This window comes from Pongo pygmaeus, chromosome 12 (genome assembly GCF_028885625.2).
Source record: "Pongo pygmaeus isolate AG05252 chromosome 12, NHGRI_mPonPyg2-v2.0_pri, whole genome shotgun sequence".
Classification (NCBI taxonomy): Eukaryota; Metazoa; Chordata; class Mammalia; order Primates; family Hominidae; genus Pongo; species Pongo pygmaeus.
This window is the reverse complement of record NC_072385.2, coordinates 36,375,801-36,664,158: the sequence shown is the minus strand read 5'-3', so window position 1 is coordinate 36,664,158 and position 288,358 is coordinate 36,375,801. Positions and strand designations below refer to the sequence as shown.

General features: G+C 43.0%; 3 protein-coding genes and 1 long non-coding RNA gene across 18 annotated transcripts; 3 read left to right on the top strand and 1 right to left on the bottom strand.

Annotated features, from left to right (window-relative positions):
• Window positions 1–109,769: 109,769 nt before the first annotated feature.
• On the top strand, window positions 109,770–186,472 carry FHL2 (four and a half LIM domains 2). Of its 8 annotated transcripts, XM_063648501.1 has the most exons (8): window positions 148,051–148,320; window positions 148,768–148,778; window positions 150,478–150,520; window positions 160,660–160,839; window positions 173,544–173,718; window positions 179,568–179,737; window positions 183,830–184,016; window positions 185,864–186,472. In XM_063648501.1, exons 1-8 carry the CDS (start codon window positions 148,066–148,068, stop codon window positions 186,013–186,015), a joined length of 1,173 nt encoding a protein of 390 aa, XP_063504571.1. In that variant the 5' UTR covers window positions 148,051–148,065; the 3' UTR covers window positions 186,016–186,472. The 8 variants fall into 8 exon arrangements, with proteins under 8 accessions (XP_054332588.1, XP_054332587.1, XP_063504571.1 ...); XM_054476612.2 differs by lacking the exon at window positions 148,768–148,778 and having other exon boundaries at window positions 147,987–148,192; window positions 150,471–150,520; XM_063648500.1 differs by lacking the exon at window positions 148,768–148,778 and having other exon boundaries at window positions 148,130–148,192; window positions 150,433–150,520.
• Window positions 186,473–186,478: 6 nt separating this feature from the next.
• Window positions 186,479–209,725, bottom strand: C12H2orf49 (chromosome 12 C2orf49 homolog). Of its 7 annotated transcripts, none has more exons than XM_054476622.2 (6): window positions 209,558–209,687; window positions 207,487–207,653; window positions 204,259–204,385; window positions 204,010–204,132; window positions 201,845–201,919; window positions 186,479–187,547 (listed from the first exon to the last, which is right to left on the bottom strand). In XM_054476622.2, the coding sequence occupies exons 1-5, from the start codon at window positions 209,654–209,656 to the stop codon at window positions 201,863–201,865; spliced, it is 573 nt and encodes a 190-aa protein (XP_054332597.1). In that variant the 5' UTR covers window positions 209,657–209,687; the 3' UTR covers window positions 186,479–187,547; window positions 201,845–201,862. The 7 variants fall into 7 exon arrangements, with proteins under 7 accessions (XP_054332597.1, XP_054332598.1, XP_054332595.1 ...); XM_054476623.2 differs by lacking the exon at window positions 186,479–187,547 and adding an exon at window positions 197,661–197,983 and having other exon boundaries at window positions 209,558–209,712; XM_054476621.2 differs by lacking the exon at window positions 186,479–187,547 and adding an exon at window positions 198,473–199,569 and having other exon boundaries at window positions 209,558–209,712.
• Window positions 209,726–209,997: 272 nt separating this feature from the next.
• Window positions 209,998–213,286, top strand: LOC129030856 (uncharacterized). Its single transcript, XR_008500784.2, has 3 exons — window positions 209,998–210,354; window positions 211,795–212,093; window positions 212,184–213,286. It is a non-coding gene; the product is annotated as an uncharacterized LOC129030856 (long non-coding RNA).
• A 3,927-nt stretch (window positions 213,287–217,213) lies between these two features.
• On the top strand, window positions 217,214–281,822 carry TGFBRAP1 (transforming growth factor beta receptor associated protein 1). Of its 2 annotated transcripts, none has more exons than XM_054476609.2 (12): window positions 217,214–217,652; window positions 238,915–239,611; window positions 248,845–249,039; window positions 251,021–251,175; window positions 263,169–263,251; window positions 266,827–267,168; window positions 269,866–269,923; window positions 271,833–271,976; window positions 273,874–274,020; window positions 274,550–274,709; window positions 277,858–278,291; window positions 280,005–281,822. In XM_054476609.2, the coding sequence occupies exons 2-12, from the start codon at window positions 238,924–238,926 to the stop codon at window positions 280,179–280,181; spliced, it is 2,583 nt and encodes an 860-aa protein (XP_054332584.1). In that variant the 5' UTR covers window positions 217,214–217,652; window positions 238,915–238,923; the 3' UTR covers window positions 280,182–281,822. The 2 variants fall into 2 exon arrangements, with proteins under 2 accessions (XP_054332584.1, XP_054332585.1); XM_054476610.2 differs by having other exon boundaries at window positions 217,217–217,652; window positions 238,910–239,611.
• Window positions 281,823–288,358: the final 6,536 nt, after the last annotated feature.

The window sequence follows — 288,358 nt, the reverse complement described above, 5'->3', positions numbered from 1 at the left end:
CAAAAGTAAAGTTTGCTAAAAGTTAACAGTGTAACATATGTAATCCTAATTTACAATCTTGTGGCCTTATGCAGTCCAGTCCACAGACATTAAGGAATTTCGCTTTGGAAAAGAATGGTTATCATCTTTGAGAGAGAAAAAAAAATTTTTGTTCTGAAGTTTAAGCAAGTTTTGAAACGTTAATTGTAAAGGAAATTCTGTGTATAAACATATTGGCTAATGGTAAAGGGGCTTCCAGTTTTTCTGTGAACTGGACATTAAAGTAAAAGCACAGTGGGTTTTGCTTAAAGCATTAACCTGCTCTTTAACAAAAATTATAAAAGGTTAAAAAGAGTTTATAAAATTCTTACCTTATGGTCAGACATTAAAATTGGATAAATATGTCTACAAGGTTTTATTAAAATTGATTTTAACATTAACAGCACACTAATATAAAGGTAAAATTTAGCTTATCTGGTATAAAATCATACAGGAAGCATTGCCAAATATAAAATGGTGTTTGGCTTTATTTGGTCTAAAAACTAATAAAAATAGGTGCCAAAGGAAATTTCTCAGCAAGAAGGCACTAAGAACTATAAAGTTTACTGCTGATGTCCCCACATTTAAAACAAAAGATCAATTTCTTAGAAATTATATACTTCGTTTATCCTCCACCTTCTCTTCCCTTAAAACAAAAGGTCTTTTAGCACAGGCTGTGCCCGTGGAGTTTCCAGTACATCAGCACCAGCCTGGGGATCACATTCTCATCAAAGGGTGGAAAGAAGGGAAACTCAAGCCAGCCTGGGAAGGACCCTACCTTGTGCTGCTAACCACGGAGACTGCTGTTCCTACAGTGGAAAGGGATGGACACATCACACCTGAGTCAAGCAAGCACCATTATCATCAGAATCATGGGCCATTGTTCCTGGATCAAGCCCTACCAAATTAAAGCTAAGAAAAGCTTAGTCTATCTATCTTTTCCTTTCCTTTCCTAACCCAGTGCCTATATTTATTACTATTCCTACGAGTAGCAATTCTAACCCCACTTTAGAGCATTTCTATGGCTTAGGAGCGGATCACTGGAAAGGATCCTATAGGCTTCTTTAAGATGCACTTTGTTCTCCCTCCTCCACCTCCTACAACTGCACCTTTCCCAAACCTACATTATGCGTCGCCTCACGTCAAATAACAAAAGCAAGGTCTCAGTCGTAGAAACAGGAGATCTAAGGCAAACCATAGCCATTGAAACAGGGTATAAAGATGTAAATGCCTGGTTAAAATGGATTAAGTATCCATTTGCACTTTAAATAAAAGCGACTGTTATGCTTGTGCGCAAGGTAGGCCAGAGGCCCGGGTTGTTCCCTTTCCACTGGGATAGTCCTGAAATCAAGCAGACATGGAGTGCATGGTAACTCTTTTTCACGATTCCACCGCCTGGAATAATGAATTGTGCCAAGCTCTTTCTCTGCTATTTCCTGAAGTTCAGCACCCTGCGGATCAGCCCCCAAGGGCCATCCAGCCTCCATCTTCCAAAACCAATTTTACCTGGTGTCTCCAACGACAAGGGGAAAAATTTGGCATTCTTTGGAGACTTAACAGGATGCAGTGAAGTCAGGCACTTTCAAGAGCTGACCTATCAGTCTGTCCTTTGTCATCCCTGAGCGGATGTATGGTGAGATTATGGAGGACCTTTACTGGACACTCTGCCAAATAATCAGAGCAGTACTTACACTCTAGTTCAATTGGCTATCCCTTTTACTCTGGCATTCAGCAACCAGAAAGAGAAAAAAAAAAGTAGCCTCACTTCTTACGTCTTTAACAACTATAATAAGTATACTCCTTCTTCTTAGGTATTATGTTGTACCATACATCCAAGAGTTAATCAAAAAGCCAAGACATGTTAAGCAAGTTTGAAAAGGAAAACTATAAAGTAAAAGAAGAAGGATTGTAGAAAGTAAAAAGTTTCCCCTTCAAAGTTCCCCTTCTTGTTAAAGAATAAATCATAAGTGTTAGAAATAATAATTTCTTTTAAAGGCCAACTTTCTTCAAGCCTCCTTGCTTTGTGCTAGTAACTCTTTGTTAAGCCCTATCCTATGTAACTGTTGGACATGCTCACAGGCACATCCCAGCTCACGGCCTATGCCCCTTGCTTATTTGGAAATGTTATTGCTTCCTTAAACCTTTTGTAAGCAACTTCTTTGTTCTTCCCTGCACTTACCTATTTAGGAAAGTTTTAGGCTATTAGCAAATCGGGTATCAGTTTAAGATTGTGAGGTCGTGCTCCAGCTGATGGATGCAGGACACAGCAGTAAGGGCGACCCAAATGCGTAGGGGATAAATAAATCTGCTTTTCCTTTGTTCAAGTGTGCTCCCGCCATTGTTCCATCTGCAATTAAGCACCCTTTCTGCAGAAACTAAAGATGGCCTTGCTGAGGTCTTTTGTCTCTGTACTGACTTTTCTTTGTGGCATCGATTACCTATTTCTAACTTTGGTATTTCTAACAAGGTCGGAGGTGGGAACAGATGCAAGGACCTACAGCCAGAAGAGAACTTTTACCCTAGAAAAAACTTTCAAGTAAGTGGAACCAAAAACTGGCCTCAGTCACTAAACAAACACATAGACAGAAATTCAATTGAAAATGCTCATAAAAAGTCTTGCTTTGTCAAGTAACAGCTTCTTGGTGTAACAGCTAACATAAATTATTGCTGAAATAGATGATTACATTGAATTGAATAAAGTAACTTGCTTTAGAAATGACTACAAATAAGATAGCTAGGTTGGGTGCAGTGGCTCATGTCTGTAATCCCAGCAATTTGGGAGGCCGACACAGGCAGGTGGATCACCTGAGGTCAGGAGTTCAAGACCAGCCTGGCCAACATTGTGAAACCCCATCTCTACTAAAAATACAAAAATTAGCTGGGCGTGGTGGCAGGTGCCTATAATCCCAGCCACTCAGGAGGCTGAGACAGGAGAATAGCTGGGACCCAGGAGGTGGAGGTTGCAGTGAGCCGAGATTATGCCACTGCACTCCAGCCTGGGCTACAAAGAGCGAAACACCGTCTGAAACAAAAAAAGATAGCTAAAAGCTAGGACCATTTTATCCAAATGTTGAGGCTTAGATGACAATAGTTATTTGTGAATAGCTATCTAGCTGTCTGTTAATGAGTTGCCTGGTCGTAGAGTCTTAACCATTTGCATATAAGAGAGCAAGCGTCTCTGTTCGCTGTATCAGGGAGTCATGCATTCACCACAACACAATGTGGTAGGCTGGACGTTAAGGAATATGTTTTAAAAAAAGGGACTTAGGAACCCAAATAACCTAGACTCATCTGTATTTTAAGCAACTAGTCTAGCTATAATTTTTAGCAATTGCAAGCTATGGGAAGCAAAGGTGGGGCGTCTGGAGCGCAAATGACAGGCAGTCAGCACATCCTGTATTTCCTGCGGATGGCAATGATAGTTTGTAAACCCCCTACCTCTGCTTCACCAGCTGATTTCACAGGTGTGCCTGATGAAGATTTTTGGCTGTGTCACTTGCAAAACCTGCTCCACCTCAGCAGCACAGTGAGGACTTTGAATTTTTTATCTGATGTGCAGCTTCCCTCACAACCTAGCAGCGACTCAGTGTCCTGGAGGCGTTTTCTTTCTCCATCCCTGCCTGGTAGCCTGCTGTGCCTGCTGAAGTCTTCTCCCCTGGGAAAGGACACTTCCCCTTGGTGCTTCACAGGGAAACGGTTTTGCTCAGTGGTCACCAGTGGTTCCCCAGCATCCAGAAGTTGCTGTGTTTGAACAGCAGGATGGAATTTTTCCTGAGAAGCAACAGCAGTGATTGGCAAGGGGGCAAATGGTGAGTGGGTTTCCCTCACACGCTGCACCTGCTCCATGGAGGAAATGCATCGCATGGGAGACAGCAGCACCACTGCCAACAAAGCCCCCTCAGGTCCTAACCTTTCTGCTTGGTTTTGGGGAGCAGGAAGGATTGGGGTGTAGAAGAACCTCACTAAACCTCATTCAGTATCACTAATGCACTCACTCCACCCGAAACATTAATTACACTGACTCCTAGTCATCATTTGCTACTTTTCTACAGCATTTCACCCACTTGAAAAGCTCAACTGTTCAGATGAAAGCCATTTTATACAATAAATAGACAAATAAATGTATACATTTTATCTCTCATCCCCAGTACTGTGGCAAGTTAAAACAAAGATGCCAAGATACAAAAACCTCAATATTCTATCTGAGTTGCTCTTCTGCCTATTTCTTTTAAAAGTATGTGGTAATAATACTGGAATTGAACATTTGCTTGTTGTGGCTAGAAAGGCTTAGTGAATAAGACACCTGTATCTCCCCGAGATGACCAGGAGATGGCGCCCCGGCTAGGGTGGGAAACTACTGGCAGGTTCTTCCACCTGCAGGAACCGATCTGAATTGGGAGAAAAGGAGGGGAAAAATATTCAGGGTATTGCATGGGCTGATAGAGGTTTAGGACAATGATCTCAGGATCTCCTCAACATTTTATGAGTCTCTTCTATTTTGAGAGACTGCATGAATTAACAAGAGGAGCAAAATAGGAAGGGAGAGAACGCTTAGGAAGGGAAATGATGGCATCGTTTTAAGGGCATTCTGTAGGAAGGGACTGCGCTAAGTGCTTTCCATGAATTATCCTCATCCCTCAGGCTCCTGTCCCGTTCGGGGAGGTTCAATGAGTGGCTGAAGCCCTCAGGGCTGAGAATAGTCTCGAAGCCAGAATTCAGACTCAGTTCTGACTGGAGCCACAACCCATCCCCTGAAAGATATGCACGTTTCTTTAAGGATGAGGGGTTCCTGGGGCCTGTCTAGAATATAAGATACTCAAGAAGGAAACTCACATGCAATTTAAGAGGGATAATAGTAAACACGCTGCACACCCATCCAATGTCTTTGGTAGTGTTTCAGATCAGATGTATTAGAAATAAAATGTCCCAGCCCGTGAGGAGTTAACTGCCTTGTTGAGCAATGGGAACTAATATGGAAGACAGGATGAGGAAAGTCCATGTGGCTAAAAGAAGCACATTTAGGTGGTAGGTGAAGCAAAAACTCAATGTCCTGACAGGCGACATTTTGCTGATAAAGCACAAATTCCAGTGACCTTTCTAGTCAAGAACAAAAGCCTGCCACCTTTTTAAACACAAGGACAGCTCTGTGATTCTAGCTCCACTACTCTTCGCTGCCCTGAAGTGAGCTCTAGTTCTTTAGAATAGGGTTGACATCGCCCCATCACCACAGAGCTGCAAAGGAATCTGAGTGAGGCGTATTTTGCCATTGGCGAGGTGTACCCAAGTTTGTCAATGCTATTCAGAAGTTGTAACAAACAGGAAAGTTAATAATGAATAGTTACCAACTGTCCACTCCATGCCAGCCCTGGTCCTAAGCACTCACGGGTGTTCCCTCGTTCTCAGGACCCCCTTTCCAGGCTGACCACACAAGCAGATGAAGAACAAGGGCTCAGAGCTGTGCCCTGTTGCATCCCAGCAGCCAGACTTCCTGGGGCCGCTCAAATTACTCAGCCCCTAGGGACTCACCTTCTCATCCATCAGCTGCAATTAATGTGGCCTGCCTCATTTGCAGGTTGTGATGTTGAATGAGTTAAGATTTCAAGGGCAGAGCTTAAAGGTCTGTGCTTCCAACAACAATTAGTTGCATAGAATGAGTTAGCAGCAAGACCTTTCATTGTAGAGGAAAATTTCTTCCCCAGTGGTGCATTCATGCGTGTAACTTTCTCCTTGTTTTCCATAAAGCTTTTTAAAGCCCCTTGCTTAGGCCTCATAACGTGCCCATTAGGAGGTAGTGTAGCAACTCTATCCTCCCCATTTCGAAGTCATGGAAATTGAGTCAGCGGGCTGCTGCTTGCCCACCGGACATCTAGGCTCCAGTCTGTGAGTCCATTGTCTCATGCTCTTTCCTATAAAATATTCTAGGAATCATAATCAAGGGCTGCCTCGATCAAGCGGACAACTGTGTTTAAAAAAGAACCTGGGTGAGAGGTGAGAGGTGACAACAGTGGAGAAAGCAGAAGAAAAGAGTTCTTGTGTCCATTAGATACTGAACATGAATGAGCACTGGCTTAGCGGTTTGCCCAAATGGCTTCCAAAAAGGAATTGGAATTATACTTACCATGACCATTCTTGAAAGTTTCATAAGTACATAATTTTATGTGCTGGAATCTTCTATTGGTCCCTTGGATCCACTCCTCATCTTTTTCCATCATACTCTGCCCCAGAAGGGGTCCTGCGTGAACTACATCAATAGGGTGTCCATGACCTCCAGCTTCTGATTCGGTTCAGTCAAGAGGGAGCCCCTGCAGAAGTTGAGGACGGCAGAGATAGGGGAAGTGGAGAGTGAAGTCAGGGTGTTTTTCTACTTGTTTTCTCCTGCAAGGTCACCTTGGGCAGCCCGAGTTCCTCAGCCAAATGTTACTGCTCCTCTCAAGCCAACTCTACACTACTCTCCCTCCTTCCAGGTTCAGGCAGTTGCCCTCTTCCCAGGTATCTTCCAACCTAGGGTGGTAACTGTGTGGCCACCACCAGCTCTGGGACACCATAGTGTCCTGTGTGTTTCTCCTACACAACGGCCATTGAAAACTATCTTTCTGTGAACAGATCCTCTTTGAATTGCCCCACCTTGATGGTGGCAGGTTCCTTTGGGACTCTATCTGGTGCACTTGGATATTTCAGCTACTTCCTTCCTGACAAGGAGAGTTGAGGCATTTGCATTCCATCCTGGGCTCTGCCATTTACTAACCGCATGCTTGGTCAAGTTGTTTAGGCTCTGCTGGCTTCGATTTTCTCATCGTCCAGTATGGGGAGAGGACCTCTTCTTAATCACTGCTGCATTTCACCATCACCTGGGGGGTCTTGCAACAATTGGTTAAACCAGAACCTCTAAGAGAGGGACTTGGACATATGTCACAGCCCTAGCTTTCTTATGTTACAAGGAAATCTGGAAGGTACCATCTCTCACCTATACCTTTTGGGCCTCAGGTTCACTCAGTGTTTATTTATTGAGCATGTAGGGGAGGAAAAACTTTACATCTACCCTCTTAGGGTCCCTGGCTGGGCCTGAGAATTAAATTGACATAGGTGACTGGAGAAAAGCAAACAAATGTAATCTAAGTTTTGTCTGACTCAAGAACCCTCATAAGGAAATGGACACCCAAGAATGGGGTTAGAGTTGAACATTGTATACTGAATGAGAACTGTGGACAAGCGACTCAACTATGTGGAGAGGCTAAAGGAAGAGAAGAGCTAATTATTTTTTCTTTGAGATGGAATCTCACTGTGTCACCCAGGCTGGAGTGCCATGGCGCCATATTGGCTCACTGCAACCTCCGCCTCTCAGGTTCAAGCAATTCTCCTGCCTCAGCCTCCTGAGTAGCTGGGATTACAGGTGCATGCCACTGTGCCTGGCTAATTTTTGTATCTTTAGTAGAGATCAGGGTTTCACCATGTTGGCAAGGCTGGTCTCGAACTCCTGACCTCAAGTGATCCGCCCACCTCGGCCTCCCAAAGTGCTGGGATTACAGGCATGATCCACCACGCCTGGCCAATAAGAACTATTTTTTAAAAGGTCTGTTTATGCAGAATTCTTTCAGCTATGACTCCCCATAGAAGAATGATTCTTTTCTTTCTTTACAGTGAGTACATTTTTCACGTGGGAGATTTTTATCTCTTGTTTTTAGGAAGAAAAGGGGTGATTTGAATGCCCTTCCTGTATCTGCTATTTCTCAAGCGCCTTCAGCTCAAGAGAATCCTTCTGCCAAAGTGACCTATTTTGGGGTGGCCTGTTCCACCACCCTCCAAGCACATGTCAGGCATTGTGGTAGACATTTGGCTCCTGCTCAGTGGAGGGTGAGGGAGAAAGGCATGTCACTAAGTCATCATATGGTGCTGGGACAGTGGTTGGTAGGAAGGGCTTTAGAAAAAACATACAGAAGACAGGGTTGCTTTGGGAAGGAGCAATTTGTCAACCGCGCTTCCGAGAAATCAGCAAAAGGAGAGAGGAGGTAGATGCGGACTAAACCCAACTAGCCTAGGACGCAAGTGGAAGTCTGGGATGGTGACAAGAAGGCCAGATGGCCATGGTGGTCAGAGCATGGCTGAGGAGATCGAGGCCAGGCTGCGCTCAAGACAGGCTGCAAGCATCTGTTCAGACCTGTCCCCAGGCAATGTAGAGGGCATTGCATTGTTTAATGGGATCAGATTAAAGTTTGCTACAGAGTGCCTTGTGCAGGAGGGACAGGAGACGAAGAGGAGGGAACGCCACTATAAAATAGAGGAAAGAAGCTGAAATACTTCGGTGTGAATCACTCACAACTAATTGCTAGTATATTGCTTAGCAGGCCTAGCAGACAGCTTGGAATGAGAGAGACAGGAACTGGTGTTGGATGGAATGTGACGAAGGGCGGAGGAGAGGACAGTTGCTACTGCTCACCTGTGTGCATGTTGAGGTTGTGAATCAACAAAGGGTGTGAGGCAAATCCACCCAGCAGTAATACCTGCTGCGTCCATAGAGAACTCTTCTCCCCTAATACATCAGCCACAGGCAGACCGCACCCTGGACTTCAAGCACATCCTCCGACACCTTGTGAAATTTTCTATGGGCATTTTCACTTCCAAAGAATCCTCTGTGCCTGCTTTTTCCAACGTGGGGCAGGGAGATTCCCTGACTGCAACCTCATTCTAGGTGGGGCTGCCACACAGGAGGATGAGGATTTTGGTGACGCCCACCACACCCTGACAACAGTCTCCCCTGATCCTTGATCCTGAAGGCAGAGATGCAGCTGCAAGAGACAAGGAAGGCCATGGGTGTGGGCCTGGGAGACAGAGAGGGTCACGGGGGAAGGCACCTGCTATTTGCCTTGGGCTTCCCAGGGGTGAGTTAAGAAATGACTTCTCCCCACCTCAGTTTTCACCACGCTATGAGGAACGTGTCACTGGAACAGTCTCTACGAAGCGAGCCAGGGCAGTGACCTGGCCCCTGCCAGCCAGCTGACACTGCTGACTTCAAAGGCTCCTCCTTCTACTCGTCTCCTGCTGATATCAGGGTCCTGAAATCCAGATGGGTTTATTGATTCATTCATTCATTTACCCATTCATCAAATATTAACTGAGGCTACTTGGGCCAAGGTGCAGTAGACCCTGTATTAATCTGCAAAAAAGGCTATTTACAAGAAGAAGGTATCATCAGAACTGGGCTTCACCGTTGCATAGAAGTGGGATTGAATGGATAACACCTAATTCGGAACAGGAAAGGCATAAGCATAAGTTTACTCAACAGTCTACATGATTAAGCATAATTATGCCACAAGGCACAGCATTTCTTAGGGGCCACTGATGAGCTAGGGGACTGATAACCTACAGAAAAGATGAGGGCCATTTCCTAGTGATTAGGCCAAGCTCTGAGCTGGCTCATTTCCTTTTAGGCTCATTTCCTGTGATGACACTGTTGTTATTGTTATTTTAAATCAGAAGACACATGCCCAGAAAGTCAAAGGCATGTAACCAAAAAAAAAAAAAAAAAAAAAAAGAATATATTTTTAAGATAATATTTTCCCTTGATTATCTAGACATTTTATGAAGAAAGGCATATTTTCAAACTGAAGCGTCGTTCGAAAACTGATTCAATTCTTTCCCTCTTTGTGCATGTGCTTAAATTCTGTGCACAGAATCTATATCGGGCAGGAGGATGGGACCACTCTCAGGCCTTGGAGAATAAGACACAGAAGAAATGCCCAGAAACCAAGGGCTGAGGTGCTGGGGCTTCTGTAGGTATCAATTACATGCTGTGTAGTTTTGTTCTTTCCAACTAGAGGTGGTTTTTAGGGTGGTATTGAGGACTTTCAAGGTTCCTCCATACCCTGGGTTTATATTGTTCCAATTGCAAGAGATTAATCTACTCAATTAGCCAGTGTCATTGCTTAATCACAGTAGTGATCTCCCTGTTGCAAAGACAACAGAGAAGAGGCCAGAACTTGAGCAGGGTGACAGCCTTTGCTCACTGCCCCTTTCTCCCTCCACAGGCAGAAATTCCACTCCAGTAGCCTCCTCACTTTGGAACGAAGAAGGAGAGAGTTGCATTTGGAACTGTCAAGAGCATGGCAACACTTGTACTTGATCTCTCCAGAAGGAAATGATTTTGGACCAAGCCACTCTTACAGTCCCCTCATTGGAGAGGGCAAGGTGGCATCTCTGAGGACAGGGGACCCACCTGGTCAGTCCTGGGTTCTGTGCCCACTGACAGGCAAAGGCATGTCTTGACTTTTGGCCTTGGATTTGCCACTTTTAAAACCAGTGCTTAAAAACCACCTCTCCCTTCTACAGTAGCATTAAATCACCATATGTTGCTAAGCTCATAGCACCTAACAATGCTTCTGTACAGGGGTTAGGACTTTCTCTTAACATTGCATGTTCCTCTGTGAGTTAGGTGACCACATTTTTTTATTAAAATATTTTTATTGCTTTTTATTCTTGGAATTTTTTATGTGTTGAAAACTTCTAAGAGCCTCCTTGTTTATTTATTGATTTTATCACGCTATGGGCCTATGACAGGGCACACTGATTATAATCCTTCCAGAAAGACAAAATGCTTTATGATGTTTTAATGCAGGAGCTTCTTTCTGTAAGAGGTCAGACTGGTAAGTATTTTAAGTGTGGGCTAAGTGGTCTCTGTCACCATTACTCAGCATTGCCGTTGTAGCATAAGGGCAGCCACAGACAATACGCAAAGGAACAGGTATGGTTGGGTTCCAACAAAATGTCATTCCTGAACACTGGAATTTGAGTTTCATAGACTGTTCATATGTCACAAAGTATTTTTCCTTCAAAATGTGAAAACCATTCTGACAGGACATAAAGTATAAGAGGCATGCCAGATTTGGTCCATGGGCCATAGTTTGCTGACTCTTGTTTAAAGATTTGGCACTAGTTGTTAACTATAATTTCTTCACAGCTTCAGAGTCACTGTGGCATGACACCTCTAAACCTGTACCAGAACCCAGGGATTAGCCACACTTTTCGTAGCTCAGGGCCTCACTGTACCAGGTGCCCAGGGATTTATTTTTATTGCCCAGCTCCCTGCCTTCCTCTGTTCTGTGTCAAGGACTTTGCTGGGGTCCCTGAGCTTGCCAGGGACACCTCTGTCCTCAGGGCGCCTGAAGTCTCTCCAGCCCAGGGACCCCAGAGCCCCTCAACATGGCTACTGTGAGCTAGTTGAGCTTCCCAGCAGGGAGCTGCTAAACTGTTGACCCCCATCCTGTCCTCCGTTGGACACATGCCACCTTGTCCTCCGCAAACTCTCCAGGTGACACTAGAAAGTGACCTGGAAGTTCTTCTAGATTTAGCCACCCCGAGGGTTTTAATGATGGAGCTGCTTCTGTTACTAGCAATGGCTGCTTGATCATCTCCTGGATGGTGACTGCCTCGATGTCACTCAGGGCTCTCCAGACAAACAGCATCTCTTGGAGATATGCAAGGAAATGTATTTTTAAGGAATCAGCTTATGCAATTGTGGGGGCTGGTGAGTCTGAAATCTCCAGGGTAGACCAGCAGGCTGGAAGTGCAGACGGGATTTCTGTGTTGCAGTCTGGAGGCAGAATTCCCTTGTCTCCGGGAAACCTCCGGTTTTCCTCTCAGGGTCTTCATCTGCTCACATGAGGCCCACCCACATTATGGAGGGTCATCTGCTTTACTTAAAGTCAGCCGATTGCAGATGTTAATCCAACTACAAAATACCATCACAGCAACATCTAGATTTGGGTTTGACCATACAACTTAGCACCATAGCCTAAACAAGTTACACAGAAAATTAACCGTCACCCCCAAACCCAAAGTGCTGAGCAAAGTCAGCAGCATGGTGGGAGTGTTCTCATGAGGAGTAAGAAGGGTCTTTTCCTCAGAAGTTTCTCTTCTGCTACTGATTTGGGGAGAAGGGAGGAGATTTTCCTCGATGAATGTGTTTGGAATGAGTGTATGAAAAATTGGAAAACCATCCAGCTCATTTGTCCTTCCCACTCTGCCTGAAGATCAGTTGTTTGCCTCCCAGAGACCTGGTCATGCTCTTGAGGAACTGACATATATTATGCACCTTAATGAAGCAAATAAATAAAAGAGGCTCCCACCCACTAACAAGCAACATTCACATACTCAGATATCAGTGAGCAACACGAAACTGTATGGAGATCACACACAGGGCACACTGTGCAAGGTAGCCCTGCAGCAGAAGGAGGGCTCAGGTTGCAGAAATAACCATAGCTGTGTGGTTTTTACCAAATCTGTTGATTTCTCAGAGTGTCAGTTTTCTCATCTAAAAATGAATATACAGCCATCCCCACTTTCCTGTGTGTATGAGTCTGGGTCCAGCCAGGGATGGAAATGGGACTACACAATGATTTAAACAGCAGTGAATTATTTAGCTCTTTTAAGCAAGTAAATACCTGTAACAAAATCCCTCTATGATTCCTGAGGCTGCAGGAGCATGCCCGAGCAAGGTGAACTTGGAAGAGAGGGCCCTTTCCCAAGGCTACATGCAAACCTCCATGGAGAAGGTGTGCTTGCCACTCCTGGATGACACAGAAGTTCGCCAGATTGCCTGGGTCAAAGCTGGTCCACAAGTGCTGGGCAAGCAGGGAGTGTTAACAGGCTTGCAGAGGACACGTGGTGTTGCTGTGGGTTGGAGGCCTGGAGCTGCTGGCATAGTGTTGAGGGAGCTGTGGGGAAGTGATCAGCAGGCCAGGCCCTACTAAGAAAGCTCAACATCATGCCCACTGTAAGTAGGGATGCTTGAGAATTTCGTCCTTAACGGCAGAGCAGCTGAGAAGCAAACTATCCTTTGATAATGAGGAATGCTGGGGAGGTTAAGGGAGATGGTATGTAAAGCCCTGGGCATAGCCTACAGTTTCCACTGTGCTGCCTCAACCTGACTGCAGCTTGCCTGGAATTCAGCTCCACTTCTTCAACCTGTGTTTTCAGTTGGCAAGTGTAAACCTCTTGATTTACAGTAAATGCCAGTTAGCCAGTGTCTGGAGGTCTGCAGAATGCCTCTTCATATAGATCCATTGCCTGACGCATGGCAAGTCGATACACCGAAACACTGGGTTGCAGCAGAGAGAGAGGTTTAATTGTAGCGCCATTGAACGAGGAGACGGGGAGACTTCAAATCCATCTCCCCTAGGAGGGTTTTAAAGGGTTTGAGTAGCATGAAGTGTGGAGATTGTTGATCGGTCAAGAGTACAAGGTGAAGTCATGGGACGGGGAGAGGAAGCCATTGTATTCTCATGCCAGTTGAGTTCCTCTGTGAGGCTTTTCAAACTGGTTGGCATCAGCTCTTCCACCAGAATTCAGGATCTGCCTAAGCAATTCTTAAACAAAAGCCTTCTGATTCTAACATCAGAGATGCTATCTATGGGAACAGTGGGGATGCGAATGGTCAGTATCTAGCGAGTGGTCAGTATCTAGCAAGTGGTCGGTATCTAGCGAATGGTCGGTATCTAGCGAGTGGTCGGTATCTAGCGAGTGGTTGGTATCTAGCGAATGGTCTGTATCTAGTGCTACATGACTTTTAGTTACAAGGAAGTGGGTCAAAGAGCAGTCTGATTCATGCTCAATTATAATTCTATTTCTGTCCAGAATTCTTGTGAACATTGTGAGGATGGCTTCAGTATGACAGAAATCAGTCTGTAGACCAAAAAGCACAGAACTGAAGAAGCACAGGCCAGCTCCCAGCTGTTCACACCCAAAACAGACTTTCCATGGATGCCTCTGTGTGTCCTGACAGGCTCTCAGGTTTAAAATGAGGCTTTCAGCAGCTGTGCACGGGGCAGACAAAAAGAAAAACTAGTAATTGTTTCAGAGTTCCTTTGATCATAATTCCCTTTCCTGTCTGTGTTAGTTTCCTAGTGCTGCTGTAGCACAATACCACGAACTGAGTGGCTGAGACATCAGGAACTTACTGTCTCAGATCTGGAGGCTGGAAGGTCAAAGGCAAGGTGTGCACAGGCTTAAGTCCTTCTATGGGTTGGGCAAGGCATCTGTCCAGACCTCTCTCCCAGCTTCTGGTGGTTTGCTGGCAATCTTTGGTGCTCATATGGCATTCTCTCTGTGTTCCTGTTCATGTCTCAATGTCCCCTTTTTATAAGGACACCAGTCATCTTGAAACAGGAGCCACCTTGGTACCCCCTCATCTCATAGTAACTAATTGCATCTACTCCAGTGCTATTTCCAAATAAAGTCTCATTCTCAATTACTGGGGGATTAGGACATCAACATATGAATTGGAGTGGTGCGGGGACAAAATTCATACTCTTCCACTTGCCAAGCTCTTCTTTAATAGATATTATCAAACACTGGGCTCACTGGATACCACGTCAAGAAGGTACCACATGTCAGGCATGGTGCTGAGCACAGGCACAGAGCAATGAACACACAGACACAGTCCCTGTGCTCACATAAGCAAATACTCAGTTACTAGAAAATGTGATGTGTGCTGTGGTGGGGAAAGGATAAGGTGACATCCTGGAGGTCCTAGGAGGGATGCTTACCTGGGTCTTGAGATGATTAGGAAAGACTATTTCGGAGAAGAAGAAGGGCATGTGCAGAGCCTGGAGCTTTGGTAGACTGCAGGAGCTCACCAGGTTTGCAGTGAGCCTGAGCTGGGTGGTAACAAGGTGGAGGCAAGGGGGAAGTCAGGAAAGACCACCTAAGCCTTGTTAAGAAGTTTTGACCCCATCCCACAGGCTGAGAAGCCACAGAAGTGTTCAACAGAGGTGACGTCAAAGAGCCAGTGGATGCTCATGGGTTCAAGGGAGAGTGGATAGCAGAGGCAGGACTGGAGGTGGGAGGCTAATGCAGGAACCCCCTTGAAGCTGATGGCGGTGACCTGATTATGGATGAGGTGGAGGGCATGGAGAGATGTAAGTGAATTTGAGAGGGAGAATACAAGAAGACACGATTGGCCAGCCATGGTGGTTCATGCCTGTAATCCCAGCACATCAGGAGGCTGAAGCAGGCGGATCACTTGAGGTCAGAAGTTTGAGACCAGCCTGGCCAACATGGTGAAACCCTGTCTCTACTAAAAATACAATAAATAAATAATTAGTATGGTGTGGTGGTGTACACTTGTAGTCCCAGCTACTTGGGAGGCTGAGGCGGGAGAATCACTTGAGTTTGAGAGGTGGAGATTGCACTGAGCCGAGATTGCGCCACTGCACTCCAGCCCCAGTGACAGAGCAAGACTCTGTCTCGAAAATAAATACATAATAAAGTAATTGTTTTTTTGAGACAGAGTCTTGCACTGTCGCCCAGGCTGGAGTACAGTATTATGATCTCGGCTCACTGCAACCTCCGCCTCCCGGGTTCAAGAGATTCTCCTGCCTCTGCCTCCCGAGTAGCTGGGATTACAGGTGTCTGCCACCATGCCCAGCTAATTTTTTGTACTTTTAGTAGAGACAGAGTTTCACCATGTTGCCCAGGCTGGTCTCGAACTCCTGACCTCATGATTCTCCTGCCTTGGCCTCCCAAAGTGCTGGGATTACAGGCATGAGCCATCGCGCCCGGCCAAAATAAATTTTTTCAAAAAAGAAGACAGGAAAACAGGATTAACTGAGTGTTGTAGGTTGAGGAAAAGGGAGACCATCACAGAAAACTCTCAGTCTTTGCTTGAAAACCAGATGGAGGCAGTGCCATTCACTGGAACAAAACAGCAAGAGCAGCAGGTTTGGGAGGGGTAAAAAATAAACACCTTTTAACTCCAATTTGGAGAGAACACTGATAAGTTTCTTATGTGTTTTATTTCCTAACCCAACAGCAGAAAGCCTACAATTTTTTGTTTTGTTGCTGGACTTCTTTAAGAGTAAACAGTTTAATAGCCTACAATACAATATAAAAAAAAACTATGGCCTTAATGAATTATTATGAAAATATATGGCATTTAATAGCAACATCCAGCTTTTCAGGATATTAAGAGCAGTGTATATTTTGGTAAATAACACACACTTGGAGGAATTACATTAATGAAGTAATTTCACCTTCTTCTGGTATACCCAACAATTTACTTAAATTTTTTTTAATTTTTTTTAATTTTCAATTTTTTAATTGACAGGTAAAAGTTGTATGTATTTATGGTGTATAACATGATGTTTTGATCTACATACACATTGTGGGATGGCTAAATCAAGCTAATTAACATATATATTACTTTATATACTTATTTTTTGGTGAGAGCATTTGAAATCTACTCTCAGCAATTTGCAAGTATATGATATATATAATAATAGCATATATTGTTATTAACTATAATCACCATGTTGTGCAATAGATCTAAACTTATCCTCCTGTGTAACTGAAAATTTTTAATCTTTTCACCAACATTTCCTCAATCCTTCTACCACCCTACCTCTGGTAACCACCACTTTACTCTCTGCTTCTAGGAGTTCGACTTTTTTAGATTCTACATATAAGTGAGATCATGTGGTATTTCTGTGCCTGGCTTACTTCATTTCACCTAATAGTTCTCAGTTTGTCCATGTTGTTGCAAATGACAGAGTTCCCTTCTTTTTTAAGGCTTAATAGTTTCCTATTGTGTATATGTACCACATTTTCCTTATCTGTTCATTCACTTAGAGCCCCATGGGCTTATTCCGTATTCCATAGCTTTGTTATTGTGAATAATGCTAAGATGAATATGGGAATGCAGATAGGTCTTTGATATATTGATCTCATTTTCTTTGAACACACACCCAGGATTGGTATTGTTGGTTCATATGGTAGTTCTATTTTTAATTTTATGAGGAATCTCCAAATAGTTTTCCATAATGGCTGTACTAATTTACATTCCCACCAACAGTGTACACGTGTTCTCTTTTCTCCACATCCTTGCCAACACTTATCTTTCTTATTTTTAAAAATGGCCATCCTAACAGGTGTCAGGTGATAATCTCATCATGGTTTTGATTTGCATTTCCTTGGTGATTAGTTATGTTAGACTTTTTTTCACATACCTGTTGGCCATTTCTATGTCCTGTCTTCAGAAATGTCTTTTCAGGTCCTTTACCCATTTTTAATCAGGTTATTTGTTTTCTGGCTATTGAGCTGTTTGGGGTCTGTATATATTTTGGATATTAACCCCTTAACACATATACGGTACGAGAATATTTTCTCTCATTCCATAGGCTGTCTCTTGACTCTCGTTGTTCTCTACAATTTTTGTTTTTTGAGTTGAAGCTCTCCATTGAACTATAAATGGACATACAGACAAGTGCACAGCACAAAGTATACTTTCCTCTGTAACCACCACCCAGATCAAAAAGTAGAGCATTATTAGCACCACTGAATCCCTCTCATGTCCAATCCCAGGTACAAATCCCCTCCTTCCTGAAGGTAGCCACATCTTGACTGTACACCATAAAGCAGTTTTGCTGGGTTGTGAACTTTATACACAGAGAATCGCACAAGTCAGTGTTCTTTTGTGCCTGACTCCTTTTGCTCAATACCAGGTGTGCTAGGTTCGTTAATGTTGTTGTGTATGGTAGCAATTCATTCATTTACAAAGTAGTTGTGCTGATTACACTCCCAATGAGAGCACAAGAGGTTTTTGTTTTGTTTTGTTTTGTTGTTTTTTTTTCAGACAGAGTCTCACTCTATCGCCCAGCCTGGAGTGCAGTGGTGTGATCTCGGCTCACTACAACCTCTGCCCCCCAGGTTCAAGAGATTCTCCTGCCTCAGCTGCCTGAGCTGGGACTACAGGCACTTGCCACCACGCCCATCTAATTTTTGTGTTTTTAGTAGAGACAGGGTTTCACCATGTTGGCCAAGCTGGTCTCGAACTCCTGACCTCAGGTGATCTGCCCGCCTCAGCCTCCCAAAGTGCTGGGATTACAGGCGTGAGCCACTGCGCCCAGCTATTTGCCCTTCTTTGCAGTCAACATGTAATAACCATCTTTTGTCCTGTTATTATTTTAAATCATTATCATCAGGATGTAGCTTCTTTTCTGAAGTTTGATTTACATTTTTCTGATGAATGATGAAGTTGATCTTTTCCTAACTTTACTGAGCATTTGAATATACTCTCTTATCTGTTTTCTCTTTAAAAAAATAATTTGTAGGAGTTTAGAGATAGAAAAAAGTTGCAACTGTCTTTTCTTGCTCTATGGCTTACCTTTTCACACTCTTAATGGTATTTTGTGTTGGAAAGAAGTTTCTAATTTTAATATAGTTCAGTTTGTAAATATTTTCCTTTGTGGATAGTATTTTCTGTGTCTGGATTCAGAATTTTCTTAATATCCCAAATTTATGGATATATTCTCCTATATTATCTTCCAGAATCTTTATGTTTTTTACTATAAAAGTTAATTTTTGTATATGGAATGATGTAAGAGTAAGGTTTTGTTTTATCATATCCAATTGACCCAGCACGACTTATAAAAAGACCATCCTGGCCAGGCAAAGTGGCTCATGCGTGTGATCTCAGCATTTTGGGAGGCTGATGTGGGAGGATCACTTAAGCCCAGGAACTCAAGATCAACCTGGGCAACATAGGGATTCTGTCTCTATCAAAAAAATAAAAAATAAGTTAGCCAGCTGTGGTGGCATGTGCCTGTAGTTCCAACTACTTAGGAGGCTGAGGCAGGTGATGAGGTAGGCCACAATGAGCTGAGATCATACCACTGCACTTCAACCTGGGCAACAGAGTGAGACTCTGTCTCAAAATAAAATAAAATAAATACATAAGGTTAAAAAGACTATTCTTTCCCCAGTACTCTTTAGTCATAAACACATATGACAGTAATATAGCATTCATTTACGTTTGAATCTATGTCTAGATTCTCTATTCTTTTTCACAGACTATTTGTTGATCTTTGTATTGGTATTATATTGTCTTAATTACTCTAGCTTAATTATAGGTCTTGATATCTGATAATGTATATCTTTCACCTTTGTTTTTTGTATTTTTCTAAACATTTATTTCCCATGTATTTCCATAAATTTTACATTCAGCTTTTCAATTTACACACACACACGCCTGCTGAGAGACTGTATTGCATTAAATCTATAAATTTGGGGAGAATTGACATTTGACGCCTTGACAAATTGAGATTTCCTATATCCATTAATACGGTATGTCTTGCTATTTAACTAGGTCTTCTTTAATTTCTCTTGCAAATTTTATTTATTTATTATTGGTAGATTAAAAAGTATTTTTGATGTGATTATACATGGGATCATTTTTAAATGTTTATCTTCTAATTGATACTGGTACATACATATAAAATTAATTTGTTATATTTACCTTGTTTCCAGCAATTTTCCTAAATTCTAAGTTCTAGTGGTTTTTCTATAGAATTTGTTTGGATTTTTTAAATTTACAATCTTGTAATTTCTGAATAACATGAATTTTATATCTTTATTCGCAATCCTTATCCTTTTTTTCCTTAGACCAATGGCCAGGATATTCACCACAAGGTTGAATAGGGTTTTTGATAGCAGATATCTTGTCTTTTTCTCAATCTTAAGGGGAAAGCTTTCAATATTTTATCATAAATATGCTTGCTGTGTGTGTGCCTGTGTGTGTATGTGTGTGTGTGGTGTGTTTGCATGCACACTAGGTCTTCTTTAATTTCTCTTGCCAATTCTATTTATTTATTATTGATAGATTTTTAAAGAATATTTTTATGCAATTATAAATGGGATTATTTTACGATAAAATATATATGGGTTATACACATCTCACACCAGTTAGAATGGCAATCATTAAAAAGTCAGGAAACAACAGGTGCTGGAGAGGATGTGGAGAAATAAGAATGCTTTTACACTGTTGGTGGGACTGTAAACTAGTCCAACCATTGTGGAAAACAGTGTGACGATTCCTCAAGTATCTAGAACTAGAAATACCATTTGATCCAGCCATCCCATTACTGGGCATATACCCAAAGGATTATAAATCATGGTGCTATAAAGACACATGCACATGTATGTTTATTGTGGCACTATTCACAATAGCAAAAACTTGGAACCAACCCAAATGTCCATCAGTGATAGACTGGATTAAGAAAATGTAGCACATGTACACCATGGAATACTATGCAGCCATAAAAAAGGATGAGTTCATGTCCTTTACAGGAACATGGATGAAGCTGGAAACCATCATTCTGAGCAAAGTATCACAAGGACAGAAAACCAAACACTGCATGTTCTCACTTATAGGTGGGAACTGAACAATGAGAACACATGGACACAGGGTGGGGAACATCACACACCAGGGCCTGCCGGGGGATGGGGGGAGGGGAGAGGGATAGCATTAGGAGATATACCTAATGTAAATGATGAGTTAACGGGTGCAGCACACCAACATGGCACATGTATACATATGTAACAAACCTGCGTGTTGTGCACATCTACCCTAGAACTTAAAGTATAATAAAATAAATAAATAAATAAAATAAAATAAATGTATATGGGTTATACATTTTATTGAGTTAAGGAAAACTGCTTCAAGTCCTAGTTTATTATGATTTTTTTTTAATCACTAAACAAACCATGCATTTTAAAAATTAACCCAAGTAAAACTCCTGAGATTAGTGCTTAGGTCATTGGTTGTCAGCCTTTCTTCTTTTCTGGGATATTCATTTAAAGCTGTATATGTCCCTTTAAATTTGGCATTAGCCAAATCCCACAAGTATCAATATAAATATTTTTATTCAGTTAAAAATACTTTCTAATTTCCATTGCGATTTGCCTTTGATCAATGGCTTACATAGCAATGCATCACTTAATTTCTAAACAAGAAAAAAAATTACTGTTGTGTTGTTGCTTTTGAGCTTAGTGATACTGTTTTCAGATAATGTATTTATATGTTTTTAAACTTCTGAACTTTGTTGAAACACGTTTTGTGTCCCAGCTTACAGTCAATTTTGGTAAATGTTTCATGTGCCCTTGAAAAAAGAAAGCATAATCTTCCATTTCTGATTTCAGTGTTATATATATGACAACACAATCAAACTTAATACCTTAGAGCAGTTCGCTGTTGAAATTTTGAGTTTTTATTTGAAAGTGTCTTTTATTTGTCATTATTTTGAAGGTTAATTCCACTAGATATAGAACTCTATATTGGGGGTTATTTTCTTTCATCTTTTTGAAACCATTATCCTCTGGCTTCCATTACTTCTGTTAAAAAGTCATCTCCCAGCCTTGTTGTTCCTCCTTTGAAGAAAATATGTCTATTCTTCATCTGGCTGCTTTCAATTTTTAAAACCTTTTAACAATTCTTTGACAGTGTAAGTGTGTATTTTTTTTTTAAGAAAAGAAATTATCTTATTTAGGGTTTGTAGCACTTCTTAAATCTTTGGTGTAGTGTTTTGTCCTTTTAAAAAAGTTCCCCACCATTAACTCTTTTTAGATTGCTTCAGCTTCATTTTCCCTCTCTTTTCCTTTTGGGACCCAAATATGTCATATGGTTAGAACTTTTCACCATGCCCTACATATGCCTTAAGCTATTTTCTGTGTATTTTATTTTTTTTAGTTTGAAAGATAAGCATGGAGATGCTTCAATCTGGTTATTTTTCAATTATCTATACTTCAATTTCCTAACTCATTTCTGCTCTTGAACCCTTTTGTTTAGGTCTTAATTCCATTATTATTGTTTTCGGTTCTAGAATATCTATTTGAATTTTTGAATTTTTCAGTTTCTTGATGAATTTCTTCAACATTTTGTTAAACGTATTGAACTTATCACAGTCATTTTGAAGTTTATATCTGATAAATCCAATATCTGGATATATTGTCTATATATTTTCTTGATTTTATGTTCATTGTGCCTTTTTTTCCATGCCTGGTTATCTTTAATTGAATGCGAGACATTGGGTAAGAAAATTCATGGAGATAATTTGAGACTCTGGATGAGACTGTCTTCCACAAGAGAGAATTTACGTTTGCTTCTGATAGGCAGCTGGGGTGGTAGAATCTTACTATTATCGCTTAAATTTAGTTTGATTCAAATCTAGGCTTGTTAGAAGTTCATATCTGGTTTAGGTTCATGATTTTTCCCAGGGTGCAGCCTTTCAGAGATCCCAACTGAAAACCCGGAATGCTTACCTGGCCTTCCTTTTTGGTGGTTCCTGAGCTCTGACTTTTGTCTCTCCAGCCATCTGAGACTCCCCCAGCTGTGCACACCTTATCAGCTTCCACTTTGGAAAATCCAGGTGTCTTGTGGTGCAAAAGTAGAGGCAAAGATCACTTACCTTTCTGGACATTTTTGCCTGGAAAAATGGCTTCTCAAGTTCTCGCTGCCTGGTAGTTCAGTATTGTTTTCATACTTATTTTTGTTAACTCCAGTTTTCCTGGTTTTCCAGAGCTAGAGGGTTCTAGTAAGGGGGTTTTGTGTGAAAACTGCCAAAAGTGAAATTTTTACAAAAATTGCACTTTAGAATACTATTTTCAAAATTATATAGAAAGAAGCATCTGTTTTTTTTTTTAAGATGTGCTTAACTTAAGCTGTTGCATTAAAAAAAGATAACATTTTTTCTGACAAGAAAAGTGAAGGTTTTTTGAATCTGAAGACATAATACTATTTATTTGTGAGTTGATATTATTTGCCTAATATTAGGATAAACATATTATTTATCATCCAAAGCAATATACTTTTGAGAGTAAAAGGGCCATTAAGTGAATACGATACACCAGAAAAAATAGGTATAAATGAATGTCACAGGATCCTTCGGGTGTCGCTTGGCCAGTCGAAACCTCTGTGGCCGGCGGCGCCTCTGCTTGAGTTTTGCTCGCATCTGCTGGGTTCGTTCCACCCACTCAACCCAGCAGGCTGTGATTGGCTCACGCTACCGATCCAGATCCCACGCCTGTCAAGGGCAAGCCAGGAGCAGGGTGGCAAGGGGTATGTGCGTGAGTGAACTCGGGGTCCGGTCACTGTGCACAGCCAGGCACATTGGCTGCAATGGGGTGGGCAGCCCCAGGCAGCAGCACAGGCACTGGGTCTGTGTGAGGCTGCGTCTGGACCAGGGGTACCGCAAGTGGCTTCTGCTGTGGGCACCAGGGAACATGGTGGCGCATAAAACTTGGAGACACCAGGAACTGCAGAGCCCCGAAGAGGTTGTTACATTGTGTCAGAGCCCAGGCTCACGGAGCCCCGAGGTCTGGGCCCCCAGAAGGGCAGGCCTCAACTCTTTTCTCCTGGCTGCCTGCCTGCAATGTGGCAAGCACGTTGTGGGGGCAGGAAGGCGAGCAGGCATGTTTCGAGGGTTTCAGCCCATTTGTGTTACAGCTCTTTCAGTCCCACCGCCTGCCCTGTTCTGGCTTGCAGCTTCTGGGCTGGCTCAGCCGCACCACTGCTTCCTGCCATGTGGGGCGGCTACCTGGTGCCCGTGGAGGGTGGAAGGGCTAAAGTGTTACAGCAGCTCTGGCTCAGGGAACCCCAAGGTCTAGGTCCCCAGAAGGGTTGCCACTCTTCACCCTTGTAGTCCAGGGGCGTGTCACCACCCACAGCTCAGCAAGCTGGCCAGGAACGTGTTACAGCTCCCTTTGCTCCTGCTGTTCAGTGAGTCCCAATTTCTTGTCCCAAATCCAGGAAGAATGAGGCTACATGGACAACTGGACGGTGAGCAAGGCAGGGAGGAGCTTTACTAGGTGACAGAACAGCTCTCAAGAGACCCAAAGTAGGTAGCTCCTTTCCACAAGCAGGTCGTCCCAGTGAGCATCTGAGTCTGACTGAATCTGGGTTTTTTTATGGGCTTGTAATGAGGAAGTGCATGCTGATTGGTCCATGTGCAGACATGGAAAAAGCACCATTGGATTGTCCGAAAGGCATCGATGAAGTTCTCACTCCAGGTTGTGGACTCCACCCAGAACCGGCAATAAGGCCCCCAGGCTTCAGGCTGTTCCTGGCTTGAAGGTGGGGCGAGGTCTCACTCCTTCTTGCCTAGGAACCTGTCTGCCTCCCACCGCCATCAACATGCTGTTAGCGGTACCCAGGCTGTCCGTGCTGAGGGGTACCCACAGGCCTGCGACGAGCCACCCTCAGCCCTCCCCACCTCCCTAAGCTCGTTGGCCCCCAAAGTTTAAAGGGGGCCAAAGTGGTGGAAAGGCTGGCATGTCAGTGCCACCCCAAGCACGCACACATGCAGCTTGGGTTGCAACAGCACCTGGGCTCGGCTACAACTTTGCTCCGCACTGGAGTGGGCACCAGGAGTGGGGAGAGGCCGGGGAGTGGGAGCAGGCACCTCTGAGCCTGTAGGGGCAGGCATCTTTCCAGGCTCCTGAGAGCACAGAGATGCCCAGGTCCAGAGATGCAGCTGGGTGGCTGCAGTTCTGCCTGGGAGCATGGGCTCCTGACCAGCCAACTTGGTAGGATGCGGGGCTCCTGCTGGGATCACCTGTTCCCAGCCCCCACCAGCTCCCCAGAGCATGCAGCCCCAGTCACACCACTCCTGCTGCAGCTGGCCTCCCCGCAGCAGCCACTCCAGATGGGCTGCCACTGCCATCACTATGATTATCCTGGAAAAACTGGAATGCATGATCACACTACCCGTAGCTACAAATTTTAGGAATTATAGCAAAACTTCACTTTAAGAAATAAAAACAGTAAATTAAATTCACTTAAAGGCCTACTTCTGTTAATTATTTACAAATAATTACTAAGGAAAAAACTAATGATTTCTCTTTCTCTTTACATGGAGTATGTATAGAAAAATATTTGGGCTGGGCGCAGTGGCTTACTCCTGTAATCCCAGCACTTTGGGAGGCCGAGGCAGGTGGATCACGAGGTCAGGAGATTGAGACCATCCTGGCTAACACAATGAAACCCTGTCTCCACGAAAAATACAAAAAATTAGCCGGGCGTGGTGGCTGGCGCCTGTAGTCCCAGCTACTCAGGGAGTCTGAGGCAGGAGAATGGCGTGAACCCAGGAGGCAGAGCTTGCAGTGAGCCGAGATTGTGCCACTGCACTCCAGCCTGAGTGACAGAGCGAGACTCTGTCTCCAAAAAAGAAAGAAAAATATTTGGAAAAAATCACTCTACATTGTCATTTGAAGATTTTATACAATGATAAAATATACAATTTTAAAAGAAATTTGAAAAGTTTGTAAAATAAAATTAAGTTTAGAGTCTAGATAGGTGAAATGAGCAAAAACATGTTTATAGGCTAAGAGAAAATTATAAGCAGGCGCTGCAAAGATTCCAAAACTGAATATTTATCAGGCAGTAAGCTCTTAATGCTTGAATTGATTCCAGTCCTCTGGTATTACAAATTTACCTCTAGTGTCAGAGTATTTAGTAATAAAATTTCACATTATGTTGTTTTGTTGGGGGAAAAGTATTACACTGTTTATCTATTTTTTTTTTTAATTTTTTAATTTTTTTTTTGAGACGGAATCTTGCTCTGTCACCCAGCCTGGAGTGCAGTAGCGCCATCTCAGCTCACTGCAACCTCCTCCTCCCAGGTTCCAGCGATTCTCCTGCTTCAGCCTCCTGAGTAGCTGGAACTACAGGTGCCCGCCACCATGCCTGACTAATTTTTGTAGTTTTAGTAGAGACGGGGTTTCACCATATTGGTCAGGCTGATCTTGAACTCCTGACCTCAGGTGATCCATTCGCCTTGGCCTCCCAAAGTGCTGGGATTATGGGCGTAAGAGAAGGCATAAGTCTTCTTTTTTTTTTTTTTTGAGGCAGAGTCTTGTTCTGTCGCCTAGGCTGGAGAGCAGTGGCACGGTCTTGGCTCACTGCAGCCTCCATCTCATGGGTTCAAGCAATTCTCCTGCCTCAGCCTCCTGAGTAGCTGGGACTACAGGCACCCAGCACCATGCCCAGCTAATTTTTTTTTTTTTTTTTTAATAGAGACAGGGCTTCACCACATTGGCCAGGATGGTCTCAAACTCCTGACCTCAAGTGATCTGTCTGCCTCAGACTCCCAAAATGCTGGGATTACAGGTGTGAGCCACTGCGCTTGGCTGTGTCCCCTAAATTTTATGTGTTGGAAACTTAATCTCCGAATTCATATGTTGATGGAATTTGAAGATGGTACCTTTCAGCATTAAAGGGAAATATTAGTAGATAAGGTCATCAGGGTGCATCCCCACGAAGGGACTTGTGGCTTTATAGGAAGAGGAAGAGAGTCCTGTGCTGACATGCACGCTTGCCCTGTCTTGCCATGGGATGCCTCCCGCGTGTCATGAGACAGCAGAAAGGCCCTCGCCAGATGCTGGTGCCATGCTCTCGGACCTTCCAACCTCCAGAACCATGAGCTAAAGAAACTTCTTTTCCTTATAAGTTACCCAGTCTGTGGTATTCTGCTATAGCAACAGAGAATGGACCAATACAGTCAGCACGCTGCATCATCAAGGAAAGATGTAATTGGGTTCATTATCTCTCACTTAATAAGGCAGTAAATTAGTAATTATTTTAGAAATATTCCCATAAACAATTTAAAATATATGTACATCAAGCTTTAGTTACCCAAGGAGGGAGAGGGGGAACACTCCCTCAAAATTCTCACCACATCATGATAATCAATGATAAATAAGGAATAACTGGAATAGCCACTGTGCTTTGTTTGAAGAAAGAAGTTGTAATAATCTGTTTTTACACCAGATGGCAGAGTTGGTTTTTCCTTGGCTTTTTGTTTTTGTTTTTTAAAGACTCCAAAATAGCTGCCTATTTTATATAACCAGGTTTACTTGTTGGTTCCCATCAGGTCAATATAATTTGTTTAATACATTTTCCCACAAGGACATAGCACAATGAAAGGCTTACTTTACCCTAAGCCTTTTAGGGGGAAACAGAATAGCAGACGGTCTAAAGGGTATGATTCAGCTAGATTTTACCTACTTTGTCAAAGGAATGATGCATTTAAATAATACCTGTGGTTGCCTTCAAACTAACACAAGTTTTCATAATTTTTATATACAATTATAAAACCTATTGGCTTATCATTCCAATAGTTTCTGAAACATCAACTATACCGCTTGCAAATGCATTTTTTGAAATTTATGTCTACTACTAACAATCATAAGAAATGAATTTGTATTCTTCTTATTTTGTGTGTTATCTTGTTTTCATTTTACTTTTTTCCCTACTAAACTTGAGGAGCAAAGCAAAAATACTAAGAGATTCTTTTTCAATAACTAGTGTAATAAACATTCAATATGCTAATTATCATGATAGACCTCTCTCGTTCTCGCAACAAATAACTGTACAGAAGATGCAAATGTCCATGTACCTTATACTTCCATGAAAATTGCAGAATTTAGCCCTAAATTTTGTAAGTGTAAGTATGGCTACACTTTGGAACCATGGAATATCTTAGTTCATATGTCCTACATTGCCCATTATACTATTTGTGAACTTGCCTTAGCATTAATCTCAAATATAAACTGCTTGGAGCTTAGAGGTTAATGTTGCTCTCCTGGTCCCCCTGAGGTGTCCAGCTGTATTATAGCATAGATACCTGACACAGCTGTGGCAAAAATGAGTGCACAAATGGATAGGATAAGAGAATAGGGGATGTCGGTTTGTTGCATTATAGATTCCAGAAATACTTAAATTTCATCACACATACTTAAACCGTTCTGTTCTTACTTATCCCATATCCTAGATGAGACCATTTGAACCCAGAAGTCCATGCCTGGCACAAGGTCAGAACTAAATATATGTTAATGCCCTTCTGGTCTCTTCTTTTCCTAAAGACTAGATGACTCTATGACTAGAACCCTTGAGAACACTCAAAGTCAGAGGATATAAAATAAGCATATAGTAATGTGTATCTACATTACTAAAAAACAACTGAAAATCTAATCTCACCCAAACTGAAATCAATTTGGCTAAAACCAGTAAGGAATATCTTGAAGGGGCAGCACTCCCTGCTAGTTGTTCCAGTGCAAGTTCTTGATTGTCAGTCGAGAAATAAAAATTTTAAGCTGGGTATGGTGCTCATACCTGTAATCCCAGTGCTTTGGAAGGCTGAGGTTGGAGGATTGCTTGAGGTCAGCCTGGGCAACATAGCAAGACCCCATCTCTTAAAAAAATTGATTTTTAAGTTAGCCAGGTGTGATGGTGCATGCCAGCTACTCGGAGGTCAAGGCAGAGGGTCACTTCAGCCCAGAAATTTGAGGCTACAGTGAGCTACGATCATGCCACTGTACTCTAGCTGGGTGACAGAGAAAGACTCTGTCCCCCCACCAAAATTTTTATTTAAAGACAAACTGAAGTTTAGTAATAGCCTATGGTTTGAGTGTGTGATATCTTCCAGTAAGTGGTGTTGTGGGGTTTAGCATCCTTCTTTTCTGTGATATTTAAACTAATTTATTCTTTGTATTTAATAAATGTTGAGTAACAACTTTGTCCAGAAAGTTTTTTATAGATATGGAAGAAAGGGAACCCGCGGTCTGTGAAAGGCAAAAGGCTAAATTGGGCTTCCATTTGTGCTATTTTCATGTATTAATTTAATATTTACTGAGTATAATAATAATAGCCAATCTTTATTAGCTCTTAGTGTGAGCCAAACATTTTTCTAAGCACCTTATCTATATTAACTAATTTAATTTTTATAAAAACCTTAGGAACAAAATGCTACTTTTAGCTGATTGTGCAAATGAGGATCCTGAGCACAGAGTTGAAGGGCCTGCCCAGAGCCACCCAGGCAGCAGGTGGCTGAGACAGCCCTGCCTGCATGGAGTTCAGCACTTACAGATTCCCAGGCTCGTAGAGGTCCAATAAATACTGGTTAGGAGCTCCTAGCATACATGCAAACTGATCAATGATAGCGCCATGCAGTGAAGAATGAACACCATGCTAAGAGGGCCCAGATGAGGGAGCAAGTGTGTCTCTCCAGGGGATGAGGCAGACCTTCCCCAGAGAGGTCACACTTACACAAGGCATTAGAGGAGAAGCATGGTTCCTGGAAGATGCAGCAGCACAAGCACACAGACACAAGTGTGGGCTGCCTGGGAGCTGGCAAGGGGGTCAAATAGCCTGTGTGCACTGATGGGTGTTGGGGGATGAGCTGGAGCTGCGGCTCCCAGGATGTGAAGGGTCCCCCTCCTGGCCTGGGCTAAGGGTTCGGCATTCATCTTGCAGAGCCAAGGATGAGTTTAGCAGGGAATTAACTCCACTCGACTTTGGTGTGGATGACAAAGTGTGGTTCTGTGGGAAACGAGCTAACATGGAGGACATCTGGGTCTCTGGACTCCTGGGGAAGCAGATCAGGGAGGCCAGATATAGACCTGACTGTGTCCATCAGCTGAGTGGGCTTCGTGAGAGGTGACTTCCTCGGATGTGACCTGGGGATTAACAAACCAAATTCCCAAGTTTGCTGGGAAGATTGGATGAGGACAGTGCTTGCTCAGCACCTCTTATAAAGGAAACGCTCATCAACATTGGAGCTGGTCCCAGCCATGGACCCTTCCTAGCCCTGCCCCACCCCGCCTGCAGACCGTGGCACTCAGGCAGTGATGATACCGAGACAGACATCACTAAACACTTAGGCTGAGCCCTTGGCCGGCCAGCACCCCGGGAAGCAGGTCCAATGCAGGTGCAAACATGTTTCCCGTGAGGACTATGGTCCAGGGAGGTCAGGCCACCTCACCAGATCACACAGGTGTCATCAGGGGGCTGGGGTTCAAACCCAGTTCTGTTTGGCTGATTCTAAATCCACACTGGCCCTCTCTATGCAAGCACATATCATGCCTCTTGAGGGCCCATCAGTGCAGAAGGGATTCTGACTCTCTTTTCCCTCACACGCCTGCTTGGGACACATGGGCATGGCAGGACAAGAGGGCCCCATCAAGAGCCGAAACTGCAGCCTCTGGGTGCGCTCTTGTTGGTAAGTGTTCTGGGCATGCTGCCTATGGAGCCATGGCCTCCAAGCCTGTGGACGTCACTGGCTGGAAGCGGCTAGCGGCAAGTCCCCTGGGACGTTCTTAAACCCACAGGCATTCTGCAGAGGGCAAGGGGTCAGTTAGAGAAGGCAGCATGGCAAGGGCTGAAAACCTGGCTGGGAGCCCCAGGCACTGGTCCCACATGCTCTTGGTCCTCGGGCCAGCCAAGTCCCTGGGTGCCTGCCAGAGTTCTGTAGCAGAAATACCAGGGAGCTGCGGCCTGTGCCCTCAAAGGCAGCATTAAGTTATCAGAGAAAAATATACATACATACATAATACACATATATACACATACATATACGTACACATATACACACACACATAAATATATGTTAATAATGCAAAGTTGGATCTTAGCCCTCAAAACAGAAAAGGCCTCTATTTGAAATTGCCCAGCCGAAACCCCGTCTCTACTAAAAATACAAAAAAAATTAGCTGGGCATGGTGGCGGGTGCCTGTAGTCCCAGCTACTCACTAGGGAGGCTGAGGCAGCAGAATGGCGTGAACACGGGAGGCAGAGCTTGCAGTGAGCAGAGATTGCGCCACTGCACTCCAGCCTGGGAGACAGAGCAAGACTCTGTCTCAAAAAAAAAAAAGAAAAGAAAAAGAAAAAGAAAAAGTAAAAAGAAAAAGAAATTGCCCAGCTACATTACTATCTAGAAGTCAAAGTTAACAAACTATGAGGAAGTTGAACCTGGCAGAAGAGAATAGCTGTGTGTATGTTTCCTGGAGAAACAGAAGCAAGTTTATGGCCCATGGCCAGGGCAGGATCCACCAAGCCCAGGGACTGGTTATACGGTCCCTTTTTTTCACAGATAGCCCAGGGGATAGTCCTCATTTAAAAAGTAAGTTTCTTCACAGTTTCGTTCTCCCCGATTTCTATTTGGTATCCCACCTGCAGGGCTGTTGATCCAGGCCCACGTTTGCCCTGGATTCCCCATAGGCACTGCTCAACCCTTTGCAGTCTCAGGTGGGCGCGACCCCCAGCAGGAACTCTTTGCTCCCCGTTTTGCCCCATCCAAATGTATCCACCTCTTCCCTTTCTATCAGGGCCCTGTGTTTTGCTAGTTCGCAAATCAATTCATACAAAAGTATCTGCTCACTAGCTGTGGCTTAATGAATCTCTCTGAGACACTGCAACGTATCATACTTTCTCTACTAAATGTTCATGATGGTAACCTTGAAAGCCTTAAGCCAGGAGGCTGGCTGTGGAAGTCTGGGCTGCAGGGCATCTTGATGTAGAAGTAAATGGGTCATTACAGTCCTTTCAGGAGGAACACATTTGTCAATCCCAGCATCCTGACCTGGCTCCCCAGTGATGTTGGGGTGGATGGCTCCTGACTTCACGTGTCTTTGAGAACTGCTCTCTCTGCCCTTTCCTAAGCCCGGCCCTGCTGTTTAGCTTAAACTAATCAGCTGCTAACATTTCATTTAAACAAGGTTTAAACTTTACCTTGTTTATCCTGTTCTTTCCTTGAATTCAGTCTTGGAAAATCAGTAGGAGCTTTTTCAGGTGGAAACAATTTTATAAGGGTGTGTGTGCACATTTGCACGCACCTGGGGAATGCAATAAATAAGTAGTTAACATTTAATATGCAATAAGGTTTGTAATAAATGACCCCCAAAAATCCGTGGCTATAACAGCAAGAATTTGTTTCTACCTCCTGGTCCATGGGCTAGCTGGGCATTATTGGGCTCAACTGGACTTGGCTTCAGGCTGCGGACTGTCTTCAGCTGTGCTCCTCCTGGCTCCAGGTTTGGAGGTCAGCAGTTACTCAGAGCATGTTCTCCTCATGATAGATGGAGAAGCGCAAGAGAAGTGAGCAGAAACCTGAATGCCTCTTAAGGTCTTGGCCCTGAACCAGCACTGTCCCTTCTGTTGCCATCTCCTTGGCCAGCACAAGTGGTATGGCCAGTTCCAACATCAGTGGGCCAGGAGGGTGGGCCACTTCCTCCACAGTGACCATGGCAAGAGAGGAGAGGAAGGCCTGTGGGCAAACAACACCATGCCTTGCCACAGGTGTTGTTGTTGGGCTTCACTCCAGGAGGGCTGGGTTGGCTGGGGATGGACAATGATGACTCTTTCGGTCAAAGAGAAACACTGGAACCCAGGGCACTAAAAAGGGGAGGTGGTGCTTCTAACAGGAAAACAGGGAGTGTATAGTGATATGAAGGTATACCTCTGTGTATACCTTTATACACAGAGGTATAAAGAAGCTCGGCTGGCGTCAGAGGCATGTTTGGCAGCAGGGAGATAGGGAGCAAGGCTGGCAGATGGTGAGTTTGGAGAAAGAAGTTAGGACTGGCTAGTGGAGGGCTGGGCTTCCTTGCCAAGGAGCATGGCTCTCATCCTGTAGGCAGTGGAATGACATTCAGGATAAGGACTCGCTCGGCCTGCAGCTCCCTCCTCCCGCCCTGCTGCTGTTCCTGCTCTGGGGCACACAGGAGCATGCAGTGGCTGAATGGAAACTGACGCCGGCTGCCAGGGACAGAGAAGAGTTTGGGGACAGGTCTGGGCTCGTTGCCCATGCCATCCTGGGTACGCATGTGTCAACACATACACTTAGCTTTGAGTGCCCGGGCCTGCAAAGTACAATTGAGTGCCCGAAAGCATTTGGCTGACCTCAAGGAAAAAGTCTTTAAGCATAGGAGTTCTGTCACAAAAATAAATGGTCATTTAGAAAGGAATAGAGGAAAGAAGCTGGAATACTTAGGTGTGAATCAGTCGCCGCTAATTGCTAGTATATTGCATAACCCAAGGCTCTGTTTCCACAGCTATAAAATGCTTCCATTATTCTCCCATACTTCACAGAGTTTATAAGACGTATATGAAGTAATACATGTAAAAATCTTTAAATCATTGCCTAAATACAAACTACTTATATTTACGTTTAAGGTAGCTGAAGTGAAGGGAATAGCTACCCATCCAATGAACCAAGCACTGTATCTTGAGTGGACTCTGAAGCCAGCAGGGATGTGGGTGGAGTGTACTGCCCCTAAATGCCTGTTGGAGATCAAGGGAGGAACTGCAATGCCAGGCTCCTTCACAGACAACATGCCAAGGCAAATGGCACCAAGAGAAAGCACCACAGCCATGGTGCCCAAGAGATGATATGGTGATGAAACCGACAAATGCAGCTTCTGCCACTTGGATGTCATTTCAATAGGCAGAAAGTGTTGCTATGAACTCACCCCTGAATGCCTCTTTTAGAACCAGATGAAACTCAGTATTTACTCTTCATGCACTTAAAAAAATGAGCGACCTTCAACGCTCATTGGGAGGACATTCAACGGCTTCATCAGTAAATCCAGAAAAAGGAAAATGGAGACAGGGAGAAAGAAAGGAGTGACGGGAGATACACTGGCGCTGAAGAAATGCAAAAAGCAGAGGGAGGTGCTTATTCCACCTAAAAACAATCCATGGAAACAAGACACCTTGAAATGAGACTTGTTTGTATATTTCATATCTGACAACAGGCAGAGTCCCCGGAGCAGGTGCAATGAACGCGGATGGGAAACAGTTTGATTTTGAATCTACTAGTGGGAGGGGTCCCAAAGCAGCTTCATTCTGAGGCCAGACATAGGCTGGAAGCCAACTTTGTTAAAAACAAATAAAAGTCAGCTGGATTTTACGGACATTTTACGCACATTTCAAACTTCAGAGGAGAAAAGCTTCAGAGGAGAAAAGATGACTACAGTGGTTTTCTGGAATATATCAAGGGAACATAGTCTTGTTTTCCCCACAGGGGAAAGTTTCTTGGGTAAGGTATTGAAAGTACAGGTGCTCCTTGAATTACAAGGGAGATACATTCTGATAAATCAATCATCAATTGAAAATATTATAATTTGAAAATGCATGTAATACACCTAACCTACCAAACATCACAGCTTAGTGTAGCCTACCTTAGTCGTGCTCAGAACACATACATTAGCTTATTCCTTTAGAAAGGAATAGAGGAAAGAAGCTGTTAGCCTATAGTTGGGCAAAATCATCTAACGAAAAGCTTCCTTTATAATAAAGTGTTGAAAATTTCATGCAATTTATTGAATACTGTACTAAAAGTGAAAAACAAAATAGTTGTATGGCTACCTTAATTGAGTCAAAATACTGTCAGTCAAATGCTTGTAAGTCAGGGACCACCTGTATGCGCATCCTAGAAAGTACTTCTTATAAAGTGCTCCAGGATCAGGGTTGTATGAAAAGGAGGGAGATGAGTGTGTGCCACAGAATCAAGATAACGGAGTGAAGCAAGAATTTAAAGACAGCAGAAAATAGCAGATAACTTAGCCAGGCTGGCATGGCAAGAAGGGAGTTGATGAGGTTGGTCTCCATGACCATTGATTTCTTCCCTTTCATTTCCTTTCCCCCTTCCCCTTCACCCTCTTGTTCTATTGCTCTCCTTCTCAGTATTTTGTTTTTTTCTTATATCACATATGTCCTAATTGTATAAAGAAATTGTTTATAGTGCTACTATCCTGATATAAAATATCTTATGGCAATATTACTAAAATATAATAAACAAGTAATTATGTTTTACTTTTCATACCTACACTATAAACCTGGGAAATTTTCCTCCTTACCTCAAAAATCACCCAAGGACTCCTGGAATGTCTACCAAGTACTACAATATATGGAATACCTCTTAAATACAAATATGTGAGAAATAACATTGTATCCTTAACCTTTCCAGGCACATTGCCTTAATCATTGAATAAGATAGTCCCACACATGAGCTCCACGGCCTCTCCCAGCACTGTGGTTAATCTTGAGGTTCTGACTGTAGCTCACGGGGGCTCATGGGGCTTCACTCCAGGAGGGCTGGGTTGGCTGGGGATGGACAATGATGACTCTTTTGGTCAAGGAGAAACACTGGAACCCAGGGCACTAAAAATGGGAGGTGGTGCTTCTAACAGGAAAACAGGGAGTGTATAGTGATATGAAGGAGACTAACTGTCCGTTTCCATTTTTACCATTTCAAACTTTGGGGATTAAAGATGATTGAGTAAAAAGATGCTTTAAAAATAATGATATGGTGAATTAAAATACCAACAGTGAATTTGAAACTAAAATAATGCAGATTTGGGTAAAGAAATTGTGGAACATATACATCATAGAATGCTATACAGCCATAGCAAAAAAAAAACAATGAGACCATGTCCTTTGCAGCAGCATGGATGGAGCTGGAGGCCATTATCCTAAGCAAATTAACACAGGAACAGAAAACCAAATACTGCATGTTCTCTCTTGTAGGTGGGAGCTAAATACTGAGTAACATGGACACAAAGAAGGGAACAATAGACATGAGGAACTACTTGATGGTGGAGGGTAGGAAGAGAGTGAAGATAAAAAAATTACCTATCAGGTACTATGCTTATTACTTGAGTGACTAAACTGTGCAACAAACCCCTAAACACACAGTTTACTCATATAGCAAACCTGCACGTGTACCCCCTGAACCTAAAATAAAACTTGGAAAGAAAAGGAAAAGAATGCAGAAAAGATGTAATGAAGAAACAGGGAGACACAGATCAGGAATGTTTCAAAATAAGTCTGCAATGTATTAACTGAGTTGGTTTAATATTTAAATATTAAATATCCTTTCTTTTTAGACAAACTAACTGGAATCATTTGTGACCAATGGTCCTGCATTAAAGAAAATATTAAATGTCTTTTACAGGTAGAAATAAAAGTATCCCAATGGAGGCTTGAAAATGCAGGAAGGAGTAAAGAACAACGAAATGTTGGTAATTTAATAAACATTGACTGCAAAAAGTATTTTTGATGATAAAATAACAGGAAGACATAAAACATATGACAACAATGGGATATAAATTATAAGGGAATAAAGTACTCTAAAAATCATTGTACTCTCTGGGCAGTGAGAGTGTTAATATTAGAATTGATAAGTCAAGGATGCATATTATAAAGTAGTATAGGATAAACAAGTCTGGAGATCTAATGTACAACGTGAGGACTAGAGTTAACAAAATTGTGTTAGGGAGTTTTGTTAAATAAGTAGATTTTAGCAACTCTTGTCACAAAATAAGTAACTATGTGAGATGATAGATATGTTAATCTACTTTACTATCTATTAGTATCCCTTAACATCACATTGTAAACCTCAAATACACACCACAAAATGTTTTAAAAAGAAGTACTACAGTATTCAAATACATAGAAGGCGAGAAAAGAAAAATAAAGAATAACCAATCCAAAAGAAGACAAGAAAGAAAAGGGGGCACATAAAAGAAAGCTTTTCAGAAGATGTAGATTAAACAAAACCTCTTCCATTATCTACTGTCCTTGAGAGAAGTCCTGTCCATGTTTTGCCTCCAGATAGAGCTTCCATAGTAACGTGGAGCACTTCAGCCAAATGGCTTCATTTACAATTGCCCTTCTCTGCACAGTTCCTAAGGATGATTTTATCATGAATTGTCTGAGTTTCCAAAGATTCCCATAATTTCTTTTTTAAAAATAAATTTTAAGTAGATGTGTAGGCTTTCTAAACTTCAGTCTATGAAAATTGAGTGTATAGGTGGTCTCTGAATTCTAGTAGCACATTTACAACTGACCCATCATCCCTGTCCACCCCGTGTCCCATCCCCATCCCATTGCCATGAACCTTTGTGTGGTGGAGGAAGGGAATACAATTTTAGGACTCTAGTATTTGTAGGTTCACACATGAGAGTCAGAAACATGGTGTGAGATGCTTTCGGTTCACCTTGAGGACAGACTTTCAAAGGCAAATCCTCCTGCAACAGAACCCCTGTCAATCTCCTCTTTGTGCTTCCACTCCTTCCTTTGATGCATAAACAGATTTGGATTAAGGGAAAGGTCAGTCTCCCAGCTTCCCTGGGGCAATGAGCTATGAAGGTGCAATGACATACCAATGGGAATAGCACACGGTGGAGAAAATTAACCCCTCTCATGGGTATTACTATATTTTCTATTCTGGGAAGCTGGAAGGAATATTTTGAAAAACCATTAAAAGTGACGAGTTAAGAGGTTAGAAAATTCATCCCAAAAGGGCATGCTCAAGAAACAGCAAATGGCCTTTACCACTATCTCAAGTGGGTTGGGCCAAGTAATCTCAAGGTTTTGTTTTGTTTGGAAACAGAGCTGACTCATCCAGAGCAACATAGAAGAGGCCAGGGACCTTTCCCTTCCCTCCTCTGATCCCATTGTAAAAAAAACTTATCCTGTCTGTTAGACAGATGTTCAACTAATATTTAAAGAATATTGGTTCAAAGTGTTAAAAAGGAAGAATCTTAAGCAAGTTTAAATTTAACAGAGTTTATTTGAGAATTTTAAAAGATTCATAAACAGGGCAGCCCTAAGAAACAGAGCAGGTTCAAAGAACTCCTGCCTGCTACAGGGTCAGGCAGCATTAATGGACAGGAAACAGAAGTGGGGCAAGAATAACTTAATTGGTTACAGCTGGGTGCTTTATTTGACTCAGCTGGCTGTCTACCATTGACTAAAGTGCAGCTGCTGTAACCAACCAAAACTCAGCTATTTGCTACCTGAGTTCATTAGTTTCATTGAGCATGGATGATTATATATTGGTTTGGTCTGTTGGGCCCACTATGGGAGCCCAGTCCAAATCAACGAACTCCTGCAAATTTCATTTAACAGAGGGAATTACTGGTCTGCCATGTCTTGACCAGGATTTATATATCTAGGTATATCCACCCAAACACTGCATTAAACTCCAATTCAGTTAACCTGATTAAGATCTTATTTTTTTTTTTTTTTTGGTGGAGTTTCGCTCCTGTTGCCCAGGCTGGAGTGTAGTGGCGCAATCTTGGCTCACCGCAATCTCTGCCTCCCGGGTTCAAGCGATCCTCCTGCTTCAGCCTCCTGAGTAGCTGGGATTACAGGCATGCACCACCATGCCCGGCTAATTTTTTTTGTATTTTTAGTAGAGGTGTGGTTTCTCCATGTTGGTCAGGCTGGTCTCGAACTCCCAACCTCAGGTTATCCACCCACCTCGGCCTCCCAAAGTGCTGGGATTACAGGAGTGAGCCACCGTGCCCGGCCCTGGTTAAGATCTTCTTATGTAAGTACTTTCAAGAAGGTCAAGGCTATCACCATTTGTGGCAAAATGAATTAAGTGACTGAGTTTACTTTTTTCTGTGGTCCAGCTGGATGTAAGTATGAGGCAGAAGACAGAACTAAGAGAGAACTAGGTGAAAGACATAGGTTGGATAAGATGTGCATGTTCTCTAGAAGCAGTGTCTGAGCTGGGGATGCTAAGTTCTCCAATAAAATCTATAAGGAGTTGTGAGAAGCGGAAAGCATAGGAGAAGGTGCTTGGCAAGGGCTTGGGTTTGGCTGACATCTACCCTCAGCCTGATCCCATGCGGAGGCTCGGAGCATGGATGGCATAGCAGAGTTGTCATCCCTTCCGTTGAGGAGCCCAGACTTCTCCACTCAGTACCAGCCAGTCACTGGCTGAGGGGCTCCCCCAGGGGAAGGCAAAATCTTCCAAGTGTTTCATGGTTAGGAGCTCCCCCTACCAACCCCAGGGCAATTATCAGGAGGAGGCGCAGGTGTGAGCATTGTGAAGCAAGTGCTGATAGCAGCTGGGGGTGGTATCTCCCGCCAGTAAGAGGGATCTGGTCAGGGTGTTCCTACTTCAGCTGCCAAGTATGTACCCCAACAGACCCTGCTTCCAAAAGTCATTGAGAGTCAGTCTCGCACAAAAGGAAAGAAACAAAAATTACTTCCCCTCACTCCTGTCTCCACCCTTTTTTTTGCCAAGATCCTGTATGCCAAGTAGCCCTGTCATTCAGCAACGCTGAGGTCAGTGTAGGATTTCGTGGACTATAATAACTTCTCTGGGTATAGAATTTCTTAGGGGAAGTTGTAATAATTTACTGACGCAGCTGGACCAAAATGTTGAAGCTGGATTATTCTTGGAAAATCTAGAACATGTGGTCATCCTATGTGGGGTTTGCTAACAGTCAAATAAAATTACAAAAGTGTGAATCTAACATACATATAGTGCTGTAGAATTGTTACTCTGCTACATGAAATAACGACATTAGAGCTAAAGGTTTATATAAATAAAATCAATGTTACTTCTGTGAAACTAAACCAAAGTTTTAGGATTTTTTTTCTCACTATGCTCTCCAGTATATACAGCATTAATATTAAGAAATTTCTTTCATGTTTCAAACCATCTCAACATCATTGCCACCCACTGTCACATGGGAAAGCACAAATGATCTGGGTTTGCTTTTCTCTACTCATGCCTCACTCTGGTTTTCCCTCGCCAGGATCACACTCCACACCATTCCTACTAGATTAGGGTCATTGCTGAACTGGCATGACAGTTTTAGCTGCTAGCCTAGGTACTGAGATGATTATAAAAATGTGCACGTATAACTTGCAAAAGAAGCAAAGTACTCCTTTTTTTTAACTGGGTTCTTCAAAATATTTCCTTTTGCAAGTTTATGAGAAAGTGAAAACATCATGGAAGTCCTATTTCTTTTAGAAGACGAGGAGTGAAGTATAAACTAAAAATAAAATCCCGAGTTCAAGACCAGCCTAGCCAAAATGGTGAAACCCCGTTTCTACTAAAAATATAAAAATTAGCTGGGGGCAGTGGCTTGCGCCTGCAATCCCAGCTACTTGGGAGGCCAAGGCAGGAGAATTGCTTGAACCTGGGAGGCAGAGGTTGCAGTGAGCCGAGATTACACTATGCACTCCAGCCTGGGCAACAGAGCAAAATTCCATCTGAAAAAAAAAAAAAAGTAAAAATAAAATTATACACTCTTCAACCACCGATTGGACCCCCTCTTGGCCAAAGGGACCCCAGAGAAACCTTAAAAACTGAGTTTCCAGTAATGATGGGGTGGAGGGTAGGATATAATTTTTTATGCCCTTTTCCTTTTTTGGTTTAGACACAACTGACCAGGATTCATGTTAAAATGGAGATCATAAGACTGACAAAACATACTCTTTGTGGCAATAAGACACTGAATTATAAGCAGGACCTAGGGCCATGCCAGGCAAGGGTTAAGTCACGCATGCTGCACTTAAAGAATGAACTAGGTTCAATCTGCCCCAAGGTTTCTTTTTCTCTAGCAGCCAAACAAGCACTGGCCTCTAGATAAGCAAGATTACAACAAATGGCCAGGCGCAGTGGCTCACGCCTGTAATCCCAGCACTTTGGGAGGCCGAGGCGGGCGGATCATGAGGTCAGGAGATCGAGACCATCCTGGCTAACACAGTGAAACCCCGTCTCTACTAAAAATACAAAAATTATCCCGGCGTGGTGGTGGGCGCCTGTAGTCCCAGCTACTCAGGAGGCTGAGGCAGGAGAATGGCGTGAACCCGGGAGGCGGAGCTTGCAGTGAGCCGAGATCCCGCCACTGCACTCCAGCCTGGGCAACAGCACAAGACTCCATCTCAAAAAAAAAAAAAAAAAAAAAGATTACAACAACTACAACTCACCCAGTTCACAGACACTGAGTCACTTACTCCGTGTTCCACCAGCCTTAACTACAACTCTGATTCCATAAGAGACTGATTTCAGTAACTTTCTCCTGTTAAGAGACCACCCACCATGGACTGGTTCTGGCCAGTTTACAGAGGCTGCTCACTTCAGTGATTTTGTGTCTCTGCTTCAACCTCTGACCTATAGGGCCTAATTATAACACACTTAAATGTTAAGTCTCCACCCCAAGGTGAACATAGGTTGTTTGTAACCTGCATGTTTGTTCAATATGCATGTGTCAGGACCCATTAATTAATATTCATAGCTCTTCCTACAATCTGTTGAATATGTATGTTTAGCCAGTCCTTTCAGCATAAAGTTCCTACTTCAGCCCTTCATCCTGGGAAGTACTGTTTCTGGGTTTCAACCAGAGGCTACACTTTTCAGCCTGTCAGGATGGCCACCTTGCAGGCTATAACCCTTTACAAAAAATAAAGTCTCCTTTCAAAATTAAAAAACTTGTGATTTTTAAAAAACTTTTATTTTAGGTTCAGGGGTACGTGTGCAGGTTTGTTATATAGGTAAACTCGGGTCACAGGGGTTTGTTGTACATATTATTTAGTCACCCAGGTATTAAGCCTAGTACCCATTAGTGATTTTTCCTGATCCTCTCCTTCCTCCCATCCCCCACCCTCTGGTAGGCTCCAATGTGTATTGTTCCCCTCTATGTGTCCATGTGTTATCATTTAGCTCCCACTAATAACTGAGAACATGTGGTATTTGGTTTTCTGTTCTGGCATTAGTTTGCTAAGGATAATGGCCTCCAGATCCATCCATGTTCCTGCAAAGGACATGATCTCATTCTTTTTTTTTTTTTTTTTTTTGAGACAGGGTTTCACTGTGTCAGCCAGGCTAGAGTGCAGCGGCACAATCTCAGCTCCCTGCAGTCTCCACCTCCAGGGTTCAAGCTATTCCCATGCTTCAACCTCCCGAGTAGCTGGGTAGCAGGGATTACAGGCGCACGCCACCATGCCCAGCTAGTTTTTGTATTTTTATTAGAGAAAGGGTTTTGCCATGTTGGCCAGGCGGTCTTGAACTCCTGACCTCAAGTGATCTGCCCAGTTTGTCCTCCCAAAGTGCTGGGATTACAGGTGTGAGCCACCATGCCCATCCCTGATCTCATTCTTTTTTATGGCTGCATAGTATTCCATGGTGTATATGTAACACATTTTCTTTATTTAAGTTGACAGAAGTTTGTTGGTTTTTATTTAATATCAGAATTGTTTCAAAGGCATCCCTTAAAGACTAAATGGCAAAATGAACTCAGCAACAAAACAGCCTCTCTCAGAAACGATCTCATTGCAATGCATTGGTCAGAGATTGGTTTGGATTGTTTGTTATTGTTGTTGTTAGTAGAGGTGCAAGATTGCCCTTATCTAAACTTTAAACTTGCTCAGTGCCTCTGCTCTAGGGTGGCTTCAGTCATCACCCAATGAAAATTACTTGGAATCTGATTGGAACATCTTTTAGTCAAAGTATCTATGTGGCTGCTTTCTCCTCATTGCCCATCTCTACACCCCTGAGTACCAGTGCTTTTTGTCAGGAGACACACCCACCTGCTCATGCAAAATTGAAATTAAAATTTGAACAGGAAGAGGAAAATGCTTAAAGGAAATCCTGAAGTGTTATTCTATGGAGAGTAGAGGAGGTATGTGTTGCATAAGAGAAAGGTGAGGTAATTCTCAGTAGCAAAGTTTGGAGAAGTAGGCATAATTCTTAGGACTTTGTGTGTGCACGCACCAATACTCACAATGGAATTAATACATGGAGACTTAAACTTTTTTGCTTGAAATAAATGCAATGTCAAAGACACCATCACAACATCTAAACTTGTAAGGTTAATTAAGAGGAAGATGGAGGCATTGAAGGAAGCCAATGTAACCTCACAAGAAAATCTCTGATTAGATTATATTTAAAATATAAATAAAGTAAACAAGGACAAATAAAAAATTAGCATGTACCTGTAACAGTAGAAAGGCTGAAGTCCAGTATGAAATGATCTTGAAAAAAATATTGAGTGGCATAAAATATTGTTTAATGTTGTTCTAAGATATATTCTCTGATTTCATATTTAATGTCTCTGTGCCTCAGTTTCCCCTTCTGAAAAATAGTGATATAAACAATACCTCTTTCAGAAGAATGACAGAAGGATTAAATAAATAATATATGTGAAACACCAAGAAAAAAATGCCTGACACATGATAAATATTCAAACAGTGTTTTCCCTAGCTATGATTGGCACACTCTTAGTAATAGTCATTCAGCTTGTTGCTGGTCTACTATTCATTGATCTTCCATAATAAGTTACTTTATTCATTGGCTAGAAGGTTGTCATAGATAAATCCTGAAGTTCTTCTCCAATTTTTAAGATTATATAAATTGTTACACAGCATCTATCTGTAAATTCTCTCTCTCATGCTAGATTACTTACTCCTTAAGGGCAAAGGATTTGTATTGTTTGTTTTATTTCCTCAAAAATGCTCAGCACAGAGCTGGATACAAGGCAGATATTCATCAAATAGTTATCAGAGAGTTTATTAATTACTGAAGTCCTTGTGTAAGACCAGGATCTGAGAAGGCTGAGTAGAGGCATATGGCCATCAAAATAATTTATTAAAAATAATTCCTACCTAGACTAGAAAAATCTTTATCATGAGGATGGTGGTAGTGTTTTACATGAATTACATCATTTAATCATCTAACAAACTTAAAGGTCAACTATAACTATCTCCATTTACCATTAACAAAATTGAGGCTCACACAGGTGAGGTAATTTGTCCAAATGCTCACAGCTGGTGTGAAATGAAGCTGAAATCAGATCTCAGACCCATTGGATAATGGGCCATGTTTTGACTAGTTTACAGTATATCAGTTTTAATGTGGTAAAACCATGCAAATTGGTATAATCCTCGGTCTTAAATTAAAAAAAAATCAGTCTTAGAAAGATCACTTTGTTTTTTTATATCAACAAAAATAAAACTGATGTCTGAGAGTTCTAGTGTCTTATTTCAGGCTCTAATGCTCATGGGGACATGGTAGATTTTCCTGCAGATCCCAGACAGAGCTTTTCATTGCCTGAACTTGAGCTTGTTGATTCTGTTGCTAAGGTCAATAGGTACTAATGGATTCCAACTGTGGCACTGCAACATAGCAAAGCTATGCTTTGCTTCTTGACAGAGATTCTGAACAGGCCAAAAAATATGAGCCAAGATCAGAAAGGACCTCATTAAGGGCAATGCTGACATGTGTAACATCAGCAAAGAACTCAGGGCAATGAAGTAAGTTTGTGCGTTGCGTGATCCTAATCATAAGCGAAAAGAGAATTTCAAAGGAGAAGGCAGGAACCACTCTGGTCTTCACAGTCCATGCAGGAACCACTCTGGCCTTCATAGTCCATGCCTCACAATTTGCCAATTTTTTTACTAAATATTTTTGTTTTGAAAAAGATTTAATTTTCATAAAATATATATCATGTAATGTAAACATATAATGGGTTTATTGTTATGTTAAATGGACTATTTTTAATATCTCAGTTTAAATTTCAAATATATTAAATATCAGTACTGTAAGCTGTTTGAGTCCTCAATAATTTTTAAAACCATCAAGGGGTCTTAAAACCAAAAGGTTTGAAAACTCTTGGCCTAGTAGCTATGCTTTACTTCTTGACAGGACTGAATTCTCTAATGACTATCTATGGGCAAAGCCCTCCAAGGCCCTGGTTTTCTCTCCTCTGGAAAACAGTGGCTCATGCTGGTGGTGCGCCCAAATTTGCTCTGTTGTATGTATGACAATGATGTCAATGGATGACCACCATGGGAGGGGCGGTGTCTAGAGCTGCCATCCTCTGGGGCTGATGCTGACAAGCCTTGTTGGTGCCACCATGGTACCAGAGGCTTCTAGAGATGGAAGACTTCAGAGAGCAAAGATCTCACACAGACTCATTTAGGATGGCATGTGACGTACCCCTGTAGTATGGAACCATAGCTCCCTCTCTTCAAGGCAGATTTGAATCCTGCTTCTGCTGTCTACTATGAAACCTTGTACAAGTTGCCTAACTTCTCTGAGCCTAAACAATGAAGAAGATAACACCAACTTTCACAGGTGAAGAAACAAGGCTTTTGACTAGAAAACTTTGACGTTTCCTTTCAGGTCCAATTGATACTATTACTTCCTTCCTCTTCCCTGGTCCTTATGATTTGAGAGGCAAATACATCCAAAAAGTGCTTTATAATGCCAAAATGCACAGAGCAAACTGAAGAAAGCAGTTTCACAAGGAAATAAAAGAAAATATCATAATCGCTGAAAACACATGGAAGATGGATACGTATATTCCAAGATGCCAAGACTGTTCACTAGTGGAAGAATAGCAACACAGTAAAACATATTTTAAAAAACAAAAACTTCACACATCCCTGGGTCCTGATAGTCATACACTACCACATTCCCAAAGGCTCCCTTCCCAGGGTGAGAGCTCAGGTTTTCTGCCCTCAGCCTAAGAAGTTGGCTTCTTCATCTTACCAGCAAATAACTAAAGCCTGTGGCTCTCTAGTGGTTTGAACAGTCATGCCTTTTTGCCTTTGTAATGCCAACTGACTAATGAGAACAAGGGTTTTTGGGGAGAGAGCTCATCTCCAGCTCAAATAACCACAGAGGAAGAGATGAATAATAAAGAACAGTCAGAGTAGCCCAGATTGCTAACAAACCTCTCTCCTGCAGGCACAGCCCCTCTCCTATGGCCTCGGAGATGCTTGGAGGGGTGATGAAAATGCAAATGGGGTAGGGTACTTATAATTGTAGATTAATGCTCATTCAAAGACTGAGATCAACTGACCTAAATGTTTATTTGTTTTTTTGAAAGTATTAACCTTTCACCTTTGTGAAAAGCCTTAGGATATGTTTGTTCATCAGTTAATTTCAGCACCTAGAACAGTTCTTGAAACATACAAGTTCAATACATATTTGATAAACTACTGCATGATTCGTTTTAAGTTCCCACCAACAGAAAGTGATGAAACTATCTAATCAATTTTTCTTCCATATCTAGGCATCTAGGCACTAACCTTTTGCTTAACGATTCTTAAAACATACAAAATAGTCACAAAGAACTTGCCATACTTGTAGTTCAAATTAAATACAATGCCCAGGGCCTGGCCTGAAGGAGCTTCCAGAGTGACTCCACCACTTTATATTAGACCACAAATGTTTAAGAGATCCAGTTTCTCTGTTACGTTACCAGCATTTGGTATTGCCATTTTTTTTTATTTTGATTTCCACATGTTCAATGCTAGTATTAAAATACAATTGATTTTTTTATGTTGGTATTGTAAACTGAAACCTTGTTAAAAACTCATGTATCATTCCTAGAGAGTGTTTTATTTTTTTGTAGGTTCCTTAGGATTTCCTACAAAGATGATCATATCATCCACAAATGAGGATAATTTTATTTCTTCTTTTTTGATGTACATGTTTTTAATTTCCTTTTCTTGCTGTATTGCACTGGTAAAAACTTCCAGCACTATGTTGAATAGCAGCAGTGAAAGAGAACATTCTTGGCTTGTTCCTGATCTTGGAGAGAAAACAATGTCTTTCTCCAGTAAGAACAATGTCTACGTTTGGTTTTGGTATCAGGGTAGGACTAGCTTCATCAAATAAATAGAAACGTGTTTCCACCTCTTTTATTTTCTAGAAGAGACAGTACAGAATTATTTAAAATAAATTTGGTGTAATTCCCCAGTGAAATGATTTGGGCCTGGAGATTTGGGGTGGTAAGGGGTGTGGGTGTTAAATTTGAAATATTATTTTCTTTTTTTTTTATTTTTTCTTTTTCTTTTTTTTTTTTTTTTGAGACAGTCTCACTCTATTGCCCGGGCTGGAGTGCAGTAGTGCGATCTCAGCTCACTACAACCTCCATCTCCCAGGTTCAAGTGATTCTCCTGCCTCAGCCTCCCAAGTAGCTGGGATTACAGGTGCCTGTCACCACAACCAGCTAATTTTTGTATTTTTGGTAGAGACAAGGTTTCACTGTGTTGGCCAGGCTGGTCTCAAACTCTTGACGTCAAGTGATCCACCTGCCTCAGCCTCCCAAAGTGCTGGGATTACAGGAGTGAGCCACAGTGCCCAGCCAAAAATCCATTTTCTTAGTAGTTGTAGAGCTATTCAGATTATCTATTTCATACTGGGTGAGTTAGAGTAGTTTGTGTGTCTTGAGGAATTGATCAATTTCTTCTAAATTGTTAAATTTGTATGTAGAGTTGTCTGTAGTATTCCCTTATCCTTGTGGTGTCTGTAGGGTCTGTAGCAATAGCCCCTGTTTTATCTCTGATCTTGATATTTAATGTCTTCCCTCTCCTTTTCTTTGTCAGTCTTGCTAGAGGTTCATCCATTTCACTGATCTTTTCAAAGAACCAGATATTTGTTTCATTGATTTTCTCTGTGGTTTCTGTTTGCAACTTCATTTATTTCTGCTCTTATCTTCTTAAATTTCCTTCCTTCTATTGCTTTGGGTTTATTTGGCTCTCCTTTTTTTTACTTTGTTGAAATGAGAACTTAGATGACTGATTTGATACTTTTCCTCTTTTCTAATGTATGCATTTAGTGCTATAAAATTTCCTCTTAGCATGGATTTAACTGTGTCCCACAAATTTTGGTATGTTGTATTTTTTTATTCAGTTCAATGCATTTTTTTGTCTCCTTCAAGACTTACTCTTTGACCTATAAATTATTTAGGAGTGTGATGTTTCTTTTCCAAGTTATTGAAGATTTTCCTCTTAAATTTATATAAGTGGTTTCTAGTTTGATTCCATTGTGGTCAGAGAACATACTCTGTATGATTTCAATTATATTATTTTATTTTATTTATTTTATTTTATTTTTTGAGACAGAGTCTTTCTCTGTCACCCAGGCTGTAGTACAGTGGCACAATCTCAGCTCACTGCAGCGTCTGCCTCCTAGGTTCAGGTGATTTTCAGCCTCCTTGGTAGCTGGGATTACAGGCATGTGCTACCACACCCAGCTAATTTTTTTGTATTTTTAGTAAAGATAGGGTTTCCTTATGTTGGCCAGGCTGGTCTTGAACTCCTGGCCTCAAGTGATCCACTCACCTCAGTCACCCAAAATGCTGGGATTACAGGCATGGGCCACCACACCCAGCCTGGTTTCAATTATTTTAAATGTATTAAGGTTCATTTTTAGGTCCAGGATGTGGTTTATCTTGGTATATCTTCTGTAGGTGCTTTAAAAGATAGATAGTGCTGTTTTGGAGTGGAGTGTTTTATAAGTGCTGAATAGATCCTATTTGAGGGTAGTATTTTGTTTTTCTATGTCTGTATTGGCTTTCTGTCTAGTTTTTCTTTCAGTTTTGGAGAGAAGAGTGTTGAAGTCTCCAAGTATAGTTATGGATTTGTCTGTTTCTCCCTTGAGTTCTATCATTTTTGCTTCACATATTTTACAGTACTATTATTGGGTGCATATACAGTTAGGACTACTAAGTTTTCCTAGTAGTAGAAAAACTTTTACCTCCCATCCCTCATAAATTTTTTTGCTCTGAAATATACATTATCTGGCTAGGTGCGGTGGCTCATGCCTGCAATCCCAGCATTTTGGGAGGCCAAGGTGGGTGGATCACCTGAGGTCGGGAGTTTGAGACTAGCCTGACCAACATGGAGAAACCTCATCCCTATTAAAAATACAAAATTAGCTGGGTGTGGTGGCGCATGCCTGTAATCCCAGCTAACTCATGAGGCTGAGGCAGGAGAATCACTTGAACCTGGGAGACGGAGGCTGCAGTGAACAAAGATTGCACCATTGCACTCCAGCCTGGGCAACAAGAGTGAAACTCCATCTCAAAAAAAATAAAAAATAAATAAGTAAATAAATAAATAAACATTATCTAAACTTAACACAGCCACTCCTGCTTCATTTAAGCTGATGTTTGCATTGAACAGCTTTTCTTATTCTTCTACTTTGCTAGGCTGCCCCCTTCTTGGTTCTTTGGCTCAAGAGAGCAGGCCTTTCTTGGGGCATTTTTTCTTCTCCCATTAGTGTTTCTGGGTTGCCACCTTCTCCAAAATCTACTTTGGTATCTGTGAGACAAAAACTCAGGAACTCACTACTATGTTGTACCTCAAACCCAAAGGTCCCCAGGCAGAGCTGAAGTAAGGCTGTCATCCAAGGCCCTACTTAAGAAGCGGATCACAAGGTACACGACTGTGGACAAAACAACTGTGAAAACCTACAGGACATGCAGCAGTCAAATGGAAAAGATATGTCCCCAGCAACCAGAGGGCAAAACAAGCTCACCTAGGGATTCCAACAACTTGCTTTCCCCAACGTCAGGAGGTTGCCACATAAGCAACCACTCATCCCTATAGAGAAGCAGAAGAGGAAGAGAGAAGCTACCTGAAAGAATATGACCTTTAAAAGGAGAGATTAAACACTTCCTAAATAAACTAATTCAGATATTGGATCAAACTAAGGTTTTAACCCACTTTGATGCTGAAATAATTGGGTTTCACTAACTGTGAGTAGGAGTACAGAAGAAAGCCAGATGTGATGTAGGCAAATTAAAGACATTACATTTTTTTGACATATCCCAGGTCAAAATTAGACTTTCTAGGTGTTTTTTAATCTAGGTAGTATAATCTAGAATTATGCTTACCTAGGTGATTGGTGAATGCGGGAAGCTAGGAGGTGGTGTGACTTCTGTCTTTTGTAGTCTCTATGATAAAATAGTTTGGAGATTTTAATTTCATTTGGCTTTCTCATGGGTGGTTCCCACTCTTGTCTTTTCCTTTTCTTCTTTTTTTCATTCTGAGCTCTCAGATTCTTCACAGATATTCCTAATTCTCTGCAACTGTAGGAGTATAGAGATGACATTTTGCATCACAGAATCTCTTAGACTATTAAAATGTCTCTTATTCCCAAGCAAAGTGGATTCAGAAATTCCCAGTGTTTCAACTGTTTCAATTTCAAAGAGTAGGGACACGTGTTATTCTCATTGAATTTTGATTCAACAAATCTTTAAGGACCTATGTGTTAGCCACTGGGCCGAGTACTTGCTAGATGGTCTCATCTCAATATAACAGCCCCATGACGACCTTATTAGCCACCCGAATTTCAGATAAAGAACCTGAGAGGTGAATGGACATGTTCCAGGCCACTCGGTCAGTGTGTTGCAAAACTGGACACCTCACAAGTCCAGACCGCTTCCTACCCTCCAAATAATCTCCTTTGGACAATTCAGAGAAGGCTTTGCCTGTGTTCCCTTCTGTTTCCATTTCAGAACTCTCAAGAGTACAGACTTGACAAGAGAAGTGGCTCCTCAGGATGGGAGCCAGTAGCTATTCTCAGCACTGTCCTGTTGGCCAGGTTGACTTGGCAAGACTGTCCCTTCACCCCTGCCTTCCTGTGCTGGGTCAAGAGTGAAGGACACTGCCTTTGGGATGCTCTTTTAAGATCCTCAATAAACCTGCTTAAGCCAGTTATTTTTTATGTGTTCTTCATGTGATACTTATTTCACCTATTTTCTATGCAAAAACCCCCATTTTTTTCTATGCAAAACTGTTTTATACTAAAACATGCTCATAATATGAAATGACATTGATATTTGACAGTCTTATTGCTGATTTTGCTTTAATAACATGTCTGGTTTTTTTCCCTTTCTATATGTATCTAAAACTCTAAATTTAGAAATAGGATCATTTGTCTTGTGATTTTGAGCTCACAGTGGAGCATGAAAATACCCTATTTGAATTTGAGAAGGTTCATCACTTGACTGGGAAGGGGGTATGCAGGTGTGAACTAGAATTAGGTTATTGAGATTCAAAGAATTGTTCTGATGTTTATTTGAGATAAATTCTTAGGAACAGGCTGGGCGCAGTGGCTCACGTCTGTAATCCCAGCACTTTGGGGGGCTGAGGCAGGAGGATCACCTGAGGTGAGGCATTCGAGACCAGCCTGGCCAACATGGTGAAACTCTGCCTCTACCAAAAATACAAAAAATTTAGCCAAGCGTGGTGGTGGGCCCCTATAATTCCAGCTACTTGGGAGGCTGAGGCAGGAGAATCACTTGAACCTGGGAAGCGGAGGTTGCAGAGAGCCGAGACCGTGCCATTGCAATCCAGCCTGGGCAACAAGAAAGAAACTCCATCTCAAAAAAAAAAAAAAAAAATTCTTAGAAACATTGTTCCTGGGGAAGGGAACTTGGGTGGGAGTGGGGAGGCTCATGTTTGTGATATCTGAAATGGGAGATTGGAAGGAGACTCCAGAGATAGCGCAACCAGTTGACATAGTGATTCGGTTGAACCACATGAAGTTTCCATGTTGACTTTAAGACATGGCAATTGTATAGAATTTAACTGAATGGCATGAAAAGGAAAATAGGAGGGAAGGGAGTAGAGGGAGAAGGAAGGGAATAGAGGGAGAAAGAAGGCAGTGGAGGCCAGGAGGACAGGGACTGCCGAGTTGTAAGAGTTGTAAGGCCACTCCCATCAGACAGCTCTTGGGCTAGGCAAGGAATGAGTTACTCATAGTAATGGTAAGGACAGTTCAGAAATTATTTAGGGACCTATTCCAGGAAATACCAGAGGAACAAAGAAGCGAACTAGTTCCAGGAGATTCATTTATTCCTGAAATTGAAGGGTGGATCTGAAGCCTAGTAGGAAAAGTCCCTTTGTATCCAGAGATCTTTGTGGCTTTAAGGATGGAAGTGTGGCAAAGAAAGAATACTGTCCCCAGGAGGACTGAGCAGACAATGAGGGTAAACAGTACCTTTGAGACCAAATACAAGCACACATACATGTGCACACACGTGTATATAACATGCAACCTAGGCCATGTATTTTGCTCATTACATCACGTGTATCTCAAGATTCCCTCACTCCAATAAAAGGCCTGACCATGTGTGTGCTGGGTGTCAAAGGACAAGATCGTCCAGACAAAAGGGCAAGTGAAAGGTGGCAGAGCATTAATCTAGGGCTGGGGGCTTTGAGAGGGATCTCCTCACCCCTTCTCCTCACATCCCTGTAGCCACAATGGGTGCAGGGAATGTCACAGCTGAGAAAAGGCCATGGAAAGTCCCACATCCTGGGATCCAGCTGCCCACCTGGCTCAAAGTTAGATGGTTGACAGATATTGATCCCAACTGCCAGCTGGATCCTGATTCACCACCCCTGAGAATCAAACTAGAGAGAGAGAATACTTCACACTGTGAGCACAAAGAGTACAGACAGATGGCCTTAGACTTTCTCAAAATATCTTCCCTAGGGTCTCTCATTAAGTAGCAGGCTGTCCTTTCCAAGAATGTGTTTATCAAAAAGGCGACTGGAAACTTTGCTTTCTCTAGAACTCTGTTAACATGCAACTTGAGATAGCCACACATGCCTCTGTTTGGAGAACAGAGGCTAACTATTTATAATAATAACGGCTGGGGCCATCGCCTTCCCTCTAGAGCCTGCCTGCCCAAAAGGTTAGGACACATTCATTTGCCCCTACATGCCAGGGTGAGGCTTCTTTGCTGCACAAGCTGCAGAATGAGAAGACTGCAGATCCTAACTAAAACTCTTCCTTGCAAGTGTGGGCTTGGATGCTCAGATTAGGAAAACAGTCTAATGAGTCCCAGAGAGGCAACTGTTGCTCTCTCCCCTCCCAGGGAACTCAGCCATGCAAATCCCTGATGCTTTCAAGCTCTTTCTACCCCTAGAGAGAGCAGGAGAAAACTTGGCTTATTTCTGCTGCAAGAGGGTGGCAGAACACAAGAGAAAAACAAAGATGCTTCTGTATTGAAGTTTTAAAATCTCAAGATAAGGCTTCCATCGTGTATTTAGATTTTTTTTAGCACAAGAAATAGGATCTCACACTCATTGGAGAAAAAGGGATAAGAAGGATATTGCCTTCTCCATTTCCAGCAGATCACCTGACATTTGACTTAGACATTCTGACCTCAGTTCAGTGTGCAATTAACTATCAAGCCTGAATTTGTGAAATAGTACCAGAGAAAGCCTGGTAAATCAAAAACACAAAGCAGGCTGGGCACGGTGGCTCACGCCTGTAATCCCAGCACTTGGTGAGGCCAAGATAGGTGGATCACCTGAGGTCAGGAGTTTCAGACCAGCCTGACCAATATGGTGAAACCCCATCTCTACTAAAAATGCAAAAATTAGCTGGGTGTGGTGGCATGCACTTGGGAGGCTGAGACAAGAGAATTGCTTGAACCCAGGAGGCGGAGGTTGCAGTGAGCTGAGATTGCACCATTGCGACAGAGTGAGACTTCGTCTCAAAAAACAAAACAAACAAAAAACACAAAGCAACACAAAACTGTGTAGGTTTGTCCTCCTTCCATGTTGCCAAAGTATAACCACAAAAGAGCTTAAAATGGGTTTTCATTTTTAGACCTTACTTCTTGGAATAGAACATGAAATCCTTGAGAAGTTTCTAATCTCTGCACATATGCCTGGTGTGTAATGCCCTCGTGGGACCATGGTCTGAAGGGGGCCTTCACACACAGCTCATCACCTCTGAAGAACCGTCAGCAAAGCAACTGACTGAGAACTCCCAGGATCTGGCTGCCTGTGATGGGCCCAGAGGGTGTGGATTTGTGAAAGCAACACCCTAGATAACAGGCGATAAAAAGCTGCTGCTTGTCTTAGGAGAGAGTTCAGCATAATTACAATTAAAACTGTGTCTTAAAATAGGAAGATTATGGTGTCTCCGTAGAGTCTATAATGAACTGATATTGGCTGATTGGGGCCAGAAATTCAAAAGTAAAAAGTCTGAAAACACACTTTTCTGAGTAAGGAATTGATACAGGAGGGGGCAGGGAAGTGCTGGGTAGAGAAAGGCGGGTCCCCGGTGAGGGCTCCACCCTGGGCCCGTGCCCACGGACCTGGGTGAGGACAGGCACTCCTGCCTTCTCACCCAAATGTTGCTTTCCCAAGACCACCCTGGCCCGCAACACCCCCATGCTGTGCCTATTAAAATCCTGAGACCCTAGGGGGCACACACACAAGTGGCTGGACGTTGAGAGGAGCGGATCGGCAGGAAGAAGACACAAGCAGCTGGATGTCAAGAGAAACACACTGGCGGAGGAACACGCAAGCCGCTGGATGTCGGTAGCACACTGACAGGCACCGGCGTGCCCACAGGCAGTCGACCGGCAGAAAAATGTAGAGTTTGGCCAGGGCGGTGGGAGGAGAGCCCAGGCCGCTGAGTGGCCCAACTCCAGGGGAAAACCATCACCCTTCTGGCTCCCCCATCTGCTGAGAGCTGCCTACACCCAGTAAAACCTTGCACTCATTCTCCAAGCCCGCCTGTGATCCGATTCTTCTGGTACACCAAGGCAAGAACCCAGGATACAGAAAGCCTTTGTCCTTGTGACAAGGTAGAGGGTCTAATTGAGCTGGTTAATACAAGCTGCCTATAGACAGCTAAACCAAAAGACCGCCCTGTAATACACGCCCACTGGGGCTTCAGCTGTAAACATTCACCCCTAGACACTGCAGTGTGGTTGGAGCCCCACAGCCTGCCTGTCTGTATGCTCCCCTAGAGGTTTGAGCAGCAGGGCTCTGAAGAAGTGAGCCACTCTCCCATCGCACACCCTTAGAGAGGGACAAGGGAACCTTTCCTGTTTCAGAATCATCCTTTAAACCATAGCTGTATTTGTAGGTCTTCTTTCTGAAGCCACCACTATAGAAGTCCATTTTCTCATCCTTGGGCATAGCTTTAGAATCCAGTTTGGAGGCTAAGCAGTTCAAGAACGTGGGTTTTGGAGTTAGGCAAAACTAAGCTTGAATTCCAATTCTGTCGCTTAGTACTCCTTACATAGAATTTAGCATTTTGCTTCACCTCCCTGAGCCTCTGTTTCCTCACCTCCAAAACAAGAAAACTGTATCATAAAACTGTAAAGACTAAACAAGATAATCTACATAAAGAGCATATCGCTCACAGTAGGTGCATATAGTGAGTGCTTCGTGGCACCAATTACCACCAGTCCCACATGGGGATAGTCCTCGGATCTGGAAAAGCCACTTCCCTCTCCTCATTTCTGGAGCTCATTTCTAAGCCTCCTCCTCTCTCAGTCTCATCCTCTTCTCTTCCATTTCCTACTCTATTTTCCACAACAACAAATGTCATGCTTTCTTGCAAGATGATCTCTGGCAACAGAGATGGTGTTATACAATGTTCAACGATGAATGTTTATTTTAAAGAACATTTTAGGACCTAGTCCTACATATTTGTACTTCAGGCTTTAGAAAATCAAAGTTTTGATTCTTACTTTTCAAATGTAGCATTGAACATTTAATACTCAATTAAAACTGAATTAAAAATAAATCAAAGATGGAGCTTGATTTTCTTTCCAAAGGCAACTTTATAAACTTATATAAAGTGAGTAATAGCTGCTTGTGCTGTGAGAAATAAAGGGGACTTACCTGAGGTTTCTGCAGCCATAAGGCTTATGAGTGTATAGCCAAAGATAAAATATTTAAGCAAAATCTCTAACATGAAAGGCAGCAACACACACACACACACACAACCCAAGACAAGTTTATAAAAAACAGAAAATATAGAAGTAGAAGGACATTAAAAAATGAAGTTAATATGCTGGGAGGTAAAGGAAGACATTGTATTCATGGGACAGGCAGAAGAGTCAATAAAAGGAAACATTCAGAGACCAAAATGAAGCTTTAAAAAAAATAAAATTGTGATAGCAGAAATAAAATTCAGTTAGAAGGATTGAAAGTTAAAAATTGAAGAAATGTCCTAAAGGACAGAATAAAAAGGCAAAAAATAGAGAAAATAGAAAAGAAAAAATAGGAATATTGGTAGATCCATTGAAGATATTAGAACTTCTAAAAAGGGCAGATAGAGAAAATGGAGGTGGGAAAATAATCAAAGATAAAACACAAGAAAATTTTCCAGAACTGAATGTGACACGTTTCAAGACTGAAAGAATCCCAAGTGATTCAAACCAAGACTCATCATAGTAAACTTTGAGCCCCAGAACCCCAGGGACAAAGAGGACTTCTACATTTCTCCAGAAACAAAGAAGTAAAATTAACCAGGCAAAATTCAACAGATGCAAATGAAAATGGCATTCAATTTCTCAACAATGAACTGGAACTTAGAAGACAATAGAGAAATACCTTCAAAATCCTGAAGGAAAATAATTTCCATCTTAGAATTCCATACCTAGCCAAATGACAGTTATATGTGTACACAGACTAAAGTACTTGAGCATTCACAATATCAGAGATTTTATTGCCCATGCAGTCTTTCTCAAGAAGCTATGTAAGATATACACCATGCAACCCTATGCAGCCATAAAAAGGAATAAGATCATGTCCTTTGCAGGGACATGGATGGAGCTGGAAGCCATTATCCTCAGCAAACTAATGTGGGAAAAGAAAACCAAATACTGCATGTTCTCACTTACAAGTGGGAGTTGAACAATGAGAAAACATGGCACAGGGAGGGCAACAACACACACTGGGGCCTGTCAGGGGTGGGGTGGAGGGAGGGAGAGCATTAGGAAAAATAGCTAATGCATGCTGGGCTTAATACCTAATGCATGCTGGGTTGATAGGTGCAGTAAATCACTGTGGCACACATTTACCTATGTAACAAACCTGGATATCCTGTACATGTACCCCAGAACTTAAAACAAAAATAAAACATTAAACAAAAAAAGAAGAAGCTATGTAAGAAAGTATTCTACCAAAATGAGTAAATGTTCAAAAAAATTTAAAAAGAAGGTTTAAGATCCAGGAATCAAGAGATACAACCCAGGAGAAAGGAAAAGGAATTCTCACAAGGGAGGTGAAAAGAAATTTTGCAGCTAGAATGCAATCAGTGCAGTTTGGAACAGGATGACGGGGGGCTCTAGAAAGGATGTGAAAAAGGGTGGGTTGGATTAAACTGACAGACTATCAGTTTGTTAGGAGATGTACACTCCCAGTGCAGAATTTGAAAATGAATTAATGACAGATAATAAGCAAGCAAATAAGGAAAAAATGAGTTAATTGTTAAATCTATAAAACACAACAAGAAAGGAAATAGAGTCATGGCAAAACAAAAACAAAACCAAGACTTAGTGTGTATAATATTCACAGAGTTATAATGATAATCACCATACACTGATTTCACAAAAATGTTTGCTAACACCATGTTGAAAGCATGGGAAGGCAAAAGAAAGAGGTGAGCGTGAGGAAGATAGTGAGGTTTAAATTAATCAATACCTTATTTCCCACAAGAACAAGACAGTAAGACCTAAATAACATTTGAAAATCAAGAAACATTTGAAAAATGTTAAAAGCAAGAAATAGTAGTATAAACAACTTAGCTGATAAACAGAGCTAAGTGTTCCATTTTATCAAATAACTGGTTTATACTATCTGGTTTAGAAGAAGCAGATAAAAGAATTTGAAGTTATTGTCTCTGGGAATAGGAGTTGAGGAGTAAAGCATGGAATTGTCCCTTTCCATTATATGTTGTGTAAAATTATTCTGATGTCTTCCAGGAAGGCATAAGACCTATGACTCAGATGCAAAGGTCTCCATGATGACGGTGAAAGTAAGGAGAACAGGCAGGTCCAAGTTCCAAGTTGCAAGGCAATTTGATTTCATTCAGAGAAGTATTGACATTGGCAAGGTGAACTGCAGGCCACTGTAATGCAGCACAAGTGCCAAGCAGAAGACACGTAAGTGGGTCATTCTAAGCTACTTTAATTGAAAAAAGTAAGTAGAGTCCCTGGCTTTGTAGCTGTTCATCCAGAAAACAATTGGGCAGGAGGGGGTTAAGTTTTAACCATCAAACAATGACCTCCAAAATACAGGAATCTACTCATTGGCCACATGACTAGAACACCAAGGCAATGGGAAATAATGGTTCTCTGCACACTGCCCCATGGGGAATACTGGGCTCAGTTGGGGTTTAACATTTCCAAGGGAATGTTAGATAGGGAAAACCCTTGTAATAAAAAAAAAAATTCATGTGCTACAGGACATGGTTGAAGTCAATGAGGATGTTAAACTATAATACAAGAAGATAAAGATGGGATACAATTATTATTATAAAAATTACAGAGCTGTTATGTAGATGAAGAGTAACTGGTAATGAGTGTTTCTGGAAAACAAAACATTCAAAACCCAGTTCAGTCACCTGCAGAACTTTCGGCTGAATTTGAGACTTTGCTGGGTACTCTCCTCGTGTTCTGCCTATTTCATTGTGGTTATCCCTTTGTGGAACAGTCACTGGCTGTGACCTCGTGGGAGGCAGCATGTATCTTTAATTTACCTTTGTGTCCCCAGCTGCCAGTGCCTTGCTCGACACATGGTAGGGACTTCCGGCCAGAAAGCCAGTTGATTCTGGTTCAGTATAATTTTGGCTCAAAGAGCATCAAACGACAAGACAAAGTCAACAATGGACTGAACTATCCGGTGAGATGATGAGTGTTTAGTCACTAACGTAATCAAGAGGAATTGGATTCCTCTCACTGGGTAAAGGGTCGTAGATGACCTCTCAGATCCCTTCCAGCTGAAGGAGCTTTCAATTAATATTGATGCCACTCTGCTGTTAGAATCCCAGGGAGTCTCTCTTGAGAGTGAATGGCTTCCACATTTTTTATCTTTCTCAGGTAGAGAGACAGAAGAGGATGAGATTAGGGGAATAAGTGTGGTCAAGGTGAGAACTCACTTTTGTCAATAGCCCTTAGATCGTTCTCAGACTTCCTACAGCAAGACCAATAACATCTTAGATCAAAGTGATATTAGGGATTTAAAAAGATTTAAAAGGAAATATTTAAAGGGAAAGCAAAGAGATGGCCTGGGTGACAAAAACACTTGAAATAGGGCAGAGGGAAGGAATAAGGGAGCTCCTTTTAATTCAAACTCCCCATATCTTGAGGGCCTCTGTTCCTGCCTACCAGATCACTCTATCAGGATCTGTAGAACAGAAAGAATTGGGGAGAAGACAACAAGGAAATTATGGGTGGTAGGGCTACCACACTGCACAAGGCCAGGGGACACTATTAATCTCCTCGTTGATGGGAATGGTGCTGTCTGGCCTTGAGCAGTGCACACTCTGCACAGCAGGACATGGTAGCACTGATGAGATAGGAATGCCAGCTTGATAAGGGTTTGTTTAATACTTGCTCAGAAATGAGGAGGCAGAGATTATTACTAAAGTTCTGGAAAAACAACAGCAGTAGCAACAACCAGCTGCCTCAAAACTTAATCAAGTTTATGGTGTCCTACTCGGTAGGCTGTTCTCAGTTATATTTTCTGTCCTAATCTTGGAGGTTATGATACATGTAGACACAGCCTAAATACTCTCTCTTTCTTTTCTTTCTTTTCTTTCTTTCTTTTTTCTTTCTCCTTCTTTCTCTTTCACTCTTTCTTTCTCTTTCTCTTTCTCTTTCTCTTTTTTCTCTCTCTTTCTTTCTCTCTCTCTCTTTCTCTCTCTCTCCCTCCCTTCCTTCCTTCCATCCTTCCTCCCTTCCTTCCTCCCTCCCTTCCTTCCTCCCTCCCTTCCTTCTGTCCATCCTCCCTCCCCTCCCCTCCCCTCCCCTCCCCTTCTCCTTCCTTCCTTCCTTCCGGAGGAGGAGTCTCCCTCTGTTGCCCTGGATGGAGTACAGTGGTGCAATCTCGACTCACTGCAGCCTCCACCTCCCGGGCTCAAGCAATTCTCTTCCCTCAGCCTCCCTAGTGGCTTGGACTACAGGTGCACATCACCACGTCCAGCTAATTTTTGTATTTTTAGTAGAGACAAGATTTCACCATATTGGCCAGGCTGATCTCAAACTCCTGACTTCAAGCGATCCACTCACCTTGGCCTCCCAAAATGCTGGGATTACAGGCATGAGCCACCATACCCGGTCCACCTTTATCATTTTTCTAAAGAAAAAACATCTAACTTGATGTGCCATAGTCTCCCAAATGCTAGGCACAGGGAAATCTGATGGCCAGGTTTTATTGGTCCTTGGCCAGGAATCATTCAGTGGCTCTGCTATAAGGAGGAGAGCAAGTGGGAGAAGAAGGGGTGGATAATAGGGAGAAGGTGGGACATCAGAGGACAGAGGTGCTGACAGCTGAGAGGAGGTGGTGAGCATGCGTCAGGGACAAGTGCCGCCTGCTCACCCCTGGCTATTTTTACACAAGCTCTCTTAGCTGCTGGTGTCACTGAGCTTTGAGGACATCAGTGCCTGGAGTCCCAGAAGCCTATTTTAAGAGACTTCACTTCAATGGCTGATATCAACAACATGCAGATTCTGCCAAATGACCTCACAGATAGGGGATCTGCAGCAGCTTTCATCATTGAAAAAGCAGAAATGTGGCCTCACTCCAAGCGCATAGACTTCAAGAGGAGCCAGTGAGAGGGTCGTGGAAAGACAACAGCCCTGGGGAGTGGGCTTGCTGTGCCCTGCACAACATTTGACACCTCTGCACCCCTTCCTCAGTGTGGATTGGGCAGCTGTGGTTTTATTTTCAGGTCACTTCTTAAGCCTTTCTTTATAAGTGGCCTCCTCTAGGGGCAAAGGTTTTATATTTACAAGAAAATATAAAGGTGGAAGAAAGAACCTTGCCGTCCCTCCCCACCCTCCCAGAAGGATGACAGGAGGGGTGGTGGCTGGTGAGAGTGGAGGCTGGGTGGTTTGGAGGTGGCCTGGTCAGCTTGATGAAGGGGATACAGGACTCTCTCCCTGCGACGGGCCACACTCCAAAATGTTCCTCCGCTCCTTAATGATTTCTCATGTTCCATGCACTTCTAATCACAAACCCGAGTATGCCAGGATCACTTTAGACTTGGACACTGGATACAAAGTTCCAGTTCTTATCAAAGCACAAATGGAGCCCAAGAGTGTCCTTCGCTGTCCTCATGGCAGGGGCTGCCTGAAGCATTCTGCCCAAGCTGTGCCTCTCAGACGGCAGTGACTGGCTCCTGCCTGATGCGCAGGAAAGGGTGAAGGCATGGGGAGGGATCCGTGACCAACACAGAAAACAACCACGGACCAGTCTCACCGAGGGCCCCGCCATGGTGGGTGGGGCAGCCTGGGTTCCTTTCTCCAGTCCTCCTCATTCCCTGCCCATCTCTGGGAGACGGTCAGGGGTGAGGCGCCTCTGGCAGGTGGCCTTGTAGTGGTGACGATGGAAGCCGTGGGCTGATCTCTTATCCCACCAAGCGCCTTCAGACCACAAACAAGGAAAACACCCCGACCCTGAAAGGCTCAGCTGCCTCCAACAAAGCCTAAGTGACGCCAACTGAACACTTGGAAAGAAGAGAGAAAACAAAACAGGATTTGGATAATCGTGGTTAGAAAAATAACTTGAAGATCACTTGGCCTGAATGTTTAGAAGACTCAGAGGACCTGAAGAATGCAGTGGATTACAGGAAGTTGGAAATGAACATACATTCCTGCAGAAGCCCCAATTACCAAGTTTTTGTTTGTTTTCTTAGAGCCAGTATGTCCGAAGAGAGGTCATATCATCTTTGAGGCTGGAGAGCAGAGACGTGCTCTGTGGCCACAGTCAGACAAGACAAACAAGGGAATGGAAGAATGTCTAATACCATTAGACTGTCATTTCTAAAGAAACCTAATTCTAATTTTAAGCCAGCAAGAAGCAGGCAATGAACATTCTGTTGAAGGAGTCCTCACGAAGTCCTCAGTACATGAAGGAACTTGAACGCACCGCTAGGGATCTGACTGCTAGTGTAAGTCAACGAGGCGACTGGGATAGAATAGGGAGTGGTGAGGACTGGGGTGAGCTGGCAAGTGCATGATCTGTCCAAAAGGGCAGCCCCTCCTGAGCACCAGTGTCTGCAAGAATTGCCCAAAGCAGGCCTAGACTTGCCAGATCTCCTGTTGTTTCAAGAGAAACTGTAAATCTGCATTTTAATATGAAATCTCATAATGTGGACAACACATTTTTGAAAAAAATAATATTGTTCAGGCTAAAAAAAACCCCTACTGGCTGGATTCTGTCCATGGACTTCCTATTTTATGAGACTTCAATTGCTTTATAATCGCTGACCCGTATAAATACTCTATAATGTATAACTTTATAAGACAATATAGATATCCAAGAAACAAGATACAAACCATATATTTATGGCCTTGTGGGAACGGAAAATTACTTCCAGATCAAATCAGTCCAGTTTTTATGAGAAACTGAGGCCCAAAGAATTGGGCAAGAGTCTTGGGTGGCCAGGGGTAGGATGAGAACTAGAAACTCTGTCTTCTGATGTGCAGTCCGGTACTCCTTCCTCCACGGCAGCCACCAAGCTGGACACCCACATCTGAAACCCCAGAGCCCTTCTCTTCTCAAAATCAACTGGAGGCTAAGTCCAATGTTTTCTCGTTCATACCTTTATAGCTTCATTACAAAAGAGAATCGACAGGTTTTCACTGGCTGATGAGAGAATAAGAATATTGGCTGAGGAAGGAGGCTCTGAGCACTATCCCTGTCCAGAGGGATCTCTGCCTGCAGCTCTTGGGCCCACAGGTGCCACTGCCTGGAACGCCATCACATTAAACATTCGACTTCTCGCCATAAACTCACCCCATAAACTCACGTCAGGCTTTCACCTCCAACGCCAAGCCCAAAGTGATCCCTCAATCCTCTAAGCCCTCCAGATATTTGGTAAACCATTGCGTTGGCATGACCTCTCCAACTGGATCTGCCATTCCCAGCCTTGGCTGAGCATTAGAATCAGCTGGGAGTTTTAAAACTCCTCATGCCTTGGCTTCACCCCCATCCAATTAACTCAGAATCTCTGGAACTTTGGTTATTCTAATGAGCAGCCACAGTTGAAAACATGATCTGACCTCTGTGCCTTCTGAGGATGAAAATGCCTGCATGCAGGGCCAACTATATAATTTTTAGGGTTCTGTGCAAAATGAAATTGGAGGCTTTTGTTCCAAAATTAACAACTTCAAGTTGGTGACAGCAGAGCATTAAACCCTTCTAGGCATAGGGTGCCTTACGACTGCCCTGCTGCACACTCACGCCTGACAGTGGCCTTGGACCTATAAGGATTTCAACAAACCAGGTGTGGGTTGATTAGGGTAGAATGAATACCATGGATCTAACATTTAACTGGAATAAAATTGAGCAGAAAAGCACAAGTAAGATCTTGAAAATTGAGATCCAAAAAGAGAGTTTGGATAAAGGATGGGGGGAGTGGATTTCAGGGAGGAAGACTTCTTTATAAACAATATTTAATCATTAAGACACAACATAAACTCAGTAAAAAAGGGCACCAGCCTTACATGGACTTTTGATAAATTTCCAGATCAAGGCCAGATGTGGTGCCCTCATGCCTGTAAAGCATTTTGGGAGGCTGAGGTCGGAGGATCATTTTAGCCTAGGAGTTTGAGACCAGCCTGAGCAATATAGTAACACCCCGTCTCTATAAAAATAATTTTAAAAATTCACCAAGCATGATGTTGTGTACCTGTAGTCCCAGCTACTTGGGAGGCTGAGGTGGGGGGGATCACTTGAGGGTGCAGTGAGCAGAAACTCAGCACTGCACTCCAGCCTGGGCAACATAGTGAGACCCTGTCTCAAAAATAAGAGAAAAAATTCCAGATCAAGATGCAGGTCTTTGGCCCCTACACAATCAAATCCCCCCTCAACATAGGCACAATGCTGACTTCCATCACCATAAAGTAATTTTGCCTGTTCTCAAACTTTACGTAGAGGGTATCTATCATGCCAACCCCCTATGAACCTCAGTAGGGAAGCCTCCAGGTTCAAGAGGCTGACAAAGAGACCCAGAGCCAGGAAATGAGACTGGGGTTTTATTAGGGGCTTAAACACAGGGGAGAGTCCAGTGGCGGGGGCCCAGGCAGGAAAACTGCAAGCATCTGCAAACATGTAGTTTATACCACATTTTCACTTAACACCCTCCTCCCAATGACCTCCACCTGGCAACCATCTTCATTTAACCCAAAACTCAGGGCCTTAGTCCCCTGTAGGCCAATATTCCACAAGACAGGACAGGGCCTGAGATGTTTGTCTGGATAAGGAACAAATCTCAGGGTCGGCCACTTCTGGATTGCCTAGCTTGGAGCACACATTCAAGTGTGTCTGCCATGCAGGGTTGTTCTAAGGGTACGCTTAAATTCTTGCTGTCAGGTGTGTTGACCCTACAGTCTCATACTGTATGTATTCTTTCACTCAACATGTCTTGTGATTCATGCATAGACAGTAGCTAGTTGACCCAGCACCATTTACTGAAAGGGCTTTTCTTTCCCTGTTACATGTAGCTGTAAGTTGTTCTTTTTATTGCATTTTATACCACCATTTATGGATGGACATCTGAGTCCTTGATAGTTTTGAGATAGTATACATAAAGCTGCTATGAACATACTCAAACATGTCTTTTGGTAAAAACATGCACACTTGGGTATTTGCCTATGATTGGAATTCCTAGGTCATGTGGTAGACATATATTTAGTTTTAATACATAAGTGGTTGTACCAGTTTACACACCCACCAGCATTGTATGAGACTTCCAATTGTTCCATATTCTCTCCAACACTGGGTACTGCCAATCTTTCTAATGCTTAACAGATGTCTTCTTGTGGTTCTAGTGTTTCTTAATGGCCTAATGACATTGAACTGTTTTTTCATAAGGATGTTGGCATTTTGGATATCCTCTTTTTGTAAAGTGCCTGTTCAACTCCTTCCCAGGCTTAAAAACTGATTTGTCTGCCTTTTTCTTATTTACTTAAAAGAGTTTTTAAAAATATCTGCTTAATATTCATCTTTGTCTTTAGTATATGGTTGCAAATATCTATTCTAGTCTGTGGCTTGATGTTTCAGTCTCTAAATGGTGCCCTTAATTGTTCATTTTAATGAAAAACAATTTTTCTGACTTTTATTTGTGGTTAGTGGTTTGCATGTACAGTTTAAGAACTCTTTGCCTAACCCAAGGGTCATAAAGATACTCTACATTTTTAAAGAAACTACTGTTTCACCCTTTTCATTCAGGCTCACAATCCATCTGCAATTGATTTTTATTTTTTTGTCTATGGTGTGAGATAGAGGTCAAGACTCATGTTTTTTCATAAGTAGCCAGTTGACCCAGCCCCATTTATTGAAAAGGCTCTCATTTCCCTTACAACATTAAAGTTGTACCTTTATGGTACATCAGGTGGCCCTTTTGTGTGGGTATGTTTCTGAACTTTTTCTACTCTATTGGTTTATTTCTCTAGCCTTGTACCAATAGCATGCTATTTTAATTACTATAGCTTTATAAGAAATCTTAATATCAGGAAGACCTCTGACTATTTTCTGCGTTGTGTGTGTGCGTTTCAAAATTGTCTCAGCTCTTCCTGGCCCTTTGCAATTCCACATAAAACTTAAAATCACCTTGTCAGGTTTCACCAAAGAATCTGTTAGTATTTTATATGAGATTACAAAATACATTTATAGATGAATTTTGAGAGAACTGTCATCATAACAATATTGTGTCTTCCAATTCAAGAACACTTACGTAAGTTTTAATGTTTCTCATCAATATTCTGTAAAAGTTGGTGAAGAATTACACATTTTGAGTTGCAGTTATTAACAGGCTTGTTAAAAATGTTGAGGGCCAGGCGCAGTGGCTCACACCTGTAATCCCAGAACTTTTGGAGGCCAAGGCATGCGGATCACTTGAGGTCAGAGTTTGAGACCAGACTGGCCAACATGGTGAAACCCCGTCTCTACTAAAAATACAAAAATTAGCCGGGAATAGTGGCACATGCCTGTAATCCCAGCTACTTGGGAGGCTGAGGCATGAGAATTACTTGAACCCGGGAGGCGGAGGTTGCAGTGAGCCAAGATCACACCGCTGCACTCCAGCCTGAGCAACAGAGGGAGACTCCTCCATCTTAAAAAAAAAAAAAAAAAAAATTATTGATATTTATAAGTGGCAGTATTCTTTTAAATTTCATTTTCTAATTGTCTATTGCTAGTATAGAAATACAATGCATTTTTCTATGTTGATTTTATATTTAATGACTTTATAAACACATTCTAATATTTATCTATGAAGTTTTTTATTTTCTACATTCACAATCATATCATCTGAGAGTAATGACAGTTGTAGTTCTTCTTTCCAGTATTTAAATTTTTATTTCTCTGTCTTGCTTATCACTCTCACTAGGGCCTCTAGCACTATGTAAATTGAAGTAATGTTAGTGAACATTCTTGTTTTAGTCAAATTCAGAGTGAAAGTATTCAATATTTTACAATTATAATATTTACTATAGGTATTTTGTAGACTTTCTATTTTACAATAAGGAAATTCCCCTCTTTTGCCAATTTTTAAAACCTGATTAGGTGATGAATTTTACAAATGGTTTGTTGGGCATCATTTGAGATGATCATATGAATCTTATCTTTTATTCAATTAATATAGTGAATTATATTATTTATTTTGAGTAAATTATTGAATTTTTGTGGAATGAACACCATTGGTCTGCTTCATCATCTTTTAAAAATATCACTGTATTAAATTTGCTAATATTTTGTTCAGAATTTTTGTATCTGAGTTTGTGAGACATGTTGGTCTATAATTTTTTTTTGTAATGTCCATGTCATATTTTGGTATCAAGGTTATGCCAGCCTCATGACATGAGTTAATAAAACTTCTTTTACCTTATAATTTCTGAAAAGTTTTTGTAAGATTAATATGATTTCTTCCTTATATGTTTGATGAATTCAGTAGTGAATTATTAGAGCCTATTGTTTTCTTATGGGGACAAGATTTTAATTGCAGATTTAACTTGTTTATGAGGATTGTACTTTTTTCAAATTTCTTCAATTTTGATAAATTGTGTCTTTAAGAAATTTGATCATTTTATTTAATTGTCAAATTTAGTGACATGACGTTGTTTATCACATTCTTTTTTATCTTTTTAACATCTGTATATTCCATTCTGATTTTCTTGTATTGGCAATTTGTGTTTTTACCCATTTTTTTTCCTTGAGTAGTATGGACAAGGGTTTACTAATTTTGTAAGTCTTCAAAATATCAACTTTTAGTTTTGTCAATTTTTTTTATTGTGTGCTTGTTTTTCATTTAACTGATTTATTTTATAATATTGTTTCTTCTATTAGGAGCATTGATTTTTCAACATTTCTCCTTTTTTTAAGATGTGCATTTAGTCCCAGGCATTTTTGGTTTATTTTTTACGTTCATTTACCAGCTTCTTGAGACAGAAACTTAAATTGCTAATTTTCAACATTTATTCTTTTATAATATATGCAGTTAGTGCTATACGTTGTCCTCTAAACATTGCTTTAACTGCAACTCACAGGTTTTGATGTGATATATTTTCGTTATGAGCCAGTTCAAAATATTTCTAATTTCTTTTCCATTTTCTGTTTTACCTATAGGCTATTTAGAAATGTATTTCTTATTTTCCAAATATGTATTGATCTAACAGTTTTCTTTCTCCTTTTGATCTGAAGTTCAATTCCATTGTGATCAAACAATATACTGTATGTGATTTCAGCCTTTTGAAATTTGTTGAGGCTTGCTTTATGGCCCAGAATATGGTCTATGTTGATACGTGTTCTTTGTGGTCATGAAAAATTTGTATTCTATCATCGTTGTTTGCATTATTCTATATATATCAAATAAGTCAAGATGGTTTTTTGTGTTGCTCAATCTTTTACATTCTTAGTGGTTTTTTTTGTCCACTTGTCACAGTCCCAGAGAGAGGTATGTTAAAATCTCCAACTGTAATTTTGTGTGTCTGTTTCTTTTTAGTTCTGTCACCTTTTCCTTATATATTTTAAAGCTATGTTATTCTTTGCATAGCAGTTTAGGACTGTTATATCTTCCTATTGATTTGGTATTTTAATCATTATGAAATGTCTCTATCACTAGTAACTCTTTTCTTCTTTTTTTTTTTTTTTTTTTTTGAGACGGAGTCTCGCTCTGTCGCCCAGGCTGGACTGCAGTGGTGCGATCTCGGCTCACTGAAAGCTCTGCCTCCTGGGTTCACGCCATTCTCCTGCCTCAGCATCCCGAGTAGCTGGGACTACAGGCACCCACCACCACACCCGGCAAATTTTTGTATTTTTAGTAGAAACGAGGTTTCACCGTGTTAGCCAAGATGGTCTCAATCTCCTGACCTCGTGATCCACCCACCTTGGCCTCCCAAAGTGCTGGGATTACAGGCGTGAGCCACCTCGCCCGGCCGTAACTCTTTTTTTCTTAAAGTTTACTTTACATGTTGATAATTTATCTGCACTAACTTTACTTTGGTCAGCATTTGCTTGGCATCTCTTCTATCCATTTACTTTTATCCTATCTGTGTCTTTACATTTAAGATGTGTCTTCTATAATCAGTATATAATGATGTTTTTAAAATCCAATTTGGCATTTTTATCTTTTAATCTCAATATTAATCTATTCACAGTTAATGCAACTGCAGATATGTTTAGATTTGTCTATCATCTTGCTAATTTTTTTCCATTTGTCTTCTCTCTTCTTTGTTCTTTATTTTTTCCTTATTACCTTATTTATCAATAAGCATTTTTATTCCATATTTTTAATCTATTAGCCTGTTACTTACACATTCTTGTATTATTTTATTGATTAACCATGAGATTAAGAATGTATCCTTGACTTAGTATAGCCTATCTTAAATTAGTACTTTTACCTGTTTCTGAATAATGCAAGAAATTTAAAACAGTTTAACTTCATTTACACCCCTCCTGTTTTTTTTTGTGTGTGCTATTGTTGTCATATACTGTACCTATATTTCAAACGCATAGTTATTATTATTATTAATTTTATTTGCCTTCATATTTACTCTTACAGGGTAAGGGTGCTCACTACTTCTTTTTGTATTTTTATAATTTCTTTTAAAATCATTTTCCTTCTGCCTAAAAAATTCCATTTAATACTTTTTTTAATGAGGGTGTTATGTTAAAAAAAAGTCTTGCTGGCATTTTTTTCAACACAATAAAAATGTCATTGTCTTCTGGCCAGAAAACTGGCCAGACTTTTATTAAAAAGTCAGTCATCAGTCTTACTTTTACTGTTTTAAAGATAATGCATATTTTTATTATGTCTTCTCCTAAAACTTTCCTTTATCTTTCATTTTCAACCATTTGACTAAGATGTGAGTAGATTGTGTTGGCTTTATATTTATCTGCTGGCATTCTCCAAGATTCTTGAATTTATGGCTTTTTTATTAATTTTGCAGACAGTATTTTTAAGCAATATTTTTAAAAATTATATCATTTCTGTCCCATTCTCTCTCTTTCCTCTTCTTCTCCTGGTAATCCAATTATCCATACATTAGCCTTTTCCATCATGTCCCCTGTCTTTTGTGTCCCATTTTGTGTTTTCCATCTTTTTTCCTCTCCATGCTTCAACCTGAATACTTTTGCTTATCCTGTCTTTAGTTCACTAGTTCTTTCTTATACTGAGTCTAATCTTATGAGAAAACTGTTTGTTTAACTATAGCATATTGATCATAGTTATTTTAAAATCTGGTAACTCAATAAATTACCTGCAAGACTTTATATTTTCACTTTTTTCTCATCTCTTGGTTTTCTGTCATTTGGTCTTAATTGTAGTATGATTTGTGATTTATTCTGAATTACAGCTATTGCATATTGAAAATCACAGGGCCTCTGAAAGATGTCTTTCTGTGGTTGGATTAATTTTCCACCTGCAGGCAGAGAGCATGCCTGCTGACCGCCATGACCCTGTCACAGTTAATTTTATGCAGACAGCATTAGTCTGTTTCAGTGTTGCCCTTGCCTCCGTAGAACAGCCCTTATTCCTAAGACAGGGCCCTTCTGGGGGCTCAGCTGAGATTCAGTAATACCAATGCCTGTCCTCCTTCCTAGGTCTTAAACTCCATCTCTGTCTCCCCAGCACCTTGTGGCTGCTGGAATCCCTGATTATCTCTTTAACCTCCAAGTTGCAAATTTCTGTTGGTTGCTTAGGCTTGCCTGTTACACCTTAAGAGTTGGCAAATGTTTCAAGGGAAAGTGTGTATAGAAGGTTCATTTCTCTGCAGTTCCTTTGTTGATGCGCTTTAGCCCTTTTTCTAGCCCTGAACTTCAACCTCTCTTTCTTCAGCCCAGTGGGTCTCTGAACGTCCTGCTCACCCAGGCAGAGAACTGGCAAATAAGGTCAAGGAAAGAGGCCAATTCCCCGTAGTGGGTTCCTCCTCTCGAGGATTGTCTCATGTTTGGTCCTGCCAATGTTCATTGCATTTCAATACCTTCAAACAGTTTATTGTGTACGTTTTCCAGCTTTTATTGTTTTCAGCAGGAGGGATAGTCTAATACTACCGACTCTATCATGATTAGAAATGGTATTCTCTCACTGTTCCCCAAACCTCCCTAACATTTCTGTCTTTATAGATGTTTATCATCAGTTAGAGTCATAATTTGCCTTCTTCTGGGGCACTTTAACTGCATCTTCACACAGAGAGCAAAGATGGGATTCTTTTCTTACAAATGATTTCTGATGTTTTTAAAAAAACTATTTAATTTAAGGAAACTCTCAAAAAATACATAGCCACAATTCACATCCCAAGAATCACTAATATTTCTACGTTCGGTGTGTAATACTATATTCTCCAGCCATGGCTGACCAGAATGTTCCAGACCCCACCCTTCCAAGAACACCAGAAAAGCAGGCCGGGCACAATGGCTTACGCCTGTAATCCTAGCACTTTGGGAAGCTCAGATGGGTGGATCACTTGAGGCCAGAAGTTCAAAACATGCCTAGCTAACATGGCAAAACTCCATCTCTACTAAAAATACAAAAATTAGCCAGATGCAGTGGCATGCGTCTGTAATCCCAGCTACTCTGGAAGCTGAGGCAGAAGAATCGCTTGAACCCAGGAGACAGAAGTTGCAGTGAGCCAAGATCGTGCCACTGCACTCCAGCCTGGGTGACAGAGCAAGATTCCATTTCAAAAAAAAAAAAAACTGGGCAAGATAATAGAAAATCTATCTGAAGTTATCAGAGAGCTGCCAAGGCAATGCAGACTCAGAGGATCATGATTTGGGGAGGTGGGGCCATACAGAGGGATTAGAGGGAAGAGCAATCAGAGGGTTTAGGCTAACATTTTGTGCCAGTTTGCCTTTGAAGCCTATGCTGACTCCAAAGGGAACAGAGAGGGCTTAGCAATTGGTCATTGATGATCATCATTGGAATAAATAAACAAAATTTTAATGACCAGACCCTGGACCCAAACTCATGCCTTAAACACTGTCATCAGAAATCCAGAGCCCAAGGGATTCATAGATTTATTCTCCGTGTGTTCTTAATTAAATTGGAAAATTTTTGTGGGTAGAAGAGGGTGGCCTGCCTGTGCTTCACCCATTAAGAGTAGCCCAATCAAAAAGGAATGAAAAGTCTGAGGACTAGTTTTCTATTAAGCTCAACATGGAGGTAGCAGTAGTATTTATAGCAGCTCTCTCTACTGCGCATACATTACCTATCAGGCACGGGGTGAAGTATCTTAGATCCCAAGGCTCCAGAAGGCCCCAGGTCAGCCTTATCTACGCCACCAGCGAGCTGGTTAGAAGTGCGGAGTCTGGCCAGGCGCAGTGGCTCACGCCTCTAATCCCAGCACTTTGGGAGGCCAAGACAGTGGATCACTTCAGCTCAGTTTGAGTTCGAGTTGGAGACCAGCCTGGCCAACATGGTGAAACCCTGTCTTTACTAAATACAAAAATTAACTGGGCATGGTGGCACACGTCAGTAATCCCAGCTCCTCAGGAGGCTGAGGCAGGAGAATTGCTTGAACCCGCGAGGTGGAGGTTGCAGTGAGCAGAGATTGCGTCACTGCACTCCAGCCTAGGCAACAGAGTGAGACTTCATTAAAAAAAAAAAAAAAGAAGTGCTGAGTCTCAGGCCCAGACCTACTGAGTCAGCACCTGCTTTCTAGCCAGAACACTAGGTGATTTATGTGCAAACTAAAGTGTGAATATTGGTCTGGGCTCATTGTTTCATGACCCCTCACTTAAACAGTGGTCTAGGCTCCTTATTTTAATCCTCATAACAAGCCTACAGGGGAGATACTGTTATCATCTCTCTTTAATAGATGTGAAAACTGCCTTTCATGTTTCTCTCCTTGTCAAACTTTTCAACTCCATGTGGCTGGCAGCTTTGGAGCCAGATCCTGGACCCAAGTCTCCCTAACACCTGAGCTGCCGCACATAGGAAATGTGGCATCACACTGCCTACTGGCTCCTTCTACTCTCAGTATCTGGCCAAAACACCACATAATAATCCATTATCATTCAGTTTTTTCAAATCTTTAACAGTTTCCTTGCATCTACACTTTAATTGTGTTGTGACCTGAATTGTGTCTCCCCAAAATCCATGTGTTCATGTCCTAACTTCAACACCTATCTCAGAATGTGATCATATTTAGACGCAGGGTCTTTAAAGAGGTAATTAAGTTGAAATGAGGTTTTTAGAATGGGCCCTTATCCAATCTAACTGGTCTCCTTATAAGAAGAGGAGACTGGGACACAGACACACACAGAGAAAAGGTCATGTGAAGACACAGGGAGAAAACAGCACCTATGAGCCAAGGAGAAGGGCCTCAGAAGAAACCAACCAGACTTACAGCCTCCTGAACTGTGAGAAAATATATTTCTGTTGTTTAGCCACTCAGTCCGTGGTACTTAATAATGCTAGGGCTGCCTAGCAAACTGATACAAATTGATATACTTACCCCATGGCCCAAGCCTACCAATCTATTCTAATTTGCACAAGTGAGTTAGGTCTAGTGCTCCATTAGTCACCAACTTTAAGTGAAGTTCTACTATGTCATCCTTACTGTAATTCTATATTCAGATACAGACACACGGTTCATTTAAAAATTAGTCCACTCAAATCTTATACTTGAAGATCAAAAAGTACCTATATGATTACATGACTCGCCAAACAGCATGATTTTTACCTGCTTGAGCGTCTTAGCTGTGCTGTGTGCCATCTAGATTTAAGATGAAACAGCAGGTCTGAGCTCATATAAGTATGGGAAGGCAGAAAGTGACTGGGGGGAGTTGGGGCCCAAGGATAACACAGAACTTACAACTGGCCTTCACTAGAGAGTCACCTGTGCTAAGCATGGGAGATGCTCTGAGAAGAAGAACTCGTGCTCTGTTATCTCGGAAAGCTTGCAATAGCTGAAGAAGCTGAAAGTTAAGTGACTTAATTTAAACAATGTCATAAAACAATTAATGGCAACAAAGACTAGGAGGCCACCATGAATCCCCAGAGACTCAAGCGCAGTGATTCCAGTTACTGTTTTTCTCAATGGGCTGTGGGACAGATTTCAATTCCATGGGACCTGGCATTGTAGACCTCTTTGAAACTACATGAACAGTGCTAGCTTTTAAACCCCAGGGGCATCACACAGGATGTTCTTGATATAGTTGCATGAGTTTGGTGAGACAAATGTCTGGTGTTGTCCTCTGATTTAGGACTATTGCACTCATGTGTGGGGGAAAAATGAAGGAGGATCCCTCCGGTTGGGGGTGGAGTTGGCTTGGTTCCAGGATGGACAATGTACTCCCCTAGTTCCACCTGTCATTCAAGACCAAGCCAGCAGAACACAACTCAACTCATTGTGCTGTCCTGGGTCACCTCGGCAGTTACTTCACCTCTCAGGCCTCAGGTTCTTTGTCTATAAGCTGAGACGACTTCCCCAGTGCACATGATCGTGCTGGGATGAAGATCACAGGTGGGGAGTGCTCTTTGTTTTTAAGGAATTGGGAGAAATGAGGGCAAGACAGAAAGGCAGTTGCCTCTGTGACTACGTGGATGTAAGCCCTGCCCTTGTGTCATGTACCCTGCCATTCCTCCTGGTTCAGTGGAGGAGCTGTCCACCCTCAAACTGGCAGGCTGGGTGTGATGTTGTTAATGGTTCTCCCTGGAGATGTGCCCTAAAGAGGAGGAGTGGGGATTCCATTTCCAAGGCCTCTGCTTAGAGAGAGTACCCGGTGAATCTTCTCAGGAAGTGCTCAACTAATAAGCCAGACTCCACCAAAATGTGCTGGGGTTGAGGTCACCTGTGAACTTTCCCGTAGGCCAACGCAGGGACAGATGTATACATCACTAGCTAAGCCACTGCTGGGTCAATTTAGATATTTAAACTTTTCCTCTCTCTAATTGTTTTTCTCTCTTCATTCTGTTTTCATTTACTCATTTAAGTTCCACTTCCTTTGTTGTTGTTGTTGTTGTTTATAAAACATACTGAAAAGATTCTGGGATGTGAGTTTAAAAACTCCTTCAAAATCCAGATATAACTGCCACCCTACTTGAAGCACATCCTGAACTGTGCTTCTTTTAAAAGACATTCAGTGGGAAGGTACCACTTCACATCTATTATGATGGCTGTTACAAAACAAGCAGAAAATAACAAGTGTTGGCATGGATGTGGAGAAATTAGCACAGTGTGCTGGTGTAAAGTGCTGGAAAACTATATAGTGGCTCCTCAAAAAGTTAAACACAGAATTACCATATGACCCAGCAACTTCATTTCTGGGGACATACCCAAAAGGATTTACAGCAGAGACTCAGACATCAATAGTCAAAAGGTGGAAGCAATCCAAATGTCCATCAATGGAAGAGCAGATAAGCAAAATGTAGTATGCATGTATGATGGAATATTACTCAGCCTTAAAAAGGAAGAAAACTCTGACACATGTTGCAATATGGATGAACCTTGAAAATATGCTACGTGAAAGAAGCCAAATACAAAAGGACAAATACTGTACGACTCTACTTATATGAGGTACCTAGAGTGGGGAAATTCTTACAGAACGTTGAATAGAGGTTACCAGGGCCTGGGAGGAGGGGGAATGGGGAGTGAGTTGGTGTTTAACAGGGACAGAGTTTCAGTTTGAGGAGATGAAAATAATTCTAGAGATGGATGGAGGTGCTGGTTGCTGTATATTATAAATGAGCTTAATGGCAATGAATTGTACACTTAAAAATGGTGAAAGGGTAAATTTTATATCATGTATATTTTACCACCACCACAACAAAAAGACATAAGTGGGGAACAGCCTGGACGTTTCCCACTCCCTGGTGTCTGTTTGGTTGATCAGACTCATTGCCCAGGAGATGTGTGTGGATCTCACAGGCAGCTCATGGGTGCAGTAGAGAGATGCTATCGCAGATATATCCAGTGGAAAATGCGTATTTCTGTGAAAATGCGTATTTCACTAAAAATGCTCTTTACATCAATCAAGCAAAGAAAACAGGGCCGTATATTTTCCTTTTTCCAGTCAGTTAAAAATAGTGAATTGAACCCAGGCCGATGTGCTGATAGCTCTGTTTACTTTCCATCTCAAAGAATTCCTGCCTGTTCTGGGGAAAACTAAGAAACATTTTTGCGTGCATTTCCATGTTTTCTGAGCCTGAGGAATGTGATTGATCGTGGCCAGAATTTAAATTGCCAAGTTCTTAGAAAAGGTATGTTTTTCAACTCCACACCCCACAACCCAATGTCCTTTTCCTCAGACTCTCCAATACCCTAATTTAACTAAATTTAACTTGGCAGCTGATGTTTAGCTTTGCAGTGCTCCCCACACCCCACCCCAGGTCATGATTTCTAAGCTCACACTCTTCAATTGACAGAGAATGTTGAGAACAAATGAACCTAAGGGATGTTATTACAAAAATTGAAATCTCAGAATCACCTCATTAAATTTTAAGTCAGACTTTCCATCCCAGGGCATCAGAGAAAGTATTTAGTGACCAAATATTTTATGTGGTTTTGTGGTCCTAATCTTACCGTCACAGCCTAAGAATGATTTTCATCTCATTTTATTGACTTGAGCGTGAACATTGCATCTCATTAAGCCAAAACCTAAGTTGGCACAGACTGGGAGCTGCTGCAGGGTTTCTCAAAGTGGATGCTAAAAAAAACCTTCTGAACCACGGAAATACCCTTGGGCAGCTTGACCAAAATTCACCTTTAACAGAATTTTTTAGCCATTCTCTTTTCTGTTCCATTTTAAAATTGGGAGTTCAAAAGAGCTTCAACCCTGAGCTAAAACAGAAGACCAGGTCAGAAAAAAAAAAAAAAAAAAGATTGGCTCACAGTTGTGGAAAAGTTCAGGCAGAGGCCCCTTGAAAAGGTGTGGCCAGGTGCAGTGGCTCATGCCCGTAATCCCAACACTTTGGGAGGCCAAGGCAGGAGGATCACGAGGTCAGGAGATCGAGACCAGCCTGGCTAACACGGTGAAACACCGTCTCTACTAAAAATACAAAAAAAAAAATTAGCCGGGTGTGGTAGTGGGTGCCTGTAGTCCCAGCTACTGAGGAGGCTGAGGCAGGAGAATGGTGTGAACTCCGGAGGCAGAGCCTGCAGTGAGCCGAGATCGTGCCACTGCACTCCAGCCTGGACAACAGAGTGAGACTCCATCTAAAAAAAAAAAAGAAAGAAAGAAAGAAAAAAAAGGAAAGGTGTGCTTGTCTCTCTAGGTTCATGTTGGCTGTTCTGAGCATAGAGAAGAGTCTGTGTTGGGTATGAACCTACTTGAAGGAAGCCTAGCATAGGGCAAGCCTGTTGAAGTAGACCTATTATTCCCCTCACAGGTGTAGATATTTGTGAACTCAGAGTCTCTTGATCTCATTAAAGTGTCCAGTTAAGGCATAAGCACCCTGTCCCATGTGATTGAATGGTTCACTGAAATTGTCATCACATTATTATGGAGGAGTGGGGACGGTCACCAAAGAAAAAGGCAGAATGGCCGAGCGGCTAAGAACCTGGGCTTCAGTATCTGCTATTTATAATTATGTGACTTGTTAGCAAGTTACTGAACTTTTCTAAGCCTAAATTCCATCATCTATCCAATAGGAATAGGGATATTACCTAACTCATGGGATGTTTGTAGGGATTAAATGAGGTTGTCTAGGCAAACACAATATAGTGGCCAATAGAGGGTAAAGCATGTGCTAGTTATTATATCTAGGTAATTGTCTCTATTATAATTGTCATGGACCAGACAGTTCACGCGTCTGTTCATCAGCTGGGGTCTACACAGCACTGTTTGCACCCAACACCCTGGGAAGTGCTGAGAGGTACATCCCTATAAGATAGGTGATCTGGGAGTTTACAGACTAATTCAGGAAAGAAAGAAGGGTACACTAAATTCATGGCGAATTGTTTCAGAGTTCAGAGAAGAGCTAGGTCTTCAAATAAGCAATAGACTTCAGGCTGCACCCGAATAGCAGGTAGAGTTTGGGCAGAGGTTCTGGGCCAGCATTCTAAGCTACACTCATGTACCCAAGCCTGTTCCCACCTGACCTCATGCTCACATCCCTCAGGTCAACATTTCAGAGCAGCCCTGACGTCAGGACACATAGAACCATCTTTAGGATGAGGACTCCAGATTAGGAGGTGACAACTGTGAGGGCCTGAGAAAAATGTGTTCCTGGCTTGATGTTGGGTCACCCTCAGGGGTATGAACATAGGAAGGAAGGAAGTTGAGGGACTGGTCCTTTTTCAACCCTTTAATTTGTTGACAAAGAAATGATGCTCAAAAAAGGTGATCTTCTTCCTTGTGTTTTGCTTGCTCAGCATGTCTATGAATTCAGTCACCCCAAAAAGGTGACTACTACTTACTTCTTATGCCTCTTTTCCTGTGCGATTCTTTTTCTTTTACAATATCCAGTTTTACACGTGGCAGAATGGCTTTTCCAGCCTACAGAACATGCGACTTGGTTTGCTTGATTCAGACTCTAGAGAACCAGAGAAAGCTTGGGGGCTGAGCACAAAAGTCACCAAGCCAGGCAGGGTCCAGGCAGGAAACAGATGGCACGCTGCAGGAGGGAGGTCTGCAGCAAGTTTAATAAGAGGACTGTTTTTTGTTTTTTTTTTTAACCTGAAATGTGTATTTTTTTCCTTTTTATTTATTTATTTATTTATTTATTTTTTATTATTATTATACTTCAGGTTTTAGGGTACATGTGCGCAATGTGCAGGTTAGTTACATATGTATACATGTGCCATGCTGGTGCGCTGCACCCACTAACTCATCATGTAGCGGAGGCGGGAGGGATAGCTTTGGGAGATATACCTAATGCTAGATGAAGAGGACTGTTTTAACAAGGGATAGTGATGCTCCTTAGGGCAGGCAACAAGCAAAAGCATGTACCACCCGGGACTTGGAGGGACGGCGAAAATGTGATAACCACCAGCCTGAGAGAGAGGCAATAGTTGTAAAGAGGGCTCCCTGGCAGAAGTGTTGCTTTTCACAATGAAAAACAGAAAGAGGCCAGGCATGGTGGCTCACGCCTGTAATCCCAGCACTTTGGGAGACCAAGGCGGGTGGATCACTTGAGGTCAGGAGTTCGAGACCAGCCTGGCCAACATGGCAAAACCCCATCTCTACCAAAACTACAAAAATTAGCCGGGTGTGGTGGCATGTGTGTCTGTAGTCCCAGCTACTTAGGAGGCTGAGGCAGGAGAGTCGCTTGAACTCAGGAGGCAGACGTTGCAGTGAGCTGAGATCTGAGATTGCACCACTGTGCTCCAGCCTGGGTGACAGAGGGAGACTGTCTCAAAAAAAAAGCAAATACATGTATATGTGTGTGTGTATATATATATATATATAGATATATATATATACACACACACACACACACTATATATAATAGAATATATATAATTAAAATGCATACACATTTTATTATGTAAATAATAAATATTTATTGTTAAAAAAGGAAACTAGAGAAAATTTTTAAGAAAAAACAAAAGTTACCTACTTTTAGTTTATTTTATGTTAGGGAATATTTTATTTTATTTTAGGGAATATCTTTTTTCTGTGCACACATGTGGGTGTTTTTATGTAACAAAAGTTTTTGTATGACAGAGTAGGATTGTGCTTATTCATTTTTTGTGTTTTTATATCCAACTTTCTTCAGTTAAGGTGACAGGTGAGCATGTTCTTGTGTGGCTGGCTACATGGGACCTCTCTTACTGGGACATCATAATTTATCAGACATCTCCTAGCATTGGACATTCAAGCTGCTTCCTGTTTTTTTGTTATTATAATTAGACCACAATGAGAGTATGCACACTTTTGGAAAAAGGTGTATCTGATGTCTTGTCCTTGTTGCCTAAGCTCTCTGAAGTACAGAAAAGCAATAGAGTTTTAAACACATCTTCAAGGTAGGCAAAGTGTAAAAACATGAGCCACTCATGCATGGATTAGGCCTCACTCTTGTCATGTACAGATCATATGCGTGTCCTATCAAACTCACTTCGAGTCTCTGTTGTCAGTGGTCTCCTGACATTCAGCAAGAGGAGAGACAACACTGGAAAGCAGGCGACTCCTTCAGACCCTGTGGGGCAGCGTGGCTTGTGTGTCCTTGGCTCTGCACCGTCTTGTAGGAACAAGTGATCCCACTGGATAGGGCCCAGGATGGAGCACACATAGGCAGGTGGTTGGGCCTGGAAGACTTTGGATGCATCAAGCTCTAGGTTTCCATTCTGTGTTGGTGTTCATACATCACCATTGCTTTCAACTTAGGGCTGCTGAACAGGACCAATGTCCACACGGGATTACCATCTACACCTCCCCATCCCCAACGTGTGGAGCGCCTTTTAAGTGACTGGAATCTTCTTCCTTCCCCAACCCTGCAGACATCCTCACCCAGCCCCTGCTCCTCAGTCTCTCTGCTCTGACCAGCAAGGGTTGTCCTCCTGGCAAAGGCTTAGATGAAATGAGTTTGCAGAAGGAGGAGAAGGTTAGAGGACTCAAAACCAAAATAGAACAGTTAGCACAAAAATGGTTTCCTGTTGCCTGTTCTCTGGCATAGGCTTATCTGGAACCCATCTGCTCCCAACAGAATTGTAGAAACATTAAAGAAGAAATTTCATTAAGAGTTCACTTGGAGAAGTCTTGCAAGTCTAACCCACTCATAGGAAGAGAACCTGCTCTACAATACTAGTGGGGGACTTTAAGAGAATGTGCTGAAAAAATAATAATACTAGCTCATCTGCAGAGTACAGAAAACTGCTCCGGCAACACCTAACACTCTTCATTTCCAGATTCCCCGGCAACTTGGGAAGCGCTGGCAACACTGGGCCTGTTTGTCCTCGCGGACCACCCCGAGGTGAGTAGAGGCTGCTCTTCTGCTGGCACCTCCCCCTCACTCCCGAGCGGCGCTGTCTTGGGTCCTGCATCTCAGTGATGGGGGGTGCGCTTCTGACAAGTCAGGGAGGCCCCAGGCCTCTCCACTCTCCTGCAGTTGCCTGTTTGGCAGGACAAGAAGAGATGGGAGGGTCCGCCGGGGGCCCATTATGGGGCTCCAAGTCCGAGCCAAGGAATTTAGACCTTGTCTTTGTGGGTGCTATTTGAGGGTTTTAAACAGAGGAGTGACAGTCCAGCAGGCAGTGCTGTGGGAACCGCTGGGGGTGACTCGCAGGCCTTTTAGTAATCTGACTTTGACCCTCTCACAGCTGGCTTGCATGTGGCACCTGGGGGCCCAGCAGAGGGTATGAACACCTGCAGAGAAGATGCAAAAACATCTTCTCTCCAAGTGTCCCCAGTACCCTCTCCCCTTCCTCATTCTCACCTGATCATCTTAATTTTTATTTCACTGAGAAAAGGAAAAAAACCAGGAAGAGAACCACCTCACCTCCCCACCACCAACTCTCCTCACCCAACTGTTACTGAGGCTCCACCCTGCTCCCAGTCAAGGCCGCTCGTCTTTCGTTCACTGGGTCTCAATCCCTCCTCCTACCTGAGGACTTCCTCTGCATTTTCCTCCTCCTCTCTCTCACCCTCTTGCCTTTCCTTTCTGCTGATTCTTCTCATCAGCATACACACTATACTACTGTTACTGGAAAGGAGTCTGATCCAGGCACCAAGAATGGTTCTTGGACCTTGCATGAGAAAGAATTCGAGCCAAGTCCATATAGTAAAGGGAAAGAAAGTTTATTGAGAAAGTAAAGGAATAAAAGAAAGGCTACTCCATAGGCAGAGCAGCAGCATGGGCTGCTCGCCTGAGTACACTTATACTTATTTCTTGATGATATACCAAACAAGGGGTGGATTATTCATGAGTTTTCTGGGAAAGAGGTTGGCAATTCCCAGAACTGAGGGTTCCTCCCCTTTTTAGACCATATAGGGTAACTTCCTGATATTGCCATGGCATTTGTAAATTGTCATGGCATTGGTGGGAGTGTCTTTTAGCATGCTAATGCATTATAATTAGCGTATAATGAGCAGTGAGGACGACCAGAGGTCACTTTCATCACCATCTTGGTTTTGGTGGGGTTTAGCTGGCTCTTTACTACAACCTGTTTTATCAGTCAGCAAGGTCTTTGTGATCTGTATCTTGTGCCGACCTCCTGTCTCATACTGTGACTAAGAACGCGTAACCTTCTGGGAATGCAGCCCAGTAGGTCTCAGCCTCATTTTACCCAGCCTCTATTCAAGATGGAGTTGCTCTGGTTCAAATGCCTGTGACAGTATCTTCAGTCTTAACTATAAAAACAAACTAACCAAATAAGGCCCTCTTTAATTGCCTCTCTATTTTCTGGCCCCTTTGCAAGCAGAACCCCTCAGGAGGGTTGACTCCTCCAGTTCTTTCACTTCCTCACCAGCAAGTCCAGTGGGGCTGTCATGAGTACATTTCCACAGGACTTCTTTATCAAGGGCATGGGTGCCTCCACTCTGCATAGCTGAGGGTCCCTTCTCTGTCCTACTTTATGCCTCTGGGGCACTGGCCACCCCCAGCCAGTCCCTCCCTCTGGAAATATTTTCTTGGCTTGGCTTTTGAGGCACTATGCTTCCCTGGCTCCGTGCTTTCCTACCCTGTGATTGTCCCCATGCGCACACCACTATTTCCAATATAGGACTTGGTTACTTGGACTTTTGGTCTCCCTAGTTGAGCTCCAAGCTCCGTTTCTTTTCTACCCTGAGTATCCAGACTACCCTGGCACTCAAGAAAGGTGAGCTGAAAAAAGGGGCAGTAAATGGGCCATCGTTTGTACAACGCCCACAGGAGCGCAGAGGTACATGTGATGCTTAAGAAGGGCAGTCCACCCTTACAAATGACCACAGACTTGCTTCAAACAACAGAAATGTATTTTCTCACACTTTTTTTTGAGAGAAGTCCAAAGTCTATGTGCCCACAGGACCACACTCCCTTCCTAGGCATTAGAGAGAATGCATCCTTATCTATTTCAATGTCTGGTGGCTCTTGGCATTCATTGGCTTGTGAAGGAATGACTTTAATCTCTGCTCTATCGCCTTCTCCTTGTGTCTTTCTGGGTCTATACCTCCCTGTCCTTTCTCCTTTAAAGACACCAGTCACTGGATTTAGAGCCTATCCGAAATCCAGCATCTCAAAAAATGTAAAAAAGTAACTAATTATATGTGCAAAGACCCTATTTCCAAACAGATCACATTCTGAGATTCCCAGTGGACATGATTTTGGGAGATCCCTATTCAACCCACTATATACAATAAGTTTAGACCTCCCCTTGATATTTATATTTTCTAAATACCCAAAACAGTCACTAGATATTCACTCTACTGAGTCTCAAAGATATTTTAGTTCTTCGAATCATATTCTTGAACATTCAAGAAAATGTTTACAAATTAATGGAGCAGACAATGGTGTGGCATTCCTGACCTATAAACTCAAATATGTACAAATGCATCTTCTTTTATTCTCTTATCAGTGATTTTTTTAACGTTTACCTTGTGCTCCCATTCCACCTAATGGAGAAAATCCAGCTAGTCATTTCCATATAATTTCAGTCTTTTTTCAGTCCTTTCAGATTGAAACACATTGAATCCTACTTTCCACTCCAACCACCATCTCCCCCATTTCTGCTTCCAGCCAGAGCCCCAGCTGGCACCATGAGCAGGGTCTCTGGAGTCCTGTTTATATTACCAGGACATCCTTTAGGACTGAGAGCACAGACCCTCTGACCATGGACCCCCAGACTTGCTGGCAGCTCTGTGCCTACCACAGACTTGGCACAGACCCATACCAGTGTCCACTTCCCTACATCATCTCCTACCTTGCTCCTCTCTGCTCCTTCCCTCACTTTATTTAGGCTTGGGGCGGTAGGAGATGAAGGTCATGAATAGAAAACAGGCCAGTTCTGCCGGATGGTGTTATACACAGATTTTCCCTTTTAAAAACTTAGACAAAGGTGCTTTTGTTTTGATTTGGTTTTCACGTTTTAACTTAAAAAACCAAGAATTGTCCTTCGATCTCAGTTTCCACTGTGGCCATTTTCTCTGAGACAATGACTCCTATTACTCAGGACACAAGTGAGGATGTTGATTAGAGCAAGGATGGAGAGTCCCTGCTGCCAGGACCACATCCTTACATCATACCATCCACAGTGCAAGGAAAGACCGCCCATCCCGCCAGAGGCTCTGCTCACAGCACCATTAGTGTCTGAGAAATCACTTCATGCTGCCTCTAGGCCAAAGAAATACCCACCAGTTCTTTTTTTTTTTTTGAGATGGAGTCTTGCTCTGTCACCCAGGCTGGAGTGCAGTGGCGTGATCTCGGCTCACTGCAAGCTCTGCCTCCCGGGTTCACGCCATTCTCCTACCTCAGCCTCCAGAGTAGTTGGGACTACAGGCGCCCGCCACCAAGCCCAGCTGATTTTTTGTATTTTTAATAGAGACGGGGTTTCACCGTGTTTGGCAGGATGGTCTCAAACTCCTGACCTTGTGATCCGCCCGCCTCAGCCTCCCAAAGTGCTGGGATTACAGGCGTGAGCCACCGCACCCGACCCCCTCCAGTTCTTTATGTTAAGGAATTACATTCACACAACTTAATAAGTATTTATGCCCTAACAACATAGTAGCCATTTGGAAAAAAAATACATCTAAAATGAAAAAAATAAAATTTTTATTTTATTCTTTAATAACCACAATTTTTTATTATTCAGATTCATGCCTATAGGGCACTGAAGCACTTTTCGAACATCACAATCAGATTAAACACCACCTGTTATGGACTGAATGGTGGCCCCTCAAAATTCATATGTTGAAGCCCTAACCCCCAGTATGACTGTATTTGGAGACAGGACCTTTAGAGAGATAACTAAAGTTAAATGATGGGGCCTTCATCCAACAGGACTGGTATCCTTATAAGAAAAGGCGGGGCCAGGCGCGGTGGCTCACGCCTGTAATGCCAGCACTTTGGGAGGCCAAGGCGTGTGGATCACCTGGTGTTGGGAGTTTGAGACCAGCCTGGCCAACATGGTGAAACCCCGTCTCTACTAAAAATACAAAAATTAGCTGGACGTGGTGGTGCACGCCTGTGATCCCAGCTACTCAGAAGGCTGAAGCAGGAGAATCGCTTGAACCTGGGAGGCGGAGTTGGCAGTGAGCTGAGATCGCGTCACTGCACTCCAGCCTGGGCAACAGAGTGAGACTCCACCTCAAATTAAAAAAAAAAGAAAGAAAGAAAGAAAAGGAAGGGATGCACCAGAAATATACAAGCACAGAGGAAAGGCCACACAAGGACAAAGAGAAAAGGTGTAGGGGAGGAAAACTTTTTTTTAGATTTAATACTTCCGGCCTGTGAATTAAACTAACAAAAGATACATTAACAGGAGAAAAGATACATCATTTTTCTCAATATCTACATGTATAGGAATTCACAGAAGAGAAGTAGAACTCAAAGCAGCTGTTAGACTCAGGAGCTTATACATCATTTTAACAAAGAAAGGGGATTTGGGCTTCAAAGGATGGTGAATCTTGAGTTGGTGACCAGGTAATATATAGGAGAACGCATGGCAGATAAGGTTTAGTAAGGTCTGTTTACGCAAACTCATCTCAGTGCTGACTCCTCATCTCATTGATAAGTGTGCTCTTCTCTTCCAAGGGAAAGGAGGAAAACGTCACATAAGGAAATTTATGCCCTGCTTTTAGACAGACGAGGAAAGAGCAGACAGATCTTCCTATATTTGTTGGTTCTTAACTGCCTTCAACTCAAGATGGTCCTTAAGCCAAAAAATATTTTGGGGTGGCATATTTTGATTCCCTTCAGTGGTATCTGTCAGGCAAGGAGAGAGGCCTTGGGAGCAGCTAAACCCACTGATAGTTTGATCTTGGACTTTTAAGCCTCCAAAACTGTGAGAAAATGAATTTCTGCCATTTAAGCCACCCAATCTGTGGTACTTTGTTACGGCAGCCTTAGCAAACCAAGACGCCATCATCCACATTTCCTTTCTCTTTTTTTTTGGAGACCGAGTCTCACTTTGTCACCCAGGCTGGAGTGCAGTGGCGTGATCCCGGCTCACTGCAACCTTCGCCTCCCAGATTCGAGCAATTCTCCTGCCTCAGCTTCCCAAGTAGCTGGGATTACAGGTATGCACCACTACACCTGGCTAATTTTGTATATTTAGTAGAGACGGGGTTTCACCATGTTAGCCAGGCTGATCTCGAACTCTTGATCTCTGGTGATCCACCCACCTCGGCCTCCCAAAGTGCTGGGATTACAGGCATGAGCCACTGCACCTCACCCACATTTCCTTTCTTTACATTTTATTTTATTATAGTGACTTGCCTTTGACATCAAACAGCATATCATCTAGGGGCTGAAACTACAAACTACCTCAAGCTTGGAGTCCACATGGTGTGGGCCAGAGTCAAGCATCACAATCTCTCCACTAGAATTTGAAATACCCCAGGGACTTTGTGAATTTGCTGTAGTATATCCAGGGCACTGCAGTTTGGGAACCATGGCATCAGATAAAAAAAAAAAAAAAAAAAAAAAGTTATGTCTTTCTCCTTCAAGAGCCATAGGTTTAATGATATGGGTTAATATTTTTTTCTTATATATCCATCTTTACTATTGGGTTCATTTGACTGATAATCTTTGCATTTGCATAGTATTATAAAAATTTGTGGTTTTCAGTATTTGATATCAATGTTGTAGGCAAAGTACAGATACACCATTCAAAATAGTGGAAGAAGAGAATGTAAATGTTATGAATTCTATCAAAGAAAATGAATGGAATTGCTTAAGAGTTGTGAGGTGAAGGGTAGAGAGGGGTGCAAGGTGGTGTGGGGGTTTTATATTCTAGAAAAGTAGAATAGAAGAATGAAAATAAATATTAAAAAACGAAGAGGGGTGGAGAAGATGGGGGAAATTTCTGTGAGCCAAATTCTTCACATACATGATGGAAAGATAATAGATTTCATCTAAATCTGATCAATTACCAGAGGGATGAATATGTGCTATTAAATTGTTTTAGAAGAACAAGTAAAACGGATACAGGTGGCTATCCCTGGGGTATAAATCCTGGGGTATGTAGGAGGGGTTTCAATTTGAAGCAAGATGTCTTTAGTTTCCATTTGATAGCATTCTGCTTTATTTGAATTGTTTTTGACTATTTGACTTGATCGTTTTCATAATCAAAGTTTCTAAGGAGAAGATGTTCACCCAATGTTAAATGGAAAAAACAGTATCCATAACAGAATATACAGTATGAGCCTAAGATTGTTCTTATATCTAGTTTTAATATATATTAGGGAAAAAAGAATGGAACTGAAAATTTCAACAACTTAGTTTAAAGATCGAATTGGCTTTTATCAATGATTCATGAATCAGGCAGCATTCCTTGTAAAGATTTAGAAAGATACTCTGATGAGCTGAGCAGAAGAGGTGAGCTTTATGGACAGAAAAAGGCTGAAGAAAGCAGAAACAAGGAACAAAATGCAGATTGGTTGTTTCAAAGTCATTTTCCTTATAGGATTAAAACAGAGGGGATTCCCTTATCATGCCAGCTCAGGTACACTGGAACCCTTCTGGTTGGTTGTGTGAATCTCATTTTTTGGAAAACTGGTTAGTTTTAAAGTTCAGTTTGATTAGCTGGCACCTATATAAATGACACCACTCTGATTTGTCTGGTCTGTTGGGGCCCAGTGCAGGGCTCAGTTGAAAACAATAACCTCCCATGCCTTTTATTTAACAGAAATAAATAAACCATACTACTAGCAATGGCTAACTCTAGATGGTGAGAACAACAGTGTTCTTTATTTCTGAAATTAGTAGGCAAAACACTTATAATTGGATAAAAATTATCTTAAGAGCTGATACCAGAATTTTTATTAGGGAAAGAACTAAATTTCCAGTATATGAGATTTTTGAAAACACTTTCTTAGCCCTTAAGGGGTAGGTGATAGCCATAGGCATGGATGTCTGCCAACACCCAGGCACCGCAAGGGAACCTGCTCTGCACATTTTTTTTTTTTTTTTTGAGGCAGAGTCTTGCTCTCTTGTCCAGGCTGGAGTGCAGTGGTGCCATCACAGCTTATTCACTGCAGCCTTGACCTCCAGGACTCAAGCAATCCTCCTGCCTCAGCTCCTGAATAGCTGGAACTACAGTTAAACACCAGCATGCCCAACTAATTTCTGTATTTTTTGTAGGGGCAGGGTCTTGTTATGTTGCCCAGGCTGGTCTCAAACTCCTGGGCTCAAGCAATTCTCCTGTCTTGGCCTCCCAAAGTTCTGGGATTTCAGGTGTGAGCCACCATGCCCAAACTCTGTATCTTTTTTCAAGCTGCAGAGCCAGCTTGCGCTTGATGGCCAACCCCTAGTCACAGAGATAAGACCACACTCTGAATTACTGCTCTTCTATAAACTGCTTTTCTGCCAAATTATTTGGCAGTATGGTTCCCACTCTGGTTTCCAAATCTCTATAAAAGTCCAAAATAGCCCCAGGCTGGAAGGATGGATATCATGGAAGTCTTCATAGGCCTCACATAGAAATCAACATGTACAGATTGATCCTGGGATTGATGTCTGTGTGTAAGTGTAGCTGTGGTGGATGGGGCAGGAGAGGTTGGTTCTGGCATGAGCCACAAGGACTGTCTTCTTTTTTCCAAGGAGCTTCTTAGGAGACTCAACACATGCTCACACCATGAGATTGAAGTGGGTTAGGAGTCACCAGTTGGTGGGTCTGTGTGGTTAGGTCAACCTAGCATTGTCAAAACTTACAAAGTCAGGGCTATGTGCATAAGAAAAACTGCCAGGTAAGTATTCATGGGACATATTGGGGGCAGGTACCTTCCTGTCCCAATTTTTGCAACCCTTTGGAACCTGGTAAGAAACTTTCACTACTGAATCTACAACCTTTAAGAGAGGGTCCAGATGTTGCAAACTCTTGTGCCAACAGCCAGGTGAGTGCATGAATGTGTGACATGGACCACTTAAGACAAGAGGAAATAGTGGAGAGACACTGAAGGGGACAAACAGAACCACAGAAAAAGGGTGCAGTGGGATCCAAGCCGCCAGCTGCAGACGGGCAGCCCTGGAGGAGAACCTAAGGCCAGTCTGGTCAATTCAGATGATAAGGCCACTGGAAAATCATACCAGTGTCAGAGGCCTTGGCCCCAGCAGTGCTAGCCAAGGTTTCCAGACATCTTACATGGAACCCTAGCTCTTCCAAACCCAGTTACGTGCATCAGCCTTTTGCTCTATTGTTTGCCCCACTTCTTTCCCCTTTCCCTCTCCCTCCTGCATTTTTCTTTTCCATTAAGCAAAACAGACCTTGAATTTCTTGCTTCTGGAATGTTACTGAAAACAGCTTACTTAGAAAAGCTGACTTTCCATAAATATCTCAATTTATAAAGAAGAGAACATGATCACTGGGAAGCTGCAGACATTCCTGATTAGTTTCTGTTTGCTTGTTTGGCTTTCTCAGGGACATCGGCCAATGCACACATTCTTTTCAGACCTGCACATTAGTTCTGGAGTCAAGACTAGAATTTCTTAAGCCAAAGGAGTTTACAATCAATGACCCTTCAGAGCCCACTGATGGGGGTAAGAGGAAGTTCATTATCCACATAAAGAACACGGAGTTAATGACATTCTGGGTTTAACTGTCTTCATCTGGATATGCCCAGGTATATCAAAACAAGAGATTAAAGCAGGACAAAATCATTTACCTTAATATCTTCATCCACCCCTCATCATGTGCTAGTGAAGTGGGAGAACAGAGCAACCCTTAAACTTTCTAGAATAAAGAGCTAATTGGGTACCACACTTATCAATTGGGTACCACACTTATCAATGTGAGGCCAAATACCTAAACGCTTCCTCTTCTACTGAATTAATTGTTTTTTTCATACTGAATTCTAAAGCCCTTGGAAGTAAGCTTTTACCTCCGCTACTCAAACTTCCCACCACTGGCTGTCTCACCCTTTATTGGAGAGGTTGGCTTTGAGAAAAAAGAAATAGGATGTTTTTGTTTTGTTGTTGTTTTATTTTATAATCTGAACTTCTTCTTCTACCTCCTGCCCACCTTAAGTGTTTCAAAATCAGTGAATAGCTTCACAAGGGAAAATGAGTATTGCCTCCTCACTCAAAGTCCTCTCTGTTTGATTCCTGTCCCAAATTGAATATTAACTTGGGATGCCTTCTTCCTCATACCTTTTTTTTTTTTTTTTTTTTTTTTTGAGACAGAGTCTCACTCTGTCACCCAGGCTGGAGTGCACTGGTACAATCTCAGTTCATTGCAACCTCAAACTCCCAAGCTGAAATAATCCTCTCACATCAGCCTCCAAAGTAGCCAGGATCACAGGTGTGAGCTACCACGCCCAGTTAATGTTTTTTATTAATTAAAAAATTTCTTTTTGTAGAGATAGGATCTCACTACATTGCCTAGGCTGGTCTTAAACTCCTGGACTTAAGCAATCCTTTCGTCTTGGCCTCACAAAGTGCCAGGATTACACAGAAATAGATGATTATGAAAAAACAGAGTAAACATTGTGCAACTGAAGAATGGATATGTCACAGTACATTATTATCACCAGTTACATAGCTGCTTTTTTTGAGACAGTACAAAACCTGTGCTGTGGTCTGAATGTTTCTATTCTCCCAAAATTTGTATGTTAAAATCCCAAGCCCCAATGTGCTGGTATTAGGAGGTATGTTTTGGGGAGGTGATTAGGTCATGAGGGCTGAGCCCTCATGCAAGAGATTAAAAAGACCCCAGAGAGCTCCCTCGCACCTTATACCACGTGAGGTTATAGTGAGGAGGCACCACCTATGAACCAGGAAACAAGCCCTCACCAGACGCCGCATCTGCCTGCCGCTTGATCCTGGACTTCCCAGCCTCCAGAACTGTAAGAAATAAGTTTTTGTTGTTTGCAAGCCACCTAGTCTATGGAAGTTGTTTTAACAGCCCAAATGGTGAGACAACCTGTACGTAAAAAAAAAAAAGTACACGTGGAGAAGATTAGGCAACTCCTTGAATTAGTTCCTCATGATATGCTTAGAAAGGTTTGTTATCTACTTTATCCTTTTGACTTTTTCTTGGAGGAGCAGCCTATCCATCCCCTTGGCAAATAAATTGTTGGGTGTGTGGTAGCGTTTTCATGTGACATTTGATTTTCTGGATGTCTTCTAAATCAAAACAAGATGGCTGCAGTCCCGCTTGTTCCTGGTGTGCATCTTCTATTTCTGTTTGTCACCGCCCCCAGCTCCCTCTCTCTGTCCTCTCCCCCTTCCTCTTCTCCAGCACTCTCACATCCTTCCTCCCACTCATTCCCTTCTTTGTACCCCATCAGCCCTGCTTTTAGACCTGAAGTCCATAGTTTTCAGCTTGAGGGTGGAAATCCAGCCTGATATGATCACTCATCTCTCTTGGCCACCCTTCACCTCTCCCAGTTAAGTGGCAGTTCTTCCTGCCTCTGTGCAAATGTCTTCACTATAGTACCAACAAGACATCAGAGAATCAATTAGTGCCAAGACCACTCATATGTGTCTGGATAGTTTTCCAGGTCAATCTATGTTGGCTTAAAACCTTCCATATTTTCATAAATTATAATGGTCTGGTACCATGAAGTGAACTGGAGAACAAGGACTCTTGTTCTACGCAGGGAAGAGTTCATTTCAAGGGGACATTGACAAATATGGTGACATCTTGATTTTGTCGTATGTCACTATTTATTTTTCAACTATTTTAGCTCAGGAAAACCAAATCTCTCCCTTCCTGGACTTTTTATGACTTTACTGTGACTGTTCAATTTCATGTGTACTTTAGATGAAATATAACCTCTATGTTTCTACAACATTTGCACTTAATAAAACTGACTATTGTTTTCTTAATGTCCAAGAACACTTTCAAGAGATTTCAATAAGTCTCTTTTAAAAGGCTTTCTTCTGCCCAGGCCCCAAACCAGGGAACTATATTTTACTAAGGGTAAACAAAATTTTATCATTTCCAAAACTCAAGTGTAGCCTCCACACCAGGCACCCAACATGATTAAAGAGCCTGCTGAATTTGACAAAATGTGTTCTGTTCTCTTTGGTTCAAAAGTGTGTGCATGTGAAACTCCCAAACAAGTTTATAACCACTAGATACATACATATATATATATATGTACATATATTAAATGATAAATATATTCTATAATTGCATTATATATCTCTATATCACCAACTTAATGCTTCCATTCAAGTTCTGATGCAAAGGTCTGTGAGTGGTTATTCAATCTGCATACAAGCACAATCAATAAAAGGTTTTATATTTAAATCAGGACATGCTCAACCTGGCATCGCCAGAAGCCTTCTCACATGGCATCTCTAGACCCTATTCCCTTCCCACTCGGAGGCTCTCTGTCTACCATCCTCTCCTCCACCCAAATGCCATCCTTGGGATTTTATAGCTAATTACTTCAGTATGTTACCTAAATTGGTCTCCAAGCTCTTAAAGAAGTTGCAAAAGCTCATTTGCAATATGACTGCTGTCCTCTTAAAACTGGTAAATACCACCATTACTTTCCCTCCCACTAGGCTGGGCTTGCAGCAGAATGTAAGCGGTATATGTGTGTTGCTTTAATGGGAGACACTCCTTTAGACCTTGAATGCTCAGAAGCTCAATGCTTTGTCTCTCTAATGATTTCAAAATTCTGCTAAACATGCTACAATTGCCCAGGACCCATGCATCTCAGACATCAAATTAACTGTCTTCATGTATAGATATGAAGATCTTGTCAAAATAGTTGACCCTATTTTCACCTTTCATGGTGTCACTGAAGAACATAAAAAGCACAATTATCAAAGGAAAGATGTATTATCACAGACAAAGACCTTGAGAAAATCTCTAAAGCATTCTGTTGAGTCTGAGGCTGTCTCTTGATGTTTCTTTGCTCCCTTAAATATGTGCCTTGAGATTTTTCTGTGCATTTTCTCCAAATGGGTGGGTGTCACTGTGAGCTCAAAAACCTGAAACCAACCTTTTCCCTTACTTAATAATTCAGATCACCATCTGGTTTATTCCCCCACAATTTATCTCTGCGCTACACATGATAGAGTGTCTTCAGTTCAGCCCAGTCGGAAGATTCTGGGGGTGCTCCAGGAATATACTTTCCTGCCATGATCACTTGGCTACTAGGTTTGATCCTGGTCAATATGCTCCCTTTTGTGTGTGCCAACCACACACTTAGGAAAGGGTTCACACCTAATTCACATCCCTTGGTACTCTGCAAGTAGACACACGCACACACGCACACACTCATGAACACAGACATGCACATAGAGGCACACGGGACTTTCTTTATTCCTACATATCCCTGAATCCAACAAGCTTTCCACTCTTATCCCAAAACCAACTGTAAAATCCCAAGCCCCAATGTGCTGATATTAGGAGGTGTGTTTTGGGGAGGTGAAGCTTGTTAGATTCCCTGAATCCAACAAGCTTTCCACTCCAGGACCCAAAACCAACTTTAAAGCATAGCTTTTAGCACAGTTACTCCAGTCTTAAGCAAGAGGAATTTCAGTGTGTGACTAGGGACACAGGACTATTCCCAGGTGGCTTTGACTTGGTAACCTCAGAAGGATGCTTGTCCTGTAACCAGCTGTCTTTTGTGGTATGGCCAACAGCCAGGTCTCTACTCTCTGACGCAATTGGTAGAAAAGACAGGAGAGGCAAAGGCTGGAGGGGATGGTATTTGTTCACTGACTCAAAGGCAAATCATTCACGTTAATGCTTCTTTATTGGCATTTGTTTCCTGAATGCGTTGATTACTGGCTTTCCTGCCTCCCGTGTTGTGTGTCCATGGCACTGCCCTGAACACAAACACCCTAGCTAGAAATTGGAAGAAATGAAAATATAGGAAGAGAGTGACTGATCCTGATGATTGCTATCTGAGGGTAGAAGAATGAAAGTGGAGGTTTACAATTTAAAAAGGAAGTAAACAACAAAACAGGAAATTCTGACACAAAGTACAGGAATAGCCAATTAAGATAAACTTTTTTTAATAAAAATTTCTTTTGTCCAACCCTAATCCTCAGAGTTGTTGGAGATCCAATGGCACATAGTTCCATGGTTGTGGATCTTGGATTCAGTTTTCTTTAAAAGGCTTGCCCACCTGCTGCCTGACTTCTTTCAGTCCCAGCCTAATGTCATGCGGGTTATAGTTTATTGGCTGTTGGCACTTGAAGCATCTGTGTCGTGTGTGTAAATCAGTGACTATAGTTAGAGGAAGAAGTTCAAAGTCTGGAATTAATGACTCATGTTGCTGGGAGCCATTTGACCCAACTCTCTGATGTGCCCCAAACCCTAGTTTTACTTGGCCAGAGTTCTCATGAGTACTCAGTGAGAAACTGGAATTAGAAATCAGTTCTCCTCTTTGAAGTGCAAGCCTGATGGCAGTACAATGATGGAAAGAGACAGCATTATCCAAGCACAGAACCAAGGCTTGCCCTCTGGTTATTGAAATGTTGAAATACTTCCTTATTCCTTGGTAAAAGCAGCCTCACAAGCTCCCCCAGGCGGCCCCACTATGGCATGAAGATGCCTAAGTCCCCCCACACTCTACTGGACTGCTGCCTGTTCCAGCAACCTGATTGTTACCCCCGTACCTGCACAGCAGGAGGCCTCTGTACCCACCTCCATTCCGATTGGCCAGCATCCCATCAGTAAAATTCTTTGAATGTTATCCCTGCACCAATCATCACTCATTTTCTCTTTGGGAAGTTCTGGTTGCCACAATTTTAAGAAGACTCAGTGGGACTGAAGTTAGGTAACTGAGACGTTGCCACAGAAAGTCAGAATACAGTTGAGAATTTTTTGTCAAGAGAGACAAAAGCCTGGAGAAGGCGATGGTTGAATAGGATGTTCCAGGTGAACCAGGGCTCAAGCTCAAACCCAAAGAGCACCTCTTACCAAAAGTATAAAACAGGTGTGCTTAGACAAATGCAAGAAAGTACTACTTTGTTCAGCCTGTTATAAACTTAGGAACACTGCATAATATCCAAGATTGCTGAAGATGCAAACAGGTTCAAAATGCGTAATCAGTTTTTAAAACGTGAACGTCTGTTAGCTTGAATGTGCTCACTGTAACCTCGCCTCCCGGGTTCAAGCGATTCACCTGCCTCGGCCTCCTGGGTAGCTGGGATTACAGGTGCCCCCGCCACGCCTGGCTAATTTTTTGAATTTTTAGTAGAGACAGGGTTTCACCATGTTGGCCAGGATGGTCTCGAACTCCTGACCTCAGCTGATCCACTCGCCTCGGCCTCCCAAAGTGCTGGGATTACAGGCGTGAGCCACCATGCCTGGCTGAATGTGTATTCTTAAGGGGTAACTGGAATCTCTGCTGTAGGATTATAACTGTTTGAGGCTGCTGCCAAGGATGGTCATACCTCCAATTATTATCTTGGTGCTTCTATTAAAACAGAATTTTGAACTGAGAGTGATGTGTCCACTTGGACATCAGACACTTTTGTCACTGCTGTCATTGTTGACATGGTAGGGTTCAGAAGAGGATGTGGAAATTCTTCACAAATGGATGGGGGAGGAACCTGAGAACCTTCCTATTTCTTGCCAGGGAAGTCTCAGAAGTTTCTAATGGAGCATCCCCTGACTCCTACCATACTGCTACCCACGGACAGAATTTACAGTTTGGGATTGCTGGTGTAACGTACAGCGGCTGCACAACAAGGTGGGTGAGAAGAGATTAGACAGAGAATCCTGGAGGTAAAATTTTAGTTCCAGCTGAGTCCTTGAATCTTTGTGGAAATTTATTATTTGATTGAACATAACTTACCTTTTTTCTGACTAAAAATGATACATATTTGCTAGGTAAAGTGGCTCATGCCTGTAATCCCAGCACTTTGAGAGGCTGAGGTAGGATGATTGCTTGAGCCCATGAGTTTGAGACCAACCTGGGCAACATAGCAAGACCCTGTCTCTACAAAAAAATTAAAAATTAGCTGGGTGTGGTGGCATATGCCTGTGGTTCCAGTTACTCAGGAGGCTGAGACAGAAGGATAGCTTGAGCCCAGGAGTTTGAGGTTACAGTGAGCTGTGATCATGCCACTACACTCCAGCCTGAATGACAAAGCAAGACCCTTCCCCCCCGCAAAAAAAAGAAAAAAGAAAAAAGAAATATGTTTATTATCAAACATAGTAATCCAGAAAAGTATAAAGCATAAAATAAAAACCCAATTTTTCCCACTACCCACACATGACCCACTGGATCTAATGTTAACATTGTACTAAATGTATTTCTGGACGGCTTTCTCCATAATATGCATATACGCACAAATAATATGCCATTTACATCAGTTGAATCATACTATACATGACACTTATGTTTTTTTTTTTTTGGGTGCGGGGGGAACAAGTTTCGCTCTTGTTGCCCAGGACGGAGTGCAATGGGGCAATCTCAGCTCACTGCAACCTCTGCCTCCTGAGTTCAAGTGATTCTCATGCCTCAGCGTCCCAAGTAGCTGGGATTACAGGCTTGTGCCACCACACTCGATTAATTTTTGTATTATTAGTAGAGACAGGGTTTCACCATATTGGCCAGGCTGGTCTCAAACTCCTGACCTCAAGTGATCCACCTGCCTCGGCCTCACAAACTGCTGGGATTACAGGCTTGAGCCACCACACCTGGCCTATAATACGCTTTTTAAACTCACTGTATAGTAAGTCAATAAATATAGCTCTATTTTCATCTCTTTTTTTTTTTTTTTTTTTTTGGAGTCAGGGTCTTACTCTGTTGCCCAGACTAGAGTGCTCGAGTGCTGCCATGTCTCACTGCAGCCTCAACCTCCTGGGCTCAAGAGATCCTCCCACTTCAGCTTCCTGAATACCTGAGGCCATAGGTACATACCACCATGACAGGCTAATTTAAAAATATATATATTTTCGTAGAGATGCGGGTCTCACTATGTTGCCCAAGCTGGTCTTAAACTCCTGGGCTTAAGCAATCATCTGCCTTAGCCTCCCCTTACCATTACTTATAAAAAAATGGCAAAAACTGCAATTACTTTTGCACCAACCTAAAAAACTGTAGGAAAGCATTTAGTTTGTTTCCATTTTTTCTACTATATGTTCATGATGAAAATTCTTGCATCTTATCAAACATATTATTAGACCAGAGTTCTAGATATGGAATTTCTACATCAAATGGCATGCTTATTTTAAATTTTAACAAACATTGTTAAACTGCTCTTAGGGACCTCTAGATTTGTATGCATATATATATATATATATATATATATATATATATACAGATATATGTATATACACACATATATAAATATGTATATGGAGAAAAAGAGAACAAGGGAAAAATGATAGATCTATTTACCTATATATACAAAAAATGACAGAGAGATTTGTAAGGAATTGACTCATGCAGTTATGAAGGCTGATGTCTAGTTCTAGTTCAAACACCAGCAGTCTGCTGTACAGCCAAGAAGACCCAATGATTCACGGCTGATGAAGACCACCAGGGAGAAGGATTCTCTCTTACTTGGGGTAGGGCCAGCCTTTTGTTCTAGTCACACCTTCAACTATTTGGACGAGGCCCTCCCATGTAGGGCATTCTTCTTTACTCTGTCCACTGATTCAAATACTAATCTCATCCAAAATCTCCCTCACAGAAGCACCCACAGTACTGTTTGACCAAATATCTGGACCCCTTATGGCCTAGTTAAGTTGACACAAAATTCACTATCATACTTGCCCTCCAGAAATCTGACCTAATATATACTCACACCGACAGTACACCAGAGTTGCTGTTTGCCTCCAGCGGCACCCGCGTTGGCCTCTGCCAATTTCTAATTTTTACCAATGTGGTAGGAAAAAGTGATATCTTGATATTGCTGGGGTTTTTCACTTTGCACTTTTTTTTTTTTTTTTTTTTTGAGACTTTCTCCTCTGTGGCCCAGGCTAGAGTGCAGTGACACAATCATGGCTCTCTGCAGCTTTTACCTCCTGGGCTCCAGCAATCCTCCCACCTCAGCCTTTCCAGGAGCTGGGATCTCAGGAGTCCACCACCACTCCTGGATAATTTTTGTATTTTTTGTAGAAATGGGATTTCACCATGTTGCCCAGGCTGGTCTCAAACTTCTGAGCTCAAGTGATCTGCCCACCTTGGCATCCCAAAGTGCTGGGATTACAGGTGTGAGCTACCGTGCTGGGCCTGCACTTCTTTATAACTAGTGAGGTTAGGCACATTTTCATAAGGCCATTGGCGTCTTTTATTGTTGCTTGGTAAATTAACAGCTTTATGTACTTGACCAAATTTTCTGTTGGATTGATTACTTTTGTTATATTAATGTATAAAAACTCTGTATTAGTAATATTAATACTTCGTCATATATATTATAATATTTTCTCCAGTTTGTGTTTGGTTTTTAACCCTTGTATGTTATGTGTTATGTTATGCCATTTACTTTTTAGGTGGTCCAATTCAATGTCTTCCTGCATAGTTGCTATTATTGATGCCTTCCCTTATCTCAGGCTTCTGAAAACATTCCATTAGGTAAGTTTCAGCATCTGACAATTAGGAGGACATTCAGCTTCCACGTTCAAAAATCCTATGTGTTCTGCTTGTTAACACTCACCCTACTCTTTGCCTACAGAGCCAGTTTCTACCCCCTTTAATAAATTCTCTTTATAGTGCCAAGATGATCAAAATCAACCCATCCCTTCCGCTGTAGTTATAGAAGCTCTCCATCAGCACTGGGCCAGCCCAGTGCCAGGGGTTAGGTTACCAGTTAGGTGCCAGGAGTAACTTTGACATGATCACAGAAAATACACATTAGTTAACACAGCAACAGCTGTGTGGCTGTGCTTCCAAGACACTTAGGTCCACATGTCTTCAATGGTGCCCATGTGCTGAGCACAAGCTAATGCCAGTGACTGCAGTCTGAAAAGTTAACCCCTTGTGGGACTTTAAAGCTCAGAGTGATTTTTGTTTGTTTGTTTTGTTTCTTAGCAATTTCATCTACAGAAGACAAGAGTTTTCAAACTGTACCAGCCTCAAACTTTTAATTCTATTACACAAAGCTAAAGAGTGGCTAAAGACAAAACAGGGACTGATTGAAAGTCAATTAGGGGGCCAGATATGGTGGTTCACACCTGTAATCCCAGCATGTTGGGATGCTGAGGCAGGAGGATCACCTGAGTTCAGGAATTCGAGACCAGCCTGATCAACATGGTGAAAACCCCTCTCTACTAAATACAAAAGATTACGGGCATGGTGGCACATGCCTGTAATGCCAGCTACTTGGCAGGCTGAGGCAGGAGAATCACTTGAACCCAGGAAGTGGAGGTTAAAGTGAGCTGAGATTGCGCCACTGAACTCCAGCCTGGGCAACAAGAGCAAAACTCCATCTAAGAAAAAAAAAAAATTTCAATTAGGGGATCAAGAATGAATCATTAAACATGAATTTTATTTGGACATCTCCTCTTAATATGGCAGAAGCATTGGGTTTTAAAGGTAATAAGAAGCCATTACATTAAGGTAGTGTGAAATGAATACCCAAGGTTGTGTGCAATAGCACCTATCCCTTAAGCGGTAGTCTGTAGGGGTTTGTTGAATGAATGTATGAATGAATGAAACTCAAAATACATTATTGTTGGGTCAACTATGGTTTAAATAATGTATCTATGGTAAACCATGATAAAGGAACATACAAAAAATGATTCTGATCTCTAGTTTCTTCATATGCCGTTAAGAGAGGATTGTTGCAAATATCTTTGAGGGTAACTCTCAGAGAGGTTGGAGGTGGAGGCAGGGATTCATTAGAACCATCTGAGCAGCTTTTCTAAGCTAAACATACCCCACTTCCCTCCCACTATAATGGCATGCATGGCCCACCTCCCCATTCTTTGGCTTACTTGGAGTTTCATACTCTAAGTGGAACTCGCTCCTTTGGTGAAATGTGTTCCACTTACAACGTGAGACATGCCCGAAAGAGCCCATCCTTTGTTTGTAAGTTTCTCCACATGTCTTCTCCCGAGCCAGCACTAGCCATAATACCAAGTGCTGCTCCACCCCTCACCAATATCAACCTCCTTTGCTTGTTGATGACCTCACTGTGATACTTTAAAGGGCAGAGTAGCTGATAATGCACCGAGCTTCTGTCCTCAGGAAGTCTTGGGTGCTCAACATCTTTTGTATCTCTGGCTCAAGTGGGTGATAGTGCTGTAAATCAACAGGTGTTCATGAGTTCACTTTGCCTCACGTGCCTGGGGCCCTGGGTTCATGGAAGGAAGCCCTGGGGACTGGCCCAGGTGCTGCAGTCCTGCCCCTCCCAACCTTGCCCTCCGTGAACAGGCACCTGGGCAGGGCTCTGTTACACCCTCAGCTGCCCAGCCCAGCTCTTGGCTCTCCTGCTGTTGGATACACAGTCCCATGAACTCACTGATTTAATCCATTTTATTACCACTAATGAAATTTAAGACATTTTTTCCTCTAATACAATACATTTTTCTTCTAATTAAATACTCATCAAAGTGATTAATTAAATGAAAGGCTAGTGTATTTATGCTCCATTTTCCATGTCCACTTTGCTGCTACCCTTTGTAGTCTGGACTTTCCCATTTTCTAGCTGTCAAAATCCCTTCTTCCCTAATTTGGAATGTATTTAGCTAATTCCCTCTGCAAAATCCTATTCACTGATGTAGGCTGGTGAAGGAATTCCCCTTCTCACATTCCGTCACTCTACTGATCTTAGAGGACACCGAGCTCACTTTAACATGAAAATATAAAATAGAGAGCCTCCGAGGATAGGATTATATTTCTAGTTAATTTGTTCAGAACTTCATATATAGTGACACTTTAATTTACATAAAATCTGTCAACCTCCAGAAATGGTTTAAAAGGTCTAAATAGGGCCACGCACAGTGGCTCACACCTGTAATCCCAGCACTTTGGGAGGCTGAAGCGGGTGGATCACCTTAGGTCAGGAGTTCAAGACCAGCCTGGCCAAGATGGTGAAATTCCGTCTCTACAAAAAATACAAAAAAAGGTGGCAGGTGCCTGTAATCCCACCTACTCAGGAGGCTGAGGCAGGAGAATCGTCTGAACCTGGGAGGCAGAGATTGCGCCATTGCACTCCAGCCTGGGCAACAAGACCAAAACGCCATCTAAAAAAAAAAAGGTCCAAATAGGGAAACAGAGTCTACTTCAAACAATTTCAACAGAGGGAATTTATGCTAGGAACCAGGTGCACGGATGATGGGGGTGTTGAGAGGCTGAATTGGGAGAGTGAGGAGGAGCCATTGCCAGTGGCCCAGGGTCACCCAAAGGAAGCTCAAACCATGGCAGGGGCCACAGCTGTGCCAGAGACACCAGCATAGGCACAGAGAGGGGACCACCCAGCTAAGCCCCAGAAGCTGGGAAAGGAGGCTCCAGGGCAATGTGCTCTGGCAACCCGGAGCAGAGCAGGCAGGAGAAGGGCTGAGAAGTGGACCGGAGGCAAAGGCCCAAGCTAGGGTCCCAGCCTTCCTTCTCCAGGCTCCAACACAGTCCACATGATGTGGGCAGCTGAGGCTACTCCATGGCTCCCTGACAGTGAGACGTGTGCCTCTGTCCAATGGGACCCACTGCATGTCCACAGGATTGAAGAAAATAACTGTCTCAACCCCCCTTCCAGCTGCATACTCAGGCAGAATCTTAGCCATAGTGCCTCCCACGTTGCATCTTTTAACAGCCTGGCTTATGTTCCCAAAATGGTGTTGGACAACTAAGGAAATAAAGAGAGTGACGCTTCCTGCAAACTTACATTTCTAGGCTGGGATATGCACCTGCTTCACGAAACACCCACTCTTCTGACATTTCTCCTAACTGAGTCACACAGGCTGAATTTTTCTCATGCTTGAGTTATGTCTGTGCGAACTTATTCTGAAGGGTATTTGGTGATTTAATGAAGAAAGCAAATATTGACCTTGTACAATACAGGTGTCCATCCACGGGTAAAAGAATAAACAAAATGTTGTGGTCTATTCATATAATGGAGTATTATTCGTCCTGAAAAAGGAAGGAGATTCTGCCACGTGCTGCAACATGGATGAAACTTGAGGGCTGTATACTTACTAAAATAAGCCAGTCACAGAAGAATCAAATACTGTATGATGCCACTTAGAGGGGATATCTAGAGTGATCAAGTTTACAGAAACAGAAATTAGAGTGGGGGTCACCAGGTGCTGGGCTGGGGGGACAGGGAGAGGAGAGGTGTTTAATGGAGACAGAGTTTTAGCTTTAGTTGAGGCAAGTGAAAAGAGTTCTGGAGATAGATGGTGGTGACAGTTGCACAGCAATTTGAATATACTTCATGTCACTGAACTGTATATTTTAAATGGTTAAAATGATCAATTTTATGTTTACCACAATAATACATTTTTAATTTTAAAAATATCTATTTACCTTGTGGTTTTGTCCTGAACTGGTATCCAGGGAAGACCTGGGCACCTGAGGACCTGACCTCACTCTTCTCCTGCATTTGGTCTCTGGCTGGTTCTACCCAATGGCTAAACCCAACCAGAAGCCAGACAGCAAAGGAGGCCTTTGATGCTTGTTCACATCAACCACCCTAGCACACAGCAAGGGTGTGTGGGGGAGCAGCAGAGTTGCCCAGGGCCCCTTCCACCCCAGCTTTTCCAATGATCCGCCACATGGTGGTTGTAGATGGCTCTAGAATTAGAGTCTTATTGACCAGATTACAGCCCATTATTTACAGTAATTGACAGGGCACATCTGGGAGTGGCTTCCTATGTAAACTCAGGGGCTAGCAAGGCATTTGGTCCACTCCATGTTCTACCTCAGCTCCTATTTGAGGCTTGGCATGTCACCAGTTCATGTTTCATCCCTCTAATTGAGAGTGTCGATGGCTGCTAGAGTACAAATAAGTTTAGCCAAGGGGTCACCAGCTGTCATCGATAATGTAAGTTGGTGTGGATGAAGACTCTACGCATAAATTTGAGAGAGATTTGAGGGAGACAAAACAAGGGTTCACAGTATCCGGAATGTGCAGAGTGATACTGACCTGTTGGTATACTGTTGTGTTCCATTTTTTGTGTATATTTTTAGCATGTGACTTGAGACAGAGTGAAGTCCTGAATTTAGCGGATGTTTGAAAAGCCCAGCCCAGTCCTCAGCATACAGTAAGCATGCTTACTTTCTTGCTGAAGATATGATAGCGTAACATGAGATGCTGATCATAGTCCTGGAAAGCATTACAGTCCTGAATGCTGTAATCCCAGATGCTGAAATCCCTAAAGATCAAAATTCCTAAAGCCTAGAACCATAATGTTTAAAACAAGGTGACACACAGCGCTGTTGCTGTTTGATCACCAGTGTTGTTTCCGCCAAATTTGTGGTCTGTATAGGCGTGCGTGCAGAATAGATTTCCCTGTACCCAAAAAACTTAGACGCATGGCACAGAAGATGAGAAAATTTAACAAGGAATGCTCATGTCAGTGTACACGGACTCGTAGAAGAATTTCGAAAAGAACAGCATCATATAAAAAATGGAGGTGAATGTATTCTCTGAGGAGGGCCATGTCCTAAAAGAAAATTTGTGATGCAAGACTTTAAAATAAAATTAATGATAGTGAAAGTCAGCCAGCTTTTGTGAACTATCTCTGTGCAATCACCCATAATCCGTCCCTGTAATACACTTTTTCACATGCTGATTTTTTTTTTTTAAGATGGAGTCTCACTCTGTTGCCCGGGCTGGATGAATTTTCTTTTTTAGTTTATTTGGGGGAGGGTTCTTTTTAAAAGTGTTTCCCACTATTTTAAACTGGCAGCATTATTTTTTACAATTCTCTCTGCTATGTATTTCATTATTGCATCATTTCCAATACTGGAGGTTTAAATCGTGTAAAGACATTGAGAGAGTTCTAATTTGTTTTACGCATTTTTTTTTTCAAATTTGACTCCATGAAAGTGCATTATCACAACGTTATTTTGTATGTAAGCATTATGTGTGTACCTTCTCAATAAGTGAAGACATGTCCTTTTTCTATATCCGGGTTTGTGAAAGACAAAGTTTCTCAAGGTCTTGATTCTTTGGGTGACTGCATATGTGGTAGTGACCATTATGTAGTTTTGTTTTGTTTTGTTCTGTTTTTTTGTTTTTTTGAGACAGAATCTTACTCTGTCACCCAGGCTGGAGTGTAGTGGTGCAATCTTGGCTCACTGCAACCTCTACCACCTCCTGGGTTCAGGTGATTCTCCTGCCTCAGGCTCCCAAGTAGCTGGGATTACAGGTGGCTGCCACCACGCCTGGCTAATTTTTGTATTTTTTTTTAGTAGAGACTAGGTTTCACTGTGTTGGTCAGGCTGGTCTTGAACTCCTGACCTCATGATCCGCCCGCCTTGGCCTCCCAAAGTGCTGGGATTACAGGCATGAGCCACGCCACCTGGCATCATGTAGTTTTTGCTCAATCTCATCAAAAGGCAGGTTGCCCATGGTAGTTCACAAGACCACAGTTAGCAATCTGGTTCACCTGCTCATAACTGTTATACCTGTGCAACTATCATTAGTATACCTAGAGTAGTTATGCTTGTAAAAAGATGTATGTTACTATTGCCTATTTTATTGCATTTAGTGGCCTATGAAGGGATCTGTCATTTTTTGATGTTTCTCTAATAAGTCCCCTTTTAAAAATGTAAATAAATGTCTTGTAAAGAATTTTCCATTATTTTTTCTAGAATTATATTTTGGGGATTTTGATCTCTAAGGATTGAGATTTTAGGGATTTAAACTTTAGGGAGTTTGGTCTTTTGGGAGCTCAACATTCAGGGTTATGGGCTTTGGGACTGTATCTTTCCAGGTTATGGCCCAAACTCCTTAACATCCTACTGAGATTATTATTGGGTCAGTTCTCTGATAGGATCACATGGTTCATTTCAACACCCAAACTAAGTCAGCATAAGCCAAGTTCAAAAAGAAGAGGTGCCTGGATTCTGTATACCAGCAAATGGTGGTGCTATTTTTCAGGTTGAAACTTCCCAGAGCTGATCATAAATGTATTTACACTTACTGGACATTTATGCAGCTGTTCCTGCCTGTTTATTGTTCTGGGAAGTGCAGAAGGAATGTTTATGCAGAGGTTTCAGGAATAGCAAATGGAGTGGTTAGGCAATGAAAGGTATTCACTTGAAAACGAGGCTGGGCTTGTCCTTCCAGATTCTGCAGACAGGCGCTTGGTAGGCAACGCGGTTCACAAACCACTCATCCTCTGCACCCCAACACACGCTGGTTCTGCATCTGAGGACTTTCCAGTCCAGAAAAACAACTTTCGTTGGTCTACACTCTTTTCAGCTTGCAAAAAATGATATCGGTCCACGCACTCCCTCCTAAAACCCTATTCTCTCTGCCCCAGAACTAAGTGCTTCTCCTCTTACCTCTCTGCTATCCTTCTCTGGCTCCTTGGCTAGCTGTCTTCCTCTGACATGCAAACCACCAAGCCAGCAAGGAAAAGCCTGCCCATAGTGAAAGGGACCCAGCTCCCTCCAGCCAGGGGCCAGGTGCATTACCCCCAACCCCATGGCTTCTCAGCTCAGGGAGGGAGAGGAGGGAAAGGCAGTCCCAGCAGCAGTCAAGCTGGGTGGGATAGAGGAAATGGAGGGAAACGTGGGCCTGGCTGGCCCTTGTGACAGATAAGAAGCACAAACACCCTCCAGCAGGCTCAGCAGCACTAGGCTTACAGCATTGGCCTGTGCAGCATGCAGGTGGCTGAGATTTGTACCATCCTATGTACAAAGCTCCGCTCTGGCAGGCTCCAGGAGCCACAGAACCAGGTTCACAGAAAGATTAAGGCTGCCCACCCCAGAGCAAGAAGCTGTAGTGACAGTGACTCCCTCAAAGATGAGGGTGGTGGCAACAGTGGTAAATGGCATCTACAGTGACTATAAGGGAAAGGTGCTCCAGGTTCAAGGTGAGAGCCTCAGGCTATGGCAACAGTGCACAGTTAGTTCATTGCAAGCTCCTTGAGCTGAGGTTTTTCTCTTATGTTCAGGGCTGAGGATCCAAGACCTAGCACAATGCTTGGCACATGGAGGAAACTCCATGGACAGTTCTTGGAAAAAATGAATGAACAGCACTGATGGATGAACAAGAAGATTTTATGTCCCACGGGCAAAATGCTTTAGTGCATGGGCCTGGGGGTGCTGAGATTTTGCCCCCATGGTGGGGTGCCCTCACCCAGGCTGGTAGCTGGGGATAAACTAGAGGAGTTCATGGCCATCTGTGAGTCTCCGTCCTGTCGATCTTTGTGCCTGCCAGTATCTGGTTCCTAGTGGAGGGTCAGTACGTATTTCCCAAATTGAATAAAAAATGCTTGTTTCAGACCTATCTGTTTTGTAGTTTTGGTCTCCAAGTTTTTGAAAACATGACCAAAAAGTATCTGTCCACCTTTCCCCTATGATACCATAAAAGACAGGCAAGTGCCACATTCATGGGCAGTTCCCCTCCTTGGCACGCCCAGTCCTGACCACAGCCGCAAGTCCTGGCCATGGCGCTCCCTGTAGATATGGCTCCTTCCTACAGTGTGTGCTGTGGGTAGTGAATGTCAAGCAGGCACCCTCCCTCACATCTCACCCATCCCCAAGACTGTGAGAGTGAGTCAGTGTGGAGCGGGAAGAATGTCAAACAGGGCTGCGTAGAGGCAGAAGCGTACAATACCTTTCCTTGCCTTCAGCAGGATCACAGCCAACACTTCTCTAACAAAAGACAGGCCAACAAGAGAAAAGCATAATAAGCTTGGTGCAATAGCTCACATCTATAATCTCAGCACTTTGGGAGGCTGAGGCAAGAGGATCACTTGAGCACAGGAGTTTGAGGCCAGCCTGGGCAACATAGCAAGATCCCTGTCTCTACCAAAAAATAAAAAATTAAAATTAGCCAGGCATGGTGGTGCATTCCTGTGGTTCCAGCTACTCAGGAGGCTAAGGCAGGAGGACTGCTTGAACCCAGGAGTTTGAGACAGCATTTCGTGAGCTGTGATAATGCCATTGCACTCCAGCCTGAGTGACAGAGACCTGTCTAAAAAAAAGATTATTTCATCAAAGCTTTATGTGACATGGGAGCCTTCAGAATGAAGACCTAAAAGGCCCAAGGAAAGCTGTCCATTATTATGCTTAGATTTGACGAGGGATGGACAGTCACGTGGAAACATGATGAAAAGAGAATGATCTAACTCTAACAGGCTGAGTGGGAAAACTCAGCAAGGCCTGTCTGCTCAGATTCTTTTTGGCCTCTCTGTGTGGCAATCCTTCCTCCCAGCTATAGAGCAGAGCCCTTCTGGAATGAAGATCTTATGATCTACTTTCAGACTTGGCAGCTCAGAGAATTTCTTTACAGCCAGCTCTTGCCCAGAAAGGTAGGAGAAGGGTAGAGTAAGACTTTCAGGTTTTATGGCTGGCTTTGCGGTAGAGTTCTGATTTCTATGACTCACCTTGGGAAGAGGATTCTGGTTTCTTTGAAAGCTTCAGGGGAGGAAAAGAGGTGGAAGATAGGAAGGCTGGAAAAAGTCAGAGGGGCTTGCTGCTGAGGCTGCTGCTGAGGACTTCTGAGTAGTCAATTTGCCAAAGCATCATACTTAAGAGTATTGTTTCCTGAGTCCCAACAGATGCTGTTGTTAGAGACCAAAATACACCACCCCTAAATATGCTGGAAAAGTTACCCTTTTGAAGAGGATTTACATCTGTAAAGGAAATCTCCATTCCTGCACCAGGAAGAGAAGGATGACTAAATCCCTCGAGATGTATCTGTGGAGAAGGTGCCAACTTAACATTATCCACTTTGTTCATTTTCTGTGCTTTTCCTGGGCATTCTTCTCCCCCATAACAGGGGTTTCCCACACCATTCTTTCTGTGTTTCAGAAAATGATATTTCAGCCCAAAGTTTCAACTCCCTCTTGGACCTACCCCAGGGATTTGCTCAGCTCGCTGTGTGACTCCCTTTGATATAGAAGGTATCCATGCTATTTAATATTCAACTTGTTTGTTTTTCTCCTGTTGATCTGTCTTGTGTTCCAGGGCATCCCAGCTAAGAACTCATGAAGGGTAGAAAGAAAACTGGTTTTCCTCTCGTTCATTTTGGGGGGCTGTTCCCAGAGATCAAAGATGAGCCCTGCAGACTGGTGAGCCCTTTCAGAAGTCCTTTATTTGGGCACCCCAATTCCTTGTCCTCCAGCCCAGCTTCCTCCAAGAGAGGTCCTTCCTTAGGACTCTCAGTGCCATCTTTTCCTGATCTTGTCCTTCTCTTGAGAAACTCTACCCTACTCCAGAGGCTGAACTAAGACTGGAAGTCCCCCGTCTTCCCTGGACACCTGCAGGATGCATTCCATGGTTCAGCTGGCTAGTCTCTGAGGTAGGCAGTCAGCACTTACTCGAGAGGGACTTTGAATAGTCTAAGCAGAGCTTTGGCACCGCAAATTCAAATAGCAGTCCAGAGGATGGGGCTCAGCCTGCAGGCTCTGCCCTGGGCTGTGTCTGTCATAGAGGCTCTTCTGGCAATAAGACCCAATACAAAAGCATTGAAACTCCCCCGTGCTATGTCTTAGGCCAGGTCCTGTTCATGCGAGAGGCAACCCCATGCTGGTGTCTGTAGACAGAAGAGGGAATTAAACGATTTTGGACCCTCTGTACTGCAGGAGCCAGGTCAGGAGAGGGGTCCCCTCTTCCATCATACATATCACTGAAAATGAGTTGGAAGTAAAAGAAGAATTCCTCTATATCACACAGTCAGATCAGGAGGTCATTACTTAACTTAAAAACAATTTTTAAAAACCAAACACCGCATATTCTCACTCATAGGTGGGAATTGAACAATGAGAACACATGGACACAGGAAGGGGAACATCACACTTCGGGGACTGTTGTGGGGTGGGGGGAGGGGGGAGAAAAAATAAACAAATAAATAAATAAATAAATAAATAAAAAAGAAAAAAAAAACAAAATAATCATCAGAACATGCACCTCCTTTAAATGAAAGGCCCATTAAGTGCCTTTCTAATGTCCTGATTGGAGCATAAATTGCGGCATGTTAGGTCAGATAAAAGTGACCTGTGTGATAAAATTACACATTACGATTACGTATATTATATAAAGTTTATTTTCTGTTTCCTTCTTTTTCTCTTGGTGTTTTTTTTTTTTTTCTTTCCTTTCTCTCTTGCCTTGCCTTTGCCTTGACAGGGACACTTGGAGGATTCGACAGGTCCCGCTACATCAGATCATTGGAACTGGCATGAAAAAGAGCTTCTGGGCCTTACATAGATTTTTTCCAAAGAGTGGGGAAACCCCAAGGAATTCTGTAACCTTAAAATAAACTGAGATTCATTAATGCAGAAACACAGAAAGCTGTCTTCTGATTCTCAGAAACTAAGATTTTAGATGAAGTTAATTTTGTTATAAAAAGAATACAACATTATTGTAAATAATTTAGAGATTGCATATAAGACAAAGAAGAAAATAAAATCAGCTATATCCGTTCCTCCAGCCATCACCACCTTCCATATTTGTGGCACATCCTTTCAGGATGTATGTGTGTGGGGGGGAGGGGGGTGCTTACCTGTGTGTAGTAACTTCATATTATACATATGCCTTTTTCCCTCAAGGGTGACCACTATTTTTGCCTAGGCTGGAGTGCAATGGCACGATCTTGACTCACTGCAACCTCCGCCTCCTAGATTCAAGCGATTCTGCTGCCTCAGCCTCCCAAGTAGCTGGGATTACAGGCACCCACTACCACGCCTGGCTAATTTTTTTCTATTTTTAATAGAAACAGGGTTTCACCATGTTGGCCAGGCTGGTCTTGAACTCCTGAACTCATGTGATCCGCGCCCCCCTCCCCGGGGCCTCCCAAAGTGCTGGGATTACAGGCATGAGCCATGACCTGCTTTTTATTATCAATATATTATTATATGTATTGTTCCTATATCATTAAATATTCTCCTTTGGCATTTCTAAAGGTTGCAGCATGTTTTGCTTTGCTTTATTTTTTATTTTATTTTTAGAGACACGGTCTTTCTTTGTTGCCCAGGCTGGAGTGCAGTGACGTGGTCATAACTCACTGCAGCCTTGAACTCCAGGGCTCAAGTGATCCTCCTGCCTCAGCCTCTCAAAATGCTGGGATTACAGGCACAAGCCACTGTGACTGGTCTGTTCTGCTTTTTTATATACTATTTCTCATTTAATCAGCCCCCTTTTTTTAGCCATTTAGGTTGTTTCCAACTTTTCCTAATTCCAAGATAAAAAGAGCTTCGAGAAATGTCCTTGCAGCTATATCTCTGCCCACATCCACTATTCTTTCCTTGGGATAAATCTGCAGGCTTAGAATTGTTGTGTTAATGCAGACAGCTGTCGCCAAATAGTCCTCGGAAGAAGTTGGCCCTCGCCGCGGGTGAGTGCCTTTTCAGCACACTCGTAAGTAAGACATTAAGGAAGAATCAGGAGCTGTTGGTCCCCCAAATCAGTTTTCTCTTCCTCTCCCAGCATATGGCTTTAAAAAGACTCTGGGAAGATTTCACTGTTTTAATTCTATAGAGAAAACAGTGTGTGGCTCAAGAAACCCTTATAATCATGCATGAGCAGGGAGGATAGGGAGGGAGAGAACTTTCTGCGAATGTATTCCACTCTATGGCTTCACAAATGCCTGGCATTTATTAAGCCGATTGTTTGATCTTCCCAACATCCTCTCACCCAAGCAAAAGCCCTTGTAAGCTAGAGAGAAGGTCAGCGAGCTTGTTCCAAAAGGCAGCACTAGAAATCCACATTTCCCAGCTCACAGAGGTGCTGTGTGGCCTGGGGGAAGTGTCCTTCTGCTCCTGGGCCTCCATGCCAGTCACCTAATCTAGCGGGTGCACAGAGGTGGAGCTGAGCAGCCTGTTGGAGGCTCTGCCTCTTGTATGACAAAGTGAGGTCCCTTTCTGGTGCTGGTAGCCTTCCCAGTTCAGCCACCCTTTGGATTCCTGGAAAATATGAGGCCTGGTGTGTCCTTGAAGCAGGCAGGACAAACGAGGACATGGCAGCCCCTTCCCATCTGGGAGCTGAGGATCCTTTAATCTGGAGACCTTAAAAGGCATGTGGGAGCCAGGGGCTGGGTTCTTATCTCCTGGGCCTGGCCAATGTCCAGACGTGCCTTATTTATAGTGCCACTGACAAGGGCAGCGCAGCTGGCTGGCAGCTGCACAGAAGGTTGGGGCCATCCAACCAGGCAGTCTGCCTGCACGGCCGCTGTCCCTGCTCATCAGGCTGGAGGACAGAAGACAGAACCCTAACACCGCAGGTAAGGGCCACTGGTTCCCCCGTGCCCTTCTCTCACCCTTGCCATCCTTCCCAGCCTGTCTCTGCAGCAGCTCTGTGGGCATCTTGTTCCATGCAGAGGGAGTGTCCCAGCCCTGGGAGGAAGCTCTCAGGCACTGGGAGCTCGCCGACCCCAGCAGAGATGCAGGTGGTGCTGGCAGCTGGCTCCCACCAATGGCAGAGCCCAAGAACAGAAGTCACCCTGCCCAGAGCTACGGGGGGTGTAAGCTTGAAGATAGAGAACCCCTGCTCATCAGGAATGAGGAGAGATTTAAATAAAATTGAACCTGTGCCCCCTCTCAGTGGGAATCTGTTTTGAACAACGGAAAACATTTTTTAAGGGGAAAGCAAAAGAAGAAATGTTATAAAATAAACATTGGAAAGGGAGAAAACCACAGTGCACTTGAACTTTTTCTCCCTGACAGAATTTCCGGAAAGCCTGGGCTGAAAAGGCAAATTACTGATGAGTCTGATTACTCTGGGAAAGTGTGTTTATACAACATGACTCTTCGCAGCTGATGGTTTGAAAGCCCAGAGAGCTATTGCATGCTTCAAAAAGGAAATGCATGAATATTTTACAATTTCCAGAGCAGGGCGAACTCCAAGATGCACAGTCCTGAGTACGCCCTGGCCAATTGTGTAATAATCTCAATATTGATAGGATGCCATATATATGATAATAGACATCATATATATAAACATCCTCTAGCCAGACTCCATGTAAGACACTTTATCAAGTCTAATCTAAAAAGAAAAACAAAGTTGTCCGTCCAGTTTTTTTTCTAAATTATTCTGAGATTCAAAGGTAGTGTTAATAAACACCTGCCTTACAGATTAATGCTATTGTAGCTCATATTTGCTGTATGCAAGTTTATTATAGTTGTTTTATTTGTTTCTTGGGGAATATTATTTGAATTTTATTTTATTGCTAGGCTTTTAAAATTTTATCGATACATAATATTTTACATACTTATGGGGTACATGTGAGTGTTCAGTACATACATACAATGTGTAATGACCAAGTCAGGGTTTTGGGGTATCCAGGATGGGCTGGAATAAGGTCTATTATATGTTGAGATCCATCAGACCCTTTACACAAGTTTTTGTATTTAACCGAGTAGGTGACTAATCCACTCAAATGATTAAATTTTGGAGTCATTTTCTTATATTAAAAAATATTTTAATGCATAACTTCCATGAAAAGTTGCATATTTTCCAATACAGGGTTCCCTGACTCCTCACCCACCATCTTGCCTTTCAGTACATTTTGTACTTTTAGGTTTCATTGTTCTATTCAGGGCTTCCAGAGTTCTCCATTGATTTCAGATCCCCAAGGCCAGGCCAAGCCATGCCTCTCACTGCATTCCCACGACCTAAAGCACAGGGACCTGCACTCTTTCTACTGATCTCTAAAATATTTCATATTTACAAGATATGTCCCAGAGACTGATTCTAATTCATTCTCTCCCCACCAAAGAAAGAGGTAAAATTATATTGATTGTTTATATTTTTTTCACTCTACAAATAATCTATGTTTACTATAAAAATACAGACCAGCAAAAAGAAGAAAATGGAAAATCATATGTAGTCTTACTACTCAAAGATAACTATTTTTGCAGTTTATTGTTTATCTTAATTATTTATTGATTCTAAGATATCTTTGATTGGTTATTAAGATAACCATTAACTTAATAGTAGTTTTTTAAAAAAAAAACCACTATGAGATATTTTAAGGTGAATCCAAAAACATTAAATTATGTGGGAAACTATAAACAATAATTAACAAAACATATATATATATATATATATAAAAATCAAGTTATTTGGTAATCTTCTTTCTTCCAATTTATGGCCAATGTCTTTTACTGTTGATTCAGAATCTAATTCCTTGAAAACTGGTTATCTCTATATATCATTATGACCAATTTGTTTAGTCAACATATTAAAATATTCATAATAGTTGGATAGATGAGAAGTAAAAAAGGATAAAGATTTAGATAAGACATTTTATTAGAATATAGCAATATAACATCAGTTCAAAGTATGATCTGGTAATTGACTTCTACACTATTACTGGTCCCTTTTGAATCATGAAAAACTCAACCACCTTGTGCCTTGATCTGCATGCCCTCCACGCCCCACAAAATCTAGTTTACTGATTTTTTTATTACCATTTTATATACCATTTTATTACCATTGATTTGTCAGCACCTCCTCACTTAGTCTCTAATACACTAAAATGTGGATGAAAAATAGAAAAGAACCCACATAAGTTCTGAGCAATTTAATGTTTTACAATTTGGTACTTCATTTGAATTTAATGGATACATTTTAGATAGAGAAAAGAGGAATAAAAATCCATTTTAACACAGGACTTTTGTTGTAGTTAAAAACTAATACTGAAAAATTAAACTGAACTAAAACCATATCAAGGCAACAATGCATAAAACATACTTGATCTGTTTTATTAAGGAGGAGCATATAATTAGATACTAAGAAGAAAGTGCAAGAATTTCATTCTAGTCTTTTTTTTATTGTTTGTTTATTTATTTATTTATGTTTTGAGAAGGAGTCTCACTCTGTCACCCAGGCTGGAGTGCAGTGGCACAATCTCGGCTCACTGCAACCTCCACCTCCTGGGTTCAAGTGATTCTTCTGCCTCAGCCTCCCTAGTAGCTGGGATTACAGGCGCCTGCCACCATGTCCGGCTAATTTTTGTATTTTAGTGAAGACAGTGTTTCGTCATGTTGGCCAGGCTGGTCATGAACTCCTGATCCCAGGTGATCCACCTGCCTCGGCCTCCCAAAGTGCTGTCATTCTGGTCTTTAAAGAGTAAGCATGTCTAGATGGTATCTGAAGCGGCTGTGGGAACCACCAATTTTCATGTTAAGTAGAAGCCATCATAGTGCTTTTTGCCTGGGCTTAGTTCTGTGCAGATAAATCTAGAGTAATTTCAACGTATCAGTTCATGGTTTCGTATGAACACAAAATAGAAAATGACATGATTTGAATATTCTACTCCAAGTCATATCCTTTGTAGGAAGATGAAATGGTTAAGATGAAGGCACAATGGGTTATATGAAAACATTATATATATGTAATAATATGTAATAACTAAAACCAATAAAAAGTGCAATAGCTCAAAAGTGAAGTATGGTTAAATAAAATATGATATAGCCATAGTATGAAATATATGCAACCATCAAAAATAAAGTTTGCATAGAACTTTTAATTTTTAAAACTCAAACTAGAAAGCAATATTCACAATATATGAACTGAAAAAATACACCAAAATATATAAAATTATTGATTCTGAAGGATAAGATTGGTAGTAATGTTACATTTTTCTCTACATTTTAAATAGTTTACTAAATTTTCTATACTAAGACTAATCATGAAAGTTTTGGTAATGCAAAATTCTATGCAAACATAAAACAGTCTAATTATTACCACCAATTATAAAAATCATAAATAACCAACCAGAATAATTTAGTCTATTAAAAATAATAGCTAGTTTTGGAGGCTGAGGTGAGAGGATTGGTTGAGCCCACGAGTTTGAAAACAGCCTGGGCAAGAGATCAAGACCCCATCTAAAAAAAAAAAGTTAAAATTTATTGAATGATCATTATATCCATTAACCATATTTTAGTCCATTTAACACAACAACACTATAAATAAACATTATTATTAATTTTATTATTATTCCTATTTTCAGAGAAGGAAACTGAAGCTTAGAACTGTGTTATTCATTGCCGAGGGTGCAACCAAGTTAAGATAATGTCTTTTTTGTTTGTTTGTTTGTTTGTTTTGTATTTTTCTGAGATGGAGTCTCACTCTGTTGCCCAAGCTGGAGTGCAGTGGCAAGATCTCAGCTCACTGCAATCTCCATCTCCCGGGTTCAAGTGATTCTAGTGCCTCAGCCTCCTGAGTAGCTGAGATTACAGGCACAGACTACCACTGCTAATTTTTGTATTTTTAGTAAAGGCAGTGTTTCACCATGTTGGCCAGGCTGGTCTCGAACTCCTGACCTCAGGCGATCTGCCCGCCTCAGCCTCCCAAAGTGCTAGGATTACAGGTGTGAGCCACTGTGCCCGGCCAATGTCTTTCTTTCCAGTACTTTCCAATCCAGGTGGCATTAGACTTGAATTGCAAAAGAGCAACCCTGTTGCCATATGCAAGGGACAGCATGGTTTGAATGACATAAATGAATGCTTCAGATATTGAGGGCAAAATCTATGAATGTTTTTAAATACTTGGGATAAAGTTTACAGAGAAAGGGACGTGGTGCCTTAAGGAAAGGAGAAATTGGCAGAGGCTGAGAACATTACAGGTGAGAAGGAATGTGAACAATATGGAGAAGGAAACTGATAGGATTCCTTCGAAGGTACCAGAAAATATGCTAAATGTGTTGAGGGGTGGGTAATGACTTAAGGACAAGGGCTACCTCACTTCTCTTTGTTCTCTTTTGGAAATTTCGAAAACTCAACATTTTGTAAGATGAAATAAGAAAGTCTCTTGGCTCCCCAAAGTAAAAGGGGAAAAAAGAAAAAAATCATTTTCATAAAGAATCTGGAATAGGACTAATTTGGATTCCAGATTTAAAATAAAACAAAGCTCTGAATTAGGGAGATAATAGTTGTTGGCGTTCGAGTGCTCAAGGTGTGTGCAGCAGTGTTGTGTATGCTGCACACACACTCAGGATGTACAGGGTGTCTCTGTGAGGAGTGTTCCTGGTTTCCTTGTTTACAGGTGAGGACGCCAAGGCACTGAGACGCAAAGGGGCACAGAGGCAGTACAGGGGAAGCCGGATTTAAACACAAGCAGTGCAATGCCAGTTTCACACTAGTCCCACTAGAAATTTGGAAAAGTCCCCACAACAGAGAAAGGACCTCATCCTAAAAATGAAGCCGGGCGCGGTGGCTCACGCCTGTAATCCCAGCAATTTGGGAGGCCGAGGTGGGCAGATCACCTGAAGTCAGGAGTTCAAGACCAGTCTGGCCAGCATGGGGAAACCCTGCCTCTCCTAAAAAATACCAAAATTAGCTGGGCATGGTGGCGCGTGCCTGTAATCCCAGTTACTCAGGAGGCTGAGGCAGGAGAATTGCTTGAACTTGAGAGGTGGAGGTTGCAGTGAGCTGAGATTGTGCCACTGCACTCCAACCAGGGTGACAGAGAGAGACTCCTTCTCAAAAAAAAAAAAAAAAAAAAAAGAAGAATGAGGACTTTGAACTTATTTTTATTTTTCATTTTTAATTCTCCCTTTAGTTTCAGCACCTTCTCAAGAGGCTGGGAAGGGTATTCATCCACCCTAGTTAAACCCCAAGAGCTAGCACTGTAACCTGCACACAGTGCACAGCTGCCTAATAAATATTTGCTGAACCAAACTGTTGTGTTTAATTCAGTTGAGTTCTAGGAGTGTTGAAATCCAAAGGAAAGAGCTAGAAGTTTTTCTTCTTGGCTAGTACTTTTCCCTTCTGCAATCCTGGCTGGGAACCAGGTTTCATATTCACTCCCTACCTTTCAATATGTAGCACAAGGACGTGTTTTTTAAATGGAATTTTTTGGAGGCAATAAGTATTAACATTTGATGACAATGTATGCTTAAGGAGTAGATTCTCTGACTTGGAAGCTTCCATTTACTAATTTATTAGTTTGTGTGGGTGTGTCTGTGTGTGCACACATATCTCCGTTTGTGTACACATGTCTCTGCGTGTGTCCGTGTGTGCCTCTGTATGAGTCTGTGTGTGTTGGGGGAAGAGAAGAGGATGGAAATGCTGAAACAATTCTAAACTCTGTAAACTTCCTTTTTGAAAAGTGTCCAATTTTCTTCAGAATCTTTTAATTAACTTACTAGGAAACTGTAATATTTTGCTCTCTTTAAATATAATTTAGGAACCAAAAAAGCAGGTGAGAGAGAATAGTCTCTTTCCTTCAACTTTATTTACATTGAATAGAGAACCAATGGCCAAATGTTATGCCCTTCCAATCCCAAAATCAAAGACAGAGGTCAAACAAGACATTCAAATCAGTTAGGTTCAGAGAAAAAATAATAGCGAGTGTAAGACATAAAGCTGAGATGTGGAAAGTGCATGAGACAAACTCCTTTTAGGTCCCTGTTTCTCTACTCCTGCAAATTGAAAATGCAAAAATCTACGAGCAGGTGCAAATGTGTTGACACTCAAATTAACCAGCATGGGCGATCATCCAAGTGAGGGGAGAAATAAGCACACCCACAATTCCACGTCTACAAACACTCTCAGAAGGAAAAACTCTGCAGGCAGCAAGGAAAAGTGGGATGAGGACCTTCTAATTAAGACAGGGCTCTCCACAAGTCAGACAGTTTGGAAACTCATAGTGGCAAGTTCAACATTGTTTAAATAATGAAAGTTGGATAGGAGGACTGATAAACCCTTCAGCTACTTTTATTAAGCAGCAGCAGCAGCAGCACATCCTCCACTCTGGCTGCTGATGAGCTCCGGCAGGATCCTGGCATGCTGCCCCAAGCTGCTTCTACTTTTGTCTGCTGTGCTTCACTCTTTCCTGGGAAGTGTCAGCAAACCTCCGCCAGCCTCGGGCAGGAGCAGCCAGGCAACCCCAGAGGCCAATGTGAGCTCAATGTAACCACAGGTCTCTGTTTAAAATTTGCGATCATATTTGTAACTTAAATTAGACAGTGTGTCTCCTTTTCCCAAATGTTCCAATGGCTTCCCAAGACGAAATAAAATCCTAACTCCAACCATAGCCGACAGAGCCCTACATGATCCAGGCCCTAGGAATCTGACCTCATCTCTTCCTTCTCTCCCTGTCCATCTAGAGGGGCTCCAGTCACACTGCCCTGACCCAGCCGTGCCAAGCACTGCCCTGCCCCAGGGTCTTTGCACCTGCTGGCATCTCTGTCAGACTCTTCCCCAAGACAATCACATGCCTTCCTCCTTCCTTCATTCATACCCAATCTGAGAGCTACCCCTAAACACTTCATCTAAAATGACACTCCTTATCAATCTCTAGCTCCTTACCCTGGTTTACTTGCTATCTCACACATATACACATCTGCCTACATATGTATGTTTATCTCTCCTCCAATAAAATGTGAACTCCAATGAATGCAGAGACTCTATTTTGTTCACTGAGATATGCCCAATACTTACAACAGTGAGTGGTGTCTAGTAGGTGCTAAATAAATGTCTGTTGAAGGATGAAGGTGTGAATAATCTATTTTTGTATATTTAATTTGAGATCTTAGAAACTTTTTGACTGTAATTCATATTGTAGAGGTGGAATGTTATAAAACTCTTCCTCCCCATCATAAGGGTCATGGCTGGCATTCCTATTACAAAATCTAGATTAACAAGAGAAAAGCATAACTAATTTATTTCATGATATGGGAGGCTTGAGAAATGAAGACCCAAAGATCCAAGAGAAAACTGTCCATTTTTATGTTTAGAGTCTATGAAGAGTGTATAGTGGTGTAAAAATGTGATTGGACATAATGGGTATGGCCTAATGGCAACAGACTTAGTGGGGAACCCCAGCAAGGCCTGTCTGCTCTGATTCATCTTGGCATCTGTATGGGGCAGTCCTTCCTCCCAGACACAGGACAGGACCTCTGTGGAATGAGGTCTTAGGATCTCCTTTCAGACAAGGTAGGTTTGGGAATTTCTTTATAGCCAACTCCTACACAAAAGGGCTGGGGAAAGCTTCAAGTAATATGTCCAGGGTTTTGTTAGACGGAGTTTCACTCTTGTTGCCCAGGCTGGAGTACAATGGCACGATCTCAGCTCACTGCAACCTCTACCTCCCAGGGTCAAGCGATTCTCATGCCTCAGCCTCCGGAGTAGCTGGGACTACAGGCGCCCACCACCACGCCTGGCTAATTTTTTGTATTTTTAGTAGAGATGGGGTTACACCATTTTGGCCCTGCTGGTCTCGAACTCCTGACCTCAGGTGATCTGCCCACCTTGGCCTCCCGAAGTGCTGGGATTACAGGCATGAGCCACCTCGCCTGGCCTATTTCTAGGTTTTATTTTGGAGGAAGAGTGGTGCTGGCTTCTCTGACCTGCCTTAAGGGAGGAAAGGAAACAGGAGGAGGACAGGAGAAGATCAGACACAGACTTTGCTTCAGAGGCCTTTCCAGTGTGCTTTGATTCAAAGCACTCAGCAAGCCACGGCGCCACACTTTGGGGTGTCATTTGCTAAGCCCCAACAATGCCTATCACTGGTCACAGTGTTCTTGTTAGGATCCAAGTCTAATGTCCCTTGTTCACCACTTAAACTTCATTTTAAAAATTTCCACTACACTTGCATTTTGTCAAGGAAGGGAGGTGGGAGCTGATGAATCAGGTTGCCAGGGCACAAGGTCCTAGTTCTGCTGCTCACACTGGGCCCAGGCAAGATTTTAACTTCCCAGAACCACGTCTGTAAAATGGGAATAATAACAGTAACCTTGTCCATCACTTGCAGGGATTCAAGGAGGCACTAACAGCCATGGCTACCGTCAACTGAGCCCACGTTGTATGGCAGAAAGTACCCCGTACGCTTGACTTGCTTTGCACTGCCCCATCTTCACAGCAGCCACCTGGTGCAGGGACAATTACAATTCCTAGGCTGCAGATGAGGGAACAAATCTAGAAAATTATCTGAACTAAGGAGCTATAGTTGCTGTACTAGTTTCCTATGGATGCCGTAGCAAATTACCATAAACTTACTGTCTTAAAGCAACACAAATTTACTGTCTTTCATTTTTGGAGGTCAGAAGTCTGAAATGGGTCTCACTAGGCCAGAATCAAGGTATCAGCAGGGCTGCATTCTGGAGGCTCTAGGGGAAGAATGTTTCCCCACCTTTTCCAGCTTCTGGAAGCTACCTACATTCCTTGGCTCATGGCCCCTTCTTCTATCTTCAAAGCCCAGAGCACAGCATCTTCACATTTCTCTTTCACCCTGGCTCTCCTGCCTCCATCTTTCATATATAAAGACACTGGTGACTACATTGGGGACTGTCCAGATAATGTAGAATAATCCCCCTATCTCATGATCCTAAACTTAATCACATCTGCAAAACCCCTCTTGCCATGTAAGGTGTCATATTCATGGGTTCCAGGAATTCAGATGTGCACATTTTGGGAGACCATCATTTTGCTACCAATTACTAAGAGGCAGAACTGCAATTTGACTCCCAGCTGATTTCTTGACCATCATATTGTGGGGTAAAGTCTTTGGTGTTTATTAAATCCTTTTTCCCCCCTTGTGGCAGTGGAGGGAGGGTGGAAACCTCTGGACCCCAGATTCAGGTTTTCTATGCCACATTAAACAGGACAGGTCATCCCCTTCTGCCCTTCTCCTCTGCAGTATAGGATGCCAAGGCTCACAGTTAACTTTCAACATTGTTTTATCTTATGAAGGTAAGGTTTAAAACAATCCATCTCACCCTATCTCCAAATATATTATTGACTTTTAAGCAACCACAAACGTTTGATAAAAGTAGGTTACAAGGTAAAAATGAAATCCTAGCATGGGAATAGGCCATGACATGCCTCCCGTCCAACAGGGTGTCTGTACAGAGTACAGAGCAGCCACCAAGGGCAGACCTGGAAGCAGGATCCCCACAGTAAGAGGAGCAGGTAAGGAAGAGCTGAGGCGCCTAGCTCAGAATGTTCCAGTGAGGGACACAGGGTCGGGCACACAGGTGACGAGGGAGAGGGTGGCGACCCAGGCCACAACAGATAGAAGCTCCCGGAACCAGCCTAGCAAGGTGGCAGAACAAGCTGACCCACATGAAGCCAAGGGACAGAACAAGCATGGTCATGGGGCAGCCATGGGCGGGCCTGTCCGCAGGAGGGGGTAGTAGACGGGCCTCCGAGTCAGGCTGGCGGCCTATGAGGAGCCCAGCCTCTCAGGGATGGAAAGATCCCAAAGGTAATTCCAAGGCCCAGCAAACCAGCCAGCTTTGATCCACCAGGGAGGGAGCAAACCAAGAGGACATGAGAATAATTTGGGTACACAAGAAGTGGGGTTGCAGGGAAACTAGAAGCTGGAGATGAGCTGTAGTTTGGGGAAAATGGGGTGTTCACAGCTCAGCAAGCCCCTGGCTCCCAAATCTGTCAGCTGAGCTATGTCCAGACCTCACCTATGGGTGGCACGGGCCACCCTTACACGTATACACATACCTCCAACCACTTGGGGATGGCTCAGGGCCTCCAGGACTGGAATCTAAAAGGAGCTTTGTTCCTCCAGGTGGGAAAGACTAGGGGCCACCCTCGGCAGGTTTCTAGTTGACTGGGACCTTTTATGACCATGAGTTCTCATAACAGGATTACTTACCTGGTACCCGGTTGCTTTGATCCTTTCCTTAATGTGAGCATCACAGTGTTAGAAATCAGAGGTGAATTTACATGGGCTGTGTGTTTTTGTGACAAAGCAATAAGAATAAAGTAGATTGCATACTCTAGACATACTTTCCTCAGTTATTCATACTTAGGGTGACTTGAATTTATGGTCCAAACTGAGGCGCTTTTGAGAGCACTTTCAATAAGTATGTGAGGTCCACAGGTGTAACTGCAGGTTCTCGGGGCCCTGTCAGAGGGGGGTCCCTTCTCTGAGCCCAAAGCCTCACACCCAGGCACCCAGGGCCTGGTGAAGCTGCCTTAGCTGTAAGCACAATGGTTTAGAGGGATTATTCAACATTTAAATACTTGCCTGCAACCTCAAACACTCTTATTCCTTTCACATGCAAGACAAGAAATGCCGAATAAAGTTTCTTACAAGGCAGACCAATGATGTAACTCCCTCACAAGGGCCTCTGTTTGAAAGTCAGGGACACGTTTCTCCTATTGATTATTGACATCTGAGAGTTGCACCTCCATCCCCCAAGCCCCGGAGCTCACTTTTCTTTTGTGACATTGTTCTAAATTGGGGTGCTTTTCTGCTGCCCTCTCCACATGTTCACGAGACACCCTCTCTTGTCCAGACTTCACTGAAACAGAAGTGTTTCAAGCTCGGGGTGAGTTTCATAATGCATATCATGGGTCATGAAATCAGTTCAGTGGATTGAGCTCAGTATATTTTTAACAACAAAATGAAATTGACTAGAGCAGGAAAAAAATAGAATTAAAGGGAATAGAATGCTTTTCACATAGTAAGAAATTCCAGAATTTTTTCATGACAGTATATTTTTCTAGCATTAAATGTGAGGGTGTTTGATGTGGTTATGATGTAAAAAATGTACTTCCTGGTGTGGGCAGCCACCAAAATTTGCAGTCCCCTGCTATAAACCATGTTTGCAGGTTTTCTTTTTCCTTTCGCCTGGATTCTTACAGTGCCAAGGGCGGCTCTCTTACTCCTACACACCCCTCTCAGGCATCCTTACACCCCTCTCAGGCATCCTTACACCCCTCTCAGGCATCCTTACACCCCTCTCAGGCATCCTCCTTACACCCCTCTCAGGCATCCTCCATTCTCTGCAGATGGCTTAGTTTGATCCTTTAGGCTAGAGCCAATGAAATGCCTTCCTATTTGATCAGTTCTATAAACATAAGTCTTTATCAAAAAAGGAAAAGAAAGAAAAAGCCAAAACCTTGCACCATTCACCAAGGAGTGATAGGGCCATGTGAGTAGAGATCTCTGAGAAGCTTCAAAGCAGCTCGGCTAATTCTCAGCAACCCCACACCTCCTCGGCAGCATCTGCACCCCAGCACTATTTGTGCCTAAGTGTGGGAGTGCCGGGTGTTGCTGTGTGTGTGTTCTCATGCACCTCCCTTCTGTGCCACAAAATAAGTGGAAAATACCTCCGCCTGAGTGCCTGGCCCCCCTTCTGCATTGTTTCGGGGTCTTTGCAGCAGCACAGGGGCTTCCAGCCTCTTCCTGTAATTTTGCAGAAGGTAGATGCAGGAGTGGGGAGCCCTCACATCAAAGATTGCCTTCCAGGACTGCTGGCTCAGGGAAGGGAGGAGGGTGACCCTGGTGCAGAGCAGAAGAGAGCGAGCCTAGGCAGGATGTCTGGAAGGAGAGATAAAAGCAAACTGCAAAGGTATTTTAATAGACCATGCTGTTTCCATTCTTTACCATGTGTTTTTCATTCCGCTTTTGGTTACTTTTGACTTGAATTATGGAGACTGGTTAAGGTAACTTAGATGCAATTACTTTTATACATCAAAAATGAATACTGACTTTTCCTGGTGGGGCTGGGGGTGATGGGAAGTGGCTAAGACAGAATGCACATTGCCTTTTAGAAAGCTGGAGAATTCTTTTCTTTTCACTTCCTTATGGGAGCAGAGAACCTGTTTTTCCAAGAGCTAAGAGCACTTTGACAAATGCACCGGGTAAAAACTTGCATCCAAGATAGAAAGACACCTCCGATGGTGACATGGTGTGGCCGTTACATTGCCGAAGAGGAAGCAAATACCAAATATATATATATCGATATATAGATATATATCTATATATCGATATATATCGATATATAGATATATATATATACTTTAAGTTCTGGGGTACATGTACAGAATGTGCAGGTTTGTTACATAGGTACACATGTGCCATGGTGGTTTGCTGCAACCATCAACCCGTCATCTACATTAGGTATTTCGCCTAATGCTATCCCTCTCCCAGGCCCCTACTACCTGACAGGCCCTGGTGTGTGATGTTCCCCTCCATGTGTCCATGTGTTCTCATTGTTCAACTCCCACTTATGAGTGAGAACATGTGGTATTTGGTTTTCTGTTCTTGTGTTAGTTTGCTGAGAATGTTCCAGCTTCATCCATGTCCCTGCAAAGGACATGAACTCATCCTTTTTTATGGCTGCATAGTATTCCATGGTGTATATGTGCCACATTTTCTTTATCCAGTCTATCATTGATGGACATTTGGGTTGGTTCCAAGTCTTTGCTATTGTGAACAGTGCCACAGTAAACATATGTGTGCATGTATCTTTATAGCAGAATGATTTATAATCCTTTGGGTATATACCTAGTAATGGGATTGCTGGGTGAAATGGTAATTCTAGTTCTAGATCCTTGAGGAATAGCCACCCTGTCTTCCACAATGGTTGAACTAATTTACACTCCCACCAACAATGTAAAAGTGTTCCTATTTCTCCACATCCTCTCTAGCATCTGTTGTTTCCTGACTTTTTAATGATCACCATTCTAACTGGCATGAGATGTTATCTCATTGTGGTTTTTATTTGCATTTCTCTGATGACCAGTGATGATGAGCATTTTTTCATGTGTCTGTTGGCTACATAAATGTCTTCTTTTGAGAAGTGTCTGTTCATATCCTTTGCCCACTTTTTGATGGAGTTGTTTGTTTTTTCTTGTAAATTTGTTTAAGTTCTTTGTAGATTCTGGATATTAGCCCTTTGTCAGATGGCTAGATTTTAAAAATTTTCTCCCATTCTGTAGGTTGCCTGTTCAACTCTGATTATAGTTTCTTTTACTGTTCAGAAGCTCTTTAGTTTAATTAGACCCCATTTGTCTATTTTGGCTTTTGTTGCCATTGCTTTTGGTGTTTTAGTCATGAAGTCTTTGCCCATGCCTATGTCCTGAATGGTATTGCTTAGGTTTTCTTCTAGAGTTTTTATGGTTTCAGGTCTTATGTTTAAGTCTTTAACCCACCTTGAGTTAATTTTTGTACAAGGTGTAAGGAAGGGATCCAGTTTCAGCTTTCTGCATATGGCTAGCCAGTTTTCCCAACATCATTTATATAATAGGGAATCCTTTCCCTATTTCTTGTTTTTGTCAGGTTTGTCAAAGATCAGATGGTTGTAGATGTGTGGTGTTGTTTCTGAGGCCTCTGTTGTGTTCCATTGGTCTATATATCTGTTTTGGTACCAGTACCATGCTGTTTTTGTTACTGTAGCCTTGTATTATAGTTTAAAGTCAGGTAGTGTAATGGAAGCAAATACCTTTAACCAGAAAGACAAGACACAGAGATAAACATTCTTCCTACTACAGAAATATGGTGGATTCCTCAATGGCTATGATCTTTAAAAGAGAAGCAATTGTTGTCCATCAAATAGCTAAAAATACTGTTAGAAGTATAAATATGTCCCCTGATTTTGTCAGAAGTTTCATCGAAGCCTCAGGCAAGCATAATGTGTCCTCTCTTTGTACCTCAATCTCTACTTCTGCAAAATGCAGATAATTATACCAGTAAAGGACTATTGTTAGAGTTGATGCAATAGGTTTATGAAATCTTCAAGTGGCTTGCAAATAATTCAAAATCAAACTGTAATTTCCAATCATTCTAAAAGCTGCATATTTCATTTTTTGGAGACTTTATTGCTCTGTTGGCTTTTTCTAACATATGGGTATCACTGACAGCCCCCATTCTGTACTAAAATCTGGAAGAATCTTCATTCCTCTGGGGGCAAACATCAGAGAGAGGAAGGGAAGAGCTGCCCCAGAGACCTGACGCTTGACACCACTTCCTGAGTCAGGCCCAATGCAAGCATCCTCAGCTTGCTTTCCACTATGAGGGAATTGTAATGGGTTCCCATGCCGTCTGAGCTGCAGGAAAAGGCAAGAAGCAGGAGAATAAATTAGTGTTCTGACATTATTGATGGAAGCCTTTACTCTGGTTTCCTAGTTATCTGAGAGGTACAGTGTCTATTGAGTAAAACTGTCAGAATGAAAAACAATGGTTCTGCAATGATTTTGGTATCTTGGCCAATGCAACCTATAGTATAACTGATCCAGACAATCCTTTTCTCAATCAAGTAATCAATTGATAAAATAAACAGGACAAAAAATCAACCTAAAGATGCAATTTTGTGGCAGTATTAAACTGCAGACAGTATTTAATTTTGATTTCTTTCACCTGGAGCATTTTTTTTTTTTTTTGCCAGAGATGAATCACATCTGTCACAACAACAACAACAACAACAATAAATTAGCAGAAAATTGATTTTCATGGTCCTGTTGTCTCTAAGTGGCTTGTGGTTTGGTTTGTAGATCATGTCCCATCTAGAGCTATAATCCTATAATGAAAAAGTAAATTAAACCAAGAGGAAACAATAAATAAAAAAAAATTTCTCTTATATGTGATCCATTATTCCCATCACAGTTTTGCTTCCTAAGTAGGTTTGTCTTATCCGAGAAGCACCAAGGATCCATCCACATGGGGTCCCTGCAATCCCCATGCACATGACATGCACCTCCATATGCATCTTGCCACCAACTTGAGAATGCCAGGAGCTGATTTTTGTTCACAAGGCATAGGAGTTCTTGCCATTCTCACCAATAACACCAGCATCTTGAAAACCCAAAGCATAAAAGCAAACAAATTACAAACATAAGCAAACCAACACATCTTCAAGCCAAACAGCTGTTTCTTACTATGACTTTTCCTTTCTGGTCCACAAAGTGGCCAAGATTGCTGCTAGACATGCATGGTGTTAGAGGACTTGCATGTATGTGGGGAAGGACTGCCCTCCACTGTAATTCTTTCCTAGGGCAACTCCTCTGAACTACGCTGCCAATGCACGCAACAGGACCCCAAGAGGGGCAAAAAGCTGATGGGAACAAAAAGATGTACCAATGAACTCTGGTCTCAATATAAAAATAGCATGGTGGGAAATAGAAATATCTTTTCCATTAAATCAAAGAAACAAATCTGGAAAACTAAATCCTAGAATGTTGAGTCCCTGATGGCAGAGACTGTGCATTGCAAGCTCATGCATGGAACTGTGCCCTCTGCATCACAGAAGTGCCTCCATTTGACAGTTATGACATCAGTGTCATGAGGCTGGGATACCTCTCTTGGTCAATGCAAGCCATAGTATAACTGAGCTAGACAATCACTTTCTCAATCAAGCAGACTTTTGATAAAGAGGACACAAAAATCAACCTAAAGATGGAATTTAGTGGCAGTGTTAAACTGCAGACAGTATTTAATTTTGATTTCTTTCATCTGGAGCATTTTGTTGCCAGAGATCTGTCACAACAACAACAACAACAAAAAAAGGCAGAAAATTGATTTTCATCATCCTGATAGCATTTGTCCTAGAGACAGCATTTGTCTTAAGAGAATAGTGTTTGTCTTTTTGATCAGGAGAGTCGAGCTTATGGTCTTAACCTCAGGCATTGGGCCTTCTGTAGAGTGCTTGGGAATACTCCATCCAGCATCCACACTCCAGTGACCAGGCTTTTGGGTCGCTGGTCTTTGAACCTTGGCCTGTAACCTCAAGCAGGGCAGAACATTGCCACAAAGCCCCAGATCACTGACACCAAATCAAATTTGTGAGGACTCGGTCCCAGGCACTCCATGTGAAACTGGCTGTCCTTACAAGCCAGAGAGAACCCAGTGACGATGGGACTGGGGACAGTTCACTTTCTTCCCATTGGATTACCTTCTTTATCAAGGGAGGACTGGACCACATGGAGTCTGACCATAAACTGCATCTGTCTCATGAGCTGGATCCAGTATAGGACAGGGACACAGGGACACTGGGCCACCACTGGCTTTGTACAACCCCAGTGCCCCATTCTCGTGGTGTGGGTGGAGCCCCTTTTTCTCCTAAACCTTGCCCTACTAGTTCAGGGGTCCCCAATGCCCAGGCCATAGATCGGTACTTGGTCCGTGGCCTGTTAGGAACCCAGCCGCGCAGCAGGAGGTGAGCAGCAGGCGAGAAGCATTCCCACCTGAGCTCCGCCTCCTGTCAGATCAGTGGAGACATTAGATACTTATAGGAGCATGAACCCTAATGTGAGCTGCACATGTGAGGGATCTAGGTTATGTGCCCCTTGTGAGAATCTAATGCCTGATTATCTGAGTTGGAACAGTTTCATCCTGAAACTCTCTGCCCCCCACCTCCCAATTCATGGAAAAATTGTCTTCCACAAAATGGGTCCCTGGTGCCAAAAAGGTTAGGGATATCTGCACTAGTTCCTCCTCACCATCCCTCTCTCTGCCCCACATCTATTAGATTCTTCCTCATGTTACTATTAGTTATGAATAATTTGCTACTATTATTAGTGAAGGTGTTATGGGTTGAGTGTCTCTCCCTCAAATTGATATGCTGAAGCCCTAACTCCTAATAACTCTATGGCCTTATTTGGAAATGGGGTTGTTACAGAGTAATTAGTTAAGAGGAGGTCATTAGGGTATCCCTAATCCAATATGAGTGGTGTCCTTGTAAAAGGGGATATTAGGGGGACATTTGGGCAGACGCACACACAGGGAGATACTATGTCCACTTGAAGACAGAGATCAGGGAAGTGAGTCTACAAGCCAAGGGATGCCAAAGATTGCCAGCAAACCACCAGCAGCTAGGGAGAGGCATGGAGCAAATGCTCCCTCACAGCCCTCAAAAGGGACCAACCCTGCTGACACCTTGATCTTGGACTTCCAGCTTCCAAAACTTGGAGACAATAAATTTCTGTTGTTTAAGCCATCCAGTCTGTGATACTTTGTGATGACAGCCCTGGCAGACTAACACAATGGGGCATTGGGTGGCTTATCTTTGAGCAAATGAAGAACTGAATCCAAGCAGTCAATTCTCCTCTTGAAACCTTGGCCAATGCATCCCCTCCCACCCTCAACTGAACACTTTCCCTTAATGACAATGTGTGTTCAGTCATACTGGACTACGTACTATAGGGGAGGAAAATAAAACTTTTCCTCGACCTTCTTCTGTTCCTTAGCTGGGGTCTGTTAATTACACTGGCAAAAGTGAGACCATCAGGAGAAAAGACATACTAATCTTATTTTATGTTATTATTTTAATTTTTATGTGAAGGGACATTCATAGAAAAGAAGTGAAGAACCAAAGAGGCTGTTAGACCCAGGAGTTTATATACCATTTTAACAAAGGGTGATAAATTTGCAGAGGAGTAACAAAACAAGCAAAAAGCAACCTGGGCTTCTAGGAGTGGGAGAGTAAACATATAGGGGAACCTAATGAAAGGTAAGGGTGATATTGGTGAGGTTTGTTTGTGCAGACCTGTCTTGGTGCTGACTTTCTGTCTCCAGTGACAAGAGTTGGTCTCCTCTTGGTATGGAAGAGGGGAGGAGAAACGCCTTCACAAAGGGAAATTTATGTCCTGCTTTTTCTGCATTTGCTGCTTCTTAATTGCCTTCACCTCAAAACAATTCTTATACGAATGATATGATAGACTTTGGGGACTCTTGGAGAAAGGGTGGGAAGGGGGTGAGGGATAAAAGACTACAAATTGGGTGCAGTGTCTACTGCTTGGGTGATGGGTGCACCCAAATCTCACAAATCACCACTAAAGAACTTACTTATGTAACCAAACACCACCTGTTCCTGAAAAACCTATGAAAATAAAAAATTTTTAAAATATCCTCAGGCCAAAGTGGCATATTCTGGTGTGACATAATATTCTGATTCTCCAGTGGCCTTCTATAGATCTACATGTCTGTCTTTCTGATGTATGGATACAGGAAAGCCTACTTTGTGGACAGACATATACTAAAGAAAATACTCGTATACAAATATTACACAGTAGTCCCCCCTTATCTGGTGGGGATAAGTTCCAAGACTTGCAGTGCATGCCTGAAACTGTGGATAATCCCAAACCCTGCATATACTATGTTTTTTCCTGTGTATACATACATATGATAAATTTTAACTTATGAACTAGTCACGGTAAGAGATTAGCAATAAATAATAATAAAATAGAAGAATTATAACAATATGCTGTAATAAAAGATACGTGAATGTGTACTCTGTCAAAATATTGTATTGTACTGCACTTAATCTATTTTCAGCCCCGCAGTGGACCATGAGTAACTGAAAGCATGGAAACAGAAACTGCAGATAAGGCAGGGTGGGGGGAGGGCACTACTGTATGAATAAATATACTTTATAGAGAGATATATCCTTGAAGAAGAAATAGAATATTCTCTGTCTGCGCATACTTTATCCACAGTTGTATTCATAAAAATGTAAAGTGCAGAATGGAAACTGCTCACTAAATCAGCTCAACTGAAATATCTGGATAATTAGTGGTACCTGGTCTTTTGGACCCAATTCTCATGAAATGTGCAACTCTGACCTACTTATGAGATTAAAATGGGTTTTTTGTTTGTTTTTGTTGGTGTTGTTTGACCGCCTGGGTCTCTGAGGCTTATTTTCAGTAGGAAGAAAAGAAGTGGTTTCTGTTTGGGAGAGTGTTTCCCTGTGGCCCAGGTGACTTGCCCTGGTGCTTATCTGCCTGGCCCCCACATCTTTCAAACCAGAAGGCCCAGGAGTTAGGACATCCAGCTCAACAAGCCCAGCACCATCTCAATCATGAGCCCTTGGCAGCCTTGGGTGGCCATTCACAGAGTCAAAAATAAGGACAGATATGAAACACTAGCTATACAGACTGTGTCTGAATCTCCACCATTTACCCACATGGTGGAAAATACACTACCTCCAGTTCTATTACAAAACATAATGACTTCCCCAGCCTAAAGTGTTTTAATTCTGTGGTTCTCAATGTGTGGTCCCTACACCCCTGAGTCCCTTTCAAGGAGTTTGTGTGGTTAAAGCTATTTTCTTGATACTATTAAGATATTACTCGTCTTTTCACTGTGTTGACATTTATGCTGGTACAAAAGTTGTGGTGGGAAGACTCGTAGTGCCTTAGCAGGAATCAAGGTGGTGGCTCCAAACCAAACTAGTAATCATGATATTCTTCATCACCAAGCAGTAGGGGGAAAAAGAAAAGCCCAGTTGCATTCCAGAATGACCTTGATAAAACAACAGTAACAATTATTAATGTTATTAAATCTGGAACCTTAAACACACACATCCTCTTTTTTTTGTATTTATTAAATCTGGACCTGTAAACACACACATCCTCTTTTTTTTTCTTTCTTTTTTTTGGAGATGGAGTCTCACTGTATTGCCCAGGCTGGAGTGCGGTGACACAATCTTGACTCACTGCAGCCTCCACCTCCTGGGTTCAAGCAGTTCTCCTGCCTCAGCCTCCTGAGTATCTGGGACTACAGGCACACGCCACCACACCTGGTTAATTTTCTGTATTTTAGTAGAGACTGGGTTTCACCATGTTGCCCAGGCTGATTGCGAACTCCTGAGCTCAGACAATCTGCCCGCCTCAGCCTCCCGAATTGCTGGGATTACAGGCGTGAGCCACCGTGCCCAGCAACACATTTTTTTTTCTTTTTTGAGATGGAGTCTAGCTCTGTCGCCAGGCTGGAGTGCAGTGGCAAGATCTTGGCTCACTGCAACCTCGCCTCCTCGGTTCAAGCGATTCTCCTGCCTCAACCTCCTGAGTAGCTGGGATTACAGGCACGTGCCACCATGCCCAGCTAATTTTTGTATTTTTAGTAGAGATGGGGTTTCACTGTGTTAACCAGGATGGTCTCAATCTCCTGACCTCGTGATCCACCCACCTTAGCCTCCCAAAGTGCTGGGATTACAGGCGTGAGCCACCGCGCCCAGCCGCAACACACATCTTTTTAATATTCAGGGTGATGAAAGGGAAGATACATGAAGCACTTCTGCTCATATCAAAGAACTGTGACTGTCTTGAGGAAAGGTAGTTGTGCAGTGGCCCAAGTCGTGAGTTCAACAAGATGTTTCTTCCATTTTCACTTGGAAGAACAACTGACAGACAAAGCATACTTAGATTTTGGCACTAGATATTTTCCCAAAAATGAAGAGTGGCCTGTCATTCTAAGGGAAACAACTGACAGTATTTGTTTTTGTTTTCAAGGATAAAATTTGAGTTTTCAGGTGAAAATTAGCATTTTGGGAAACTGTGAGTGTGGCAGCTTCCCAGTGTGTAAAAACTTTTCTGATTAGCTGGATGGTGATATCAATTACTGTAATTTGTTAATATTGTATAATGAAATGTATCAGCATTTGGAAGATCTATAGAAGCAATATTTTCTAAATTTAACAAAATAATGTTTAGGTTAAAGATCTGTTTAAAGCTGAAGATAGACCAAATGGGTTTTAATGTAATAGAATATGAAAAGTTTATTGATGTGATTTCAGATTCCACATTGCAATCTTTAAGCAGTAATTAAGAAACAACTCTTTGTCAAATTTTGGTGTAGAATCTGTCTATCTATTTATAGAGAGAGATGATGATCTGAGATGGCTATGAAGATATTTCTCTTTTCCAACGACATTTCTGTATAAGGTTGCATTTCCTTCATAAATTTCAACCAAAACCACATACTCAACAGATCGAATGCAGAAGCAGACATGAGAATTGAGCTTTCCAGCTGTCTTCTATTAAGCTCAATGTTAAAGAGATTTGCAAAAATTCAAAACCACACCACTCTTCTTACTAGTTGTTTTGTTTTGGAAAGTATAATTATTTTTCATGAAAACATTCTATGTTACATGTTATGGATTTAATGTTAATTTTAAATGAATTAATTTTTTAGCTTCTAAGTTTTATTTTCTAATGCAGTAAATATAATAGATATAACCCACATAAACAAAAGCCCTTTGGGATTCTTAATAATATTAAAGAGTAGATAGGGCTGTACTCTTTGAGGCACTCTTTAAGAACAGGGGTTAAGAGTAGCTGGCTTAATTAAACTTGAAATTGATTGAATATGGTTCCACACACAGTTTCAATTCTTGTTAATATTCCCCATCTATTCCTATTGTATAAAACACTGAGTCAAAGACGTATTTTTTGCTGAAATCATCTAGATAATTGTACCATATGGGCCATTTTCCCACCATGGGGTACCATTCGGTTCCAAGGAGTCCCTGGTGCTTAACTTGGGGTTACGGCCACAAAGAAATAACTTAAAAATGCAGGAATCCCGTTGCTTTTAAGAAATTTGCATTGCTTACTTTATTTGTTTATTTATTTATTGTTGGTTCTATTTGAGGAACAGTTTTTCTTCAGGCTGTTTCCCAACACATTTTAATGTGATTTTCACAGACACGGTTTTTGTTCTTGCAAACTGTGTCACATATTATTTCCCTGCCCATTGTGAAGCCACCTTCAATCTGTTTAAAAGTGTTATTGAATTTAATTGTTTAAAGACATTATTTAAACCACCTTTGGTGTGGTAAGAGATGCCGATTATTTATTTATTTTATATTATTTTAGTTATTAACAGATAATCAATGCACACGGTGCAAAATTCAGAAGGAACAAAAAGAGAATAATTAAAAGTAATTTTCCCCCACCCTCCTTTCTCAAGTGTTCCTTAGTTCTCCCCAGAAGCAACTACTATTGCCAACTCCTTGTGCATCCTTCCAGATATTCCAAACATGTATAATAGCCACACATCCTTTTCTTACAAATGGTAGGATACTCCACACAATGACTTGCACTTTCCTCTTTCACTTAACACCCTGTCTTGCAGATTGTCCCAGAGAGTGAAATTTTGCCTATTTATAGCGGTGAAGTGCTTGCTCCATTGTATGGACGAATGACTTGACTTTGCCCCCACCTATAAACATTTAGATTGTTTCCCAACTTATGCTACCTTAAAGAATGTTCTAGTATATGTATACATCTGCGTTTGTGTACAACAAACATATAATAATATAACTTTCAGGATCAAAAGATATGTAAGCCAACATTACTTAGACTACAGTTGTATTAGAGAAAATTGTAAGTCATAGGTTACTGAGGAATTGTAAAGAAGCTGGTGATATTGTGAAACAGATATTTGGTCTTCTTTCAGTTTCCTGATGTACAGCTCCTAAAATCCTTTAAATCTGGCCAGGCACAGTGGCTCACACTTGTAATCCTAGCACTTTGAGAGGCCAAGGCGGGTGGATCACTTGAGGCCAGAAATTGGAGACCAGCCTGGCCAACATGGCAAAACCCCATCACTACTAAAAATACAAAAATTAGCTGGACATGGTAGCGTGTGCCTGTAACCCCAGCAACTCTAGAGGTGGAGGCAGGAGAATTGCTTGAACTCGGGAGGCGGAGGTTGCAGTGAGCTGAGATCCTGCTACTATACTCCAGCCTGGGTGACAGAGTGAGACTGTCTCAAAAACAAAACAAAACCAAACAAAACAAAAACCTTTAAATCTCTTGAGTGATAAGAGTATTTTTGTATGCTAATGAGATAATGGTGGCTGAGCGGGGTGGGGGTGGTCCTAGGTAGCTTCAGGATGGGGGTTAGTCACCGGAAAGAACGAGTCATGACTAGAGGGTTGGGACTTTCAGCCCCAACGCCAACCTCCCAGGGGGGCAGAGGGGCTCAAGGTTAAGTTGATCACTAGTAGCCAATGGTCTAATCAATCATGCCTATGCAATGAAGCCTCCATGAAAACCCTAAAGGACAGGGTTCAGATGGGTGTCCGGATGGCTGAACATAGGGAGGTTCCTGGAGGGTGGTGACCCCAAGGAGGAAACAGAAGCTCCACATGCCTTTCCCCCATGCTTTGTTCTGTATCCCTCATAATATCTTCACAATACATGGGTAAACATTAATAAAGTGCTTCCCTCAGTTCTGTAAGCTGCTCTACCAAATTAATGGAACCCAAGGAGGGGTTCTAGGACCCCCTCTCCAAATAATATCCTGTTGGTCAGAAGTATAGGTGACAACCTACTACTTGCAAGTGGCATCTGAAGTACAGAGTGGCAGTCTTGTGGGACTGAGCCCTCATCCTGTGGGATCTAACTCCAGGTAGATAGTGTTACAATTGAATTTGAGGACACCCAGCTGGTGTCTTCTGGAGAATTGTTTGCAGAATTGCTTGGTATGTGGAGGGAAAATTACACCCATCTGGGGTCACAGAAGTGTTCTGCGTTGTGAGCATCCAGTAGAAGAAAAACAGCTTGGGGTTGGGCGTGATGGCTCACACTTGTAATCCCAGGGCTTTGGGAAGCCAAGGCAAGACAATTGCTTGAGGCCAGGAGTTCAAGACTAGCCCGGGCAACATAGCAAGACCTTGTCTCTACAAAAACAAAAATTAAAAAAAGATTAGTTGGGTGTGGTGGAGCACCTGTGGTCCCAGCTTGTCGGGAGGCTGAGGTGGGAGGATCACCTGAGCCCAGGAATTTGAGGTTATAGTAAGCTGTGATCATGCCACTGTACTCCAGCCCAGGTGACAGAGCAAGACCCTGCCTCTAAAAAAATTTTTGTAAACTGTTTTTTTTTCTGATATCTTACAAAGTTCTATGGTAAGTAGCTCTTAGCTTTGTTGTTAACTGCTAGAGTAGCTCCAAGGAGAGGTGCTGTTCCTCTTTTCTTTAAAAGAGAGTGGAAAGAAAATAAATCGTTTCCTTAGTCTGACTAGAAAAAGAAATCAGGCTTTATGCTTCCTGATTTTGGAAATTTTTCAGTCCATTTTTGCCAGGAAAGTGAAGAAATAGGGAAGAGGGTTGCAGAGAGGCTTTGCCTTTCTGTTTTGACTATTTTATTTCTTGTGCTGGTTGAGAAGGAGATGCTGTAAGGATGGGTCATGAGAGCTCAGAAACTGATCACTGCCTTGCTTCAGGAGGCAGCCTGGTGGAACGGATGGAACCAGGAAACATGAGAAGTCACACCAGTCACACGCTGTCCTCATTTGCATCCTGTCCTTCTACACCATTAACTGACTTTGAGCACATTATTTGCCCTCTCTGGGCCTCAGTTTCCTTACTGAGCTACGTGGAATTTCTTCCTTTTTTTCCCATCAGACCTCTTACATCACCATCTCCACACCCTCCATTGTCACTGACCCTCAGCCCACTGCAATGTGCTGCTGTCCCCATCATGCCACTGATCACATTCAGACGTCACCAAGAGCCACTGTTCTGCCACGTGCAACACACTCTCAGCACCCCCTGGCCACCACTCCTCGGCTGTGTCAGTCACTGGCTTCACTGCCCCCGCTTCTGGCTCTTTCTCCTCATCCTTCCTTGACGCTGCCTTCTCAGCCACCTCTGCGGATGCTGCCCCCTAAACCTTAGGCTCCCCTGGAGCTTGACCTTAGACCCACTCCTAACCATCCACGTGCTTTCTTGCATGACCTCACTCACTCTCCTGGTTTATTTATTTGCTCTTTTGCTCTACTGGTTTTTACCTACCATTTGGCTAATGGCCCCTATGTTCATACCATCAGCTCCAACCTTCTCCCTGAATCTCATCCTTCTATAAGTTTGGGAAATTTTTCTATTTGGATGGCTGTCCCCAAACTGCTTCTGTTTCAATAAGTCAAAATTGAATTCATCCTCCACCACCATTTTTTTTTTCTATTTTCCTGATGATTATACCTTTTGGTTATCCAAGCTACCTCTGCCTTCTGGGTTCAAGTAATTCTCTTTCAAGCTTAGCATAATGACCTCAAGGTTCATCTATGTTGGAGCATGTGTCAGAATATCCTTCCTTTTTAAGTGTGAATAAGATTCCATTGTATGGATGTACTACATGTTGTTCACGCATTCACCTATCTATGGAAGCCTGGGTTGCATCCACCTGTTGGCTATTGTGAATAATGCTGCTATGAACATGAGTGTGCAAGTATTTCTTCCAAACCCTGCTTTCAATTCTTTTAGATATATACCCAGAAGTGGGGTATACTTTCATATCTTAACCTTGACCGGAACTTATTGGAGTTTCATCTTTACTCAGATGGCTCCCTCCCTTCTGGTCACACTGGACTTTAACCCTTAGAAGGGATGGAGTGAGATTTATTCATCTTGGTGGCATTGTGAGGATGAGTCACTTAGCAATCAACAAGTTTCTGCTCAATACTTTCTCTCGGGCTCTCCACTCAATCCAATTACTAGGAGAAGGATGCCACGTGAACTTTTTTTTTTTTTTTTTTTTTTTGAGATGGAGTCTTGCTTTGTTGCCCAGGCTGGAGTGCACTGGCGTGATCTCGGCTTACCACAACCTCTGCCTCCTGGGTTCAAGCTATTATCCTGTCTCAGCCTTCTGAGCTCACCACCATGTCCAGCTAATTTTTGTATTTTGAGTAGAGACAGGGTTTCACCATGTTGGTCAGGCTGGTCTTGAATTCCTGACCTCAAGTGATCCGCCCGCCTTGGCCTCCCAAAGTGCTGGGAACCATGAGAACTTTTAAAGTTAAAAAAAAAAAAAAAAAAAAACCCTAAGTTCAGGACCATTTACAAATTCATCATTTCAAAGATGAGGATTCTGGGTGAGTAGGAAAAAAGAATTCCATCTAAAACCAGGAGTAAGAGACAAGGTTTATCAAGCTGTGCTTGAAAAAGAATGAGAAAAAAAAATTGTACATTATACTTTTTTTTTAATTTGCTTAGTATGTAACAGCATTGACAGTTCATAATATTCTTTCTAAAGTTATAATTTGTTTTTATCTTAAAAAGTAACATTTTAAAACAAACTCAAAGATAATACTAGGAAATTGTGCTAATAACCTTTTAATGCTTCTACAGTTTAGGACTCAGTGGGTGTCAGTCTGCCTTAATTTTAGAATCAGTTTTTTGACTGAAATGAGAAAGAATGAATCTAAGGATTAGAGCGATGGTGGTTATGCACACACCTGTGTCCACAGAAGCTCGCTGGTACTTCTCTTATGTTGGGTCATATTACTGTTTCCCTCTCCCCTTCAAATTTCACAAAGATTCAATAAGCAAGCTGTAGATTCAAGGTGGACGTTTTGTAAAGGATGAAATGGAACTGGAGAATCTTAAAAACCTTCTGTGTACTGGTGGTCCCAAGGCATCTCAACTGAGGTTGGCTCTATGTGCAGCACTTGGCTTCCTAAAATAACTAAGTCCATTTTCGAATGTTGGCAGCTGTAACTGCCACCTCCAAGGTCCAGCACTGCTAACTTCTACCTGAAAGGATTACTCATGCCATTGGTCCTCACCTTAAATCTGGCAGCATTTTTTTTCCACCAGTGCGGACACCTCAGGTCTCCAGCATAACAGAAACACAAGCTGATACAGGAAGACGCACATACCACACACTTCCCTCTGCTTGCCTGTGCCAAGAATCCTTCTCATCTGAGAAAGACCAATGTGTTGGTTTTGGACACCACCACCAAATAATAGCATAGGATGTGACACGTTTCCCAGAGATTAGCAGTCAAAACTTTAGACTTCAAAAGGCATCACCCTGTTAAATCTGCTAGTAGGTAGCTTAGCACCATTCGAGTGATATCTACTGAGAGACTGGTGCTGTTAGAGACCCTCCATTAAAATGGGTCATGTCCCCTGACACAGGCTCACATTCAGTTTAACTCTCACCTCTCCAACTGCCAATAGAACGGTCATGGACCCTCTAGAAGCAGAGAAGAGAAAATAATTCATTCTGCAGCTGTGTGGGGTTATCTGCTTGGGGAAAGCTGGTGTGCAAGTGAGGCCACTAGAAGGTGAAGCAACTGCCAGTAACCTGCCTGGGTTTAAGACTGCTTAGGTGTTCTAGCTGGCAAGCTGCCTCTCTGGCCTCCGCCTGATTCCTTTTGGGTGACAAAACTGTCCTGCTGACCTCCTGCTCTGAATCTGAATCTGATTCTGGGTTGGACCTAGGTTAGCAAACTTCTCCTGTGTCCCGAACTCTGTCTGGGTCCTGCCTTCTGGATGGCAGACTCAGCTTCCAGCTCTGCTTGAGTGTGCACAGTAATCTCGGCATCCCCAGCTCAGCCTGGTAAGTGGGCTGAGCTCCTGGTATTCCTGATCCTCGGCAGTGTCCCTTCATTCCAGTGTACTTGGCACTGGCCCTCGTGTGGGAGTCCAGGCATGAGTCGGCTTGTTCTCCTGGCGGAGATGCTAGGGCAAGTTTCCCAGGCATGAACTGTGGCTTTGTTACCTACTTCATGGAAAAGTGCAGCCACGTGGTTTTCCAGTCTGATTCACACAGGCAGCTCCAGGTCTTCAGAGGAATCAAGAACAACCACCCCTGAGATGGCTCCAAGGTGGATTTTATATCACCCCTTTGCGTCCTCTTTCTGGGACAAAGAGCCTAGATGGGCATGTGAACAATCATATCACATTATTTACTAACATATCAGAAATGGGACTCTCTCAAACAATAATCAAAATGGTAGCATTGATCCTGAGCACATACGCATATTTAAACTGGCACCAAGCTGTTAATTATGTTAATGCCTTTATTGCACAAAAATGTAAAATTTACTATTAACTTGGGAGCTGACCTAAAGAGCTGGCAAATCTCCCCTATCCTTCCCTATCTGGCTATCTTGCTGGGCTTGCAATGCCAGGGCCTACTTAGAATAGCCACAGCCACACATGAGCATCATGGGAGACTTCTGGGGGCAACTTCAGCTTCTTCCTCTGAAATGATTCCCGACTCCCATAAATCAGCAGGTGAATTACACCCAGCGCCCTTGTTTGCACACATAAATTGCACAGCTGCCAAGTAAAGACTCCTCGACTATTTCCCCAACAAAAACTTCCTTTGGCTTGCTCTCCCCATAGTCTCTTTCTTTCCCTCACTTGCCCATTTTTCCTGCAGAGGGTCTCCTTTTGTTCTCACTGGGCCTGCTCCTCCCAGCTGGTCTATGAGGCTCCCTCTCTGTGAGCTACAGCCTCAAGGCATGAAGGCTTTCTCCTTCTTTGGGCCACAACACCCTCTCTCAGCCATTCCTACCCCCACCTCCTGCTGCTTTCTTGCACCCACAGAGAGGACACCATGACCTGGTGCTGCCTTGGCTCAGCCTGGTCTCCCTTCTGCCCTTGCTCTACTGCCTGCTACATCACGTTGGATGTAGGGTCCCTCTGAAACTGCCTGTCTTCTGAGAGCTACAGATGGAAAGGGGAAGAAAGTAATCTTTCAAGACTCTTAAGAGTAAGATCCACTCTGGGTCTCACCTTCCTATACCAAAAATGTCACCCTATCAGCAGTCAAAATATGCGAATAAATAAGATGAACATCATAGTGGCAATCATGGTGGTAGCAGTGATGACGAATGATTGCTCCTCCAAACTCTGCATCTAGGATCAGGGCTATCAGGTGTATGCTCACTAACTGTCTGCCTCATTAGTTCTGCTCCAGCCAGGAGCTGCTGTCCTTTCTCTGCATCCACGTGCCAGTTATAAATGAGGAAGAGTGACCTGTCCAGAATAAACGAATTCTTGATACAACGCCAACCGGCTGGGTGAAGCCATACTTTCGTAAGGGAAGGCTGTGATTTTGCAAGTGCCAAAGTGCTGGTTCCAGTCTTGGTTGGAAAGTGTTCTAAGACAGCCTGTGGATGCTCAAGTCAACATTAGGATTACATGACTTGGAAATTCCCAGTCATCTCTGTGGGTTTGGATGGCGATAGTCAAGGAAAGTGTGCATGTATCAGTCGAACTTATCTTTTGAAAATATTTATACATCCAAAATATGTGCAAGTGATGGGAAAATATCAGTTTCTCAATCCAAGTGAGTCCACCTTAAAATAGGTAGGGTTGAAAGGCAGTGGTCCTATGTGGGCCATCTCTGCCGGCTGCCTAGCAAAAGCACACAGCAACTGTGAGGGTACCTCTGCAAAGCCACAGAAGAGTTGTTGTCATGGCAAGTAGGCCTGCTTCCACAAATGACACATGCTCATGCTGGTAGAGAAAGAACCTTTACGGAATTTCTGTGGGAGACAGAATTTTTGTTTAACTTTGTATGTTACCATTTATACAGACAGAAATTTTTTAAAGCATTTGATAGAAAATCAACAAGCTTCAAGCAGAAACTAAAGACATGAATTCCCCAGATAGACTCCTAAAAATTAAGATGGTAGCTTCCGTTTGCAGGATGCAGATTTCAAGGAAGTCCCTCAATGAGTGACCTTCTCTGCGATTAAGGCCTAGGCTGGTGGTGGTGGTGGCAGCGGGGGGAGGATTGGGGCAGGAGAAGCAGCCCCTCACTAGCAAAGAAAAGACTCTGAGAAAGAAGCACCATCCCAAGAACGTCCACATGCACACTTCCCTGCAGCCTCATTTTCAGCTCTTCATTGTATCTGTGGATGCTATAACCTGGGGGTTACTTCCTTTAATTCAGGCAGAGACTCCCAAGTTTGCATCTGCTGATATCTGGAAAGCCAAGCTATCGGCTTTGCTTTAATTCAAGTTATTTGCCAACTGGATCTCGGGGCAAAGCCCAAATAACTCGACTGCCTAAATGGGAAATGGGCCTGATGTGTTTGTTCTGAGCAGGGTCATATAGAGCCATTGTATAGCAGCTTTATATTGGCTTAGGCATTTTCGTTTCTTCTTTTTTTTTTTTTTTTTTTTGAGACAGAGTCTCGCTCTGTCACCCAGGCTGGAGTGCAGTGGCGCGATCTTGGCTCACAGCAAGCTCCACCTCCTGGGTTCATGCTATTCTCCTGCCTCAGCCTCCTGAGTAGCTGGGACTACAGGCGCCCGCCACAACGCCCAGCTAATTTTTTGAATTTTTAGTACAGACAGGGTTTCACCGTGTTAGCCAGGATGGTCTCTATCTCTTGACCTTGTGATCCGCCTGCCTCGGCCTCCCAAAGTGCTGGGATTACAGGCCTGAGCCACCACGACCAGCAGCTTAGGCATTTTCAAGAAAAGTGAATTAAATTCAGTAATACTGATCAAGTTCCAAAGTGCTGTAAACACAGATTCAAATGTCTCAGTTCTTGCCCCTAAGGAGCTCACAGTCTTTCCTCTATTGTTATAAACATGGGAAAGGAGTGGACTGGTCAAAAATGAGGCTATGATGGCTACCCATGCAGCCTTCCTAGTGGGGATACCTTATTTGGTCTAAAGATAAACAGGAGTCCACCAGGCAGAAGAGAGTGAGGAAGGGAGTTCCAGGAGTCACAGGATGAAAGGCTCTCCCCTCACTGGCCGCAGGTAGAACATGTGAGGTGCAAAGAAAGTGAGCAGCGAGGGCTCTCAAAGACTCTCTCCTGCACAGGATCGCAGTGTCTGCTTTCCTGACCTCATCACTTTCCAAACATATTCTTAGAAAAAGAAAACCTCTCAAGCATTATTTCCATCTGCTTCTACCCTGACCTGGAAATTCAAGGGACAAGAAGCAATACGGCAATACAGGCAGACCCTCCATGCAAAGAGCGTGAGACAGAGAACTGAGCCCAGAAAGTGTTAGCAAGTCCGGGGAGCTAGATTACATTACAGCCATGTGCCAAATGGAAATTGAATTTCAAGTTATTAAAAGGAAGGCAAAAAAAAAAAAAAAAGAGAGAAAAGAAAAAGCCCTCGAGTTTAAAGATGGCTACATGAATAGTTCAGATATCCGATGGTGATTCACCGCTGGAACCCCTCCGGCCCTTTGCGGAGACAATGACTCCTCTGGTCTTACTGAGGAGTAATTGCTCAGCATCTCTGACTGTACACACGATTCCAAGTATATTTATAGTGTTAGGATGGCCCAGAATTTCTGAAGGTTTTTTATTTTTGCCAAACAGTCCTGCCAGGAGATGCTGAAGGTCAGATATTTTAGAAAATCTGTTTCCGGTACTTCAGCAGTCAACTACTATTGCAGTGACGGAGAAAGATGCTTGGTTGTTCCAGGAAGCTCTGTCATGACTCCCAGGTCCAATTTTAAAGTACCTTCTGAAATAGGTGAAAGGTATTCCTAAACATGCTCTCTAGAACTTAAAGCATAGCTTTTCATCACACACAAATCTGCACCATGGGGCAGAATTAGCCACAGGAGACATTCTCAATTGTCAATTAGCCATAAAAGTGGCTTGAGGAAAAACTAGATAATGTGAAATAACTCTTTAAAGGAAGAAGAGAGGTGGTACATTCTTTATTTCACAGATAATGTAAAGAAGACACACAAAAGTGAAGGGTGTTACCTGTGGCCACATACACTGCTCCATAAGAGCTCCTGGACCTGGGGTTCACCCCCTGCCTCCTAGAGCCTGGCCAGCCCAGGCTCTTTCTAGTTAGACCATTTGGATTTTCTGTTAATGACCCTAATCAAAGTGGAAATAGCACAAAACGACCTTGGTGGCAGTGGAGAGAGAACTTGGGATTTCAAATTTTTAATGTTGACTCATAAAGTCAATTCACAAAGAATAACAGATCTTGGTGTGGTTTAAAGTAAATACTCTTGCCAGGCATGGTGGCTCACACCTGTAATCTTAGCACTTTGGGAGGCCATGGCAGGAGAATCGCTTGAATCAGGGAAGGCAGAGTTTACAGTGAGCAGAGATTGCTCCACTGCATTCCAGCCTGGGTGACAGAGTGAGACGCCGTCTCAAATAAAATAACATAAACATTCTGAGGAACAAGTGAGGCATGAGACTCCTCCATTTCAGAAACGCCTGGAAGAATCTCCCATTTCAGGTATTTTAGGGAAGCAAACCGTTCACTCAAAAGAGAATTTTGCCAGGTTTGCACAGACTTTGGACATTAATACTTCCTTTAAATGGATTTTGGAATCATTGACAGACGAAAAAAAGAGTAAAACTGCAAGAGAAGGCAGGCAGAGAAGTGAATGGATTGCTGCTGAAAAGGACTGAAATCAGAGACAAAGCGATCTCAAATAAGAAGCAAAGTTTTTCAGAGTCTACCTTACAAATACTTTTCATCTGAAACCATCCAGCAACATTTACTGGCCCAAATGAACTATGGGTGTGAATAGTTTCATTCTATTGGTCATTCATGTACCAAACAGAGTCTTTCTTAATGAGGTATCAAAGCTACAATGGAAACTGTATCCAATGCTCCAAATAAACTCTAACCAAGGATGGGAAACTCGGAATCATGGAGTTGTTTGTGGATTTGGCTCAAAGTCAGGCATGTTTTGAGGCTTTAAATACGGACTATTTGCATCCAATAAATCAGTCTGTGAAAAAGGAGAGAGGGAAGAAACGGGATATGGAAATTTTGGATCTCAAGAGAGAGCCAAGTATTTTCCCTCCTAACCAGAGCATGGCAGAAGGGAGAAGAAAAGGAAAAGAGCTTGCCCTTTGTGGAAAGCTGAGCTTTTCCTGAAAGTCTGACAGGCAAAGGAACAAAGTTTGGATCCTGCAAGAACGTTCCTGTAACCAGATCAAGTTCCTCCTGTTTGCGGGAGGCCCTTGGGTCTCCCGTCACAACTGCACCCAGCTCACGGGCACAGGCAGGTGCACACCCTGCCCGTAGAGTCATCTTCCACAGACTCTCCTGCTGGATCCGGGCAAATAGTGTTTTCAGAAAAAGTGAATCCAGCTTTCTGGGCCACCACCCTGGGATCTGGTACTGTGTCACGGGAAGGCATGCAGGGACTTGCCTCCTGACCCCACTGCCAGGAGGGGAGCTGGTTTGATCACTCCTGACCCCTTCCCGCCAGCATTTATGATCTTAGACACTTACTCACCTTCCAGCCATGTGAGGCAATTAAGAATGATTGCCTCTGAATCAAGGGCAAATCATCCACCAGTCTCCTAGCCAAAGTTTGAGTGGGAGGAACAGCTTGTGTGAAATCCTTTAACAGTGACAAAATGCTTAACAATCTTGATGGCAGTGGTCAGTTAGGGTAACGAACATAGGGGGGATCTGACCTCCAGCTCATGTTTTCCTGTGTTCACTTTCTACCTGGTAATGGTGAGCTCATCCTAACCCCCCTGGGGTAGCCCCCATCCGGGTAGGAGGCTACTGTTGGCCCCTGCACCGATGGGTCCAGCCCACCAACCTCCCCCGCCACGACCCCACCACAGGGTGGCAGTTGCGAGCACACGCCTAGAAGTCCTGCCTTTCTTTGGCCTCTCCCAGAGAATGAAATTTCTGCATTTGTACAGCTCAGACCCACTGGCTGAAACTTTTCTACCTCCTGCTTCCCTGAGTGAAGTAACTGACAGAGGAAGTAATACTTCCAATTGGATTTTAGAGTTCCTGACTCTAGTCTATGTTTAGTCTATCTCTATTTCACTCTCCCTCCCCCACGCCCTAAACTGACATTTCGTAGGTTTCTGGTAAATTACCGAGCCCAGAGTTGGAAGCCCTAAGTGGTATTTATTTTACTTCAAATCACCTTTAGTCATCAGAATCACCTGGAGGGCGTGTTAAAGCAGGAGCTGGCCTGAGAATGTGCACTTCTAACAGGTTTGCAGGGGATCCTGCTGCACTCTGGGACAAGGCTTTGAGACCTGCTAGCCACAGGAAGTCTTTTCCTTTCTTTCCTCCCTTCCTAGCTGTGCCTCTCCCTGAAGCCCACCTACAGGAGAGACGGGAGACGTTATAGGCATTGTTGTCTCAAGAAGGAATGTCAGGATAATTGGAATAAACAAAAGAAGAACTTGAATAACTGATCCACAGTCACCGTTGATCCTTTCCCCAGGAAATAGTACTTCTTAATTTTTTTTTCTTCCATGAACTAGCCTTTTATCCATAGTAGAGAGGTTTTCTCTCAAGAAGATAACCTGTCATCTTTAGAACAGGATCTGAACCTTAATTCTTCTTCTGGTGGGAGTTCAGTCCATTTCCTTCTTATTCTGGATTAATTTCCCCTTTGCCATTGAATAAAACAGAGGACTTTACTAAGGGCCTACTTCTTTACTAAGTGCTAAGTGGTTTATGTGCATCTCAAAGACCTTCGCCACAATTTCACAAACTATGTTATTAGCCCATTTTACAAACTAGCAAACTGAGGGTTAGGGAAGTTTTGTAGTTACTGGAGATCACAGTAGTCATAGGTAGAACAGAGATTCAAATCCTGGCTTGACTTCAAAGATCAAGCTGTGCTGCCATAGACAGCATTACACTTTCTATAGTGAAAGACTTGTCACAAACAATTCTATGATCTGTCACTTATTCAACACATATATTTATTAAGCACATACTATGTGCCATGCTCTATAATTAGGTCCTAGGAATATAATGATGTACAAGATGGATGGAACTTTTCAAAACACATTTTCCTAGATTGTCTCATGAAAATTTGTTTTTAATACTTTGTCCTTCGATGGAATTGCTCATGAAAGCATATATGTCATTAAACCCAGAAATTGCATTCCCCTCCTCTATTTCTTTCCAACCTCCTTTGACTTACTATTAATCTCAGTTTAACAGATTTGTTTCCTATTTTCCTTAAAGGGGTCTGTTGCTTTTATTTTTTAAATATATTTAGTTTTTGGGCCAGGCATGGTGGCCCACGCCTGTAATTTCAGCACTTTGGGAGGCCAAGGGGGGCGGATCACAAGATCAGGAGATCAAGACCATCCTGGCTAACATGATGAAACCTCGTCTCTACTAAAATTACAAAAAATTAGCCGGGTGTGGTGGCACATGCCTGTAGTCCCAGCTACTCAGCAGGCTGAGGCAGGAGAATCGCTTGCACCCGGGAGGCGGAGGTTGCAGTGAGCCAAGACAGCACCATTGCACTCCAGCATGGGCAAAACAGAGCGAGACTCCGTTTCAAATACGTATATATATATGTATGTATATTTAGTTTTTGAATGAGTACAACATTAACATAGCTCAAAATTTACAAGAAATAAAAATATGTACAGTAAAAATTAATCTCCTTTCCACCCCATGACCCCTAGCCACTCAGATCTCCCCAGAGGCAACTGCTTATAAGTATACATTGTCTTTCCCCGTCCTTTCTTTGTTCATGAACACAAATAGTTGGTTTCTACCTACAAAGTGTTCTCTACTTTTATTTTTCTCAGTTGATTTATCTTGGAAATCATGCCAAATAAGTAAATATAGTTACCTCATTCATTTTAACAGCCACATATGTAAATAATTCTAAAATGTACCATACTGTATTTAACTAAGCCCTTGTTGACGAACACATAACATGGCCCAGTATTTTTCTATTACAAACAATTCTACAATGACTACTCTTGTGTGTATATCGTTTTACACAGGAGCAAGTGTATCTACAAGATAATTTCCTATAAAGGGAAATGCTGGGTAAAGAGCAAATGGTATGTTCATCTGTAACTTAAAAATATTTTCATTATGGAATTTTTCAAGCATTACAAAAGGAGACAGACTAGTAAGATGAACTGCTGCGTATCCATCATCAAGCTTCAGCAATTATCCACAATCCATGGCTGATAGTATTTCATATATATATAGGCCCTATCCATTTCCCCACCCCAAATTATTTTGAAACAACTCCAGGCATAATGTTATTTCACTAGGAAATATTTTGGCACTGTTCTTGAAAAGCAAGGACTTAAGAAAAGAAAAATATATGTGTGTGTGTAATCACATTATCACCCCTAAAATAAATTGTTCATTAATACTAGAAAATATCCTGTCAGTGTCATATTTTCCCAAGTTGTCTCATAAAAATTGATTTTCTACTAGTTTATTCTTTGATTAGAATCCAATAAGATCCAAAAAAGAAAAAAAGAATCCAATAAGATCCATACATGGCAGTTGGCTAAGTCTTTTTTTAATCTCTTGGTTCTGTCTCCATCTCTCTTGTTTTTCTTTGTGCATCGTTGTTGTAGAAACTGGGTATGTTTGTTTCCAGAGTCTGGATTTTACTGACCCTATCAAATGACCACAGGGTCATTTAAAATGTTCTGCTACCCATTAGGTCAAAAATTAAACACAAAATTAAATTGCAGAATTTCTTAATAATAAAACACAACATAGCTGAACCTATGTGACACAGCTAAAGCAGTTATTAGAAGAAAAATAACAGAACTAAATAACTCTATCAGTAAAAAAGCAAAGCTAAATGGATGACACCCATAAGTCAGAAAGCTAAAAAAAAAAAAAAAAAAATTAAAATGTAAGACAAAAGGAATCAGAAAGAAGATAAATGCAGAATTAATGTTTCATCATTTTAGGGCTTGTTTTCACAAACTGAAGCTTAAGGCTCACCATTTGAGAACTAGGAGACCATTTCCTAATTTGTAACGATATCGACAACACATCTAGGTAGCTGTCAGGGGCTGGGAGCCTTTTCTACACAAACTTTGCTCTGAATTTCAAAATACTAGCCTTCCTTGACACTTAGTGGAAATTCAGGTAGGGTGGCCTTAACTCAGGTTCTTCAGGAAAGCGTCCTGTTTCAGGGACACAGTGGGGTGGGGTCGGGGGAGGGCTGTATTCGGCACATCTAGTTCTGGCTGGGCTTATGGCAAGTCTCAGTCCTCTGGAGTCACCTGAGTGACTGAGGGATGAGAGGCATTTCTGATCCCGTAATATACTTACATGGCTTTGCCATCTACCAGACCCCAGTTCAAATCTCAGCTGGCAGAGTTACCATTCACGTGGCCTTGAGCAAATCTCTCTGAGCTGAACTTTCCTCACCATAAATCTGGTAAAAATCTTTACCTTAAAGGAGTATGGATCAAATGAGATACCAGGTAGAGCTAGTGCTCACCACGTGGAAGCTAAGGTGATGAAGCCCCTTTATTCTCAAGTTCTGTGATTCCATGATGGAGATCCATGAGGGCTACCAGACGGAGAGTATCAATTAAAAGAAAGCAATCACGGAGTTCTTCCCGCCTTCTCTGGAGGATGTATTCCTATGAGCTGCCCTGAATGTTAAAAATAATACACCTGCCCCCAAAGTGCCTAGGACGCCTTTGTGGTCCACCTACTCATCGTCCACCGGTTTCCGCAAGTGGACTGGTTACCTGCTCAGGAGCAAATGTTTCCATCACGACCCACCCTCTCCCAGGGATGGGCTCAGCCTGTGCTCTCCCTGCGACAATGCTGAACAGTGCCATCTGTCCCTACCCAGCGTCAGCGTCACGCAGAGGGCCCGGGCTTGGAATGTGGGAGGCACGCTCCCAGCTCACTTTGGTTTTCCCGCCCTGGAAGGGAATCCAGGATGTCTAACTAGTTTTCTGGCCCCGAGAGGGACAGGTGGGGATAGGACCTTCCTTTAGTCCCCTCCCTAGTGGAACGAAGGATTCTTTAAGGTCATCTGCGGTGTTCATTTCGTAAAGAAGCATCTGCAGGGTAAGAAGGAAAAAGTCCACCGTGCAAATATGTCCCAGGCACATGCCTCCTGAGAAGTGACCCCCTTCTCCCTCCGCCGCCCCCGGCACGTCCTTGGGCTTCTCCAGCCTCCCGTTCCTGGGCGCAGGCAGAGATCCCGGTGTGGGCAGACCCCTGCCACTACGCCCAGGCCTCGTCCGAAACTCGCGCCCGAGAGCCCACGCCCGAGGCGACGCTCCCGATAACCACTGTGCTCCCAAGACCCGGAGGGCACGAAGAAAAGAGCCCTGGCAAACAAAGAGCACGGGCCGGGACCGCCGCAGCCCGGGGCGGGGGCACGGCAACCGCGAGGCCTGGGGGCGCCCGCCCCCCGCGCCCCACGCCCGGTGCCAGCGAGCCGAGGCGTGCATCTCCTTATATGGTCAAATGACACGGCGGGGGTTCTCGAGGGCGGGAGCCGCGCAGCGCTCCACTTGGCCGGCAGCGGAGCCGCAGCCACCAGCCACCCGCGCCCGCCAGCCCCGTCCGGGAGTCCCCGGCCCGCTGCGGCGCCGTGAGTACCTCCAACCCCCTGCGCCCCGGAGGGAGGCCGAGGGGCTTAGCCACCAGGGCTCGGAAGAGGGGGCCGAATCCGGTGCGAGACCCAGGGAGAGGGGAGCAGAGCCGGAGTTGGGGAGACTGGTGAGAGGAGAGCAGAGCTGTGGGTCCGGGAAGACCACTGGGAGAGGGGAGCCGAACCGTGCGGGGAGAAGCCGGGAGAAAGGAGTTGAGCTGTGGGGTAGACCCGGGAGAGGAGAGCCGATCCCTGGGGGTTGGGGGTGGGGAGACCACGGGGAGAGGGGAGCGGGGCAATGGGAGGGGTCTAGACCCTGGGGGCGCTGGAGCTCAGAGGAGCCCACCGACCCATCCCCAGAGGGAGGACTGCAGCCCGCGTCCTCACCAGGTGGGGCACCGCCATGCGGGCAGGGACCGGGCGAGCCTGGGTAAAGGCTGGCCGCGGGTCCTAGCCGGCGGCTGCGGGGAGGTGACGCTGTCCGCCTGCTTCCAGGCCCGATTCCCGAGCGGGCTGTCCTGGCACGGTGGTCTGCGCGGGGGGTGTCCGGGCCATTTCCCTTTAGTAGAAATAAGTGGAGTTTGCAGTGTGACCTCGCTCCTTGACTCAGGTAGACATTTAATAACTGAGCCATTCGGTTAAAACAAAAATGGCTTATTTTTAATGAAAAAGATTCTAAGTGTTTCTTAAGTCGCACTCGTGTGATATCTTAGCATACCAGAAATTGAAGGAAGAAAATATTGACTGTTTTTCTGATTTTAAATGAATCAGTCATATTTATTTTCATATCCTCGGTCGGGTTTTAATTGGAAGTAGGCTAATCCGGTTAGCTGAAATGTGTAGCTGGCCTCCAAGCAGCAGTGTGCTTAGACATCCCTGAACTTAAGGCCCGCACTCCCTTCCACATATTTTGGAAGGTAATAAATCACAATTTGGGTTTAGAATCAGAACTGTCTTCAAAACACAACTCCCAATACATCTCACGTTTTTGGTGCTGACTCTACTAATGAGTGTTTTATAATAATATATTAAAGAAAAGAGGTTTTGCGCTATCCCAAAGACGTTTTAGACAAAAAAAAAAAAAAAACCAAAAAAAAAAAAAAACAAAACCATTTGCAGCAAGTCTTAGAAGTACAGGAATTCCTAGTCTATCAATTAAACTTTAATAAAACCAAACTCAAACAACATTTCATTGTGCATTTATATAAAATTTTTTCAAGTGTTACTGGATTTAGATCACCCCCCAGTTTAGAAGATCATCAGTTAATACATAGAATTGTGTTCCCATGGTGTTTATTAGCCTGCCATGGTTTAAAATGGCGTTTACACCATCACATGTCGATGAAAGCTAATGATGGGCTTACTACAGACCAGGAACTGTTCTGGGCACAGAGGTTCTGTCTCATTTTAGCTCACCGTCTCGCAAATAGCCACAGGCAGATGCAGTAGGCTAGAGGATGCGGGGGACTGCATCTAGGCTGCCTAAATTTACATCCGGGTCCCTCAACTTGTGCAGCCTGGGCCGAGTCACTTAATCTCTTGGTGTCTCGATTTTCTCCACTGGGAAACACGGACAATGATATTGTCTTTTTGTTAGGGTTGTTAAAAAGCCTGGACATCATAGACAGTGTATACATATTTGATAGCCTCATTTTTACAGGTAAAGACACTGAAAACAGAGATCAAAGTAACTTTAACTCAGGGTTTCCCAGGCTGTAAATGGTATCCCTGAGATCTGACCCCAGGCAGCTTAACTGGAGAACCTGAGTTCTAACCACTAAACGCACCACGGGAGGAACATTTGAATATTTATTTATTTTTTAACATTTGAATATTTCTATGAGGCCTTATGATGCATACTTTGACCCAAGATTGCATGTTAAACCATTTCCAGTACTGAAAGATATTTAAATTGCAGTCAAAAACGCCCAATAGAATATTGCAAAAAAAAAAAAAAAAAAAAACCAGACTAGATATCAGGAGTAGTTTACTCCTGTCCTGTGCCGAGGGCCAGTTACTCAGCCTCTGTGACTCAGGCAGCCTCCTTTGTCAGCACCGGGCCTGAGTTGCTAAGTGGCTCTCTGACTCAGATGCCCTGAGGTACAAAGTTCCTTGAGGTTGGGTGAATGGAAACATTAGACATTGGGTTCTTCTGTGCGGTTTTATTATGAGAATTTGATCAAAGCCACATTTATTAAGTGTCCATCTCAAGTTGCATTATACTGAGTTTGCTTCCTCAGGATGACCATCTGAAACAAAACACATGTGTTTTCTCTAGTGGATAGAACTGTGTCTTCCTGGAGACTAGGCTGGCATTTTGACTTTGGGGTGAGTCAAGTGAATTTCCTCTGTCATCCTAAATTGTGGATTTCAGTTTTAGCTCCTGTGATGGTTACTTTCATGTGTCAACTTGACTGGGCCATGTGGTGCCCAAACATTCAGTCATATGTTCTGGGTGTGTCTGGGAGGGTGTTTTTGGATGAGCTTGACATATGAATGGGTAGACTGAGTAAAGCAGGCTGCTCTCCATAATGTGAGTGGGCCTTGTCCAAACAGTTGAAGGCCTGAATAGAACAAAAAAACTGAGTAAGAGGGAAGCCCCCCTGCCGGACTGCTTGAGCTGGGACATTGGTCCTTTCCACCTTTGGACTCACACTGAAACCTCGACTCTTCTTGGGTCTATAGAGTCTGCTCTTTTCAGACTGCAACTTGCACCATCGGCTCTCCTGGGTCTCCAGCCTGCTGACTGCAGGTCTTGGGACTTTTTCACCTTTGTAATTGTGTGAGCTAAATCACTGCAATAAATCTCTCTATGTACATCTCTTGTTGGTTCTATTTCTCTAGAAAACCCTGACTACTGCAGCTCTCTGGTAACATCTACTTAAAAAGTCTCCCCACCAACTGTCATTCTCCCTTTTTTTAAGATTTGATCACTACTTTGCTCCTGGGAGTCTTGGCTTTCCTCTTGCTGTAAAACATACTCTTTGCATGGGGATGTCACGAGGGGTCTGGAGCAGCATCTGGTCTCCCAGGTCCATCCCAGTGCTCGTGGGTGGTGTCTCGCCTGATGTGAACTTAGACTTCACACTCATCCTCAGCCTTCGTGACCCACGCCTTTACTACCCTGATTCTGTCTGCGGCTTCAAGATCCTCCAGGCATACGGTCTTGAGTGAGATGCGGGATGTCTGTGGCAGAAGCAGCTGCTCTGTTTTCATGGGTGAAAAGAATTAATGCCAGAATGACCTTGCAGTATGTAAATATGGAGCTTGTCAGTCAACAAGGAAATAGACCTGTCTGTTTGGGTTAATACAACTTTTGGAGCCAGTAAGAAGCAGGCAGTCAATGAATGAAGCAGAAGGAAGTGTGCAAGCCTCTCGGGACAGAGTCCTGTTGCAGTGTGCCGGAGAAACCCCACAGAGTGGCAGGACTGCAGGGAGAAGGAGGTGGCCAGTCATTCATGGAAGCTGCTGGACACCAAGGGAAAGGCCAGCATGGGGGTGGGGGTCATAGGCACCTCAGATGGGGGCTGGGAGAGTGAAGAATGAGCCGCACTTGGGAGGTGAGAAGAGACCCCTGCCATGAAGAAGAGTGGGTGGTTTTCGTTTTGTAGGTGTAGAAGTGTTCGTAACTTACTCAGGGAAGGCATGGTAGAGCCATAGCATACAGGATGGAGTCTCCCTTGGTCCCCACACTGGTGTGATTCATGGGCCCGAAGCCACCTGCCATTCTAGCCTGTGCAGCTATGGTTGTCCTGCATGGCTGCAATTGACGTGTTTTGAGATTAAATGACAAGATGGGATCTTAAAGGTGATTTAAATTATTTGGAGCTAGAACGAGACTGGAACTCCTTCATAGACTGTGTGTTTTATCTCAGCTTCCCAGTGCCTCACGTAGCACATGGAAAACAGTGGTTACTCAACACATTCTTGTCGGCTGGGTTCAAAAGGCTAAACGACATCAAAACAAATGTAACTCCTCTTGTAGTCATGGACTTCAGATCAGAAATTTGATATTTATTGTTTTCCCATTTATTTTTAGTATTCAATATTCAAAAGATAATTCAGAAGACAGCAGTTTACCTTATTCAAACATTGCCTCACACAGAACCACCAGAGATGAATGAAGATGTTTATTTTTTTTAAGTTGGAAGTTACCGGTTTATGTAAACTATAATACACCTCTGACACCTGCCTGTACATGCATGTAGTAAAGGCTCATTAAATTAATCCATAAATATATTATACAGTGGTAAGCATAGTCAGTTTTATACCTTACAAACTAAGATTGTTTAAAATCCAACAATTTAAAAATAGATTTCAAGTGGATGCTAGATACATTTTTTTTCTTTCTTTCTTTTTTCTCTTTCTTTCTTTCTTTCTTCTCTTTCTTTCTTTCTTTCCTTCTTTTCTTTTCTTTTCTTTCCAGGGTCTCACTCTATTGTGCAGGCTGGAGTGCAGTAGCTTTTCACAGGTGCCATCATAGCTCACTATAGCCTCAAACCCCTGGGCTCAAGCAGTCCTCCTGCCTCAGCCTCCCAGGTAGCTAGGACTGCAGGCACACATCACCATATCCAACTGATATAAATTTTTTTTTTTTTTTAGAGACCGGGTCTTACACTGTGGTCCAAGCTGGAGTATAGTGGCAGCACTACAGCTCACTGCAGCCTCGAACTCTTGGGCTCAAGAGATCCTCTCTCTTTAGGAGCTCCAAGGCTTGATCCATTGTTCTAGTTTATAAAACAGCAACTTTCCTTGACATGATGGCCCTCTCCATTTTATCAGAATTTCTGTTTAAAACAAACCGTTTAGCTAGACAAATGAAGAGTGTTGGGGGTGAGCAGTTTTTGTGTGTAGATACTCCCATCCATAGGAAAACAAAATGGTGCAGAGTATTCTCTGAGCACATTTCCAGGTGTGAGAGTCCCGTGCCTTTGAGTGGAGGATCTTTGATTATAGGCACCACATGTCTGTAGAACATCAGGGCCTTCTGCTGACACCTGGAGACCGTGTTGGGGATCTGTGCATTCTTCCCAAAGCGGGCAGGACTCCCAGCTGGCTTTTTACTTTTTGACCTGGCCAGGCTGCATCCTGGACTGTGCAGCTGTGTGTTCGCATGGGATTGGAGTCCAAACACAATAAGAAGAGTTCTATCCGCTGCGGAAGCAGCAGCTTATCTGGAAGGAGGGACGAGGGCAGCCATGGAAGCTCATGATGTCGTATGCCAAACTACATTACATGTTGGGTTTGCTATGCAGAATGGATTGTTCACATAATATGTTTCTAATTTTTCATGCTTGATTTTTGCCTGTATGTTTGTACTCTGACATGCTTGTATTCATCCACCCGTCCATTTATTTGTTCATCCATTCCACAAGTATTCACAAACCCCTGGGTCCTGTGTGTGTTCCCTGCTGGTGAGGTCTCAGCGACAGGTAGTGGGCACCCTTCCCAATGCTTACGGTTGGTAGAGGACAGGGCAATTGCATGAAAACATTGCATTTTTATAATATATTTTTTAAAAGAGCCCACATAGACCAGTTTTCCTAATTGGCTCTGGAAAGCTCTGGTTGATTATTGATAAGCAATTGAACGTCCCACGTGGATCCCGGTGACATCTAAAGATCTAGGGACTGACTTACCGAAGCTGCTTTTGCATGTGTTGAAGGGCTGCATACAGGAAGGACTTGGGAACGTTCACAGATTTCTCCTTAGGAAATGACTATGTTAGAGGAGCCTCCTGCAGCGGGGTTGATAGGGAGAAGCACTTGGGGTTTCAAAGGGGGAGGAGAAAATGGGCCCATTGGGGTCAGATCAAAGTAGGTAGTCAATAAAAGGTGCACTGAAGAGGATGCTTAAATAGACTTCTTTTGCTAATCTGACCTATTCAGGCTTTACCTGTAGGGATCTGCCAGGCTTCTGGAACTCCAAGGCCTGAGCCAGCAAGCCAAGGGAGGCTGTCTATCACGGCAGCCCCTCCTTTGATTGAAATCTTTCTGGTTAAAAAAAAAAAAAATTAGCTGGGTGTGGTGACGCACGCCTGTAATACCAGCTACTTGGGAGGCTGAGACAGGAGAATCGCTTGAACCTGGGAGGTGGAGGTTGAAGTGAGCCAAGATCGGGCCACTGCACTGCAGCCTGGGTGATAGAGTGACACTGTCTCAAGAAAAAAAAAAAAATGAGCTTCCTGGCATGTAGGGTCCTTGCCTTTCTTCTGCCTCATTTCATTTACCCTCCTCCTTCCTTTTTTTGTCCTGTCACCACCCCTCTCCCCTTCTCTTTACTCTTTCTGTTTCCTTTTCCCTTTATGTTCCTCCAGCTTTGACACTTTCCCCACTCATACTTTGTTTTATAGTTTTTGAATCTGAAAATTTAAAGATAGATCACATTGATAAGCTTGTGAACTTTTAAAATTAGTATAAATTGTGAGTAGTAGCTGTGCATTGTTGCTCTCTGGCCCTCTGAACCTTTATTCTTACATCCTTTTTATGTTGTTGTTTTTTTTCTTTGGAGACATGGTCTGTGTCGCCATGAGGCTGTTTCCTTGAGGCTGGAGAGCAGTGGTGCTATCATGGCTCACTGCAGCCTCGACCTCCTGGGCTCAAGGGATCCTCCCACCTCAGCCTCCTGAGTAGTGGGGACTACAAATGCATGCCACCACACCCAGCAAATTTTTTGTGTTTTTTGTAGAGATGGGGTTTCTCTACAAAAAAGACCAGGCTGGTCTTGAACTACTGGGCTCAAACGATATGCCTGCCTCGGTCTCCCAAAGTACTGGGACTACAGGCATGAGCCCCTGTACCCGACCTATTCTTCCATCTGAGTCAAAGCTGGGCTAGCGAGAGACTCAGAGATCAAAGCCTTCCCTGGGCCATCCCCAGACCTCCGAGCTGCACCTGGCACCTGCCTCACCCATTGCAGTTCCCTTGGCCTGGAGTCAAGCCTGTACCCTAAGATCCAGCTTTTTCAAATACCCTGTTCAGGGCCAAAGGGGTAATGACATCATGGAATGATTTAGCTTGGTGAGGAATAAGAACTCCAGGAAACTGTGATTTGGAATTTGATTCAATGAAATAACAAGGAGGGGTTGCGCCTTATGTTTGGGCATCTCCCTGCAAGCTGTTGCCTGATGCTTTCAGCATTCCTGTGTACCAACTAAGGAGCAGGAATTATTGATAACCTATCAGGAGGGATGTGGAGTTCAGAGAGAGTAAATGGATTGTACACAATTAGGTTAATAAGTCCTTGTAGAACCAAGATGTCCTACTTTTATTTGAAGAAATCATTCAGAAATGGACTCTGATACCCTGATACATTTTTTAGGAGTCATTGCCCCCCGTCTTGCATAGTAAAGGCAGGCTTCCATGCAGTAAACTTTGACTTGGCTGTCCATCTCCCCACTGCCTGCGAGGCACATCCAAGTCCATGAACAAGGCACGCAGGCCCTCATTGCCTTGGCTGTTGACTGGGTCTTCCATCTTCCTGGGCTCTCTGCCTACCCTACTCTGTCTCTCATTTCTCTGGCTTTGCCTACTCCACCCCTTGACCTGACCTGCCATATCACCTGGCTGACCTGTTCCTAGCACAGATAGCATCTCCTCTGGGATGCCTGCCTGCTCTCTCAGGGGCTCCTCCTCTGCGTGCCCATCATACCTGTGCACCTCCAGCACGCACTGAGTACGGGGCTTGGTAGTCTGTTTGGTATATATCTCTTTTCCTCACTAGATGACAAGTTCCTTGAGGGGAGGGGCCTGCATTTTATTCATCTTTGTATCTTCCGCACTTTTCATGACTTTAGACACATAGTTCCAGCTCAACCAATGTTTATTCAGTGAATGAATGAGCAATCAGGTATTTATGGGATTTAGAAAATGCAAGTGGCTCATGCCTGTAATCCTAGCACTTTAGGAGGCTACGGCAGGCGGCTCACCTGAGGTCAGGAGTTTGAGACCAGTCTGGGCAACATGGTGAAACTCCGTCTCTACTAAAAAAAAAAAAAAAATATATATATATATATATATATACACACACAAAAAAATTAGCTGGGTGTGGTGGCGCATGCCTGTAATCCCAGCAACCCAGGAGGCTGAGGCAGGAGAATCATTGAAACCCAGGAGGTGGTGGCTGCAGTGAGCTGAGATCATGCCACTGTACTCCAGCCTGGGTGACACAGCAAGACTCTGTCTCAAAAAAAAAAAAAAAAATGCAAGTTATAGGAGATTTCTAATATAGGACAATAGGTATACTTTTAAACACATTGTAATAGAAGGGAAGCTCTGAGCTTGCTTATTAGCTCATGGACTGTTTATTCTGATGCTCAGGGCTTGTGCAGTATGTAACTGTGTGGAACTCCTTCAGGGGCCTGCTTTCACACAGTGCATCCTGCTGTGCTCCTAGGTAGCAGCAGGTGCTCATTTTATGTTCTGCCCTGTTGGTTGGAGTAGAAATGCTCTCTGCTCATTGTAGAACTCTAGTGACTTCTTAGAAGATGAGGAACAAGGTAGAAGAGGGATCCACCACTCTCAGAAAGAATTCTGTAGAATTAGGAGCTGAACCACAGGGCCAAGTGCCTCCTCCCAGGTGGACCCACTGAGCAGATGGCAGCTGCTACTGTTCCTGCTGGGAGCTGGTATCACTGATGATGATATTCATCATATCACTCATTATGACATTGGTCATGATGACATTCATAACCTCGGTCGTACTTTGAGCAAATATGGAGCCCTACTTATTTTCAGAGTTTATTCTCTTAGCTTCTTTTTTATTTTTTTAGACGGAGTCTCGCTCTGTCACCCAGGCTGGAGTGCAGTGGCATGATCTCAGCTCACTGCAAGCTCTACCTCTAGGTTCACACCATTCTTCTGCCCCAGCCTCCCAAGTAGCTGGGACTACAGGTGCCCGCCACCACGCCCGGCTAATGTTATTTTTTTTTTTTTTGTATTTTTAGTAGAGACGGGGTTTCACCGTGTTAGCCAGGATGGTCTCAATCTCCTGACCTCGTGATTCGCCTGCCTCAGCCTCCCAAAGTGCTGGGATTACAGGCGTGAGCCACCGCACCTGGCCAGATTTTTTTGTTTTTGTTTTTTTCTGTCCTGGTCCTGTAGAATCAGAGGCAGTGGAAAACACACATCAGGTATATGAGCACCATGATCATGATTATTACCTCAGAGGAAAACAGGTCTACCCCTTTCACCAGCTGCCAACATAAATGGAGCTCTGCAGACATTAACAGAGGCTGTAGACTGTCTCCCTTCCCTAGCAGGGCTGGTGCTTGTCCTGACCCACACAGATGGCCTTTCAAGTTAGACTGGGAGTTCATTTTCTGTAAGTCAGATGGCTATTTGAGAAAGCTCAGTGGACCCACTTTTTCATAAATATGCCTGGGCTTCAGTTTTTCCATCCATAGAATGAGGATGTTGTCATAGATAATCTGGGGATTTGTTTCCAGCTTTTACAATTCCACGATTTATAGTTCTCTGTCCTTTCATGGTTCTTATTTCAAATTCCCAAATTATCATTCTTATGTTTGTGGGCACAGAATGGGCAGCGAGCCTCTTGTCCCACAGCTAAATCACACCCTTTATTGGAAAAAATATATATGTTGGAAAAACAGCTCTCAATTGTGATGAAATAAATGACAGCAACTTTCAAGGCCAATAACTGAACAATTACAGGAAAGCATTGAATCTTGTGCCAGCATGGCTGCTCCAACCCGAGATGGCTGCGTTACAAAGGATATTTATACGTTGGGTTTCAGAATAATAATTCAAGTGCTCAAGAGCCTCATCTTGTGATGTTATCACAAGAATGTCCAGACAATGTTTTCTTTAACTCCAGGAAGAGTGATTTAGAAGGACGGATCTTGCCACATGTGTCCAGCTGCATATTTATTGCTCTTGGAAGAGAATTATTCTGTAAACACAGAAATATCCAAGAATGAATTCTTGAAAGATGATCTTTTCCTTGCTTATAGTTGTCAGGATCATGTATACGCAATAGTACAAAATTACTGTAATCATAAACCAGGCGGCAATATTTTATTTGCATCAGAAGGTCTGATTCTGGGATTTTACTCTCCTATCTTTTGAAGACTGCAAATTGAACCAAGTTTTCTTAGAGCCTGTGAACTCTTGCTCAGAGTTACATAGCCAACCAGTGTACCTATTTTTTTTTTTTTTGAGACGGAGTCTCACTCTGTCGCCCAGGCTGGGGTGCAGTGGTGTCATCTCAGCTCACTGCAACCTCCACTTCCTGGGTTCAAATGATTCTCCTTCCTTAGCCTCCCGAGTAGCTGGGATTACAGGCATGTGCCACTACACCCGGCTAATTTTTTTTATTTTTGTATTTTTAGTAGAGACAGGGTTTCACCATGTTGGCCAGACTGGTCTCGAGCTCCCGACCTCAGGTGATCCACCTGTCTCAGCCTCCCAAAGTCCTGGGATTACAGGCGTGAGTGACTGCACCCAGCCCAGTGTACCTATTTAACAACAGAGAAAACTTTCCACTTTTAGCAAATGGAATATTGCCATTTATTCCTGAAGAAAATTGTCTGTGTTTTTATGGCTGTTTCTCCACACCAGCTATTCCTGTGGTAGGCTTTTTCTCTCCAGGATCATTCTAACATGATTTTATAGGAATGGTCATAAGAGGAGGGCCCGTCACTTGCTGCTTATGCACACCGCATATTCATCCTAGAAAAATGCAGTGTGCCGGGCATGGAGACGCCTTTTTTAAAACTTTTATTTTAGGTTTGGGGTACATATGCAGGTTTATTGTATAGGTAAACTCTTGTCACAGGGGTTCATTGTACATATTATTTCATCACTCAGGTATTAAGCCTAGTACCCAAGTGTTGTCTTTTCTGCTCCTCTCTTTCCTGCCATCCTCCCTCCCCGCTCAAGTAGACCCCAGTGTCTCTTGTTCACCTCTTTGTGTTCATGTGTTCCCTCATTTAGCCCCCACTTACAAGTGAGAACATGCAGTATTTGGCTTTCTGTTCCTGCATTAGTTTGCTAAGGATAATAGCCTCCAGCTCCATCCATGTTCCCACAAAAGACATGATCTCATTCTTTTTTGTGGCTGCATAGTATTTCATGATGTATATGTACCACATTTTCTTTATCCAATCTGTCATCGCTGGGCATTTAGGTTGATTCCATGTTGTCGGTATTGTGAAGAGTGCTGCAGTGAACATTCATGTACATGTGTCTTTATGGTAGAATGATTTGTATTCCTCTGGGTGTATTCCCAGTAACGGGATTGCTGGACAAATGGTAGTTCTGTTTTTAGCTCTTGGAGGAATCACCATACTGCTTTCCACAATGGTTGAACTAATTTACACTCCCACCCACAGTGTATAAATGTTCCCTTTTCTCCGCAACCTCGCCAGTGTCCTGTTCCTGTTGGAAGGGCTTGAGGTATTGCCCAGGGAGCCACTGACTGCTGCCACTGCATTTCCGACTATTTGATATCGTCGTTTTGGGAAGTGAGTCTTTCCCTTTATCCTGCGCTCAGGGTACCTGGGCAGCTGCAGGATGATCTTACCCACAGGGAGCAATGATTCATCCTCAGGGACTTTGGCAGTTTTTCTTGTGCAAGGTCAGCTTGCACTCCCAGTGCAATACCGAGGTCAAGGGTAATAGTGCCCCCATTGCATCTAATCTCAGGTTTCCCAGGTCAGATCTCCCTCCCTTTTGCCACTGTGATTTCTTCCTATTCAAATCATGAATCATAAAGAGGAGCTCACGGAAAATCTTTTTATAGAAATGGACATATTATTTCTATGCCTGCCTTTCTATTTTGGAGGCAGGGAGAAGGGGAAGATGCAAGGCCGGGTCACAGCCGGACAGGATGGGGGCTCTAGTGCCAGCGCTTACCTGCATTTAAAACTGAGATAGCTTTTTCTGACACAGTAAAAAATAATTTGTGCTTTTCAAGAAGTGGAATGTGACCAGGCGTGGTGGCTCATGCCTGTAATCTCAGCAGTTTGGGAGGCTGAGGTGGGCAGATCACCTGAGGTCAGGAGTTTGAGACCAGCCTAGCCAACATGGTAAAACCCTGTCTCTACTAAAAATATAAAAATTAGCTGGGTGTGGTGGCAGGTGCCTGTAATCTCAGCTACTCGGGAGGCTGAGGCAGGAGAATCGCTTGAACCTGGGAGGTGGAGGTTGCAGTGAGCCGAGATCGCACCACTGCACTCCAGCCTGGGCAAAAGAACAAGACTCTGTCTCCAAAAAAAAAAAAAGAAAAAAAAGTGGAATGCATTCAAACACAAAACTGCCCTAGCTAATGAAAAAAAGGTGTTATCATTGAAAATTATGACCGATTAAAGGGTGAGTTTTAATTATTCATCCAGAGGAATTAGCCACCTTTTGGCTAAAGATGACAGACAGTGGGACAGTTAATGCCTTTGCCTGCACCTCTTTCAGAGAGTGCTTAATGGGACCTGGATTTTCTCTTCTTTTTGATAGGCTGCTGAAAAGCCAGGAGTCAAAATGACTGAGCGCTTTGACTGCCACCATTGCAATGAATCTCTCTTTGGCAAGAAGTACATCCTGCGGGAGGAGAGCCCCTACTGTGTGGTGTGCTTTGAGACCCTCTTCGCCAACACCTGCGAGGAGTGTGGGAAACCCATCGGCTGTGACTGCAAGGTACCTGCTGCGGGCCTCTGCTGGTCCCCAGCGCTCCCCTAGGAAACACGGGTTTCTCTGTGGTTTGTGCTGAAGCCCTGATCCACCATTGAAGTCTGTCTCTTGAGCCCCCTCTGAGGGGTGTGGACCCTGCATGTAGCCTTTCGGAAGCTTCTTCCCTCTAGCGAATGTGATCTCTGCCCACAAGCACTGGGTGAGGGCCTTGCCAGGACTTTTGTGTTTAGTGTCTCTAAGTACATTTTCTGTATTCTAGCAATTAGTGCCCTTATCTAACTACCCAGCTGCCTGCTAATACTGGAACTTTCTTAAGGGCAGTGCTCTCTTCCTCTTGTCTGTTTGCCCGTGGTGAGTAACGTGGAGCAGGTGCTGTGCTCAGTCAATATTTGATGAATGAATGTGTACATGAGAGAACCAGAGATGGTTCCTGGATAAATGGGTGCATAAAAGCACAAAGTCCTTGGAAGATTGTAGGCTCTTTTCCTTTAATGAGAGAAGGACAGGATTTGTATTGTTTTCTTTCAATGGGGAAATGTGTTCACGGCTCTCCTGGTATGGCACAGCGTTCAGCAGAGACCACTGGTCACTTGTACCAACTGCCCCATGGTTGAAGGTGGTGAACCCTCACCTGCACTTCTCAGCAGAACCTTGTTCCAACCTGGATTGCTGACGGACACCCTGGGGGACCCATCCGTAGCTCTGAGCTCTCTGATACCTTCACCTGCAAACGGCTTCTAAAACACACCAGTGAAACCCCTCACGTGGCTATCATCCTGAGTGCCATGAAACTGGCTACAAAATGGGGTTCCTTTGGCATCTCTAAAGGGATTCCCAACTGAATGGGCACCAAGTCAGTTCATGGCATTTTACTATCTCTTTTCTGGTCTCGTTGCTTTGTGCTCTGTAGGAATTTTTGCCGCTCTCCTCCCTGGTTGGTAATATCAGCACATTGCCGCTGACTAATTGACTTAGGCCATGCCTGCAGTTGGATCATTCTAGCACATCCCACATGTGTTCCTTCTATTTCCTTCTCTGATCACATCATTCTTAGGAAAGACAGGCATCAGAAGGCTGCACCATCACTTTCTGTTCCCAGGGATTTAGTGACAGTTGAGGGATGGTTTCCATCTTGTAGCTAAAGAGACCTCTGCCCTGAGCAGAGACGAAAGAGGTACAGCAGCAGCCCCCGAAACCAATGCTGCAGCCCTGTGTCTTTTGGCTTCAGGGCAGATGCTGTACTGAATGTAAAAGAAATGAAACTCAACAGTGGTATTGTGCCAAACCTTTGAAATACCATAAGCAAAAATAGCTGATCTGGCTACTCTAAAAGTTGTGTTATCTTCCTGTATCCCATCTTGCCTGCTGCGTGTCTCACTGTACCTGACGACCTTTCTCAGTCCCTTTTCGTGTATTTAACAGGCCAAGCATGAGAGCTCAGCCACCAGACTGCCCAGTTCCAGCCCAGGCTCTGTGTCTCACTTGCTATGTGGCCTTGGGTCAGTTACTTGACTCTTCCGTGTACATCTCCACATCTATAAAATGGGGAGAACCAGGCCAGGGGCATAGGCTCAAAGCCTATAATCCCAGCACTTTGGGAGGCCAAGGCGGGTGAATCACTTGAGGCCGGGAGTTCGAGACCAGCCTGGCCAACATGGCAAAACCCTGTCTCTACTGAAAATACAAAAATTAGCTGGGGGTGGTGGTGCATATCTGTAATCCCAGCTACTTGGGAGGCTGAGGCACGAGAATCACTTGAACCTGGGAGGCAGAGGTTACAGTGAGCCGAGATCATGCCACTGCACTCTAGCCTGGGACACAGAGTAAGACTCTGTCTCAAAAAAAAAAAAAAAAAAATACTGGGGAGAACCAGGGGTCTGCTTCATATGGTCTTTCTAATACGTAGATACAAGCCCTCGCACTCGCACGCGTACTCTTCTAGCAGCTGACAGGGTAAGCTCCAGACTGCCACCTTTCTGCTGACTACTTCCTTATTCTTTTTGTAACATGTCCCTTCCACACAGCTTTCAGAAGCTTCACCCTCTCTCTTTGTCGCTTTTCATTTTGGAAACATCAATAAACATGTCCAGTTTGAGGAAGAACTAGATAGCCCGAGAAAAATACAATTATAAAAGCTTTACCTGGAAAAGAAATACTTACGTAAGTGAGAGGTTCAGATATCATCTGGCAAAAGGTAAGTCTCACTTTCAAGGACAGATTTTGGATATTTGGGGCTAATCATCCCTGACCAGTGGCTGAAATAAAAACAAAACAAAAATCACTTGCTGTTTCTCCAGTGATTTAGTGGAAAGACCCTTAAAAGCCGTCATCCTTCTACGCATGTTTTATGAGCAAATAAACAAGAGTCTCCCAAATGGAGCCAAAATCATCAAGGCTGCTGTCAAGCCAGGAGTGAATTGTGCTGAACTTTTCAACCCGGATTAATGTTTTGAGATACGTGGGGTTACACTGTATGATTTTCTACATTTTGGAACAAAAAGAGACATTGAATTGAAGCGAGACCTTGGCATTTGGGGCTTTTGATGCTTTAGGCGTGCTTTTCTTGACTTTCAAAAATAATCAGGTAGTTGGGTTTGTAGTAGAAGCAATGATAGAAAAAAATGTTCCTGTTTTTTTCTGGAAGTAAAGCCCACAATCCTGGCAGGCGGGGAGATACCTGATAGAGGAATTGTGCTCTTAGGTCTGGTGGCCAATCTCTTCTCTTAAAATAGCACAGCCACCACAGGCCTCAGCTACTTCCCTCTGAAGGACGTGTTCATGTGTGTGAATTTTAAATGTTGGCATGCCTATGGGAATTAGGCTAATTTTGAGAGTCTTGACCTACTTAAATGAGACAGGCAAGACTTCAGAGCCTGTTCTATAGTTTGAACATCCTCTCTATGTAGCCACTGAATTGTAATCTTTATTTCTATTAAGTTACTCTGGGAAAATGCTGTGATCTCAAAGGGTAAAGATATTGATTTGTATGGCCAGTGTAATAGTGGAGAATAGGCAATGCTAATACAATTTTATGATCCTCTGGCATTACACACTTCCTGAACGTTTTCTTGGATACCTGTTAGTATTAACAAAATATTTTCGTAAACTGATTACAGAGTTTTTGGGGGATCTACCTACGTTCTGGGCTTCAAAAATTCAACAAACTAAAGAAAAAATAGGGCTGGGCACAGTGGCCCATGCCTGTAATTCCAGCACTTTGGGAGGCCGAGGCAGGTGGATCACTTGAGGCCAGGAGCTGGAGACCAGCCTGGCCAACATGGCGAAACCCCGTCTCTACTAAAAATACAAAAATAAGCTGGGTGTGGTGGCATGCACCTGTAATCCCAGCTACTTCAGAGGCTGAGGCAGGAGAATCATTTGAACCTGGAAGGTGGAGGTTGCAGTGAGCCTAGATTGCGCCACTGGACTCCAGCCTGGGTGACAGAGCGAGACTCCATCTTAAAAAAATAAAAATAAAAAATAGGCTGGCCAATAACTCCAGAGATGGCTGCTAATACTGTGCATTTAACAAATTGGTGATTTTAAGCCCTGGGCGACACACGTAACCTAGACTTTGACTGTTCCATGGGTCTGCAAGCAATGCCATGAAATTGGACAGGCCACCGTACCCACCCATGTGCTTAGAGGGTGCTACGAAGAGAAAAAAATAACAATAAACAAGAACAAAAGATCTGCAGATCAGAAACTAGCATTCAGGGTTTAGTTTCCAGTGGTAGTCATCGAAACCATTGTGTATCGCCTGATGACTTGTTCCAGGCACTTGTAAATGCCTAAACTGCATGATCTAAATTGCTCCTAACACCCTATAGGTAGGAACATTTTTCATTCCATTTTATGGGGTAGCCGCTGAGGCCTAGAGAGGATGAGGATCTTGCCAAGGGTTAAAGGGATTAGGAAGTATCCGAGGTATCATTTGAGCCCAGACCCGGAGGGTCTTCACCTAGCATGTGATGCCACCTGCCACCTGCAGCTTCGGGCAGGACCCTGTCTATGCGACTGTCGGGCCAGATGTGGTCAGTCCTTATGAGTAAGAGATGGTGACCACCTGGCCTCAATCAAGTGACCTTCAGTCAAAGGCCCCTACTCTTCTCATGGGCCCCTTTAGATGGTGATGATTACATTGCAGAATTGAGGCTCAAGTTGTTTCACAAACTCTTTTTCCAGCTTTTGCAGTTAACAGGAAACATTGAAGTGATGATCAAATTGGCTGTAAAAGTCTCAGTTAATGTTTGGTAATGGACAGAAATGTTCAGTGATATTTTGGCAGAAAGCAACCTGGCAGGGCTCTGAAATAGGAGACGAAGGTTTTCACACATACAGGTTAAATCTAGATGCCCCTGGTATATTTTGGAAGGTTTCTGACCAAGCCTGGTGAAAGGTGTAAGGTCAGGTTTGAAAAACCCACCCTTCTGTCCTCAGTGTGACACAGGCCTCCCTTGCTGGTCTTTCTGGACCCTTTTCTGGGAAGAGCGCCTACTCCAGTCACATTCTCGGGGTCCAGCCTGCCAACCTGGTGCTTTTTTATTTGTTGGGGTGGTTTTTAAGTTCTCAATGAGCAAATTACCTTTTTGGATCTTCTTCCATGTAGAATTTGTCCACAGAGTTTGTAACGAGCACTGAAAACGCATATTTATTTGGATTTCCTCCTACAAGAGAAAAATCTGTTTGTGAAGGGAATTTAATCAAGCAGGGTCCTAGGATCAGGAGCAAAGCTGTCTGGATGGATTCCATGAGAAGGGCCTGTCAGTGCATGAACTTGGCCTGTCAGTGCATGAAACCAAAAGTTCAGCCACAAGACATAGCAGCAGAGGTGCGCAGCACTCAGCAGTGACCTCGCATGCACCAAGGCTGGACCCCGGAGCCAAATCTCCCTGGCTCCACCTTTGACAACCTGCGCGAAGGGGCAAGTCCTGCCACCTATAAGCCTCCGTTTCCATGTCTACAAACTGGGATTCCTAGCTCACAGGACTGTCGGGGTAATTGAGTGAGTTAACGTCTAGGGAGCACCTGTGACATGCCAACACAGAGCTGTCATTTCTGCTGTTGTCCATTTTTCTGCATTTTTATTTGTAAGGATTTGAAAGAATGTACAGTTAGAAACCTGATGATCTCAAGCAGAAAATATCTTTTCATAATGCTGAGCATGAATGACATGAGAATCCATGTCTGAAGTGAAATCGTATAGATCTGAAGAATGGTTGGTGCCAGCCCTGGTGGAATGGGGTGCGAAGGAGGGAGAATGAGAACCAGACATTTCAGTCTGGGTGACCCTGCCACCCAGAGCCACCTTCCATTAACTGAGGGGTCCAGGGCTCCCTCCAGGCCACTTGCCACTAAAGCTCAGCTAAAGTCTCAAAAAGGACACATTCGGAGCCAAGCAACAGGCACAGCCCATGTTAGGAATGTTTCTGAAATGGAAAAATACAAAACCAGAAAGGAAGTGTGTGGGCCTAATCTTACATGTTTATCAACATTTTACTGCAATGTATGACATTTCTGTGAGCACAAGATTAGCCTTGGTATTTTTTTCTGGGAAGTATAAAAGGCTTTTTTTTTCTTTCTTTTTGTTTTCAATTTCTCTCTAGAGGAATTTAAAACCGGATATTTCCATCTTAAAGTTCTTGAGCAAGTCTGTCAAAGTGTCCATATTTCTTACTCTGTTGCCTTTCAGCATCTAAGTGCTATCTCTGTTACACTCATGTTTGCTGTTCACAATGGAATACTAATGAAATAGCAAAATTAAGCTACTGGCATGGTGCTAATAACTGAAACTAAAAATCAGTTTGGAGCTTTTCTGTTTGGAAAGAGTCACTTAGCCGGGCATGGTGGCTCAAGGCTGTAATTCCAGCACTTTGGGAGGCTGAGGCAGGAGGATCACTTAAGGCCAAGAGTTTGAGACCAGCCTGGGCAATATAGCAAGACCCCTGTCTCTAAACAGATAAATGATAGATAGACAGACAGAACAGATAGACAGAAGAAAAGAAAAGGGTCACTTGGCACTAGGTCTTCGCAGGTAAAGATTCAGAGTGTGGTAGGAAGCACAGGCTCAGGAACCCTGGTCTAATCAATGACAATCTCGCTTCTAGGCCTTTTGGTGGCATTTTCTAGTCTACCTCTAAGCTCTAGCGAATCGTGTGGCTAAAATCTTCCCTCCTGCTGAGACTCAGAGAATACCATATTGGCCAAGATCTCTAAAACAATCAAACCTGGCAGTATTGAGTTACCTTCCTCTTATCATAAAGTCTTTCCTCACTTCCTCCTTACTGTGAACTTTCTTAAGAAGCGAGTCCAGGAGGGAATAGTGACATGAATTTATTAACTTGATTCAGACTTCTAAAGACAATACAAACCGGGCGCCCCATTTGGAGAGTGACAGGGAAACCCCATGGCATAATTAGTTACCTACGAGTTTCCAAATAGGATTTGGAAAGAGACATACAAGCTAGGTAGCCGGCGTGGCACATGGCTTCCCTGAAGCCAGCATTGCCCTGGCCAAGGAAGCTTTGCAGAACAGATGAGATTTCAGCTGGGACTTGCAGCCAAGTGGGATTTGGCCTTTTGGGGAGAAGGGAAAGGGCATTCAAAGGCCAAGGACAGAGTATGGTCAAAGGCATGGAGATGAGGAAGAGGGGACCAGAGCAGAGGGTCAGGTTGGAAAGTGAGTTGGGGTCAATCTGCAAAGGGGCTGACGTGCCAGGTAAAAAACAGGAGCACAGTTTAGTTTTGTCAGATCATTTCAGGTGGAAGGGCAGTGGGAATGTTGGAGAAAACACTTTTTGGTGTCGTTACATTGAATCTACTCATCTATAAGAATAAAACTTTATTTCATAGAGTTATTGTATGGCTCAAAATAGGTATGAAGAATTAAGAAAAAGAATTTTAGATTTAAAAGGGCTGAGAAAATGAAAAAGCACCTACAAAAGTAGAGTGGTAGAGTTACCAACGTGGAGCTTTGAGGTGGCAGATATTCTCATTGTTAGGACTGTCTTCATAAGGAAATGTAGGTTCAGCAAGTGACACATTGAGGCATCTCTTCTCATTATTAGCTGTGGTCTAAATAGTGACTTATACTAACATCCATTGAGCAATTGTAATACATACCAGCAACTGTTATACATGCTTGTTACAGCCAGTAGTGGGTCCATTATTCCTGCTGTACAGGTCAGAAATCTGGTAAGAGAGGTTCAATTACTTGCCCATGGTGATGTACCTGGCATAGGGAGGAGCCAGGATTTAAGTTTAGTCGATCTGGCATTTGGGCCCTTGAATTGAACCCCTAGAGTGAAATAACCAAGCAATTTAATCACATATTCCTGGGATCCCAGAGGGGCAGGCGCTTGGCCCACAGTGATACAAGAGATGTGGACTGTGGGACCTCACGCTCTCCCATCCTGCTTGCATGCAGCAGGCATTCAGGCATTTCTTCCTGTACTACAGCAGGGAGGTGGGCCACTTCTGTTCCCACGGAGGACCCACCAACAACAGTGATGCATGCTTGTTTATAGAGTATTTTTAGTTATTGTACACCACAAAACTTAAGAACGTGAGCATAGGTTGATATTTATCTTCAGGGAAAAGAGCTTCCTTTAGAAGGTTTTAGAATTAGGAACTGCTGCATGCATATTCACTCAGGAATGCGTGTGTGGGCAGTCATAAAGGTAGGCTGAGAGAAACATTGTGGAGCTGAGTGCAGATGGCCCCAGGGAATGATGCCGAGATAACGCAGCCCTGGGCAGGAAAAGGCACTTTGTGGAAGGCACTCTGTCTTCTGTTTCTTAGGACAAAACCTGGATCTCTGCATGCCCCAACCCGAATGGGATGGGGAGCACTTTCAGGTATCCACTCTACACCAGCCTGAAGGGAAAGGGCAGCATCTGGCAAGGAGCCAAGGCGAAATGGTTCCCAGGGGATATAGCAGACCAGGTTGTCCTGAGAGAATGCAGCCTGCACCTTGCAAGGTGGGATCCGATAGAGCAGGGTGTGGGGGGACAGGCTGCGCCTGCAGAAGGTCTCCAAGTCTTGCGTGGATGCTTAGTCGAGTAACATGTGGATAATATCCACATTTAGAGGGACAGTTTCAAGTGTCACATGTCAATGAATCAGTCTTAAACTGTAGCTATTGCATTTTTGTGCCATAAATATTAACTGTAGGAAAAATGGAATTCTGCAGTGCCTTGGACCCATGTGCATGTCTTAGCCGGCTTTTCCATGTCTGTCCAGGCACGCTGATGTGCTCTTTCCTCCATCTGGGGACTTAATGACCAGAGCACTGGCTGTGGTGACATCTAGTGGCTTCGTTTTCCTGTTGACCTTGGAGATTTCTCTCTCAGTTTTTCTTGAAGGTCAGTCCCAAAAGGCAAATTTTCTAGAAACTGTATTTCTTTTCCCTCTCTTGTCACTGATAACTTGCCACCCCTCTGTGCGTAATGCCTCCTCCCTGGGCAGGGCAGCCACCGTGTAAAAAGTAACTATCTTCCCAGAGAGAGGCCAAGGATCTCCTCCCCTCTCCCTGGCGCCTGCTCCTCCGGGTCTCTTGTCCCAGCCAGACAGTGACTCTTGGGTCATGGAAAACATTCTGCAGCTTTTCCCCAAACGAGCAGTCCTCTATGAGGTGGCTCGCCTGCACAGGGGGACAGAGATAACTTCTGAAAAGGTGTTTTTTACCTACTACATAACAATGAAAACTTACTTTTTTTTCTTTTGGAGACAGTTTCACTCTTGTTGCCCAGGCCTGAGTGCAATGGCGCAATCTTAGCTCACTGCAACCTCCACCCTCCACCTCCCGGGTTCAAGATTCTCCTGCCTCAGCCTCCTGAGTAGCTGGGATTACAGGCATGCACCACCACGCCTGGCTAATTTTTGTATTTTTAGTAGAGATGGGGTTTCACCATGTTGGCCAGGCTGGTCTCGAACTCATGACCTCAGGTGATCTGCCCGCCTCGGCCTCCCAAAGTGCTGGGATTACAGGCGTCAGCCACCTCGCCTGGCCAAAACTTACTTTTTTATTCTTTTAATTATGGTAAAATACACAGAACATCACACTTACCTTCTTAACCACTGTTAAGTGTACTGTTCAGTAGTAAGTGCATTCAGGTTGCTGTGCAACCAATCCCCAGAGCTTTTGCTTCTTGCAAATCTGAAATACTACCCCCATCAAACCCATTTACGCCTAGTATTCCATCAGTGGAACGCTAAAGCATGTGGGAGTTATGTATATCTTACTGCTCAAGATCATCGCCAAGGTCTGATGGCAGAAATTCAAAAAATTGCAACCTCAGGCATGAATGGGTTACAGAACGCATTGGGTTACAAAACACATTCTCACTCCCATTCCCCTCTCATCCCAGCCCCTGGCAACCACTCTTCTACTTTCTGTCTCCATGAACGTGACTTCCCTAAGTATCTCACATGTGTGAGATCATGCAGTATTTGTCCTTTTGTGACCGATATGTCATTTCACTTAGCATCATGTCCTCAAGATTCATCCATGCTGTAGCATGAGTCAGAATTCCTTTCCTTTCTAAGGCCGAATAAAATTCCATTGTATGTACAGACCACATTTTGTTTACCCCTTCACCTATTGATAGACATCTGGCTTGCTCCCACCTTTTGGCTATGGTAAATAATTCTTCAATTAACGTGGATGTACAAATATGTCTTTGAGACCTTACTTTTAATTCTTTCGGGTATATATCCAAAAGTACAATTGCTGAATCATATGGTAATTCTACTTTTAATATCTGCCATGGTGTTTTCCATACAAAATTTATTCTTAATGCATTTCTTCCACAATCAGCATTCTAACAGTGATAACATGAATAAAATCTCCATCTCTTCTTAAATTAGGCTGATTACTGTTTTGGGTGGATAGGGCTTCTAATGATTTGTTCAATTTTATTCAAAGTCTAAACAAAGGCAATACTGAGCCACATTCATTTAGGTACAAAATACATTCTAGAAAGTTGCCAGAGTTTGGTTGTTTCTGGATTTTTTTTTAATGGACACACACACACATCTCCTCAAGGCTATCTGTTTTGAAAGCAAAGAGTAACACAGACCCGACCAGGATTTTGCCTGGGCTGGTTCAGTGGAAATAACTTTTGCATCAGGAGGACTTGAGCTCGAAGCTTGGCTTAGCTCTGTGCCAAGTATGTGACTGGGCAAGTTACAGAACTTCTCTGACCTTCAGTAATAACATTTACCTTGCAAGGCTGTGCCATGCCTGGAGCTCACAGATGGGGTAATGACGGTCATCACTAGTGTTTCAGATGTCTTTTTGAAGCCGGGGCGTGTGCATGGAAAGAATGGAGACCATGCCTGTTCCTGAACGATGATGATGTCCATGTGGATTGTGGGCTTTGCTGTTTCTCATGAGTTCGCATGTGTAGACAGCAACTCAAATCAAAGCAGTTTGTCCTCTATTTCACTTGTCAAAAAATAACCAATAAAGCACAGGTGATTTTCCCCTCAGATTTCTGAAAATACTTTAAGCTAAAAATACAAAAGATAGGTTAGCCCTCTGCCCCCAACTCCCAGTGCATACCCAGTTTGGGTTCTCAAGGATGGAGAGGGCTTGGGCATTTCAGCAACCTGCCCCCGAGTCCCCCTGAGAGGCAGTGCCTATCCCAGGGGACCCACGATACCCAGAGGTGCTGGGCTCAGGTGAGAACTAATTTCACAGAAGCAAGGGCGTTTAGTCCGGCTTTGAGAGCACTCTATGCTCCTCTCACCTTCATTCCTTTTGTTCTGAGACAGAGTCTCCTTCTGTCACCCAGGCTGTGCAACCTCCACCTCCCAGGTTCAAGCGATTCTCCCGCCTCAGCTTCCCAAGTAGCTGGGACTAAAGGCATGCACCACCACACCCGGCTAATTTTTGTATTTTCAGTGGAGATAGGGTTTCGCCATGTTGGCCAGGCTGGTCTTGAACTCCTGACCTCAGGCGATCCTCCCGCCTCTGCCTCTCAAAGAGCTGGGATTATAGGCATGAGCCACTGTGCCCGACCTCTCCTTCATTCTTTATCATCTTGCGTCAGCAATAATCCTATTCCCAGATGTTCTAGGAAGCAAACTTCCAACAGGGATAGCACAAGAGGTCACCTCTCACAAAGGCCATAGTCATGACTGTCTTCAAAGTGCCTCAGCGTTCACATTTTTAAAATTCCTTGAACTAAAACAAAATGCGCAAAGAGATCACCAAATCAAATAACTTTAGTTTGGTTCCAGGTTCCGGGAAAACACACATACCCGCACACACGCGCGCGCGCACACACATGCACACACACACACAGATACCTCAGCAAAAGAGAACTGTTTGTTCTAGTTTTGGTTCCGAGTTAGTTGGTGTTTTAGGACTTTCTAATCAAGGCCAAGATCCATGTCTTCACATCCTACATTCAGCATAACTCCAGCTTCGACTTCGGTTTCAGTAACAGAGACATCGTGGGCAGGCTCTTCTTCAGGGCCATCGTGTGAACAGCCCTCCTGCGCCCTGTTCAGGATACCTACCAACTGGAAGCCTGCCCAGGAAACCGTGCAGAGCCTAATATTCTGTTTCTGCCTCATGAATAAATGGATGATGATTTGGGGTCAGAGCTGGGAACACAAAAGACAGCAATAGAAACATATCCTTCCTAAGATAAAGCTGGGCATAAAGAGATTGTTATTTTAATTTTGTATTGGCACTTTAAAAATGCTGTATGTCATTTTTAAAAGGCAAATATGGAAGGTTCTCTTATTCCTCAGGCAAGATGAAGCCAAGTGTGGAGTCGAGTTTTCTGCAGGGCTCCTTTCTCTCTCTCATCTTTTACTCAAAAGCACGCGTCTGTCTTCTCAGGGCCTCTCCCACGTGTGCTCAGTTTTTGTCTCACTTCTCCCACCCTCACCCCGCTCCACTCCCACATCCTTACCCATCCCCCAGTCTGAGCACTTCACCCTCCTGTTGAAAAGCAGCTGTCCACTGCCTTCAGGATCAGCGGAATCTCTACACAGACATAAAAGGCAAAAAGGCAGCCATATGTTCCGGTCCAGCCAGGCCGGGGGGCCCTCCCACCTCATCCCTGGCCTGTGGTCCCTCCAGTCTGACATGCCCCCCATCCCCAGATCTTCTGTGTCTGTGCTCTTTCTCTGCCTGAAATTCCCCTCCTCCCCCAGCTCACTGCCACCCACAAAGGTAGCACCCACACACGCAGTCTCTCCTGACCGTCTCCCACCAGTCTTTGGGCCTCCTTCTGTGAACATCCCGACACCCAGAGCCTCTCTGCCATGCCGGTGACCACATTGATCTGAGTTGGGCAGGGCTCCCTCAGCCAAGGACGTACTGCAGTATGTTTCTCTGTTGCCGGATGTGGTGTGAGATGGATTGATAGGTGTTCATGTTTTCTGTTTCTCTTTCTTGCAGGCAATACATAAGGGAAATCCCTTTGTTTTTTAGAAGCATCTCTCACACACAGACATGTACATACATGCACATCTGTCTAACCTGTTGCTCTAAAATGCAGCAAGAGAAAAGCAGCCTAGTCTTAATTGATTTCAGCAGTTAGGTGGTCCTGGGGCATGAATGTGGGTGCGCCAGCGTGCCTCGGCCCAACTTCTTTCCTTGTTTGCCCTGCAGATTCGCAAGGGGCCCCTATGCTGTGGGTCCAAGCCATCCTGTCCCGCCTCTGACTGTCTTGTGTGGTCTGGCCCCACAGGACTTGTCTTACAAGGACCGGCACTGGCATGAAGCCTGTTTCCACTGCTCGCAGTGCACAAACTCACTGGTGGACAAGCCCTTTGCTGCCAAGGAGGACCAGCTGCTCTGTACAGACTGCTATTCCAACGAGTACTCATCCAAGTGCCAGGAATGCAAGAAGACCATCATGCCAGGTCAGGAGACACTCCTTTCTCATGCGTGAGCCAGTCTAGCTTCAGGCCTTGTGCACGTTCCTCTGACCCCCCTGTTCACATTGACTTGGTTCCAGACACTCATGTTGACTTTCCAGTTTGACCTTGAACTACAGAGGAGTATTTAGAGTACTTACGAAGCAGGGACATACGGGTTCTATCATGGGCAGTAACGGGATCTTTTTGCTGTGCACATGGGGCAGTGTTATGCAGTCAAATTGTTAGAGTAAGTGAATGGTGGGCATCCCCCTTAAAAATACATCTCCTGCATCTGCCCCCACTTTACCACCACCAGAGATGGTTTCTCTTTTCTTCCCTTCTACCTGCTGAATTTGTACTCACTCAGTTATTTCACCAAGTGTGCATGGCGCCTGCGCCCTTGCATGCCAGGCACTGGGTTCGAGCTGAGCATTCGTAGGGTGTGAGCCGAGGTGCACCTGGTCCTCTGCCCTTGTAGAGTTGGTGTTCTAGACGGACAGTCGAAAAGGGCACAGCCACAACTGGGCCAGGTGCCAAGGATGGCAATAAAAGTACCTTGTGTGTTGATGGGACTGTGTCCCTCATGGTTTTTTTGTGTGTGTATGTTGGGGGGAGTTATTTGCTTGTTTTTTTTTTTTTATGTAGGAGAGCAGAATCTTTTATTTTAAAAAGCAAAGTGGACAAAAATATGTGGAATTTCAAAATACAGAAAGAAGCTGGGTGCGGTGGCTCACGCCTGTAATCCCAGTACTTTGGGAGGCTGAGGTGGGTGGATCACTTGAGGTCAGGAGTTTAAAATCAGCCTGGCCAACATGGTTCAGTGGTGCAATCTTGACTCACTGCAACCTCTGCCTCCCAGGTTCAAGAGATTCTTCTGCCTTAGCCTCCTAAGTAGCTGAGACTACAGGCGTGCACCACCACACCTGGCTAATTTTTGTATTTTTAGTAGAGACGGGGTTTCATCATGTTGGTTTGCTTTGTTTTTGATGATAAAGAAATACTGAAGAGACTGACATATAGGAAATAGTTTAGAAAGATGTAGGATGCCAGGTGTGGTGGCTCACCCCTGTAATCCCAGCACTTTGCAAGGCTGAGGAGGGCTGATCACGAGGTCAGGAGATCGAGACCATCCTGGCTAATACGGTGAAATCCCGTCTCTACTAAAAATACAAAAAATTAGCCGGGTGTGTTGGCGGGCGCCTGTAGTCCCAGCTACTCGGGAGGGTAAGGCAGGAGAATGGCCTGAACCCGGGAGGCGGAGCTTGCAGTGAGCCAAGATCGCGCCACTGCACTCTAGCCTGAGCGACAGAGCGAGACTCCATCTCAAAAAAAAAAAAAAAAAAAAAAGTTATGTAGGATAAGGAATAATCATTTTTTAAAAAGGCAAGGAGGTAATTTGACCTTTGGTAAGATGATTTCTTACTGCTACTACATTTCTCTGGTTAATATAACTTTAAAACAACTGTGACACACTATGACAGGGAAGAAAAATGCCCAGGCTGACACAGCCCCAGCCCTGTTGGCAGCTGTAAGGGAAGACAGCTGGAAGGGCTGCATGGTGACTTTAGATGGGGCAGCTCCAGGCAGGAAGGCCTCTTCTAAGGTCATGTGGATCCTGCAGAGACTGGAAACTCGGGCAGCAGTGCTGTGCGACAGTGCAAATGAGAACTGAAGCCCGTAGAAAGCCAGGCTGACCTGTGTCCTGCCCCACAGGGAGTCACTGCAGAGACACAACACTCTCAGTAACAATAAGAACCACAACATTAATTGAAAAACAAATTTAACCCTTACTAGTTTCCTGAACAAGGGCCCAAGGAAGCTTCCACTGGGGACTCTAGGGGCTGTTTAAAGACTTTTAACTGTTAGCACCAACCATGACATAAAAACTATGCATATTTCCCGGATTTTGAATTTTTCACCTGTCTTGACTTTCTGTGTTAGTCAGGTTCTCCAGAGAAACAGAAACAATCAAAGAAATGTATACACACAGATACATACATATGGAGAGAGAGAGAGAGAGAGAGAGAGAAAGATATATTTCAAGGGATTGGCTCATGAGATTGTGGAGGCGGTAAGTCTGGAATCTATAGAACAGGGCAGCAGGCTGGAGGCTCAGGGAAGAGATGATACTGCGGTTCCAAATGGGAGCATTTGAATTCCGTAGGGCAGTAGGCTGGAAACTCAGGCAGGGTGTGTCTATTGCAGTCTTGAGAAGAATTAGTTGCCCTTAGGGAAACCTTAGTCTTTGCTCCTAAGGCCTACTACCGATTAGATGAAGCCCAGCCCTGATACGTGGGTAATGTGCTGCACTCGAAGCTTACTGACTTAGATGTTAATCACATCTAAAAAACGCCTTCACGGCAACAAGTAAACCTGTTTTTTGACCAAACAACAGGGTACCAGAGCCCAGCCACGCTGACACATAAAATTAACCATCACACCTTCTCTTTCTCATGGTGTTTACTGGGGCGGGGGGAAAGAAAAGAAAAACATGATTAGATAAGAAGTAAAAACCTAATGTTCAGTGAGAGGTAACCCATACTGAATATTTGAGAATTAACTGGCCGGCAGCCTCTTCTACTAAGGAATGAGGGAAGTTGGAATTCAGGCTCTGTGGTAAGAAATGCTGTGTAGTAATAATAACAACACAGCTACAGCTTCCAGCCCCTGAGCACACACACAGGGGTCAGACACTCTGTTGCTTTACAGAATCCCATTGAATCTTCAGTGTTCCCTGGGTTGGATGGCTTCATCCCCATTTTACAGGTGCCTCTGCCAGAAGAAACCGACTGGGCACCAAAGGCAGGGCATCTAGAAGAATCCTGGTGTATGCAAAACAAACCAGCACCAACAAGACACTGAATCAAAGCACTTGCTTGCCTGGGTTTGATTTTTAAAAGTGTTAGAACCCATTCAAGATGAATATGGGTTACAGCGTCAGTGCACAGCTTTTGCGGTGAATTTACATTTAGAGGACAAGTGAAAAACTCACCCACCAGCTCCACACCCCCACACAAGTCAGTTTCCTGATGACTAATCAGGAAACTGGAATACCATCAGTAACCCCAGTGCTGGGGTTTACCAGCTCTCGCGCCCCTATTAGCAGACGTTGCTTACAGATGCACCACAGCCTCTGAGCAGACTCAAGTAGCGAAATTCTGTCTCCAACCCAGCAACCAAATTTCTGGCTCCTCATTTGACTCTTTTTTTGAGCCAGGATCTCGCTCTTTCGCTCAGGTGGGAGAGTAGTGGTACGATCACTGCTAACTGCAGCCTTGACCTCTCGGGCTCAAATGATCCTCCCACCTCAGCCTCCTACGTATCTAGGACCTCAGGCACACACCACCACAACTGGCTAATTTTTTTTTGGGGGGGGTAGAGACAGGGACTCCCTATGTTGCCCGGGCTGGTCGCCAACTCCTGGGCTCAAGAGATCTCCCACCTTAGCCTCCCAAAGTGCTGGGATTACAAGGCTGAGACACCACAGCCAGCCTCATTTGACTATTTGAATCAGATTAAGACATCCCTTCTTCAAGTCTGCGCTTCCGTCTGCGGGAGACTCGGTTCAGAGTGTGCGATTCAGTTAGGAGAAGGAACGCTCCTGCCACCTGCCGGTATTGCTGCATATGACCACGCAGGCTTACGGCCACTGCTGTCGCCATGCCTCAGAGGTGCACGTGCCATGTCCCTGAGGCTCCAGGTGCTCTGTGCATTCCCTGCACGTAGAGTTGCCCTCGAACTGGTGTTGATCTGATAATACTTATTTCAGAACTCGACAAGAATGCCATGAGAGTCATAATTGCCCCATATTCATTGGCAGAATCCTTTGGCTTCCGGGCTGCTTGATCAGAATGAAGGTCAGAGATCCAAAGAGCAAGTGACAAAAGTATGCATGGAGGTTGAAGAAAATCTTTGTGAAGTCAAAGTCCTTCCACTATTTTTACTTGAATTTCAATTGCTTCATGTAATGTTTGTTTTAGGATTCATCACCCCACAATTGAATTCCATAGATTGTACAGCTTAGTTTTCAATTATAAGATTGCCGTGTGTCACCATCCCAAATTCCCTCTCACACATTGCCCCCCAACACACACCCTGCTTATTTTATATAATCTCAAATGTCTGGTCTTGGAAGTACAGGAAGCTGAGAAAATGATCCTAAATAACAATCATGTGATAATTCCCAGCACATTCCTAATTACTGGAGGACAGACATTTCATGACCAACTTTCTAGCCACCTAAAATACAACCCCTAGCTTTGTCCTTGGGACCATAAGATTTTGGGGCTGAGAGCTACGGACTAGTCTATAGACTCCTGTAAGCCACCTGTGTTACTGCAGCTGCTTCCACCTGGTCTGAAGCGGGGCAGTCCCCCTGTCGGCTTGATTCCCCATCACTCCCTGACCCCCAGTTGAAGTCACACGTATGTGACCCTCATGCCACAGTCCCCAGGGATTGGCAACATTTTTCCTTCAAAAACCAGATAAATATTTGGGGTTTTGTGGACCATACAGTCTCTGTCACAACTACTCAACTACTACAACTACACAACAACTGCACAACTGCACACAGCTGCACACTACTAGGCCGTCTAGCGTGAAAGCGGATATAAACAATGGAAGTAAATTAATGGGTGTGGCTGTGTTCCAATAAAACTTTATTTGAAAAGCAGGCAGCAGTCTGGATTTGGTCTTACACAGTGGCCAGGCCCCTCAGCTAGTCCGGGCACTTACAACACTTTCCTGTTTCTTTGTCCCTGATACTCACTTCCCCAGATTATTCTTTACATTTGCTTTATGGGAAGGGTACTTGTTTACACGCCTATCTGGAATCATCTCTTGCTATAAATAGATACACTTCTTTCTGGCAAACAAAAATGAAAAAAATGTCAGTCAACAAACACCGAGCATTTGCAGTGAGTCCAGCTTGGTGGTGGCAGGGGTGACCCATAAGTGTTTCAGTTCTCTAGAGCTCCTCAGTTCACTTGGAGAAATGGTAGAAACATATCAAATGCTAATAGTTATTCAAAAGACAATGGATGGCTCAGGTTTAGGCAATTACTAAATGGGATGTACAAGTAACAAATGAAGATTTCAGCCAGGCATGGTGGTGTGCACCTGTAGTTCCAGCTACTCAAGTTGAGGCAGGAGTTTCCCTGGAGTCCAGATGTTCAAGGCTGCAGTGAGCCAGGATCACACCACTGCACTCCAGCCTGGGTGACAGCACGAGACCCTGTCTCGAGAACAAAAAAAAAAACTACATGCAGGTTTTAATTATAGCACTTAGTACAGTGCGTAAAACTACCAAGATACATCGCAACTTGGTTCAACAGGCAGTATGTAAAGTGAGTGTTGTAGAGGCTGCTCACTGAATCAGGTTTGAGGTTCCAGGTTCATTCACACTCCAGCCATTTCCATCCTGCTGCGAACCAGACAGGGTGTTCATTATCAGGTGTGCAGTAGGTGAATACAGTCCCCAGACTCCAAAAGTCATGCTCCATGGGAATTCATCAGAGCTATGCCACACTTCTCTTTATACTTTGCATTGCTGAGAGAGACTTAACTTTTTTTAGATTTAACATTCCTAACCAAGATATTCAATAAATAAATGTTAAGTACCTAAAATGTACACATGTTGTTCTAGGAGCTGGGTGTACAGTAGTGAACCAAAAGACAAAGTCCATGCCCTGCACAAAATAGGAATTACCTCCATTTAGAGGTGAGCCTTCAAGAGCTGAAGTGACTTGCCCTGGTCATAAAACTAGAGGGCAGCAAGCTCTGAAGGCAGATTGCTGGGACTCCACACCCCTCTAACCATAACTCTGCTGTGTTCCTCTTGACCCTGATGACAGGTACCCGCAAGATGGAGTACAAGGGCAGCAGCTGGCATGAGACCTGCTTCATCTGCCACCGCTGCCAGCAGCCAATTGGAACCAAGAGTTTCATCCCCAAAGACAATCAGAATTTCTGTGTGCCCTGCTATGAGAAACAACATGCCATGCAGTGCGTTCAGTGCAAAAAGGTATCTCAGATTCCCCCTTGGCCCTTGCACGTTCTGGCCGGTTTGCCTCCATGGTCCATGTCTGTCAGTTCTCTTTCCAAAACCAAGGATACCTGTGATACTTAAGTGGTGTGGGAGCTGTGCCTATCCTGCCTTAGATTCTGAGCATTCATCCGTTGGGTCTGGGTGTCCATCCTTCTTTCAAAGACATCAACACTGTTGAGCTCTGTGATCAAATCGTTTAACCCTGCCTTCTTCTAGACCATTTCTAAATATGTTCTCATGTCGATGACCTAAGGTTAGAGGGAAGGGGAGCCACTATCCCAAAGCTGTCTTGTTCAGCTTCTCTCCATGAATAAAACAAGAAAACAACAGCAAACTTGAGAGGGAGAGAAAGATGGAAGGAAGAGGGGGGAGAGGAAGGGAGGGAGCAGGGAGGAGAGAGAGACGGATGTGAGAAGAAAAGTAAAGGAGAAAAGTCTGCCCCCGTGGATATGGGACAGATCATTTATTAAATGTATCTACTCTGGCCGGGCATGGAGGCTTATGCCTGTAATCCCAGAACTGTGGGAGGCCAAGTCTGGTGGATTACCTTAGGTCAGGAGTTCAAGACCAGCCTGGGCAAAATGATGAAACTCCATCTCTACTAAAAATACACAACTTAGCTGGGCATGGTGGCACATGCCTGTAGTCCCAGCTACTCGGGAGACTGAGGCAGGAGAATCACTTGAACCCGGGAGGTGGAGGTTGCAGTGAGCCAAGTTCGCACCACTACACTCCAGCCTGGGCGACAGAGTGAGACTCCATCTCAAAAAATTAAAAAAATAAAAATAAACTTATCTACTCGATAATGTGCTATTCCAGTCATGGCTCTGTTAGGGTTAAAGAAAGAAAGGGAACTGCATATCCGTAGGAAGCCATCTGTCTGCCCAGTTGCCCCCGAACTGCGCCCTTCAGGGTGTAGCTTAGTTTTCTGCTGTGCCCTCTGACTCTTACACACACACAACTCTTATTATGCTGTAGCTTCCAGCGTCTCTGTGCTGTTAGGATTTGCGTCAGCCTGTTGAGTGGCACCCTCCCACTGCTCACTCACCCTGGGCAGTGCCAGCTGTGAAACTTATCACAGGTTCTGTTTGCTCTCATCCTCTTACTGACTTTGCTCACCCAGCTTCTGCTGTTTTGCCCTTGGGGCCTCTACCCTTGCGTCTGGGCCATGGAGAAACATCCCCGATGCTGTTACCTGTACCTGGCTGGCCTGGGCAAGAATGTCCCCACCTTGTCCGCACCTTTTCTAAGTGCTGAGTATTCTTGCCAATTTCCATTCAGCCTTTCTCTCGTTTCCATTTTTTTTTGTTGTTTTTTTTTTTTTTTTTTTTTTGAGACAGAATCTCACACTGTCGCCTGGGCTGGAGTGCAGTGGCTCGATCTTGGCTCACTGCAACCTCCGCCTCTTGGGTTCGAGCAATTTCTCCTGCCTCAGCCTCCCAAGTAGGTGAGATTACAGGCGTGCATCACCGTGCCTGGCTGGTTTTTTTGTATTTTTAGTACAGACAGGGTTTCAACATGTTGGCCAGGCTGATCTTGGAACTCCTGACCTCAGGTGATCGACTTGCCTCCACCTCCCAAAGTGCTGGGATTACAGGCGTGAGCCACCACGCCTGGCCCCATTTGTTCTTTACTGTTATTTTAAATTTTATTTCTCTTTATTTCCTCTCCTTTTATGCTTCTGTTTTTTCTTTTTTTTGAGACAGTTTCACTCTGCCACCTGGGCTGTAGTACAGTGGCATGATCTCAACTCACTGCAACCTCTGCTTTCTTGGTTCAAGCGATTCTCCTGCCTCAGCCTCCTGAGCAGCTGGGATTACAGGCAGCTGCCACCACCAAACCCACCTAATTTTTGTATTTTTTTTTTTTCTTTTTTTAGTAGAGACGGTGTCTCACTTTGTTGGCCAGACTGGTCACGAACTCCTGTTTTTTTCTTTATTCTTAGATTGAGCTCTCATTCCTGCTTTTATTTTAGGAACCCTCTTCCCTGTTCTCTCCCCTTTTTATTTTTATTTTGGTTTGTTTTTCTCATCAAGACCTAACGGAAGTTCATCCGAATTGCTCTTCCTCTGTCATCTTTCCAACGTGTGCTTTATTCATTTGCAGAAATGAAAGCAACACATCCTTCTGGGATGCATGCTTTTTATGTGCATGTTCATTAAATACACACAAAAACATTCATGCCAGAAGCATCCATTCCTCGACATGAACTTGGCCCTCTCAGGCACTGGGGATGTGATGCTGGACAAGATGCAGACACTTAACTGTAGTCTAGGTGGAAGTAAACTCCAGGGTCAAACCCATCAGTAGTTACTGAGCAGTGTGCTATGGAGGAGCAGAGTGTGGAATGGAGGGACCTCAACTAATCTGAGGAGTTGGGGGCCAGGGTGGTGTTTAGGGAAGGAGTCGCTGAGAAAGTCATGCTATGCTCAGAGGCATCGAGTTAGCTGATATGGGTGGGAAGCATGGAATCCGGAGAAAGGGAGGACTGAGGATGTATGTTGCAGGCAGAGGAGACATCTGACACACACAGGCTACTGCATTCACATGGATACGTTGCAACCAGGTGTGTTTTGTGTTCATTCTCTTGTGAAGTGGGGTGGGTTATAGGAAGATGCTTCATGATTTATGGTTTAATGAAAAGAATACAAGATAGAAGGGAGTCCGGAATTCTAGTTTCTGCTTTGTCATTAACCAGCTATGAATTCTTCGGCAAGTCACTTTTTAATTTCTCTGAGTCTCAGTTTACTCATCCATAAAATTAAGATAATATCTTTCTTACTTCACAAGCTTTATTTAAAAACCAAAGGAGTTACTGGATGATACCGAAATGTGCAAAAAATAAAATGCAAAAAAGTGTGATTGTGAGGTGCTTGCACTCCATCTTCCATGGCCTTCGTTTGCCAAGCTGAGGCCACCTACACTCCTCTGATCGCTTACTCAGCTCCACCAAGCACTCATTTTAAATAGAATGTGAGATGCAACATTTGGAGAAAAATACCAGGTAAAATTGAGGTACTGATGGCCAGTTCCACCTCGTGTGGCTTTGCAGCTTCACCTCACAGATGTTCTAAGACCACAATACAGGTGAGAATGAAGGCATCTGGCTTATTTTTCCCAAAACTTCCAAGATGCCCATCTCTTCTTGTGGCATCAGCAGATGCCAGTCCCAGCTGTCCTTTAAGTCTCTTCCTTCTTTCACCATAAGTGGCTGGAGAGACAGGCTTGTGAGTGGCATTGGAGAAGTTACCACTTGCCAGGATTTTTGTTTTGTTTTGTTTTTGAGACAGAGTCTCACTCTGTTGCCCAGGCTGGAGTGCAGTGGCATGATCTTGGCTTACTGCAACCTCCGTCTCCAGGGTTCAAGCGATTCTCCTGCCTTAGCCTCCTGAGTAGCTGGGAATACAGGCGTACCATCACACTCAGCTAATTTTTTGTATTTTTAGTAGAGATGGGGTTTCGCCATGTTGGCCAGACTGGTCTCGAACTCCTGACCTCCAGTGATCCACCTGCCTCAGCCTCCCAAAGTCCTGAGATTACAGGTGTGAGCCACCGGCCCTGCCAGGCTTCTAAGTAAGGACTCCTCATCACCTTGCCCATTTAACCTCATCACTCTCACTTCCTGGATGAGAAAACTGAAGTGCAGAGATCTTTATTATAACCTGCTCCCAGCCACAGGGCTGGTAAGGAGTAGGGTAATGATTCAAACCCAGGTCTCCTTGATGCTGTATTGAATCCCGACCCCTCCACTGTGCTGCTTCCCTGCTCAGGAAGGTGGCAACACTACTGAGGCATCCTATGCCTTAGATCCCCAGCATCCCTGGGAAGGGTTGAGGGCAACCCCCAAGCTCCAGTTTCACTAACGGGAAAGCCAGGGCCTATCACACTGGAATGAAAGCGTGTGGCGAGGGTAACGAGTGACTGTGAAGTTTGTAAAGCAGCTTCTTGGTGACTTAACAAACTGGACGTTTCTGGATGAGGATCTTGCATCGTCCAGTGGCAGTAGCTGAGACTGAAGATGTCTGCCAAGCACAGAGGCCACACTAACTCTCCCCCTCGTCCCTGCAGCCCATCACCACAGGAGGGGTCACTTACCGGGAGCAGCCCTGGCACAAGGAGTGCTTCGTGTGCACTGCCTGCAGGAAGCAGCTGTCTGGGCAGCGCTTCACGGCTCGCGATGACTTTGCCTACTGCCTGAACTGCTTCTGTGACTTGTATGCCAAGAAGTGTGCTGGGTGCACCAACCCCATCAGCGGTGAGTGTCCTGGGGTCCCCACTTCGAAGAACGACTGGAAACTTGAACAAGGCCTAGCATTTTAGCATGTGACCCTGTCTACATCCCTAAACTCCCCAGACCTCCCTAAGGCTCTGAACACAGCAGACTTTTCTGCCTATCTGCTTTCCTCTCCTTGGTGCACTGGCTATGCTTCAGCAAGTAATGATTACTTCCTCTGCAGCCCACCCAATCACAACCATATGGCCTGTGCTACGGTTTAGTTTCTGCTTTGGGTTGGATTATCTCTAAAACTGCAGTCTGTGAGCCTGTGACACCACAAAAGCACAATAAAAACTGGCCTTTTCAGGCTTAGCAGCCATGCTGTGTTCTTAGAAGTGTCCCCTACCATCTTACTGAGACGGTTGTACTCCAAAGCATCTGAGTGGGAAATTTCTACCACAAGGCCATAGCTATATGAGGGCAGAGGGTACATTCTAAGGAGTTTTTCATATTGTGTTCCCCCAAAGAATCTGCCTAAGTGAGAGCCCAAAATCTGGCTGGCTGGCAGACCAGGCTTCTGGACTAGACTATTAAGCAGGCTGGAGAAATTCAGTGTGGAGAACAGATGACTTCACACTAAAGTCCTTTAAATGGTCACCACATATCACTACACAAATGAGTGACTGGGTGGGGAGAGAAAAGTGTGTATTCTATAATAACAAAGGAGAAGTTTTATGATGTGCGATTTGCAATCCCGTTGCATTCAGTTGACTGGTTCGTTCCTATCAGAGGAAGGTGGCAGACACTTGGAGTACCCTGTGGCCTGGCTTTCCTATGTGGCTTTTCAGTGTAACTACAGAAACACATCTATACACCCCGTGTGCTTGTCCTTGACTTTCTTTTCCCTTAGGCCTAGAACCAAGTTCACCTAACTCAGCTAACTCACCTTCCCAGGTCACTATAACAGTTCTCTCATGTGTAATGCAGAGCTCATTACATTTCCATGTGAAATTAAAATATGAAGAAAAGCATAGTATTTACACTTTACCTATGTTAAAATATCTGTTTCTGGTCATTTATATACCAGATTTCCCTTGGAATCATTTAGGGGGAAAATGTAATCTTTTGCCAGAACATATTCATCTTTAATGCTGTTTTCAGCAGTAACTTCTGTTGAGGTAAATGTTTATACCATTAAGTTTTATAAAGTGATACAGTCTATATAAAGCACTTTTAAATGTAAAATGTTAGATATGAATGTGAATTGTGGTTATTGTAGCACTGAGAAAAAACACTAGGTAAAAACCAACTGTATTATAATCAGGGACCAATGTACCTTAAATATTTGATTCCATTCTATCTGTCTGCAGCTTTCTCAGGATCTTCCCGCTGCAACAATATCCCTCTCCCCTCATTCCCACCCACGTTGCACTTTATCTGTGAGGCCTTTCCTGGCCATCCCAGGGAGGATTAACCTTTTCCTCTTCTACACTCCCTTCAGTGCTTCAATCATTAAGTCATAAAAATTTGAGCACCAGGCAACATGAGGCACCTAGTGAAGGCATAAGAGAAATCTGCTCCCTCTTCTCACAGAGTTTCATTTTGTGGGAAAACACATAACAAATACACAGTCAGCATTCTTTGATGGCACTTACCACATCGTTTTGGAACCAGTTTATATATCTCTTCTGACATTCACGAGATCCTCCAGGCTGTGCATAGAATCTGATTTATATATGGATTCCCAACACCCAGTCACTAGAAATTCACACTATCCATATTACACAATCCAAACTTTGAAACGGATCAAACCAGAATTCCTTCTTCAGTCCCAGTAGCCTGATTCTAACTTTCTTCATCTGGTATTATTTTCTCTCTGTTAACAGGACTTGGCGGCACAAAATACATCTCCTTTGAGGAACGGCAGTGGCATAACGACTGCTTTAACTGTAAGAAGTGCTCCCTCTCACTGGTGGGGCGTGGCTTTCTCACAGAGAGGGACGACATCCTGTGCCCCGACTGTGGGAAAGACATCTGAAGTCAACAGAGAGAAGTTGCTGCTTGTGATCTCACACACAGATTTTTATGTTTTCTTTCTCACCCAGGCAATCTTGCCTTCTGGTTTCTTCCAGCCACATCGAGACTTTCTTCTAGTGCTTTTCAGTGATACTCACGTTTGCTTAAACCCTTTAGTGCTTTGTGCTAGTTCAGTCCCAGGGAAAGAGAAAACTCGCCCTAGGGCCTAGGTGGGAAGATGGTTTGAAATTTTTGTAATTGAGTAAGGCACACCCAAATGTAAAAATCCTTTTGAATGATGCCTTTATAAATCTTTCTCTCACTGCCTATTTAAGTGCAATTAACATATGTCACGAACTTGAAAGTTTTCTAAACTCAATAAGGTAATGACCAGTTGGTATTTACAGCTCTGTAACTTCCTGTTGCGTCAAGTCTAAACCAAGATTATGTGACTTGCAATAAAGTTATTCAGAACAGAATCTTTTGCCAGGCACAGTGTGTGAAATCATGATTAAAGGCTGAAGCACTGAGTCTAAGTAACACTTTATTGCATGGTCCCATGGTCACTGTATGAAGTGCAGTTCCAATGGCCTGGGGCATTGCCAACTGGAATAGCATCACCCCCTTTAAAGGAAGCCTTCGGCTGGGCGTGGTGGCTCATGCCTGTAATCCCAACACTTTGGGAGGCTGAGGCGGGTGGATCACGAGGTCAGGAGATCGAGACCATCCTGGCTAACACGGTGAAACCCCGACTCTACTAAAAATACAAAAAATTAGCCGGGCATTGGTGGCGGGCGCCTGTAGTCCCAGCTACTCGGGCTACTCGGGAGGCTGAGGCAGGAGAATGGTGTGAACCTGGGAGGCACAGCTTGCAGTGAGCCGAGATGGCACTACTGAACTCCAGCCTGGGAGACAAAGAGACTCTGTCTCAAAAAAAAAAGCCTTCAGTCAGCACCAGGCACCTCTTCCTTGCTACCTTCTTTTTTTTTTTTTTTTTTGAGACAGAGTCTCGCTCTGTCACCCAGGCTAAAGTGCAATGGCATAATCTTAGCTCACTGCAACTTCCGCTTCCCGCGTTCAAGCGAGTCTCCTGCCTCAGTCTCCTGAGTAGCTGGGATTACAGGCGCCCACCACTATGCCCAGCTAATTTTTGTATTTTTAGTAGAGATGGGGTTTCACCATGTTAGGCTGGTCTCGAACTCCTGACCTCAGGTGATCCACCTGCCTCGGTCCCCCAAAGTGCTGGGATTATAGGCATGAGCCACCGCACCCGGCTACCTTCTCTGTCTTTCCCATACTCTTTCTCTTGGAATGGAATCCTCTACATTTGACACAGTAACATAAACTGACAGTGAAGCCAATTTTCAGGTCATTTTTCTTGGCAGAGCTTATCAGCTCTGTCCCAGTGTTAAGGATCCACATCTTACACCGACTTCCATAAAGTGAAAGATTGCACAAGGACATAAGCAACTTGAGGCCAGAGATGACATCCTGTTCATCTTTATGTTCTCAACACCCTCGCAATTGAGGGCACACTGGGAGCCTTCAGTGTTTCTGAAAAGGGCAGTAAAGCAGGAGAGACACACAGCACAGTCATTACAGTAAAAATAACATTCTGAGCTACTAGTGTGGCAGTAGTCTGTGAAATAATCTCAGATAGCAGTATACAGTTGGGAAGCATGGAGCCAATGTATGGGATAGAACATTGCACAGTTCTCTTTAGAATGGGAGCATCAGTGACCTTTTTGTCCTTAGTTTTCTAAGACAATGCAATATAATAAAATGATACGCTGAGCAACAGAAAAATTTGGTGGAAATCAAGTCTGATATATGCTGAGCATATGTGAAATCAGTTTCTTAATCTGAGTGGTAGTCACTGTTAGAATGTTTGATAATGTCTGGAATGAGTCTTTTGGATTTATAGTTGACTTGAGGTTTTGCTTAAAAAGAATAATTTCATCCCTTGTTAGTTGTTTTGCTGTTTTCTACTTCATAATATAAAAGTAAAAGCACTCCAAATTTCATTTTGGAACATCTTACTTGTTCCTCATTAAAACCACAGACTCTTCCAACCTTAAATTACCCATTCTAAAATTAATGGTTAGGGGGAATTCCACTTCTAGTAAATAGCTCCAATTGGACTAATTCTCCTCCAAATTAACAGTCATTCCGGACAAAATATTTATTTAATTGTTGAGAACACTGGAGCACAATCCAAAGCAGGCAGATATTGGAGGGGGGTAGATACTTGGAAGAAGAGAATGACACTGGGTGATTTTCCTGTTTCGGCCTTTTATCCAATGGCAGGCCCCAGCCAGGGATTTAAAACTGTTAGGAAACTGCAGTCTTACTGGCCTGAGGAACCAGAGGCCAGAGTTTGGGACAAACAGCCTCTGGAAAGTGAGGAAGAAAATCCTGAAAAGGAGAGCCCCAAGTTCGTTGCATGAACTTAGAAATTTCTGGCTGACAACTGAACCGTGTATATTTAGGCCAGACTCCAAGCAGCCCAGCCAAGGCTAAAAGCATTGATTGACAGGACTTTACGGATAGTGGTTTGCAGGGCTTAGCTGACTGACCCTCTTCCTACTGAAGGAAATTACTTGTATATAAACCACACAACACAAAGTCTCTGAAAATTTCCCCAGAAGCATACAACAAATAAACATTCATTCAGGAAAATCCACTACTAAATCTTAGAAAGAACAGTGATTCTGTGGCATTTGAGCCACAGCCTCATCTTATCCCATCTCCACTCCCCAGCTTCATGTGACAAACTCTACTCTGGACCAATGCAGCCAAAAATTAAGGGGTCTCTCTTCCTCCAGCTACCAGTCTAGGGCTTTGCCCCAGGTGCGACAGGCTGAGAATCATAGAGCTCCAATTGCCCCTACCCTAGCCTGCTTAGTGCGGAGGCTCCACATTGGGAGGGGCAATCTGAGAAGACCAGCGGCTATCAACCCACTCACAGAGAAGGGATGTCACTCCTGGAGAAGCAGGCCGCTGTCCAGCCCCAGAGGAGATCCAGGCTCTGAGACTGGTAACTCAGCAGTTATGCCCAAGGGGACTGGTATTTGGTATGGAGAACGAGAAATCTTTGCCTAAGGGGATAGTCAAAAACTCTAAGACATCTTGCCAGTGAGCCATTAAGGAAGGGGCTGGTAACTCCATGCTATTAGTAGCAAAAAGCAAAATGACAGACCAGCCAGAAGTTTAACACAGAAAACCAGAGAAAGAGATAGCCAAGAAGAGCCCTCCTGGAATCTGGTTTATCCTTGAGGTTCGGGAAATATGTATGGACTGGGCTGTATCCACTTAGGAGCAATCAGATGTGAAACAAACTTGAAAGCATTCTCTAAGGCATACACAGATCCATCAGCAAAGAGCAGAAATCTTATTAGCTCAAAGTGCTTAAGCAGAACCTCTGACCAAACACTGGCTGAACATATAAACATGTTTGTTCAAAGAACTAAAGGAAATCATATTTAAAAAAGGAAGGTAAGAGAACAATTACAGGTGGTCCTCCATATCCATGGATTCCTCATCTGTGGATTCAACCAACTGTGGATCAAAAGTATTTAGGAAAAAAAAAAGTTGACACAGTTCCAAAAAGCAAAACTTGGATTTTCTACATGCTGAGTACTATGTTGAATCCATGCAAATGAAGTGATGTGTAGGCATTGTATTAGGTATTATTATAAGTAATCTAGAGATTTATTTAAAGTATACAGAATGATGTGAATAGGTTATATGCAAATTCTATGCCATTTTATATAAGAGACTTGAGCATCCATGGAGTTTGGTATTTGTAGGGGGTCCTGGAATTAATCCCCCACAGATACCAAGAGATGACTTTACTCACCAAACAAACCAATAAAGAGATAAAAATTATTTTTAATAAATCAAATGGAATTCTGAAGTTGAAAAGTATACTAAATGAAATGAAAAATTCACTAGAGGGGCTCAATAGTAGATTTGAGTTGGGAGAAGAAAACCAGTGAACTTGAAGATGGAACAACAGAAATTATACTATCTGAAAAACAGAAAAAAGAGTGAAGAGAAATGAAAACAGGCTCAGAGAAATGTGAGAAACCATTAAGCATACCAACATATGTGTAATGGAAGGACTAGAAGGCTAGGAGAGAGAAAAAAGAACAGGAGAAAATATTTTTCAGAGTTCATGACTAGCCAGGTGCAGTGGCATGCGCCTGTTGTCCCAGCTACTCAGGAGGCTGAGGTGAGAGAATTGCTTGAGTCTAGGAGTTTGAGGCTGCAGTGTGAGAAAACAGCACCTGTGAACAGCCACTGCACTCCAGCCTGCACAACATAGTTAGACCTTCTTAGAAAAAGAAAAAAAGAGTTAATTGTTGAAAAAGGACCCAAATTTGATGAAAAATATTAATCTACATATTCAAGAAGCTCAATAAACTCAAAGTAAGATAAATGCAGAGACCATACCCAGACATATTACATTCAAAATGCTGAATGCCAAAGATAATGAAAAAACTCTGGCTAGATGTAAAATAATATAGCTATATGATTAAGACTTTTTATTAAATTGGGAAATTAAACATACCTATACAAAAGTACACAAAACAAATGTCAACAGGCAAAACTAAACCAATGAGATGTTGGAATATTCTGTATCAGGGTTGTAAACTATGGTCCCTGGGCTAAATTCTGCCAACTGCCTGTTTTCTTTCCTATTTTATTTTTTTAAGACAGGATCTCGCTCTGTTGCCCAGGCTGGAGTGCAGTGGCATGATCACAGCTCACCGTAACCTTGAACTTCTGGGCTCAAGTGATCTTCCCACCTCAGCCTCTCAGGTAGCTGGGGCTACAGGCATGCACCACCATGCGTGGCTGTGTGTGTGTGCCTGTGTGTTTTGTTGTCGTTTTGAGATGGAGTTTCGCTCTGTCACCCAGGCTGTAGTGCAGTGGCATGATCCTGGCTCACTGTAACCTCTGCCTCCTAGGTTCAAGTGATTCTCCTGCCTCAGCCTCCCGAGTAGCTGGGATTACAGGCGCCTGCCACCACGCCCAGCTCATTTTTGTATTTTTAGTAGAGACAGGGTTTCACCATGTTGGCCAGGCTCGTCTTGAACTCCTGACCTCAGGTGATCCACCCATCTCGACCTCCCAAAATTGCTGGGATTACAGGTGTGAGCCACCACACCTGGCTGATGCCTGACTATTTTTTAAATTTTTTTTTGTAGAGATGAGGTCTCACTATGTTGTCTAGGCTGGTCTCAAACTCCTGGGCTCAAGTGATTCCCCCCATGAGTCATCACACCTGGTCTGTTTTCTTAACAAAAAAATTTTATTCAAACACAGCCATGTATGTTCATTTATGCATTGGTTTGCTGGCAATTTTTTACTATCTGGACCTTTACACAAAAACCTGCCACCTGTGCTGTACTGTGTATCTTGATCTGGGTAGTGATACACACACACACACACACACACACACACACACACATACATTTTTTCTCCTGAGCTATATAACTTAGAACTTTTCTAACTTTACAGCATTCTAACTCAATAAAAATTTTAAAAGTTTAAAATATGTTACACTTTGAACTTGAGTTCACTTGAGTACACTTTGAGTTACTTTAAAGCTTGTCTTTTTTTTCATTAAACAGCAAGCCAACTTGTTTGATCTTTACTTGATTATTACAATATGTGAAACCGTTGGGGGTCAGTCTCTACTGCCTGATGTTTCTGTTGCAGCCCACACTGGGTCCACTGTTTTCTTGTATGCAAGGATAACTCTGACTTGTGTTAATCACTACCTTTAAAAAGTTATCTGGGGTGTTTCTTGAGACTTAGAATAAGGATGTCTTCCTGCAGAGACGATTGTCATTGTCTTTACCAGACACCTTCCCAGTCATTTCCAGAGTTACTTTCACCTTCCTGGGGATGTAAATCTTAGCTACAAGTCTGTATGAGAGTCGGCTTGCCTGCCTCCACCCCACTGTGTCCCTTCCCTTTCCTATTCTTCCTTCCTTCCTTCTCCTTCTTTTTCTTCCCTCCCTCCATCCATGAAAAGGAAAGACGTATTTCTAATTCACACTTATTTGTGGTGGTGTTTTTTGAGGTCATACCTATTAGGTTCCCCTCTTGGAGCACTTAGAGATTTGTCTTCTCTCTCCCTTACATTACAGTCACCTAAACTACAGCTGAGTTTCAACAGAGCATCAAACAAAATTGCCTGCTTCTCTGGGTTCTTGCTGGCTCTTAGCCTGTGAGCTCTTCTGTGCTTTTATGTTTAAAAAACCCATTTTTTTCCCCAGCACAATTGCTCCTTCCATTTAAGAAGGGCAAGCCTTTTTCTCTAATGTTTAGCAAATGAAAAACCTAATTAAAAATATTGTATTAGTTACTTCTACTTTGTTACACATTCTACAATGTTAAGATTTACATCGATTACCTCTATTTCATTGGCTTAAGCTTTAATTTAAATGCACAACTATCTTGTAGAATAAATTACATACTTAAACTTTGTAATAATATTTAATATTTAGGATATTATAAAATTCTTTTTAATTTTTTTTGAGATGGAGTTTTGCTGTTGTCGCCCAGGTTGGAGTGCAATGGTGCCATCAGGGTTCACTGCAACCTCTGCCTCCAGGGTTCAGTTGAGTCTCTTGCTTAAGCCTCCCGAATAGCTGGGATTACAGGCACCTGCCACCATTCCCGGCTGACCTTTTGTATTTTCAATAGTGATAGGGTTTCACCATGTTGGCCAGGCTGGTCTCGAACTCCTGACCTCAAGTTACCAGCCCACCTCGGCCTCCCACAGTGCTGGGATTACAGGCGTGAGCCACCACATCCGGCCAGGGTATTATAAAATGCTTAATAGAACTGGTCTACCCTCAACCAGAACAATGAAAATTTAGTCACTGAAGTAAGTGAAAGACACAGTTTCACTGATGAGGCAATCATTCTACATGAACCATAAACAAGGCAAGAAACTCATTAAATCTATCTGCTGTGGTGCAGTGTGCCCTGGAACTACAATGGTTACTACTCCCTCAATATTGCCCTTAGTGAAAGCTTTATCTCTGCAAAAACTTTAGAGAAATGCCTGCAAAAGAACTCAGTGGTGTTAGTAGAGCAGAACTTTAGAAACTAGCAAAGAAATCCTTGTGATCACAAAAACGAAGCCCGAGGTATATGTATTGAACGTCGTGGACTTGCTACAACTAGACACTATCCAATTTGTAAGCAGAGGGCTGCCCTCAAGTCTTTAAGTCAGCCCAATAAATAAACCCTAATTCCTTTGGACAAGACTTTGTAAAACTAGTTATATTAAAGCAAAATAAAAGTTATATTAACTTGCATATCACTTAATCATATTACTTTAGGAACTTAAAATATATACTCAATTCTCAATCATTTTTAGTGATGCCCATTCAGACTTGAGGGCACCTCTCATTTTCTGCCTAGTTATTAAATGACAGATTACAGAGGCTCAGGGATAAGCATAAGGTTAATTCTAGAAATATCAAGAAAGAAGATCTGGAAGAGTCTTAAGCATAAGAGTGAAATCCATCTGCTTTGCAAAGGAGGAAGTGGAAACCCAGAAGAATAAAGCTTACTCGAGACTGCAAAGAGGCCAACACGCTAGAAATCAGAAATCTTGACTCCTAGCCCACTGTCCCCTAAAACATGAGCTTTTTTCTTACACAGAGAGATGAAGATGGGGTAAGTGCCATCTCTAAATACATGAGTTTTTAAACACTTAGAAGGAAATGTCCAGGTGACATACATGCCAAAATGTATGTAGTGACCTTTCAGTGAAAAAGAAAAAAAAATTGAGACTAGAACTCCATTATAAAAATAAGAGCAGACTGACTTCATTCCTGACATCTATTAGCATTTATGCATTTTACTCACTACGTTCTGAGGGTGCTATGGTTTGAATGTCTCCCCCAAAAGTTCATGTGTTGAAAACTTAATTGCCATAGAAACAGTATTAAGAGATAGGGCCTTAAAGAAGAGATTAGGCCATGAGGACTCTGTCCTCATGAATGGATTAATACCATTATCACAAGGGCAGTTATTATGAAAGTGATTTCTTGATTAAAAAAAAGAAAGATGAGTTCAGTCCAAGTTCTTCTGTGCTTTGCATACTCGCTGCTGTCTTTCTGCCTTCTGCCATGGGATAACCCTCACCAGGTGCCAGTGCCATGCTCTTGGACCTCTAGAACTGTGAGCCAAATAAACTGGTCTTTATCAATTACCTAATCTGTGGTATTCTGTTATAGGGAGAGAAAATGGACTAAGACAGAGAGGATCTTCTACAAGAAAAATCCAGTCGTTTGTTTTTGATGGGTTTCTCTACGCTTCAAGGAATTAAAAAAATGTAACTAGTAAACTACCTAGTGCACAGAATACTGTGACTTTAATTGTTAAATGTTCTTCAGATTCCTTCTCAAATTTTTATCTAGATTGAACAACTGGGATTAAGAAGAAGGAAAGGCCCAGCCGGGCATGGTGGCTCACGCCTGTAATCCCAGCACTTTGGGAGGCCGAGGCGGGCAGATCACAAGGTCAGAAGATCGAGACCATCCTGGCTAACATGGTGAAACCGTCTACACTAAAAATACAAAAAATTAGCCGGGCGTGGTGGTGTGCACCTATAGTCCCAGCTACTTGGGAGGCTGAGGCAGGAGAATCGCTTGAACCCGGGAGGCAGAGGTTGCAGTGGGCCGAGATCCTGCCACTGTACTCCAGCCTGGGCGACAGAGCGAGACTGCATCTCAAAAAAAAAAACGAAAACAACAACAACAACAACAACAACAACAAAACCCAAAGAAGAAAAGGCCTTTGAGGACAGGGACCATGTTTTATTTACTCCATTTCCTTATTTAGAGCCTAAGCACAGACACCTTAAAACTGTTGAATGGATGTTTGTCTAGGGATTTATTTTGTTGTTGTTAATAGAGAAAAGTCTATTTGACATTCTTTTTCATTAAAACTGTGAAATGATCTTAAATGACATGACTTAAGCAACATTAGAAATGAGTGGAGTCTTTAAGATTAAAGGCAAAAGGAATGAACATAATCACTCTCATCTAGCTGATAAAGTCATTTTTCACATGGGTACAGGCTAACAATTCTGCAACCTCTATACATGTGTACTGGAATTGAACAATTAAGTAAATGGATGGTGGTTGGTAGGAGCCATGTTTCTCACTGTTGGAGTGGGAGGTTCCAGACATGCAAGGGAAGTCTGGAATGATCAATATGGTAATAGATTAGAGTCAGAGACATAGTATGAACTCATGTTTTAGTTACTATAGATACAGATGGCTAAATATAGAAATATCTATAGAAATGTACACCTATAGGGGTTAATATATGTACATATATTTCCTTGCTCTGTCAGTTGAGGAGGCCTAAAAACAATGACACCCCAGTAGCAATCAGCATACTTAGTACCCAGATCTCAGTTTTTAATAAAAGGAGCAAAGGCTCCTTAGAGAAATGGCTCATTCTAGGGCTTGGGCAAGAAATATACAAAATGACACTAGAGCATCCTATAGTACCAGAAAGGATGTGTTCAAAGAAAACGCAATGATGGGATAAGTCACAGGGAAACGGGAGAGAACTGAAAGAGCTTTCAATGGCCAAAGCAGAAAGAACTGGAGTTAAAAAACAAAACAAAACAAAAACACACATTAGACTTTAACCCAAAATATAAAATAAGTATCCATGAGTCATACTGACATAAATCATTGAATAAAATTAATGGTAGAGAATAGTTAAGTCTCCTGTGCAGAATTTCAAATAATTTAGGTACTTCACCAGCAAAGTAACTCTGCATTCCTTAAGTGAGTTTCTTCCAAAGAGCACAGTATGTATGAAAAGGGGAAACAGAAATAACCTTTTTTTTTGGTGGGGGGGAGGGCAGTGGGCAAAAATGACATTTAGAAGGGAAAAGCAATAACTATAGTGGAAAAAAATGACAAACACTATGTCGGCCAAATGAGGTTAAGGTTAACCTCAAAAGTAGTATCATGTTTACAGCATGTGTCCTCAAAATAATGTGATGAAAATGGCAATTTACCTCTGTAGTCTTCCCCGCAAAACACATAGCCCCAGTCTAGTCATGAGAAAAACAGAAAAATCCCAATTGAGGAACATTCTCCAGGTATTTACCTGACCATTACTCTTCAAAACTGTCAAGTCATCAAAAACAAGGAAACTCTGAGAAACTGTCACATCCAAGAGAAGCCTAACATGACATGACAACTAAATAACATGGTATCCTGGGTAGGATCCTGGAACAGTAAAAGGGTATTAGGGAAAAACTCAGAAAATCGAAAAAAATTAACAACTTTAGTCAACAATGAGTCATTTCAACAAAGGTACCATACGAATGTATGTTAGCAGGGAAACAGTGTGGGGCATGTTAAAAATTTGTACTACTGTGGCACTTTCTCCAGAAATCTAACTGTCCTAGTTTATTTTTTAAAAGTTTATTTTGAAAACTTATATAGCCAGGCAGAACAGACATAAAAGAAGGCTTCGAAAGATAGGATGGTTTTATGTTTATGAAAAGCATTTGTCTTTCACCATAACTGGTAAAGCATTTTACAGTCTCCTAAAGGTTTAACTGTTAGTCAAAGAAGTAAGTTTTAAACTATTTACCTGAAGATTAAAAAAGAAAACAAAACTTGGCTAATTTTACTTGAGGATAAAAGATAGGGCTATTATAGACTTACTCAACTAGTCTATTTTTGATTAAACTGAATGCTTGGTTAAGTCTCAACAGAGTTAACAGACAGCTTCCAATTGGTATTAGAATCAAATCCAAAGTCCTACATTCATACATCATCTGGCTCCTGCCTACCTTCTTTGACTTCATTTTATACTACCACTGCCCCTGTTTTCATTCACTTGAGCCACACCAGTCTTTCTGTTCTAAGAACCTAGTAAACCTTAGGGCTTTCATGTTTTGTCCTTGTCTGGGACCTGTTACCTACTGCTGGGTAGCAAACTACCCCCAACACTTAATGGCTTTATGCAACTCCCATTTTATTGACTCATGATTCTGAGAGTCATCAATTTGGACTGATCCCACCAGGAAGCTCATCATGCAGCTTTAGTCAGCCGGCAGCTAGACCGGGGGGGATAGGTGACTAGTGGTCACATGTCTGGCAGTTAGTGCTGGCTGTTGGGTGTTGGGTGAGCCATGTATTTCCAGTGGGTATGCCTGGGCTTTTTCACATGCCTGCAAGCAGAGGTCCAAGTGTAAGAGTAGAAGCATTCACTTGATCAAAGCAAGTTACAAGGCCAGGTCCACATACAAGTGGTGGGAAGCTGACTCCAGCCTTGATGGGAGGAGTACGCAGCCGTCTAAAATTGGACACATGTAGAATGCTTCTCCTGAAAGCTTTCCATAGCTACGCCTTAGGCAAGCTCTCTTCAAAACATAGTATCTTCAGAGGCCTTTCCTAACCACTGTATTTAAACTAGCTTCTCATCCTACTTCCTTCATCCTTCGCCATTTCTTGACCCTGTTTTATTTTCTACCATTACAATTACACATGATTTCATGGTTCACTTGTCTGTTTTCTCTACGAAAGCAAGTACTTAATCCGCCTTGTTCATTCCCAAGAAAGAGCTAGCATAGTAGGTACTCAACAAATATACAGGCAATTCAAATCTCTATTTTTTATTCCACAATAAGATGATCAAGTTACTAAACAACTGAAAAAGTGATGCACTTTAGTTAGTAAAATGCACTTTAGTAAAAACAATCTAAGTGGAAATAAGATTTTTGTCTCTTCTGTCCAGACAAAAAAAATGAAGAATCTACGTGTTAAGTACAAAGTAGAAGCTGGGTGTGGTGGTGCATGCCTGTAGTCCCAGCTACAGGAGGCTGAAGCAGGAGGGCCGCTTGAGCCAAGGAGTTCAAGGCTGCAGTGAGCTATCATCATGCCACTGCACTACACTCTGGGCGACAGAGCAAGACCTCATCTCTAAAACAAAACAAAAGACAAAGTAGAAAGTTACCTGAGTTTTTCCAAGTTATTTAATTTAGAGCATCAGTCTCCAAATATAATAACATTAAGATAGCAGTTTAGAAATTAACTTTTTTTCAGATCACTCTAACATAAAATCTCACAACTGAATCTCTAGTTTGTCTCATTTTGTTAAGAGCTTTAATATTACATGGGAAGTTCGGAGACTTCTATTTCCATCCCTCAACATGTAGTGACAGTCAACATGTCAGGCTCTGTAGCACCGTGATATCCCAGCACCAGACCACTCCAGCCACCCTCTCATTCAAAGAAGGGCTACAAGATATGGCTGGACTACTCGAATCACATCTGATCTTAATCAATCCAGGTATAGAAAGTTGTACTATAAAGAATACTTTCCAAAATGGTTTACTCAAATAAAAACAGATCAAGTCATTGCAGAGCATTTTTCCATTTTAATAAGAATAACAGACCTACTCAAGGTAATTTTATTCTGTTTATTTAAATAAGGATAAGGCTACTTAAAAGACTTTTTACATACAAAAATGTACAAGGTTAAACTTTTCTGTACTGAATTACAAAACCTGCACAAGCATGTAATAAAAGAGCACACTTAAAAACATTCTGACCATTATTTAGCCTCTAAAAATTACTGAAGTTCAACAGTAGTAAATAGAGGAAGCTCTTACACATATATATATATATATATATATGATTTAATCTACTGGCAGTTTTACTTAATGTAAGTTTTTAAAAGGTCACATTGCTATTGAATGAGTCTCTAGATCAATTTTAGAATTGTCTCTCAAAACTTAAGTCAACCAAAATATTATTTCAAATAGTAATTCCAATTCTGAAGAATTTTAATACTAGCAAATATATTATGGCCTCACAGTAGTAACTGAACCAACTTTCCAAAGTGCCTGGTAGCTGTCCAGATGAATTAAGCTACTTTGGAAAACTGTACTGTCTCTACAGCCATTGAGAAGCCATTCAGTGCCCTGGTGTTGTAGGGTCCTGAGACTTTCCAGAATTCACACAGCAGTCTATGATCCCTCAAATATAAGAGGACAGGGGGTCAGCCCATCTTCACCTCTCAGTGAATGAGGAGGGCCAAGCAATATGACTTGCAAACCTAAGCTAGAAGCTTGGGATCTACAGTAAGGAGGAAGGAGAATTAAAGTAGAGAAAGAAAATGTGTAAGAAGAAAGGGAAAAGAAGGAACAAAGAGGGAAAGGAAGAAAAAACAAAGATGCCTGCTAACGGCAGGAAGTGGTAAAGTGCCTATAACTACAACTTACAAGCCACCCACTAACTCTAATGCCATTCATTTGCCTACTCCAATAATAAGAAAAGCTGGCTTTACTGGAATATAGAATCAAGAGCAACATTACCCGCCTCATGTTAGTGAGTAACTAGTATTCTGAAGTTGTCTGCCATACATATCAAGTTCTTCTAACCTTTGAAGCAAACCAAAACACTTCAAAACATAGGGCTCCCAGGGCTGCTGCTCCAGATTCCCAGCATTCAGCATGCTTCATTATGTGGAGAAAGACATTTCAAGACAAGCTGTATCCATACACCTTCAGAAGGAACAAAGCTCTAAGAAGGTGGGATTATGTTAACACATAGTACATGGTTTAGCGTTTCTCCACATTTCAAACTCAAAATAGCTCAATAATATGCTGCTACATGAGCATTGATTCTGAATGTTCATAATATAAACTTCAATTTGAAGCAACAATGTTACACAGTTCAGCTGTTATTACCAACCTACTCTGTAAGTTAAAATACAAATAAAATATTAATTTTATTGAGTAACTAAAAATAAGTTCCCACTGACTTAAAATCGTCAAATGGCTAACTCTCTCTCAACTAAGAGAGAAACACAGATGGAAGCAGAAAGGACAACTGAATATAAAATAAAATTTGTCAATCTACTCTATAATCTGTACTTTTAAAATCTCCTTTTGCATATATTTATGTATAGGATCACAGTTGCCCACCAACATTATGTCTATCAGCCCTGCAGATAACAATTTACTGTAACGTTAACAATTTATGCAATACTTAGTATGTTTTATCTTATGTGTACAGATTTACAGTCTGGAATAAAGGCAGAATGATTAAAAACTATTGGGTTAAAGTCTTAGTATGGTACTTACCTGCAAGGCTGAATTAATTTTTTGGAAGGCTATTCAATAGCTGAACTAAAATGCTTGTTTAACAAATCAAAAGAGGAACAAGACTACTTTAAAACATATTGAAAAAGGTAAATCCCAATTTGAAGATCAATCATATAACGAAAAAAGTATGAAGTATCCTTTGTTCTTGCTTAGAAACACATAGCAGAACGGTAGAAACTAGAACTCATGAATATAAGGTAAACCCTATCTTCCCACTGATTTCCATTATACAATTGGAGTGAAAATACCACTCGAACAAAAATAAACAAAAAATCTTAGCAGGTAATTCTGTGTGGAACAGCCATGTGGGAATTGTCTATATTACAGCTGCAGGGAATCTCATGTAAGCTAGGAGTCCATCTTCCTATGTTGCACTCTGCAGTGACTTCCGACTCCAGTAGCTCCTCTATTGCCTACTCCATATTACACTAATTTTTGCCCCGGACTGCTATGCTTCCTGGACTCTTATAAATTCTAGAATTCTACCCCCACTCCTAATTCTCTAAACTTTCTTCCATCGAATACCACCTCTAACATGATTACTCTGCCTGAAGACTTTTTAAATCAACTTCATTTTGAAAAGATTAAGCTCCCATGAGCGAGTAATAGCTGAACTCACAGAGTGAGATCACAGACTGCTCATGAAAAGAGTAGGTAGGACTGCTACATGACAAGAACATTCTAAAGGATGGGCCAGGTACAGAATCGACCAGTCAACTCAATATATATATCAATTGTTATGACTTCAAGGAAAGGAGCAATAGCAAGCACTGATTCCTTTTTGCTTTTTATGGGAAAAAGCAATGTAAGCAATTAAAGAACAGCATTTTTATCTGTATATTCTGAATCGTTTTCCAGCACTACTACAAACATGCTTTTCTTGGTGAACCTTTAAGAATGAATGTTGCAATATTTACTAAAATACTGTGATAAATTGTTATATGCTTCTGCTTTGTAAAAGAAATAAAAATGGCAGGCAAACTAGTAAAATATTTGAGTTTTTAAAAAAAATCTCAAAAATCTCAAATTTCCCCCAAAGACTCTGAACAAGGCTAATGAGAGTAACTCCGAAAATTCACTGAATGCTTTTTTTTTTTTGAGATGGGGTTTCACTCTTGTTGCCCAGGCTGGAGTGCAATGGCGCGATCTTGGCTCACCGCAACCTCCGCCTCCCGGGTTCAAGCAATTCTCCTGTCTCAGCCTCCCGAATAGCTGGGATTACAGGCATGCACCACTATGCCCAGCTAATTTTGTATTTTTTAGTAGAGACGGGGTTTCTCCATGTTGGTCAGGCTGGTCTCAAACTCCTGACCTCAGGTGATCTGCCCACCTCAGTCTCTCAAAGTGCTGGGATTACAGGCGTGAGCCACTGCGCCTGGCCAATTCAATGGATGCTTTATAGCACACTTGTAGCTAATGATTTCAGTAGGGTCAATATAAATGATATATACTAAGCCATTGGTTTAAAAAGATATTCTTTCCTAATCAGGGCAAGACAGGCAAGAATTTTAAAAAAGGAAGGGAGGGAGGGAAGAAGGGAAGGAAAATAAATCCTTTATTTTTTTAAACCTATTTGAAACCTCTTAAGAAAATTCCACAATAATCAGGATTTCTGCAAATATTTTCAATATATATGAACATATTTGAAAAACTACAGTTACAGTATATTTACATTTTTGGAAACTTTTCTTCAGGGCCAAGTAACATGTTGTATCTTCCTTTTTGCTTGTGGGGGCTTCAGGTTATTCTGAAAGACATGAACAGAAATCAGTTTATACTTGCAGAAATATCAGAAAACAACTAAAATGAACATTTTAAACAACCAAGGTTTACTATTAATGTATTAATGGAAGATCACTGCTGCCATCTGGTGGGAATATATTTAAAGAAACCGGGGTGAGTTTTCTAGCTCTGTGGTTCTCAAAAGTGTGTAGTTTAGAATAACTCAAGAGCACTTAAAAACATGCCCCAGGCCTGGTCTTATCCCAGAACCAATTAAACCAGAATCCATAGGGGGATAAGGCTCTGACTTCTTTTTGCTTTTTTTTGGAAGCTCCTCAAGTGATCTTAACATACAATCAGAGTTGAAAATCACTGACTGCTCCAGATCTGCTTTCTCCCTGTCCAGCCCATCTCCTCCATCAACTTTACAATTTAACAATCCAAAGTCAATGCAAATAGGCTGGGCAGGTGGCTCACGTCTGAAATCCCAGCCGAGTCAGGTGGATCACTTGAGGTCAGGAGTTTGAGACCAGCCTGGCCAACAGGTTTGGTGAAACCCTGTCTCTACAAAAATTAAAAAAAAAAAATTAGCTGGGTGTGGTGGCAGGCGCCCATAATCCTAGCTACTCGGGAGGCTGAGGCAGGAGGATTGCTTGAACCTGGGAGGCAGAGGTTGCAGTAAGCTGATATCTCACCACTATACTCCAGCCTGGGAGACAGAGCGAGACTCTGTCTCAAAAAACAAACAACAACACAACAAAAACACAAAGTCAATGGGAAATGTTAATAAGAAGAAAAAGATTTATATGTGTGCATACATAAAAAAGAATCTTTTATCCTTAGTGTTTTACATATAGCTCTCTCACGCTCTCTCTCTCTCTATATATATATCTCATATCTATAAAAGAGTAAAATTTTGTAGGGTAGAGAAATGCTGTTTAAGAGCTTGGAAAAAAAAAAATTCTCTGAGGCTTACTCCTTATGGCAATATTTGAGATGTGGCTATATTGTTCTAACTCTTATCCCACACCTTCCTCCTCTCTCCCACAAAGGTAGCTGAAAGGAGGATGGAGGAAGCATGGCCTCCGAAGTGTGTGCCCTGGGATCAAACAAACCTAAATTCAAATCGCAGCCTGGTGGCTTACTAATAACTCTGGAATTCTGGACAAACTTATTTAAATTTACTAAGTTTCTGTTTCCTTATCTGTGAAATAGGAATAACGAAGATGCCTACTTCATAGAGTTACTGAAAGGATTCAATGAACAAATAAAAGTAAAAAACTCATGACCAGTCAGGTGGTTTTCTTTTTCCAGTGTCTACTATTTTAGAATGTTTGAATTTTCTGAGTTTTAATCCCTTTGACATATGATTAGATGATAATAATAATAAAGCCAAAGTATTCTACAGGAATAATGGCTATTAAACTACTAGGTATTTAAAAGTAAAAGCACTTTTCTGAAGAGCCTATATATATTTTATATATAGATATATATATCATCTCACAAATTAAACTCTAATACATTGTGTTAACTGCACCAAATGTGCCAACAAGCATCCAAATGATTCAACATAGTGGAGCACAACATAATAGATTTCCTCAACTTCTGCTATCCCCACAAAGCTAGGTAAATTGAGCAGTACACGAGGCAAGTGGTAAATCTTAAAAAGATTCTGGCGTCTGGTGTGGTTTTAATGTATGCACAAACAGACAGACTTAAGGTCAGGCCCCAAATGCTACTTAATAAATGCGTGACCCTGGACAAATTACTTAATGTTCTAAACCTTGCTAATAAAGGAATATTTATCTGTTTTAGTTCCAAGACAGTTAAAGGAACTAAATGAGAAAAATCTAGGAAAACTGCCTAACAGATCCTCTCTCTACGTATTTTAAGAAGAAATAACTTGAGTGAACTTTTAAAAACATTAATCACCCTGGATTTTAAAATTCCAGGATTCAAGTACTGGAGTAATAAGTTGTATTATACAAATCAGACAGACCATCAAAACGGTTCAAGAACAGAATGTAGCACAGTCGACCCACCTCCCGTCATGAGGCAGACTGCTCAGGTTTCATTCAGACCACTTACCAGCGTGGAAACCACCCCCACACTTACCATGGCCTCTGCTTCTTCTTTAGGAGCAGCTCGCTTTAACTTCACTGGAGTAGTTCCAACAGGGGACAATGGTGGCGACTTCACAGGGCCTGAAGGACTTTTCCTATGCGTTAAGTCATGGTTCTGTTTAGTGTCATTATTATTGTGTTCCGTTTTATTGTTCATAGGCAAATTGGAAGACAAAATTAGGGGTGAAACACTCGAAGAGGAATTTGATAATTTTCTAAAGGCATTACTGGTAAAGCTTGCCTGAGGGGGAGGCTTCAGTCGATCATTATCTCCATTCTCTGTCTTTTTCACTTTTATGCTTGTACTTGTTGAACTTCCATCAAATACGATGAGGGGTCTTTTCCTTAACCCATCTACAGTGCTACTCCTGAAATCAAAGAGATGCACTCTTGAAAAATACCATCTGGAATGGCAAACCAGCTCACTGGAATTCAAGTTAAAATAAGCAGTAAACAAAGAGATTTTCTGATAAGACTAATCTAAGTGAGACTATTAAAAATGAAATTTTCTATGTCCACTCGAAATGAAAGAATTTCCTAATGTTTAATTTCAAAGTTTAAAATATTTATGTACAAGAAATTCAAAGTTAGCTTTAATGTATACACAACATGCAGCTATTTTTAAAATATCAATTAACCATCTAGCCCTGGAACTTAAAATGAGATTTCCTAGTTAAAAAACAAACACCAGCTTATTGATAGGGTTATCTTAACCATGTAATCAGTTATTATTTTAAAAGGATAATAAACTATAAAACTATACCAAGACTACCACAGTAGCAATCTACAAATGAGGCACAGCATTCTACTCCATTCAGTAAAGGTCTCTAAAGCCAAGACATTTTCTAAACTAATTGTAACTATGACATTTGTACAAGTTCAATTGTAAAATTTGGCAAGTGTCTCATATCTACCTTCTGGAAAGCTAATTTCCACTCTTAATAGTAAAGGTTAATAATGCAAGCATTCATTTGCTTATTACTTATTATACCTCAGATAATATCTATATCACAGATTAATTGAAAAAAAAATTTTTTTTTTAGACAGAGTTGTACTCTTGTTGCCCAAGGTGGCATGCGATGGCACGATCTCGGCTCACTGCAACCTCTGTCTCCCAGGTTCAAGTGATTCTCCTGCCTCAGCCTCCCGAGTAGCTGGGATTACAGGTGCATGCCACCATGCCCAGCTAATTTTTGTATTTTTAGTAGAGACGGGGTTTCACCACGTTGGCCAGGCTGGTCTTGAACTCCTGACCTCAGGGTGATCCGCCCGCCTCAGCCTCCCAACATGCTGGAATTATAGGCGTGAGCCACTGCTCTCGGCCTAAAAAAAAACCCTTTTAATTAAACATGTTAAAAGAATCTGAGATAGCCAGTTATCAGGAAGAACATTTTAGCCCTGCCACTCAAAGTGTGATCCAGGGACCAGCAGCACCAGCACAGCAACATCAGTATCTTAGGAGCTTGTAAGAAATGGAGAATCTGGGGCATCAACCTGAACTAACACATCAGAACCCACCTTTTAACCAGATTCCTAGGCAGTTGGCCAAACTCAACAATTCTTGGGTCATCACTGAACATCATTTGGTAGAAAATGAGAAGTAAGCTCACTGTATACCCACTGCCTTTGTAGAAGGGAAACAGGGACTGAGAGCAGGGCTTGACAGCTTGTTTAATCTAAGATTCAAGAGGCATATTAAAGTTTGAAAAGCACAGGACTATGTTGCTATGGACCTGGTCCTAGCTCTGTGTGACCTTGGGCATGTTATAGCACTTCTCAGGATCTCAGTTCCTCCACAGATAAAATAATAAGTAATTCAACAATACAAGATGATCTCTTGGATCCTTCCAGTTTTAATGCTCTGATTCAATTGTGAATTTAAAAAATAGAGTCAAAGATCCTTTCCAAAATGATTTTGGGGGACTAATCAAGACAGGTGTACGAAGATTGCTTCAAAGGAAAGTATGACCGGCACATAAAGTTTTGCTTACTAGAACAATATACCTGAATGTGCTGGTCAAGAGGAAAATACTGGCTGAATAACAGCAAAAGTAAACTAAAAGCCATATGCAGTGTAACCCATATTTATGAAAGTTAACACCACTACATAGACTGTACTAGTAAGTAAAGTAACCATCAAGCTAAAATGGTCAATCTGAAATGCATTCTTGATCAAAGGTCAGACTGTGTGTGTATTTTCCAAAAGATAATGAGCAGACATGTATTCTTCGACTATTCTTCATACTTGGAGAATAATCTCAATCATTAAGTTTTTGTTTGTAAAACAGAGATTAAAACTCAGAGGAACATACTCCCCTTTACCCCTACCCTCCTACTCTGTCTTCTCTCACTGCTTCTAGTGGATTGCCCATGACAGTGCCTTACAAATAGAAGGCCCTAAAAAAATATTAATTGATCAACAGTATCCACTTGAGATATAATAGACACAGAAGAGTTCACTTAAGGATCTTAGGACACTTTGTACTTATTAACCAATCAACAACACTGATTAATCAAACGTAATTTTCTTTAAAAAAGAAAAAATCACTTGCTTGTGGTTTTATAAAACTTTTTTTGAAATTAAATAATTTTAAATAGCATAACTTAAGCTAGCTAACAGGCCCTTCATTTGTGTATTATTCAAAGACCTTAGAGTTTTACCTGACTTGACGTTTTTCTCAAAATTCAGGAAATCCTATTAGCTCTATCTTCAAAATACATGCATGCTCCAACCCACCAAATTTACTATTGTAGTCAAAGCTGCCACCATCTATTGCCTGGATTACAGTACAGGCGTCTAATTTGTTTCCCTGCTTCCACTCTTATACACACCCCTTCCCTTCCCCACACACCTTAAATCACTTCTTGGGACAGCAGCCAGAGTCATCTTGTCAAAATGTACATCTAATGATGTCACCACTCTGCTTAAAACCTTCTAGTGGCTTCTCATCTGAGTACAGCCAAAGTCCTTACAATGACTTACAAAGCTTTACATGATCTGACAATCTCTCCCGTTCGCCCCCAGTACAACTCATTCTTCCTACTTCTCCATCCAGCCCTGATAGCTGCTTTGTTGTTCCTGGTATATGATGGGCACATTGCAGATCCAGACTCTCGTATTCTGCCTGGAATGCTAGCTTGTTCTCTTCTTCCTACAGCTCTCTACTAAAATGTCATTTTTCACTAAGATCTTCCTGGACAATTTACCAAAAATTGTAATCTTTCTCCCTGGCCTTTATTACTATATAACAATACCATATCTTAACTGTTGTTATGGTTCTCCCATCAAAAATATGAGCAGGGAATTTTGTCAGTTTTATTCACCGCTATACGCACAGTGCCTGGTGCTCAATAGATAGTTATTGAGTAAATAAATTTTTTACTTAAGTTTATCTCAGGAAAAATCAATAACTTATATATAACTTTAGTTATATAAGATAAACTGAAAGCTAGAACCACCAAAAAGTACCTTTTAGTCTCATTTTTAATCTCATGTTGTTCTCTTTTCTTTTCCATCATTTTCCCCCATCTATTCTTCGGCAAATCCCTCTGAGGCAATGGTATTGCATGTTGGACATAAAGGTCAGTAAGACTGTCTTTGTTTACTCTTACATCAGTTTCAACAGCTATGTTCTTCTGCGGGAAAGGAAACAAAAGTAATTTCAAAACAACGTTTTTAATTTTAATAAGTAACCACTTTACCTAACATGGTAAAACATTACTGCTTAAATAACAAATTATAAAAAACCATTTTCACAATAACACGCGCACTTAGAGACAGTGTTAAAGGTTAAATTCTGTAGATACTAGGTTCAGCCTCATCTTAAAAACAATGGTCATATTTTCTCAGTGTGACAGGGATTGCTGTCCACAACTGCTCAGACAACACACCAAGCATGAAAGATCATTTCCAGTAAAATTATCTTAATATACAAAGGGGATTGAAAATGGGAGACTGCCCGTTGACAAAAGAAAGCTAACAATGATTAACAATCACCACATTCTGTCAATAAGCTACCTTGAGTGTTACTATCATGATCAGATTAGTGGGATGAAGGTCTCAGTCTGTCTTATATTTCTCGTGCTTCTCTAATCTGGTGCTTCCTAAATTGAAGTTAACTACCAAGATTTCAAATAATACCACAAATAGAAACTGTTATTCCCGTACTGACGACAGTAGCAGTACATCATTAGAAAAGCCTGCACCCCATTTTCACTGGTCCTTTCAAGTAAGCTTCCAGTCATTGTCCAACCATCTCTATCTAAATCACCAAATTCTTCCTCATTTTCCAATTTGTTCTTGACATCATGAAAAACACAGCATAAGCACAGGAGTAGTCATGAAGACAGAGTTTGGATTTAAGAAGGAGAAATGAGAATGGAAATGAGATCACAGGCTCTTCAATTTCAACTCAGGCTTGAAAACATTTGTGTTTAGTACCACTGACAAGCCTATATCCTCTAACAAAAACTAATAAAAGCACATTTTACTTTTCTTTCGTATAGTGGACTAATCTATTTTTACCCCGTACTCGCTCAGAAGTTGGGGAAACTCCCAGGATTCTCTTGGACAACATTCCCAGAGAATTCATAGGCCCATTACTTTGGAAAGTATTGCCTTAGGACAGTGGTTCTCAAAGCGTGCTCTCTGGGCCAGCAACAAGCTGGTTAAAAATGCAAAATTTCAGGCCATACTCCGGAACTACTGAACGAGAAACTGGGGACGGAGCCCAACAATCTGTGTTTTAGCAAGCCCTCGACTCATTCTTAAGTACCTAAAAAGTTTGAGAACCACAGGTAAAAACTTACTGACATAATTAAGCTCTACTTGGCAAGAGGACTTGAAATTCAACAAACATAGGGTATTAAGGGGAAAACCATAGGGAAAACAACAAAATATGCTACATAAACCCCAAGGAAACTTTCAGTAATTCTCTATCACTTAAAACATCACTTTTTTCCTTTCTCATTTTTCTCCTATTATCAGAGGCCACACCAGCTGGAAAAGAGCACTCACTACATGGACAGCCAGGAGCCCTGAATTCTCCTCCTGGAAGTACCATTTACAGATGTTGTGACCTTAAACAAGTCACTTCATCTCTCTGGAACTGTTTTTATCATCTTTAAACGATTAGAGAGGGTGTGGAATGGACGGTTTCTCAGATGCTTTCCAGTCCTGACAGTCCATGATTTCTACATTCCATGTCTATTTCACGCTCCTTCCCCACTTCTTTCTTCCTCAGGTCGGGGCTTACACACAGGCAGGGGGTGTCGCCTGGGACTCCTCTTTACAAGCCATCGGGACTCAGATAGATAAGCCCTATTTCCCAAGCATTCCTGATATTCTACGGACGTCTCATTTTTGGAGAAGGGGCGAGGAGCGGGAGCGAGGGGACAGCTGCCTGGTCTGTGTGGGTGGAGAGTGACACAAACCCGGCGAGAGTGTCCGTGGTTGCCGAGGGCTACTTAAGGCAAGCTCGGGTGCCAGCGCCTCACCTGGGAAGGCCCACCCGCCCGCCCTCCGATCCGGCGCGCCCAACCTGCTCCAGAGTAAGGAGAAGGAACTCCTGGGACAGCAGCTCCGGGTGCAGCAGCAGTTCCGAGTCCGTGCAGCTGCGACCGCCCACATCCCCCGCCATCGTCGTCGCCAGGAGACCCCAGTCGGCTACCCACAAAGCCCCGCGAAGGAAGCGTTGCGGAAGTGACGTACTCGGGCGGAGACTCGCGTGTGTCGTCACTCTGAGTGCGCCGCATGCCAGGCTCCTTCTCTCGCTGCTGGTTCGGGTGTTGGGGCCTGGTCCCGCTTGCAAAAGCTCCCTCGGACCAAAGAAAAGACGAGGATGTCAAACGTAGAAACAAATGGCGTGTCAAGTTTCGCAGGAAGAGAGGAAGAGCGAAGTTCCGGGAGCCAGCCACGATTGGTCGCGCCTTCTGTGACGTCCAACGGCAGAGGTCAAAGGGATTCCTGGGGCAACCTCAAGGGACAGAATTCTGGCTCGGAGGGCCGGTGTACAGTACTTTAAATATGGCAGTAGTTGTGTCTGAAATTATCGTGTTTTTCTGTTTAACCTGTTTCTTGTCTCTTCATCGCCTTTCTATATAATGTAAGACCAGAGGCTTTATGTAGTGAATTCCCTGTAACCCCGGCTCCTTGGACAAATAGGTATTCAAGTATTTGTTTCTTGAAGTAATCCTCTGAATTAACCTGCTCACATGTAAAAATAATAAGCGGCTGGGAAACGCCAGTAATAACCGACAAACGTTTGTTAGACATTTACAGTGTGCCAAGGACTGCATTTTACGTGTATTATCACATTCCTCAGAACAGCCTAATGAGGTATGTATTACTAGAATGCCTATTTTTCAAATGAGGAAACTGATGATAGAAAGGATAATTTACTCAAGAGCGAGGAAGTAGCAAGCATAAAATCCAAGTACATTTTTTCTGCATGTGTTAATAGGTACAGTGAAGTAAGTTTTTAAATTGCTGTAGGTATCAATTATAGTCTTAATTCCCAGTAATTCACTTACTAAGAAATATTTTCTGCTTCTCTTTCATCATTCATATGAGAGATGCATATCCCTAAATATTTTGCACATTTAAAACTTAAACTTGTTGGGTGTGGTGGCTTATGCCTGTAATCACGCCGTTTTGGGAGGCTCAGGTGGGAGGATTGCTTGAGTCCAGGAGTTCCAGGCCAGCCTGGGCCACATAGTAAGACCCCGTATCTACAAAAAGTTAAAAAAATTAGCCAGGCATGGTAGTGCCTCTGTAGTACTAGCTACTCGGGAGGCTGAGGTTGTAGGATCACTGGCGCCCAGCAATTCCAGCCTGCAATTAGGTAGGATTACCACACTGCACTTCAGCCTGAGTGACAGAATGGGACCATGTCTGAAAAAAATAAATAAAAAATAAAACTTGCAGATATGTTCTGAATGTTTATTGTATGCATCCTCTATGATGTATCATTTTATTGGAAATTATTGCATTGTCTACAAGAATATAAAAAACTCTGAAGATGCCGAAAGATAAACCGTGAAAGAGTACTAGAAGTGAGCTCCTCAAAAAGATAAAGCTGAGTAGTGTTTCCCAAGGTTTTCTTACTCATTTAGGTATGCAATACTTTATGTGTAGAAACTGAATTTCAGAGCTGGGAGGAAACTTAACAGTTAGTCCAGTTCTTTCATGTTAGTGCCAAGAAAGCTGATCAAAAAGAGATTAAATGACTTGCCCAAAATTGAATAGTCTTAAATCTGAGCTGAGGCAGGCATCTGAATGTCTTAAATTGGAGTTAAATGTATTAGCGTCATAGTATTAACATCATCATATTCCATATCTCTCAAATCTGATTTGATTTTCATTACAATAGAGAAATAAGTGTGATTAGTATTATCCCCATTTCCTTCACCTGGAGGCACATTGTTTTAGTATCAAAAGCAGCTACCTTGGGAGAATCCGGGGCTAGAAACCTGACCTCATTTCAAGTTTTACTCTTGTTGCACCAAAACCTTGGGTGAGTTAGTTTCTCAACCTCAGTCCCCTCATCAGGAAAATGCTGTGTTAGCACTTTCTGTGAAGAATGATCAAAGGAGTGGAGATTATAGAGATTAGAAACACACTTGATACAGAGTAAGTGTTTAAGAACTGGTAGCTGATTTTTACAAAGTTATGGGTCATAGAAGGCAGTTTAGAGAAAAAGGCAGGCTTTGGAGTGGCTCAGAGTTGTTTTATAACCTTGGCTTCTTTACTCACCTAGGACATATACTCTCTCTTTAGCTGTAGCTTCCTCCCCTCTGAGATGGAAATTATAAGCCATCTCGCAGTGTTGTGAGGATTGGAGCTCAAGTGTGTAAAATGCCTCCTCTGTGGGCTCTCCTTGGAGAGTTCTTGTATCCTGTTGATTGTCATCAAAGGAAAAAAGTGGCAGGATGATGGCATAAGTGGGAAGAACCTTGAGTTTAATAGTCTGAAAAAGTGGTTACAGGTTCTTGCTGTGCTTTTCCTCTCTGTGGTTTTCTGAACCCATCGCCTAACCTGAAGCCTTAAACTTCATCTGCAAAAATGTTTTGTGGCAGGTAAGATGTCTTTTTTTTCTTCCAGTACTTCCCAGTTTAAAACTAAGAGTACTTCCTTGCTTGTAACTAATTCTATTAATATTATTCTAGGTGCCTCTGAAGCAGAACTCTTGAGATGGAAGGATTGTCATCTGAGGAAAAAAAATTAAGATTAAGAGAGGAGGAACTAGAATGAGATTCACATACCCTCTCTCCTCCAAGGGAAGGAGAGAGTGGTGATGCCTGCCCACTCCTTCCTGGGCAGAACGTTTGTAGCATGGAACATTGGAGAATTTGCAGTCTGCTGACTTTCTGATTTAGGAGGTTGATGGGGAGGCCTTATAATTTGCATTTCTAACAAGTTCTGAGGTGATGCTTCAAGTATGTCCAGGCAGAAGGGCCGCCTCACAGAGATTTCTGCCATACCACATGGGAATTGAAGTCACAGACATTTCCAACCCTCAAGCCTGAAACCAAAAGACTGAAAACCAACACTACAGTGGACAAAGAACATCTCAGAACTTCTGTGGGGACCAGTGACACAAGGACCTAAGGTGTCTCTCTTCTCATCTTGGCACTTCAGAAGTCTCCCCAGTCTTGACAAAGCCCTGGAGAAAGGGCCGGGCCTCCCATTGATAAGATTATCACTACAGATAAATGGAGGTTTCAAATTGAAAGAAAGGAGGAGGGCCTCCTGTTGATAAGATTATTGCCACTGCAGGTAAATGGAGGCTTCAAATAGAAATACGTTTCCGTTACAGAAAAAAAATTATCTTTGTTACACATTTGAGTTTGCAGGCCTAAGGTTACTCCCGCTACACTATCATCTGTAACCATAAGGCACTCAACATTTTAAGCTAACTGTAAGGATTTTTACTTCACTCAAAGATCCTGAAGTTTTATTCACTAACATTTTTATTTGGTGACTATAGTTGACAAGAACAAAGCTGTGGGGAACCAACAATCACTGCAATGCCTGGCATTGTCACCTCACTAGATTGTGGTTTCCTCTGGGACAGGGTCCATACATTTTCTTCAAATCCCTCACTTAGCCATTAGCCTGTACAGTGCTTGTACTTAGTAAGTGCTCAGTAAATGTATGTGGAATGAATGCATGATGAACAAAATATATACTGAGGACTCTGGTGTTGATTCTTGTTGATAATGTAATAGTTAAGATATGTTATAAATATGTTATAAATATTGTATCAAAATATTGTGTCAAAAATATACTTGAGCAGGCTGGGCGGGGTGGCTCACACTTGTAATCCCAGCCCTTTGGGAGGCTGAGGCAGGTGGATCACTCGAGGTCAGGAGTTCGAGACCAGACTGGCCAACATGGTAAAACCCCATCTCCACTAAAAAAAAAAGTTAGCTGGGCATGGTTGTGGGTGACTGTAATCCCAGCTACTTGGGAGGCTGAGGCAGGAGAATCACTTGAACCCGGGAGGTAGAGGTTGCAGTGAACCAAGATCGCACCACTGCACTCCAGTCTAGGGGACAGAGCAAGACTCCTTCTCACAAAAAAAAAAAAAAAAAAAAAAATATATATATATATATATATATATATATATATATATAGTATATACATACACACGAGCATAAAGGAGCTTCAATGTGAAGGTAGTAATTTAAGCAACATTTCACATTTTGGACCTGTGTTGTTAGCTATTTAGAGCAGTTAAACTACTGGCTTGCTTTTAAATCCATTGTCTTAGTCATTTCAAGTTGTTATAACAAAATACCATATACTGAGTAGTTTATAAACAACAGAATGCATTTCTCTCAATTCTGGAAGCTGGGAAGTCCAAGATCAAGGTGCTGGCAGATTGGGTGTAGTGAAGACCCATTCATCAGAGATGGCACCTTCTCGCTGTGTCCTCACATGGTGGATGGGGCAACAGGCTCTCTTAGGCTTCTTTTATAAGGGCAATAATTCATGAAGTTTCCACACTTATGACAGAATTACCTCCTAGAGGCCCCACTTCCAAATACCATCACCTTGAGGATTAGGTTTCAACATACAAATTTTGGAGGTACACATTCAGATGATGACAGCACTCATAGGTTACCTTTCATCTTTGGGTTCTCAGTGCCTGCTACAATAGCACAAGAACAGTAAGTGTGTGCTGAATGAATACAGATGAATGAACCTTTCCCCATCCTCAGATATTTCCCAACTGAGCTCCACTATCACCAAACTTCTAGAGCACATTATTTTTTGCCTTATGATCTCATTAGGTGGGTTTTTCTTGCACATATCACACTAATCCAGTGGTCCTCAAAATTGTGTGCCCATTAGAATCCTCTGGAGGGGTTGTAAAAAGAGTTTGCTGGGTCCTAACCCCAGAGTTTCTGATTTAGGAGGTTTGGGATGGGGACACCAAAATTTGCATTTCTAACAAGTCCAGAGGTGATGTTGATACTGCTGGCTACCAACTCTACCTTATAAACCATTGCACGTTAAACTCTTGAGGGTAGAGACTGTCTTCCTCATTTCAGTATCTGCTGAAGTCTCTGGCATAGTACCTGGCACATAGGAGCTGCTAAAGAAATAGTTGATTGAACAATAGTTCAAAAAAGTTTATTTTACTGAAGCTAGATTACAAGTATATGAATGTGTGTGTATATGTGATTAAATGAGCTATTACATGTAAAAGCTCTTAAAACATGGCACATAGTAAGCTGTTGCTTTAAAAAAATCAAAAATGTAACCTTTCTTTGCTTATCTTCTAAAATGACACCAACCATCCTACATGTGTGCTCCTAAACAGCTTATATATTAGAATAATGGAATCTTAGTACTAAAGGCCAGATGTGGTTGCTCATGCCTGTAATCCCAGCACCTTGGGAAGCCGAGGTGGGTGGATCACTTGAGGTCAGGAGTTCAAGACCAGCCTGTTCAATATGGTAAAACCATGTCTCTACTAAAAATACAAAAATTAGCCCTGCGTGGTGGTGCATGCCTGTAGTCGCAGATACTTAGGAGGCTGAGGCAGGAGAATTGCTTGAACCTGGGAGGTAGAGGTTGCAGTGAGCTGAGAAGATTGTACCACTGCACTCCAGCCTGGGCAAAAGAGTCTGTCTAAAAAAAGAAAAAAGTAATCTGGTTAATATTTCAATATTGAGCATCAAGAATTTTTAAAAATTGGTTGAGTGTTTTCTACATGCAGAAAGCTACAGCAGAGAGCATAGACACAATCCGTGCCCTCCCAAGCGTATACCCAGTGAGAAAGTGAGAAGCACAGAGTATGTGTAAGCATAAAAATACTAAGTTTTGAGAGTAAACAGCAACTATGAAAATATTCAGTTATATCGATGCAACTCAGTCTTCATTAATCGTTCTCATTGGCGCATATCTTTTTCACATTCTGTAAAGTAACGCTTGGTATGGGCCCAAGGAATATTTAATAAATATTAAAAAAATGAAGTTAATAATTGTTTTGAAAGCCATATGGTTGATACTTCTTCTTAAATGTAACCAATAGAAACAACATAAGGAATTTGGCCTGTGCACATATTTGCGCATTTATGGTACAGGCATTTACATGGAGGTGCCTGTCATTTGTGACACAGACTTCTCATCAAGTTTCAGAAAGAACAGATGTTTCTAGATGGAATAATATGGAGCTTGCCATTGTAAGAATCCTGTGATAAATCCTTTCATAAATTTTATCTGAATTATCTCTTGTTATACATTTTCACTCCTGGATCATCTAAAGTAGAACACAAAAGATTGTTCATAAACTATTCATTCAAAACAACTTTATATAAAAATAATCACTGTTGCTGAATTCTGGATTCTTATTGTTGCTCTTTCTTACTAGCATGGAGTTTGGGACAAGTCACCTTTTTAAATTTTTTTATTTATATTTTCCTAAGTGAATTAACACAGGAAGTCATTCATCTTTCTTTGCCTTAAAGAATTAAATTAATTCTTTGACGCTATTAAGTAAATTAATAGCGTCTACTTCATTGCTCAGTCACTAGCAGTTTCTGAAGTCACTGTCTGGCAGTCAGTAGATATCACCTCTGTAACTAGTCTTGTGCAGCTCTCTGTGATGTGATCTGCTAGAGGACTAAGATGCAAAACAAAAGCACAAGGGTGAATTCTAGGCCCACCTGAGCCAGTAATTAGTTGATGACAAGTCACATAGTCTCTGTGAACCTGGGTAAAATGAGGAGACTGGATTTGCTCTTGTACCTTCCCAATCCCTGGCTCCACTAGCTGTTGGCCACCTTAGACTTGAAGGTCCATTCACTGCTGCTTGCCCTTGAAGCTCAATTGCTGGTCAGAGCTTTACACTCCTGGGAAGCCAGTCCCCTACCTGGAGGCTGAGCCGGTGACACTGGTTCCACTGGGTCAGAGCTGAAGCACCACTGGGGATGGGGCATTTATGTGGCCATGAGTCACACTAGGGTAAGGGTGGAGGACAAGTCACAGGAAGATTGTTGGTTTTTTTTTTTTTTTTTTTTGGCCAGTTTCTTTTCTTTTTTTATCCCTTTGAAACAGAAGACCATGGCGTACAATCTGGTATCTGCCTTCAGGGTTGGGATAATATCTTTGTTTTACAATACTCAGAGTGGCTGGAAGAAAGCTGAGGCCACAGGTCACTAGCACGTTCTAAAGTCTGAAAATCACTGGGAAAATTTGACTTTTTATATGCTAATAATTGAATACTGACAACTCTGGAGGGAGCTTTCCAATTCTTTCGTCATGAAATTGGACTTTGTATACTGAAGAGGGGTTCATGGATTCATGTAACCTACAATTCTTCATTGCGGCCTGAACCAAAGGAAGAGCAGCTACAGTTGGGTTTTCCTAAAAGGAGTAAGATAGTCCCAGGCCTCCCTTCTCAAATAAGTGTATCAAGCAGGTGGACTCTGCCAGTCAGGGGTCCCAGTGAATCCCTAGGGCCCTGGGGAGCTATGGGCCTCGTGGGAGAGCTGCGCATCCCAACCGTGCCTTCGGCTCCTGGTGGGGCACGTCTGATCCTCCAGCCCGCATGGTCAGGCGGCCGCGGGCCCAAGCATTTCCCAGGATTCATTCATTCATTCATTTATTCATTCATTCATTCAGCAGGTATTTCCCGAGCGCCCTCCTCCTCCTGTGTAGGTGACAGAAACTGGGTGGCGAGCGATCCAGGCAAAGCCCGGCTTCCCTGACGCTCCCCGCAGCGGCGGGGGCGGAGAAGCGACCTCAGCCCCACGGCTTGCACAGCTGGCGCAGACCACGCTCTCGCCCAGGTCCGGCGGCCTCAGCGCCCCCCGAATGAACACCTTCCGCCCGCCGGCCGCCCCGCGAGGCGGGCCGTGTCGTGGCCCCGGTACACGGAGGGGGACGCCGAGGCCCGGAGCAGGGCCCGTCTCGGCCTGTGCTCGGAGCCAGGCGGCAGGGCCCGCGGGCCGGCGGGCGGCGCGGGGACCGCTGCGCTCCCGCCCTCCGCCAGCGCCTGGCGGCCGCCCCACGTGACGGGAAGCGGCGGCTGCGGGGTCGGGCCAACCCAGGAGCCGCGGGCCGGAGCGGGGCGGCGGGGCCCCAGGCCGCGGGGCGGCGCGGGACGGCGGGCGCCGGCGCCGGTGAGTGAGGAGGGCGGCGGGGCGCGGGGTGCGGGGCTCGGGGCGCGTGGGGCAGGAGAGCGGGGAGCAGGAGTTGGGGGTAGGCGGCGGGGCGGGGTGGAGGGCGAGCCCGAGCCTGTGCGCTGGGGCAGGTGTAGTGGGGGCTGGAACGCGGGGTGGGGGGAGCAAGTGGCTATACACTTGGGGGCAGGTGTGCAGGTGTGCGACTTGGTAGTTGTCCCTTGTGGGGGCCGGCTAGCCTGCTGGGGTGAGCAAATAAGTGTTCACGTGTGTATGGGATGAAGTGTGCACGGGTGTGGGGTCAGCAAGTGTGTATGTTGTGTGTGAGGAGTGCGTGTGTGTTTAGGGCAAGGGAAGACCTGAGAGACCTCGTCCTTTATTTGGGTTTTCCGGGGAGAAGGGCCAGGAAGGACTTGCGCCTCCATCCCTGGTATGGAATGGTTTTGGCGCTGTGAGTGAGGTTTCTCGGAGCTCTTTGGATTTGAGAGCTCAAATTCGGGTCACACTCAGGCCTGAATTGTCCTGATCTGGAGAATAGGCAGGAGTGTGTTGGGGAGTAGGGAAAGTGCTGTGCTGGGCTTCCTGGCCCCTGTTTTTAGCACCAGGTCAAGGGCTGGAAGCTGTCATCCCGGTGGAATTGTTTTCTTTCCATTGCCTTCTGGAGGTGCAGGTGCAAGTTAGTCCGCCTGCCTCCCTGTGTTAAGTGCTGATATCCTTAAACACGGAAGCTGTCCAGTTGTCTGCACCTGCCGTGGCTTCTACCCAAGGACTGTTGAGTGACCCTCAGGAAGCCTCCTACCTGGCTGCTAAAAATGGGGGCTCACAGATCACACAGCAGGCCTCACTGCACGTGGACTGCACGCACAGCTGTGGTCAAAACATGTCTGAGCAGAGTTTAATCACTGATGAGAAGTGCTCATGGGCAAGCACCTTGTCTATCAGGAAGGAAGGCAGCTGCGGGTGTGATTGTGGTGGCAAGTTAAGGCACTGAGAAGGTGTGCAGGGAATATCCTACTGCATTGTGTGTGTCGGCTTGCTTGGTAGTCAGGATGAACGAGTGTAGAGGGACTGTGTGTTGGCTGCTACTCTCTCGTGGTGGACATGCTTCTCTCTGTTGGCCAGCCGGAAGCTGGCAGACAACTGAGAGCTCGCAGCTCCATGGTCAGTCAGAAGGAACATTTGGTCAGCTGCTTCGTTTTCTTTTTCCTTCCATTTCTGCCAGCCAAGCAGCCTCAACAGTCATTGCAGCTGCTTCTGTGATGTGTAGCAAAACGCTGCCTGGGGTACTAGAAAGTCTACTGGCTGGACTCTGCTGGAACCTGTCCATAACTAGCCTGCCCCAGGTCATCTATGAAATGGGAGTGGTGCTCTGTGGTGGTAATGAATGTGGAGTGTGGGTTCAAATCCTGCCTCTGCCATTTCCGGTGACCTTTGGGCAATTTGCTGGACATTCTGAGTCTCAAATTCCTCCATCAAAATAGGAATAATATTAGAAAAGGCACATGAATTCTAATAAGAAATTGTGCCTGGAAAGGATCCGGCACAGGGTCTGGCATTTAGTAGGTGCTCAATAAGTTATTGCTGACAAATGTAAATGAGGGTGTAGAGCCAGGTCTCCCTCACCTCTGAAAATATGTAGTTTTATGTTTTGAGTAATTGTTAACCTAACAAATGATTGACTCTGGAGTTAGACTTGTGGGTTCTGAATTCCAATTTGCTATGTGCATCAAGGTTTGCATTACACAATTGAATTGGGTGAGAGGTGAGGTGCCACTCTTAGCCTTCATTCACTCTGCCTTTTCTTCTCCACTCATGATTGTGCATGGCAGTCCTCTTGTCGTAGCATTGGAGGCAGAGCGTTTTCACTACTGCAGGAATCCCAGGACCAATCTAACCTCAGCTTAAACTCTCCAGAGACAGGGATTTGTAAAGGGCCTATTCTTCATTTAGGCAGCTCCAGTTGAGGAGTTTTAAAAGCATAGAGCTCACTATTTTAAAAATGCTGTATTTTCTTTTTGTTATTGTCTTCTGGGTGGTTTTTTTGCTGTTGTTTTTGAGACAGGGGCTTGCTCTGTCACCCAGGCTGGAGTGCAGTGGTGTGACCATGGCTCACTGCAGTCTTGATCTCCCAGACTCAAGGGATCCTCCCACCTCAGCCTCTCAAGTAGCTGGGACCACAGGCTCGCACTACCACACCCAGATAATTTTAACATTTTTTTTGTAGAGATAGGGGTCTCCCTGTGTTGCCCAGGCTGTTCTCAAACTCCTGGCCTCAAGCAATCCTCCTGTCTTGGCCTCCCAAAGTGCTGGGATTACAGACCTGAGCCACTGCGCCCAGCCAAAAAACTTGCTGTATTTTCTGGGTCTGATCTGCAGCTAACATTTCTGTTAGAAAAAAAATGAAGTTATTTGGCTTATTCCTTCATGCTAATATTACAAATTTGTGATCTTTTAAGAAAACTTGAAGAAACTTTACTTAATGGGTTAAGTGTCTTCATCTTGGTCTGAATCCAGCCCTCATTAGAAATACGTTAAAGTAGTCATTTGTGGCGGCCAGGTGTTTGGATACTGCCGAATAATTTGGCTCAGACTTTACAACTCATCTCTGTAGCAAACCTGACTCGTTTTCCTTTATTTAAAAAAATAAATACCTACTAAATGAATGTAGAGTAACAACTTAATTTGGTGCTACCCCAAATGACTTTAAGTGCCTCATGAAAAGTGAATTATGAAATCTTGCAGATGATTTGAAATCAAGATGTTTTCTTGATAGTCAAGTAGCTGCTGTTGAAAAAGTTAAAGATTTAAGGAAAAAATCACATATTTAAAGATGACAGCTGACTGGATATTATGGACTATCAAGTTCTGTAGGTACTCAAGTCCTGTAGGTACTCAATAATTTTTTTTTTTTTTGAGACAGGGTCTCACCCCGTCACCCAGGCTAGAGTGCAGTGGCGTGTTCTCGGCTCACTGCAACCTCCACCTTCCAGGCTCAAGTGATCCTTCCACTTTAGCTTCCCAAGTAGTTGGGGCTATAGGCGCATGCCACCCTGCCCAGCTAATTTTTGTATTCTTCTATAGAGACAGAGTTTCACCATGTTGCCCAGGCTGGTTTTGAACTCCTAAGCTCAAGCAATCCATCTGCCTCGGCCTCCCAAAGTGCTGGAATTATAGGCGTGAGCCACTGCTCCTGGCCAGTACTCGATAATTTTTTGTGGCTGTTTGAAGGTTCGGTATTGAGGAAGATGTTATGAAGTAAATGCCATATTTCTATTCTGCTCTTCTTCTACCTCCCACTTCTCTTCCTAAACCCTTTTAATTCTAACTGCTGATGGTACTCTTATAGGATGTATATTTTATATATATATATATATATATATGTACATACACACACATACACCCTTATGCATATGTATGTATACACACACCATATATAGTGTGTGTATATATGTGTGTGTATATAAATATATGTTTATATGTATTTAAATAATTTTGGTTAGTATTGCCAGTAAAAAGGATACTATGAATAGTTACATATATTAAATCTACATCGTGATAATATTAAGATGACAAATTAGATATTAGACCTTAACTGTCTTTTTTTTAATCCTCTTTTTTTAGATACTCTTTCAGATTATCAGAACAGGTTCATTGCACGATAACTAGTCTTGCTGTCTCTGTTGCATGAGTGCAAAAGATAACATAAAATGGTTGTCAAGCAGTGTCTTCATTTTCAAAGGGGGGGAAAGTTGACTTTTGTACAAGCCATTAAATTTATTGTTGATTCCTGACAAATTTCAAGATTGAGTCATTCAACAGATGGCTGCGGGACTTAGAGAAGAACATGGGACCAGCATGGGGTGCAGCTCAGGAAAAGCAGTTGCTGTCACATAAATGTGTATCCTGTTTTGGTAGATTGCTATGTTAGTAGAGAAGTGTGTCAACATACTATTCTGTGTCTGAATTTCAGCAAGCAGATAGAGCCACAGGATTCCTCTTCTAGACTCATGGTGGGGAAGCAATAGCAAAGATTCCTCAGGAGGAACTGCAGCAGCCTGCCAGTCTGACTACCATAGTGGCCTCCTGCTGAGAGTTGTTGCTTTGTTCAGAACTGAATTCTAGGAGAGGATCTGAAATCATACTTGTTCCCCTCAATCAATAAGCATATGGCCTTGGAGTCACGAACAAAAACTAGGGTCAAAGCCCTGTTTCATCACCTTGTATCTAGGTAACCTTGAGCAAGCCACCTAAGATCTCTGTATCTCCATAATAATGTCCACCTCTCAGCGTCAAGGTAAGAACGAAAGGATAATGGTATATTGAGTGTGCAGTATCCCACCAAACCCAGTTTTGGGGCTCTCATGAGGGGGCAGTCAGGGTGTCAGCCAGGGCTGCAGCCTATGGGTGCCATCCATCATCCAGGCTTGGGGCAGCATTGGCCTTGGGAGCCGGTGTGGCATCTGATTAAGGATGTGTGCTTTGGAGCTGACTACCTGGGTTGGAATGCCAGCTCTCTACTTACCAGCGTGTCTCTTCCACTTTTCAAGACCTCCATTCCCTTCCTCTTCATCCAGAAGTAGCTGGAGAACAGTATAGGGGAAGCACACAGCCCAGTCCAAATTTCTGTTTTATAGAGGAGAACACAGGTCCAGACAAAGCTTCTTAGTGAGTTGCCTGAGATCATCAGGAAGTGACCAAGCAACAAGCAGAGCTCAGGATTCCCAGATTAATGTCGGGAATGTCTGCTATGCAGCGTGCCCACATTTACCACAGTTCACTGCCCGGGTGGCCCAGTTTCACTCTGGGGCCTTGATCCTTATTACTGAGGGGCTGTGCTCCTTCCCAGCCTGAGTGCCCACCCTCAGAGCCCCCCACCTAACTGCTTCTCCCAAAGCTCACGGTATATCCAATTCTGAACACAGCAGGAGTCAGCTCACATTCACCCCAACCCAATCTCAGCCCCTCTGTTGGGGGAAATACTCCAAATGAGCAAAACTCCCAAACTCTCCTCTGAAATGCATTTTCAGAAGGAAGAAAAACTTTTAATTTATGGATATTATTCATGCTTGTAATTTTAAGCTAGGACACTTGGCTGGAGAAAAATCACCTCTAAAAGTGGCTCAATAAAAAAGGCTCCAGTAGCCCAGAGTGTGCTAGCGGAGTCCTGGGCTGGACTGATGGGCATTGGTTCATGTTTGTCCTTTTTAGTCACTGACACTCACAGTCTTATGACTGTTTCCTTCCCTGCTAGAAAAGGAGATTCCCAGGTTTCTTTTCTCTTTCTTGATCACTCTAAGGTGAGATAATTATCCAATATACCACGATTACATTTTCATTTTAAAATTTGAAGTAATTTTGGGCTTACCTAAGAGTTGCAAAATAGTACAGAATTCATGAATACACTTTACCCAGCTTCCTCTTTTGTTAACATCTTGTATGGCTGTAGTATAATGATCAAAATGAATCAATTAGTGCTAGTACACCACTATAAAGTGCACACAGTATTTGAATTTCACCCGTTTTTCTGCTTAATGTCTTTTTTCTGTTCCAGGATCCTTTTTCTGATCCAGTTTCCCCACTTTGCATTTAATTGTCACTTATTCTTGGCTTCTAATCTGTGACAGTTCCTCAGCCTTTCCTCTTTTTTCATGACCTTGACACTCTTAAAAGGATGTCAGAGATTTTGTAGACCATCCCTCAGTTTGGATTTATCTAAACTCCTCCAATTCCCATGGGGGATTCAAGATGCTCTCTGACAATCACCTTCACAATCTATAGAAACAACACATTTCAGAAAACCACATCAGTATCTCAAGACTTTAAGTCAACCCGTAAACCTACCAAAATGCATTTTTCAGATGGGACTTCAGTGATTGTCAGAGAGCCTATCAAACCCCCCATGGGAATTGGAGGTGTTTGGCAGTTTGTTTTCTAGTAGGGACTTTTGTTGACATCTCATTTCACTCATTTAGCACAAACACTGCATCTGAAGGTAGCTTGCAGTGGGAGAATATTGCTGGCAAGGTTTGCCTTTTCTCACCCAATATAGAATTTTGAGGCTGTGATTTGGCTCTTCATTCAGTCAGGAATGCAGCATGGGAAATAGAGGTTTTCAAGCCTTCACTCCCTGCTGCCTGCAAAAAAAGTGTCCAGTCATACCTGCCTGTCCTGCTCAACACCCACGATATGATGGTCAGGAGAGGAAGAATGGGCATGAGGTTGGTGCCTGTGCCAAAGGGAGATAGGAAGGTCTGAGTGCACCGAGTCCCAAGGGGTCGTGGAGATAGAGGCTGAGCGGCAGGCCCCTTGGCAGCTGCCCACACCGTTTCTGTTTCAGGAAGCTGACAAAGCCAGAGGTGGGTGTCAGCACATCCCCCCGCCCCCTTGACTGAAGTCACCACCTGACTTTTCCAGGCTTTCCCTCCCCATCCAGGCATCACAAGAGCCACCATCGCTGGGACCATAAGAAAACTGGCCTCCAATGCATGCTTCTGAGTCTTTCTCTCTTAAACTTCTCAGGACCAGCCTCAAAAAACATGGAGAATAAGGCAAGGTGTCCCACTGTGTTGCACACCACCCTTTTCCTTCACCTTCCTCCTCACCACCATGGTTTGCTTTTGGCTGAGTCCTTGGTGATTTAGCTTTCTCTCCTAATTATATGGCACCAGCATCCTAACTGGTTGATTGGGAGCTGTGAACGGCTGAAGTGTGCCAAGTTCTGTCTGCCCCCCATCCCTCTCAAAGGCTGTTAGGATCTATGGCAACTTTTGTCAATTCACTTACAGGTTTGGTTTTTAGAGCTAATATATGATATACAGTCATGCATCAGTTAACGACTAGGATATGTTCTGAGAAATCTCCCATTGGGCAATTTTGTCATCGTATGAACATCATAGAGTGATTACACAAACCTGGATGGTACAGTGTATTATACACCTGTATAGCTTCATACCCTAAGCTATATGGGTATGGCCTGTTGTTCCTAGGCTGCAAACCTATACAGCATGCTACTGTACTGAATCTCTAGGCGTAAGAGAATCTTGTAACAGAAAAGTATGTGTGTATCTGAACACATCTAAACACAGAAAAGGGATGGTAGAAATACTGTATAAAATACTAAAAAAAGGGTCCACCTGTGTGGGGCACTTACCATGAATGGAGCTCACAGGACTGGAAGTTTCTCTGGGTGAGTCAGTGAGTAAGTGGCAAGTAAAAGTGAAGGCCTAAAACATTACTGTACAGTACTATAGACTTTGTAAATATTGTACACTTAGGCTACACTAAATTTATTCTAAAAATACTTCAGTAATAAATTAATTTTAGCTTACTGTAACTTTTTTACTTTATAAACTTTTTTTAAGTTTTTCACTCTTTGTAATAACATGTAGCTGAAAACATGTTGTATAGCTGTACAAAAATATTTTCTTTATATCCTTATTCTATAAGTTTTCTCTTTTTTTTTTTTCTTTAAACTTTTTGGTTAAAAATGAAGACACAAACACACACACATTAGCCTTGGGCTGCACAGGGTCAGGATCATCCTTATCCCTGTCATCCACCTCCACATCTTGTCCCACCGGAAGGGATTCGGGGGCAGTAACATGCATGGAGCTGTTGTCTATGATAACAATTCCTTCTTCTGGAGTCCTCCTGAAGGACTGTTTTACAATTAACTTATTTTTTTTCTGCATAAGTAGGTGTACACTCTAAAATAATGATAAAAAGGGTAGTGGAGTAAATACATAAACCAGTAACATAGTCATTTATTATTATATCAAGTACTACATACTGTATGTAATTGAATGTGCTAGACATTTCTACGACTGGCACTGCAGTAGTAAAAAGGGTAGTGGAGTAAATACATAAACCAATAACATAGTCATTTATTATTATATCAAGTACTACATACTGTATGTAATTGAATGTGCTAGACTTTTCTACGACTGGCACTGCAGTAGTAAAAAGGGTAGTGGAGTAAATACATAAACCAGTAACATAGTCATTTATTATTATATCAAGTACTACATACTGTATGTAATTGAATGTGCTAGACTTTTCTACGACTGGCACTGCAGTAGGTTAGTATACGCCAGCAACACCACATGCAAGTGATGCATTGCGCTACAACGTTCCAACAGTTAGATTGTCACTAGGTGATAGGAATTGTTCAACTCCATTATAACCTTATGGGACCACTGTTGCAGATGCTGTCTGTTGTTAATGGAAATGTCATTATGCAGCACCACTGTGTTCAATTTTCCCCTGTGACGGACATTGCTATCTGTTTATGGCTTCATGGTCTTAGTAGATATGTTTATCCAGGTTAATTGAGAAACTGCTTCTCAGAGAAACATTTTTTTTCTATAAAAGTTATATATTAAAATGGCAAAATAGAAACTTTAAAAAAATCATTGTAGGCCAGGCATGGTGGCTCACGCCTGTAATTCCAGCACTTTGGAAGGCCGAGGTGGGCAGATCACCTGAGGTCAGGAGTTCGAGACCAGCCTGGCCAACACAGTGAAACCCCATCTCTACTAAAAATACAAAAAATTAGCCAGGCATGATGGCAGCTGCCTGTAATCACAGGTACTCAGGAGGCTGAGACAGGAGAATCACTTGAGCCTGGGAGGCAGAGGTTGCAGTGAGCCGAGACCGCGCCACTGTACTCCAGCCTGGGCGACAAAGCATGAGACTCCATTTCAAAAAAATAAATAAATAAATAAATAAGTCATTGTATTTATACAAAAACTGTAAATTGTAGGAAGATGCAAAGAAAGAAAGATACTCATGCCTAAAGCCAGGATCCCTGCCATCAGCCAGTCAGAGGAAGTCCAGTGTGTGGGAATCTGTGCCGTCCCCCAGAGCCCATTCTGAGGCTGCCCTTGTCTGCCAGATGTTGCTACTTTTCATATGGACAAGCGACAGATGAGAAGGAGGCAGTGTGTTTTCCTTTAGGGATTATTACGTTGTTAAATTCGATCCCACCACTGTAGTTAATGGTAACTATTTTCTGACTCATAGTGTTAATCCTTTGGAAAGGTATCTGTCTAGAGAGTAGTGTTTACTGAAATCCCTTTTGACAACTGCTTGGTTTGTGGAGTGCCTTGGACACTTACATGCTCTTTGGAACTCAGCAGCAATTCCGAACTGATTGTAGCTTATACAAGAGACTGATATTATGGAACAATAAGAATAGGTTAATAGCTATAATTTTTCTTACTAAATAAAGGAGGAAAGGTTGTCTGAGGTTAAAATTTTAAGGGCTGTGCATCTTAAGCTGAGTCTGGAGTTTATCTTTTGGGCAGGGAACTACCTTCTGGTGTGTTATAAGGAGGATAATGACCTAGTGTTTCAGGTGTGTGGCCCACATTCCTGCCTCCTTTCTGCATTGCCTTCAGATCTGACCTGGCTTTGGTCCAAATGTTAGAATGACCACTTGGTCTCTATTCATTTTTGATGGACTATCATAAAGAAAAAAAAAAAACTTCTTGCTGTAAAATGAGAAAATAACAAATCTTACTTGAGGTAGTGTGTCCTTTTTAAAATGCAGATACAGAATTAATTTTTAGCTTATTCATAGGACAGTGCCTTCTATTATAGGGCTGAGTTTTTGTGGTTCCTCCCCCAGGGTGATGAAGTTCTGGTGCACATATAGCTGCATAGGTTTCTGAAGAGTCTGTTTCATTTATAAGCTGTGAAGTAATTAGAAAACATGGGGGTTTTTTGCAGACACGTAGGACACCAGGCCAAGCTTAAAGTTGGCTCTCAGGTGGACATTATTTTGTAGAGCAGATAATAAAGTGTCATTCTTTGGTTCAAGAATAATTACTGGTAAAGAGCCTATCTTAATAAATGCCAGTTTGTCACAGCATTCTGTTTGGCAGAATATATTTATCTCTGTACCAGATTAGGAGTTTCCTATTGTGTGTGTGTGTGTATGTATGTGTGTATATAACATGTATGTATGTGTGTATATAACAGATATATATATTTCAATATATAACAAATACATACACACATACATATATGTATATATGCGTTAAACATATATATACCTATATATGTTAAACATATATATACCTATATATGTTAAACATATATATACCTATATATGTTAAACATATATATTAAAATCTTATGTATGTATTATGGTGATATTTATATAGTTAATGTTGGAGCTACAAGCCTCTTTTTTTTTCTTTCCTTTTTTTTTTTTTGAGAGAGTTTTGCTCTTGTTGCCCAGGCTGGAGTGCAGTGGCATGATCTCAGCTCACTGCAACCTCCGCTTCCTGGGTTCAAGTGATTCTCCTGCCTCAGCCTCCCAAGTAGCTGGGATTACAGGCACCTGCCACCACACCCAGCTAATTTTTGTATTTTTGGTAGAAATGGGGTTTCACCATGTTGGCCAGGCTGGTCTCAAACTCCTGACCTCAGGTAATCCACCCACCTTGACCTCCCAAAGTGCTGGGATTACAGGCGTGAGCCACTGCGCCCGGCCTACAAGCCTCTTTTTATGTCTAGATTATCTACTTAAAAAATTGCTCTTGGCCAGGCGCAGTGGCTCACGCCTGTAATTGCAACACTTTGGGAGGCTGAAGCAGGCAGATCACTTAAGGTCAGGAGTTCAAGACCAGCCTGACCAACATGGTGAGATTCCTGTCTCTACTAAAAATGCAAAAATTAGCTGGACAAAATGATGCACGCCTGTAATCCCAGGTACTCAGGAGGCTGAGGCACGAGAATTGCTTGAACCTAGGAGGCAGATGTTGCAGTGAGCCAAGATTGTGCCACTGCACTCCAGCCTGTGTGATGGAGTGAGACTCTGTCTCACCAAAAAAAAAAAAAAAAAAAAAAAAAAGGCTCTCATTCCACGTTTATTCTTCCTGCTGTGACTTTTTTTAATGAGGCCTGTCCTTGGTGAGTTTTAGTACAGAGGAAATGGAAAGAAGAGTAAGATAGTAAAACCAGTTTTGAACTGGTTGAAACTGAGAGTGGAGATACTTATGTGGCCCTGGAAGTGGAAGGGAGAGGGACAGAGGCCTATGAGGTAAGAGGCTAGCCTCACAGAAGCTGCTGCCCCAGACGGTATACACGCCCACGGGGCAGGGTGTTCGCCCCCTGAGCCATCTACCACATGCTGGTCTTTCCCTTTACCTTCTAGGGTATATTTATGGGAAATGATGGATGGAATGCCCCAAATTGGACTTTGATATCCTGAGAAATGGCCATTAAATATGGATACAAAATAAACTAAGCACTGCATTTAGATAAACTAAGAAATTATAAATCACTTATTTGTTTGATAAATGTGCTTCCATGCAAGAAATTCTTAACAAGGAACATACAGTTTGTGAATTCTACCAGGTTTATTAAACAGATTCTTTCTCTATTTCCAGGGTAAGCTGGTTTGGGGAAATGAGTAGAATTTTATACATTCTACATGTACATGTATATTTTTAATTAATATTTAATGCCTATAAAAAGATATTTGTAATCTGTGTAAGATATAGAGAGTCATAATAAAAGCAACCCCCAGCTTCAGAAATAAAACATTACTGACCCTTGGGAATCTCATGCACACCCATACCCAGTCCCATCCTCCCCGGATTTGTGTTCATCATTCCCTGAAGATTTTCTTAAGATTCATCCTTGTGGGTGGCTCTAGTTCATTCTCTTGCAGCTGTACAGTATTTCAGCCTTTGGAGGAAACATGAGGTGTTTCTGGTTTTCCTCTGTCTCAAACAGGATTGCTGTGACTTTCTTTGCACTGGTAAGCACAAAACAGACTCAGTAAGGCAGATGCCTAGGAGTAGAGTCATGGCTTACTCAGTCATGGCAGGGGCTTCCTAGGTAATGATAACCTGTCCTTACCAGCTCCAAACCTTCCCCTGGCATGGTGGAGCCTCCTCATTGTGCTGTGTTCTTAGGAACACCTCGTGTTGTCAGACTTCAAATATTTGTCAGTTTAATGGGTAGAAAATGAAATATCATTGCAGTTGTAATTTGCAAATTGCAGGTGCTAATCAGGTTGTGTTCTTTCGTGTTTATTGGATATTCATGTTTCCTCTCCATTGAAAGGCCTGTTTGTGTATTTCGCCCATCCTTCTGTTAGATCCTTGACTTTCTTGCTGCAGGAGTTCCCACATCATCCAGATGTTTCTGGTCAGATACATGATGTCAGTGTCTTCTCCCCAGCCCCCTTTTCCCCTTAGCTTTTCACTTTCTTATCGTGTCTTTTGAAGAACAGAAACAGTACATTTTCACATGGGAGAATTTATCATTTTTCCTTAGGGTTTGTGCTTTTTTATATCTTATTTTAGAAATTCTCCCTTACCCTAAGAAGGTCATGAGAATACTTTTTCATGCTTTTTTTTCCCAATGTTTCAAAGTTATGTCTTTTATACTTAAGAATATTAATCACCTGGAATAATTTTGATGTGTGGTGTGAGGTAGGAATCTAGCTTTCTTTTTTTTTTTTTGAGATGAGTCTCGCTCTGTCACCAGGCTGGAGTGCAGTGGCACGATCTTGGCTCACTGCAATCTCCCAGGTTCAAGCGATTCTCCTGCCTTAGCCTCCTGAGTAGCTGGGACTACAGGCATGCGCCACCACGCCCGGCTAATTTTTGTATTTTTAGTGTAGACGGGGTTTCACCATGTTGGCCAGGATGGTCTCCATCTCTTGACCTCGTGATCCTCCTGCCTCGGCCTCCCAAAGTGCTGGGATTACAGGCATGAGCCACTATGCCTGGCAGAATCTAGCTTTCTTATATTTTCTATGGACATCTAGTACATACAAATACTGTACTTGTATTTCTATGGACATACAAGTACTGTTTACTGTACATTGTATACACGGTATATGCCCCACATGTACAGTGCCAACCTAGTCAGGTTTCAAGTTTCCACATATGCATGGCCTGTTTCTGGGCACCCAGATGTGTTCTCTAGGTCTGTCCTTGTGCTAGTCCAACATTATCTTAATTACCATGGTTTTTGATTATATTTTATCTGTTGAGTCAAGTCTCCTGACCTTTTTTCAGAAGTGTCTAACTTTTTCTGGCCCTTTCTGCCATGTGAATTTTTTTTTTTTGAGACGGAGTCTCAGTCTGTCACTCAGGCTGGAGTGCAGTGGCATAATCTCAGCTCACTGCAACCTCCGCCTCCCAGGTTCAAACGATTCTCCTGCATCAGCCTTCTGAGTAGCTGGGACTACAGGTGTGCACAGCCACGCCCAGATAATTTTTGTATTTTTAGTAGAGACGGAGTTTCACCATGTTGTCCAGGTTGGTCTCGAACTCCTGACCTCAGGTGATCCATTCGCCTCGGCCTCCCAAAGTGCTGGGATTACAGGATTACAGGCATGAGCCACTGCTCCCAGTCTGCCATGTGAATTTTAGAATCTGCTTTTTGAGTTACACGCACGCACACACACACACACACACACACACACACACACACACACACACACACACACACACACACACACACACATTCCCCGTACCTGTAAGAGTTTGTATTGGAATGGCTTTTTTTTTTCCTCTGGATCAGGTAGGCGATTTTTTTTTTTTTTTTTTGTAAAAACATAATTTGCATACAGTAAAATACACAGAACATAAATGCACAAGTCAGTGAATTTTGATAACTCCATACACTTGCATAGCTAATACCTTAAATAAGATACAGACTATGTCTGTCACCCAGAAAGTTCGCTGTGTCCCTTTCCACTTAGTCATCCAGTTCCTTCCAAAGTAAACACTGTTCTGATTTCTGTCGCTGTAGATTAGCGTTGCCTACTTTTGAACTTCAGATAATTGGAAATATACAAATAAGCATGATTTCTTCCACTCAGTGTTTTTGAGGGTCATCTATTTGTTGCCTTTGTCAGTAGTTTATTTCTTTTTATTTCTAAGTAGTATTCCACTGTATAAATATGCCACAATTAAATGGGGGTAAGTGGAGAAAACTGAGCCGTTCCCTTTTTTTGGGTAATATGAATAAGTTTGCTGTGCATATCTTATATCTTATACAGGTCTTTTTGTGGATATAGATATATACCCAACAGAAATGGAAATATTAAACATGGTGTAACTGGACAAATGCATGTTTAAGTTTATAAAAAACTGCTGAACAGATCTCCAAAGTTTACCCTTTTAAACTCCTTCCAGCAACATATGAGATTTCCAGTTGTTCTACATCCTCATTAACATTTGGTGTTGTCGATCTTTTTAATGGTAGCTCTTCTAGTAGGTGTGAAGTGATAGCTCATTGTGGCTTAAAATAAATATCTCGGTTAAAGATGGGGAGCATCTTTTTATGTTCTTATTGGTCATTCATATGCCTTTTGTGAAGGGTTTGAGTCATTTGCCCATTTTAAAAATGTTTGTCTTCTTGTTATTCATTTGTAGGAGTTTTTCTATATTCTGGATATGAGTCCTTTGCCAGATACATGCATTACAAATTTTTCTCCCAATCTCGGGCTTGACCTGTTTGTCTATCCTCATGTCTTAATTATTGTAGTAGTAGAGCAATTTCTGAAATCAGTTAATGTAGGTCCTTCAGTTTTGTTCTTCATTTTCAAGACTGTTTTGACTATGCTATATTCTGTGCTTTCCATTTAAAATTTAAAACTAGCTTTTCAATTTCTGCAGAAAAGCCTTCTAAGATGATAATTTAGGTCTTCCTTAATGTCTAACAATTAAATTTTATTATTTTATCCATAAAGATCTTAAATATCACTGTTAGATAATTATTTCATACCTTATATTTTCTACTATTGCAAGTTTTTTTTAAGTTTCTAATTTTGGGGCTAGAAATACAAACTACTTTGGTTTTTAAAAAAATTAAACTATAAAGTCATTAATTCTAATAGCTTTTTTGTGGGTTTCTATGTAAACAGTAATGTCATTTGTGAATAATTATAATTTTATGTTTTTGTTTTCAATTCTTCTTCTTTTTTTTTTTTTTTCGAGACAGAGTCTCGCTCTGTTGCCCAGGCTGGAGTGCAGTGGTGTGATCTTGGCTCACTGCAAGCTCTGCCTCCCAGGTCCAAGCGATTCTCCTGCCTCAGCCTCCCAAGTAGCTGGGATTACAGGTGCCTGCCACCACGCCCGGCTAATTTTTGTATTTTTAGTAGAGACGGGGTTTCACCATGTTGGCTAGACTGGTCTCGAACTCCTGACCTCAGGTGATCCACCTGCCCTGGCCTCCCAAAGTCCTGGGATTACAGGCATGAGCCACCAAGCCCGGCCTGTTTTCAATTCTTTGTAACTATTCTTGTTTTATGGTACTGGCAAAGACTCCTAATACAGTGCTGAACTGAGATCGTGTATTAGTTTCTAGGGCTGCTGTAAGAAAGTACTACAGGCTGGGTGCCTTAAACAACAGAAACTTATTACTTCAGAGTTTTGGAGGGTAGAAATCTGAGAGCAAGGTCTGGTAACTTCAGACATTCCTTAGCTTATAGATCTCCTTCCTCTTCCTGTGTGTTCACTTATCTTTTCTCTGTATGTATCTGTCTCTGTGTACAAATTTCCCCTTTTTATAAGTACGCAGTCACATTGGATTAGAGCTCACCCTAAATGACTCTGATCATCTTTTTCCACATAAGGTCCCATTCACGGGTACTGGGGGTTAGGACTTCAGCATGATTGGGGGAGAGTCATTTCAACCCATAACAGATGGCAATAGTAGACATTCTTGTCTTGTTGCTTGTTCCAAAAGGAAAGATTTTAAAATTTAATTTAATTTATTTAACACTTTTTCTGCATCTTTTGAAATAGTTTTTTTCTTTTAATTTATAAATGTGGTGAGCTAAACAAACAGATTTTATTACCTTAAACCAATATTGCATCCCAACTTAACCATATTGTATTTTTGATATATATTTGTCGATTTCATGTGCTAATATTTAGTGTTTTTGCAGGCTTATTTGTGAGTAAGAATGAGCTGTGATTTTTCCTTTTTCCTTATATGGTTTGAATATCAAAGTTTTACTTTCTGCTACTTTCATAAAATAAAGTAAGGATATGTTCCATCTTTTATTTATCTTTTTATCCTTAGGAACATTTATTATGTGAAATTGGAATTAGGTGATTCCTAAGTGTTTAGTGGAACTTGCTAGGAGATCCATCTGGACCTGGCACTTGCTTTGTAGGATAGACAGTGTCTATTAAATCAGGATGTAGCCAGTGCTCTGTGCTGCCCATAAACTCATCCCAGTCAGCTCTGCTGGCCTTGGCATTGTGCTGTGAAAAGAAGTGGGGCCTCTAGAAGCCTACATAGCTTTTGTAACAGGTCTCCAAGTAAAGAACACAGAAACTTCCTTTGAAACTTATGGGTAATATAAAATCTGTGGTGCCCAGCCCCATGTGTAGCCAGAAAGAACAGAATTGTCATTTTTGAACTGAGGTTTAGGAATCTTCCTAAGGAGTAAGGGAAGATACCAAAAGTTATCAGTTCTTTTTTTTTTTTTAAGAGACGGAGTTTCACTCTTGATGCCCAGGCTGGAGTGCAGTGGCGCAATCTCTGCTCACTGTAACCTCTGCCTCCAGGGTTCAAGTGATTCTCCTGCCTCAGCCTCTCAAGTAGCTGGAATTATAGGCATGTGCCATCACACCTGGCTAATTTTTGTATTTTTAGTAGAAACGAGGTTTCACCATGTTGGCCAGGCTGGTCTCGAACTCCTGACCTCAGGTGGTCCACCTGCCTCGGCCTCCCAAAGTGCTGGGATTACAGGCGTAAGCCACCATGCCTGGCCAAAAGTCATCAGTTCTTTTAAAGTGATGCCAGATACTGACTAAAAGATAATGTTTCTGTGTACATTTGTAGAAAAAGATTCGTATTTTTACATTAGCATCTTTAAAGATGCTGACTAAGATTCTGACTATCACCAGTGGCAGAATCTTTAAAATGACAATGTGCATATTCTTAACCTGGTAGGAAATAATTACTAATATTTTTATTTTGACCCTTAGCATGTATTACTTTATACTATTACTGATTTATTTTTCTAGTCCTATTTCCTTAATAGGACAGGGAGACTCTTAGGAAGTGGGATTGTGTCTTGTAATTGTTTAGTTTAGTTTTTTGCAAACTTAGAGGTGCTTGCTGCATATGCAATGTTAGCTTTAATTAAATTATGGTCCTTGAGCATCCTAGCATTTTCCAATCTCTTCCCTTCCTGGGTATGTATTCTGAAATTTTAAGAAAACATTAAAATGTTGATCTTTTAAATTATTATAATCATACTTTTAAAGTGAATTTTTAAAATTTAATATTCTTATTTTTTTAAAAAATAGAGACCAAGTCTCAATATTTTGCCCAGGCTGGTCTTGAACTCTTGGGCACAAGTGATCTTCCTGCCTGGGCCTCTCAAAGTGTTAGGATTATAGGTAAGCCTTAAAGTGAAGTTCTAACAAAAAGTTTAAATTTTAGATCATTTTGAGATCACACAGTGAAGTATGAATTTTATACCTTAGAGAAATGTTTCCTTTTATTACCATGTTGAAACTTCTCTGATTCAGAACCCCAGCAAGTTATATTTAATAGAGGTGTGGCCTAAAGTTTATCTTTTTATGATTCATATTTTATCTAAGTAAATATATCATGTGAATTAGATCATGGAGAGAATTTTCCCACTGCTTAAAAGAAATAGTTTTTTAAATTAATTTTTTTTTTTTTTTTTTTGAGATGGAGTTTTGCTCTTGTCACCCAGGCTGGAGTGCAGTGGTGCAATCTCAGCTTACTGCAACCTCTGCCTCCCAGTTCAAGCGATTCTCCTGCCTCAGCCTCCTGAATAGCTGGAATTACAGGTGCCCGCCACCATGCCTGGCTAACTTTTTTTTGTGTGTATTTTTAGTAGAGATGGGGTTTTGCCATGTTGGGCAGGCTGGTCTTGAACTCCTAACCTCAGGTGATCTGCCTGCTTCAGCCTCCCAAAATGCTGGGATTAGAGGTGTGAGCCACCACTCCTAGCCAATTTTTTTTTTCTTTTTTCTTTTTTTTTCTGTGTGAAAGCATCTCACACTGTTTCCCAGGCTGGAGAGCAGTGGTGCGATCATGGCTCACTGAAGCCGCAAACCACTGGGCTCAAGCAACCCTCCTGCCTCAGCCTCCTGAGGAGGAGGGAATACAGGTGTGCCCCACCAGGCCTGGCTAAGTTTTTATATTTTTTTTATAGAGACAGGGTTAAGTATAAGTTATTTTTAAGTACTAGCATGTTACTTCTTCAGCTTTCATTTACCTCCATGTAATTCTGCATTATTACCATTTAATTACCAAAGCAAGTCCTTAATTTAAAGGCCTATAATAGGAAGCTTATCTTTAGCAAGGCTTGAGTAACAGTTTACTAGATAATGAAACAATATTGCATTTCTTTTTAAATATTATAGAGTTAGGACTTTTTAGTAAACCATATATATATTTTTTTAACAGCTCTCTCTCCCTCTCCCCTTCTCTATCTACCCCAGGATTTAGACTAAACATGAAGAGTTTGATTCTTTCTATAATATTCTTTACTGCAAATGTGTTTAGTTTATCCCTTATGCTAACTGAAGACTGGGGCTGGAATTATGAATAATATACTTTTAAGAAGCTAAATAAAAGAAGTTTGATTGTAGGTGCCCAGAGTTCGTTTCTCTATTCCTTCCGCAAAAGGAGACACAATTTATATTTTAAATGGCAGAACTGTTTACTCCTGCCATTTAAAAAAGACAACCCTGATTGATTAATCAATGAAGGAAGAAGTATCTTATATTACTTCACTTTCACTAACTTAGATGTCTGGAAGCCGACATTTCAATATCTGGGTTTTACTCATTAGCTCTTAAATGGAGAAAAAAATGTTGTCTAGGTGAGTTTTGGTGGTTATGTTTGGTTGCGACAAATACACGATGTTGTTTAAGAGCTGTTTGTGCCAGAGACTATTTGTAGAAGCCTGCAAGAGTTCTGCACCCGGTCTTACCTGGGATTCTGGGGATGTTCCCACAGCCCCGAGGTAGATGGACATGATTCCTTCTCTATGGTGCCTTTAGAACGTCCCTCTACACTTCCCCTAGCTCTTTTCCATAGTTTCTCTGAAGATGAGCTCCCATAAATGAGTGTGAAGATGTCTTGGGGTGGGGCAGGTGTGCGAGTGTGTGTTCTGGCTTATGATGCAGGCTGTCTTTTGGCGGAGGTGAACAGGTTACCCATATCTGAGGACAGAAGACAGCATAGTCTAATCTCTTGGTGCCCAGCTTGGGAAATAAACCCCTGAAGCAAGCTGGTAGTTTGAGAGAGGAGTGAGAGCTGATCCAGACTGGGAGGGAATCATAGTATTTATGATGAGATCCAAAAGTTTGAGTGCTGTGTGCCAGCTGTCAGCATTTTATATGAGCTCACTTACTTAATCGTGCAACAGTCCTATGAAGTAGGTACCGTTATTCTCATTTCACAGATGAGGTAGTTGAGGCTGGAATAGCCAAGTGTCCATTCCAGCTGCTGTAACAAACTACCATACACTAGGTAATTAATAGACAATAGAAATGTATTCCTTACCGTTCTGGAGGCTGGGAAGTCCAAGATTGAGGCATGGTAGGCTCAGTGTTTGGTGAGGGCCCATCCCTCAGGGGTGGTGCCTTCCAGCTGCCTCCTCACACAGTGGATGGAAGGAACAAATAAGCTCTCTGGGGCCTCTTTGATAAGGGCACTAATGCCATTCATAAGGGCTCCACCCTCATGACCTAATCACCTCCCCACCTCCCAACACTACCACTCTGGGGATTAAGTTCCAACATATGAATTTTAGGGGGACACAGACATTCTGACCATAGCACCAAGTAATTTGCTCAAGTGATGGGAAGAAAACAGGAAGGACTGATGTGTCTACAGACAAGCCTCCTCCTCAACCCTGGGGTACCCTTCCTCCTGGGGGTTTTGTTGAGCTAAGGAAGGGGGCTGGAGTCTCACTTGTGTGTAGCTGTCATTGCCCCCATGGATGGGGGCAGACACGAAATTGTAGAATTCCAAAATTTTCTATTTGAAAGGCACCAAAGAAGTTCTCTGATTCCTTCCCTTCCCTGATGCGTGAGCCTTTCTTGAATATTTCTGAGAGATCTTCCCCGCTTTGCTGGAAGGCCTCCAAGTATTAGGAACTTAAGCTCTCATGAAGCAGCACTGTTCCATGTTCAGAGAACTTCAGGTGAGGAAGTGATAGTGATAGGGAGCCTTTCACTTCAAGCTCTCCGAACATGCAGCAGTGCTGACGCAAGCCCAGCCAGCTGCCCTGCAGCTCCCGTCGTTCTCTGCAGTCCTCTTTCCAGCTCTCTGATCCCCTGCCCTGCTCCCGATCACAGGGACTGTGCCTTTGAGTTTGCTTCTGGCTGCTGAGAAGTCGGAAAGGCCACCTTGCCTGATCTTCTCCCTCTGACTTTGTGGAGTGTGAAGCCACAGTTCTTTGCAGAAGATAAAGTAGGAGGCCACGGGCTAGTGTGTGGGAAAGTCTCACTTCCAGTAGGAGCCAGGGACCGGTCCACACATCCACTAAATAGCTCCACTCACCATCTGAAAACCTTTCAAGATCCGAGGCACACCTTTACTCTCCACATGAATACATTTACTCCGGAGCTGGGGCTGATGCGCCCGCCTTGTTGGGAAGAACACAAAGGAATCCAAGGCCTGACGTCTGCCTCGGTGTTCCTGGCAGGATCCTGTCACTGTGGTTGTGTTCATTGACTAAAGTGCATATTCAAGTAGCTGTAGAAACTCGGGGAAGATCAGTGAGGATCATTTCTGCCTTTTTCAAAAATCCTTTTTTTTTTTTTTTTTTTAAATGGGGTCTCATTATATTGCCCAGGCTGGCCTCCAGTTCCTGGGGTCAAGCCATCCTCCTGCCTCACAGAAATCCTTTTGTTATGTTGCCTGTGGGTGAATGCATGCATTTGTCTTCTGCCTGCAAGCATGTCTGCCAGGAGCAATGTGAGGAGGCTCCAGGTGACTCTGTGGGGACTGAGCAGGATGGCACATGATCACAAGCACATACATATGTGTGTATGGGTGTGTGTGTGTGTGTGTGTGTGTATGTGGTTTACTTCTTGGGTCTCTTGCTGTCTGATGGGGAAGGTTAGTGGGGAAATGGTTTCTTTCCATTTTTTGATAGCGTGGAATGATTTTCTTTAATGAAAATGATAACTAGGGAATCCACATATCATTATTGCAGCCTCTGTTTCTGCTTCTTCCTTGTTCCTCTAAAATTAGTTTTCCTCTTTCTCTTCCGGCAGATCAGCCAGTAGACATGATGAGCATCAAAGCCTTTACGCTTGTCTCTGCTGTGGAGCGGGAGCTGCTAATGGGCGACAAGGAGCGCGTCAACATAGAGTGCGTGGAGTGCTGCGGCAGGGACCTCTACGTGGGCACCAACGACTGCTTCGTCTACCACTTCCTGTTGGAGGAGAGGCCAGTGCCTGCTGGGTCAGCCACGTTCACTGCCACCAAACAGCTGCAGAGACACCTGGGCTTCAAGAAGCCTGTGAACGAGCTGCGCGCGGCCTCAGCACTCAACAGGCTGCTGGTGCTGTGTGACAACTCCATCAGCCTGGTCAACATGCTGAACCTCGAGCCAGTGCCTTCAGGGGCCCGCATCAAGGGGGCAGCCACGTTTGCACTGAACGAGAACCCTGTGAGTGGGGACCCGTTCTGTGTAGAAGTTTGCATCATCTCTGTCAAACGCAGAACCATCCAGATGTTTCTGGTGTACGAGGACCGGGTGCAGATCGTCAAGGAGGTGTCGACTGCCGAGCAGCCCCTCGCTGTGGCTGTGGACGGCCACTTCCTGTGTCTGGCTCTGACCACTCAGTACATCATCCACAATTACAGCACAGGCGTCTCCCAGGACCTGTTTCCCTACTGCAGCGAGGAGAGGCCGCCGATCGTCAAGAGGATAGGGAGACAGGAGTTCCTGCTGGCGGGCCCCGGAGGGCTGGGTGAGGAGGATGCATTTGTGCGCCTGGTCTTTTTGGGTTGGCCTCGGTGACTGCATGTTGCAACTGGATAGTGAGATTGGTGCTGTGCAGAATAAATCCTCAGTGACATTGGGCGTGTGTGGCAAGACAGAGGTAGCAGTGCTTGACCAGTGCTTGATGAAATCCAGTTCGATTGTTCTGTGAACATGGGGTTGGAGTCATAAAACCAGTTTCTTTCACATTGAAGTGGAGCTTGAAGACAGCTCTGGTGGTGTTACCGGGAATGGGGGATGTTCTCAGCCCTTAGTCATCTTGGGAGAAAGATTTTGGCCAAGAGACAATTCAGAGATAGCAGAGAGCTTTCTGAAGGGACATAGAGAACAGAGAGTTTATATGGAGAGAGACAGTACGTTCTGAAAGATGAGGGAGAGTGGGATGCTGAGAGAGTGAGCCAGCAGCCCTGAGAGTTCTGCATCAGGTTTTTATGATGCTGGATTTTTTCTTGGCGTTCCCACCTGTCTTAAGTTTCTGCCTTTTTCCTTTGTCTGGTTTTCCCGCTTCTGGCTTAAATCCCCACCTTTTCCTCCCACCTAATTTCTACTCTAAGCTTGTGGGACCCTCTCCTACTATTAGTTGGTGCACATGTACAGCTGGTGTTGGATGTGAATCCCAACTAATGGCTGCATTGCTCATTACCTCCACCCCAGGAAGGTTGTACAGTGGTTAGGTCCATACTTACTGCACCTGCATGTCTCTTTGGAATTTCTCCTTTACCCTCTTTCCCTCCTCTCTGCTCATATCTAGCATGCATGTTTTGTTTGTTTGTTTGTTTTGAGACAGAGTCTCGCTTTATTGCCCAGGCTGGCACAGTATCAGCTTACTGCAACCTCTACCTCCCAGATTCAAGCGATTCTCCCTGCCTCAACCTCCCAAATAGCTGAGATTTCAGGCATGCACCACCACGCCCGGCTAATTTTTGTATTTTTAGTAGAGATGGGGTTTCACCATGTTGGCCAGGTTGGTCTTGAACTCCTGACCTCAAGGGATCCACCCATCTCGGCCTCCCAAAGTGCTGGGATTACAAGCATCAGCCACCATGCCTGGCCAGCATGCATCTTTTTGATGGTCTCTGGGATGTGGGATTTTCCAGACCTCCCTTTTCTCAGGGGCTCTTCCCTCCCATTCATGTCTAGCTAGCTATCTACCCACTTTAACAGTGGGAAAATTCTTTTCAGTAAATAACTACAGAAATAACTCCGGGCCGGGTGCAGTGGCTCACTTCTATAATCCCAGCACTTTGGGAGGCCAAAGCAGGCGGATCACCTGTGGTCGGGAGTTCGAGACCATCCTGACCAAAGTGGAGAAACCCTGTCTCTACTAAAAATACAAAATTAGCCGGGCATGGTGGTGCATGCCTGTAATCCCAGCTACTCAGAAAGCTGAGGCAGGAGAATTGCTTGAACCCAGGAGGCAGCGGTTGCGGTGAGCCGAGATCACGCCATTGCACTCCAGCCTGGGCAACAAGAGCGAAACTCTGTCTCAAAAAAAAAAAAAAAAAAAAACCCAGGAAACTCCGTAAGGGTTCCTGGTAAGATTTTCCCACAAGAGTGGGTTGTCATTTGATTGTTTTTGCTCCTCATTCTAAAAAGTTGTTGAGGCTGGGTGAGGTGGCTCACGCCTGTAATCCCAGCACTTTGGGAGACCTCACCTGAGGTCAGTAGTTCGAGACCAGCCTGGCCAAAAGGTGAAACCCTATCTCTACTACAAATACAAAAATTAGCCTGGTGTGGTGGCGGGCACCTGTAATCCCAGCTACTCAGGAGGCTGAGGCAGGAGAATCGCTTGAACCTGGGGGGTGGAGGTTACAGTGAGCTGAGATCATGCCACTGCACTCCAGCCTGGGTGACAGAGTGAGACTCTGTCTAAAAAAATAAAATTAATTAATTAATAAAAATAAAAAGGATTTGAGGTAGCTCACGAAGTATTTTCAATGTCATGTCCATAACATTTTCTCTTTTATGTCCTGTCGTTTCATCCCACCAAAAAGTTTTTTGTAGCTAGCTCCTCAAAAGGGGCTTTAGCAGTGCTCTTATGGCCTTAACTAATTCTCTGGACAGCCTTATCAAAATTAAGAATCAGTGCTTTAACCTTAGTGATGTCTCCTGGTATTTTCTTCCAGCCAGGGGTGGCTCATATTAGAGTTAGTGTATATGTTTATGGTACAGGGATGCTGGTGAGAGTGTGTTCCTTTTAACACTGGTATTTTTTAATCCTTGGTGAGGTTCTGTGTAGACACCTCATTTCAAAGTGCTGAGTGCAAACACATTTTCTTGTGATAACAAGAATTCCTGTCATGAACTATTTCATGTATATGTCTTGTTTTTCACTTTTTAAAAAAATAGACTTAATTTTTTAGAGCAGTTTTAGGTTCACAGCAAAACTGAGGGGAAAGTACACAGAGTTCCCGTAGACTTCCTGCCCTCCTGTTATCCACATGACAGTGGTACGGGGGCACATCATTAGCACCCGAAGCCCATAGTTTATATTAGGGGCCATGCTCAACAAATGTGTAATGTGTAATGACATGAATCCACCATTGTAGTGTCATTCACAATCCTTTCACCACCTTAAAAGTCCTTTGTGCTCCACCTGTTCATCCCTCCCTTCCCCTAAGCCCCAGCAACGGCTGATCTTTTTGCTGTTTCCATGAGTTTTCTTCTTTCTTTTCCAGAGTGTGATCTAGTTGGGACCATACGGTATGTAGCCTTTTCAGATTGGCTTCTTTCGCTTAGTCATAGGGTTTTCTCTTTTTCCACCCCCAGAACGGAGTCTCGCTCTGTCGCCCAGGCTGGAGTGCAGTGGTGCAATCTCGTCTCACTTCAACCTCTGCCTCCTGGGTTCAAGCGATTCTCCTGCCTTAACCTCCCGAGTAGCTGGGACCACAGGCACGTGCCACCGTGCCCAGCTAATTTTTGTGTTTTTAGTAAAGATGGGGTTTGACCATGTTGGCCAGGCTGGTCTCGAGCTCCTGACCTCAAGGGATCCACTGGCCTCAGCCTCCCAAAGTGCTGGGATTACAGGCGTGAGCCACCGTGCCCAGCCAGTAATATGCATTCAAGTTTCCTCCATGTCTTTTTATGGCTTCACACCATAGATTCTTACTTTTTGAAGAAAAAGTTCTTTAGCCCAGCCACATTTTTTTCGAAAACTTATATAATAAAGAGAATAGCATAATGAACCTGGTAGAGACATCACCCAGCATCAGGCACTCTCAGTTTATACACATCATGCCCTCTGTTTATTTTGAGGCAAATCCCAGACATCATAGCCTTTCATCTGTAAACATTTTAGTACATATTTCTAAGTTACAGATACCTAAGAAAACCACAATTCCTAAAAAACCTGACAGTAATTCCTTAATATCAAATATATCTAGATGTGTCATGTTTCCCCTATTAGCATACATCATAATAGACGTAAATATATATATACACTTATGTTTAAGTAGTATTTGTATGTTTATTTTTCAGTTTGTTTGAATCAGTTTCATACAAGGCCCATACATTGCAATTGATTGATCTGTTACTTTGTTTTAATCTTCAGTTTTCTGCTTCATCTCTTTTTTGCTTTTCTTTAATTTTTTTTGGTGAAGAAATTGGGTGGTTTCATGTATGGTGTCCCATAATCTGGATTTTAATGATTTCATTCCCATAGTATTGTTTAACATGCCTCTCTGACCTCTGTGTTTTCTTCGTATAGTAATTAGGAGATTCAGGGTTTTTAAAAATTTGCTTGTTTTGTAGGGAGGCAAGACTACTTCGTAGTGGTGGAGTACCTCTGTCAGGGTTACATAATGCCTTCATTGCTCTGTAATGTTAACAGCTGTTGACAGTTACTGCCCAGATCAATTCGGTTATTCAGTTTTCAATATGGGGATCTCTTCTGTCTTACAAAAATGGCTTTCTGAAAAGTATCATTATAAACTCATGGACGCAAATGTATGTGATGTGCTTGGTTTCATCCATGCCTGGTGGGAGTTTATTCAGGTGGACTTGTCAGTCCCTTTTTCATGCCACTAGAAATCTGATCGCTTCCTTGACTTTCAGGATATTCCTAGCTCACCTTGTACATTTCTTGCCCTGGGTCTGGTTTCAGCCATTTCTCCAAAAAGCCCTGATATTTACAGACCACAGTCTGGGAGCTAGAGGTGCTTACTGCTCATTGCTTCTAGGCCCTTCTTTCAGTAGACAGTGCTGGGAAGTATGTCTTTTTTATTTTATTTTATTCTTTTAGAAACGAGGTCTTGCTATGTTGCCGAGGCTGGCCTTGAACTCCTGGGCTCAAGTAAGCCTCCCACCTCAGCTTCCCAGGTAGCTGGGACTATAGGCATGCACTACTGCACCTGGGTAAGTATATGTTTGTAAAGATAATTTCATTGTGAAATCATGTTGATAGAACCAATCCATCATTGTACCTGTATCTCCTTTCAACCACACCAAAGATCTGACTTCTCTACTACCTCAACATAATTACTCCTTTGATTTATCCCACAGTACGTACAACAGAGTAACAGGACCAACACTACCGCTCCCACAGTATAATTATTGGAAACTTTGATGGTTTGTGGTTCTTTCTGTCCTTAGGGTATTAGAAATATAGTCAAATTACTGTGTTTTAAAGTCACTTGGAGTAGTTCTCCTCTGTGTGGTTATGCCATCAACTAGATTTATAGTTAGATTTGTTTGTTTCATTTTACTTTTGATTTTTAGAAATTGCTTTGGTTGTTTTTTATTATATAAATGTTTACAAAGTTCCAAGACAGATGGATACAGCAAGATATCATCAAAGAGGTCTAAGCTTACAGCCAGTTTTTTACCAAGTCTCCCTCTCCCATAGGTAACCTTTATTTTTAGGGTTTATTCTTTCATTTTAAAATACAACATAAATATGTAAATATTTGTATCTCCTCCTTCTTGGCTAAATGGTAGAGTACTTTTCCTCACCTTGCTTTTTTTTACTTAATATACTAAAGTGATCACTTCAGAATATAGAGGTATTCCTCCTTCGTTTTTGTAGCTGCGCACTATTCTGCTGTGTGGAGGTACCATAATGCGTTCCATCTATTGATGGACATTTGGGGTCTTTTTTAGTCTTTAGCTATTCCTAGGGACTTATATTTGTGTGTATGTGTATGTGTTTTCAGTGTATCTGTTGGAAAGCTTTCTAGAGATGAGATAGCAGAGTCAAAGTGTAAATGCGAGGTATTGCCATAGTCTCCCTTGATAAAGGTTGCACCATTTTATTTCTCCCCAGCAACCTATGAAAGTACCTGTTTCCCTCCAGCTTTGCCAACAGAGAATGTTGTCCAAATTTGTGTGTTTTTGCTGGTCTAGTATATGAGAAATGGTTTCTCAGTGTAGTTTTAATTTCCATTTCCCTTGTTTATGTGCATGGTTGAACATTTTTCACATGTTTAAAAGCCATTAACATTTCTTCTGATGGGAATTATCTCTTCTTATCTCTAGCTCTTTTTTTTTTTTTTTTTTTTTTTTTTTAGTATTCTTTATATATTTGAGATACCAACTTCTCTGTTATATAAGTTTCAGGTATTTGTTTCCATATTTTACTGTGCAAAAGCTTTTTTAGAAATTTCGATATGATCTCACCAGGTGTGGTGGCATGTGCTTGTGGTCCCAGCTACAGGAAGCTGAGGCAGGAGGACCGCTTGAGCCCAGGAGTTCGAGGCTGTGTTGCTCTGTAATTGTGCCTGTGACTAGGCACTGCACTCCAGCCTGTGCAACACAGAAAGACCCCATCTCAAAAAGAAAGAGAAAATTCTGTATAATCAAATGTATCAATATTTTCAGGTATTGCTTCTTGAGTTTGAGTTATAATTAGGAAGATTTCTCTGTCTTCCAGGTTAATGACAAATTCACCTGTGTTTTCTTCTAGTACTTGTGTGGTTTTTTTTCTTTTTTTTGAGAGAGTCTAGCTCTGTTGCCCAAGCTGGAGTGCAGTGGCACAATCTCGGCTCACTGCAACCTCCACCTCCCAGGTTCAAATGATTCTGCTGCCTTACCTTCCCTAGTAGCTGGGATTACAGGTGGGTGCCATCATTCCTGGCTAATTTTTTGTATTTTTTGTAGAGACAGGGTTTCAGCATGTTGGCCAGGCTGGTCTCAAACTCCTGACCTCAAGTGATCCCCCCGCCTCGGCCTCCCAAAGTGCTGGGCTTACAGGCCTGAGCCATCGCACCTGACCAGTTTCATTTCTTATAGTGAAGAGTGTAAGGAATACATTCAATTTTATCTTTTTAATTAATTATTTTTAATTAATAATAATTAATTAAATTATTAAATAATAATAATTAATTAAAATAATTATTTATAATAATAATATATTATTATTATATATTATAATAATATAATATAATATATAATATAATAATAATATAATAATATATAATATAATATATAATAATATATAATATAATAATATATAATATAATATATAATGATATATATTATATATATTAATATTTATATATAATATTATATATATTAATATTAATATATATAATTAATATATAATTATATTAATAATTATATATTATATATTATTAATATATATAATATATAAATAATATATAATATAATAATATAATATAATATAATATCATAATATAATAATAATAAGTATTATTAAAATTAATAATAATTTTTAATTAATTAATTTATTTTTGAGACAGGGTATTTCTCTGTCACCAAGGCCAGAGTGCAGTGGCACAATCTCAGTTCACTGCAACCTCTGCCTCCCCGGTTCAAGTGATCCTCCTGCCTCATTCCTCTTAGTAGCTGGGACTGCAGGTACCCGCCACCACGGCTGGCTAATTTTTGTATTTTTTGTAGCAACTGGGTTTCACCACATGGCCCAGGCTGGTCTTGAACTCCTGGACTGGAGTGATCTGCCTGCCTTGGCCTCCCAAAGTGTTGAGGTTACAGGTGTGAGCCACTGCGGCCAACCTCAATTTTACCTTTTTTATATAGCTGTCCAGTTATCCTAACAAACTGATTAAAGAGTCTATCTTTTCCTCACTGATGATGGCCTTTAATGTACACTAAATTTCCTAATGTATTGGGTCTGTCTCTGGATTTTCTGTTTTATTCTGTCAGTTCATTTGCCTATTCATGTGCCAATACCTAACTGTTTTAGTTATAAAGATTTGATAGGCTGGGCGCAGTGGCTCATGCCAGTAATCCCAACACTTCGGGAGGCCGAGGCAGGCAGATCACCTGAGGTCAGGAGTTCGAGACCAGCCTGGCCAACGTGGTGAAACCCCATCTCTACTAAAAATACAAAAATTAGCCAGGCATGATGGTGCATGTCTGTAATCCCAGCTACTCGGGAGGCTGAGGCAGGAGAATCCCTTGAACCTGAGAGGCAGAGGTTGCAGTGAGCCGAGATGGTGCCACTGCACTCCAGCCTGGGCAACAGAGCGAGACTGTCTCAAAAAAAAAAAAAAAAAGATTTTACTCCATTATCCTTTATTGGTTGTAGTGTTAGGATTGATGGGAAATAATAGTCAATAATCTTTATGATGCACTGTGTCTCAGCTACATGGGCATCTGGCTAAATGAACCAACCTTCTTAAGTTTTGTTCTGCTTGTAACTGGCACAATTATAAGCAAACTGAAAGATTACTTGTAACACCTCTCACACAGTACCTGTATACAGATTCTATCTTCAGCATAGTAACCACCAGACTTTAAACCACAGGTTTAAAGTCTTAAACCCTGTCCTATGACAGTGCTTCTTGAAGAAGGTAAATAATTCAGCTACTCTTCACCACACATGGTTCCCTCTCCTTCTCCCAGCTTAGATAAGGGGGTGGATGAAACGTAGAGGGTACACAATTGAAAATAATGGTTTTAAAAGGTGTGCCATTTACACATTTGTTACATGTGCCTGTTGACAGCAGTCGCACTCCTGCAGCAGTACAGAAACAATAGACTTTATCACCTATTTGGCAAGAATAGAATTAGTTTGTGGGTATTGATCACAGTCCCCTCTGTTCCTAAGTGGGGCTTCGAGGCTTCTCCTAGTGCTTGTCTTGGACTCCTCTTTTGCCAGTTACTGCTTGCTTTTTTATTCTAGTGAAAGCTTTGCTTTGCTTTTTGCATGAATGCCTTTGCTCTTGACTCCTCATCCTTTGCCCTTTATTTATTTATTTTGAGATGGTGTCTCACTAAGTTGCCCAGGCTGGTTTTGAACTTCTAGGCTCAAGCAATCTTCCTGTGTCAGCCTCCCAAGTAGCTGGGATTATAGACATGCACCACTGCCCCAGGCCCTTGCCCTTTTTATTTTAAAAACATTCATCTGGGCCTCTGTGCTGCATAGTTCCCTGGTTGGGCGATGTTCAGCCTTAAGCAGGTAAATGCAGTGACCCTGTTTGACCTCCAGGGTGAGGCTGGGCGATGTTATTGGTGTCCATGTGACCGTGAGAGCTGTGCTGTCTAGAGCATGTTACTTGAGCAGAAATTCAGCAGAATCCTCAGGATTACGCCCTATTTGAAAGTCACTTTGTCCTCACATGAGGACACATGCTTTATCAATCTTCATGTGGCTTATATGGAAATGTATTTTTAACCTCATTTTTATTTTATTTTACTTATTTATTTTTAGACAGGTTCTCGCTCTGTCGCCCAGGCTGGAGTACAGTGGCGTGATCACGGCTCACTGCAGCCTTGACCTTCAGGGCTCAAGTGATCTTTCCACCTTAGCCTCCCGAGTAGCTGGGACTACAGATGCGCACCACCACACCTGGCTAATTTTTGTATTTTTTGTAGGGGTGAGGTTTCGCCATGTTGCCCAGGCTAGTCTTGAACTCCTGAGCTCAAGCACCACCTGCCCGCCTCTGTCTCCCAACATGTTGGGATTACAGGCGTGAGCCACCACGTCCAGCCTATTTTATTTTTTATTTTGTTAAGTTTGTGGTAATATTATTACAACTTCGTTTTTAATTGGAAGTAAATATCAGATATACATTCTGGGTAAGGTAGTTCTCTTCACGAAAATAAATTCCTGTAGGGCTCTTCACACATACAGCGTATTATATTGTTTTTCCTTTCTTGAAATATAAGACTGTACAGGAAAATTGCTGGTGGGCAGGGGTCGTTCTGCATCCAGACATAGCTACAGGAAAATGACACCATGCTTATTTGGAAGCCCACCTAACTCTTTCTTCTTACTTCTAGGCATGTTTGCCACAGTCGCAGGGATATCCCAGCGCGCCCCCGTGCACTGGTCGGAGAACGTGATTGGGGCAGCTGTGTCCTTTCCATACGTCATAGCGCTCGATGATGAATTCATCACAGTCCACAGCATGTTGGATCAGCAACAGAAGCAGACCCTGCCCTTTAAGGAGGGCCACATCCTACAGGACTTTGAAGGTACTCATTCACATAGAAGTCTTAGTGAAATTTACTTAACTCTTTTATGATATTTCTTCAGTAAATATCATTTAGGAACTGGGCCTTGCGCTAACCATAAAAGATATACAGATGACTCCAATACAGTCTCTGTGCTTCAGGGGCTGCACGGTTAGTGGGGAGACGACATTTAAACAAATAGCTATGGCAGTATAAAAGCTTGATCACGATGGAATAAGGCCCATTGTGAGAGCAGAGGAGAAAGTATTTCCTAGAGATATCAGGGAGGGCTTCCTGAAGGAGGTGCTGTTTTAGCCAAACCTTTAAGGATGCATAGGAGTCAGCCAAGCAGATGTTGTGTGTAAGAACCTTCTGGTAGAGAGAAAGGTGTATGCGAATCTGTTTGAGAGGGTATATGGGCTTCAGGCCACACAAGCAGTTCACTGTGACTGTAATGCATGGTGTGTGTGAAGGGGCAGCGTGAGCTGAGGCTGCAGCAGACCAGGGTAGTCAGGGTGGCAGAGGCAGGAGGGACTTCATTTTGTGTGTATGGTGAGCCACTTGAAGGATTTACTCTACTTTTCCTGAGTTTTATTTTGAACACTTTGAAGCAGACCAAAAAGTGGTAAGAGAGACAAAGTAAACCACCAGAAGCCTTTCACCTAGATTCAACGCTTGTTAACATTTTGCTGAGCCATTTGAAAGTATGACGAAGATATCATGATATTTAATCCCAAAATTCTTCCACACATATCTCCCAAGAATAAGGGCATTTTCCTACAAAACCACAATGCCATTTTCACACCTGAAAAAAATTCACATTAATTTACAATACCATCTCATGTCCTGCCAATATTCAGATTTCCCCAATTGACCTAAGAATGGCTTTTATCATATTTTCTTCCAACCAGGAACGAATCTAGATTTATGCGTTGCATTTGCCACTTAAGGATTTTCGTTCACCAAACATTACCCTTGCTGTGCCAAGTGCTGTCTTATAGATGCTTATAGGAGATAAGAAGACTCACAGTTCCTGCCATTAAGTGGGTTAATTCCAGTGGGGCTCTGGCGCATGCGCTGGGGTCGCACACAGAGCAGTATTGTGGTGCGGTGCCTGTTGAGTGGTAGAGGCGGGCTCAGGGTGTGGTGGACACACAGAGAAGGATGATGTAACCGGCCCAGGGTGAGAACACAGGGAGGCTTCCTGGGAAAAGTGACTCCAGGCAGAGCAGGGACAGAATGTCATTTGAGAATGAGAAAAACCGCCTTAGTTGTGATACAGAAGACAGAAAGAGTTAGATTGTTTCCTATAAACAGGTGGTGCTTAGCTGAAAGTTTCTGCAGAAGGGAGCCAGATTTAATTTGGAAGCTTAGTAGTAGGAGCTAGTCTTGGACTGCAGTTCTGACTCTTCCACAGACTACCTGTGGAGGGGCTCACAGGTAAAATGAGGATGGCAGTGTTGGCCGTGGGCAGGTTAACTTGCAGGATTGTGGGGAGATGAATACATTAATGGCAAGACTTTGGAGGTATTTTTGGTTGGCAGTGAGCGTGAAATATTATCTTATGCTTCAAAATATCACATTAAAATTTTAATTTTATATAAACTAACTTGGAGGGAAAAGAATGTTTTAAAAATGTTGTGTATTCTTATTGATAATGTTCCCTGATTGAACTCTGCATCTTCATTGGACTATGTATTATGCATTTACTACACTGATTTTACATTTACCAGCATTTCTCAATTAAAAAAAAAAGGCAAAAGAAAAAAAGCAAGATATTATTCTTTGGAAATGTCATAGTAAGAGTTTGCACTTTTCTGACAGTTGACCGTGTGGGAAAAAGAAAAGCATTATAATTTATAATTTTTGTAGGAATTCCTTTGAGAAAACTATGGTGAAATTGTTGAACAAATCAGGTAATGATCCAGTTTGGGGAAAGCAGTGTGTTTTTTTGCAGGCAGTATGTTTTTTCTCTTTCCGACAATGCTGAATTTCTTCCCAGGAAGAGTGATCGTTGCCACAAGTAAAGGAGTTTACATCTTGGTTCCATTACCTTTGGAAAAACAAATACAGGATCTTCTAGCAAGCCGCAGAGTAGAAGAGGCTTTGGTTTTAGCAAAAGGAGCCCGGAGGAACATTCCAAAGGAAAAATTTCAGGTTTGTAATTAACTGGTCACAGAAATATGCCTCTAAGTCACCAGTTAGAGGACATTCAGATTTATCTAACGTGCATCGCCCCTTCCCGTGTACCGGGCTGTACACACTTCTTTTATATCTGTTGTTTAGTTTTCTCAACAAATCCACATTGTATAGATAAGGCAACAGGCTTTAGGGCGGTCGAACAGCTTGTGACTGAGAAGGCACTGCCAAGAGTGGAGAAGTCAGGCTTCTAACTTCGGACTTAATTCTGCTACTTTAGATATGGGCTTGTATTTCTAATCAACTATCCTCTTCCGTGGACCTTCAGAGAAGGATCAGTAACATAGTTCTTATAAAGCAAAAGAGTGAGGTCAGGTTAATTTGTCTCCGAATTTAGAATTTGTATTTGTCAGGAAGGGGTTGAATTAAAGTTTAGATTTTTATCATCTATAGGAAAAGCTTTACTAAACATATTGATAACCATTTTGCTAACTAAATTGATATTGTAGGAACCCCATCTAGTTGATTTCCTTAGGAGAACTTTTTTTTTTTTTTTTTTTTTTTGAGACTGAGTCTCGCTCTGTCGACAGGCTGGAGTGCAGTGGCACGATCTCGGCTCACTGCAACCTCTGCCTCCCGAGTTCAGGCGATTCTCCTGCCTCAGCCTCCCGAGTAGCTGGGAATATAGGCGCCTGCCACCACACCCAGAAAATTTTTGTATTTTTAATAGAGACGGGGTTTCACCATGTTGGCCAGGATGGTCTCGATCCCTTGACCTCGTGATCCACCCGCCTCGGCCTCCCAAAGTGCTGGAATTAAGGCATGAGCCACCGCGCCCGGCCAGGAGAACATTTTTAATGCACTTGAGGAACACTCATTTTAAATATAATTTGGTATAATAAATGCAATTGATATAAATTGGGTCTCTAAAAACTATTACTTGATGAGTTATTAGGTTGTACAGGTTATTCCATATTTGAGGGGAACAAAACATAATATTGCTATGTATGTGTGCTTCGTATGAATATCTAAATTAGTAATGAAAAGTTCTTAATATTGGTCAGATTTTAGAGAAGACAGTGGAATTGTTGTGGAATGAAATGTTCTTTAGCCTCTGGCGTTTTATGCAGAAAAGGGTAGATTCTGAAAATGAAAGAAGACAGGATGTGTGATTTATGGTTGTGGGCTGCGAAGGTGGGCAGGACCTCTTTTCTACATTTAAATGTTGATAAAGTTTTCATCTTTGTTCCTAACTTTTGAGTAAGACTGATCTACTAGCATTCAGCAGGGGGCAGCAAAGGCAAAAAGAAGAAAGCTGCTGAGCTTCTTGTGCCCTGGAGGGGAGGGTGCAGACCAGAGGCAGATTGCCAGTCCCAGGCCTGCCACTGCTGCGCATGCTCTCAGCCCCTTCTCCTCTCCTGTGAGCTGCCCTTGGTGGATGTGTGGAAGTCCAGGGGGGCCACATTCCAAGGTTTTCCAGCTGCCACTGTGGAGTATTCCCTCCTTGCACACACACCATGTGCACATTTTAAGCGTGTAGCATTTTCTTACAGAGGCTTTCAATGCTGTTTATCTGATTTTTGCTGTTTTCTTCCCTATGCTTTTTGCCAAGGTAGAGCTACACAGTCAGTATTAGATAATATTAGTCATCTTGTTCTCCAATCTGGTATCTCAGGGTTTTTTTGTTTTTGTTTGTTTGTTTCTTTCTTTTCTAACCTGCTTCCCACTTCTCCCTGTATTACTGCAAGCTCCTATCTCCAGCCCTGGAAATACACCCTCAGAATTATCTCGAGTTCACCCATTATTCTCAGTTCCCACTGTTACTGCTGGTGTTCAGACCATGCTCACTTTTCCCGCGTTTTTAACAGCCTCTGTGTGTGATTGCAGTCCATCTTCCATGCAACTACATGGAAATGATCTTTCTCCATTACGGACCGAGTCCTTTGCTTAAAATACTTTAGGGGGCATCTCGTTGCCCAGGTCAAGTCCACAGCCTTGAAGCGTGGCTGACCCCACCCTCTTCTGTGGCCTCCTTGTCTTTTACACACACACACACACACACTCCTATGAAGCACATGCCTACATTCTACATTTCTGCCTCAAAGGGTGGAAGACAAAGAACAACCAGTGAGCCGGATGGTATGTCAGGAACCCTGCAAGGCATTTAAAAACATTTGTTGTTTTAACCCTCAAAAGAATTTGGTAATGACTGGTACCATTGTCCTCATTTCACAGACAAGACATGGCAGCGGCAGATCAGCCATGCCTCTGGGCATCAGGCTGGCTAAGTCAGGCTGGCGCTTCCCGTAGGGCCCTTTACCCTGCAATTACTGGAGTGTACTTCTCTACTGGAAAAAATAGTTTTGATACCTCGCTTAAATATCTCCTGTTCACTAAGCCTTCCCTTTCCTCTGGGCAGAGCTAAGGACTTCTTACCCCATGCACCTGCAATTTGTGGCCCATACCAGTTATCGTGTCACCCCTCAGCTCCATACTTCTCCCTCCCCTAGGTCCTGGGTAGGTTCTTCCCTTTTAATACCAAGGAAAGAATGAATGAGTAATTCAGAGCTTCCAACTGGCCTTCCAGCAGAGCTGTGATATAATGGATTGGCAGCACGGGGTTTTTGTTTGAAATAGAAACTCTTAAACAATAAAACAATACTGATGCAAAAAAAAGGTTTAGAAATGACTTTTCATAAATGTGTATGTTTTAAAGGATTATATTCAGCTCATATGGTTAACTACATTGCTTCTTTTAGTCTTAGAGTATTTGTGACCACATGCTAGACCCTAAGCTTAGAGAAACCGGGAAGGGACAGGATGAGAAGCTTGAGCTCAGTACACTTCTTCCCCACTGCACTCCTTTCCCTTCATTTAAAGCAAGGGCTGGTTTCGCTTCTCTGAGTTCTGAATTAGCAAGGGGTTTGTCAAGAAGTTTGACTGTGGGGCTGGGATTAACGATCGTTTCTTCAGGAGATCCAAAAGGGTTGTTCAGAACTTTAGAAAGCAAGCCTTAAATTATATTACAGTTCAGAATGCTGTATTTAAAATAAGAGACAGTAAAGAGATATCTTGCTTTATAGACAAAGATTTGTGTCACACACAAAATATTACCTGATTTCTATCACATAATATGGATAGTGTTTATATTTAAGCTTGAGCTCCGATAGATTTTTTTTTTTCCATTTCATCTAAAAACATTTCAATACATGGCTCTAAAAGCACGGATGCCCTCTTTGAAATGTAACCACAGTACCATTGTCGTCACTCCCCCAAATCGGCACTGATTCCTTTGTGTGCTGGGTATCTGGTCAGTGCTCGTATTTCTACACTCGTCCAATGAATGTTTTTGCTTTTTTTTTTTTTTAATCCTTAGGGAAAATCTCGCTAGCCTGTACGCTCAAATTACTGTTTTAATGTCACGTGGGATAGTTCTCCTCTGTGTGGTTCTGCCACCAACTCTTACATATGTAGTTAGGTTCATTTGTTTCATTTGACTTTTGATTTTTTGGGGATTGCTTTTTAAAATTTAATTTGTTTTATAATTTTATAAAATATTTACATAGCTCAAAAGTCAAATCAGTGAAACAAAGTATATTCAAAGAAGTCTAAACTCAGTTTCTCTCCTTCACTCTGTTCACTGCCTCCCCCTTTTTACTGTGTGGTCTGTTTTATTTGCATATATTCTTTCTCTCTCTCTCTCTCTCTCCTTCCCTCTCCCTCTCCCCCTCCCACCTTTCTACCCACCTCGTTCTTTCTTTCCCTTCCTTTTTCCCACTGTCCCTCTGTGTCTCTCTCTCTTCCTCCCTTCTTCTCTGCCTTTTGATGTGAATGTTTGTGTTCTATTTTTTGTTCTCATGGTTACCTTGATATTATTCATCTTATAAAATTCCTTTATGTTCTCTTTTTTGGGAGGGTTTCTATTGTCTGTTGCTTCCCCACTTGGAGCTGTGTTTGAAATTAGCCAGTAACATCTTCATCACTCTTCCCCTGTGTTCCTCAGCATCTGCTTTGGAGGAATAGGCCTCAATTCCCAGCTGATACCCGGAAGGCAGTCAGCAAGCATCTTGTCTTTTTTGTATAATCTCTCATTCTTCCCTATTTTTTGATAGTTATATTGTCTGTACTTTTTCAGAGCATCAAGCCTTTCACATGCTATTTGGTTTCTTAGTTCTGTGGACAAATACGTGTGGAATGCTCACCATCGAATTTTCTGTTGATGTCTTTCCAGTCATTTTGGTTTTCTAAAGCAGTCCTCTGGTAGATATTTCACAATGGGAATATGGGGACACTGTCTCTTGAGTTTGTGCTTGCTGATGACAGTGACAGTTCATTGCAGCCTTTATACTTGAGGGCCAGTTTGGCTGGAGACAAAATCCTCCACTCATCTTTCAGTCAGGAACTTAAATATGTTCTACCATGATAGAGTTGCAGTGAAAAATCTGATGACAATCTGGATTTCTTTCCCTTGTAGCGACTTGATCTTTTTGCTTAGAGGCTCAAAGCATACAAATTTCTTTTATGTCAGATTTCTCCATGTTGGCACACATGGCAAATTGGAGCCTGCAAAACCACCTCCCACTTCCCACTGTATGCCCACCCATTCCCTCTGCACCCGGCCCAGGCAATCCCCACTTCTGCTTCTGTCTCTATGAATTTGACTACTCTAGGAATCTCACATGAGTGAAGTCATACAATATTTGTCCTTCTGTGACTGGCTTATTTCTCTTAGCATAATGTCCTCAGGCTTCATCCATGTTGCAGCATGGAAGAATCTTCTTCCTTTTTAAGGCTGAATAATATTCCATTGTATGTACCTACCACATTTTGTTTACTTATTCATCTGTCGATGAATAAGTTGCTGCCACCTTAGGCTGTGGCGAATAGTGCTGTTATGAACCAATCATTCTCTCTCTTTTCAGAGGAGACTGAGAGATTAAAAAAACTACACCCCTACTTTCTTAGTCATCTCAGATTGCTAGAACAGAATACTATAAACTGGGTGACCTCAACAAGGAACATTTATTTCTCAGTTCTGGAGGCCAAGATCCAGGTGTCTGCAGGTTTAGAGTCTGGGGATGGCCAGCTTGCTGATTCATAGATGGCTGTCTTCTCTGTCTTCACATGGCAGAGACAGAAGCAAGCTCTCTCAGGATTCGTATAAGGTCACTACTCAGATCCCATTCATGAGGGCTCCACCCTCATGACCTCATGTAATCCTAATTACCTCCCCAAGACTACACCTCCTAATACCCTCGGGGGAATAGTTTCAACATAGGAATTTTAGGGAGACACAGACACAAGCGTTCCGTCCGTAACAGCCACCACCTTCCCAGATACCTTGGTGTTAGAACATTTTATTTATTTATTTTTTTGAGATAGAGTCTCACTCTGTCACCCAGGCTGGAGTGCAGTGGCGCAATCTCGCAATCACTGCAACCTCTACCTCCCACGTTCAAGGGATTCTCCTGCCTCAGCCTCCCAAGTAGCTGAGATTACAAGCACGTGCCATGACACCTGGCTAATTTTTTGTATTTTCAGTAGAGATGAGGTTTCACCATGTTGGCTAGGCTGGTCTCGAACTCCTGACCTCAGGTGGTCTGCCCATCCTGGCCTCCCAAAGTGCTAGGACTACAGGTGTGAGCCACCATGCCCAGCTGGTTTTGGAACATTTGAAAATAATTTATTTGAAAACCCAGAATCCACAAAGAAAAAATTAAATTCACACACACACACACACACACACACACACAGTCTCTCTCTCTATCTCTCTCTCATATACACATCCTGCATGGCAAAACCTATAAACAAATTCAAGAGAAATAGCAAATTAGGAAAAATATTTATAGTTTGCAGCACAAAAAGAGGGGCTAATTTCTCTAATATCTGAAGAATTCCTTGGGCTATATGAAAGAAATATGAATAGCCCAATAGAAAAATGAATATGAACACATTTTATAGAAAATGAAATTGCTGGCTAGGTGCAGCGACTCACGCCTGTAATCCCAGCACTTTGGGAGGCTGAGACAGGAGGATCACTTGAGGTCATGAGTTTCAGACTAGCCTGACCAGCATGGTGAAACCCCATCTCTACTAAAAACACAAAAATTAGTTCGAGCATGATGGCATGCACCTGTAATTCCAGCTACGCAGAAGGCTGTGGCACAAGAATCACTTGAACCCATGAGGCGGAGGTTGTAGTGAGCCGAGATTGTGCCACTGCACCACTGCACTCCAGCCTGGGCAACAGAGCAAGACTGTCTCAACAACAACAAAAAAAGAATTGCTTATCTAATAAATGTATGAAAAGTTGCTTTGTCTCTCATATAGAAGTAAGCACAATAAGAATACACCAATACATTTTTCATTCATTAGATTATCAGAGATCAGAGAGTTTGATAATACCATATTGGTGAAAGTGGGGAAATGGGCCCTTTCAGGTGTCCTGTAATAATTTAAATTGATACAGCCTCTTGGGAGGGCAATTCAAGAATATCTGTCAACATTAAAACTTACAATTCTATACTCAGAAGTGTATTTTACAGATCTGATCACTGAAATTCGAAATAACAAATGTAGAAAACTTTTCACTCGATTATTGTTTGTTAAAAAGCAACAACCACAACACCTAGAGGCTGCCAGTGGGGCATGATTAAATGTATTATGGCCCAGAGGGGTGCTGCAGCACCGTGCAGCCAGGAAAAGTGTCAAGGCCTTTAGGGCTTAACACATAGCATTAAGGTAGAATAAGTTACACAAAGTACAAGTGAGCCTGCATGACATGCTACCGCTATTAAAATGGCATAAAAGTATTTGCTCGTCAATACATCACATATCTCTGGAAGGCTACCCAATAAATTAATAGCACTGATTCCTTCTGGAGGGCATCTGCTGGCTGGGACAGGAATGAGAGGGCTCACTGTATCCGTTTTCAATGCCTCAAAATTTGAGCCATATTGAATATATTACTTAGGAATTTTGAAAAGTACAGAAGAAAAAAATACATCCATGTGGTTAAAAGAAAAATCAAATGGCAAGTCTCCTTCTCTTCCTTAGCACATCATTTTTCTCTGTAAGTCACCAGTGTTGCAATTTTTTGTGTATATCCTTCCCAAGAGAGTTTGGACCTTTTTTTTTTAATTTTGCTTATGTGTGCTCTCCCTCTTTTCTTGCCACCACCCCGCTGCCTCCCTTCCCCATTCCCATGTTTGGAATTGACCACCGTTTGTGCTTTGCATGTGTCCATTGCAGGCTTCCTTCTGAATCAAGGCTTCCCAGTTTGTTTCACCAAACACTTGTGCAGGGACAGTAACAGGTGCAGGGTGGGAAGAAGATTCTATTTTGGAAGGTTAAGTTAATTGGGTTTCTTAATTGAAGGTTTTTTCAGAGCCTCTAATATTCTAATACTTATTGTGATTCCCCAAGAGGGTATATATCATATAGTATTATATTTTTATTATCTTTCTGTGCACCCTCACAAAGGGATATATATATATATATAAATGCATCATTTTATACATGATACAGTTGTATATTTTATGTCTACACAAGTAAGTGCATTTCAGTTTATATATTTTATATAACAACATTTACATATATAGATACATATACATGCACACGTGTTTACAAATTTATTCAATCAGGACACATTGCCTTTTTAACAAGGAGAATGCCATGGTCCTCATGTTCCACCTAATATATTTTGGGAAAGATGTTTCTGTTTAGACAATAACTTACATGGTTTTTTAATAAGTTAAAAAAAGGGGTTGGTATGAATATAGTTAAAATGGTAACACTCATGCCAATTTTTGTTTAGAATCTGGCTGTACTTACAAGAATGATACTTATGTCTCATATATTCCTGTTATATTCTCCATGTTATGGGGCATTATAACATGAATCTCAGTGGTCTGCCCCATGCCAGGAGTAGACTGTCCTCTGCGCTTTGGTAGCTGGCTGGCAACAACTGTGTTTGCCAGTTTCCCTTCTCCAGGTCTGCAGTCGATCGTATAATCTAGCTAAGGTGACCCACTGCCTCTTAGCCCCATCCTGTCCCTGAATTAGAGAACCAGCCATAGCCGAGAGCCCTGGAGAGCTGAGAGCTCAGAAAGGGGAGAGGCAGCCTGCTCGTGCTGTCCTCAGCACTGGCTCAGGGGTCTGTGTCGTCCCCGTGTGCCTGTTCATCTTCTCTCAGCTCCAGGGTTTACATGGTGTGTGTCCTGCTGTGGTATTTGGTTGTGGTTGTTATCTTTCTCAAAAAATTCTTACTATAGCTATGAAAAATATTCTAGTCTGAGCTCACATTTGACCTACCCAGTTTTTACAGACTTGAAAGAAAATATTTTTCTGAGTTGCAGTAAATGACTCCATTATATTCCTTATCCACGCCTCACCACTTGATGCGTTTTTATATCACATTTGGCCTAGGAGTTGGTGTAGCCACCTGAGGCGCCATGTTTGAGAAACTGGCTTTTGTCACGTGAAGGTGTTGGTGCTGCCATCGTGTGGTTGTTCCAGCTGCTTGTAGGAAGTTTCCTTTTAAAATCTGATTTTCAAGTCTTTCTTTCATTAAAAAAGGATTTATCCACCTCCCTCCATTACTCACAGAGATGTGATAGAATCAAGCAGACAGACCTGGAAGGTGATGGAAAAAGTTAAAGCCTGGGATTAGTTAGGAGTGCTAATTACAGGCTCAGCCTGAAGAGAGAGACAACATTTATTGTATGCTTACTGCATGCCAGGCACTGTTGTGATGTCCACACCCAACTGCACTCTCTTAATCCTCACCCCAACTCTAAGGTTGCACAGTTCTGCTCCCTGTATAAAGATGAAGATGCAGCATGGAGGGACAGAATAACCCACCCAGGGCCACACAGCTAATGATGGGCAGAGCCTGCACTCAGACCCACACATTCTGATTTTAGAGCGTTTCACCTCAGCCTCCGCCACAGATCACCACAGACATGAGAAGCCTTCGGCTACTACCAAAATTCAGTAAAGGAAAAAAATCTACCTGGAGAAGTTATTTAAAAAAAAAAAGTGGTAAAATATACTTAACATAAATTTTACCATTTTAACTATTTTTAAGTGTGTAGTTCTGTGGCATTGAGTGTATTCACCATGCTGTGTAGCCGTCACCACCTTCCATCTCCAGACCTTTCATCTTCCCAGGCAGAAACGCTGTACTACTGAACACTAACTCCCCACCTCCCCACCCTACACCCCCATCAGCCCTTGGCAGCTCCCATTCTGCTTTCTGTGTCTATGAATCTCACTGCTCTAGGGACCTTGCATCTGGGGAATCATACAGTGTTTGTCTTGTGACTGGCTGACTTCACTGAGCACGTTGTCCTCAAGGTTCATCTGTGTGGCAGCCTGTGTTGAAATTCCCTTCCTTTTTAAGACTGAGTAGCATTCCATTGGTTAGAAATGTTGTGTATTCTGTTATGCAGTGCATAGTAAGGAGCCATGAGAGAAGCTGCCCTTTGAATTAAGTACTTAGAAGAACTGTTCTCTCCAGAAGCGCTTGCGTGATATTTAACTTGGACAATGCAGCCTTGGAAACAGGTTTAGAAATCTTTAGATTAGAATCTTCTTCCAATTCCCCAATCACAAATGTTAGAAATCTCAGTTCAGAAATATAATACTGATAATAAGGATTTTGACTTCAGTTTCAACTTGCTTCCAGAATCCATGCAGCCTCTTAAGCCTGGCCTAAAGCCAGGTGTTTGGCCTGCAGCCTCTGTACAGAGTAGACATAGAGTGGCTCTTTAGAGGGCTAGTTTGCTGACTTACTCTCTTCACCTGGCAATTTGCACCACTGCCTTGTAATGAAGGATGAGTTGGTAACAAAAAAAGAAACTTGGAGCTTCCACTGATGAGTTAGCTCTGGAGATAAATGGACTTTCTTGTTCTCTGTCCTTCGTATGTACTCATCCTTTTCGTCTTTTCCCTGACAGCCTACCTGGCTCCAGGTTTTATAGCTCAGGATCATCTGAGCAGAGGGCAGGAGGAGGCATCGATCCTAGTAGACAGTTTGGAAATGAGATCGTCACCTTCAGAGAACCAAGAACTGGCTTGGTAAAGTTTCTGATCAAGCATTTTTAGGTGGAATCCGACGGTGTTCTCTGTATCATCCTGGGCTTCAGCATCCGTGATGCTTACATCCAGGATGAAGAACCTCTTTGCATTCCCTTTCCAAGTGTGCATGTAGCATTCCCAGACTAGATTATAGAAAATAACCCCTTATTCTTGCAGATTTGGAATGTCCACAGGAGTAATTTCCATTTCCCTGCAGATAGAGGAAGAGTGGATGCCATTTGAATCCTACCTCCATACGGAATAAATTGCCGTTCAGCTGATTTCTCCTCAACAAGCCTGGGTGTGATTGAGAATTCTTCTACTGCAGCTGATGGGTCCTTTGCATCCCTTTTGCTAAGTGGCTGGCCTCTAGTATTTCTGCTTTCAGAAATGTTACTGGCATTCCTAGGCAACAGAATGTTGCCTTGCTCCCTTTTGCTTATTGTTGGGTGGCATAATTGGTTCAGTCTTTAGGTCAGAAATGGCTGGTTTCAGGGAAGGAAAATAAAGACTGATGGTAAAGAGAAAACTGAAAGTTTTAAGCAGCCTGCTTTTTCTGACGTCTCTAAAGGGATTTCTACTGGAAGTAGGTGAGGAATGGTTGGTATGCTTCTGAGAGTCCTTTAAAACTACTGTGTAGTGAAAGCTTTTTTTTTTCTTCCACCCTGTCTTATGGTGCTGAGTGAAAGCCCTTTGAAAGGTAATTTGAGAGAACAGGGTTGATAGCATTTCAGCACCAAGGCTCCACTTCCGTTGTACCTTCAGTGGGTAACACACCAACTGCCTGCTGTGTACCTGGAAGAATCAGTGAGTGGAAAGATCTGGCCTCTAGAATCAGAAAGGCCTGGTTTTAAATCATGATCCAACCAATTCTTACTTTAGTCAGTTGGGGCTAAAAACATAACATCTCTGGGCAGAGTTTTTGTACCTGTAAGATGGGGATAGTGAGTGACAATGGAAGTGGAGTTTCATACAAATGGATCAGAGAGTTGATCAGTAAGCACCAACTGAATGGCAGACACATGGCTAGTAGTGGGAGACGCTAGGTGAGTGATGTATTTGCTGTGCCTTCACAAAATGTGTGGCTGTCAAATGGAAGGATGAGTTAGAAGGAGGAGGTGTCAAAGTCAGAGAGAGTAATTAAAACACAGTCTTTACTCATGAGGCAATTAGAGCCTGGACTATGGTGTTGGCATCTGTAGGAACAGAGTGAAGAAACATGTCCAGGAGCCATTTCATATAGACGATGGCAGGACTCGGACACCAGCCATGCTGGACAGGGACAGAGTGGGGCGTGGGATCAGAGACACCACACAGCAGGTTCCTAATTTGCATTTTGCTATTGCTGGATGTAACAAGAACAAAGCGGTCATGGAAATGTGGGTCGTAGTGGAGTAAACAAGATAAACTGGCCCCTTTATTGCAGGAGTGTCGGATGTTGGTGTGTTCCTGTGGGTTGGACATCACCAACAGGAGATGGAACATGCAGCATTTCTGCATCTCTGACTAAGAAAGCCTGGGTGTTTGTCTGTTTCGTTATGAAATGAGTCGGCCCTGTGCTCTGAGGGATGCTCTGAAAGGTGGTACTGTGAGTTCAATTCCAGAAGAGTGGAAGAAGGCCAGGCGGTTCCTGGACTGCCAGAAACACCAGGGTTGTTGATATCCATCTCAGCAATCACAAGTACAGGGACTCATTGAAGCCCTGTGGGTTAATGAGTAGGAGTATTGGAGATCAAGAAGTGCATTTGGGAAGGATTGGGGAATTACAAAAATAAAAACAGATACATATAATTTCATATACACCTTGTTTTTTCCTCAATTGTAATTTTATATTTCTATGTTATAACAAACATTTATATAGGGTTAGGCGAATTTAACCCTGCCGTGATGGTTTCAAGATTCGCTAAGAGATTACCTGTCTTTTCTTGCAGATAATGTACAGAAGGATTCTGCAGCAGGCAGGATTTATACAGTTTGCACAACTTCAGTTCCTGGAAGCTAAAGAGCTCTTCAGGTAATTTGTGGTGCTGGTAGCAAGACTGCCACCACAGTGTCCCTCTGTGGCCAGAACCTGCGTTTCCAGTGTGACGTCATGGTGGGATGTGTTGCATGGTTAGATTGTGCTTCAGGTGGATACGGTGGGGGTTGCTCGTGACAGCAGACCCCGCCAATGCTGGTTCCTCAGCGTCACCCCTCACCCAGAGCCTTAATTTAACTGGCCTATGTCTTAGAGTGGGAGCAGACAAAGGGCACAGACGCTAGTCCTGTGGAGGCATCGAGATTGTTTTGCCAGGAGAAAATTCTAAAGAGCAGATCTGAGAGCACGCAAAGGACCCCTAGGAAAGTGCTGTGGTTCATTCTTGCTTCTCTCCAGTGTTTTTACAAGAAGCTATGAGCTTAGCGCAGGGGGGAAAAAACAGTGCTTCTGGGAAGACTTATGAAGCTTTCTGTCATCCTCTAAAGACCTTCTAAATGTTCTATTCCTGGTCAGCTCTCAGAAAGTTGAGTTTCTCTTAAGGAGGTCCTTTCTGGCACTGTGATTACTCCTGTGCTTGTCGGACGTGCTTGTGGGCTGTCGAGTGTGTTCTCCCCTTTCCCCTGCCCGCCCATGCCTGCCTTATAGGCACGCCTCGCTGTCACGCCACCTCCGGCTGCCCTTGCCCCACAGGCTAGTGCTCAGTGAGGCAGGAGTTAGCCATCCCAGGCCTTGCTCAGCACTCTTTGCAGAAGATTAAATTAGACCTGCTATGAGAGTCTTGAAATATCGTACTCAGGTACTGCCTTTAGAATAAGTTCCCAAAATGTCTCTCCATAATAGATTCTGCACAGTTTACAGCTATCTAAGAAATAACATGTATGGGAAGCCCCTGAATAGATATTTTCATCTAAGTAGTGACTTGAGCAGAATGCCTCCCTTGCTTGTTCTGTAGGAGGTCTGCCCATGACCAGCCACGTCCTTACATCCACGGTAGCTCTAATCTTTCACTCTATGCTGGATATTTGAGGAATGGCATTACTGAAAATGATTACAGTTACACAATCGGATGTAGAGAATGAATTTCTAAGTAAAGAAGGAATCATTCCTTGAATAATGATACCCCATATAACTTTCTTATACAACTCTTACATGCTGTTCTCTGTTCTTGGAAAGACCTGTGGCTTCGGGGTTTAAGTCAATTTTTTGCCCCTTTGGAGCTAGGCTCTTTTCTGCCGTATCTTGTGTTAGCCCTACAGTGTTGAAGACCTCCTCACTGGGGTCACGGGTGTATCCCAAGGTGTCTTCTTTCTCTCATGGGTTAATCGGAAACATTAGGTGATTGTTCGCAGATGGATTCCTAGAACAGTCCTCGGATTTTGTAAGAGAATAGATGTGGGGCCTGTTATTAGGATGACATTCCTGTACTTCCGCACCTCACTCTCTCAGTGGCTTAACTTTAAATTGCTGCTCGTCTTTGGTCCAAAGTGTGAGAGAACGGATTTTTTTTTTTTCGTTTTGAAGCAGCATCTCATTCTATCTCCCAGGCTGGAGTGCAGTGGTGCAATCATAGCTCACCGCAGCCTCGACCTCCTGGGCTCAATGATCTTCCTGCCTCAGACCCCTGAGTAGCTAGGACTTCAGGTGTATGCCACCACGGGACCTGGCTAATTTTTTATTTTTTGTAGAGACGGGATCTTGTTGTGTTGCCCAGGCTGGTCTCAAACTCGTGGCCTCAAGTCGTCCTCTTGCCCCAGCCTCCCAAAGTGGTGAGATCACAGCCATGAGCCACTATGCCCAGCCTGAGAATTGATATTTGAAGAAGATACTTCTGAGACAAAGATGATTCCACTTCCTTTTCTGTGCTCACAGCAAATGTTGCTAATAAATTGTGATTTTCTTTTCCTCGTTGAACTGGACCCGTCCTCTGACTCCTTCTCAGTGCCGTGTCGGAGGCCACAGTTACCAGCTACTTATGGTTGATATTTAAGAGAAAATTGATCATACATAACCTGGGGATGTGGGCCCTGTGTCTCTTCCTTTAGACAACCTGCAGCCTGTCGTTGTATCAGCTAGGTTCAGCTCTTCTTTCATTCAGCAAACGTGGCCTGAGCATCTGAGCAATGGATGGAAGGGTAACCCAGTGCCTGCTTCTCTAGCTTGGAAACTGGATGTGTGCCTTTCCTGCAGCACAGGTGCTGCTCTGCTGTGGGAGCGTTGCATGAGCTCACATCAGCCAGTGGAGGAATCTTCACTGGATTCATCCTGGATCTTAAACAATGAGCAGAAATTTCTCAAATCAAGAATTGTACTTTAGGTCAGGGATTCTCAGCTGTGTTACTGTAGACGTTTTGAGCCAGATAATTTTTCGGGCAGGGGGTTACTGTCTTGTGCATTACAGAGTGTTTAATGGCAGCAGCCCTGGCCTCTACCTACTGGATGCCATAGCACACCCCCGCCCCAGTCATGATAAAATTGTCTCCAGGCATTGCCACATGTTCCCCAGGGAGCAAAATTGCTTTTCACCAAGAACCACGACTTTAGGCAGGGAAACAACCACAGCAAAGGCTGAGAGTCATGAAATGTACAAACTGGCAACATAAGTTGGTCTAGTAGAAGTGTTGGGGTGTGGGAGGGATGCTTGAGGCTGAAGTTGTAGGGTAGCTTGAGATCAGTTTGGGAAGGGCCTTGAATGCCATACTAAGAGGTTTGAACTTTATCCTGTGGGTTGTACAAATCATGGGAGGTCAGGAGAGGCTAAGTGAAGTGGAAGGAAGGGCAGCCAGAGGTGGAAGCCAGTAGAGGAGGACAGCTGATCAGAGCTTGGGTGAAGGAGGATGCTCTGAACATCGCAGGCAGCGTGGATCCTGGGTCCTTCCTCGCCGTTCCGTGTGTCTGGGGTGGGGTGGCCCCTGCTTCTGTTCCCTCAGGAGGTTTTCCACAGCTGGGTCTGACACTGGGCCAGGTTTGAGATCCACAGCTCCTGCTCTGATTGTAGCCAGGACGAGTAGGTTCAGGAGAGGAGATGGGAAAGGAACTGTTTGTTGCATCCCAGTGTTAGGCTCTGAAATTCTACGAGAGTCCCCACAGAAATGGCCACATGAATATTTCTGTGTCTTCTGTTGTGAGATGTTGGTGAGGAAGTTGTAAGTTAATGTTTTTATAAAGTCCCTTCTTCAAGGACCATTCAACAAATCTGTTTGTAATTTAGTGCCAGGAAAATGCTGGTTTCAGCAGAGCTGTGATGCTGCCTTTGCGCAGACACTGATAGCATTTTATCCTGGGTGTTGCTTTTTCTGCCTTGGTTTCCAGGCTCAGCTGGGTATTCTCTTCATCATAGGCATTTTGATGTTCCACTCTCACAACAGTTGTGTCTGTGTCTTTCACCTTTGTCCCTTCTGTTCTTTTTTTGGAGCCAAGTGGCAGCACCCAGTTGGATGGTGCTTTGCTGCACTTGCAGATTAGAACGGTCGCTCTCACGTGATTACCCTGTCCCCAGCTCCCCAGCCCCCTGTGAACGTGTGCCACCGTGCACTCCCCTTCAGTGCTGTTTTGTGTGCCTATGTGTACTCTTCTCTCTTTTTGCTTCATTTAGTTTGACACTGTAATTGCAGAAGCGGCCAGCTTGATGTCCGGGAGCTGATCTCTCTCTACCCCTTCCTGTTGCCCACCTCCTCCTCCTTCACCCGGTCCCACCCTCCTCTTCATGAGTATGCAGACCTGAACCAGCTGACCCAGGGGGACCAGGAGAAGATGGCCAAGTGCAAATGCTTCCTCATGAGCTACCTGAACGAGGTCCGCAGCACAGAGGTAGCAAATGGCTACAAGGAGGACATTGACACAGCCTTGCTCAAACTGTACGCAGAGGCCGACCACGACAGCCTGCTGGACCTCCTGGTCACTGAGAACTTCTGTCTTCTGACGGACAGTGCTGCCTGGCTAGAGAAGCACAAAAAGTGAGTGTTCCCTCCCGATATGATCAGGGCTTCCCGCCCTGCACCCTTACTGAGGCCCTTTGCTGGGGAGATCCTCATGAAGTGACTTAGCCAGTGTGATGTTTGCGTTCCCAAGGACCTATAGGTGACTGCCACGAAATCATAATGACAGCAGATGCATGTGCTCCTCAGATGCCCTCTCTGTCACCACCATCTGCAGACCCCTTGAAGAGGTCTTGGAGGGCGTTTGTTCTCACTCCCATTCTTTAATAATTTGGAGTATAGTTTGGAACTAGTAATGCGCTTTGTGAGTAAATGAAGTTACTTTTCTTTTTTTTTTTTTTTAATGACTATTTTTTTTTTTGAGACGGAGTCTCGCTCTGTCACCCAGGCTGGAGTACAGTGGTGTGATCTCGGCTCACTGCAACCTCCACCTCCTGGGTTCAAGCAATTCTCCTGCCTCAGCCTCCCAAGTAGCTGGGACTACAGGTATGTGCCACCACACCCAGGTAATTTTTGTATTTTTAGTAGAGACGGGGTTTTGCCATGTTGGCCAGGCTGGTCTAGAACTCCTGACCTCAGGTGATCTGCTCGCCTCGGCCTTCCAAAGTACCGGGATTACAGGGGTGAGCCACCGCGCCCGGCCATGAAGTTATTTTTCAATTTCCTTTGTAGTCAGCCTCGTATTCACTTGTGGGAGATGCCACATGTTTATTGGTAAAATTTACGTGCATTTTAGTTATTGACAACTGAATTGAATAGACAGCTAGATAAACAGATTCAAAGGGAGGCTTCTTGATCTTGTTGATACATGGTATGGTTTTAAACTCTGCCTTCCTTGGCTGGACATGGGGGTTCATGCCTGTAATCCCAGCATTTTGGGAAGCTGAGGTGGGCATAATGCTTGAGCCCAGGAGTTTGAGGCCAGCTTGGGTAACACAGTTAAGATCTTGTCTCTACTAAAAATTAAGAAGAAATTAGCTGGGTGTGGTGGTTCACGCCTGTGGTCCCAGCTACTCAGAAGGCTGAAGCAGGAAGACTGCATGAGCCCAGGAGGTTGAAGCTTCAGTGAGCAGTGATTGCACCATTGCATTCCAGCCTGGAGACAGAGCTAGACCCTGTCTCAAAAAAACAAAAAACTCTGCCTTCCTTATGTGCATGAGTTAGTAGATGGCTTTATGTATCATGGACTGTTAATGCATAGTGCCTGGCTTAGTTGGGGCCAGCAGCTTCTCCATTCTGGGCAGCTAATACATAGCCCAACCATTCTAGGCCTCAGTTTTCTTATCTTTAAAAATGAGAGAGGTTGGGTGATCCCTCAGCTCCATTTACAGAATAAGATTTTTTTGGTCTATGATTTTTGTTAAGGATTTGAAATGACAAAAGTGTGGATGAACTCCCACAGAGTCCCTGGGGTCACTGTGCTAGTGCCTGAGATGTCAGAGCCTTCCACGTGGGTATTGGCCTTTTCAGCAGTTTCCATCAGCCACTCGGATATGCTATGGAATCAGTGTTAGTTTTTTCAGGAGTCAGAAAACACACTGCCGCCTCATGGTAGTGACAAGGGATGGTGGGATCCGTAGAGTCAGCATGACTTTCCAAAAGGTTAAGGAAAAGAGAAGGATTCAAGCAGCTGCCTCAATATCTTGAGAGTGTGCCCTTGGAGGGAAGAAGCCTGACCTCTCGCTGGTCAACTTACTCCAGTTTCCTGCTGGGGAGGAGGACCAGGAGCGTGGCACCCTTGCACACTTTGGGAGGGTGCTAAGGCAAATGCCAATGCTATTGCCGATCTTTTCCATTTATAGGTAAGGAGTTAGAGGCTGGGGAAGTTAACCTACTTGCTCAAGGTCACGTAGGTTATAAGTAATGAAGCTGGACTTAAAACCCAGGTTCTTGAACTCTGGGCACACTCCCCCAGGACGCTCCCTGACTCTGTGGTCTGTGAGTCCCGGACACTAGCACTTCCTGCTGTTCCTCATGTTCAGAGCCCCTGCCCTCCCTCTCAGTCACTGCATAGGCAGAGTAGCTTCTGCATATTCTTCTAGTACCTCATGTGGGTTAATAGTAGTAGACCAAAGACATATGAAATTATATTAATATTTGAAGCAAATTGTAAGGCAACTCCAGATGTGATTTTTCCATAGTTTACTTTTTCAGCTCATCTTAGATTGGAATCAGATTCTTTTTGGAAGTTGATAGAGCATGTATTTTTAGTACCATAAGTAAATATACAGCAGTGAGAATCCTTTGGTTGTTTGTTTGTTGTTGTTGAACTACACACTCACACACACACACACACACACACACGTATATTTTTTGAGACAGGGTCTCACTCCGTCACTCAGGCTGGAGTGCAGTGGCACAATCAGGGCTCACTGCAGCCTCAACTTTCTGGGCTCAAGTGATCCTTCTACCTCAGCACCCCAAGTAGCTGGGACTACAGATGTGTACCCCACACCTGGCTAATTTTTTAAAATATTTTAATAAAGACAAAATCTCACTATGTTGTTGCCCAGGCTGGTCTTGAACTCCTGAGCTCAAGCCGTCCACCCACCTTGGCCTTCCAAAGTGTTGGGATTACAGGCATGAACCACTGCACCCAGCCTGAACTCGAGTTGAACAGAATATGGGGAGCTTGGACTGGGGGTGTCACTGTGTGAAGGTCGCCTCCCAGAGCTGATGGGGAGAGGTTGTATTTACCATGTTGTTCTGTTTCAGGTATTTTGCACTTGGACTGCTCTACCATTATAATAACCAAGATGCTGCTGCAGTTCAGGTGAGTCTAGAAGGGTTTCCACATGATTTAAACAGCACCATGTAAGTAATATTTAGTGTTACTTAAAAAAAATTCACAAGTTGATAGAGACCACTTTTGCCTGATCTACACCCTTTTATACAGAACAAAAATGATTCTGTTTTAGAAAGTGAATTCCTGGAGAAATGTTGGCCAAGAGTTTTCTTCTCATTGTCTTTCCATCTCCTTAAAGAACATTATCAAGACTGAGTTTTTGAAAACTTAAGAAATGAAAATATGATTTCTCACAGTCACAAGTCATAATATATCACTGCCCTTATCAGAAAATTTAGGCAGTGAATGACAGTCGGATTTATCATTTCCACTGTTAGTGACGATCACTGTTGCCAGTTAGCTGGGTACGTTATTATCCTTGTGTCACCTGTGACAAAACCAAAGCTGATGCATGCCAGTTGCTTGCCCAAGACCATGCATCCATGGTAGATCTGGGATCTGAACCGTGCTCCATTGGCCCAGCAGGGGTCCTGCACCTTAATCAAAATGGCATCGATTTATTAGCATTGTCACATTTTGTATCTTACATCTTGCTACTGATCTTGAGAAAAACCTCATCTCACACTCTCAGGAGACTTTCTCCCCTTCGTTATTAGTTATGCATTTGTACTGCACTGTGTTGTTTCCTGATGTGCCTTTTTGCTTTATTTTGTGAGGGGCCAAGAGCATCAGCCATATTTCCCAAGCTAAAGTCAACCTTATGACTCTGGCAAGACTGAACATGTATTTAGTGTTTGATTGCTTTGTGAGACTATTGTGGTAACCTGATTGCAGAGCAGAACAACAACAACAACAAAAAATGGGGTCAGGTGAATTAACACATACCCAATGGCCAAGAGTAGATTTGGGTGTCAGTGATAAAATTTTCATTTTCAAAAACCTGGTGTTCTCAGTTACAGCTTTATATAAGTATAGTAATAACTTTAGCAGAGCTGTAGAGAGATAGATTTGCAAACTTGAAACGATATGGGATAAATCTCCATATGTGGTAGAATTTTATATAAAATGGCATATTTCAAGGTATGTGTGATTATTTGGTTTCGGCAATTCTGTGTTGAAGAAACTAGTATCATAAAAAGTGTTCATATGCTGACATCAGAATTCCAGAATTCATATGCCACCCGTTTCTGGGCTCCTTCCTGGTGCTATGGCTTGGAGGGGTGGTGCTGTGTGCGGGTAGGTGAGGCACGCCATGCAGGTAGTGCAGAAGGAACCTACGCAACCATCATCCTTTCCACCCGCAAATGATGCTGCCTCATTCTGGGGTCCTGAAAGTAGGCTTCACTTTGCATAGTAGGGAAGTTTCTGGCTGAAAAAGCAAAAGGCTTTTATCACTGGAGTCTATCCTGAGCCCCCTGTGCAAAAGAGTGTGAACTCAGGGGACAGAATCACTGAAGCTTTTTTAAAAGCACAACATCTGCCTATCACGGTCCAAAGGGGACTTCAAAATCAAGAATGTCTGTGACAGAGAAGATGGAAACAGAGCCTGGCTGATGCTTGAGGTGAATCTTCTCTGTGTCAAGATGTTATCAGTGACCGTGTTGTTTATTTCACGAAGAAACATTTTTAATATATTCACCTCCCTGCATATATTCTGTTTACTGTGTTATTGTTAAAAAAAAAAAAAAAAAAAAAAGATAAGAGAACCTGGAGCTAAATTTTTTTTTTTTTAATTTCTTGTACTATGTCTTTTTACATTTCTTTATTTCTCCAAAAAAACTAAAATTTAAACATTTACAGTTTTTCCAACTACTTTAAAAGGTATTAAAAAGCCAAATAAGTAAACATATGCCATTTCTCAACTAATTCTAAGATACGTGCCTTTATGATTGTTTTTTCTTTTCTTTTTCTTTTTTTCTTTTTGATTCCTTTCCAGTTGTGGGTGAACATTGTGAATGGCAATGTCCAGGACTCCACACGCTCAGACCTGTATGAATACATCGTGGATTTTCTTACCTACTGCTTAGACAAGGAGCTAGTGTGGGCCTATGCTGATTGGGTCCTGCAGAAAAGTGAAGAGGTTTGTGCTTCGTAAAAATGCATTCTCTTTGGTTGGGGGAGGTGGTAAAAACAGACCCCAAAAGCTTTGATTTTAGGAGGGGAAAAGAAAGCTACGTTTCAACCTCCTCCTCTGTTTTTTGTTGTTGTTATTATTCCCCTTTTAGTACCTTCCCTTGAGCTCTCTGGATTCTAGCTCTAGGGCAGTTCTGCATCTTGCTGCTGAGACATTCCATTGAGAATCCCCTTGCTGGGGCAAGTCACTTGTATAGAAAAGCAAGACACATAGCCAGCTTGCATTTTTAGCGTCTTCTTAAGAACTTGTGTCTGTGAACCCCGCTCCTCGACCCCTCAGAAGTCTGACGCTGCTGTTTTCTGGAGCAGGATTAGGTGGTTGCCCTGCAGGACTTGATCTTTGGGAGGAGGAAGCACCCAGACCTGGGCCACACTGGGCAGCCTGTTGCCCTCATGCTTGCTCCCACCACTGCCAACATGGAGCTTGTGGGCCTGGAGGAGGGAGGGGAGCCATGAGCAAGACTTGGCCTGTCTTGGAGGCTGAGAAATGCTGGCAGTGAAAAAGCACCTGTTGGCTAGAGGGGAGGTAGCAGGCTCAGGACAGTATCCTTAGTAAAACCCCACAGGTGACCACAGGTGACTGGGAAGAAGACAGCAAGCATTTCAGTTCTCATCGTGAAAAATGTATACACGTCCATGGCTCCCGTCAGAGACAAAATGAGCTTTCTGATGCAGGACGTTGGTCCTGAATGGAGAGTTTCTGAGTGCTGCATCTGCCTTTCTAAAACCTGAGTTGGAATATATTCTCATATCCTCCGTGGTGCTGGCTTCCCTGGAAAATCAGAGCCAGGCACTTGCACTTTGCATACTTGTTTCTCCATCTTTACTTTGCCTCTGTGCACATGCCTGCAGAGCACATCCTGACCCGCTCACACACACCTACAACATGGATCTCAGTGCCGTTGCAAGGTTTAGGCCTCTCTCAATGCTTATGGATGATAACAGCAGGACATACATGGAATTCAGTGTACTGCACGGTGGACAATCCCCTGACAAAGGTCATCGCTTAAACATCACAGCAACCCCTCAGTGGGCATTAGCTACAGATGAGGAAACTGAGGCTATAGTTGGTAGAGCTGGAACACAAATCCAGGCTTATAGAATCCAAAATTCATACCATAACACATTATACGTGAATGTATTGGCCTTGGAGGGGGGAGGTGCGTGTGTACGTGCACACGATAGAACCTCCACACGTAAGTGCTCGGGGAGGTGCAGTGGAGAGCTGCTTTCCTGCCTGCCGCACTGTCCTTTCCTTGAACCAGAGGATTGGACCAGTGCCTCCACTTGATAGACACAGGAAGGCAGCCTGGAAACTTGCTCAGGGACTGGAGGCTCAGATCTCAGATTAACCATCTATCATAAATAACCCAGAGTAGATAATCCATGTTCAGAGAAGTGAGTTTACTGTACAGAAATTTCAGCACTTTTGATATCTTTTCACATACTGTTCGGCAACTGGCTATCCGTGTTCTTGGATGATCTTAATATTATTATGGGTTGTCAAAATCTGTCACCAATAAATGCTTTGTTCTTCAGTTTCCAGTTTGCACGGGGTGTGTGAGGAGGGCTTCAGGGTATAGGCTGGCTTTTCTATCTTGATTTTTTGCCCTCTGGCCTTTGACAGTGCTTCATGCTGGGCTGTTTTTCTCCATAATTGTATTTTTTAAGCCACTGTATTGAGATATGATTGACATACGAAAAGCTGTGCATATTTAATGTATTATGTCATCATATTTTAAGTGATTATTTTATCCAAAGCTTGAATGTGCAGTGACCAAAATAAAGATGAAGGAAAGGTGGGTTTGAGAAGCACAGTAATTGTATTGTCACTCCTCTTTCAGGTCGGAGTTCAGGTTTTCACCAAGAGACCTTTGGATGAACAGCAGAAGAACAGTTTTAATCCAGATGACATTATCAATTGCCTTAAAAAATACCCTAAAGCCCTTGTGAAGTATCTGGAACATCTTGTGATAGACAAGAGACTGCAGGTGAGCACTGCAGAACTTAGACTAAAGAGTGTGGGCTGGAGAGACGGAATTGAACTAGAACACTTTTTGGCATGTGATTTTGTGTAATGTCTGCTCCCCGGGTGATCCATCCGTACTTGTTGATGGTCTGATGGGGGTCTCGAGGCTTGCAGAAAGAGACCTGGAGCAATAGGTAGCTTTATTTTTTTCTCCTTCCGTCTCACACCCACTCAGCTTTTATTTTTCCTCTCTTTTCCTTCTTTGTTATTATCCTTAAAGGAAATAAAGGGAGCTATACCTTCTTGTAGGTTATCTAAATTCTGTGGCCCTTACTTCTCAAAATAAGAGGTGACATTTTGTTCTATTCCCCATAGATGGTAAACTCATCTCAGTACCGTGGTTTCTGAGAGGGTTTCGATCCAGCAAGTGAGCGTCTGCCCAGCTCATGTCAGTGCAGCCCCGGTCTCCAAGCCCTGGCTGACGGGGGAGAGCTTTGACTTTCCCACTTGAAAACACTGTCTGTCTGCTTGGCTCCCCCTGTTTCCTGCAGAAAGAAGAGTATCACACCCACTTAGCTGTGCTGTACCTGGAAGAGGTGCTGCAGCAGAGGGCCTCCGCCAGCGGCAAGGGTGCAGAGGCCACCGAGACGCAGGCCAAGCTGCGGCGGCTGCTCCAGAAGTCTGATTTATACCGAGTCCACTTTCTCCTCGGTGAGGATGATCTCAGTATTGTCTCCCTTTGGAAAAAACTCATATCAAGGGGGTGGGAGGAAGCAGAGAGAAGGGCTTTAGCACAGCTCCTGGTTGATTCCACAGGGTGATTCTTTGAGCCTCTTTTTTTAATAAGATTTTTTTAAATGAAGACAGGGTGTCGCTTTGTCACCCAGGCTGGTCTCAAACTCATGGCCTCAAGTGATCTTCCTGCTTCTGCCTCCTAAGGTGCTGGGATTACAGGCGTGAGCCACCACACTCAGCCCTTGAGCCTCTTTTGACAGAGTCAGCCTCCCTGCAGGGAGAAATGAGGCTTCTTGTGCCTCTAGAGATGGACTGTGCCTCTAGATGGACAGTGCGCTTTGATTGATGATGTTGGCGCTGCCCTGGTAGACTTTAGACGTCTGTGTGTCTCTTGAGTGTCTTTATTCAATGTCAAAGTACTGAGTCATAGTTCCCTCTGATGACTTCAGTCTCTGATCAAGGCTTTGCAGTAGGCACTGCCCCCAGCGGCCCACTCCCGGGCTGCTCAAGGCTCAGGTCCCTTGAGCTCTAAGCAAGAAGGTTGTGCAGGTAAGTTTTGGAGGGCATTTGGGTTTCCGTTCCTCAGGGGTACAAAGACCACAGTTTCTATATTGTGTAAAGTTCCACAGCACAGCATGGTGCTTGCAACTGGTAGAATTAACTAGTTTCTTGCCACATTAAGAATTTCTGGATTTGTGCTCACTGGGGTTAGTGATGTATTTCTCTTTAATGGCCTTTAATACCATTTTTTGACCAATAACAAAGTATATCTAACACACGTGTTGTCTCCATAAAGCACATCACAACCTTCCAGAGCTTAGGAGCGCCAGGCAGCACTTCAGCACTACACTGAAATCACCAACAAAAAGCACCAAAATGCAAAAAAGCATGGCAATAAATAGCCCGTGAAAAGGAAATGTGTAGGTAGTACAACAGCTGAAGCAAGGAGGGAGGGCGCTCCTTCTTTGGCCTCAGCTCTGCGTCAGGCTGTGTGCTTGTCGTAAATGACCTTGAAGTTGCTGCGAGTGTTGATTGGGAGGTTACAAATAAATTTCAGTGAGTAGATGACTTTGTAAATACAGAATCCACAAATAATGAGGATTGACTAGATATGCCAGGCATAGGTTGAAACGGCTGAGGCTGCCTTATGACACAGTTTCCACAACAACCCTGTGAAGTGAGGCCTGTTTTTCCTCCATTTTTACGGAAGAGTGCTGTGAAGCCCAGAGAGGTTACCCCGCTTGCCACAGGTCACACAGCCCATGAGCAGTAGAGCCAGAACACAGATGTGGGTTGGTATTTCATGAAACCAGCAAACACTAGTTCTGGCTTGCACCTGCACCTACATTAGGACTTTCTGTGGCAATCCGCCGTGCGATCTCTGTTCACTCACAGCCACCGTCCCTGACTGATCAGTGCCAGGGTGTCCCAGCTATTGAATATTTTTACTCACTCCTGACTTATCCTTTTTGCTTTACAAATCTCCTTATAAAACTCTCAGGCCAGCCACTTGTGTGTGGTTCAATGTTTGCATTCCGCCAGCTTTTCTGAGTATGTAGAGTGTGTCACTGTGCATTGAGGATACGAAGATGGATGAGACTTGGTCCTGGTCCTCGGAGACTCAGAGTTTAATTGGAATGCAGTTAAGGGCAGGTACAGTTCTAGAAGGGCTGAGGAACCCACGAGCTGTGCCTTGGGGTGGAGGGGTCAGAGGCAGCCTCCCGGAAGAGGCCCTATATGAGCAGTCATTAGGTATAAGCCTGGGCTTGCAGGTAGCACGGGGGAGCTTTCAGGCAATGGGGGTGTCCTCCGCAGCACTGTGGGAGGAGCACTGGAAATCCAAACACTAATTTTGTATCCCTTCTTAGTTAGATGACTTGGGGAGATGTCAGTCTAGGGAAGTTGTAAAAACGATTCCAGCCCAACCTATCCACTTGGGGTGCCTGTGGGAGTCAAATATAAATGAGATGATAGATGTGCAAGTGTAAATCACCACAATGATCTTTTCTTAACTGTCTTTGTACCTCACCCAGGGCCTTAACTATGGCAGCCACTTAGTAATTATTTGTTGGCCTTCCACTGTGAGGATGAAGGCGTTGCCTATTGTGGCTTCTGTGTCTAGTGCTATAAGGGATGTACCTTGTAGGACCAGCCCTTGGCTACACAGGTAGCAGTGTCTGCCATGTTCTTCAGGCCTAAGCGACAGCCAAGATTCAAATGCCTATAATTTGATTATTAGTCTTGACCCTAAACTAAGGGTTGTCCTCATAATATTTCTTCACAGTAGGAAGAGATCTTATAATCTCTTGAGGATGTAAAAACAGATGAGCCTCACTTCTGGTCCTTAGAGACTCAGAGTTTAATTGCAATGCAGATAAGGGCTGGTGCAGTTCTAGACGGGCTGGGGTGGGAAGTTACAGATGGGGTTACAGATGGGGAAGGAAGCAAGGTGACTTTGCCAGTGAGACACAGCCCACTAAGGGTGGGGCCTTGGTCGGGAATGACGCTTTGGGTTATGTCATTTTCCTTAGGACCTGGAAGCTTCATTGCAGGTGAAACAAACAAAAAATCCTATTATTGGCAACCTTCTGTTGAATAATGTAGAGATGGATTTTGAATAATATGAGCTCATATTCCGTTCAATGAAATCTACTTTAAATTGGAATAAAGGGGTTCAGCACATCTTTTGGGGGGAAGTAGTGTTTGTTAGGAGTTTAGGGGACATAGTGTCCTTCTGTTTTAGTCAAAAGATACTGTCCTGGGAGGATAGGAGTGATGATGGAGTGACTGGAGACCCGGAAGGCTGATACTCACTGAGCCACTGGGCCTTTCTGAGGTTGTGGTTCATTTGTTCTTTTCATCCTCTGAACACCGGAGAAAGGGATTATTCTGTGGTCCGGCTATACTTTTGAGTAGAGTCTGCCTTCTGTTTTACTAACACCTGGATTCACAGTGTGAAAATGCAAGAAAACCTTCCCTCAGTCATCTGGGTGGCAGCATTTGGCATTGTGAGGGAGCCAGGTTGACTTTTCCCCTCCTGAAGCCCAGAGCAGCAAGGAGGCCAGTCGCTGGGCGGGTGGCCGGCAGGCCCCTTTCTTTCTGAGCTACGGGTTCTGTCTTGCAGAGAGGCTGCAGGGAGCTGGCCTGCCCATGGAGAGCGCCATCCTGCACGGGAAGCTGGGCGAGCATGAGAAGGCACTGCATATCCTGGTGCACGAGCTGCAGGACTTCGCAGCGGCCGAGGACTACTGCCTGTGGTGCTCCGAAGGCCGAGACCCACCCCACCGCCAGCACCTCTTTCACACGCTGCTGGCCATCTACCTGCGTGCTGGCCCCGCCGCCCACGAGCTGGCCGTGGCTGCTGTGGACCTGCTGAACCGCCACGCCACCGAATTTGATGCGGCCCAGGTGCTGCAGATGCTGCCTGACACCTGGTCAGTGCAGCTCCTCTGCCCATTCCTGATGGGGGCCATGAGGGACAGCATCCATGCCAGGAGGACCATGCAGGTGGCTCTCGGCCTGGCCAGGTCCGAAAACTTAATCTACACCTACGATAAGGTAAGCGCCGGCCCCCACGAGCTGCTTCCTGGTCAGTCAACATTGTATTGAAGGTAGATTTTACTGATGGAAAAATAGTCTTTGTCGGTTTTTCTTTTTTCTGTCTCTATGACTACGACACATCAATATCTGATCCTACTCATAGAAACTGAGGTCTGTGTGAGCAGAGGCAGAGGCTGGGCTGGTAGGTGTGACATCGGTGTAGTTTTTCTCCCCTTTTGGACGCTGGTGATTAAGGGAGTCTGTAGGGAGGAAAGCAGCATCAGAATATCAGGTGCTTACCCAGCACGTGCTGTGTGCCAGGCACTGACCTAGGCATTTTACATCATGCTAACATTTTGTCATCATGACAGTTTTATGCAGTATTTACTGTCAGCATCTCCATTTCACAGGAGAGGAAACTGAGGCAGAGAGCAGTTGCATGCTCAGGAAATGGGCGTGCCCAGAGCTGCCTCCCAGGCCAGTTGAGAACCCCACATTCTTCGTCCCCACACTGTACTCCCCTTCTGGAGACTTCTTTTTTGTGGGCCTAAATTCCACATGGCTGGCAGAGTCTTCTTTCCAGAGCGGGAATCCGACGTGTTACCCTCCCACTTAGAAGCCTTCGCTGACGCCACCTGTCCTGGAGGATGCAGTCCCACCTCCTTCAGCCAATCCCTCCCCACCTCTCTCTGCTTCCCAGCTCATGTCCTGGCTTTAGCACAACCTTGCAGACATGCTTTGGTATTTCATACTTTGTTGCTTTTGTAAATGCTGTACCCACTGCCTGAGATATTCTTACCTTTTTCTTTGTCCCCAGCAAATGCCCAGTCAAAATTTAGCCTTTATTTTTTTCCCTTGATGAAGCCATCTCATACCTCTTAAGTAGAGTAATCACCTTCTCTTTCATCCACTTTTACTTTGTGTTCGCATTCACAGCTGTCACCCTGTACTATTAGAGTTTGGGTTCTTTGAGGACAGGGAACTTCATTTCTTTATCTCAGTGTCTGTAGGGCTAAGCCTGCCATGTTGAAGGCATCTAATCCGTGTTTGTGGAATGACTGATGCAACTAAGGAATGCAGGATGAATTGCTAAGTTGCTGCTTGATCCTGCCAGCAGACCAACCTGCCTCGGTTGACACGAGTGAATTGTGTAGAAAAACTTTATAACTTTCAGAACTCAAGTCCTGTTGATCAGACAGGGACCGATGGCATTAAGACTCAGTTTCACCAGTTACCTCTAAGGAAACAGAAGGGTGTCTCCCAGGACCAGCCAGGAATATGCCACTTGTTAGCTGTGTAACTTTGACTACATCCCTTATTTGTTTGTGCTTTACTTTTCTTATTTGCAAATGAGAGAACCCTGGAGTTACACTATTATATGGTCTCATTCAGCATTAACATTCATGACTTTCTAACAGGCCTTGCTTGAAATGATCAGAGCCCAGAGAATGTTGGAGAGAGGATCTTGGGTAGAAATGCCTCAGCCAGACAAGCAGTAATTACTTTTGTGAAATAAGAAAAGCAATTGTGTAGCTTTCTTCCTTCTCCAGTTACTAAGGATGGTTTTATTTGCACCTTTAGCATTTTGTTTCAAGAAGTTGATATTAAAGAAATCCTTATCATAATAATAACCCATGGAGTAATGCATGTTAACTCTTCAAAACTAGAACGTAGCCACTTTAAGTATACTTAACACATGACAGCATTCTCAGTCTTGGTTTCTTCTTGCAGATGAAGTTGAAAGGAAGCTCAATCCGACTCTCAGACAAAAAGCTTTGTCAGATATGCCAAAATCCCTTTTGTGAGCCTGTGTTTGTTAGATACCCAAATGGTGGTCTTGTGCACACCCACTGTGCTGTCAGCAGACACACAAACCCCAGCTCATCCAGTCCTGGCACTCGGACTTGAAAAGCTTGGCCCAAGGGTGCGAGGGGAACTCCGAGTTCTTTCTGAGCCTGCTGGACATGAAGAGCAGATGACCACCATGCTCTGTGTCAGCCAGGACAAAGGGAGACATCTGGGTGCCAGGGAGCCTTCCGTCCATACGCAACAAGGACTCCTCACTGCTGACCAGGCTCTATGAATGTACATGGAAAACCCCTAAAAATCCCCAAAACAGATACATACAAGAGTTCACCTGTCCAGGTACATAGTAATCCAAGACAGAGGTCTACTTTGAAAAAAAAAAAAAAAGGGAGTCTTCCTCATGCAGTCCAGACCCAGGTGGGGGATCCCCCACCACCCCCACACTCCAACCTTTAGACTCATGTTTGCACTGGAAACGTGGCTTCAGCGTGGCTGACGACAAAGCCCTCTCTTGCCTGGGTGAGTGGCGAGGACACAGAGCCTCATGGGGGTCAGCCTTGCCCTCCTGCAGAGACACGTTCTCCATCCATGCCGCTCACTCGTGGGCCCGTTTCCCAGGGTTACCTCGTGGGCTCTGCATTTGCCCTCAGAAACGGCTGACCCTGGAGAAGTACCTTTGTTCCTTCTTTCTTCCTCTCTGGCTGTCAGCTCCCAAAAGATTTTGCCTTGTGTACCCAAGCATTCACTCTTGGGTGAACTCATGCTTCTGGCTGCCTAGCAAGTGAAGATCTGTTGAGAAACTGAGAACACTCCAAGAGAGAAGCTGCTCTCCCTGCCTTGAAGAAGCCACGGACACGGGAAGCCCACGGTGGGCAAGGGCCCAGCTGTGTGCTCCTTTCCTGTCATGGCATCTGCTGATTTGAAACTCCATGATGAACACGTTGAACTAAACATTTTTATTTAAATTTGTATCATGTTCGTAGTTGCTCTCTTGTTGAGAGAGTCATCTGTCCTGTTTGTTAGGGATATTTTTTCTTGTTAAAATGTACCTCCTGTTGAATACTCGGGAAATTCAAAGGGAAGTGTGGTCAGCACACACTGAGCATTCTTTTCTGGAGAGGCCGGTTTTAGCCTCGCACCTTTAGCAGGACCGACAGCGGGTGGAAGGCCCCGTGTGCTGGACGGGGGTGTCGCCTCCTGGATGGCACACCCTCCCGAGGACATCCAGACAGGCTGTGTCACCTTCCAGCACTTTATGTGCCTGCTCTGAGGTGTCCTGAACACACAGCAACAGCCTGTCCTTCATCACAGGCCGGGGATTCCTTTTGTGTTTCTGTATAACATCGATGACGAGCTGAAGCTGTTGTCACTTCACTGCCCTCTTTGGAATTTCTTCATTGTGCTGACTGATTCTATTAGGGGCTAACAATAAAGGCAGTCTGCCTACTACTATCATGCTTGGGAAACAAGCGTCAGCTTGTACATATAACAAGAGAGGACCCTGAATACACCCTCTCTTCATCAGCCCAAGCCTTACTGAGGTGGGATGAAGACCTCATTCTCTGTTCTTTAAAACATATTTCGTGAACTAATATTGGTCCATGTATTTTTTGTCCTTTTGGGACTCTAAGTGGGTCAAGAAGCAAAAACATCCATGTGTTGTTTGGGGGGGATTGGCACCATTGTTTCCTGACTGTGTTTCAATTAACTAAAGAATAAATGATGAAGAAATTCTCCTTGTAGCACAACTGTATGCTGTGTAAATTGGTGTGAGCTCAAAGCCCAGTCATGTGTTTTACCTGTGGGAGACTCTGTTGTAGAATGGTCATATTACTGCATATGTTATCATGACAACTTGTGAGTTTGAGTTTATATTTCTCAAAGAACAAGTTACCCGTATATACAACATTGCGCCATTAAAAGCTCTATTTCTCTGTACACAAAATGGGTAGAATCTTGAAAAAGCTTAGCAATTTCTCATTCCTAACACGGAGACAGAGTCTCACTCTGTCACCCAGGCTGGAGTGCAGTGGCGCAATCTCAGCTCATTGCAACCTCCACCTCCTGGGTTCAAGTGATTCTCCTGCCTCAGCCTCCCGAGTAGCTGGGACTACAGCTAATTTTTGTATTTTTAGTAGAGATGGGGTCCACGCCCAGCTAATTTTTGTATTTTTAGTAGAGATGGGGTTTCACCATGTTGGCCAGGATGGGCTCGGTCTCCTGACCTCATGATCTGCCTGCCTCGGCCTCCCAAAGTGCTGAGATTATAGGCGTGAGCCACTGTGCCCAGCCAACACTAGTCATTTTTATTTTTTCACTGAACATTGATCAATACTCTAAAATGTTTGCCATCCTTTAGAATAATGGGAATTAAAGTTGAGCAGTTTTCCATCTCTACCAAATCCTTAACCACAAGCAGCATTCTATTACAGTATGAAGAATTGTCTCATATCTTAAAACTGTACTTTTCTCTAACCTTTCTCTCACTCCTACAAGGTCCTTTTCTCAAATCATATTTCTGAGAGAAATGTATGGTTCTTTCTCACAGGCCTGCTGATTTGTAACTGTGCCATCAAATAGAGCAATTAGATCCATCAGACCTTTTTCCCCTCATTAGGTTCAGTGGAACCATTCTGGTTAAAACAGCATGAACTGAACTCAGTTTACATTCATATTCTATGGGCAATACCATTTGGTTTTTGGAACCGTTTATCTGCTGTTCCCTATCAAGTATTAATGTAGGGATGTCACTCAGGCTGCGTTGTACTGGGCTGAGTTCAGCTGCGACGCTCCCACTGACGCGTGCTTACATGTGCTTCTCACTTCCGGAGCACAGGCAGGTGGCTGCAGGGTCCCAGCTCTGAATGGATGCCCGTGATACAACTGGGGCAGCCCTTGCTTTTTGCTTGCTCTCTCACAGAAACCTTTGTCCTTGCAACTTTATCCTTTGCCCCTGATTGGGTCCCAAATACACACACTGTACACACAATGTACAAATATACACACAATATACACACAATGTACACACAATGTACAAATGTAAACTTGCTCATTTTATTAAAATTCTTTTAGTTCTTTGTTCTTTCTGTAATTTTTTAAAATAAAAATTGCCTTGATGGAGTGATGGTTTTCACTCGCACCATACCTAGTCTAAAGAGTTCTAGAATCTGTACCTTCTTGCTTTTCCTAGCACCTACAGAGGACTTGAGTTGCCAACCCCTTAAATTCTGCTATTGTTTTACCAAATTTTAACGTGTCTGCTTCTGAATTTACCCAATGCATATTTTAGGGTGCTCCTTGACATTGGTTGCCTTCAGATTAATCATGCACTGAGGTATTCAACCGGGGAGATTTCTGATTACTTCTTATCTACTTTACCTTTTAGCCAGATACTCTTAAATAAGCCTGCTACTCTTGGATTTCTAACCCTGAGCATATTCAAAGAACATAACTCTTACAAAATCTTACCTTTTAAATTTTGCTTCATCCCCTACACTGTTGTTGATGGCAGGTCTTTCAGCCATCCTGGTGAATTTCAGAGCACTTTCTCATGTTCTTTAATTCCAGGTGCTGTTCCCGCCCTGAAGAAAGGGGTATGTTCACACACATGATAATCCTCTGAGTTGTTTTGTTTTGTTTTTTATTAGATGGAATTTCGCTCTTGTTGCCTATGCTGGAGTGCCATGGTGTGATCTCGGCTCACTGCAACCTCCACTTCCCAGGTCCAAGTGATTCTCCTGCCTCAGCCTCCCGAGTAGCTGGGATTACAGGTGCCCGTCCACCACACCCAGCTAATTTTAAAAATATATATTTTTAATAGCAACAGGGTGTCACCATGTTGGCCAGACTGGTCTTGAACTCCTGACCTTGGGTGATCCACCTGCCTTGGCCTCCTAAAGTGCTGGGATTACAGGCGTGAGCCGCCACGCCTGGCCCCCCGAGTATTCTGACCCTATTTCATGTCAGTGGATTGGTGTGAATCCCAAATACGTGTGAATAGAGGTGAGATGTCATGAACTCACGCATATTTGAAATTGAAGAAGCTGAGGCGCAGTGTGTCAAGGGTGTTTTCTTGGAGTTGGAGGAGGTGCCAAGCTAGATCTGTGGCTCCCACGTGCAGGTGCTCCCACCTGGGGCTTCACCAACCATGAGGAGATAACCAGAACACAGCCCAGGGTGGACTCGCATTGGCCTTTAGATTCCAACCATCACATTGCGGTTTTTAGAAAATCATAAAGCAGCAGGTGCAATATTCTTTTCTCATTTTTACCTCGTTGGTATCTGAAGGTCCATTAGCATATTAGAGAATAAGTAAGAGGGGGCCTTTAGACGTATAAACCTGACTGGAAAGGAAGACATGTAGATTCACACTAACTGCATTGTAAGAATGTTACAACAGCAGATTAGGCTAAATGGTTGGAGACAGAGTGTGTAAATTGATGTCCTAAATGTGTCTGTCAGTGAAAGCAAAGACTGGTGTCTGACTCAGTTAAATGGGCTGTGACTCGTGTTAGAGTAATTAAATATTAACTAACACCCCATTTGCTCTTAGCAGATCTGTCACCCTTCGCGTTTGAAATGAAAATGTACAAGAATCTAGACCATATGGACTAGAGGCCCTTTCACCTTCTCAAAAAAGCTAACTGGCTGGAGCACCGTCCAAGGCTTGTTAACAGTTGTTGGGAGATAAGCACTTGAATTAATGAAGCCTACTTTTCCTTAGCTTGCAACTGGGGGAGGGAAACAAATAGCTATCATTCAGCCTGCAGTCCAGAGTTGTAAATTAGTTAAATGAGATCACGTGGCAAGAAGGGCTTGGAAAGCAATGCACGTAACTCAACAGGACAAGCATGACTTGAGAAGTCAAATGTCAGGTGTCGGGAGCGTGGGCCTCTTGGGGCTCTGACACACCTGGCTGTGGTCCTTGGCGGGTCAGCTTACCCAGACCTCTGTGCCTGCATCAGTCCATTTTTGCATTGCTCTCAATAAATATTCGAGACTGGATAGTTTATAAAGAAAAGGTTTGTTTGGCTCATTGTTCTACAGGCTGTACAGGAAGCGTGGTGCTGGCATCTGCTTCTGGGAAGGCCTCAGGAAGCTTCCAGCCATGGCGGGAGGCCAAGGGGGAGCAGATGCATCACATGGTGAGAGCTGGAGAGAGAGAGTGAGGAGGAGGTGCCAGACTCCCTTAAACAGCCAGCTGTCACGTGAACTAACAGAGTGAGAACTCACTCTTTACCACGGGGAAGTAATTCGTGAGGGATTCGTCCCCAGGTTCCAATACCTCCCACTAGGCCCCACCTCCAACACTGGAGGTTAATTTCCACATGAGATTTGGAGGGCGACACGCATCCAAACCCTATCAGTGGCATCGTCCATAAGCAGGGGAAGGAGCTGGGCAGTATCTGAGTTCCCTTCTCATGTTAACCTTCTGTTCCAAGCAATGGAAGTCAGGGCAGTGTAGCAGTATGGTCTCAGCCTTCATTACCAAAAGATGTCCTTTAGGACCCCGGATCTCAGGTGGCCCTTGAAAGCACCCAGCACAGGGACTCATGCACACATCCCACAGATGTGCCCCTACAGGTGTGTCTGAGCACTCCAGAATCTCATTGCATGGTTCCTTGATTCGGAAAGTGACTCTAGCCCACTCCACCCCTCAATCCCAGTTCCAGCTGGACCCAGGAGAGGAGTTGGTCTACACATACCTTTTTTTCAAGTGGTTTTCAGTTGCGCCTTTTCCTCCAGCCTCTGCCTTGCCTTACCTTGCCTGTCCTGTCCTGTCCTGTCCTTTTTTGAGATGGAGTCTTGCTCTGTCACCCAGGCTGGAGTGCAGTGGCATGATCTCGGCTCACTGTAACCTCCACCTCCCGGGTTCAAGCGATTCTCCTGCCTCAGCCTCCTGAGTAGCTGGGACTACTGGTTCATGCCATCATGCCCAGCTAATTTTTGTATTTTTAGTAGAGATAGGGTTTCACTATGTTGGCCAGGTTGGTCTTGAACTCCTGACCTTAAGTGATCCTCCTACCTCGGCCTCCCCAGGTGCTGAGATTACAGGCTTGAGCCACTGTGCCCGGCTCCCCTTGCCTTTCCTCATGCACTGTAGCTTTCACAAGTCCTTACTTTTTCTCTAGAGGACATTTTCCATTTGTCTTACTTGAAATATCAGTTTTTCTCTTTCAGATTGCATGTGTGTGCAACTAAGCTGAGGAGGCCAATCCCCAACCTGACCTCAACAGGAATGTGAGCTAAGATGACGTGATGTGCTTTGAGCTGACTCACCCAGCCCCTGCCTCTGGTCGCCCACACATATTTATGATTTACCTCCACAGCAATGTGCATGATAGAACTGGGGTGGTCAGTTGGCTCACCCTCCCTCACTCCCGCCTCTGCAGCCAGCACATTATGGTAAAACCTCACCAACTATTTCCAAACTATTTTTTAATATGTTGATGACTTACAGCTATTGACTGAAGCTCATAAACATATATAACTGAAATCCTAAACTTACTTTCTTAAGAATTAGAGTACAAGAGAGCATTTCTCAGTTGTTTACAAGACATAATGATGTACACCTCAAAAGAGATTCAGTTTCTTTGACTTCAGTCGGTTTACAAGAATGTATTCCCTTTGTATGAGTAAACATAGTCAGAAACTCAAATTTTATGCCCTCCCCAAAAAAGACAAGTTATCATATTACTGGCCTGGCTATATTTAAGTGCATTTTGCATGTATTTTAATATTCTTGCCATTTTCATAGTGTATTTTTTTATTCTGGTAAAATATACATAACATTAAGTTTATCATTCTAACAGTTTTTAAGCGTATAGTTCTGTGGCATAAATACATTTACATTGTTATGCAATCATCATCACCATCCATCTCCAAAACTTTTTGTATCATCCCAAACAGAAACCCTGTACCCATTAAACATTAACTCCCTGTTTCTCCCTCCCCAGCCCCTGACACCCGCCATTCTACTTTCTATCTCTATGAACTTGACTATTCTAGGTATCTCATAGAAGTGGAATCACACAGTATGTGTCCTTTTGTGACTGGCTTATTTCACTTGGCATAATGTCCTCAAGGTTCACCCATATTGTAGCATATGTCAGAATTTTCTTCCTTTTTTATGGAGACAGAATCTCACTCTGTCACCCAGGTTGGAGGCAGTGACAAGATCTCAGTTCACTGCAACCTCTGCCTCCTGGGTTCAAGGGATCCTCCTGCCTCAGCCTCGAAGTAGCTAGGATTACAGGCGCACGCCACCATCGCCACCATGCCTGGCTAATTTTTTGTATTTGTAGTAGAGACAAGGTTTCACCACATTGGCCAGGCTGGTCTCGATCTCCTGACCTCAAATGATCTGTCTGCCTCAGCCTCCCAAAGTACTGGGATTACAGGCATAAGCCACCACGCCCAGCCATGAATTTTCTTCCTTTTTAACACTGAATAATATTCCATTTCATGATTTTAAAATAGTATAGTTACCAAGAGTGTATGTGCATAGACTATTTGCATGTATTTTATATAAAATTAGAATTGCTATTTTGTATATTCATATCAACATAGAAAAATATAACCCTATATCCGCCCATCTAAAGGCCATCTGGTTATTGTCCTAATCCCTTCAATTGGGTCCAAACAGACCAACAAGCAGAGCTCATGAATGGTCTAAGGTGGGCCCTTGAAAATGGGTTCAAAATCAGCACAAGGTCTTTGCCAACAAGGAAAGGCACAAAGGTTTCTCCATCCATAATGTGACACTTGTTCATCTGCAGAGGTCTGCATAAAGCTGATTCAGAACGAGATCCAGACTAACTTACAGGAAAATGTGGCCAGAGCCAGGGCAGCTGCTGCCCTGTAGGTCAGAGCAGATGACAGGGTGGCCATCTGCCCTGTGTGTTTCATTAGCAGGTCTCCTAATGAAGGTTTGCATGTTTTCCATCTTTTTTCCCAACCCCTCTTCATATAAACCTCTACAACATCTTTTGGGAAGGGAAGGAGGTGTGCCGTGTGCCCAGATCTCTAGTCATGCTCCTTCTTGGATGGTTGCTCCAGCTAGTAGGGTTCCAATTCCTGTTTTTGAGAGGGTCACCACTGCATGACATCTGGAAGTGCAGAGAGCTGCTGAAGCTGATCACAGGACAGTAAGGGGACATTTATCCTCACTTTCCTGGGAGGGCAAGAGGTGACTTTGCAGGCAGTAGAGACAGCATGCGTGTTTGTGTCTGGGCTTGGGAGCGGAAGGGCTGGTATTCACTTCTCCCTGTGTATCTATC

Coding starts and splice junctions, on each gene's coding strand:
- FHL2 (XM_063648501.1), top strand. CDS start 148,066: ATGACACGGCGGGGGTTCTCGAGGGCGGGAGCCGCGCAGCGCTCCACT. Junction 150,521..160,659: donor GCTGGCATTTTGACTTTGGG/GTGAGTCAAGTG, acceptor TCTTTTTGATAG/GCTGCTGAAAAGCCAGGAGT. Junction 179,738..183,829: donor AGTGCGTTCAGTGCAAAAAG/GTATCTCAGATT, acceptor TCGTCCCTGCAG/CCCATCACCACAGGAGGGGT.
- C12H2orf49 (XM_054476617.2), bottom strand. CDS start 209,656: ATGGCGGGGGATGTGGGCGGTCGCAGCTGCACGGACTCGGAACTGCTG. Junction 207,654..209,557: donor TTCTCCTTACTCTGGAGCAG/GTTGGGCGCGCC, acceptor CCTTTCCCGCAG/AAGAACATAGCTGTTGAAAC. Junction 204,386..207,486: donor ATTAAAAATGAGACTAAAAG/GTACTTTTTGGT, acceptor CTTTGATTTCAG/GAGTAGCACTGTAGATGGGT.
- TGFBRAP1 (XM_054476609.2), top strand. CDS start 238,924: ATGATGAGCATCAAAGCCTTTACGCTTGTCTCTGCTGTGGAGCGGGAG. Junction 269,924..271,832: donor AAGATGCTGCTGCAGTTCAG/GTGAGTCTAGAA, acceptor ATTCCTTTCCAG/TTGTGGGTGAACATTGTGAA. Junction 278,292..280,004: donor TAATCTACACCTACGATAAG/GTAAGCGCCGGC, acceptor TTCTTCTTGCAG/ATGAAGTTGAAAGGAAGCTC.